This window comes from Pholis gunnellus, assembly GCF_910591455.1.
Source record: "Pholis gunnellus genome assembly, chromosome: 15".
Taxonomy (NCBI): Eukaryota; Metazoa; Chordata; class Actinopteri; order Perciformes; family Pholidae; genus Pholis; species Pholis gunnellus.
In genome coordinates, this window is record NC_136542.1 from 6,850,380 (window position 1) to 7,068,109 (window position 217,730).

General features: G+C 42.8%; 17 protein-coding genes and 3 gene segments (V, D, J or C); 11 read left to right on the forward strand and 9 right to left on the reverse strand.

The window, feature by feature from the left end:
- Positions 1 to 2,107: 2,107 nt before the first annotated feature.
- Positions 2,108 to 7,200, forward strand: nceh1a (neutral cholesterol ester hydrolase 1a). The gene is made up of 5 exons (XM_079175143.1): positions 2,108 to 2,310; positions 3,682 to 3,937; positions 4,479 to 4,548; positions 4,803 to 4,974; positions 5,062 to 7,200. Exons 1-5 carry the CDS (start codon positions 2,170 to 2,172, stop codon positions 5,680 to 5,682), a joined length of 1,260 nt encoding a protein of 419 aa, XP_079031269.1. The 5' UTR covers positions 2,108 to 2,169; the 3' UTR covers positions 5,683 to 7,200.
- A 4,356-nt stretch (positions 7,201 to 11,556) lies between these two features.
- Positions 11,557 to 15,260, forward strand: LOC306707126 (tumor necrosis factor ligand superfamily member 10-like). The gene is made up of 6 exons (XM_079174445.1): positions 11,557 to 11,746; positions 12,567 to 12,707; positions 13,497 to 13,542; positions 13,651 to 13,767; positions 14,715 to 14,938; positions 15,039 to 15,260. The coding sequence occupies exons 1-6, from the start codon at positions 11,633 to 11,635 to the stop codon at positions 15,246 to 15,248; spliced, it is 852 nt and encodes a 283-aa protein (XP_079030571.1). The 5' UTR covers positions 11,557 to 11,632; the 3' UTR covers positions 15,249 to 15,260.
- Positions 15,261 to 17,942: 2,682 nt separating this feature from the next.
- On the reverse strand, positions 17,943 to 21,529 carry msl2a (MSL complex subunit 2a). Its single transcript, XM_079174444.1, has 3 exons — positions 20,526 to 21,529; positions 18,387 to 19,804; positions 17,943 to 18,248 (listed from the first exon to the last, which is right to left on the reverse strand). Exons 1-3 carry the CDS (start codon positions 20,665 to 20,667, stop codon positions 17,946 to 17,948), a joined length of 1,863 nt encoding a protein of 620 aa, XP_079030570.1. The 5' UTR covers positions 20,668 to 21,529; the 3' UTR covers positions 17,943 to 17,945.
- A 1,568-nt stretch (positions 21,530 to 23,097) lies between these two features.
- Positions 23,098 to 27,550, forward strand: pccb (propionyl-CoA carboxylase subunit beta). Its single transcript, XM_079175229.1, has 15 exons — positions 23,098 to 23,364; positions 23,823 to 23,942; positions 24,059 to 24,127; positions 24,396 to 24,452; positions 24,558 to 24,671; positions 24,792 to 24,902; positions 25,150 to 25,258; positions 25,391 to 25,511; positions 25,606 to 25,687; positions 25,767 to 25,890; positions 26,004 to 26,111; positions 26,203 to 26,303; positions 26,499 to 26,597; positions 26,741 to 26,840; positions 26,924 to 27,550. Exons 1-15 carry the CDS (start codon positions 23,134 to 23,136, stop codon positions 27,043 to 27,045), a joined length of 1,668 nt encoding a protein of 555 aa, XP_079031355.1. The 5' UTR covers positions 23,098 to 23,133; the 3' UTR covers positions 27,046 to 27,550.
- Positions 27,551 to 27,999: 449 nt separating this feature from the next.
- On the reverse strand, positions 28,000 to 39,199 carry stag1a (STAG1 cohesin complex component a). The gene is made up of 31 exons (XM_079174029.1): positions 39,101 to 39,199; positions 38,698 to 38,818; positions 38,455 to 38,610; positions 38,233 to 38,329; positions 38,063 to 38,139; positions 37,762 to 37,966; positions 37,499 to 37,650; positions 37,239 to 37,312; positions 36,915 to 37,038; positions 36,603 to 36,701; positions 36,398 to 36,477; positions 36,077 to 36,184; positions 35,788 to 35,902; positions 35,563 to 35,680; positions 35,268 to 35,371; positions 34,912 to 35,004; positions 34,336 to 34,629; positions 34,132 to 34,202; positions 33,859 to 34,027; positions 33,069 to 33,161; positions 32,550 to 32,724; positions 32,251 to 32,390; positions 31,907 to 32,008; positions 31,613 to 31,761; positions 31,229 to 31,357; positions 30,938 to 31,140; positions 30,582 to 30,750; positions 30,310 to 30,426; positions 30,039 to 30,153; positions 29,653 to 29,733; positions 28,000 to 29,516 (listed from the first exon to the last, which is right to left on the reverse strand). Exons 1-31 carry the CDS (start codon positions 39,127 to 39,129, stop codon positions 29,493 to 29,495), a joined length of 3,783 nt encoding a protein of 1,260 aa, XP_079030155.1. The 5' UTR covers positions 39,130 to 39,199; the 3' UTR covers positions 28,000 to 29,492.
- Positions 39,200 to 70,405: 31,206 nt separating this feature from the next.
- On the forward strand, positions 70,406 to 71,854 carry slc35g2a (solute carrier family 35 member G2a; the record flags this gene model as incomplete). Its single annotated transcript, XM_079174900.1, has 1 exon — positions 70,406 to 71,854. The coding sequence occupies exon 1, from the start codon at positions 70,499 to 70,501 to the stop codon at positions 71,852 to 71,854; it is 1,356 nt and encodes a 451-aa protein (XP_079031026.1). The 5' UTR covers positions 70,406 to 70,498.
- Positions 71,855 to 80,197: 8,343 nt separating this feature from the next.
- Positions 80,198 to 84,160, reverse strand: LOC306707274 (endophilin-B1-like; the record flags this gene model as incomplete). Its single annotated transcript, XM_079174668.1, has 10 exons — positions 80,198 to 80,819; positions 81,210 to 81,310; positions 81,662 to 81,751; positions 81,957 to 81,980; positions 82,083 to 82,166; positions 82,297 to 82,389; positions 82,609 to 82,742; positions 82,837 to 82,965; positions 83,879 to 84,020; positions 84,104 to 84,160. 10 exons carry the CDS (start codon positions 84,158 to 84,160, stop codon positions 80,198 to 80,200), a joined length of 1,476 nt encoding a protein of 491 aa, XP_079030794.1.
- Positions 84,161 to 85,491: 1,331 nt separating this feature from the next.
- Positions 85,492 to 102,628, reverse strand: atr (ATR checkpoint kinase; the record flags this gene model as incomplete). Its single annotated transcript, XM_079174669.1, has 48 exons — positions 85,492 to 85,904; positions 86,053 to 86,158; positions 86,338 to 86,489; positions 86,673 to 86,826; positions 86,957 to 87,113; positions 87,195 to 87,345; positions 87,606 to 87,749; positions 87,879 to 88,079; positions 88,585 to 88,719; positions 89,070 to 89,299; positions 89,469 to 89,566; positions 89,669 to 89,811; positions 90,165 to 90,344; positions 90,573 to 90,732; positions 90,895 to 91,080; positions 91,171 to 91,348; positions 91,433 to 91,524; positions 91,722 to 91,813; positions 91,987 to 92,151; positions 92,468 to 92,634; positions 92,792 to 92,963; positions 93,051 to 93,188; positions 93,428 to 93,548; positions 93,684 to 93,799; positions 93,944 to 94,057; positions 94,194 to 94,400; positions 94,499 to 94,624; positions 94,726 to 94,816; positions 95,075 to 95,218; positions 95,490 to 95,620; positions 95,802 to 95,897; positions 96,191 to 96,280; positions 96,395 to 96,490; positions 96,733 to 96,927; positions 97,043 to 97,198; positions 97,424 to 97,595; positions 97,839 to 97,939; positions 98,199 to 98,395; positions 98,517 to 98,773; positions 98,939 to 99,137; positions 99,285 to 99,437; positions 99,739 to 99,902; positions 100,058 to 100,228; positions 100,440 to 100,582; positions 100,696 to 101,609; positions 101,718 to 101,870; positions 102,410 to 102,501; positions 102,576 to 102,628. 48 exons carry the CDS (start codon positions 102,626 to 102,628, stop codon positions 85,731 to 85,733), a joined length of 7,827 nt encoding a protein of 2,608 aa, XP_079030795.1. The 3' UTR covers positions 85,492 to 85,730.
- A 297-nt stretch (positions 102,629 to 102,925) lies between these two features.
- Positions 102,926 to 111,213, reverse strand: LOC306707007 (plastin-1-like). The gene is made up of 16 exons (XM_079174278.1): positions 111,090 to 111,213; positions 110,584 to 110,674; positions 108,845 to 109,005; positions 108,626 to 108,755; positions 108,349 to 108,481; positions 108,179 to 108,260; positions 107,125 to 107,290; positions 106,903 to 107,045; positions 106,716 to 106,811; positions 106,330 to 106,534; positions 105,918 to 105,996; positions 104,919 to 105,033; positions 104,701 to 104,834; positions 104,474 to 104,597; positions 104,232 to 104,365; positions 102,926 to 104,127 (listed from the first exon to the last, which is right to left on the reverse strand). The coding sequence occupies exons 1-16, from the start codon at positions 111,093 to 111,095 to the stop codon at positions 103,989 to 103,991; spliced, it is 1,938 nt and encodes a 645-aa protein (XP_079030404.1). The 5' UTR covers positions 111,096 to 111,213; the 3' UTR covers positions 102,926 to 103,988.
- Positions 111,214 to 113,715: 2,502 nt separating this feature from the next.
- On the forward strand, positions 113,716 to 122,443 carry LOC306707701 (glycogenin-1-like; the record flags this gene model as incomplete). The annotated part of the gene is made up of 7 exons (XM_079175270.1): positions 113,716 to 113,857; positions 116,673 to 116,808; positions 116,893 to 117,067; positions 117,373 to 117,535; positions 118,401 to 118,527; positions 119,082 to 119,319; positions 120,542 to 122,443. The coding sequence occupies 7 exons, from the start codon at positions 113,716 to 113,718 to the stop codon at positions 120,707 to 120,709; spliced, it is 1,149 nt and encodes a 382-aa protein (XP_079031396.1). The 3' UTR covers positions 120,710 to 122,443.
- A 284-nt stretch (positions 122,444 to 122,727) lies between these two features.
- hltf (helicase-like transcription factor) lies at positions 122,728 to 132,844 on the reverse strand. The gene is made up of 25 exons (XM_079175409.1): positions 132,820 to 132,844; positions 132,090 to 132,292; positions 131,810 to 131,976; positions 131,480 to 131,622; positions 131,249 to 131,325; positions 130,712 to 130,783; positions 130,251 to 130,442; positions 130,009 to 130,083; positions 129,849 to 129,909; positions 129,501 to 129,567; positions 129,016 to 129,074; positions 128,842 to 128,889; positions 128,531 to 128,632; positions 128,343 to 128,434; positions 127,632 to 127,775; positions 127,243 to 127,375; positions 126,943 to 127,078; positions 126,486 to 126,665; positions 126,289 to 126,404; positions 125,020 to 125,201; positions 124,781 to 124,903; positions 124,481 to 124,593; positions 124,088 to 124,268; positions 123,912 to 123,992; positions 122,728 to 123,649 (listed from the first exon to the last, which is right to left on the reverse strand). The coding sequence occupies exons 2-25, from the start codon at positions 132,285 to 132,287 to the stop codon at positions 123,506 to 123,508; spliced, it is 2,886 nt and encodes a 961-aa protein (XP_079031535.1). The 5' UTR covers positions 132,288 to 132,292; positions 132,820 to 132,844; the 3' UTR covers positions 122,728 to 123,505.
- A 434-nt stretch (positions 132,845 to 133,278) lies between these two features.
- On the forward strand, positions 133,279 to 144,210 carry LOC306707470 (serine/threonine-protein kinase PAK 2-like). 5 transcript variants are annotated; one of them, XM_079174950.1, is made up of 15 exons: positions 133,279 to 133,394; positions 138,210 to 138,403; positions 138,490 to 138,596; positions 138,677 to 138,824; positions 138,920 to 138,936; positions 139,060 to 139,170; positions 139,407 to 139,533; positions 139,658 to 139,721; positions 139,801 to 139,849; positions 140,313 to 140,425; positions 140,531 to 140,648; positions 140,899 to 140,998; positions 141,105 to 141,301; positions 141,743 to 141,880; positions 142,246 to 144,210. In XM_079174950.1, the coding sequence occupies exons 2-15, from the start codon at positions 138,226 to 138,228 to the stop codon at positions 142,330 to 142,332; spliced, it is 1,554 nt and encodes a 517-aa protein (XP_079031076.1). In that variant the 5' UTR covers positions 133,279 to 133,394; positions 138,210 to 138,225; the 3' UTR covers positions 142,333 to 144,210. The 5 variants fall into 5 exon arrangements, with proteins under 5 accessions (XP_079031076.1, XP_079031077.1, XP_079031075.1 ...); XM_079174951.1 differs by lacking the exon at positions 133,279 to 133,394 and adding an exon at positions 133,452 to 133,562; XM_079174949.1 differs by lacking the exon at positions 133,279 to 133,394 and adding an exon at positions 136,121 to 136,256.
- A 1,728-nt stretch (positions 144,211 to 145,938) lies between these two features.
- Positions 145,939 to 185,647, forward strand: LOC306707532 (Ig kappa chain V region Mem5-like). The segment is given in 4 exons: positions 145,939 to 146,002; positions 146,194 to 146,491; positions 184,326 to 184,360; positions 185,128 to 185,647.
- On the reverse strand, positions 150,029 to 152,008 carry LOC306707533 (Ig kappa chain C region, B allele-like). The segment is given in 2 exons: positions 151,993 to 152,008; positions 150,029 to 150,579 (listed from the first exon to the last, which is right to left on the reverse strand).
- Positions 155,359 to 183,677, reverse strand: LOC306707531 (Ig kappa chain V-III region MOPC 63-like). The segment is given in 4 exons: positions 183,599 to 183,677; positions 183,183 to 183,506; positions 156,680 to 156,715; positions 155,359 to 155,880 (listed from the first exon to the last, which is right to left on the reverse strand).
- tspan37 (tetraspanin 37) lies at positions 159,240 to 162,911 on the forward strand. Its single transcript, XM_079175036.1, has 7 exons — positions 159,240 to 159,440; positions 159,698 to 159,889; positions 159,964 to 160,038; positions 160,142 to 160,240; positions 160,702 to 160,854; positions 160,961 to 161,044; positions 161,695 to 162,911. Exons 1-7 carry the CDS (start codon positions 159,378 to 159,380, stop codon positions 161,770 to 161,772), a joined length of 744 nt encoding a protein of 247 aa, XP_079031162.1. The 5' UTR covers positions 159,240 to 159,377; the 3' UTR covers positions 161,773 to 162,911.
- Positions 163,160 to 171,393, forward strand: elavl1a (ELAV like RNA binding protein 1a). Of its 3 annotated transcripts, XM_079175032.1 has the most exons (7): positions 163,160 to 163,244; positions 165,059 to 165,118; positions 166,374 to 166,566; positions 167,015 to 167,118; positions 167,673 to 167,835; positions 167,937 to 168,162; positions 168,622 to 171,393. In XM_079175032.1, the coding sequence occupies exons 2-7, from the start codon at positions 165,083 to 165,085 to the stop codon at positions 168,944 to 168,946; spliced, it is 1,047 nt and encodes a 348-aa protein (XP_079031158.1). In that variant the 5' UTR covers positions 163,160 to 163,244; positions 165,059 to 165,082; the 3' UTR covers positions 168,947 to 171,393. The 3 variants fall into 3 exon arrangements, with proteins under 3 accessions (XP_079031158.1, XP_079031159.1, XP_079031160.1); XM_079175033.1 differs by lacking the exon at positions 165,059 to 165,118 and having other exon boundaries at positions 163,162 to 163,244; positions 166,386 to 166,566; XM_079175034.1 differs by lacking the exons at positions 163,160 to 163,244; positions 165,059 to 165,118; positions 167,015 to 167,118 and having other exon boundaries at positions 166,445 to 166,566.
- On the reverse strand, positions 172,043 to 180,542 carry slc1a8b (solute carrier family 1 member 8b; the record flags this gene model as incomplete). The annotated part of the gene is made up of 11 exons (XM_079175031.1): positions 172,043 to 172,838; positions 173,806 to 173,959; positions 174,042 to 174,176; positions 174,258 to 174,452; positions 174,631 to 174,864; positions 175,578 to 175,677; positions 176,200 to 176,413; positions 176,530 to 176,572; positions 179,060 to 179,275; positions 179,659 to 179,738; positions 180,378 to 180,542. 11 exons carry the CDS (start codon positions 180,540 to 180,542, stop codon positions 172,692 to 172,694), a joined length of 1,683 nt encoding a protein of 560 aa, XP_079031157.1. The 3' UTR covers positions 172,043 to 172,691.
- Positions 185,648 to 188,461: 2,814 nt separating the features above from the next.
- LOC306706980 (receptor expression-enhancing protein 5) lies at positions 188,462 to 195,829 on the forward strand. Of its 2 annotated transcripts, none has more exons than XM_079174246.1 (6): positions 188,462 to 188,528; positions 188,621 to 188,755; positions 193,271 to 193,364; positions 193,737 to 193,875; positions 194,599 to 194,789; positions 195,166 to 195,829. In XM_079174246.1, the coding sequence occupies exons 2-6, from the start codon at positions 188,641 to 188,643 to the stop codon at positions 195,170 to 195,172; spliced, it is 546 nt and encodes a 181-aa protein (XP_079030372.1). In that variant the 5' UTR covers positions 188,462 to 188,528; positions 188,621 to 188,640; the 3' UTR covers positions 195,173 to 195,829. The 2 variants fall into 2 exon arrangements, with proteins under 2 accessions (XP_079030372.1, XP_079030371.1); XM_079174245.1 differs by having other exon boundaries at positions 194,599 to 194,767.
- Positions 195,830 to 209,705: 13,876 nt separating this feature from the next.
- Positions 209,706 to 210,616, forward strand: diras1b (DIRAS family, GTP-binding RAS-like 1b; the record flags this gene model as incomplete). Its single annotated transcript, XM_079174261.1, has 2 exons — positions 209,706 to 210,014; positions 210,329 to 210,616. 2 exons carry the CDS (start codon positions 209,706 to 209,708, stop codon positions 210,614 to 210,616), a joined length of 597 nt encoding a protein of 198 aa, XP_079030387.1.
- Between the last annotated feature and the right edge of the window lie 7,114 nt (positions 210,617 to 217,730).

The following is a 217,730-nucleotide window of genomic DNA, read 5'->3' on the forward strand; positions in this document are numbered from 1 at the left end:
CATCCCTCCGAAGTTTGTACATGGGGTCCATCATCCCACCTCAACTACGCGAACAACTACAGAGTTAAATGTTCCTTATGTTTTCTGATACGACCAGTCACACTGAAAGCAGATATTGTGAAGGCATCATGACCCTCTGCAGCCATGTCTTCCCCTGAGAACCCCACTCTGGTCTTCTAAGAGGCTGATCTGACATGGTCTGGTGGTCTAGCTGCTGTGTTTTGGAAAACCAGTCCAGTGCAAGGGCTCAGATCCTCATCAGCTGTGATGCTTGTTTACATTCTCACTCTGGGCCGCCAGGGACAGACAGCGGCCATTTCAAAGTTAAACCGTGGGAAGAAACAGGGCGATAAATAGCACAGAGAGAGAGAGAAAGTGAGACAGCAACACTGAGCCACGGGGTCTAACACGTATAGCACGTCAACCTGGCCGAGGAATTGCAACATCCTTGATTTGATTCTGGCCGGGGACCTTTGTCACATGACTCCACTTCTCTCTTTGAACTCACGTTTCCTGTAAGATCAGCTTCTGTACTCAAATAAAAAAATCTTCAAAACAACAAAATCAGTTGACATCATTGCTGTAATCAATTTCAAAGAGATGCGAACAGCAAGTTTCCAAGTGTTGACAAGCGTAGCTTTTTCAGTGGTGTCAAATTTGAAGAATGACCTTTAATCCGACAGAAAAGTAAAGCGGTAGAGGGACCAATAGCATGATCAATAGCCAACCATCATGATGAGCGGGATCTCTGTCCAACGACTTGCACCACTAATCCATTCCAGAAAAACTTCAGTCCAGTATTGATGTGTACACATAAAAGGAATCAATAGCCAGTGAGAAAAGCACTCCTGACTTTACCCGAGCTACAGAGCCCTGACTTCACGCCACATCATTCTCCTGTAACTGACCTTTACAGCATTAACAGGATTTATTCTGATTAAGATGCTTTGTTTAAGAATGAACTTTACTTTTCTTACATTAAATGTTGATGCATGTTCGTAGGATTATTACATCATTAGGTGCATATTTTTATGGACATAATGATTTTTTTCATTAACAGGAAATTGAGAGTTGTATCCAATGTGTAAAGTAGCTGTTGCAGAAGAGGGAGTGTTTTATATTGTCAGTCGCCTCAACTCCTAGTACTCACGGACATATGTTCACCAGATTGACCTGCAATATAAAGTCTACTCTAGACTGTCATTCAAGTTATTCTGCATTTATCAGTCTTTCACTACAGACTGTACTTTCTTACATGGGAAGATGTACAGCAAACTCCAGATGTGGTTTAGTTAGACTTACATTCGGCCTTAAACTGTAAACAATAGATCAACTGAGATGATAAATAGAAGATAAATCAATAGGATTGAATTTGCATTTTCAAAACAGTCAAAACTATTGTTTTCAATTGTTAAAGTAGGTATCATTTCTTAGCCAACTTTCATTTTTCGTTGATTACTTTTTTTTTAACCTTGCAATATATGATGAAACTATAGATAAAACCAGATGTGTGGAGTCCTGTCTGCACTCTGCAGCTCTATTGTGCCTCTCTGTGGTCACATGTGTGTTATACAACTTTGTAGCCACCTGAAGATGTCACATAAAAAAAACACATTTCCCGGATGCACATTCGTTGCTGCTACATAGCCTTCAAAATAAAAGTGCCAGTCTTGCAAAGTTACAGAAGAAGAGACGCCAACCAAATACAGTGATTTGTTTTTCTCATCGGATTCAAATCTACCAGTAAATAAATACCTGTAGGCTGATAGAATAGGCTAGTGGCATACCGAGCATTTTTTAGATAGGGGTTTACAAATGGGAAAATGTTGCTATTGTTATTTATATATTTAATAACTCATTTTGAAATATATATAATATATTATCTAAACAGATCGATAGTCATTCAACCAGATCTGAATCAGTTAAGCCAAATGTTTAAAAACGTATCAAGCCATTTAGTTTCCAGACACCAGGCTCAGAGTAAAACGGATGTCAACAAAGGTTTTATTTTGAAGATGTTCCAACGGAAGTCTGCATGCTTATCGGTCCAATGAAGTTATTTGTAGCGCCACCTCCGGGAGCCTGGATGGCCCTCCAGAGACAAACCCAGAGAGGATCAGGTGCAGCCAGCGGAGTCCGTCTGAAGACACTAAAGCGGTCAGACACAAGATGAGGCTGCTGCCAGCTGTTGTCACAGTGTCACTCACTGTGGCGGTCGCTTACTACCTGTACATCCCGCTGCCTGACGGCATCCAGGAGCCGTGGAAGCTCATCATGATGGATGCTGGATTCCGAGCAATGATGCACCTGGTGAGACAGAGGTTTTTGCATTGGGAATACATTGTGGTACATGTGCTGTAGGTGGAAGGGAGCAACTTGAGCTATACTTATGATCTGCACAAATAAAAGCTAATTTTGTTGTTTTTTATAGCAAAAAGGTCATTTGCATGTACTGCATACTACTGTAATAGTGGCAAAGACACACCTCTTACCATAAAACACTAACTTGTGTTGCCTTTGCATACATGGACTTTAAACCTACTCAGTTAAGCCATGTGTGGAATAATACCACGCCAGCTTTAGCCCAGTGATTTTTGCATAATCAGTACAATGTGTATGTATTTAAGCATTTTCCGTGCAGATGCCCTGGCATGTACATGAATTTACACACAGAGCCGTAAAATCAAAACCTCATGTTCTGAAACACCTGAGTACTATGTGCTCTGTAATGGATTGACGTGAGCACAGTGCTTCTCTTTATTAGGAGGTCTTTTCAAGCTGTTATCCATGAAGGCACATTAGTAACAGCAGGGTGAAATGTACAAACTTTGTGAAAGAGCTTTTCCAGTACATTTACACTTAGATTGTGAGACTGCCACGCCGTTTTGTCACAGGACTAATCTGTTGCAAAGCAGCCACCATGGACAACAAAGTCCTCCCCCTCACCTTTGCTCTACGTTTTGTAAATGGTACTGAAGTTATCTCTGTCTATCTCTGAGGGAGTTTGCAGATTAATGTTCTACTTATACGGACGCGTTTGCTTTAGTACTCTTTGCACAAGTCATGTAATAATTAATATCATCTTTCATTTCCAAATATCAAGTGAAAAAAAAACGTTGCGATAAGATAAAAAAAAAAGACGTCCTACTAGTCTGTCCTTGTTTAAATATGTGTGCTTGAATTTAATCTTTTATAACATTTACTATGATTTACTGTAGAAGAAGAAGCTCAAATGGTTTTAAACTGCACTGTGATAAATTGCTCTTTTTTTTTGTGACAGCAGGTTGACATTGTTGGTTTTGAGTGAAATGTCTTGACAACTGTTCGATGGATTGACATACAATCTGGTACAGACGTTCATGTCCCCCATGATCCCATTCCTTTTTCAATTCTGTCTGATATCAGGCAAATAAACTTCAACCTAAGGAAGCGATCACACTAATATTATTATGAAACGTTGTTTCAGCAACGTTGGTGTTGCTGGTTCTGAATCCCCACTGTGCCAAGCAGCTGTGTCTGCTGGCCTTGGCTGAACCAGACTATTGCGACAGTCTGAGATATTGGGGCAGACATACTGAGACACACCAGTAAGAGACAGTGCAGAAGGACAGAGGTGACTAGGGGAGACAGTTGTTTCTCCACTCAACCAAATATGTCTTGAATGTCCTTTTCTGTCTTCAGGCCTCTTTGAAGGCTTGGCTGGGCTTTGACCATGACATGACGTCAATCAGGCAGTCCATGGAGGGTTTTGACGGCATGGTGGGGGGGCTGCTAAGTTCCGAGTCCGGCGGAGGGGTCATGCCCGGAGTCAAAGTCAGCGACATGACTTTCGCCGGCGTCCCGGTCCGAGTGTACGAGCCCCCGGCTGGAGGGGAGGGTCATCTGAGGAGAGGGTTGATGTATATCCACGGGGGAGGCTGGGCCCTCGGCAGTACCAGTGAGTACGGACCTTCCTGCTGTCTTTAAGTACAAATAGAAGAAATTAAGTCAGAAAAAAACCCAGCAAAACAAATGGTCAAAACTTGAGAACATAGAAGTATTTTTCACATAATCACAAATGGAGCAAACAGTTCACTCAGCGTTTGCAGCTCATTGTGCACATTATTTATCTCTATAATTATTGCTTTTAGCCCTGTATTCGGTTGGAAAAAGGCATGCTTTGTTTCTTTATTTTTGTATTTTAAAAGAGTTATAAATGCCACAATAAACGCAACATCAAGACCTTAAATTTAGCATCTGGAAACCAATTGACCAACCGAACGGATTGCTAATATTTTTGTTTTATTAAATGTGATCTGTTACATTTTCTGCCTTAAAGGGAAATTATTTGTCCAGATTCCACAAAAAAGTTTGTGTTGCCACTTGTGTGCGTGTCTTCGTGCCTTCCAGAGATCCAGAAAACATTTTTATAATTAAGCTGCAAAATATTTAATGTGCACTTTTCCACACTCCTCCACCTCTCTCTCTCACTTCCTCAGAGAAGGGGTCGTATGATACAATCAACCGGATGTTGTCCGACGAGCTCAACACTGTTGTGGTCTCTGTTGAGTAAGTGTGCAACACCCAACCTGCTATTGCTAAATATTTCTGCTCACAGAGAAATACGCATTCTCAGACATTAGAAAGCTCCCTTTAGAGCCACAGAAGTGTTTTCAGTCATACTCCTATAGACAAGTGAATTGATCTTCATGTGCAAAATTGGCGGCGTGACCCTTTAACTACAGAAAAAGTGCTCACAGTCACATTCTCCGAAGTTTTCGAAGCCTGCAGTAAATGATCGTTTGCAACCAATGTCTGTGTAGGTATCGCCTGTTTCCAGAGGTGCACTTTCCAGTGCCGTATGTAGACTGCCTCGCTGCTGCCAAGCACTTCCTGTCCCCAGAGGTCCAGGCCAGGTATGCCATCGACCCTGAGCGTGTGGCTGTGGCAGGTGACAGTGCTGGTGGAAACCTGGCTGCTGCGGTCGCTCAAGAGGTAAATACCGAAGCAATCTCCTGTCGGAAAGTGTGCACTGTGTATAATAAAGATCAGAAGATGGAGGACTTGTGTTTTTTTTTCTAGATTTCTACAGATGAGACTATGAGTGTGAAATTCAGCGTTCAGGCGTTGATCTACCCGGTGCTCCAGGCTCTGGACTTCAACACGCCCTCGTACTTGCAGAACCAAAACATACCCGTCCTCTACCGGTCCCTCATGGTCCGCTTCTGGCTGCAGTACCTTGGTGCTGACCTCTCCCTTCAGTCCCAGTGGCTGGCCAACAACCACAGCTCCTTACACCACACGAACATCACCCCAGAGCTGAGGGCGCGCCTAGACTGGACCGCCCTGCTGCCCCCGAAACACAAGCAGAACTACAGGCCTGTGATTGTGAAGAAGGGTTCACAGGGGACAGGGAAGGAGGTGCCGGGGCTGCTGGATGTGAGGGCGTCACCACTGTTAGCAGGACCAGAGGTTTTGGCTAAATGCCCTCGAGCATACATCCTCACATGCGAGTATGACGTGTTGAGGGATGATGGCCTGATGTACGCACGGCGCTTACAGGACGCCGGCGTCTCAGTCACCAGCGACCACTATGAGGACGGCTTCCACGGATGCTTCAGCTTCATCACCTGGCCAATGGAATTTGATGTAGGGAAGAGAGCACTCCGGGGTTACCTCAACTGGCTGCAGAACAACTTGTAAGACTGTGTATGTGTGTGTGTGTGTGTGTGTGTGTGTGTGTGTGTGTGTGTGCAAGTGAGTGAAAGGCTCTTTTTGGGTCCATGCATGTGTGTGTGCGTGTTTCATTCATGCTGCTTCATGAGTCATAAACTTGCTAAGGGCTAATACATCTGCTCTTTGTTTAAAAATACACCTCAGGGCCCTCGTGTTCTTGCAGATACAGACACACACACACACACACACACACTACCTTGTTACATATGAAGCTCTGCTAGCTATGCAATATCTGCCTGCAGTGGAGAAGGGCAGATATGTTAACATTAACATGGCTAACACTGTGACCAGCTAACAATACATCTTAAAAGGATGCACAGCCACAAGCTTTCCACTCGTGTAATGAATACATAATGAATCCGCTTCCACTGGGAGGAAACCTGTCTGTTCGCTGATTTCTATCCCCACCACAAACACATGAGCAATACGTGTCACGTTTAATACATTTTATACTTCACTTTTAGAATAAAACAAACAAAAGTTCACGTCAGCAGTGGTTTAAACTGTCTGATGCACTTAAGACCAAAAAAAAAAGAAAGTGACCCAACAAGTTACTCCTCCACCACTTTGGCCTAGACTGAAATATCTTAACTATTGGATGTATTGCTATGAAATGTTCTGAATCATTTGCAATAACGTTGGTGATCCCTTAACTTTGAATTATCATGTCAGAATTGTAATTTGCCCAAATTTGTTTTTCATTAACAAATACCTGCAAAACTAACCCATCAGCCTCAGCAGTACTCTTAGCTGATTATCAAATGTTGGCATGCTGACAAGCTACACTAAGATTGTGAACATGGTAAACAGTATCTGCTCAGCATCAGCATTACTATCCTCATAGTGGGCATGTTAGTAGGCTGACATTAGCATTTAGCTCAGTAGCCTCACAGAGCTGCTTGCAACATTTGTAAATTATATATTTGTAAGGGGGCGATTTATTACCGTTCTTGTGGGCTTTTTGTGTGTTTAACCAGCTGTGGTATACACCCATCTTGTGCTTCCTGCACTACAAGAAGGTGATGTCTTCCCTGGCAGAAGATGCTTGACAATCACTAACAAAATGCACTATTTACTTAAGTTTCATCCCATGTATTATTCACATTGTGTTCTACTTACAGGACATTTGATGTACCTGAACCTGCCCTTATTCTACTACGAATTAAATGTTTTGTGATTTAAATGCCTTATGGAACACGAATGAATCACTGAAGTTGGAAGTTCACTCAACAGTAGTCCCACAATCAGTAGTATATCGTTCTCCCCAATATAATGTGTCAACATTGGCTATGGAGTTGTCAGATGTCTACATTGTATGAACCACTCCTGAAAGATTTTAATTGAAGGGCTTCAAATAACTTCATTTTACTTCTACATTTAATTTTCACATCTTTTAAACATTTCATGTGGGACACTTCCTCCTCCTCTGCTGCCTACTGTGTGATTTTTGAACAAACTGATGAATAAAAGAAATGTGAAGTCATACTTCTGAGCAAAGATTGTTCTGTTCATTTTCTACTTTCATTTTCCAGAATGCCTTTTTAACAACCACCATAGTACAAATGTGAATTATTAATTATTTCAGAAATAAGGCTTGCATTAAAACTATGCTTGAATTAATGCATTGGAGCAGCTATTTGGTGAACACTTAAAACATTACAACAGACTGAATCCAAAAACTAAATGCCCGATACCTTAATTTAACTTGTATTGTTTGTTTCCAGGGCCTCTGTGCAATCAAACTGATATGGTTATAATATGCCACCTTTAGCTTATTGTGTTATATTATATCTATAGTACATAAAAATACGTTTATCAATTCTATGGATATGCTTTCCAGCTTTCAAAACAAAAATTGAAAAGTTGTCTGTTAATCACAAACAGGCCTTTACTAATCAATATGAAGCCAACACAGGAGACAAGTTCCCTTCAGGTCTAATTTAAACATATTTCAATATAGCAGAAAGAAATGAAGAACAGGGTGGTTTTGATGGCACAGCTTGTAAATAGTTAATTCATGTTCCATGTGCACTCCACAATGCTATCACTAGAGAATGCAAAGACCCTCCCAGGGCCTTAACATGTTTTTGTTTCTTGTGCTTTTCTGGCTCACGAAAACCAGCAGGAGCAATAATCAGTGCAACACCCCCCTCTAGTGGACTGACATGAACATGAACCTTCTTCACAGGTGGAACCGAGTACATTTACTCAAGTAGCCCATTCTACTCAGGAACAGCTTTGAGGTGCTTCCAGAGGCAAATATTGTACTTTTTACTCTGCTGCTACTTCTACTACTACTACGACTACTACTACTAAAGTATAACACATTGTTATAGATTAAACTACCCAACAGCATGTAAAGAAGTTGAAATGAGTTACTCCTTAACCAAACAGTAAAATGCTACTTACACATGAATGAATCAGCAAAAATAATCCAATAATATTATATATATAGCAATAAAACACTCACATGGGCCATTTGTCTGCAAGTCAAATATGTTTTATACTTTAAGTATACATTGCTGATAACCCTTCTGTAATTAAAAGCAACATTTTGAATGCAGGACTTTTATTTGTAATGAAGTATTTTACTCTGGTAAAGGACCTGAACTCTACCTCCACCACTGTGTGATATTACACAGGACATTGAACACATCCTTTCCTGATACCTAAATCTTATGTTAAACTTGATGTTAATCCTCATAACTGCGTGTTTAAATGTTGTCCTTATCCTAACCTTGGTCTAATCCTGACGTTTTTTATTTATTTATATAATTAATCTTTGGCCAGTTTACCTGGTTGAACATTAGAAATGATGAATGATATATTGATTGTGAGTTAAATATGTTTCTATGCTCCCACATTCACTTACAGTAGTTTCCTATCAGGGAAACACCCTTCCACTGACGGTGCGGGTTGACACACTAAGTCACTGGCAACTGTTTGCAGTGCATTGTGCTGCTGCAGCATTTTTCGGCACTATAGTCTTTGTTTTATAAATGAGACAAAGAGCAGCTGTAGTGCTCAGATGGGAATTTAGGGAGATTCCATGACTTTACCGAGAGGAACGTGGGGAGGAGAAGCCTCGGGGGGGGAGGGAAAAGGGGAGTGAAGAACAGAGGAGGGTGGATGGAGCGTGTTCTCTCCTTTAATTCCATTATACTGTAGGTCTTCTGGGTGTTAGTCAAGCTTTTTTTATCCAAGGGGGGGGGGGGGGCTGCTTTATTTTCCTGAGAAGCAGCACTTCTCTTTGATGAAACCATTTTCCAAACATTAAATCTGAAATCAGTTACATCAATAATGGGAAACAGGAAAACAGAGATCAACAATTTCACAGTACTGTTGCGTGTTCCTCGGCCATTTACTCAACATTTGTTCCAGCTTTTTTTCCAGGGTTTTAAAGTTACAACTCTTCAAATGTTTATAGATAGCAATAGCTATTCAATGTAATTACATTTCTACGTATTAGTTTTCATTCCAGTGATTGATTCGAATTGCCTTCCACACGCCGGAGGGATTCACAGGAAACAATGCGGCGTTAAGTTTGTCATTTTATCTCATTGCTATTCGCTGCACTTTTTACGGTTCACTCGCCCACAGCCCGAAGAAATAGAAAAATAATAACATCCCTACAACTTGTTACTTTAACGTTTTGTTTTGTGTAAGGATTAGGCAAAGAAGATATAAAATGTTCATTTGTGAGCTTTGGAGGTGCTGGTTGGCAGCTTGTGTTACACAGAGCCAGGCTAGATGTTTCCCCGTTTCCAGTCTTTAAGCTAAGCTAAGCTAAATGGCTGCTGGCTGTAGTTTCATATAGTAAACATAAGTAGTGTCAATCTTCTCATTTAACCCTCGGCTGCAAAGCAAATAAACATATTTCCCCAAATGTCAAACTATTCCTTTAAGCTTTAAAACACCAGAGGATTAAAGCCAGTCCGGGCCTGCTGCTGTGGACATGACAGAGGTCAAAGGCCACTGGCAGATTGGCTCTAAGAGGAAGAGATAACAATAACACGATAGGAAAAAATATTTGAACATAGTTTTTCATCGTCTTTCTCTGTCTCTCTTTGTCTGTTTGCCATGGGACTGTAGACAGGCATGTCTCTCAGGGTGTCATCTTCCCTGCCCGAGGCCAGAAAGTCTTTAGATACCAGTCATCTTCTCCCCACTTCTCTCTGACAAGCCTGGGAATTGACACACCTAGGGGAACACAGGAACCTCTTATCGCCGTCTCATTCCCCACTTTAAGATTTTAATCAGCAGAGGAAACAAACAAAAATACTTATTTTCCTGTGTTGCTGCCGTGCTCGCTTGCACTGCCACCATTTTCAGTCCAAACCTGGTGCGGCGCTACCTCCCTGTGTGAACATGACGGCCGTGTGAATGTGTTACACATGCTTTAACGCAGGTCCGTTTGATTGTTGGGAGGGTCGTGCACATCCAGGAGCTGGGAATTCCTTTTAGCTCCACTCTCACTTCCTCACAGCGACAATGGAGCAGGGGTGAGAGGTGAAGGAATGAAACTAAAGGAACCAGCAGGAATCACTGGAGGTTAAGCTCTGCAGATTGAACGACTCCCCTCGGACAAATACTACTTAGGCCTGCACATAAAAATACACAATGGCGGGTCATTTGGCACCATGATCGAATAGCATTCACTTAGATCACTTCACAATTGCAGGAAAGAGAGGAGGGGAAAAAAGCTTTTTTTCATCTCACTGTTCAGATGCTGATTATGTGCATCTGCACTCAAGTGCGTTAGGTCATATGCCAACATGGCTTTGTTTTATCTTTTTTAGCAACAGCCATTCATACAGTCAAAATGGTTGTAAATACAAAGTTGAGCAAGACACAAAAGGCCAAATATATTCATAAAACACAACAATTCTGTGCACTGATTGTTTCCTCACGCTGAATGCCTCATTCAACCAAGATGGTTAACGCTGCCTTCGGCGGCTCCACCTTTGGACGAGAAGACGTAAAAGGACTTTGCACCGCATTGAAGTCCTTCTGGCGGGGAAGTAATCTAGATATATATGAAGATAAATGAACCCCGTTACAAATTGTGGCAGATGTTGGGAAGTTCAACAAAGACATTTTCAACCACAAAAGGAGTAAACGATGTCAAATATTTAAAAAAAACCTGCTGCCTTCAACAAGCATCTGCTGCATATAACTAGGCCTGCAGGATTTTACACGCCATTAGAAAATGTTGTCTACACATAGAAGACCAATCTTCTTTCTGTGGAAAAACACTACCTGTTCAAAACACTCAGTTTGTTTTAATAACTCTCTTAGACAGCAGTCATATCTATGATTTTAGAATTGATAGATACAATTATTCTTAAAGGCCTGGAAATTAAAATGTTACTATACTAGCCTATATTAATATAATTCACTTTAAACCTCAACTTTTAAGCAAACATGAAGCAAATGTCTTTAAAGTATTCAGAAACACATTCATCCATCCATGAGCGCTAATGTACTACCCAAACGAGATAATAATAATAATAATATTCTTGAAATAATTTAAATATGTAACTCAGATGTAGTTATAATACACATACGGCTATACATACACACATCCATGTCCACATTATTATTATTATTATTATTATTATTATTATTTCGTTTGGGTTGTACACAGCTCTCAACTCAAAGGTTTCCGCATTTCCGATAGCACCTGAAGGCGTCATGAAGTTGCATGTGCAACAGTAAGCTCACAGCTCATTTCTCTTTAATAATAGTGACATCTTGAGGCTTGTTCATCCTCCCTCCCTCTCTCTCTCCCTCCCTCCCTCCCTCCCTCTCCGTGCAGAGCAGAAATGCAGCAGAGCTTGATCTGACTTGTCCTCCCTGCTGGAAGTGTCGCTTGCTCCTCGGAACTTATATCTGGGTGCCTTCCTCACGCTGCGCTATGGCCGTTTCTCTTTCTCTCCAGAGTCTGGGGCTCATCATGCTCGCAGCGATCCTCCTGCAGACCATCGCGGTTGCCGTCAGCTTTGTGTACTTCAACAAGGTCCTGAGCACGGTAAGATATGCGTTTGTCTCCGCCGATAATAATAGCCTCAAACTGACTGCCGTCTTATAGGGGAAAGGGAATATTGGGCAACGTTTCAATGATGACAAGTTAACTTTACTTACAACACAGAGCTGTGTACTGACTACTAATACAGGGATACCATGCCAGTGACACAATTGTTAGGGTCTCTATACGAATAAAGGAATAAGACAATTAAAGTGTGAACTAGGTTATCGCCGTGAACTCACAATTTCATTCACAATTGTAGGTGCTGTAGGAAGGTCTAGTAAAATGTTATACCAAATGATGCCATGAAGTGGTCGTTCTCAACTTTAAAAATCTGCTACTTAACTGTTCCTCCAGGGGTTGAACTTTGCTGGATTTGGTGATACAGTATGAGCTACTGGAAAAAAAAAGAAAAGTCCCGGTCATGCAAGAATATCTGCCATTTTCTTAAGGCTGGACAATGAGAGAGGAGAACGTTGGGAGAGCAGATAACATAAAACAATGGCAGGAAACGATATCGTTGTGACACCCAAAGGCAACCTATTTCAGATTTGACACGTTGAAAAGCAGAAAAAGCTGACTGGTCCGGTGCTGAGCTCTGATTGGCTGAGTCACAGCAAAACCGCCCACCTCAAATCACACACACACACCTGTGACCACTTACGAGTTAATTGCATGTACTAATTAGCATCCACCTGTACCACTACTGTGTATCTGTAGTTGTTGTTTTGTAAGTTATAGAAAACACATTTTCAATTTAATTCAGAAAATAATGAACTGATTAATAGATAAGGAAAATAATGGTATAATTGTTTGTTGACAGATGCAGGAGAGTTTCTCCCGCAGCAGCGTGTCCTGTCTGATAAACGTAAATCTGCGCTCCGAGGTTGAAGATTCAGCGGAGGAAAAGAAGAGCGATCCCTGCTGGCAAGTTACGCAACAGCTCCACCACCACATAGAGAAGGTTTTTGATTTTATTTATTTTTTGGTCTAATCTGTCTTCAATGTGTGTTCCCTGATTGCCAAATTCTATGTGCGAGAAACTTTCATTACATTTAAAGGTGCAGTGTGTAGTATTTAGTGGCATCTAGCGGTGAACTAAACTTCAACCAAATGTGCCAAACATGGGAACTACGGTGGCCGACACAAAAAAACCCGCAATTATTCTTATTTTCAGGTAATTATACGCACATACTTATTTATATTATATTCCATGCTGCCAATAGATCCCTCTAAATCCTGCACACTGTTCCTTTCAAGACACCGGTGGCCATTCTTTACAGAACAGTCCCCACTGCATATTGGATTTCTTTCTAAATCCCATCACTCAGACACCTGATTGGAACAGAAAAGAATGATGCAACTCTACATCTTTTCTAAATACTAGTGACCCAACCGGTCGAAGTACACGGCCACCCACCCAGAGCCTGGTTCTCCTCGAACAGTCTTGACCCGCTCTTTATGAAAAGTGTCATGCGATAACTTGTGTTTTGATTCGGCGCTATATAAATATAACTGACTTGACTCTCCCGCGGGGGGAGCACTGCTATTACAGGTCAACAGATGATGTATTTGTTGACCCAGAGGGAGAACAGAATGATTAATGGGGCTGACAAGGCCCCTGGTGCATTACTGAATGTTTATGATCTAAAGATACCTAAAAAGGCATAAAAACTGAAGAGGTCACGATACTTGACCTTGCCACCCATTCACTCTCTTTTTCTTTCTGTCTCTCTGGGTGTTTTTCTTTCAGACGATGGCTGACAGATTCCAGAAGGAGATATCCACAGCCATGAGAAGTGAGAACAATGCCTCCATTGACTTATCAGTTACTACTAATAGGAGTAACGTATGACTTCTAGTAAAAATGCCTTGTTTGTGTTTCTTATCTGCCTGTGGTTTCACAGATAAGATGACAGGAGTGCTGCCTTTCCTGAGTCCTGGTGTCCGAGGGGTCCCTCTTCCTAAAGTTGCCGCCCATGTGACCGGTGTCGTCTCGTCCACAGAGCCTCCGACAGCGGACGGTGAGGATCCTTTTTCATGTAGCGCAGGAGGAAAACATCCAGTGTGTACACCAAGTAGAGTCCTGGAAAGCGGACAAATAACGGACATCTTGAGCACAGGACTTGTGTTTTTGGGACACATGTTCACGATGCTCACATGCCTCTGAGTGCTGTGTTGCCTCACCCAAACCTTTCGTGGGCCAATGGTGAGGAATGTGCTCCAAGGCTTCTCAGGCTGCTCTCAGATTCAGTAACGTCTCTGTGTTTGTCAGGACCTGCAGATGTGCAGCTGCTTTATCCTTCCACGATGTCCTGTCGTTGTCTTTGTGACCCGTCAATGTCTCAATTTCTCTTTGTCCATATGTAAAACAAACCTTACCGAATACAATTAGGTAGCAAGCATTGCTGTTTGTCACATTGTCTGTTTTAGTGTGACAACTGGGGGACCCAAAAGTCAAGTTCTTTCTAATTTTACACGTTTTGGCTTTAAAGGAAAAGTCTGGGAATGTTCTATATTTTTTATTATTGCAAATCAATTATATTTACTCCTTTTTTAAGACGTTTTTTACATTTTTTTTTAAAATGGAAGCATTTGTTGACGCATTGATAGAGATTTACATCTGACAGACTAAGACATTGTTGGTTTTGGTATTTTCATGGAATTTCTAGACAATAAGAAAAAACTATAATAATAAATATATATTCCTGAATGGTCACACATCCCCCAGGAGGTCATCTGTTTTTGCCTTCTTTTTAAACATGTGGCTGTGGTCAATTCTCTTTCAAAAGCCACTGGTCTGCGTGCACATCTGTAAGCATTATTTACACACTGAGTTTCATTAACATTTGTTTCTTATTTGAATATCCGTGACTGGTTGTACTCAGTAACGCAACACTCTATAAATCTCAACTGATATTGCATCATAGTTGAATGGCCTTAATTGGTGTGTGTGTGTGTGCTGTTGCAGGCCCGCGGAGCAGCAGGGGCTACCTGGGGGAGCGAATCCGAGTGTGGGAGGGCCAGAGAGGTCTGTCCTTCCTGCAGAACATGGAGCTGAGGGGAGGAGAGCTGCTGGTGCCCCGAGCAGGCCTCTACTACATCTACGGCCAGACCTACTTTAGACTGCCCTCCACGGGGGAGACGGAGGGGGAGGAAGAAGAAGCACAGCTTGTCCAGTATATCTACAAGAAGGTTAGGATTTGTGAACGCTATTAACGAAAATTATGAATGAAATGAAAAACAAAGTCGACTGAAGATTTCTTGATCTTGTTTTTGCGGTATGGCCCCACAGATGAGTTCCTACACGGTGCCCATCCTGCTGATGAAATCTTCCCGGAGTGCCTGCTGGCCTCGGGGTCAGGAGCCGGGTCTCTTCTCCCTCCATCAGGCCGGTACTGCCTTTCTGCAGCCCGCCGACCGCCTCTTCATCACCGTCAGCAATGCCAGCGCCATGGAGATGGACGGGAGGGCAAGCTACTTTGGGGCCTTCCTCGTGGGCTAAAGTGAGAAAACCTTTCCGGGGCAGAAAAAGTCCGGGACTAGGATGACTTCATATAGACATCAAGAGAAGTGACTCAAATGTTGGCTTGATCATTTGAGCAGCTGTCTGGTACAGGATTGGAGAAGAAGAATGGACTCTGAGGAGTGCAAAGGACTTCTTCGGGGAGCGTAAGGATATGATGATGATGAAGAGGAGCTGCAGAAGAAGAGAAGCTGGAAGAAGAGCCATTCGCTGTGTATTTACTCCAGCTGACACAGGAGTTCAATTCTGTTTTTTCATGGCTAGTAAACAGAAAGCGCCGCGTGACAGAGCAAACATGGATTACATGGTGCATTCACAGTGCTGGGTGTTTGGTCAGTACAATAGATGCAGATTAAATGTTGTACTCATGTGTGAATGACTTCTATTGAGAACAGATTTGAGTTGTCATCCACAATAAATGACAGTGCTGCTGGACACGGGACACTTTTATGAAAAACAAGTATCAAAAAAATGCCACAAGACAAGATTTGAAATGTTCAGTATTATAAGTGAAGCTTCCTTTTGGCTTACAGTGCTTTTGAATTTCCTCTTTGTGCAATGTCTTGAAGGAATGTGTGCATGACAGATCATGATGTCCTGTGGCCTCAAAGAGAAGCACTGACTCAGTATGAATGGAGTATAAAGTGTTTTGTGACACATTCGCACGTCTATATCCAATGGATACCTGAAAAGATTGTCTATTCCTTTTAAGTTAGATATATATTTTCTAATTATTTTACAGCTTTAATGAAGAAATCTCTTTATTAGGTCTTAATGTTTAACGGTTGTATGTGTGGTAATGGAGGTGAGGTAAAATGACTAACCTGTACTGGTTTGTTGTTTTTAGGTTTGTCTTCATTAAACGGGAAATAACAATTTATAGTATAAAACACTTATCAGGAAAAATATGTTTTCCATTTTTGGGATTCTTCCTAGCTTGTGGTGAATATGTGGTGCACTGTCTGCAGTCCAAACATGTCCTCTACACAAAAAGACACAATACTGAAAAAGTAAAAAACTATCATTTAATTCATGTTGTATTACATGTTTCCATATTATGGCAGTGAATGTTTCAGCAATAATAAGGGTCACTCCTCAAACAAGAGCTTTTGTACATAACAAAAAAAAAAACAATACCCAAAACTAATCAGGGTTCAAGTAATGCCCAAAAAAAAAAAAAATACATCTTGAAACATACACACACGCAGGAAGGTAGATCATATTTGCTGATCATACTGTAATCCACCGGCTACTTCCTGGTCTATGAGTTGAGAACCAAGGTGTTCGTTTGGTCAGCCTGAGTCCTCCCCCTCTCTCCTTCAGTCTCTTTTTGGTCACCACGACTGGACTGACAAACATGTTGTAGTTACAGTAAACACAAACACAGACAATACACAGCCTCTCGAGTTATAGGAGGGCTTCAAGGTGCTTTAACTAAAACACAAATAAAGACAGTGGTACCAAATCTCAAACACTTGGTATCAAAAATAGTCTCTGAGTTGGTCTCTAATCAGTCGGGACACTACACCTGGGGGGGGAAGAATGCACACGCAGAGGATATTTTGTCTTGTTAATGACAATCTATGGCTTCAGTTTATCTAAACACACAGTCATGTACAATCCCATAATCAAACCATAACGGTGTAATATTTTAGAAGACAGTCGGTTATAGTCTGTATAAATGGCAATACTGTAAACAACTGCGTGTGCGCACGAGAGCTGGGAGGCTCTTTGTTGGTGCTCCTATTGCTATGTTGTGATTTGGCCAATCAGTCTAAGTGCTTACAACCCACCATCCGACTCCCCACTGAATTTCAGTAAATCTCAGCAGGCGCACACACGCACGCGCACGCACACACACACACACACACTCACACACACTCTTACATGCACAGAAACTGTGGAGCCAGCCAAGTGCTTTGACATTATCTCGCTGCCTGTACAATGCCTGCATCAGTCAAGTTCATTAAGACAAATTCGTTATCAGCCTAACAGTACTCGGATTGAGTGAGTTAATGAGATAGAAAAGGCATAGAGTCTTGTGTGGGACATAACTTCTCCATAGATTAGTCACAAGATTCATTCACAATTAAGGTGTGAACACATACAGGCTTAAGGATTAGTAAGGGCCGTCCTGATACCTATGCTGCATTCCTTGAAATACACACGGAGTAATACTCAAACATGGAAAATGCTGTGACAGGTGACGAGATATGATGATGCCGTGTTTTTGTTATTACGCACCAAAAAAAAAAAAAAAAATCACACATGCGCACACTGAAATCTATAATGGTGCGCACACACACTGACAAACACAAACTCTGGTATGGGTTCCTATTGCCTCTAATAGTATGTCTGCGGGCTATGAACGAAAAAGCACCTCTTGGAGTACAGAACAGCCTTGGAACCGAGTATAACTGCTTCACTACAGACAGGCAACAATACACACCGGCACACAGGCACAATACAGGAGGCTTTGGCACACCCATGCTAGTCTTACTACTCAGCATTTTCCAACACAGAAGGAGAGCAGGTTACAGAACAGGACAGACCCATAGCTGCCTTATTGCCTCCCCGCAGGTGTTGGGGGAGGTACAGGTTGTCTCGACAGATACAACGATCAGCCGTCACATTCAATCAGCATCGAGCTGTCTTGTCTATGGAGTCCCCGCCCTCTCATCCAATCAGCAGCTCCAGGCTGTCCTCATAGCTGGGCTCTTGTGGGGGGCTGGGGGACAGAAAGGTTGCGGTCACGGGGGTCCCGGTCGCTGTGGCGACATTGAGGAGGGTGTTAGTGCGGATGCTGGTGGTTGCCGGGTTGCGGAGTGCAGCGGCCGCGGTGATGCTGGTGAGGTTGATGCCGAGTGTGAGCCGCGTCTGCTCCAAGGCTTTCTCTGGCACGGCGAAGGCCTCTAGCTTCTTCTCCCCGTTGGCCATGTAGGAGTTCTGGCAACCTCGACAGATACAATCCAAGCACGCCTGAGGAAGACGACGACAAAAAAACAGTCAAGGAACATTAGTCTATTTGAATCACATCAATGTTACATACAAGCTGCAAAATGACTGGTCTAACCTGAATGTAATATTTAATACACCGACATCAAAACCTACTCTCACCTTTCGGTTTGAATAGCAGGGACAGCGTTGGCCCCTACATGTCAGTACAGATGGATTCTGGGTAGCCCTGCCGCACTTGCAGCCCTTCTTCTCCGCAGGCTTCTTATACGGAGGCCTAACAGGCGCTGGGGGCACCAGGCAGCCGGACATCAACCGCTGGTCTTTGCTGCCGTCCTTGGTCTTGGAGCCTCCGCCGCTGCGTACCTTCGCATGGGGCTTCTTAGGGCCCGCATCAACATGCTTTCTGGCACCTTTATTGTGGTTCTGCGCAGGGCGACTGAGCTTGGGGGGCGCCCCGTTAGGAAGGGATGAGTACGTGTGTGCCGGCACAGTTAAGGAGGGTGTAGGTGGTTGCATGTACAGTGTCTGAGAAGGGTTCGGAGTGTGTAGATGTGAGGAGGGGCCCTGTAGGATGGAGGCGATAGGGAGGGGTTTCACCTTCTCCCTATCGCTCTCTGAACGAGAACGTTTTCGTTTAAGGCGGACCGGCGGGGGCTTGGAGGTCGGAGGAGGATCGAAGGAAGATGTGTGTATGTGAACACCGTGACTTGCCACCGTGTTAGTCCTGTCTGTTTGAATATGTGTGTAATTGTGAGCTGCGTCTAGCTGTATGTACATTGGAGCGTGTGCTCTGTCCGTGGTTATGTGTGTGTGAGTGTGCATACGTTCTGGCTGTGTGTAAGGAGAATCTCGACCCGGTTGAAGGGGATCCAAAGTCTGTAACACCTCCTCCACACTGAGAAGCAACACCTCCCCCTCCTCCAGCTCCCTGCTGCCAGATTCCCCATCCCTGAGTGAGCACACAGTGCCTAGAGTTGGGGCTAAAGGTCCAGTGGTCAGACTCAGTTCCAGACCACCACAGCCAGTACTGGACACAGACAGGTCTACCTGTGGCTGCTCCTCTACCAGCTCGCATACTTCCAGCTCAGGAGAAGAAGGATCCTGCTCCTCCAGCACCTCTCCGTTGCATTCCTGCGGTCCATTGGAACGAGGAGGGTCCGAGGAGGAGCTCTGGGGTACAGCCGACAGCTCTGCAGGAGCAGGTGGTGCCTCTGTGGGGGTGAGGGACTTTGGGGCAGATGGATTCACATTTTCCTGTGCTAGGCTCGGGTCTTCTGTCTCTATCTCTATCTCATCTTCATGTGACATTAGCACCTCCTCTAGCAGGGCCATGACCTCTGGAGACCCTCCCACATGGCCGCTGATCGACTGCAGCAACGGCGAATGGGTTACATAGAGACAGAGCTTCCTGTAACATTGCACCAGCAACGAGAGCTGTTTGTTCTCCTGGAAGCAGGAGTAATCCTTACAGCGGCTGCACGGCGGCCTTATCTGCATCTTCTGGCCTTTACAGCCCAAGCAGACGTAATGCTGACACTCTGCATGTGTTGGGGAAATGGGATCCTGGAGCAGTTTACCTGAGACAAAAACAAGAGGGAGCAGTTAATCCACTTGTTGGTGCCCCGTTGCACTTAAGTGCAGCAACTATGGCACAATCAACAAGTCATTTCCTAAGGCGACTTCGTCAAATAGCTTGTTTAGTCTGACCAACATTTCAAAATATATGCCGAATCACTTTTTGTCAACTAAATTGTTTCAGTACTGACTGATGCATTTCAAGCAGCTCAGGAAAAGCAATAACTTTAATACCGACACCATGATCTATGACTAATCTGGAATTATCGTGAAATGAAAACACTACATTACATAATCATAAGAGGCCAGACATATTGTCACATATCATTCTGTCAATCATGAGAGCCTCAATGCAAGCTGCGCAAGGATTGATAGTCAACTAGCATAGCGAAGTGAGTAAATAAAGCCTAAATAGGAAACACATGGCTCTGCAGCAGACACAACAACAGAGGAGTCATCTGTTGTCTTGACAAGAGGAGATGACTGGGGCTCAGCCTCAGTTGCTAAGGAGACCACTGAGAGCGCGACAAAATCGTGTCAACTGCTGCAAACACACTCACGCCCACCGTCACATCGGTCAATATGAATAGTTATGAAACACTGATTCATTTGAGCAAAATTAGACTAATTTGCGCTACGACACAGATGCTAATCTTGCAATGAGGTGACACAAAACATGATGTGTATCGCTGTTATACATTGATTGTGTTGCAGGATGCTTACCACAGGCAAGGCATGCAATGGACTGTCGGAAGAAGGGCAGTAGCTTGTACATCTCTGCGAAGCTGTGAGGCTGCCGCGGGTCACACTGCAGCACGGCCCGGCTGGCGGACACGTACAGAGCGGTTGCATTGACTGGGTTCATAGCAGTGTTACTCCGCAGACTCGGGGAAAGACGGCCCGGGAGAAGAAAAAATATCCAGCCACTCACTGCGACGGAGCTAAAAGATAGCCAAGTCTCCGGGTAAATAGAGGAAATATAAGGTGGCCTGGTGGAGTAACAAGCAGCCACTCCAGTGTGTCAGTGCAGGCACATGAATATATAATAGACACAATAACAGACAACGAATATGCCGAAGCGGTTTTCAATAAACGCGCACAACGCTAGCTAGCTCTGCAGCAGCTAACGTTAGCTAGAGTTAGCATCACCGGTTCGTAGTAGCTACTATTCACCAAGGAGATCACAATTCAAGTTCCTGTTGATTAGGACCAATTAGACCCTTGGTATAATTACTCACATCCCCCCCAACGCTGTCCAACAGCTAACAGTGGATCAAATGACCATCCATAATCAAAAGGATAGCATTACGCAGCTAGCGTTAGCTTACGACATCAGCCAAACGATTTAAACGAGAGATGCTCAATGTTAGCCATAGAGCCCATTTACTATCTAACCCCGTCTCATTGTCGATGCCTAGCTGAACGAAAAGCTGCTCCTGAGATCACACATTTGTTTGGGTTAGCAATGAGCTAACATATCCCAGGCGCGCACTCGATGTAAACAAAGCTAACCAGTTTGCGTTAGCATGTCATGCCAAAATTAGCTAGCCAAAAATTAAACCGTATCATTAACCCCCCCAATGTCCGCCTTATGCCTCACGCGTCGGAGGGAAATGCAAGCTGTGAATCGAAACCCTACGATTCTGATACGTTGTACTATAATACTTGGCGAGCAGCGACCGAAACATAGCTAACTAGCCGCTTTGCAAAATGTATCAATCATTCGATTTTCCACTTTTCCTCGCGCATCGAACCCCTCTCCACAGCCATGATCATCGCGCGAGAGTTCTCCTAGTTACCCTGGTTACCGTAGTGTTCGAAGGGTTCGCGAGCTCCTCTCTGTGCTCTGTACACACATTAGCACCTTCTGCATTTACACAGTAATTATGTAATTATCTCATTATTATATAACAATGAGATACGTATCTCATTATTATGAGATAGTAAGTCATAATTATAAGATGCTAAGTCATAATTATGAGATAGTAAGTCATTATTATGAGATGATAAGTCATAATTATGAGATGCTAAGTCATTATTATGAGATAGTAAGTCATTACTTACAGGATCTTTATTTTTTTCTCAGTGTCTGAAATGGGTTTCCATACACCACTGCACCTTCTGCATTTACACAATAATTTGCCAACAAAAGAAGCAATTCATTTATTCTTTCAAGAAGAAAGTGAGAAAATGAATAAAATAAAACTATGTACACATTTCATCAGCTTTTGCCGGCTCTTGTTCTAGTTAATGTTATGTAAGCTGTAAATATGTTAAAGGCTTTAACAGCACTGAATCATATATACTATATTTCAGAAGACTGAAGACAAAATTCAGAAGTGAAGAGGCATACATTAATGTTTAATTGTGCAAAATATGGCCAGGCGCTTTCCCAATCTATTTACTCTTTTTTTTTGTTAAAACAGCTTTAATGACAAAATGAAATGTTTGATGAATAGTTCCATTCCTCTGATTTCATGTGTTTTATGTTCCATATTTTATGTTCCCACGTGCCGTCCTCTTTGTTTACCTTTTTTTACGTCTCCATGCTTCCACTGGTAACCCCGTGTTTAACTGTCACTTTGCTATGAATTGTAAGTAATTCCCTTGGGCTAAGTCTGCAGAAATTTGGATTTATGGAGAGGGTTCATAACGGGTTTAAAATGTATGCCAGAGACCCTCATTGGGGCCCAAATCTCAACACTCACGTGAGGGTTTAAGGCTGTCTCACTGTCAGATCATCGAGTGTTTGAGGGCTCTCCCGCAGATATTTTGAGCCCTTTATGAACACTTTCCGTAAGTCAGCATTAGATGCAGACTTTGTCCAAGGGCATTACCCACAAGTCATTGCAATGTGACGTTAAACACGGGGTTTCCGCTGATCGCATGGAGACGTAAAAAAAAAAGGTAAACAAAGAGGACGGCTCACGTGTGTTCAGCCTGTCATATTCATTTTACTCAGAAAACATGAAATTAGAGGATATTTATTCATCAAATATGTAATTTAGTCATTGAAGCTGTTTTGACAAAAACGAGTAAAGCCCTCACAACCTCTCACACTCGTCAGTAAATCATTGAGGCTTCAGGTTTAAGGCTTTAAGGGGGACATTGGGATTGGTCCTTTATTTAAGGGAGTTCCAGGAAATGGTCCCTTCCAGGTCCCGCCCATCTACACGTGGTACGCAATCCTTCTTTCTTATTGGCTGTGAAAGCTCGTCCCCCCTGATCAACGCCCCCCTCCGCTGCTGCTGCCTGCTCTCGTCCAATTCCCAGGCGAGACGCAGCTCATCGCGAACGAGCCTGTAGTCTCGAGAACGCACGTCAGGCAAAGATGGCGGCCTTCACTCTGGCCCGAAGAAGCGGTGGTCTGATAAACGGGCTGAGGACGTCTTTCAGGAGTCTGGCGCCCGGGAAATATGGCGCAGTCGCTGCCGCAATGCCGCCGGCGAACTGCCGCTGGAATTCCGTCAGCCACCTGAGCGTGAAGGAGAGGATTGACGAGAAACGGAAGATGGCGCTGCGCGGGGGAGGTCAGCAAAGAATAGATGCACAACACAAAAAGGTAAAAGCAACATTGGTTTTCTTCTATTCGTGTTAGCCAACATGTAAGCTAGCATGTCATTAAAGCTTCAAAACGATACAGGGTGGAGTTGCTGCGCTTGTCTCAAAGTCACTGGTTGCAGCTGGAGGTTTTTAAATGACCTTTAAAAACAAACTTTCTTACCTTCCTCGGGTTAACTATTACTCTAAGGCACAACATATAACTAGAAGGAAGTGATCATGATAAAAACCCCTCTGTATATGCATGTAATGTAATCATATTTCAGAAAGTATTAAAAATGGCATGTTTCTTTTTGGCTAATCCAGCAAGTTAAATATTTGACAAATCATAGAAAAAGTCCATATTGCAAGCAGCTGATGATAAACAACACTGGCCACACATGTGTACAGGTATTTGTTGTAACACTCACCTGTAGTGTTGTGGGTGTCTGTGTGGTAACGTGGTGTTTTGTGTTGCAGGGTAAGTTGACAGCCAGGGAGCGAGTGGAGCTTCTGCTGGACCCCGAGTCCTTCGTGGAGTCGGACATGTTCGTGGAGCATCGCTGCTCTGACTTCGGCATGGAGCAGGACAGGAACAAGGTACCAGCCGGCACGCCGCCGACCACAACTGGATCCACTGGAAGCAAGAGACTCGTTCTTCCACTGGGGTTTGAAATACTTAAATCTCATAACATCTTTGTCTCCTTCTGTCACAGTTCCCGGGCGACAGCGTCGTGACAGGCCGAGGACAGATCAATGGCCGGCTGGTTTATGTGTTCAGTCAGGTACGACGTGGAACTAAACTAAAGGGATTCAAGGGTCATTATGCAACACAGGGACGCACAACGAAATTCAGTTGTATACATTACATTCCTGTAGGGCCTTTTTCTTTTATTTGCATCATAAGGAATGTCCATCAACTATGACTGTGTTTGAGCACCAAGCACCATGATCATTAGTGATAAACACAGTGAAGACAGAAATGCAACGGGTGCTACCGGCCGCAGCAATACAAAGCAGCTTGGTGTTTCATGTTTAATATTCTTCCCTCAGGACTTCACCGTGTTCGGTGGCAGTCTGTCTGGAGCTCACGCACAGAAGATTTGTAAGGTAACAGCAGCTATATAGCAATATAAGCGTAAATAGAAGAAAAACTGCTATTCCTCGTCAACAATGAGAGGATGGATGTTTAACGTTTAAATGTGCTGCACTCAGATTATGGACCAGGCCATGATGGTTGGCGCCCCGGTCATCGGGCTGAACGACTCCGGAGGAGCTCGGATCCAGGAGGGAGTGGAGTCTCTGGCTGGATATGCAGATATCTTTCTGGTACGTTGCTGCTCACCGACTACGATCTGCCCTCAACATATTCAAAATGTTAACATTCTGAAACTCACTCGGCCGGAGGCGTCGTATCGGACAAAAAACCAAACATTCTCCTTTTTCCAGAGGAATGTGATGGCTTCAGGAGTCGTCCCTCAGATCTCCCTCATCATGGGCCCCTGTGCAGGAGGAGCCGTCTACTCCCCGGCCCTCACGGATTTCACCTTCATGGTTAAAGTAGGGAGCGGCACAAATACAGCTTTAAACACTAGAATTAGTAATGATCTAATAATCCACATTTTATTTTTATAGCCACAGCAGACATCCAGAGTCAAACGTTTCAGTGTTTTCTAAAATGTCAACATTCTGCTAATTGTGCACGCAAAAGTTGCAGTATAGTGCTACATAATGAATTAAGCAGTTATCGTTCTAGGATTGTATTCCCACTTACATTAGCCTAATAGCTCTGTGTGTGTGTGTGTAGGACACGTCATACCTGTTCATCACAGGACCCGATGTTGTGAAGTCTGTCACCAATGAAGACGTGACTCAAGAGGAGCTCGGTGGAGCCAAAACACACACCACTGTGTCTGGTTAGTGTGCATGTAGCAGCGTGTGTCGCTTGTTTTCCATTGAGGCTGCCGTTTTAACACAACATCTCAACCTAAAAGGGAATTCTTGTCTTTTTGGGGGTCTAAAAAAAATGTCTGACGTCTTGTTCTCAGGAGTGGCTCACCACGCTTTCGAGGATGACGTCGAAGCTTTGCTCAACGTGCGAGAGTTCTTCAACTTCCTGCCGCTGAGCAATCAGGATGCCGCTCCTATCAGGGAGTGCCACGACAGCAGGTAACCGTTCACCAAAAACAATAAATTATTAATGGGAGAATATCTTTGTTTGTTTTTCAACTCACGTCTGACACGTCGTCCCTCTTTTTCTCAGCGATCGTATGGTACACTCATTGGACACGATCGTGCCGTTTGAGACGACTAAAGCCTACGACATGTTGGACATCGTTAAAGCAGTAAGTGCACAAACTCTTAATGCGTCTCATTTCATCTCTGCGAGTGCCAACGGTTTCCTCTCTCAATGCTTCTGCTCAGGTAGCGGACGAGAGCGACTTCTTTGAGATCATGCCCAACTACGCCAAGAACATCGTGGTGGGCTTTGCCCGCATGAACGGACGCACTGTAGGCATTGTGGGTAACCAGCCCAAAGTGGCTTCTGGTGAGTAAACTAACTGAAGGGCCAAACGTAAGAGAGGCAATCGGAGGAGATAAATGATCAGCGTTAGGTCATTCTGTATGTTTCCCTTTTTAAATGATATCCGCGTTCATCAGGTTGTTTGGACATCAACTCCTCGGTGAAGGGAGCTCGCTTTGTACGCTTCTGCGACGCTTTCAACATTCCCATCATCACCTTTGTGGATGTGCCAGGCTTCCTGCCAGGTAGCGTTTTTGTTTAACTTCTCACAGTGCATATATATACTGTACACTGGCTGCATTCAAAGATGATTAACACTGTGATGGTTGTCAACAGGTACCGCTCAGGAGTATGGAGGCATCATCAGACATGGAGCCAAGCTGCTGTATGCCTTTGCAGAAGCCACTGTCCCGAAAATAACCATCATCACCAGAAAGGTGTGTGTGTGTGTGTGTGAAACTTCACACTTCCCGCAGATGCATCACAATAGAAAACATTCTACATCTCTTTACTGGAAGACTGTGGAGCAGCTGTACTCGGTGCTGAGTTTGCATTAAAAGCAGCATGGTGATCAGTCTTAATCAAGTCAGAATAAACATTCACTGTGGACGTGGTTTGTGTCCCCCCCCCAGGCTTACGGAGGAGCCTACGACGTGATGAGCTCCAAACACTTGAGAGGAGACGTGAACTACGCCTGGCCCACCGCTGAGGTCGCAGTCATGGGTGCCAAGGTACAAACACACAAGTTCTTTCTATTCGTCTGTCTTTATCGCTCCCTCTTTCCTTCGTTTGGATAATGTGCATGCAGGTCGAGGAGGACCATCGTATTTCGACTTTGAGTGATCGCTAACGATCTGGTCCGTTTCTCTCTCAGGGTGCCGTTCAGATTATTTTCAGAGGAAAGGAGAACCAGGCGGAGGCCGAGGCCGAGTACGTCGAGAAGTTCGCCAACCCTTTCCCCGCTGCTCTCAGAGGTGAACTTTCTCGCTTCTTCGCGGCACGAAAAAATTGAAATCATAAACTTCCATTTTGTGACCGGCCAACTGTTTGTTTTCAGGTTTCGTGGATGACATAATCGAGCCGTCGACTACTCGCAAGAGGATCTGCAGAGATCTGGAGGTGCTGGCCAGCAAGAAGCAGATAAACCCCTGGAAGAAACACGCCAACATTCCTCTGTGAACCACACCAACACCGGCTAAAGGCACTTCTTCTGACACGGACTTTGCATTCAAATGAACTGCGGCGTGACCTCGTGATGACGACTTGGGTTGTTTGTCTAGTCGTGCAGCCCTAGCTCAGCACATTTATCTGTACAGCCACTGATATGCACACCTGAAGACACACACTGGAGGTAGTTGCTGTCAGTAGTAGCGGCCATATTGGTCACTTTGACACTTGGGACATTTTGAGAACAAGATTGTATCTGAAAGGGTAGATTACGTTTCGCGGGCAACCAGCTGTCAACATGGTGGTATTAGTGGAAATGCAAAACATGTTGTACACGTACGGTGTTTCCTAAGTCGTATGTACTGTATTTAGTCGAGGTTTGTGGTGTGAACATTAGTGAGCACTTTCAGATGCACTTCTTGTGTTCCATGTCTTCCATTTAGGTCAAGCAGTCCTCCTGACACAGTGCCTTTCCTCTCTGGCTGACTGCCATTTTTAAAATAAATCATGGACTCAATACCAAGTGTTTTCTTTCTTACTACTTTTCCAATGCAATTCCCATAGTATTAGATTTAATGTTTACGGATAAAAGCAGACAGTTTTCTTAATTGTCAGACCTCGATATCTTCACAGTGGCTGAATACATTTTTACCTTTCAAACTGCACTTGAAAAGTCCATCTGCCGCCATTCTTTTGCACTTTGAATGGGAAAGATAAGCTTTACTAATCTCTCACAATGATACCTGGTAACAGGGAACTGTCAAACTCAACGCGGATGAGAGAAGTTCAGAATATCATGGCAAGTACGAACATAATAAAGTTCCAATTGCAGCTGAGCATCGTGTGAGAACGCCGACAGCGGCAGAACAAGCGAGCACGTGAACCTTGAGTTGAGATTGTTTGGTCAACTTTTAAAAAGGTCAAAAACGACCCGTCGAGCGCTAAACACAAACACGGGTCCAACAATCGATTACAGATTTTATTTTATTAAAAAGAATTTAGGTTCACAGAAAAAAACAAAACAGGCTTTTAGAGCATTTTAGGGCAACTGATGTCAACTGCACTGCAGAAAAGATCCAATTGTCTCTGATATTTACAGGAGGTAAAGGTAAATGATTGATTAACCGACGGCGCGGGAACAACGATATGTCGGGAAACATTCAAAACACATTCAAACAAATCTGTCAGACATAGAAATCCACCACTTTGAACAATGAGAACAACAAATCTTAAACTTCTTGGATCAGTTAACACTGGAGGCGGGTGTAAAAACGGATATGCTGCTGTAATACTGAACTGTGAAACCATTACAATCGGACCCTACAGCGCTTAAAAACTGGCGTCCCACAGCAACAATCTGAGCTGGGTCACCATTAGATATGAGTTACAGGTGGAGGGGGGGGAGGGGCTGGAATATACTGTAAGTATGTAGGCCACAATTTGGCAACAAACGAGATACATATTCAAGAAAAAGCTGTACAAACATCAGACAAAAACAAAAACACACTTGATTTAAAACTTTAGTACTAAAGCTACAGAATTCAAAATATGTTTATTGTCTTTTTTTAAAACGTTTTTAACTTCAAAACTTACTTGAGGGTGTGTGTGTGTGTGTGCAGAATGTTTCCGAGATGTGAGAAGGTGGAGGCCTCTGTCAGAGGTTGGTTGCTTTGCCAGTTGCATCACTCCCGCCGGGTCCGTCTACAGCTGTCGACCTCTGTGTGCATGTGCCACTACTCAACCACCATCACTTTATACACACACACACACACACACACACCAGCACCACCACATACAAGGACTCAGATGGCAAACAGAGAGAGGAGCGGGGTCGGTGGGTGGTAATAAGAGCAAAGATATAGAACACTTAGTATTGAGATCCTCTCTACGTTGGATTTAACAAGACGGATCGAAGTGCGACACCAAAAGAGGGGCGGGGCTGTACAGAGTGTTACGCTGCTCACCAAACAACTGTACATCTGTGTATCGGGGAACCGTAAAAACTGCGAGTACTCATCGGCCGGCAGCAGGATTACTGAGCCAGAGCGCCGTCAGAGCTACCGCTAACAAGAGCCAAACCAACAGGCTGAGGAGGAGGAGGAGGAGGAGGAGGAAGAGGAGGAGGAGGAAGATTTAGAGCAACAAGAAGCTCTTGAGTAATCCGGACTAGATTCTGGAGAATGTTCTGGATCCTCCGGCCTCGTCTGAAAGAACAGAGCCCGTTCTCGTTTCACGCTTCCCGGTGAGTTCCAGCTGATGCGGGATCCATCGGAAGACCCGCTGAACAAACATCCGTCCATCGTGTCTTATAGAAAGAGAAAAGTACTTCAACAATGTTTTTTTTCTTCTTCTTCTTAAGAGTTTGATTGGCAGGTTATCTGGGTTAGACGTCCCAAAACCCGCCTTCTGTTTAACTCTTGATGTGGATCATGATCTCAGGATCTTCACCTCTTCCCAGATCAGAACATGGGCATGCTGAATCCCTGGAGAGATGGAGAGGAGAGCGCGAATGTCAGACGGTGTTAAGGCAGAAAGCATCACAAAACAACAAATGCTCACATTTCAGAGGCTGGAAGCGATGACTTTTTGAGTAGAAATAATAGTTTCAGATCTACTTACCGACTCGTCCTCGATCATCGCTGCAGAATCAAAGAAGTCCGGTCTCAATTCTGCTCTTTCTCGTCTGTTCCTCGATGGCGGCTGGGACGGACAAAAGCACAAATTAAGACATTTAATTAAAAGGTCCCATATTGTAAAAATAGAAATTTTCATGTATTTTTGTTAATAAGCAGGTGTATATGCTATATAAATACTGTTAAAGTATGAAAAACGCTCAATCCATGGAGAAACACACACGTCACAACAATACAATATATAAACCATTTCAGTTTTAAATGCAAACATACTTAACATGTACATTAAAGCAATAAAAAAATAAAATGAAGGCAAGGATCTTTATTATTCAGAATTTAAAAGATGTGTTGGGAGAAGGTGACATCACTGACCAGGTCGATCACCATCGTGTCCTCAAACTCCTCGTTCATGTCCTCCAGCTGGCCCCGCGATGACATCATCACGTCCTCGAAGATGGGCTCCGCGTCATCCTCCATCAACCCACGCCTGATGGGAAATATCATTTCAAAAGACACCGTTTTATATCTTAAAAAAAAAAAATGGTGGGTCTCTCTGCTTTAGGGACTGACGTGAAACGCGGTGACGGCACGAAGCCGAGCATCAGCCAGCGTCGTCCTCTTTGAAAGCTTAAAACACACTTACACAGTCTGCCGCACGCCCTGGTTGCTGCGCGCCTTGATGTAGTTCAACCCCGTCCGGTCCTTCCTGTTCACCTCCTCCATCTTCTGCTGGCCGAGCCACGACATCTGCATCTGAGGACTGAAGACAAGCAGAGGATCAACATCAGGGGCCAAAACATGTGGGGGCTCGTGATAGAGACAGCGGGCCCTCCAACAAAATGTGTAAGGTGGAGAATGGGCCCTAAGGAATGATACGGATCAGCACCTCGGAATCTTCCTCGTTTCTATACTCACTTGTGTACGAAGTCGTTCTCTGATCCGGGTTCTGAGTCCGGGTCGGGCATGTGTTCTGCCGGTCGGTTCTCTCGGAGAACTGTTGAGGTGAGCTGAGGAGTCTGCAGAGCTCCCGGTGTCTGAAGAGTGTCATTACGCAACAGCCACGAGCTCTCAACACTGCTCTCTTCTGAAAAATGAACACACACACACACACACACACACACACACACACACACACACACACACACACACACACAGTATCGGTCACACAGCGGCAGACAACCATCAACACGTCTCACTTCCCACAACAGACACAACAGGCAAAGCCGAATAAAACCGGAGGAACTCTCTGTTTGTGCTCCCGTATTCCTCACCCTCGATGCGCTTCTTTTGGATCGGCAGTCGTCCCTTCTTGCTGCGGACCGAGCCGGCCTTGCTGCTGGAGCCCGACGTGACGGACATGTGGTCCTCGTCTCCTCCCGTCATCAGGCTGTTCCTGTAGGAGATCAGCGGCAGCCACACGTCCTCCCGGCGCTCCGACATCGACTCCGACATGAACTTCTCTAAGTACGAGTGGCTGAGGAGACATGCGGCATTTTTAGCGTAATTCACTCGTTTTTTTTAATTAAAAGAGAGTTTAAAAAACCATAGCAGGGAGTACTTACACCGTTTTCTTGTCTTGGCGGATTAGTTTGGAAGAAAATTCACTCAGAACCTCCAGGAAGGCCAGGTTGATAGGAGGAAACTCTGCTCCTCGAGGATTCTGGTACTTAAACGCAAACTCGATACCATCCCTGATACGAGAGGGGGAGAGAGAGAGAGAGAGATAGAGGGAGGGAGAGAGAGAGAGAGAGAGAAACAAGGAAAGAGTAAAAAAAGAAATGGAAAGCAACACAAAGTGAGATTCAGAGACACAGAAGGCGACATCAAAAGAGAAACTAGACGCACTGCATTGTGGGGCAGCTCATGTCTCAGAAATCTTCTCAACATAATATACATCCGGACATCTTCACACTCAATTGTACGTCCTACTCGGGATGTGATCTTACTTGTGCAGCGTGGCGACAGCCTCTCTGGTCTTGATCTGGTCCAGGCCGAAGGTGAGGGCGAAGCGGCGGGCCAGCTCCTTGATGCCGCTGACGTGAGACGATGTCCGGTCCAGGTTGGGCCCCTGGTCCTGCAGCAGCTCGTTGAACAGCTGGAAACACACACGTGTTGACAAGAGTGTTTGTGGGCACACCCACACACACACACGAGGGATCTCACAACTTACAAAGAATGCACTATTTCCAGCCAGGGAGCCGTGTATGTGGCTTGTAATGTTGTCTTCGTTCATGTCTCACCTGCTGCAGACTGAGGATGAGCGTCTTGGCACAAAGAATCTTGTCCGCCTGTCTGGTTTTACTCAGAGTCTCCTTGATGATGTCGCCATAGTCATTATAATACTGAAACAGAGAAGCAAGACAGTTTAGTCCGAAATTGGGATGAAATCTGTTCTGTAATCTAGACTCAAGAATAAAGATCGTTATCATTTAAATCACCTCTTTAGATTCAGTTTTCAGTTTTCTCATCATCTTATTTTAACCACATCACCTGCTGACTTCTAAAATCTGTATCAGTTTCCCGTTGCCTCTTTATTTTATGTTGATGATGTCAATATTGTACACGAGTACAGAGGAACAGTCACCTTCATGTAGTGTTTGAAGATGTCGGCAGCAGCGGGCATGTCTACGATGTCGTAGATGATGAGTTTGCAGAAAGCAGCGAGCAGGTTTCTCCTTTTGTGGAGCGCCTCGATCTTGTTGGCCTCGTCTTCCTCGTCTCCCTCTGCAGGGAGACGGACAGACAAACGAGGAGGAGGAAGAGGAAAAGTACAATATAAAATATATGGGGGCATTGTGTTGATTATATTTATGCTCATCTTGTTCCTGTCTTAATCCTAAAACAATGTGCTCGGAGACCCAAAACAGAGGAAGAAGTTCTCACCCATGCTCTGACTCTCGTCGTCCTGGTCGATGAAGACGTGGTCCAGGACGAAGTTGAGCAGCTCCTTCTGCAGAGTGCCGTCCGGGTTGAAGACCAGCGGCTGGAGGCCCTCCCTGCCGCCGGAAGCCAGCTGGTGACTGAAGATCATCAGCAGGTCGCAGAGAAGCATGAACGCCTGAAGAAGAGCCACAAATGAGGATTATGATCTGATGGAGAAGTGTTACCTGTTCAGCTACAAAAGAAAGTCAAAATTAATGTCTTTATGGGTCAACAGAAACATTTCTACCTGTAGATCTGACTATCTACCTTCTCTCCTCTCCTCGGCCATAACGTATCATACACTAAGAACCGGGTCTAGTTTGTAATGAACACTGAGCACTGTGTCTGGTCTTTGACTGGTTCTGTTCTCCAGAATCCCCCAAAAAACGTCCTGACAACAATGCACATATTTGTAAACGTCACAATCGTCAGTGATGACGCATGACGGTGTGAGCAGCTCACACAGGTGTGTGTTGTTACCTGTTCTTTGACCGGTGTGTTGACGTTTGACAGGCACTGCTGGCACACGGCCAAGAAAGACTTCACCACTCTCCTGAGAGCCACCAGGTCATCCTGCACACGCGCACACACACAGAACCATTAGGGTCACATATTATGAGCACTTGAACAGAAATCGATATTAAACGGCGGTATCAGTCATGCTACATTATCCGGCCCTAACTGCACCAGTGACGTAATCAAACTTTAATGATTTCATTAAATCGTAACATTGATACACTTTGTGTCGACACATGTTGAGTCAGAGCGCACGAACAATAATAAACTATTTCATATTGAGTTTTGTTTCTGTTTTTAACTGTATACCAAAGTATTCTGTTGAACTCAAATATTACCTAAATAATAGTGAAGAATTAAGTGACATATAATGGGCGCAGACGGGGATCCTTTAAGCTGCTGTAGGTGTGAGCGAAGGTCTATTGAACTTGTGGAGGAAAGAGGATAAATGTTCCCCAGCAGTGGAGCGCGAGTTAAATTGTTTTGGAGGTAAATAACAGGCGTGGGATCTGATGCCTCTGTGCTGTGTTCAAGTGTTAAAGGACATAGATTGGGAGGAAGGCCCCCCCCCCCCGAGTTGTAGGTAAGCATCCTGGGATGAGTTTCTACACCTAAGCTGCAGAAATACAGACAAGCTCCTGTCCCTCTGGGCCACTGATGCTCAGACACGGCAGTCTTAACTCTGATCCCAGGTGTATCCTGGGCTATGGGTGTGTGCGGTGTTAAAGCTCTGTCAGTGAGGCGAGTCCGGCACCTTGCTGGGAGCCCCCTCCGTGATCTTAACCAGCTGCCAGAGGACCGAGTAGTGGGAACACTGCAGGGCCTGGACGGCTATCTGCTCCGGCATGGAGCCCTGCTCGATGCCCGCCTTCAGCAGCCGGTAGCAGTTCCCGAATAAATCCCACCGTGTCAAGTCGTGCGCACTGAGTCAGAGAAACAAGAGGGAACAACATCAGATTTCACAGTAACTTCTGAGGCGACCAGCCCGACACAAATAAGTCAGTCAGACGTAAAGAGAGAGTCTTACTTGTGGAAGGCTGTGAGTCTCTTCAGCGTAGATAAAACGTTGTAGATGTCGTCGTCGTCGGCCTCCTCCGCCTGCAGAAAAACAAACACCTGTTAGTAGACAAAGTCTGGGGGTGTTGATGTTACATGTATGCGTCTCAACCACTAGGACGGCTCATCACAAATACACCCGCGCGCTTATCCAGTCGTATATATATATATATACCTCCTGAAGCAGCTCTTCGACGGAGTGCGCGAAGCGATCCGTCATCTCGTCGATGAGCTGCGAGCGGGCGATGTCCACGCGGTTCATGATGGTGTACTCCTCGGAGCAGAGGATGCTGTAGGTCTTACTGCAGGCCTCGAGCACGTCCATCTCGATGTGCTTCTCCACCACCAGCCGGATCTGCTTCAGCAAGGCGTCCAGGTGCTTCTCCATGCGCCCGGCGCTGTACACGTCCAGGTCAAAGAACTGAGGGATCTGCAGCAAGTTGGCTACCTTCTCCGAGTCGGCCTGGTACTGTGGCCAAGGAGCAGGAGAGAGGTGGGAGAATGACAGAGCTATCAATCAACTTTGTTTCTGTTTCCCAGTTAGTAAAACGGTCGATTACATTTAAGTATTTGGCCAGCACACTTGTCCAGAGTGGCACATTTTCAATAACGCTTTCAATAACACTTCTCCTGACTATAAAAGTAACACCCCGATCAATAGTTTTCGACAAACAGATCGGTCACCCCGGCCCCCTCATTAATCAGCTGGCCCTGTGCAGACTGCAGGCTGGCTTTCAGAAGGTCTTCATACCTTGGACAGCAGCATGGGCAGAGCCATGATGAAGTGCTCGGTCAGTTTGTTCTTATCGTCTATCTGGGTCTTCCTCTCCTTCGCTGTCAGCACCTGGACGAGCAGACACACACAACTCAAGGTGAAATGTAGTAGGTTTAAAAAAAATTAAATAAAATAAAAGGCGATAAAAAAGTGCTTTTGGGTGAGATGGAATATTCTGTCATCTCATTCGGACCTGGAAAGTTGTTAATGTGCAGCTTTGTCGGAGCAAAGTCATGTAAATAACAGATTGTGTGTGTGTGTGTGTGTGTGTGTGTGTGTGTGTGTGTGTGTGTGTGTGTGTGTGTGTGTGTGTGTGTGTGCGCTTGACCGACCCTTTTGCCGGTGCCTCTGCCAACAGGTGGGTGTGCCTCTGCCGCCTGTCGGATGGTGCACACCATCAGCTCTATCAGAGCGCTCTCCTGTCTGTCTGACAACACTGGAGAAAGAGACGGACAGTAAGACGGAGGAGAGAGAAACAAATATGGAGACAAAAGAGAGAGAGAGAGAGTTTCAATCAACAACATTTCCTGACATCATCTCTTCTAGCTTGTTTTTGGCTGCGATGTCGTGCTTGATGTGAAGTATTTCATAGGCTGAGAGAGAAAGAGATCAAGATCAGTGTCTTACCCTCCTCCCCCTGCACAGGCTCCTCCGTCAGAAGTTCAGTCATACACTCCCAGTCTTTCAGCAGCTCCTGAGAGCTTTCCCACAACGAGTCCACCAGGTAGGCTGCATGCTCGTGCAGCTACGCACACAGAAAGACACTTTGTGAACTCTTATACTTCTGAAATCCACAACTTTGAACAGGTTCTTATGCATGTATAATTTGACACGTGTTGAATCATGCGTTACCTCACTCTCCAGAAAGAAGAGCACCAGCATGCGAATGAGATTTCCGTTGGGACTGCTCCTCCCTCGGCGCTTAGCCAGCGCTTCTTCTGCCAGTGGGTCATGACGACTGAACAATCTGACAGAGCGAGAGAGCGTGAGAGAGAGAAGGGGAGGGAGGGAGGAAAAATGTAGAAACAGTGGTAAGACAGAAGCAGAGATTGAAAAAGAAGGAAAAACAGCGAGAGACGCTAATAAAAGACGCTCAGAACTGATTTAAGGTGAATTTGGGAAACCCACAGGATGGACTTACTTTCTGTGCAGGAACTCTCCTGCAGCGACTGCCACTGGTCGGTGGGCCGAGTAAACTAGGTGGTAAACATTCTCACAGTCCTCATTGGATAAGGCGTCTTCACTGCCCCTGGAACAGATCATCAAAACCAGTTACACTCCACACAAAAATATAAAAAACAACCTCAGTGTCTGAAAGAGTACGGGAATCAAAAATATGAATATTAAAGACAATTTTCGACTTTGTTGACTTGGAAAAAAAGAGTTACATGAAACTATAAGTATCACATGTATGAAGGGATCTGTGTGCGCTGACTCTGTGAAAAGCATTGAGGTTACTCACTGCAGGATGAGAGTGACCAGTCTGATGGCCTCCACAGCCACGTCGTACTCCTTATCCAGTGTCATCGAGACAATACGGTCCTGTCAAAACACATAGAATTCAGTGGGGAAAGTGCTGCAATAAATGAGCAGAAATGCAACAGAAATCATAAAATCTAAGGAAATAAAGCGGTCACGATTCATATTTTCATCCTTGCTGGCGTTACCTTGAAGCGGTTGGTGAACAGCTCTAACTTGGGGAACAGTTCTCGGTTCGTGTACAGGTTCTGCAGAGCCTTCAGGCACTTCAGACGCACTTCTCCTTGCTGGAGAGAGAGAGAGAGAGAGCGAGAGCGAGAGACAGTTAAAAACAGGTCCTGGAGGCCTAAAGGTTTGTGTAAACATCATCAGACCCATTGAATCAATTCAGCAGTGATTCACCAGAATGTGAAGAAAAAGATCAAACCAGTCTTGAAGAAATGTGAGAGAAACAACAACAACAACACAACAGGCGGGTGGTGGGACGGCGGTGTGCTTACCCGATCGTGTAGTGTCCAACCGACATATTTCAGGTAACTGTCGTTAAGAAAAGCATCGCTGTACATCTTCATCCACACTCCGATCTCCTCGATGCAGATGGCTCGGATTTCAGCGATGGCGTCCCTAGAAAATAAAAACTCTTATTTTAAAATCAGTACTATTATTATTCCCTTTTTAATAATAGTGGTAATAATAATAATAATACCATCTTATCTTATTCCCTTTTTATTGTAATACCTTATTATCTTAAATGTATGATCTTATTGTTATGGTTTTTAGTCTACGCCTGTTGTATAAAATGTGCCATATGAACAAACTTGTACCTGTAGCGATGCACAAAGATTCCCTTGAAGATGGAGTTCATCATATTCTCTATTTCATCTTGGTTTTCTTGAAGCTGCAAAGACAAAAACACAAAGTTTTAGTTAAGACCGAACATATCGACAAACATTTAGATACGTAGTGGAATATCCCAACAAGCTAAGCCGAGAAAACAGCTGTTACTCCCAATGAAAAGAACATACAACACGTTAAAAGTTCTGCATTAAAAAGTTCTACATTCTGATAGTTTATCTCGGCCCACCTCCTTCCTCTTCTGTAGCAGCAGCTCCAGCTTGTCATTGGCTCGTTTGCCGGCGATCTTGTTCCTCTCGGCCTCGTACTGCCTCTGCGTGTTGTCCTGGTGAATGCTCAGGTTCAGCGCCACGTTCACCAGCGCCGTCATCAGCTTCATCGCTACGCACAGACAAAAAGGCCACATTATAGACACGTTTTAAATGTCACTACCTGCTACTTGGTAGACGGTGAGGACTGTCGTTGCAGTGGCCATAACGCCGGCGTCGTTACCCGCTAACGTGGAGGTGTGTCTGAAGGCTCGCACTTGAGAGTCCGACAGCCCGGTGAGGAGGGAGATCACCGTGTCCATCATGTACTCGTCGTAGATGATGCTGTACTGACACTGGCGGATCAAAACGCTGATGAACTCGCAGAAGTTGTAGCGGAACTTCTTCCACAAGGGCCCCGGCATGGTGAGAGGATAATCCCCGCTGTCCTGTGGACAGAGACACGGCGATCAGACGGACTTCAAACGCGGCTCCTTTAGTCGGGCAACACATTTGCCTCGCTGATAAACAAAGCACACACTGACCTCATCAAACTCTTCGGTCATCTTGCGGATGATCTCTGCGTTCTGCATGTTCCTGAACATCTCAATCCTCACAGTGCCTGGTCACAGAACAACGAGGACGGGATTCATGAATGATTTTATTAAATGATTGTTGCGGTTTCACCACGTTGCAGTAGTTTCCCTCGTCTCACCTTTGCATCCTGAGCACTGGATGAAAAAATTGATGAGATCCAGCAGCGCCAAGTCTCTGTCCTGTTTATACGACTCGATCCACTCATCCACCACAGACTGCACACGCACAAAAGAAAACCCACAATCACAGATATGAGCAAAAACAATTGAATATATTTGATTGAATAATGCATGTTGCAAAGCTTATATTTTCAATGTATGGACACGCTACAGTCACCCACCTGCATGGCACTCTTGCCCAGTTTGACCACCTCGAACAGAGTGACGGGGTCTCCGCCGTCTCCGTTATGTTGCGCCACGCCGTTGGCTTTCCCTCGCCCTCTTGCTACGCCCACGGCCTTGTCCGCCGGTGCTTTCCTCGGCTTCTTATTGGTCGCCTGAAGGGGGGGGCGGAGATGTCAGAAACAAAGAACTCCAAACGGCCATGTTCACACACAGAAACACAGAAACAAACTGACTCATACCGGGGCTTGTTTTCCAGGCCTCCCTCTCTTCTTCTTGCCTTTCACCTCTGGATCTTCCATCTCAGCAATGCTCATACTTAAAGCCACGGCGTCTGTTGCCCCAGACTCATTGGAAGAGTCCCTGAGAGGAAAACACATAAAGACCCTCTTCACAAAAGTGAAACTGTGCAAAGCAAACACAAGTGCTTCTTTCTGTGATGTATTTATGTAGACACAAATGTGAGTTATTGACAAGTTGTAAACAAAGGTTTAGGTACAAGTTTCATTGAGAGCAACAGAGGGGTTACCGGTTACTTCTATCTACAGTACAAAAGTACAAAGAGCACAACTTTGGAAGTATTTTGAAGCTTTTTTTCTACAGTACTGCAACTTTCTTTTTCTCTCAGTTGTGCGTTTGACTTACTGTAGGACGGGGAGCTCCGAGGTGATCATCCTGGTAAGTGCGGCTGGCGTTGAGGTGTGTGACTCTGTTGATGTGCGTCTTCAGGACCGAGTGTGTTTCGGGGACGGGCTCCAGGACGGACTGCCTTCAACTCGCTGGCTCTTAACTCTCTTCAGCTCCTGGAAAAGAAACACAAAGAAAAGTATTATTAAAGCATCCCTGTGACATTGGTAACAATACATTATACAGGTGCAGGTATAAATGTTGTGCAATAGTTAAGAACGTGCACATAAACACAAGATTTAGATCTTAAAAGGGAAAGTGTCAAAGAGGTAATGAAGCGATCGCCTAAAATGATGATTTATTAAATGAAACCGTGACAAATAACTGTTCCGCATGAGTTCAAACATTAGTTAAACACCCGGACGGTTTACATGAAGTGTCAAGGCTCAGTGTCCCTCAAAACGTCCCTGAGAGCAGAGGGACGGTTCAAGCTTTCACTCAGGGTGTGGAAGTGGAAATGGGGAGAGGAGGACACCAACTGGACACGTTGAGAACTACAACAGCAAATTATTGTGGGACGTGTGGTGAGGATTAGAACACAAGTGTTGTTAAACATTTATAGAAACACAAATTTAAAGTGTTACTATAGTGCTTAAACCAAGGGGGCTTTATTCATTAAATAATGAGTACGGTCGGCTTATAGTGTGACATGAGAGCGTTTTTAACTGTGTGAAATTTGAATTATACAGAAGGCAGAGAGCTGCTACGATATAGTAAAAACAGTGAAAGACATTAAAAGACAAAAGCTGGAAATAAATATGATTTTAAGAAATCCTTTCAAGAATTGTGAAAATTCACAGGTGCCACAAATAATCGCACACTCAATGAAATAAACCCAGGATGCCTTGCAGCCAGAGTGAAGCCTCTCAGTCAGGAGACTGGCAGCTGAATTAAGGTTCAACATGAGTTATTTACCTGTTCATCTTCTAATAATAAAGCTGATTCTGATCTGATTCTAAGAAGGGCAAAGAGCAGAGGAGGAGCAATGTCGCACTCGGCCACAAGAGGCAGTGCGATCCACAAAGTCCTCTGGCCAAAGTCAATCTCCAAACTGCTTAATTGAGTTTTAAACTGAGGAAAGTGGGTCAGGAGAAAATCACCCCACACTCATTTAGCTCCCAGCTCAGTGCCAGTCCACTTCTGGTCACCTGCGACCTGTTTTAAGGGTGTATTCTCCCCAGAGTGTGTGTGAGTGCACACGTGTGTGTTTGAAAGTAGGTCTGGGCAACAGTAGGGGGCAGGCTAAGAGAGTGTGTATTTAAATACGATCTTCAACACAGTGTTTGTACTGAGGAATAGCACACACACACACACACACACACACACACAACACACACATCTCTGCCCTCTCACACGCACACACACACACACACACACACACACACGCACGCACACACACACAGGTTGTCTTCTGCACCAGACTGAGTAAACTACTTCAATCGTTACGAGGACAGAGTCTATTTTTAGTGGAGAAAGTGAAGTCAGTAATGACTGTATGATGTTTCGTTGGTCATAATAATATTTAATAAAATCACAAGTTGTCCTACTTCCAAGCTCAAACTTCAAGAGGCCGAGCCCACAGAGGCAGCAGGGTGTTAATGGCCGGGATTTGACCCGCTTGCGTACAGTGTGAGCTTCTGATTGTGACATTTGATATTCCGGCTGCACAGACATTAAACCTACAAAAAGGATGTAAAGGCGTCAGACTGCTGACATGGCTGCACGTATAAATGATGAAGCAAAGGATCCTGGACATTTGGATGCAACAGCATTCAAATCACCTGGACGGACGAGGCTGAAATGTTACCTGATGTTGCATAATGTCACAAGAAAAGATCCACCTGCTGTTTGAAGTCTGTATAATGTGACGTAAAGATGTCGTTCTGGAGCAAAGGCTGAGCTCTAGGTAAATAAACTGAACACTTCCAGGACTGACATAGCTCACACTATACTGTAAATCAGTTCAATTTAAAGGGATTTGGACGTATTATGTGAAAAACGTCATTTAGATGCTGGCATGTGATGAGTGGGAGAGAAACAGTGAAACTTAACACAGAACAAAAGGAATATGAACTCCTCAAATTCAGCCAGACACATCAACACAAATGTAAACAGGTGAATAAAAATTCAAATAGCCTGAAAATATAACCTATAGAATCAGAAACCATGAACAAGAATCACAATTAAAAGGGTATTGAAAGATTTAATAGTTTTATTTCTATTTTTTACCTTTTCACTATAAAATATATAACTGTAGGAATTAATATGAACATCATATGTAAACAATGTTAACCCTGCACTCCTGCAATAAGGTATAAGTAAATACGTACATCTGTAGGACCATTGATCTACATAAATCATTGCAGCTGTGCACACACACTCATAAATCACACTCATGCTAAAAATCATGTAACAATAGTCCTTGAGGGACCGGTTTTACAGTAACCATGGTACGTATGAATAGGTAGCCTCGGGGAGACTCTTTTCCCTCATCTGTCCTGTACTCTACAAAGCCCGCCCACTAAAGGCCAGGGGCACAAACACAACACAAACACAGAATAAAAAAACAAAGTGAAGGGTAAACAACGTGGAGACGGGGACACCTACGAAACGCCCGAGGGTCTGAACAGATTCCTGTCAAAAGCCAAGTATGATGTAAAAAACCGTTAAGATCTCCCTGGAGTGGAGACGTGGGAGGAGGATGACTGTAAAACTGGTTGTAACTGACCAAAGACACTGGTGTTAATGAATCATCACCTCATTTAGTCTTTGTCTAATCTTCATTAAGGATTTTAATTGGCGAGTTGATCCCCAGAGCTCGCTGTAGCTGAAAATAATCAAGATAGATATAGACAGCGAGATGATATTGCTCCTCCACTCGAAACTGGTAATCAGTGCTACTTTACAACCAATTCATAATAAGTAATCACTAAATGTAGGGAAGGAGCTGGATAAAAGCCAGTTTCATCCCTCAGGACTCCACAGACACAGTCACATCTCAGCTGCTCGCTCTCATTTCTTTTACCCCGACATGCCTCTGTGTCCCTTTCATCATCAGATTATCTCTCTCCGAAGGGAACAGAAGCCGACTTCACTTGAAATCAACTCTTGTGTCACGTTTGCTTCTCAGAGGAAGAGGAAGAGAGTGTGTGTGTGTGTGTGTGTGTATGTGTGAAAGCTGGGAGTCTGTCTGACCCGTTATCGACCAACAACTAAATAATCCTCAACGCACATTGGCTTTCTGCATTTTTCTCGACACACTGGCAGACTCCCTGGCTCTCTCTCTCTCTCTCTCTCACACACACACACACACACACACACACACACTCTCACTCACACACACACACACACACACACATACTGTAGCAGCCTCAACAGGAGGCTATGAATAATTTGCAGTGAGTCTCTCGATCTGTTCCTCAATTTTAGAGGACGGGATAGAAGCTGCCGACTGTATTCACTGAGCACCTCTCTGGCCCGTTCTCAGAGACGTTTACTCCAATGAAAACAAACGGTTACTCACCGCCCAAGAAGAAGAATTCATTATACGTTAAAAAGCCCATTTCCTGTTCACTACAGTGTAGTACATGAAGTCAGTAGGAACAAACTGATTTATTCAAATTTTCATGACTTCGTCGTAGACAAAAAGTGTGCAGGATCACGAGTTGTGTGGTCGTATAGATTAGAGATAAAAACCAAAAGGATTTACATATTTACTGCCACAGACGACTGAGAAATCAAAGCAAATATCACAGTAATCCAGAAACAGTGGATTTACTCTAAATGTGTAGTTTACTTTACGATAATAGAATGTCAGTTACTTCATGTGTTTTCTGAATCACTGGTACTGATCCACCGCACACAGCGTGGAACCTTTTCAGCACTTTCTTCTGGTAAGTAAGAGGAACTAAAGCGCCCACGTAAGAAGCGCTTGTTGTGGTTTGTGTGAGCCAGCAAAGCGATATTAAAAGGAGGAAACCCTTTCTACGATGCATCCTGTCAGAGTGAAACCACTCGAGCAGCTCCTGCACAGCGGGCTCAGACCACAGTTCCTCAATTCACAGCACAGCGTGGATGTCCCGAACGCATTTAATAATGATGAAAGTAAGGAAAGTGAACTATTACATAGTACAGTACAAGAAAGGGCTAATAGCTGGTCCTGCACTGAAATAAATGTTCACTAAGTAACACGAATAAACGTGCAATCATAAATACAGGAGGAGTTTCATTCTGGCAGTGGGAGTGCGTAAATAAGTGCCCCGACAGTGGGTCCAGGTGGTGCGACAGACTATGTTTGAGTCTGTTGAAACATCTCACAAAGGGTCTAAAAGAGAATCAGGGAAGCTTGAATCTTGAATAAAACTGTTCAGAAACTTCACCCGAGCTGAACCGAATAGTTCTTAAATATATCAAATTAATTACAGCCCAGTTATAGTAATAAAACTTAACGTGGCCACTTAAAAAAAGAGAGCACGCCGACAGAAATCCCACCCGGTTTATGGGGAACATTAAGAGCTAATAGCTAAATAAACTGGAATGACGGCTCCTCTGTTTGGAGCAAACGCGAGTGTGTGTGTGTGTGTGCAGGTTTAATACACCAGGTAAACCAAATCCACACACACACACACACACACACACACACACACACACACACACACACACACACACACACACACACACACACACACGTTAAGCAGTTGAGTTGGACTTTACACACGAAAGCTTCATGTCAGCACTTTGCTCTACGAGTTGTAAGAAATTAATTTGATGAGAAGATATTAAGCGTGTACCTGCAGCCACTCAAGCTCACAGTTGTGTGAACTATCTCTGGTTGGTGTGTGTGTGTGTGTGTGTGTGTGTGTGTGTGTGTCTACTTGAGAGCGAGGCAGAGAGACAACGAGCGTCTGAGAAGCACTTAACATGCATGACATGTTCTCGAGGAGGCAGGCCGGCGTTGCTATCGCAACCGGTGTGGGTCATAAGCCCGGCGGTGACGGCGTATTTGATTGGCTGAGTGGAGACTACGGGGGGGAAAAGGGGGGTTTGTTATTAAAAAGTTATTTTCTGATACATTTCTCACTCTGTTGACGACCACGCATGTTGGTACCGTAGCTAGCTTAGAGAGCGTAGCAACGCAACCCGTGGAGGAGATATTGACGGGTAAGAAGCATGAATTTATGAGAATATGAACGGCTGACTTTTCAGATAAACGTCAAATCAAAACAGCTTTTGCAGTCCTGCAGAACAGTTGTTAACCCCCCCCTCCAACCTCGCAGCTCATTGCATTTCTTCTTATCACATGCCTGTTAGTTTCCCGAAGGCCACGTGCAGGCAGAAAAAAACCAAACACAAAACAACACAGCCTCCTCATTCGTGGTAGAAAAACAACAGGGTTGTCCAGAAGACAAGTTTAAACTAAACTACACAACAGCATCCGTCTTTTAAATGTTTCTACTGTTTACCTCGCGATTGTCGTGACAAGAGGATAAAATAATGGCCATTTTAATATCTTACTATCGTTTTAAATCCATCGAACCAGCCTCCCCTGGAATGTATGTCACCATTTCGTCAGTAGCTTAAACTACAGCGCTCATCAACAGCGCTGTTTTCAAAGCAGCGCTCCTGCCTCACATCAGGTTTGCATTGGAGGCTGCGTGAACGGGCTCGATGGATGCCGCCGCCGCCGCCAGAAGGAGAAAAAGTTTGCAAAGTCATTCCCAGTGGAAGGTTGTCACCCCTCCTCACCAGTGTCTCTATTAAGAAGGGGGAATAAAGAAACTTTTGGTTATAGAATGACTGCACAGCAATGAGACAAACTTGCTAGCAGGCAAGACTATTTCCAAACGTATGTCATCAGACTGCACCACTGAGTGTAGAAGAGAATAACGGTTTAAAATACTAAACCCGGCCTCGAGGCAAGAACAGCAGCAATCTCGTACCAATTAGCACGAGACACGTTCATTAACACACATTAACACCCTTTAACTATTCGACACATCTCAACAGCTCTACACTGAAAGAACAGCCACGCCATTATGGCTACAAAATAATAATGGTCACAAAATAGCCTTCAGCTTATCGTGAAGTGTTATTTCTCTCCCCTGCTTCCACGGTGAGGCCAGAGAGCGCAGGGTCGACACAGCCGCTGGCAGTGATTCACCATCGCTCGTTATGGTGTACTTCAGCGAGGCAAGTAGCCGTGGGGGATGGGGTGGGGGGGGCTCGCCACTTTTCATATAAACACTTCATTATTTCAAATATGATAATAAATGTGCACACAGGACGATATTATATATTCCAAATATGAGAATATTCAGAATTGTATATGGCTCATGTAAACATCATATTCCGTTTGGATATTGGCTGATTGTAAACGGGAACATTAGTGGAATATACATTTTCATAAGTAAAAAGCTTATTAGGAATATTGTCTTTTTCGGGAATAAGAGCAGAAAACCGGACTATTGGTAGTCACTGAGTCTTGCTTGGTATTATGCAATATTTGCCTTGAATTATTCAAAGCTTTTAAAGCACCACGGAGGGGATTTAAGGTGGAAACTATAAAAAGGGGATGATTGCTTTCACTTGCATTACACTGGATAAGATCGGGTCCCGAAAGCCCAGCTGACACACAAACGCACCATCTTCTGACAGCTAGAACCTGAACTGCCGCCGCGATGATTGGCCATCATCTCTAGAGACGGGAGTGTGAGTGCGCCCGTTTCAAACACCGTGGACTACAAATGTGCAGCGTTTTGAGAAGGATAAACACAAGACTGGATTCACCACTAATAACACCAGGAGGGACTCAGGTACTCTAGATGTCCTTCTGCACGCGCTGCCATCAATACAGCCAATCGAGACTCAGGTGCTATTTCTGTCTCGACAGCCAATACTTCAGGATAAGAGACGGTGGTGATACTGTGAGCAGAGTATTAACACTTCCCACTGGGGCTACCTATGAGAGGAATATGTATATATATATATGGGATTAGGACCGAACAAAGTAGAGAAAAATACACAACAAATAATGGGAAAGATGAACCGAAGGAATTATTTTGAAGAAAAGAAAGCCTTCTATAATACATTGGTCATATAAATGGAAATGACTTGTAAGATTGGAAAAAACTCTAGACGCCCGTCATTGATGTACGGCGTAAAATCCACTGAGTAATATTCATTCGATTCCCTGTGAAAGCCACACACAGAAGACGGCTCGCAGTGTGTTCTGAGACACAGTCACCGACTGTTTACAAGTCAATGTCTTTATTGTCCTGGTAATTAAGCTACCGTACACATAATACGCCTGTTTTATACAGCGTTCGTGTCGCCTCGGGTAGGTAACATCACAGTGTGGTGCTGGTGTGAAGCACGAAGAGATTCAGGGCTCCACGAGAGGACCGAGCGCCAAAGAGGATTCCCACCAAGCTCATTACGAACGCAGCAAAAAGCACCATCGACTAACAAATGAAGTGTTGCAGAGACATACAGGACAAGTGACCAAGATTCAAAGCAGCTGGGTGAAATGTGAGTCATCTCAAACGTCTGGATTTCTCCAGGAACGAACTTGATGGCCTCAAAAGTCAAAAGACAGTTAATTATTAGTTAAAAAAAACGATCATCTGTGGTTCCCACATGACCCATGTGAGGACAATTAAGCATTTGCTTGGCAGCAGAGTGAAAAAAGGACATTTACTCAACCCGAGTGTTATCTTAAGCTCCAGATGTGTTAATGTAAGAGTTTACTTGGGCAATGTATATAAAAAACCCATTTCCATACAACTAAGAAGCATTTCCCTTTATGCCTTCTACCACAAGACCATGCATCATAATGCTCAACGTGTGTAGAAATAATTGGACTCTTCAGAGCCTCTTGAGTAAAGAGCGCAGTGACACACAGATAACAACACAGGGAGTGAGTTCCCTCATTACTATCTCCTCGTATTCCCCTCAGCTCCTCAGACAGACGGGTAGAAAGGCTAACGTGACATAAAGAAGCTATGTAGGGGGGGGATGACTCTGAACAAACATTCAGATCTAAAGTGAAATGAGTTCCCCTGAAGGAAACAAAGACGGAAGCAGATTTTAACTGGAAGACACTGGGAAGATATTATTCTCTCTTTAAATATTGCCACCATATAGGCTCAGCATGTGTGCTGCTCTCTCGGCAGAGCTCTAATTGACAGACACAAGCTGAAGCTGCTTCACATTGTCTCTCCGGTCTCTTCAGGCTAGAGCTGCTGACTTGCTGAGCTGATGTTACATCGAGCTCAGGCTGAAGTGGATTAACTTTCTCACACCTCTCTCTCTCTCTCTGTGTCAAATATGGTCCGTGCAATAACTCGGCCCAATTATTTAAAAAAGTGATTGAACGTTCTGCGAAGCATTCGTCCTTACAAGGTTTGTTTCTGTAGCAACATCCCCAGTACAGATCTAAAATGAAGTCGTTATTTTCTCAAAAAAAGATTTGTTTTGACGCTTTCGACTTTGAATTTGACCCACATGAGCCTCGGCTGTCATCAGTGACTGTAAACCACGCTGCGTTATCTCCCGTCCTCTCCGGCAGACCGCGGTCTCCTCGATGTACTTTCACCGCCGCGCTTTATGAACGCGTTAACGACGCTGTAACGACGAGCGAGACAAGAGGGAGGCTGGTTCATCCCAGAAGAGTACCGCAGCAGCGTCGAGGGCGGCGGACTCATTTAACCCGGATGGATTTAACTGGATCCAATTAACTTGGATCTTGGTGGACCTGCTGGCATGTGGGATCATCCCATGGCTGGGAAATGAGAGGGCCAATCCTCCAGACTGCAGGTCAAAGTGACTGAGTCCTGAAAGCACCAAAGAACTCAGCGAATGCCTCTTGCTAGGCTTTCAACCCCTCTGACAGTGTCGTGTGTGTGTTGAGTTAGAAGAGAAAAGCAGTTCATAAGCAGAGAGTGCATAAAACAGCATCACAAATCCTTGGATTGAGAGCTGAATTCTGATACATCGCACCAAGGATAAAATTAAGACATGTACTCATCTCTTGCAGACAAACAACTATTAAATTACGCCTTAGTCAACTCTTATCCGCTTTATCTACTACTTGAACTTTATCTGATCAAACATTTATTCATCAGCAAAGACAATCAATCTAAGAATGAAGAATAAATCTAAAATCATCTTATCAATAATTCAGTCGGATACTTTGTGATACTTTACAGACACGATTTGGTAGTTTGGTAGAAAGAAATGACCGATGTCTCTAGTCATGGGCCGTTGAATCATTTCATAAGAAAACACTGATTGTTGACTGATCACTGATTAAAAATCAAGCTGCCTGTATGTAAACAAAGATGTGTCTGTGCAGTGACAGTTTAAATGAATCGGGTTTATGTGCAAAAGGCCGTCACAAACTGACAACCTTAAGGCTGATTTTTCTGCGGCTCCACTCTTGGATATTATGGATTAAATTCAAGGCCAACATCCAGTCAGCAGTTCAACTCTGAGTGAGCGGCACGGTTTTAACGTTCTGAGCGAACAAGGTCTACTAGTAAAACACGTCAAATTAAAATATTTCATATTTCATCCCAAAGCTCTCTGCTCGTCATGTTGAGCACCAGATATGTTTCAGCCGCGATCCCTGCTGCATCAGATAGGAGGGCGCGTTGACGTGCACCCGAGCTGTTGTGAATAACCAGATACAGAGGATCCTGGTCTCTCAAAGAGCCCGACACGACGACAGCAGGCGGTAACCTGCACGGTCTGTACGCCGCACCAACACCAACGCCAACAAACAGGAAGTGCGGGTGTTCATAAGCACTCCTCAACCTAAACTGCATGACGCCTCGCGTACTTTCTCTCCAGGGTTCTTCGTTGAATAAAGTCCTGTCGAGTACAGAAAAGATCCAATTTGATCCGACGATGCATTTCAATCTAATTCAATACCGGCTAACTCGCATTAAAATGGCAAAAGTGTCAAAATCTTTACAGCCCCAGATGAACCATAGTGATGTGCCCTTCACTTCTGCACAGTTCAAAAACAAAACCACAGGAAGTGCGCCATTATTAGTTCTAATTATAGATCATAATCTGCTTAGATCTAGTTTTAGTAATTGGTTATTGTGTCAAAGATTTGGGTAATTTTATACTCTGTAGTCGGGAAATTTTTTTATTGATTAGTTGATCGTCAGACAATTAATTGGCAACCATTTTGATAACTAATGGTTTAACTGTGTTTTTACGCGAATATGTCATAAATTCCAACTTCTCAGTTGTGACAATGTGCTGTTTTCTTTGTCTCATATGATGGTAAACTACATATATTTAGGGTTTGGACTGTTGCCAAAAGCAATTTAAAGCGGCGGCAGATACTGTATTGATATACTATCACCACATGAAGTTTATATGAGTGGATTATTAACACATGCAACAGATATGGAGCAACATTATCATGCATATTGTCTGATGAATGCAACAGTCACTCTGTTTTAGCTCTGTTTTGGTCCCCATCTCCTGAGGAACATATCTGTCTTATAGCACTTTAAACATGTCATCTTGGACTGTTAGAAATTAATTGAAAAAGTAATTAAAACAATCACTTTGCATCACATGTGATGAACGGAGGTGTGAGGAAAAAGCTTCCCACCTCTGGATTAATGAATCACTTCCTTCCAAAGAGTGCGGAACCTCAAGTCCTGACTTAAAAGTCTTACGGTGTTTCACAAGACTCTAAACTACGACAAAGAAAGAGTAAAGAGAACCAGCGACCTCTCAAACCTCTCTACACAATGAAGGCCAAGCAGAGCCTGACTTGTGAGCTTGAACCACAATCGGTCCCTCCGGGCCGCGGCTGCGAGCTGCACCACCAAGACAATAATTGCACTTCATCATGCTGCCAGCCTCCATGCTCACGGAGACCAAAGAGCCTCGGCCTCACAACAATGTGGAACAGCCTTGAGGCCGTCTGGTTTAACCAGATTAGGATTATGTCACACGGGAGATTACCCCATCCGACACAGAGAGTGTGACACATAGTCATGTTCCTCTACACACACACACACACACACACACACACACACATACACAGCCATCTGTTATTGCCACAATCTACTGTATGCTCAAACTCTACAGCACACAAAGCCTGATTTTAGCATAGAGGAGAGGGAGGGAGGGGGGGGAGGTTGTGTGAGCTGCACAAACTGATAAGATCTGTGTTGAAAAATAGATCCCCCCCCCTTCTCACCTCCTGAGCACTACCTGTGTGAATAAAGGACAATTAGACTGTGAGAGAAAAAAGGGCAACGCATTAAAAAAGAGAGAGACAGCAGCGAACTAACAATGTTCCCCCTCGCCTCTCTCTGTGCAATGGCTGCCTGCTCGGCTGCAAAATGGAGCCGCAAGAAGAGGTGGTGGTGGTGATGGGGGGGGGTGATGGGAAGAGGGGTAAGGAGAGGGGTAAAGCGGGGGAGAAAGTGTGACAGCAGCACAGAGGGGGAGAGCAGCAGGAGAAAGAGAAAGGGACTCATTTGTTTTCATCTGTCTGGGCTCCCTCTCTCACCTTGGCCCACATTTTCAGTCTGCCTCATATTCACTTCTAATAGAGGGGGAGGAAGAGGGGGAGGAAGAGGGGGAGGAAGAGGGGGGGGGGGGACACACGCTCATAAACGCAGACCCAGAGGCTGTTACTCCTAACACCCATTATTACTTCCTAATGGTCTAGCGGCATGTCAAAGATGTTCACGAGAGAAGCCTGCTAATCGGAGGCGGCAGATGTCAAAGCAAAAAAAAAAAAAAAAAACACAAAGTGCTGTTCTGAAGCAATAATCTACAGAGAGCGAGCTCTGACTGGTTCAGAGCTGCACTTCAAGGAGCTGCTGGATGTATGCATGTAAATCCCAGCCAGGTGTCAAGACACAAATGGCAAGAACACCACTTCACAAAAACACAGCAGCAAACTGCTGGATTCATAGTGATTCATAGTCATAAATATATGACGCGTATGGTTTATTTAATGCGATAGTAAACTGAATATCTTTGGTTTTGTGTATTGTGTTATTTAATAACTGACATTTTGAACTCCAGTTCAAGATGCCACGCGTCTCCTCAGAACTCATAACGGGCATTTCTCTGTTTATTTGACATTCAATAGACTAAATTGAATAATCGAGGCTACACGCTCCATCATTCACAAGAAAATTGATAATAAACTGGCAAAAAGCAAAACAATCTTCCAGTTTCTATCATTTTCATTCATCGGTTCATGAATGTCTTTACCTCTCACTAAATCATATCAATAAAATCCCAATAGTAGTGTATGCGGTTTGACGATCAGCCGCTACCCGTGGTGTTCACACAAGGATGGTCTCACCTTCACTACAACTGTCTAAAGTCTGAGGAAGGTTTGTCTGCTGGACTGGATAATGCTGCCAGGGTAATATGCAGTCAGTGGGGAATAAGGAAAGAGGTTTATGGGTAAATAATCTGGTGGAGTCCGCCAGTGCAGGCAGGGAAACCCCTTAATCCCCTCCACACGGGCCCAACGAGCAGATGGGGTATGAGCGATACAAAGAAATGATGTCTCTGGGCGGCGTAGTGAGCAAATCTAGCCGCATCCCCACTTACAGGAGACCTCAATGTGAAACCCACAGAAACATGTACACTCCATGATACAGCATCCACTTTCTACTCATGAGGCCTTTTTCCAGACCTCCACTTTTATGCAGAGTCTTTTAAGAGTCTATCAGTTTGTTGGTAAAAGGTTTGTTTCTAAAAAAATAAAAAAATAAATACTTGGCACATTTGCAGTTTCTAAATCAGGAAGCCCCGTCTAGCAGCTCACTTTGCTGAAATGTTTTATTTTTGCGACCACTTCACTTCCACTCTGTGCGGCGGTAGAATTAACTTGGCACGGGCCGGCGAATCAATATTAAGTAAAGAGTACAAATAACACTGAGCGCCGAGACACACGCTGCCACGGCCCGATGTTGAGGAGGTGGTGTTTGCTGCTGCTTGAAGGTTGGTTAACCTCGCATGTGTAAATGACACTGAGAAGGATTTTTGCAGGTTGCCAAATGTAGATGTGGCCGCTATGAACGTACGTAAATCATAAACTAACGAGTGAAAAGCCTTAATTTTCTTATGCACCAGACGTCCAACCCTTTGAGAGTCTACAAGCAGGATATCAACTGGAGGCTACTATTTAATGCCTCCAAAAGAGGACCCATAATGCATCATAACCTCTCTTTTACATTCATGAAAAAACAAGACTGCACTCCTTGAGGAGGCAGATATACCGTACAGTGCACATCTCAAACGACGTCTGTGCTAATCCAGGACTTTCCCTTCACGGCCTTACTGTTGGCCAAAAGAAATTCTTTCCATCCAGGAATCAGGAAACTGAAGGAATGAACAGTATTTGTTGAGTTTTTAGTCTCCGAGCCACAGCACTCGAAAGGAGCTGAAAGCGTCGATCTCTTTTCGTGGAGAATGAAAAGCTACCCCTTTAGCCTAGCTTTGGATTAAAATGTTTTGTAGCCATTATTTAATTATTCATGTATTTATTCCCTGCCATTTATTTTAGTTGCTACTGTCTTATGTCATGTTATTATCTTATTTTATCATTTCTATTTCTTGTGTGCATTAATCTAAAATAACTGTGCCGGTCTACTGTACTTTATAAGCTACATAAACATGTCATACTTTAATGCAGTTGTATTCAGATCGGACATGTTTAACGCATCTATTTAAGTATTCATCAGCCACATAACTTCTCCTATGGTGACATTTCCTTTACAACTGTGTTTAATTGGCTTTCATTATGTGTTCATACACCAGCATCCACTTATGCTCCCAGGAGGAGTTATAGTTGTTAACAAAGACATTATTAAACACTTATAATAAAGGTTTGTACAGAGTGTGTACGTACTGCTCACACCACTTCAGACTCTCTCGGTGCGAGTGAAGCCCCAGTGGCAGCCTTTTCTCTGAGCCGTCAGTCTGAGGCTCAGAGTTTAATAAGGTGTTCCACTCTACAAAGCTCCACTTTACAGCGCCGATGTGAAAAGAATAACGAGCTGCTGTCAGTATGAACGCTTCCTCACTGTCCTCGCTGCCAAACAAAGACATCCATCAGAAATCATCCTGTCCACACCAGAATACACAGTTTTCAATCATTCGGCTATCCATTTTGTTCATTCTTTTCATAAAACACTAGCTGTTTAATCCCAACTGTCTTCATGTAAAACACTTCCAGAAATAGCATCACGTTTGTGAAGCAAGTGGGCGAATTAAAGCAGTGTTTTCATGAAAAGTGCCGCTGCTTTGGATGTTTTTAAGAGATGAAAACAATGTTTCACTTACTGCCAGTGAGAGGAACGTGTTTTACGGCTGCAGTCAACAAGGTGAATAGACTAATTAACACATTATCATAAATCACTTCCACATAACTTCCGTACTACAGTTATTACCTTGTTTATTTTGGATTTACATCCCATTGAGCTCTATGACTCATTTTAGGATTCTACGAGTGCAGAAAATACTCGACTCCAAGACTTAAACACAAGACAAATACTGCATTAACCAAACCTAAGGATACATGTTCTACAATACATAAAAATACTTGAAAATAATTTCTGCCTAATTTGGTTTTCCCAGAAAATGTTAAACTACTGGTTTTTAAATTTCTTAAAATAACTTGTAATTTCTCTCTCTAACGGAAAAATCAATAATCTATGAATATGTAAAAAATAATTATTTCAAAAGTTCAACTACTAGACTTTGCGTAGACAAAAAACAATGTAAAAACTGTATTTTAAGGCTGCATTCACGCAAAAATCTGGCATTGCGGCAAAAACGTCAGTCCTTCCATTCATTTGAATGTGTGTCAGTGAGGATGCAGCCTTAAGGCCTTTACACATTTGGGGTGTGACCAATACATAACTGGGAATTACTCAGCTGCAGATATTTGGCATCAAAACTATTCATACCAGCAGCAATAACAACTTTGCAGCATTTCTTTTCAATAACAGGTTGACCCAGAGCAGCATCTGTCTGCGGTAAATTGCTGCATAGCCTAAGCTACTGTAAGCTATTTTATCGAGTGTCCTTTTTTAGCAAAAATGCTAAGTGAATTTGAGTTCCCCAAATATTCCCCCAGCATCCAAGAGGACAGACGGGACATTTTATGATACGCATGTGCTGTTAAATGGGCTGCAGCTGAGCAGCTAATCAGCTATGTAGCCTTTCATGACACCAAAACATTATAAAATATGAATGTCTTTGCTTTTCCTCAAAGGAGAACACAGGAAAAAGGGGGGGTTTAGAGAGCAGATGTGTAAGCTGCAGCAGACAAAAAGACATTTCATTTCAGTTGGACTTTAAACTTTAAAGTGTTACTTTCCACGTCTGTTCAGCGAGATCAGGGTAAACTGGCTAAACACTAATTTTCAAGGCCAGAGGAGTCCAGTCAGCCACAGTGAGGGTTTACAAAAACACAACAGCTACAAACAGACTGGATTAGTATGCAAGTTTGCAGCGTTATAAACGTAGTAGAGCTGGACGTAAGACTCATAATTAAAGTAGCAGTATGTTGTTTTTTTAATGTAGGCAGTGGGCTGAAAAAGTAGTGTCTGTACGACGTAAAGTAAAGCCTCGGTATTGTTTTTACAGTCTTGACTAAAACAACTCTGCCCGTCGGCGACTTGGCTGCATCAGCCAACAGGTAAAAGCAGCCGTCTCAGCCGAGAGCCCAGTGAGCCGTGTAGGAACACCACGGAGAGAGATAACAAACCACAACAAACACACGACATGACGCACCTCTAGTCTCATCACGCCTCATTACTTCAACAAGATGTATTTAAGGTTGTCACCACGTTACAGCAACTCCTCTGTTACTATGTTATCTGACAACTATTTATACTTCCCAGCCTTGCGATTTCCAACTTGCTCTGCTTAGTCATATTTTTGTTTCGCATTATAACCCCGCTGGTGGTTGTAGCCGTGTGGTGAACGGTGAGCCCCACCCGTGTGTAGAGCACATCCCAGCATGCATGAGCACTCACAATACGAGCTCTTGTGGTGTGGCAGGAAATCCCTGTGATCGCTACTGATACGCGCGTTCAACATGATATATGCTGCTACCCTGACAACTTCTGTTGTGTATTGTGTGTGAACAATTAATGGCATTGTATATTACAAAACAGTGACAATACTGCAGCAAATCATATCCCCATATGTGCACTTCTCATAGTTAATGAAAGTTATCCCCGAGCGGCACACTTTGGCATCGCTTCCAAAACGATCAATATCTAGCTTAATGGTGCCTGAGTTATCTGTGTCAGAGTAATGGATTTAAAAAGGTCAGAATCAAAGGGGGACGTCGGTCTGATGCCCGTGTAACGAGGCTGCGATGAAATAATATAACGGGCGTGTTGCCAATTAATCTGCAAGTAACACCGTGAAACTGTGAAGAGAAGAGTTGTGTTAAGAACTTCATTTGTCCAGCTTTCAAAACGTGCAATTTTCAACGATTTTATTGCGTATACTGTTTCCAATACAACGTTGTATGTGTGTGTTTATTTAGCCTATGATGCTGCTTCTTTATTGGCGCACAGACTCAAAGGCTTACATTCATTTAAACAACTACTGCTGGACTTCATCTCAACAGTCAACAAATTCAGCTTTACAGCAATCTGACCTGACCCGAGTTGCCCTCCACAAAAAACAAAGTGACAGAAAACAGATCCGACACCAGCAATGCAACTAATTACACAACCGGAAACCACATCACAAGGAAAGCCTTAAATCAGGCTCGTGCCGAGGGTGACAACTCTTGTTTTAGAAAGCAGGTGTGTTTGCATATCGACATGAGCTGCTTCTGGGCTTTCCCACAGTAATCACACTACTGCAGCACAGTCCCTTCACCGAGAAAATAAGGTGTTGAATGCAAACGCTTGTGTAATATTATTCTATACCATCGTACCTATTAATTACAGAGACTGCTGGTCTGTCAAAATGCACCTATTACTCATGAACATAATTATGAAGAAGAAGTGCTGCTCTTGTGATAAGCTATATGCTTCATATTTGAATAAACAGAAATGTAAACAGACGGCAGCAACTTTTGTTTTTTCTTTGACATTCCTCTGACTGTGCTGAGAGGCTGGAGGACAATGGGAATAAGAACTACGGTTCTTTCTAAAGCCAACATCTTGAATCGAGGTCGCCGTGTAATCGGCTCTGACAAATGTCAAGCACTCAACATAATCTCCTGAGCTGTACCATTAGAAGCATACGGCTCTAATACGAAGCTTAGTAACTGCTGTAAGGCACAATTCATTGATACAATACTGTTTTATACCTTTATGTTTAATATAAGTACGACATTAAGACAATATCTGGCTTTCTGTAGGGTTTGTAAAGTGTGTTTTCTTTGCAACATATGGACAACCATTTGCTTTTCTTAATAGAAGACTGCTGAATACAGTTATCCTCAAAACACATACCCATTAGATGCATTTTACTGCCCATTATTAGCTTTAAAATGACAACAAACTACAGTATATGTGCTACAATAGGAACCGTTATGTGATTCTCAGTCCTTTATAGGCGTATCAAGGGAAGAGCCGAGGCAAAGAGCCAAGCGATTCAAGGACCAGAGGAAGGAGGAGGGATTATTCATCATTTCTGTTAACCCTCAATGTTATCTAAAGGTTTATGCCACGACATGTTCCTCACATCAGACACCTTTGAAAAGAAATGCCACCGTATGGCCGACTCCCAAGGCAAGGACGGCCTGGTGTATGAGTGAATATTTATCAAATGAAAACTCTGTGGATTGCTAGAAAACGCTGTGGTTTTCTTCTTCAAGGACGAAGCCATTCGTAAGGTCCACATTGTCATTTCATCAATACAAGCCAGAGCTATACGCAGCTATATGTGGGAGCCACACACACTGTGTGTGTGTTCCTCAATGGTGGATGTCTGTAATATAACTCTGACACAACAAAACATGAGGTCTGTTGAGACTCTTAAGGAGGGGCGAGAGCCACAGTCTGAGCGAGAGATCTCAAATGACACGATGCGCATCACACCAAGGGATTCTGGTGATACACATCTGATCAAGAAAGGCCGCCCAAATAAATGTCATGTGTGAGAAGACTGGTTGAAAGTTAGCAATAAAACGGGACCTGTTGTGTTATTCATGACAAAAAGTAGTTTCCCTGCTGCACAGGATGGAGTGTAAGAGGAAGTTTAAAAATAAACTCAAAATCACTTCAACTTATTGACGGGGCTGGAGCCACTTGTAAGACTTAATATAAATGTACAATGTAAATGTGGCAATTATCAGAGAGCCATACTGTTTGTATCATAGTAGCTATCCCTTTGCCTCCAACATCTCTGGGTGTATTCACTATTTTGGCCAATATCGCTGACGAATGAGCAGTTTATGGAAATACCAAATGTGTATATGATTGTTTCATTAAGTATTTGTCTGCTGGTTTAGCAAAAAAATGTATTCATTTCTGCTTATTTCATATTTCAATATGGTTGCTAATTCAAAAAAATTATTAATTCAAATGTTTGAATTTGCAGATAACACTTTTGGCTATTTGTCAACAGCTCCACAGGAATAAAACTAAGTCTAAAGAGCTAATTATACATATGCATCAAAACATGCTAAACGCAATTCTCACAATGTTTTAAAATGCATTGCTTAACTTCTGCAAAAAGAAAGAAATATGGCATATTGTGCAGTTAGGGGCGGAAACACACTGCGTGATAATGGAAGATAAGTTGGGCTGCATATAGCAATCCATGACAGCCTGCATGAAAAAAGAAATCACATGGCAGACTGTAAACAAAGCAGTTATGCAACACCCTGACCCACGATCAACTATCCCCAACCAGCGTGCACAGGGCAGCCGCACATAGGTCAGTGTGAGAGGGGAGGTGCAGAGCTGCTGCTGGAGCCCATCCCCCCTGATGTGACTCATGTTTCCCCGCTCAGTGTTGCCTGCTTCCCGCACAGAAGGGGGGCGGGAAAGGGGGGAAAGAAGCGCCATAATAACGTTATTCAACATGCACGGAGTCCATGAAAAGCATCTGCGTGCTGTCAGTCGCTAAAAAAAAAAGAAGAAGAAAAAGCAACACGTTCATTATAGCCGTGTGTGAAAAGTCTACACTACTCTGAAAACTTGAAGGCAAAAGGAGGGAGCTGGGGGTGCTGATGTTGACACAAGAAGAAGAAAAAAAAGTAGCTACTAGGGACATGTCTTCTCATTGTACATCTCTTTGAGTGTGCAAAAAAACAAACTGCCAAAGGGGTTCATGACAAAAGTCAACAACGTGGCAATTATATATTTTTTGTTGCGTTGATGACAAATGTAAGCAGAGCGATGCTGTAACGTGCGGTCATAACACGGCTGTGCAAACCAGAGGAGGTGATGCTCCGATATCCTCGCCTCGCAAAACAGCAAGAAAACACGTCACACCGCATGGCTCTTTATTTGTTGACAAGCCAAACTCAAGAGCCGGGTGGACATTTGGGGGGCGCTTGCGACAACCACTTGCCCCCCCCCCCTCTAAGCAAGTTGTCTTGCCCGAAATTTTGGGGTGCTAGCTTCGCAAAGCTAATGGCTCCGCTAGGCTACAGTGTAACTGAGGAAGAGAGAGAAAGCACATTCACCCTCTCCCGTTAGCCGCTAACGCCCATCCCCCAACCAACCAGCCTTCACTGTCTGTGTCCACCATCTTTAATCTGTGCTCCGTCTCCCTTCCCCTCCGCACAAAAACAGGGCAAAAACACAAGGCACTCACCTCTAACGAACATCGCCGAATCGATTATCACCTTCCCGAAATATTAAATCGATTATCGTTTTAATAGCGTGCGTATTTTATTATTGAAAATTGGCCGTGCGAGCGGTACCGCGCCTTGAGAGAAGAGCAGCAATCCTAAACCGCCATCTGGTGGTATTTTCCTCTCTGTGATGCAGCGGGAGCGGCGCAGCCTCAGACCGACACACAGCTGCCCCCTGGCGGACACACTGGGGCCGGGGCGGACACGCGCCTCGGGGGGTGGGGAGTGGGGGGCGAGCATGGGAAGGGAGGGACCGCGAGACCCCGCGAGCACAACACTCACGGGGACGCGCACAGCAGCACAGAGAGAGAGAGAGAGAGAGAGAGAGAGAGACTCCCTCCATCTCTCTCAGTTCAATTATACACTTGACAACACATATCTAAAAAAAAAGTATTCATTCAAAGCACTATAAAGGTTTTAGATTCTCAGAAACAATACATGAAATACTTACCGGTTAGATTCTGGAATAGTGTACACACATTATATAGCAGGGCATTTAAATACATGTTAAAATACATCACAAAATCCCCAATGATATGATATATTTGAATATGTATTATCTTGCAATATTTGTATTTGTGTACAATTTACAGAAACACACAGCATTGTATGTAGTTGGTCACTATAGTTATTGCTTTTTACATAGGCCTACATCTATTGTTTCACTACATAATAGTTTTATTTTTGCCTATTTTGTTCAACTTTATTATCCTCGTCTCTAGCGTCATCCCACTTCTATCGTCCTGTAAATTGTTCTGTGAACTGTGTACATTGAGAGCAACTTAAAATCTTTGAATGTGTACACATACTTTGCCAATGAATCGGATTCTGATATAATATACACGTATGAACCATGGGGCTGTTACCAACAATCATTTTCAATATCTATTATTGTGTAGATGTTTTCCTCAGTTAATCATTTATGAAATGTCAAAAAGCATTTTTTTTATAGTTCTTTAAATGTTTTCATCCGAACACTAATGTTTCTTCCTTCTTTTTCTTATCTACCTCTGCCTGACACAGAGATAAAGTAATTGTCTGTGTGTGTGTGTGTGTGTGTGTGTGTGTGTGTGTGTGTGTGTGTGTGTGTGTGTGTGTGTGTGTGTGTGTGAGTGAGTGCATAAAACACAAAGTGATTTCTTTTGTGTGCACCTTAAAAAGAGCTACGCATTAGATAAGGCATTGACGCACACACATGAATGTACCACATGGTGTTTCATCTGATGGACGCACTGTTGTTTGCTATAGCAACAGCACGTCTTCCCCATAAAAGCTGCAGCCAGACCCTCCCCTCAGGGTTATTAACACACATACACTCACACACACACATACACACTGACACGCACACACACACACACACACACACACACACACACAAACACACACATACACAGACGCACACACCTACACACGCACACAAACACAAATACATACACAAATACAAACACACACACATACACGCACACACACCTACACATGCACACACCTACACACAAATACACACACACACACAAACACACACACGCACACACATTCAGACATTATTATTCTCTCATGTTTGGGGTGATGAAACATTCCACAGGTACCAAACAAAATCGTATTTGCAAATATGTTTTGACAAACCAAATGAAAATAATAATAATTCTTACAATTTCATTCGGGCCTTCACTGGCCCCATGTTGTCGGAGCTCGGGCCCTGAATAAAAGAAGTCATATTCACACATGAGAACCTGCTCTGGAGATCCAAACCGGTGGAATGATTCACATTTTTAATGTCTTCAAGTTCTTTGTGGATCCCAATTAAAAAACAACAACTTTTCTCTTGTTCCTCTTATTTCTTTGAGAGGTCAGAGGTCAGCTGCAGAAACACAACACTGCAATAAGCTGGATTTCAGTGTTTATCTGCAGATCCATTCATCAGGTCAGAGGCTTGCCAACATGGTGGGTGATCTGCTGCTTACAAGTAGCTTGTTCTATCTCGCTGCGTTGTTAGTTTATCTGTCAGGTTATATGATTTATTAAAGCTGGGGGAAAAACAAATAAGACGGTTTCTTCTCTAACACTTAGAGGGCCGTGTTGAGCAAATATCCTTCTGCGGAAAACAAATGACATAGTGTGCAAGAGCAAAGGTTCTGTTTACACTCAGTCCTTCAACTACCAGCATTTCACAAAGATGTAAGAAACTGGGTCAGAACAGCAGCATGCAGAGATTAGCGTTATGTTTTGTCCAAAAAAACATAACAAATCAGTGCCAGAACTGGATGATCTGGTGTCACTGATGGGATGGAAACATATCTCTTCATCTTTGAATCATCTGTGTTCTGCAGTTATATTTTGCTCACACTTACGTAAGTGTTATTTACAATATTGTATTCACAGCACTGCTGAACAGGCATTTTCATTTACATTTGTTTCTGACAGATAATGACGTTGTATCTAAAAACATGTACCTCTATGAGAATATTTGACTATTTAGCCCAACTTTTGCTTTATCGTTATTCTACCTTCTGATACGTTTTCTAAAATGTAGGATCTCATGTCTGTCAATGATCTCACGAACCCATATTGACTCACAGCAGCGATGTTGTATGAATAAACATAAATTCATGAACAGATAAATAATGTAGTAGTATATACATTCTCTCATCATCACTACGTACCACCACTTATGAGATTCAGGCTGTTTATCCTCTTGTCTTCTACACTTTTTTTCGCAGCAATGTTCAGACATTGCTCAGACTAAAGTGTGTGTGTCTGTGCAGGTGTTGCATCATATTGCAGTGTTTTGCAGCGGATTTTAAGCTTTTCACGCCTCCTTCGAGCCAAAATCTTCAACACAAACGGTCTCAACCTCCCACACACATTGTGTAGACACTTGCCCAGGTTAATCTAGTCCTAAACCAGCCCAGTATTTAAGCTCACGGAGGCCTTTCATTGAGACTACGCCTTGCTTTTTTAAGTTATGCGTGGTGCCGTGTTGAGTTGGACTTCCATCAAAACGTCTGGATCCATGTCGGTGATCCCGTTGCCCCCGGTTTTGAAAATGTTGACTTTTGAGAAACTGTGGCACATACATACACACGACGCAAACATGGCCAAGCGTCGCAGCATCCGTCATCATCGAAAAACTTTTTTTACCAGGGGCTGTAACCATGGCAACAGAGGCTGCATGGCGAGCGGCATCAGCGGAAACAAACCCTTTTAGACTGTCAAAGGTAATCACAGGTCATCACTCAAACAGTCAAGAGAAGAGCGGTGACAAACGTCTAAATCGGTGGGAAGACACGGGCCCACGGCTCACTTCAAACCGTGTTTCTTTTCTTGTTTCTGACGCACTCATTTGACGTATTGAGAGTTAGGCAACGAAGGTCTGTTTTATTCTTCGTCTCATCTCTTGGGCAGCGAGGCTTTACGTGGGTGTTTCACGTCTGTTCTATTTTTAATTCCCTCTGACCTTCCTCGCAGCGTTTTCACACCCGAGGCTTTTCTATTCTTCTTTTCGCTCGCAATCTCTCTCTGACACCCCCATGTCTGACTCTCTCCCCCCCCGATGTTGCTTCCTGCTATTGTCCCCCCGCTCCCCTCCCCTCTCCTCTTTCCTCCTTTCCACCGCTGTGGTAATGCAAAATGTATGAGAGGTACAGTGCTATATAAGCTGGGGGGGGGGGGAATAAATCACAGTCTATCACAACCCAACTTGTGAACCAGTCATCGTCCGTCACATCCGCCTCCCTCACTGGAACACACACACAGATGGTGGTTTACTTAGCCAAGGTTTTATTTTGCTGCAGTGTGTGTGTCATACACCACCTGCCCAGCCTTCTAATTTTCCCGAGGAGGTTCCTCGTCTTCATCCCTATCTTCATCTCTACAGTGTCATTTTTGACTCTCTTGTTCCTCCCCTGCACCGCCGAGGCCCGGTGATGAATGTGTCCCCGTCTGTGGTTGCGCTTCACTTGTTTCTGCTCTCATCAGCTCCTGCTGTAATGAGAACAGACATCCAAGGATACCAAGCTTTGAATAATGACATCCTGTTTAGAGTTCATAAACACTCACCGCCCAAAACAGACCTCTTTAATAACCCTGCGTCCGTGTGAGGAATATTGATGCTGAATATGTGTCAATGAATGACTACTGGTTTTTAATAGAAATCGGTTAATTAAACTGTTCAAATGTAAAGTCAGTTTCCATGAATGGTGACAGACGGAGACTCATGATGCCTTCCTGTGTTAAACAAGTGTGAAACTGGCAGAGAATCTACCCAACCTACATGTGCTAACGTGTGCGTGTGAGCATAAGTGAGAAACAGAAATAGAGAGTGTGTGGTTGAGAGGCAGATGGAGGAAGAAAGATAGTGTATTAAAAAAAAAGAGAAACCCAAGTTCAGCTACCACTCTGTCCTTTGCCAAATACTCTATAATTCATTTCATCCTGGCCAGAGATGGAGCGAGGGAGGCACAGTAAGCTTCTTGACTCCGGTTCTCACATGCGCTTGAATTCATCAAAAACCTCTTTCCTCTCCCGTACTCTCCATCGCCGCCCTCTTCTCTCCCCCCCCCCGTCTCCCCACTTCCTCCCCGCTGTCAGCTCATCTTTGCTGCCTTTTCACATATTCTTATCACAGCAAGTGACCAACTCCTCCCCGGAGGCTGCAACTTCTGTCTGGATTGTGATGAACCGATGTCTAAGGCTGGCCTTGCAGAGTAGACGATGGGATTCAAACAGTGCCCTGAATAGCTGGGTCCGATGTACTCATATTCGGCGTAACCATGGAAACACGAGATATTCCTCCTCGTCCTCGGAGGAATAGCCTAAAGCAAATGGATGAGTGAGATAGAGAAAGAAAGAAATGTAGTCAGTTCAATTCTCGACCACCCATGCATCAATCAGAAGAGCATGGCCGCCATTATTTCCCCCAGGGACAGCACATTAAGGAAATTAAGTTTTTTTCCATCAGTGCTCCATGCAGTTGTCCATATCGAACTCATTTTTAACCTCCAATTTATGTAAAAAAAACACCACCACAGTTGTGTTGAATGAATAACTAGTACAAGTTTAGAGTCTGACATCCCAGATGCACATAGAGCTGTTCGTGAATGTTAAGGAGAACAGGGCTCCTGAGAGTAAGAACAAATGCTGTCCTCGGAATGAGATGCACCAGAGTGAGCAGAAAATGAACATCCATAGTCCCTGTTGTTTCTGCTCCAACCAGAATTCACTGTTGCATGCATGACAATACATTGCTCTTTGGTAATGGGCTCTAAATGGGCGGCTTCATTTAATTAACATTTGTGTGAGTTTTTTTTTCTTTCTTTTAGAGTTGCAGTAAATCTCTTCCATTAAGGATCAAATCCTCACGTTTTCAAGCTGCAGTGCAGACTTGGCGTTTCTCAAACAGGTGGTACTGAAGCAACTAAAAGCTGCACTCATCAATGTTTTCATATTAATGATGGCTCATTAACTATGTGTAACGTGGACACGGCTGCTTGTGGTGATAAACATACAGAGAAGTATCACCCGACTCTGCAGTTCTCTCCACTTGTTTTGGTTTCATGGCCCGCAGCTTTACTTTCTTGCTTCAGTCTCACCACTCTTGTCAACAGTCGTTTTCAGCATGTGTTTAGGGCAAAATTAAAAAAATATTTTAAAAAGACTTTACAATACCCGCTCAGCAAGTGACAGACACACTAAGTTAGCAACTAGCCGGTGAACATAGTGGAGAATTTAGCGGCTAAAGACTCCCCAAAAAGTCCTCAAAACAAGATCAAACCAAAGCTGAAAGGGGAATTAATACATTTGTTGTCTGGCCGAAAACATGAATCCAAATGAATGCTCGTATTGCGCCATGTCTGCTTAATGTGTAATTAGGCGAGTGTTTGCTTGCTGCTAGTTGCCTAATTACTGCAATAGTCAATGCTAGATAATAGTCTCCAGCGAAGATTATCAATAATTGTTTGCAAGTATAAAAATGACACTGTCGACAGGGATTTCTTCTTTGACATGCCCTCACCACAAAGTAAAGGGCTAATTAGAAATCACCATGTGTAATTGGTTGGCAAGGAAACCTGCCCACTCTCTCATTCGAGCACCAGATATAGAAAAAGAAAAACATGTACTACACACAGAGACGAGAGAGGTGGTTGCTGATGTTTATTGGCTGTTTCTCATTTCCATAACCCAAATATCTGGGTCAATTAGTGAACAGGAAGAGACGTCTTCTGACTCTCATCTTAACGCTCACAGCGTCCGCAGGGACCGCTGCTTCTTATGAAACAGTCCAACCTAACAACAGAACCCAGCTGCATTCGGCAAAGGTTAATACAGCTTGAGATGGAGCAGAGCACACCAGTCAGCAGAATGTCAAGGCAATTACTGTCAGTTTGCAAAAAAAGATGAAAGTGTTTGTGAGTCAAACAGAGGAGAGAAACTGTACCGATCGGCCTCCTCTTTATTAACTCTCTGCTCACCATTCGCACCACTAGTATCGTTATCATTATGACTCAAATGCCTCTATAACAGCCACATATTTTACGTGAAGGCTTTTCCACAAGACCGTGGAACCTGGCAGCAGATGTTTTCTCCCATTAAGCCTCAAGAGCATCGGCGAGGTCGGTCATTGACGTCGACGGCGATGGGGCCTGGCTCGCAGTCGTCATCCCACTTCATCCCAAATGTGTTGGATGGAGTTGAAGTCAAGGCTGTGTTCAGAAAGACCATTTCTATATGGACCATGCTTTGTACATGTTTCAACATTTAGACATATTGAACAGGAAAGAGCCTTCTCTAAACTGTCGCCACAAAGTTGGAATCACACTAGTGTCTTAAATATAATGGAATGTTGTAGCATTAACGTTTATCGTAATTGGAAATAAGGAACCTGGCTCCAAACCATGAAAAAACAGCCATGGACCAATAGCACAGAATATAATGTGGAGCAGTAGACACATCTCAGCAGATCTAATTATACCTTTTTTTCTATGATTTCATTTTGATGTTGTTATTTTTCGTTGTTTCGTAGTTCTTGCATTTCAAATGTTGCATTTCCTTTCTTTCAAAATTCTGATGTCTTGATTATTACATGTTGTGAACCTTGCACAACCTGCTTTGGCAATCTGAGCCGGATAAACTCAGATGAGCCTGTACTGACAAACCTTCCCCACCACCATCATCATCTCTCTGTGCATGGTGTGTGTATCCTGTTATCTCCTTATAAATCAAAGATTTACATACACAGTATACAGAAATATATGCACCATAAGAGCACAGTGTAGGCCCCAATTAAAAAATGTTCACAACAAGTATATAAAACAGTTCTACTTATAAGAATATCAGATACTCATAAGAATATCACATTTCCATTAAACAAACAGCAAGATACATTCGAGCATGTATGCTAACACAAAGGGTGAAGATCGACTGGGTTCAGAGCAAAATACAAGCACTTAGGCATTTACACAATATACTAAGTAGACATTTACCATTACACCAGCAAGCTGGAGGGAGACCGAACATCGTTCATTTGCACATGCCATCCATAATCGATCCATTGCCAGTTGAAAATCTGCTAAGTGTCCCTCTAAATAGTGACGGTGTTGACGGGTTTGATACGGGCATATTCCCAAACTAAGAAAACAAAACAATTGAAACTGGGTCTTTTGGTGGTCCCAGTTGGTGGCCCTGAGTGTCTAAGAGCACCAGGGTAGGATGCCAAAAAAGAAGAATAGGAGACGGAAGAAAAAACTATATTTCTATTCTTACAATAGAAAGGATACGGGGAAACACTCACACACACACACACACACACACACACACACACGGGGTGACAGATAACATACAATGATCAGGGTGATACAGTGCTGGTGTTCAGTGGATGTCACGCATGCTCAGACGTTATGATTCTCTCTCTCTCTCTCTCTCTCTCTCTCTCTCTCTCTCTCTCTCTCTCTCTCTCTCTCTCTCTCTCTCTCTCTCTTATGGGCAGTCTGAGGAGGAGCATCTGTATCAATGCCCAGAGCGTGATGGACGGGCGGCAGGTCGCCATAAACCACACATTGTCCTCCCGCAGAGAGTAAAGTGAGGTGACCGCAGGGTCTGGCTGGGCGGCGGAGGCGTGTCGCGTTTGCCCTTGAGGAGACTATTGGCTGCCGCAGGAGCAAGCGGAGGAGAGGGTATATTAGCAAAAGACGGGGGAAGAACAAATGGCCAACAAGAGGTGATGGATCTTTGGAGATGCTCGGTAAATGACTGAGGCTGACCGAGAGTGAAGTTCAACCCCGGCGAGATCCGCTGTTTGCGGGAAAGCAGGTGAGTTGAGGCGGAGGAGGAGGAGGTGTTTTTTTTCTAAACTATAAGCTATAAATAACCCACCCGTTGGTTTATTGATTGCACCACATTATGCAATACCACGAAATTACAGCAGGTCACTAATTAGGAAGCCGTCTTAGGACTCAGCCGGGGTTCATTGATTGAGCTGCCGTTTGGCAATCTGCGGGCGCAGAGTGTGCGCGCACTTCTCTCCATTCAAGAATTCGTCATGGGTCACCGTTCGGGCTGTCATTGAAGGCAACAGCATCATACAAACATACGTACATACAGGTGGTGCACGCATGCTGTATGTTGGACGCCAAACAAACCCTCGCCGTGTGCCAGGGGCGGGAATCGAAACGTCATCCCCGCAGATAACCAGCAGATAAATTACGCTTTATGATGTAAAACGGCAATTGAATCGGATTCAAACGCGACAACACGTGCGGCACAACCCCTGCCGTTTCGCGCGTGCGTGTGTGTGTGCGTGTGTTTGTGTGTTTGTGTCAACCCTCCGGCGCATCACCGAGGAACCTTGATAACCTTGAAACCTTAATAACATCTGCCTCCTCTTCAAATACAGACACTCACTTAAATACACAGAGACACATATAGGCTACACATGGATTTACATAACAAAATGCAATTACCCTTAAAGAACGTAAAGAACACACATGTTTATACATAAGTATGTATACAGTCATACAGTTAATAATCAACATTATAGGAGTAGGCTACCATTCATAAAGTGTTTGGCTGCTCATAGTCCATATCAAAGATGTTTTTGCTTTTGAAATAAAATATAGAACATGCATGTGAATACACCAGGAGGAAAGAGCCTCCTCACATTGTGCAGGTATACGATGATGTGCTAGTAGCTCATTTTAGGGTTGTGTTTGGTGTGAAACAAGCTTTCGAGAGCAGCAGCAGTGGAAGCAGCAGCAGCAGCATTGCAGAGGCAGGCTGCATCATTAAGATCAGTAAATACTACAGACTGAGAAGAGAACAGTCAGAGTGGGACATCCTGATCTCTTTATGCTCTTTGTGTTTTCACAGAACGGAAGATCAGGTTCCATATAACCTTTGGTGGTAGTAATTGCCTAGATCTTCTCAAATGTCATCGGCGCAACCTCATGCCTGCGGTTTATTTTTTACTTCACTCAGAGAGCCGTGAGGTTGTGAAATCACGACTAACGTTTCATTTAACACATCATTTTAGTGCAAGTCATGTTGATTTGAGAAGGAATTCAGTAGGCTATAGTAGTACAATTTCCTCAAAACTTAGATTTTCAAAGAAAGGTATATGTCATATTTTGAATTAAATACTTCATGAGCTGTTCTCTATGAACTGCACTCACAGCGTGAGCCTTGCAGCTGTTGTAATTTGTAACAATTCAGGTTGATTCGTGGGAATACTCTCAAGGCCACGTAGCCAGCCACAAATCCAGAGCCTCCCTCTGCTGCTACCAAATCAAAAGGACTGCAGCGGCGTGACAAACAGCAGTGAGCTGCCAAAACTGCTGGTTTGATTTTCCGGAAAATGATGATACAAATCGATATTGCATATGAAATGTCTTATACTGTGATCAAATATGTTATCCTTGTGGCCCTATTAATATTTCTCTTTTGAGTTATTTGCTCCGTCGTTGTGATTTATTGCAAGCGGCTTGGCTCTATAGGCACCGCAGTGGCTATCGGTCACTCACTTCATCACTGGTTCAATCTATCAGATGGATTGGCACAACCTTTGGTACAGATTTGAAAAGACTTTAATGATGCCCTGACTTTTCCTCTAGCGTGACAAAGAGGTTGACATTTATGGTTTTAAATGTGTGTCTCAACAACTATTGGGTTGTTGAGAAATGTGGTACACATTTATTCATGGCCCCCTCAGGACACATTGTAATCACAATCTCTTTAACTTTTCACCTCGCGCCATCATTTGTTCAAGACTTTGGTTTGTAAACGAATACCTGCCTCTGCTGCACTTTGTATTTAGTGTTAATTAGCTCATTCGAGCATGCTCAAATGTTAAAGTAAACAGTAGTCAAATATATACCTGCTAAAAATCAGCGTGTTCGCATGCTGACATTAGAGTTTAGCTCGAAGCACCGCTGTGCCATAAGTGCAGCCTCGCAGAGCCGCTAGCGTGACTGTAGACTTTTAAACTACACATTTTGTAATTAAAGTATGTGGGTACTGTATTTCAAGAAGTCAAGTGAAGATGTGGTTCACTTGCTGTGTTTAGCCACATTACTGTTGAGTAATACTGTGCAACTCCAGGGGAAATAACTGAGCACGATGCTCCACTTGTCTTAAAAAGAGTAAACATCATGTTGTGGTGAAAGTATTCCCCGTTTCCCGGAGAAACCGCTGGACTGCTGAGTGTTTTACAACCTGAATGCAGCAGTGGGTGTGTGCCGTGCAGCACCTGCATGGTCATAGAGTTCTGCTGCAGAGAGCTATTACTACAGCGGTTCGTAAGTTAGTCATCCGGGGAGCAGGACCTTAAAATTAACGAGATGGAGGAATGAAATGAGGAGGGGAGGGAGATGGTTGAGAGGGAGGTATTCAATTAGACATAAGATGTGGGATTCATATACCTGCTTTTTATTCAAAAGCTGACATATCTAATGTTTTGACAGACTGAGAATGTGAACAGTACTTCTATGTCTCCTATTGTGCCTGCTTGATTGTATAATGTGAGGGAGGTGAAGAGGAAGAGACAGAGGGAGAAAGAAATTGTTAGAGGCCGAGAGAGACGAATGAGGCAGGAAGCGCTTGCTTACGTAACTGTCATTGCCAGTGATCTCTAAAACCCCTTGAAAGTCATGTTAACCCAGAAGTCTAAAAGACGCAATCATAGAGTTGTTAATCTGCCATTATGGTGCTTTATGATTCTGCTAATATGAACTCAATGTGAACTCTCGTGAAAAAAAACCAACCTAAAACAATTAAAGTGGTGATTGCTCAGACGGGCAGAGCTTACGTTCATTCCCTGCCAAACACGAGGGGCACACATGGGAAGATGTGTCACTGCTATTATTATCCTGGATATTAAAGATACATGAGATATGAAGCGGTATCCTAGAGAGGGACAGCGTGAGGGAGAAGGCAGAGAGAGGATTTGCAGCAGCGTGTGCGTTGTATCTTGTGTGTGGTTCTAAAGTGTCCTTTCCCTCGCAGGTGTCTGTCGTCATTGAAGTTTTAAAATGGAGTCCACTCACCTCCTGAGCAGCTCGAAGAAGAGGGTAAAGATCCACCCTCACACCGTCACGGCCAAATACGCCACGCACACCCCCTACTCCCCTCAACCTGGAGTACACACACACTTCCCCCAGCCGGGGGACGAGGGCTACGATGACGCTCCGTCTTTTGAGGACTTTGGCTCCTTCCTGGAGGAGACGTCAGACAAGAAACAGCTGACGGAGGGCAGGAAGTGGCCTCTGACTCTGTTTGGGTCCAAAGACAAAGACACGACTAGCAAACCTCAGGCTGTCGCGGGAGGAGATGGCAGCGAGGGGGGAGCCCGAGCAGCCAAGGGGGCTGGGAAAGGAGTAGGGGAACAGCTGGCCAGTTTCGGGGAGGCGTCTGTGTCTGCGTCTCGGCTCACCTGGGTCGGGCTGCTAGGTGCGGCGCTGGCGCACGGCTGTTTGATTGTTTTGACCCGCCTGGCCTCTGAACGCTTCAGCCTGGGCCCCCTGTTTCTGCTCTTGGTTCGGTCCGCCGTCCAGCTCCTTTCTGTGGCCGTACCGCTGCACAGGGGGGAGAACCCTTTCGGACCGGCGGGCTACCGTCTACGTCTGCTCTGCTACGGCGTCGCCTACTCTCTCTCCCTCTGCTGCGCCTACGCCTCCTTAACCTTCGTCTCTCCCGGAAACGCCACGACGACCTGGCGCCTGGCGACCACGGCGCTGTCAGCGACCCTGGCCTTCCTGCTCCTGGAGGAGAGGCTGGGATTGGCTGATGGGATCACCATAACCGCAGGGCTGTGCGGTTTGGGGCTTGTGTTACTTCCCACAGCAGACGAGAGCAACTCCGATTCACCGACTGACCCGGTCGCGTTCTGGAGGGGTGCGTTTGGTTGGTCTCTTTCAGCCCTTGCAGGGCTGTGGATGGCGTTGGCACTGGTTGGGTATCGCTCCCTGAAGGAGAGGGTGGGAGTGGGCACAGCTTTGTTCACAGTAAGCTGGACGGGCTGCCTGCTCGCCCCGGCCTCGTTGGCTCTGCTCCAGGAGGGCTGGTCCTGGCCTTCGAGTGCCCCAGCCTGGGGTCTGGTCCTGGGCCTGGTCGCATGCTCGGTAGCAGCCTTTCTGGGGATGACGCACGCCCTCACCCGACTCCACCCTGCTCTGGTCTCCGCCTCTCAGAGCCTGGAGGTACCCGTTGCCATGCTGCTGCATCTGGCGGTGCTGCCGTTGGCTCCCACCGCGCCGGAGGTCGTCGGGAACGTGATGGTCATACTGAGCGTCGGTTGGTTGGTGGCGATAAAGCTGCTACCAGCCCGTGGGGGAGGGCGGCGCCAAAGGGAAGAGTATGAGGAGATTCTGGACTCACCTATCAAATAGGCATCTCTTCACACCTCCTCCTTGTCTCCCCCTGACTCCCTCCTTGATGAGATTGGTTCCGGTGTACATAAGAGACTGCTAAATGTTTATTGGAGCTTTATCGATTTTGTATTGTCTTCTCTGCTTTTGAGAAAGTGCCAATATTGTGTTGTCTGTTCAAGTGACTATGTGATGTGACATTAAAATCTCTCTGTTGACCACAATGCATTCCTGAAGCCACTTCTAATTAGGATCTCATCTCCTTCATTGTGTGTGTGTGTGTGAGAGAGAGAGAGAGAGAGAGAGAATGTATTGGCTACATTTCACAGGAGTGTCATGTCAGTCACTTTTACCAGCCAGCTGAAGGTTTGCCAAGGATTGATGCCATCTATTTGGCTGCTGGCGAACAAGCGAGAAAACAAGAGATGGGAGGCACGAGAGAGGAGCGAGACACAATGGGAGGAAGATAAATGCTGGTAGAGCGAGAGAAGATGATGGGATTGGCATACAGATAAGACGCAAGAGAGAAAGCAGAGTGATGGCAGATGATGAAACGAGAGAAGGAAGCCGGGGTAGAAAGCGGGGCTGCTGGTCGCTGGGTATTGTGCTGTGTGTGTGTCTGGCTAGCTGGCTGATTCTGACACTGTTCTTTTGTGTCCTAAATGTCAGACACATAAGCACCGTCACTAATCTTTTCTGGGCCTCTCCTCCTCTATTTTCCTCATCGTTAGCCTCCTGCTTTGCTTTTCTCTTTTTTTGTATCTGTGTTAAAAAAATGAATGAAGCGCCAACATGAGATGACATGACGAAGCTAATGGAACTGATTTAGTAGGAAGTCTTGCCTGCAATCCTCCACCCAGCTGCACATTTGAGGAAAGACACACACACACACACACACACACACACAGAGGCATGGGCACAAGTATCCATTCATGCCATGGTTGAAGGCCTTTCCTTAGAGAAAAACCATGTGATGTCAGAAGGCTAGCCTAATTAAAATCACATTTGGTTCAAATGTTATTTGTTGCTATTTTATTTCCTAGTGGTGGAATGTAACTTTTTACATTTAGTCAAACACAATCTGTAGGTACTTGTACTGTATTGTATGTGTCTTAATATACTCGACTACATTTTAGACATTTACATTTATTTGACAGCTATAGTTACTAGTTTCTCTGCCGGATGATTTTTAAAAACCTAAGATAACTTTAGCTCATATACTTGTAATGGAGCATTTTTACTTCTGCTTTTACTTAAGTTAAGGATCTGAATACTTCTTCTTCTTCAGTTTTCACCTTTCTCTGTTTCTCCCTCTTCCTGCTATCTCATTCACCCAATTTTTCTCTCTAGATTTGTTAAACAACACATTTTTAAATACTTTCAAAAATAAATAAAGAGGTGTTCTGGGACTAAAGACCATCACAAAAAAACAGCAAATTACACAGAAAGTACCTCCATTGTGTGGTTCATAACAATGAACATGTGTGTGTGTGTGTGTGTGTGCTTGTGCGGTTGCAGGAGGGACGGGTTGGCGGCAGTGTAATAGCTCTGGCAGGGTTTCATTCATCATAAACACATTGAGCATCGTGAGTTGTGGCCTCTTTGCATCCAGACTCTTAAAAGCAGCTAATGAGAGGGAGAGACCTGCCCAGAACTGAACACAATCCAAAACATCTGAGACACTTCCTTGTGGCTGTCGGTATCTGCAGACACCACCACAACTACACAAACACTGAGGTAGTGGTGTAAGGGTAAAACACATGCACTGACGAATGAAAGAGTGGGCACGGGTGTGAACGTCTGAAAATGAGTTGATCACTGTGTGGGAGGAGGGAGGAAACCATTCCATGAGGCTGATTAGGTCGATTAATTAGTTTTTATTCATTACAGTGAAGCCACAACATTTATGGTACATTTAAATTCATTGTCACCAGACAAAAACATGCTCACAAATAAAAAAAGAAACCGAGTGTGTGCAAAATCATTATCACAGTCCCCGGTCCATCTTATATTACTTTTTTGTCCTTCCTGCCTGCTCCATCAGTCTGCTCAGCTGCAGGTGAACCTTCTGCAGCTCTGTTGTTACAGAAACCAGGGTCTTTTCCATTGTGGCCATGTCCAGCGGTGAAGTAACTTCCTGCGTCTCCGGGCCAGATGTGAATGGCTTCATTCCCAGGCCAAATGCTGCCCCTAAACCCCCGGGTCTCGGTGTTGGTAGGCGCCCCATCCCACTGCCTGTTGCTCCAGAAGGCACCGCTCTGTGGCCTCTACCTTCCTCCAGCCGCTTCAGCCGGGCGTTCGCCTCGTGGCCACTGTGCAGAAGCTGGTGCAACGTAGCGTTCAACCTTCTCTCCCTCTCTGCGTCCTCCTCCCGGAGCTCCAGCAAGCCTCGTTGCAGTCTGGCATTCACCTGCTCGGCTCGCGCCCCGCAAGCTGACTCCAGGCTGGGTAGACACTGCTGACATGTCACCTCGGCCAGCTTGTCCACCTGTGTCCTGAGAGAGACCATTCCTCCGCAACATTGCTCCAGAGACTCCAGCAGCATTTTCTGCCTCATGTGGGAGTCCTCCAGAGTGATGAAAAGCTTGTCCCAGCGGGAGACATCTGCAGCCTGGCATGGTGTGGTTGGAGTTTCTCCTGTAGACAACAACCAGAGGGATGCATCAGTTATGTACTCCCATAGTTGTGCAATTATGAGTAAATAATGGGTACCGAAGGATAAAGTAAAGGGAAACAAAAATAAAGATGGGAAAATGCTTATTTCCTGGCAGACCGATGAAGTAATTATGGTGTAACGCAATTCACAGTTACAATAGTGCAATAAAAAAATAACAATGTGTTTGCCCTTTGCTTATGGCAAACTGCAAGTTACTACCTAAAGTTTACTTATACAATACAGTGGTTCCACGTTAAAGAAAACAGTTACATGCAGCATCCAATTTACTTGACTATAGTGTTTTAATTTTTTTTTTAATTTAAAAGATTTTAATTTCAAAACGTGTTGTTATTCATCTCACTGAGTAGTATTTAAAACCCATAGCTTTGCTTGAACTTGCGTTACAGCTAAAGTTAAAGTGACCTGTGAGCTCACATTGTATTTAATCCATTTTGATGTGATCAGAGAGAGCATATGTACCGTATGTATCTTCAGTCGAGGGTTTTACAGAAGAAATGTACAAAGCAAGTCCCTTCTATGATCTGTATAAAATTATATTTACGTTAACTTGTAGAGCTGTTTTTCTTTTTTTTGTATGTATAGTTAACAGAAGTGGACCAAGAATAGACCCCTGCGGGACACCTTTGCTTACCCTTCAAAACGAATAAATCAAAGTGTGAGGATGTATTCTTAATCAACGCAAATAAGATGTATTTTATTGGCTTATTGAAATTGAGCATTTCAGCTGAGGACAAATTCTTCACAAAGAGCCATCTGTTCACGCAAGCAGGGAATAAAAAGAGACGAAAGGACCAATAAACATAACTCACCCTCCTGCTGGTCCAGAGAGATCTCGTTGTCATAATTGTCTGCGTAGTTCCCTTCATACTCAAGCTCATTCACACACAAGGATGCACCCACCAAGCCAAGCACACACAGCACACGCCAGATCCTGAACACATGCATGATGAAGCTCTGAATGTGTTGCTTTTTCAAAATATCATGAACGTTTTTCAGCTGCTCCCCCCCTTCACTATATTTAAAGTTCTTCACACTGAGCCAACTGTTGCGGGTGCTGGCTTATAAACTCAGCACAAGGGAAGGAGGAGGGAGGTGGAGGAGGGTGGGACAGAGGTGGGGGGTGCTGTGGACGTTGGGTGAGTAATGCTTCAGTGGAGGTAATATGTCAAAAGTCAAACAGAGTGGGGAAATAGGGGCATTATGAGGAAAGAGAGGGTGAGTTATCGGGGCACAGGGAAAGCTACGGCGAAAAGAAAGGGATGGAGGGAAAAGAAAACTGCTTCAGTTGCTTAAAAGAACTGAAACATATGGAAGTAAAAATAACCTACTGTCATTTTTACTTGATTTGGTGTAGGCAGTAGCTTATTATGGCTTGTGTTGTATATTACTGTAAGATAGATATTGTTCAGATATTGCTGTATAACTGATATAACTGGGGCAGTTTGCTAACTTGTACTGTTACAGTAGGTTTTAGCATTATCCCGGAACTGTCGCATGTGGCTGCAGCAGCTATGAAGACTCACTTAAGTATGTTGATTCTCAACCTATTTTATAAATAGTCTTCCCAATTAATTTCTTGATATGTTTGGGAATATTTGAGCTTTAAAATCTGTCAAGTTTCAGCTTTATTGACATTAATTAACAATAGAGGAGTGCACAATGACACACAGTTTTAGCTACACAAATAGAAAGATAAAGAAATCAAATTTAAACAGAGGGAAAGTTTGTATTAAAATAAATACAGTAGTAGTTGTAGTATACTATAGTAAATGATTCTGTATGTATGTAGGACATGGGTATATATATACCTATATATAAAAAACACATATTTATATTTCAGTCCACTCTCTCTCTCTCTAGGTCTGTCTGTCTTTTCAAGCTGAGTCAGAGTCCCTCCCTGCTCCCTGCATCAACACCAAATCCCTTAACCAAAATAAATTGCAACATTGCAGAATCTGGATTGTATTTTAAGCTTGCTTTTTACCACTTGAAATTAAATATTGTTGTGAAGCAACACTGCAAAATTTGCTTTCTGGCTGTATTTTGTTGCCCGGCTCCCCTGTCGATTAAACATCCCATAAGGAAGAATTAGAAGGCCAAATGATTATTCTTATAGACAGAGTCCTGTGGTCAACAGGTGTTGGGGTTAAGCAGCAGAAGTAGGACAAGTCATGGTCAGAGGAAAAACCTTGACCTCTTTACTCTCTGCAGACCTCCAGACGGAGCTCCCCCTGCAGATGTCAGCAAGTCTGCCAGTAACTATGTGTGATTTTCTCTGTTTGGCAGCTTGTAATAGGAGCAGAGGGACTAAGTGGGGTGGAAGCTGGCAGGTTTATCTCAGGAAAACAGAGAACCTGCAGAGGAAGAGATGGACCGAGAGAGAGACAAAGGATGGTTGGTGAGGAAAAGTAGAGAGCGACAGAGGAAACTTGTGTACTTTTTCCTTTCCTCATGGCAGCATTGTGTGCATTTCCACGGCCCACTTCCATTAAATTCGACAATTATGATCCCCTCAGGAAAGCAATACACTTATATGATAGAGCTTGCAGTTGTGATACAGGTGTCGTACAAAATTCATTTTATGCATGTCAGAAACAGTTGGTGTTCTCATCTTTTTCCTCTATAGGTCATGTGTCTATATATTTAGGACATCATATGACTCCAAGAAAAGAGGAGCTACATTTATCAGCAGCCACCTGCACACCACACAGTTTAGCTGTCACACAAAGCACTCCCAGCTGTCAGCGAGGAGGAGGAGGAGGAGTAATGATTGATGAAGGACTGGCAGCAACGAGGAAGATGGAGAGGGAAAAGACGGAGAGACACATGATGAAAGTCGGATTTGAGGAGAGTATTCCTCGTGTATCAGCACAAATTCTATTGAGAGCGGAGAGAAGTCGAACAGATCCTGTCGTCTGGTTTGTTTCAATGAAACCAGAGATGTCAGGGAAACTAGGACAGTGGGTGATGTCAGCAGAACTTCGTAGGCTAAAATATAAAAAACACCAACAGGACTTTAATTTTGAATAAACCACATACTAACACTAACGCAGCAAAGTACGCCAACACAAGCCAGTTTTATGAGAACAGGGTGTATCCTCTTTTCATACCCAATGTGTAGATGGAGGAGGAGAGGAAACCATGGAGATATGATTGGAAAACAGTGTACTGTAAAACAATAGAGCTATTGTAAGAATATAACAGACTTATAATATGTTTAAAAATAGTGTATGGTAATGTTATAGCTTACTGCTGCACTAAAAACAGGGAAACAGTGTGAAAACCATTTGTCCCTGTTATTTTACAGTCACTTTTATAGTCACAGTCCTAAAAGGAGGCCTGTAGATATTGTGGTCATTGTTAAAGCTATAGGGGAAGACAACAGAATGTCCTGGTTACAAATGTCAAGGTATTTGGTCTGATAAATGTATTCTATTTGTAGACAGATATTGTTGGCAGAATTTAAAACCAGTGTAGTGAACACTCTGGTACATGACTCCCTGATCTGTTCAGCCTACCATCAGCTATATTTCAGTTTTACTACCTATTTTATGTATTGTTTTATCTGTTGCCTGTGTTTCTATTATTGTGTCTGCATTGTGTTGTTCAGGTATCGCTCGCAAAAGACGTTTCTAACCACAGTGGGATTTAGCTGGTTGAATTAAACACAAAATAATATACGGTACCTGTCCATAGAAATGTTATCTGTGTCTGTGCCCCTCCGGTAGCAGAAAGAACCGAGCCAAATATAATTACAAACATCCCAATTACCTTTATCTGCTTTCCTAACTCACTCATGTCAACCAGACCTGCAGAACAGTTTCCTTCCTGTATCACGCAAGAGCACAACATCCAGAAAAGACCAGAGAGACAGAGAGAGAGAGCTGCCACTCTGCTGACGGACAGGATGCATGCCGGATATGATACCAAAAACATTAGGAAACATAGCAGGGACTCAGGCTGTATCAATGTGCTGGAAACACACTCATGAGCAGCTAGGGACAGATTGAGGAGAATCTATTCTTGTTTGGTTGAGTCAGAGGAAAGTTTCAGGAACGAAACACTATCTAATCTGTCTTCAAGCACTGGCCGTGCTTCCTGTGAGGCGCCTCTAGAATGTCGAGCTGAAATAGTGGTGCAAACAGAAGTGTTTATGGTGGTATTGAGCCACGGGCCTCCTGACTGCACTCTGGTCAATATCACAGAAGCTGCGCGTGATCGATCGAATCTGCCCGCACAGCCTCGGACAGGAAAGTGGTGAAGAAAACACACACTTGCTGTTTTGAGGTTGCACCACCTAATCTAATTATCCTGTTGAGACAATTAACAATACTGCAATCGGTGGAAGAAGCAAAGCTTCCCACTGTGTCAGCGTGGCTTTAAATATGACTAGACTTGGCCTGGGAAGCCCGATCAACACCTCAACCCGGAGCTGATGGTGTGTGTCTGAATTATACGAGAATTTACATTGCAGAGCAGCACATTTTAACGAGGGAAATAACTGAAACACCTCGACAGGAGAACAAAAGATCCACACTGGCTTTAGATAGACATGACGTCACTGTTTGCATATTTATTTCCACCTCTTCACAAGAATCAAACCTCACTGGACAACATGTGACTGAATAACGACAGCATGGATGCACAGTTCAAAACGGGCAGCGAGTATAACTGTGAATACTGTAGCTATCCACACACACACACACACACATCTTTACGTACTGGGACCAAAGCGTAGAGCAAAGAGTTGGGCGATTACATCAGAAGGGTCAGCGCTAATGTGTGTGTTTCCGTCCAGGGTCCCCAGAGTGCACCGCGGTGGAGCAGGGCTGCCCTCACGAAGAAAATTAACAACATCTGGACCTGGAAACTTCTACCCATTTCACCTAGTGGGGGCTTTAATAGGGTAAAAGGGTAAAAGTGTGATTAGACCGTGCAGGGGGAAACACCCCAGTGCGTATATATGAGGAAACATATTTCATACTATGCTACAGCATAAAGGTCTTGTTCAGCATGGTGTTTTGGCACCTCGCTGGACTCCCAAACACATGCAAATAATATGTGTCATATGGAAAATGACCTCAACCAGCAGTAATGCAAGTCAAGAGGTGTCAGAGTTACATACATAGACACACACACACACCTCTTTCAAGGGGTAAGAGGTTTGGGTAAGCTGTAAACACAAGTGACAGTGTGTACATGGGTTCTCCCGACAGACATGGACACACTCACACATGAACAATCACACACACACATACACTTGGCACAAAGCTTCATTAGTTCTCGCATTTAGCGTTAACGTAAATAAAGATTTAGTTTCACGGACTGAAAAACTACTTTTCACAATCACACATCAGGAAATATTACGACCATTGCCACAAGAGGGGACTGATACACAACAGTCATCATTTTCATACAACATGAAGATTAGATGAATATTGTTAAAGGCTAAAATGATTGTGGCACTAAATCACTTTTTTTTTTAAAAACAAGCACTTTTACAACCACTTCACATTATCCTCTCTATGGGATTACTTAAAGTTTTTACTATACCACATGTTACAATGACTGTGTTTCTGTTCTTTTATAACTCTTGGATCCACAACGCTAATTACCACGGGTCTAAATCAGCTGGAGCGCTAATCAAAGTCAGCTGCCATGATATTGGCCAGGTGTCAAGTCCCACATTAATTTCTACTGAACCACGTCCTGACTGTTGTTGATGCTGACTCCTGGACCTCTCCGTTAACAGGGGGCGCCTCGCGTGTGGTTTCATTGGTCGTTTGGGGCTCAGCAGCCACGCCATTGGTCGTCAAAGCGTCAACAGCCACGTTATCGGCTGTTATGGTGTGACTGGCTCCTGCATTTGCTACCTGAGACTCGTTTCCACTGAGTTCAGAAGGTGGGGAAGTTGTTGTTGTTGTCGGACTAGCACCATTGGTTATTGCAGCAGTGGCTCCGTTGGTTTGTGCGCGGGCTGTTCTGCTGAGTGCTGATATCTGACCCGAATTTGATGTGCAGACATGATCAAGTCCTTGCTCATCAGAGAAGACGGTGTTGTTGTTGTTGTTGTTGTTGTTAATTGGTGGTATGGTTACAGAGGAATCTGGTTTTTTTCCAGTTGCGGCGAGTGGATTTGAAGTCCATGAGTCCTGGTCGAAGTCTGGAATTTGGTGGACGACTACGGGGCTCGGGCCGACCTGATTTAACCCAACGGGCTCATTGGCTACATGGTTGCTTGTGGACAGCTGATTAACTTGGGGACTAATTGCTGACTGCCAGTTATTGGAGCAGAGGACTGCTGGAATGCTGCAAGGAGAACAAAATCATAACCAAGTCATAAATAATTATTTGCTTAAAATTGTTTTCAACAGTGACAGTGTTGTTTGTGAGACCGGACGTCCCGAGATTATTGGCAAACTGGGTCATAGCTTTGGATAAAATATGGATTGGATCCCATATTGTACTACATACAGTACATTTTGTAATGGTATTTGGCCTCTGAATATAGCGTTTTAAAGTATTTTTGTTAAATTGTGTGTTGCAGGTGCATGGTGTTGCTTGTGTGGCTGATTAGTGATTTGGTCCCAGCTGTGTGCTGTTTTGTTCTTAGAGCTGCCTTGGTCTTTGGGGCTTCCGTGCATTATTTAATTTCAATATAGCTTTAGTGTGTATGCGTTGTGAACCTGGCACACACACCTGTTCAGCTGCTTCTGAAGCTCCTGAGCATGTTGGTTACACTGGTCGAAGTAACAGGCCTGACCTTCCACAAACTCAGTCAGGCTCCGCATGTGGTTGGTCTGAAGAAACAAAACAACATCCCAGACACATCAAACACAAGACAGAGGAACAACATCAACAGCCCATATTTAAAGAAAGTAAAAACTCTGAAATAAAAACAAATCCTTTGTCGATAAATTGTAGTTGTGAGGAGATATTGAATGCGAACTACAGTAGAATATTTATTAAATCAATGAAACAAAATAGTTTTTTCTGGGCGTTGGATATTTCATTGCGAGTGTCTGTGTATACAGTTCATCTCACAACTGTTGCATAGAAAGAAAACCTACCGTTACAAATAAATCCACACACCTATACTGTACCGAGCTTTAGAGATTTGACTGAATCTTATACTCTGTGTGTTTACGTACGTGAGTGTTGCTGATTCCTTCCACAACTTGTCTTGTCATTTCTGACTGTCGATCGAACAGACTCTGACAGATCCTCTGCTCCATCTCTGCCTACACACACACACGCACACAAAAAACAAATCCCAGCAAGGTTTAGGTCTGGATAAGCTTAACAATAGAAAGAAAACTGTTACTGCAACTAACAGGGCCATAAGCAATTATAAAACTGGTAGCAATGTTAAAATTGTCTCCCTCTGTTACAGTACGAATTTGTATTTCAGATCCTGTGTGCATTTAACAACAAACATGCACTTACCTGAGAGATCTCCTGAGCCCACATCTGATTGGATGAGAGACAGAGGAGGACATGTGACTTACTCAATGACCAAACAGCAAGTTCAGTTGTGTCTGTCAGTGTTCGTATCGCTCTACCGTCACTGACCTTTAGCCATTTAACACGCAGGAAGCTGAACATGTACGAGACATGAGACAGGTAGGCTTCTTCCAGCGGGTTTGCATTCAGGTTCTGACAAAGAGAAAGCAGGAAGAAAAAAAAAAAGATGCGTTTTTGGATTGATCGCCATACTGAAGAAAACTGATATTCATTTAAAAGCGATGTTTTTATATATAAACGACGGTCAGACGCTGTGACTCACTCTGCCCTCTCGGTCGGCTTCGTGTGCTTTTCTCAGTCTGGTTTTCGCTATGTCCAAGTCCAAACGCTTATTCACCAACATCTTGCGCTCAGCCTATGAACAAACAGACAAAACACACTTTTTAATAGCCATGTTAAATATGCAGACAATGTAGAAACTGAGCATGAACAAAAGAACAAAGAAAGAGAAGCAATTAGTGAGAATGGTACACGTTGTGCCACAGTGATGGGTGTGTCTGTGTGTGTCTGTGTGTGTCTATGTGTGTTTGTGTGTGTGTGTGTGTGTGTGTGTGTGTGTGTGTGTGTGTGTTACCTGCATGGCTCCGTATTCCCCCTCGGTGAAGCTCTTCAGAGGGGTGAGAAAGTGGATGTTGGTGCTTTGTACAAACTTCCTCTCTGCCTCGCCAAGCTGCTTCTGAGCCTCTCCACACCTGAGCAGTGTCGTTCCTGAACAGAAAACACACTTACACATTTACAGACTGAAAAGTATTTACTGATGTGATGTGAGCCGTACTATTCAGATCTCATGATGTATACTCACCATAGGGCGTGTTGGACCCCATCTCCAGCCCAGCCTGGGTCATTTGGTCTCCCAGGACCTCGTGTGCACGAGGCCGAGGGGGGGCGCTCCAATCCAGATGCTCGTACAGCCGGTCCTCTAAGCGCGCTCCTGTTCATCGGGGGTCAGAAAGCTCAATTCAGCTGCAAGGGTCATCTTTGACTTACATATACATATATATAATATGTTATATTTGTTCAGCAGATGCGATTGGTCTAATACTTTAGACTTTGTAACGTCTGATGAGAATGCAAACAAATACCTCACAAACCTTAAAATGGGAGTAAAAAAACAAGTGTCTGGATACTGCAAAGGACACTTAATAGGCGACCTAACCTCCTGCATGTATTCGATACTGCATTAAAAATGGATATCTCATAAAACAATGTGGAACAAAAGAGAAGGCAGCTGCCTACAAACTGCTGCTTCTTGCCATTAGTCCAAAACCGAAGGTAAACAAAAAGGATTCTGCAGAGAGACTAAAAGCACTCAATCAATAAGAGGATCTGCAAATATATCCTCGATGCTGAATAAACATACGACATTATTATTATTTCTGGCAGCTGCATGGTCCCTTTTACCTTACAGACCACAAGCACTTACAATTCCATTAGCCGAGGTAATTGGAGGCAAAAGAATAAACATGCCTATTCATCTGAACAGGCCAATTTTGCGGTGAACGCAAACAGAAGAGCATACAGGAGCTGTACAGTATCGAATAGAGATCAAATACTGGTTCCCAGAGGTAAAGAGTCATCATTTAGTGGTTTTATGTAGACCGGCTAGTGTGTACTTGTGTTTTTAACTGGCTGAGGGCTGGTGAAAACATGAAGATGGTGTGCTTATCAGGACTAAATGTTTGGCCAGTTAATGATAGACATGTAAAGTCTGTATTTGGTTTTTAAGAAGTTTATACATACTGGTAGATAATGTCTCTACAGTAAAATTGTGACAGAGGTTAGTGAAATGGGTTTGATTACTAAGACGTAATGCTAAATAATACCAATAAATTAAATTCTCTCACCGGAATTGGGTTGCAGTAAAACCTCAGTCTGGGAGATGATCTGGTCCGTCCAGGTCCTGGTGGCGTCTGCCCGGGCAAAGAGCTCCTCCAGCCCGGGGTTCAACTCCGTCTTCTCCGCATGACCGAGACTCTCCTCCGTGTACTAGGGCGGAACCACAAGCAGTGTTATTAACGTTTAGCTTACGTTAATTCTCACGTTATCCTCGACTTTTATTTTTATTTTACCTGAACAGCCCGGTTGATGAACTGACCAGCATCCACAGCCAACCGCGTCAAATCCATGTCAACGTCCCAAGGTCGCGCCCTGTCCTCGGTGGTCCAACAGAACGTTAACGGTGAAACTACCGTTCGCTATAAAAGAAGCCCGTAGACCAACGGCCAGCTGACCTCGTCGTCATGGCCTCGACAGTTAACCGCCACTCTCTCGCCAGATTACGGTCCGTTAACACCGACCAGCCGAACACAAGCACCTGCGCGTGTGTTGTTGCCAGTTTATCCTCAAGCCATATTGAGGATGCTTTCCTCTTAACAAGTTGGCTGCGTTACAGCCTCGGTTTGACCGTAACAGCGAACCTTCAGTCACGGTTACACCGACGGGCGGTTGGGCACAGCAGTGGCCCTTTTGTCGTGTAGCGTTATTTATGTGTAACGTTACCGTTATCTCCGTCTCCTTGCTAGGACTTTTAATGTGCTGTCGTTAACGCTAGCTTAACCACAGCGTGTCCGTCTGAATTATTCATACAAATATAGCTACGTTTAACAGCAAACTAGCCGTTGAAAAGTGGAAATGTATGGACTTTTAAAACTGGGTAAAAATAATGACAATATTATAGAAGACCTCCGATATCTTTATGATAGTGCCCGAGATGTCCGGTTGCGACTTTCAGAATAAAAGCATAATCTCTACACGCCTACGGAACGCAACGATTAAATGCATCTTAAAAATTATGGTCTTGCCGTCATGTAAAAAAGACAAAAGTCACTCGTTTACATCCTTAAAAATGGTCCATATCCAGTGCTGGTTTGGGAAAGCTTCTCTTCGTTTGAAACAATCATTAAAGACTTCTATCCAAAAGAAGTCTGAAAGATCAGCCAGGCATTGACAAAAATGAGGAAAGTAATGATAAAAAACACAGTGATAGCTTGAGTGTCTGTACTCATGACTGGACAATAAAAAAAGCTTGCTCACTTAAAGAAATTCCACATCACTTCCTTCGTCTACTGCTATCCTCACCCAGTCTTCTTCAGCCTCTTAAAGCTTTCAAGAGCAAACACTTGGCTCTAATTGGTGCTCCTCTGAAAAAGGTCAGCTGATTCGACCATTATATGTGCCAGAGAGAAACAGAAACACACACACACACACACACACACACACACACACACACACACACACACACACACACACACACACACACACACACACACACACACACACACACACACACACACACACACACACACACACACACACACACAGGATTAAAACAATCGGACCGCTAAAGAGTCTAAGGAGGGTTAAGAGATTAGAAGACACACTACTTACACACACATTTACCTACAAAATCAAATCTGCAAACACAATTTATTTCAACAGAATGTACAGCAATGCAACAAATATAATTTTGTTCCCAGAAAACAGGGAACTTAATGATGGAAGTACAAGAACAAACAAACGGCATTATTAAGAGCTGTTCAACAAACAGTCATGAATGTTTTTGTGTGGTTATTACAAACTTTATGTGCAAGTATTTCTTTGCACTTATTATACTTGCTTGGAGCCACCTTGGAGGGCAGTAAAGGTTGTCTTGCATAGGCATTTGATAACAGGAAAGCCTCTTAAATTCTGGGTGTTTTACAGGTAGGGCCCCCAGCCCAGATACATCTGACAGAGCAGCTTGTCGTCGGTTGCTTCCTGTATGAGGTAGTGGACGTGTCCCTCTATGGACAGAGGCAGACCCAGTACTTTGTTCCTGCTCTTTATTACTCCCTGCAGACGCTGGTCGATTTCACACACATGGGTTTTCGCCTGGAGGAGAAAGAAGGGGGGGGGGGGGGGGGGGGGGGAGTCAAGACAAGAAACGGTGACATTAATAAGTTATATTAGACAAGCACGCTGCTCTAAATGAATGTAAACAAACCTCCAGAAGCAAAATCCACCTAAAAAATGCACACACCTTTTCATTAACTATCTCTCCGGTCTCGTTGGCCTGAGTTTTTGAAAGTCCTTTGGCTTGTTTGCTCCACTCCACCAGCGGGTCATGAAGGAAGGTCTTCAACACACTTAGAGGGAACGTTAAAAACAAAAATGTAAATTTGGAAACCTTTTTAAAAAAACAGTAACTATATAACTATACAAACATACTCTACCCCCCTGTCTTTTAAAAACATTATTTCTGTACTCCATCGAGACATGGTTTTAAGGAATATTTAATGATCATTAAGTATTTATGTTTGTGTACCTCATGAGCGGTTCCCTCTGGTCTCGCATTAGTCTCAGGGTGACCTCACAGGCCTGTCTGAAGAGACCCTCGGTGCCCATGGGACCCATGGCGTGGACCATGTTCTGGGTCAGACGGAAGGGGACCACCTCGGGGACGTCAAAGGTCTCCCCCTAGTGGAGAGGGAAAGAAGGAGCGGTAGAGAAATGAGGGGAAAGGGCAGGCAACAGGAAAAAGTAGGACATAATGACAATATTTAAAACAATATCTAGGGATTCTACACGATCAATTTGCGATTTATCTAAATTACTCCTAACTCATTTATATTCAAAGACAATTTGAGACAACAAACAAACCTTGTTGAAGAGGCAGTTGAAGTCGACGTGAACACATTCCCCAGTGAAAGAGTCAAAGAGGATGTTTTCTCCGTGGCGATCCCCCAGACCCAGGATGTAGCCCACCATGGACATCACGGCGGTGGAGCGGCAGTACGCAGAGCGACTGCTGTACCTGCGAACAACAAAGAATGAGAATGAGTGAGTGATTACTGGTGAAAATCGTATTCCCTACATTCTCTGCTGCTATCCACACTCTCTGCTGTCCTCATAAACCGCAGCGGAGTTGCAGGTGGGGGTCGTACCATGATGTGGGGTCGGGGAAGGTCCGGAGGAACCACTCGTGGAATACAGGAAGGTGTCGAACACAAAGCACCTCCTTGTGGATTCGTAGCTTCTCCTCAAAGGGGGCCGTCTTCGGAAGAATAAGCTTCCGGAGCTCTTTACCTGATATGTAGATACCTAGAACACACATACAAATATAAACAAGAGACAGCTGACAGTTTGTTTATCTCTACTTTTAGGTTTTTAGTGGGAGTATACCTTTCTCTTTATACAGCTTGGTGAGAATGTGTCGAAGACCAGCGGTGTTGTTGACCCATTCGATGATGCCGCACTCCTCGTTGAGAGGAATCACAGCGTAGGTTCGGATATGTAGCTCCCTCCGCCTGGACTCAGCATCTTTACGCAGGCACTACACATACAAAACGCACACAGAGAGCATGTACACGTGCAATAAATACTGCTGACTTTAGAGTGTGGTAACTCTTTTTTTACATGCACACAGTAGACTTAACACAGAGATACAGATTTATTAGGTACAATCTAATAGGATCCATAAAACAGCCCTGTCATAAATTACATTTTTGGCATATTTTTATAATTTCAGTGGCTGGTCACACTGTTCAGCATTGCATTGTACTGCATATTACAGTAAACAAATATCACACACACCTTGTTTATGAGGCAGTTGAACTCCATGAGTCGGCAGTCCTTCCTCAGGTCATCTTTTGGTTTACACATCATGGTGTAGCTCCGCCCATCTGAACCCTTCAGACTTATCTTCTTAGGCTTCTGTAAGGAGGCCAAGATCTCCACCTTCACACAAACAAAAACACACACACACACACTTCTGTGATCATAAAATCAGAATTTCTCAGATAATACTAGTTTATGACTCTTTGCCTGAAAATGATCTTTGTAACAGTAACTTTCCCTCTCTCTTACGTTGTTTTCAAACCCGTCCAGGTAAGCCCAGTGTCCGGGGAACGCGTCGTGCTGTGTGTTTGCCCCGCCAGTAGAGGGCAGCGTAGGGATGAGGACCGACTGCAGCGGGATCAGGATCTGGCTGAAGGTCGGCTCCTCCACCAGACGTTTCAGCTGCTTGAAGTGAACGCTCATGCTGAGGGTGGTGCTGTTGCCATCCACCTGAAAGACACATTCACAGAAATATTTACTCAAGGGGATCAAGACATGTTTATTTGATCTAATCTAATCTAATCTTGTCAACCAATAAAAATGTGTTGGTCCACATTCACCTCGGAGTATTTTATAGCGAGCTTTTGAACTATGTGAACAATTACATTTGTATGCTGTGGCTCCACAATTAACCCATTAAGAATCATTATGAAACTATGCATTTACCAAATATATTGTACCTTAGGGTGCCATGCAAACCAGAAAACCATGCCACGAAGATATATGATGAAATTAGGCTAAATAATATTTACACATTTGCCATTTTGAGGTACAATTTTTTTATCTTTTTAAGATTAAGACTTGACAAACTATAGTTTACACAACCTTCATAACTCTAAAATTGCCTGGGTTTGGAAGTGAACTTTCTATTTTAATTCTATGTATGTATGTATGTATGTATGTATGTATGTATGTGTGCATGTGTGTGTGTGTGTGTGTGTGTGTGTGTGTGTACCGGCTTGTTGCAGAGCTCCAGCAGCTTGTCAGTCAACCTGTTGGCATCTCCAATGAATTTCTCCAGAGACTGTTTGAGACTAATTGCTTTCTTAAGGATCTGATTACAACGGTTCATACGCATGGGGTAGGAAGACTGAAAAAAAAAGACAAATAAAAACACACAGAGTCAGGACTGAACGTGAGGTAATGTGTTTTTAGAAAAGCAACCAGTAGACTTGGGAGTTTATGCAGGTATTAAATCATCTGGTCAATCAATCACACAATAAGTATGAGGGATTTGTAATGTTTGCAAAGGGAACTGATCTGTTAAATGACGTAAAATTGTAAAATGAGTTCACACATTGTGGCATACACACAGTACAAAGAATACACTTCTAGTAGATGGTGGATGTGCAGATAAGGTAACTGCAGGCATTCAGCGCACAAGTTCCTGATTATCAAGGCAACAGAAACACACACACACACACACACACACACTCCTACCTTGGAGACAGCGGCCATTAGCCACATAGCCTGTTGGGGGTACGCCAGGAAGACTTTGGCCACGATGGTCATGAGGACGGTGAAGACCTCGTCGCTGGAATGGCACACCCTGGAGATGAGCTGGGAGAAGGCTGTGAGGAACTGGTACGGCGCCAAGTTGGCACAGTGCTCGCTCACCACCGTGTTGATTTTGCCCAGCTCCAGTTGCATCTGTCTGTCTGCTCGCCCCGCTGTGGTGGAGGGATGCGTGGATAGTGTTTGAACGTGTTTACATATTGTTTTTGTTTCTGTCTTCGCTGTTAGGCATAAACTGCTAGTGAGTAGGACAGACACTGGGAGTGTCTCATTGCCCTCTGTGTATCTTTATTCAACTCTTAACAGTCACTACTGGCCACCCACCTTTCTCACACTCACACACTTTGGCTCCAAAATCCAGCCAGAGAGACAGCATGCGAGGCATGGCCTGGTAGATGTACTGGTTTCCAAACTGCAAGGCTCTGGGAGGGAGACAACCCAAAATAAAACGCACGATAAAGAAACTAATGAGTCCATGGTGGAGTAAAGACACTTTGATCATAGACTGAAGGGTCTCGACTTACTTTCCAAAGTATGTAACAATATATCGGATGAGGTTCCCTTGTTTCTCCAGCTTGTTATCCGTCACCATTGGCATCACTTTGTCGTAATACTTGGCCAGGTAGAAGTTTCCATCCTCCCACTCAGGCAGAAGGTTGGTCACATCCTAAGAAACGCAACAAGCACACTTCAAAGCAGGGCTGCAACAAACATTTTATTGCTGAATTTGCCTATTTTTATTAATTAATCAATTACTCGGTTGGTCTAAAAAAAATTGTCCTGAGGGAATTTTGTTTACTATCACGCAAGACACAGAAAAGCAGCAACTTCTTGCAATTTTAATAGCTGGAATAGGATATGTTTGGCATTTGTGCTTGAAAATGACTTTGTACTATTTGCATTATTGCCTCTACAGTCTCCAGAAATGTCTCAAATGAATCTTGCAAACTGTTCAACTGTAATCAAAGCCTTTGGCTTCCTGCAGCGGTTCATCCCCTCTACAAATATCACGGCTGTTACCTTGTACGCCTTCATGATGGCATTGGACTCAAAGTTGGCCGTCTCCTCCATGAAGCGTCCCACCAGCAGCATGGCCCTGCTCTTGGTCTGGAGGCTGCGAGGGTCCGTCAGCGGCTGATCCTTGGGGAAACACTGGGCCACGCCCTTCTGCAGGACGATCAGGGCCTCGTGTACATCGCCCTGACCACACACACCAAGATTTGTGTGAGTGCACATTGTGTATGACAATCATATTGTCCTTTAAAAAAACCCAACTGAATTGTGAATAGGAAAGCACAAAGTTGGTTTATGATTAATGAGTTTTTTAGTTGTAAAGCAGGTGCAAAACAGGGTCAGCTTTACACAAGAAATGCTGATTGTGTATCTTAGACAAAAAGGTGCAAACTGTGTTAAAAGGGTCGGTTATACCTTGGACCAAAGCCACTTGGCCTTCTCGGTGACCAGCTCGGCCAGGTGTGTGTTCTCTGCGTTCAGCAGTGCATTGAAGGCAGTCTGGTGGTGTCCTGCCTTTCTGGCCACGCGGGCACTTTGCAGCCAGCACTCCCCAACCAGCTCTTTGCTCATCGGCCTGCACAGAAAACACAAAGGCTGGATTTGCGGTGTGCCCTGGACTTGTTCAATTGACACCGATTATTCTTCAGGTTTGCATCTTAGTCAGCCGCTAAGATCTAAAAGAGATTAGCGTAGATGCTACAATAGCATCTGTTATGTCAGTTTTCTACATGCTTACTGTGGTCCCAGGCTAAGCAGGGCACGGCGGAGGGCCAGGACCGGCTCCTTGGCCCTGAAGGAATTCTGGGTCATCTCCAGTCGATCCGACCAATGAGGAGGCAGATGACTGAGGCTGGGGGCGGAGCATTCCCTCTGTTTCTGCAGCTCAGTAAAACTGTGCTCCAGCTCGCTGAGCATGTGGAGCCTAACCAGACACACACACACATTCACAAGTTATTGATACAGACAACCAGGAAAACTAATAATTACATGCAAAACGTTAACACACACAGACCTGACGATGTACTCGTATCCTCTCTGGTAGGTGCCACACTCGTAACTGGCTGCAGACAGAGGGACGACCTGTTCCTTCCTCACCAGCTTCAGCTTCTTATAGAAAGTCTCGGCATCCGGCTTCTTAGCCGACAGCAGTAGCTGGCCGAGCCGTACGCCCCAGGTGTTGGACGGGCGGTCTGCAGACACAATGGTGGTGCAAAACTTGAGTCATTAACTGTTATGTTTCACTAGATATCACAATAGACAGTTCAATATATTACCTGAACTCAAATAATCTTCCAGCAGGTCCCATTTTCCGAGCTTCCAGGCCGCCTCCACTCTGTAGGCGTTCAGCTCCGACTTCCACTGGTGCCTTAATATGTGCAGACACAGCTATATTCAGTGGATCTTAACTGACATACATGTTATCTGAGTATAAAATACAATAGTTAAGAAACCATCAAGACCTTCTCCTGCTACAGTTAAAGTGGATTTAACTTGAATTAAAACTAAACTTCAGTGAGTATAGGAGGTGCCATAATGTACAATATGTGTATGTCTGTGTCTCACTTGCTGGCCAGTACTCCATTGACCTGAGTGATGACTGTTGACAGCTGTCCCAGGCCGAGCATAGAGGTCATCACCCCGTGATAGTGACCAATCTATACACAGAGGAATAATAATGAAATATGGAAAGAAAAACAGAAAGATACAACAGTGTAACAAAAACACCCTGCTATCTTTTACCCTGATATCAGCGATAATATATATAGTGGCCACTTCTCTCTTATATACTATTGCTCTGAACCTTTTTTTTGTCGTTGTGTGCGTGTACCTGGTCCGACTCCAGCTGTATGGCCCGGTCATAGCAGGCGGTTGCGTCTCGGAGCAGGCCGATGCTCTCGTGCTCCAGTATCTGTTCACGCAGCGACGGCTCCTCCCTCCTCAGGGCGTTGACCCCCCTCACTCCATCGGGCTCATGCATGGCAGCGTACAGAGTCTGCAGCAGCCATTCATACAAAATCTATATTTCAGAGAGCTGCAACTTCCACTTAACAAGGGCTAGTTCAGCATTATTGCTCTACTCCTACCCTCAACCACACTTTTGTCAAACTTGGTGACACATTTGTATTTACTTATAAAGATGAGCTTAATAATCTATCAGCAAGGATGTGTAATAGCAAATTATTTTGTCCTCTTAAACATGATTTTATATAGAACCAGAACATCTAGACTTGCACTGTTGCACTTAATTAACGTAGGTCTATACACGAAGCATCTTCTTAAGCGACCAGTAAAAAATCTATTTCACTGACCTGCAGGAAGGTGAGATGGTCCTGGATGTTCTCCTTGTTTTCTAAGATGTACGCTTCAAAGTGCATGAGGGCGCGAGTGTACGCTTTGGACCGTAGAGAAGCCTTGGCCAGAACGTCCTGTGGAATACCCTTGAGGAAGGCCACCACACGCTGGTACTCCCCGCTCTCTGCAATAAAAACATTTGAGCTTTTTACTTCAAGAGTGAGTTCATCATGCAACTTAAGCCCACTGATTTAATAAACGGGGTGAATAACTTGTGATGTGTTTCAACACAGCGGTGAAAACCTAGACACCAGAGATTTGTGCATCGGGTTGTCTCTCACCGTTGTGCTTGGGTTTGGAGTAGAGGATGTGGCGGCTCCACTGTGTGAGGTGAGACAACATGCTGAACACGGTCTGAGTGCTGAGCTGTGATAGGCTGGAGGCCGTCTCCTGACCAAGCCCCCCTCCTCGTCCATCCTCCGCTGTCAGCACGGCCATTATCTCCTCCGTGACCTGGAAGGAGGCGCGTTATTAATGCCAAAAATAAAACAAAAGCCGAAAACCGGGATCAACATCTTTTGGAAGGAATGCGGTCCTCACCCCCTGTTGCTCTGCAAGTGTGCAGCCCAGCAGCATGTACAGCAGAATGTGGGGCAGCAGGTAGATTGTGACCTTGTAGTCGTGTTTGATGATGAAACTGCAGCAGGTGAACACTCGGCTGGCCAGCACATGTCTCACCTAAGACACATAAAATGTTTTTGTTGGTCTCAATGTGCTTGAAACCGTTGTTTTTTTTAGTGAACAGTTGTCATGTGACAGTTCGTCAAGAATTGTCTCTGTAGATATTGTGACCTCCAGAATCAGTCCTACAAAATGCAAAGCGCTAAGAATCTGACAGATTTTGAAGAGGCGGATACGTGATCAATGAGTCGTGTGTCTGTTTGGCTCTGCAGAAATGAACGATAAAACCAGCTAACCTTGCTGATGAGGTATCCGGCCCAGGTGGCTGACCAATCAGAGAATTTGCTGCCTCTCTTGCTTAAGTACACTGGCTTCTTCAGTTTGGACCAGTTCACCTCCTTCTGACTGCTCTTATACCTGAAGATAGAGAGGGAGGAGAGACAGGGTAAAAATAAATAAGGGATTTGATATCTAAGTTACGTGTGAAACAATTACCCGACAGGATCAGAACGTGTACGTGCGGCAAGTCTATGTGTGTATAAACGTGAATACCTGCTGTTGAGGTGTGGTTCCAGTATTTCCTGAATCTGCTCTGGGAATCTCCTCCACAGACGGCGCCCCGGGGAGTCGGTTCGACCCTCACGACACTCAAAGATGGACAGCAGCTCCTACATCGACACAAACACATATTACAGACAAGACCTTACGTAAAATTGAAGGAGTCTCTGTCTGTCTGTATGAATGTATGTCTACTTTTTATCCGATCAACTTCACTCGGGTGTATTTCTGAGGTCCCGAGGAAGTGTGAGTACCTGAATTGCATAGGCGGCAGAGTCCTGTGCTCTCACATCATCAGCGTAAGCCAGAAAGGTTCTGGTCAGTTCAGTCAGCAGGTCGTAGGCGAAGTTGAGATCATCAACTCCACTCTGATCACAGAAAAATATACCGTCTCCAAATGCAGCCTTTCTCTTAAGTATGTTGGAAATATTGCCATAGTTATAAGCTACCTACTGTATATATCTATGTTATACATGCACAGCTTTGGGCTTTTCTCTTGCTTACCACAAAGGTGTTGCGGTCGCCGTGGGTGTGAGTGTGTGACAGATCCAGACGTCCAGGATCCACGGCCCCCAGCTCCCCCAGACACTCCCCACAGAGGAGCCGGGCCTCGGGGGACGAGTCCTGGCAGCCCTTCAGCAGCACTGACACCAAGCTGGAGATGACAGGCTCCACCGCTTCACTCGCGCAAACCTGCCGCAGCAGCCACTCCTGCAGTCCACAACAAAACAAAGCAAAACGCTTTATGTTGGGACTCTGGTCCTTTCAGAGGTAGTCGTCTACCAGTCTGCGCGTGTGCGTTTGTGTACCTGCTTGCTGTGCATCATGTCCCTGAGGCTGGTCAGAGCATGAATCCTGACGTCGACGTTTTCATGCTGCACGGCCCTCATGGAGAGCTGCAGCGCTGCGGCCAGGTCACTGCTGCTGGCTGTCAGCTGGGTGGAATCAGAGTGCATTACTTAGTGCATATTCTTATGTTTAACCACGGATATCAATAAATAATCCTCATCATCATGAGCATCTTGTCCATACTGACCTTGTAGTTCTGCAGCACGGTGTGGATGTCTTTCAGCTCTGGGTGGTCGGGCAGGAAGTAAATCTCATGGAGGTAGTCGTTGACCTCTTCCCTGTGGGAAATTGACAGAATTAGATCACCGCTATCGTAATTCTGGTATGATTTTTTTATTGTTTTTGGCATTTGTTCAACAGTCAGTGTAGGAAAAAAAACCCACCCAAGAACTATCTATGAGTTTGTAAAATGTTGTTTTAGCATGAAAAAGATGAAATTTTGTTCATTTTTTTCACTTCGTATGTATGTTTTAGATGTGTAACTCTCTGCAGAGGACCAGTTTGGTCATTTTTTTATTTGTTTATATGTGTGTTACCTGTTGTCAAGTATCAGGAAGCGGATGATGGCAGCAGTTTCTTTGGGCTGCAGTGGGATCAGGGGCAGGAGTGCAACAATAACATGACTCAGCAGAGGGCCCAAGTGTGCCGGCTCCACGCTCCTCACAAAACACTCCCACGTCCTGTCCACACAGGAGGAAGGAATTAAACACGCAGAAGCAGAAGCGAGGCTCTTGAGCTAATCACACAGGATTGTGGCGTGATTGAGTAGACAAAGAGAGCTCAATTGTTCAAAGTTCTATCAAATATGCAATCAAACTGTTAGAAATCGCCTTTTTTTTTGGTCAGTGGTTCTTTAACTTTGGATGGTGAGGGAAGCTGAATAACAGAAGCAGAATACTACAGATATGCAGTTTCCTCGGGAACTAAATAAACGTGAGTTTGTGTACTGACTGGCAGCAGAGCAGAGGGAAGTCCTCTCTGTATCGGAGGCCTGTGCGGAGCGTCGTCATCATCTTTACTCTGACAGAGCTGATGTGTTTGGAGCCCATCAGCCGCATTAGAGCCATCACACTGGTCAATGCCTGTCCAAAAACAAAAAAACAGGCGAACCCTTTCTTTTTACACTATGCAAGCTGAGCAGAGTCACAGTGGACAAACAACAGCATTTACCAAATCAGACTTCAATTGGTAGCTCTGTGAACTCTCTGACTGAAACAACACATTCTCAAATAGTAAATTAGTTGTCGGGCGAGGATCACACACCAGCTTCTTGCGGTCCTTCTCTCCCGCGCTGGAGCTGAGCAGCTGCATGTTGAAGAAGGCAAGAATTCCCAGCAGCTTCGGCTGCAGGTAGTCCGCCTGTCACACAATGACCAAAGAAAGAAAAATGAAAAAAAAGAGAGGAGATTATTGATTACTAATTATATAATAATAATTTGCTATAAATACTTGTATTATAAATGTCATGTGCATGTAAAGTTGTGCTTTGTTTGTTTGATCTGAAGTATAATAAATGCACTGTAGTTTGTTTCAAAAGCCTTTAGAGCTGAGTGACACTGTCTGTTATAATTTCACAGCACGTCTCTATTACTATGTATTTAGTGAAAAGTACAAGATAAAGCTGTACCAGCACATTTCACTCTGACACGTACCATGCGTTCTGGGACGGTGATGTCTCGGGGACCCTGGTACGGGTCATCATTGGACGCAAAGGAAGCCAGGATAGCCAGACCATTAAACACCTACAAAGAAACGTGAAACACTAGTTTTAAACTATGTAAGTGAATTCATTACTGACATGTATGCACTCAAGAATATATACTGAAAAAGACTTGTGTACATGTGTGTGTGTCGACCTGTTGGTAGTGCTCTCCCAGGCGCAGCAGCAGCTCGTTGTGAAGACCCTGGAAGTCTTGCCTGAGCAGAGAGCCCAGTTCAATCTCTGTCTCACTCTGAGAGAATAGTAGGAAAACAAATATGTATCAGTCTGGTAATCTAATTGTTTACTATGGACAACAAACATTCCTTTATTATCAGCAAACAATCACGATCTTTTAAAGTGGCCGTCAGACAGCCCTTTACGACGGGGAACTGAAGTCATTATATCCATCTACGCTCTCGTCAAAGCCACAGACTAGTTGCTCTGTTGTCTTTACTGTAAGCTTGCAGCAAGGTAGGGTCATGTTTTGAATACCTGCAGGTAGTGGAAAGCCCTCTCCAGCTCTTCTTTAGTGCAGGAACAGACCAGATGGCTGAAGATGTACTTGAAGTTGTTGATCAGGATCTCTCTCCTGTTTGCCTTCAGCTCATTGGCCAGGGTACGGATGAGGGCGGAGCCAGTGGAGCTCGCTTTGGCTGCCAGGTAGGGCAAGAGCACCTGGAGGGTCCTCTGTATAGACAAGTATCAAGCATACATGCTCAGAAACACGCATGTAGATATACATAATACAGTCTCAAAGTACTATCACAACTTTTGTGTAGTTAAAAGTACGAGCATGACATACAGTGAGGAAGCGGTGGAGGTCCGGGAAATCAAAAGCGTGTGCGATCTGAGCCAGGATGTCCAGAGCAAGCTCTCTCTGATTGGCTGATTCGCTGCCCTGATCCGGTGTGCTCCGCAAGGCCGACGCGTGACGAGAATGCAGCGACTCCACCAGGAACTAAACACACAGAAGAAAGAAAGAACTAGTTAAAGCCAGCACGTCCCTACATCTCTTGAGACGCTGCACACAGATCCAATTCTGTCGACGTAAAAACTAATTAACCTCAATGCAATCAGGAAAGAATACACTTCTCAAATAACTCTCCACCTACTGATGCACCCAATCGCTTGGAGTCCTTGTTACGCTACAAGCATTATCATCGTACTAATTCAAAACCAGTACCTGGCAAATTGGGTTCTTGTACTGACTGAAGAGGGTTTGAAGTTTAAGACCTTTGGCGGTGGCCAGGGCTCGGATCTGAGCGTAAGCCGCTACAGACACCGGGGACGACTTGGACAGCAGACAGTGGAGCAGCCGCAGCAGAGAGAACGACACCAAACTACCCTGAGACGCTCTGTCAGGGGAGGAGAGAGAGAGAGGAGAACAACGGGAACCAAAACTATTGTCAATACAAACAGAATGAAAAAAATGTAATGTACAACAACAATGACACAGTGAACATGCTGCAGAATAACTTGAAACTATATAAACACGTCATTAAAGATGGCGGTAATGTTGCTAGCCTTGTGCCTTAGTCCCACTTTGAGTGGTCAGCACACAGCTGCTGTTCTGTTCTCTCGAGTGAAGACACCCGTACCTGCCGATCTCTCCGGTGGTGAGGATCAGAGTGTTGCGCAGGTCGTCGTCTCTGTTGAGTTTAGCGTTGTTGAACGCCTCTTTCAGACGGGTGACCAGTAGCTTAGATAGCAAGAAGGAACACACACATCATCAACCTCACCATCATTTTCAGAAATAAAAAAAAGCAAGTATGTAAATACAAATCATAATCCCCAAAAGGCCAGTTCTAAAATGTATGAACCAAGTAAAAATGTAAAACCCTTCCCCTCCTTGACTGTTTCCTTTAACTACATTCAATATTTGATGATGTTTTGTCTGACAATAACACGTTTATAATGAAGTTAATGTAGACATTAGAGTCTTACAGCTGGGACTGTACCTCACTCAGAGAGCCCTGCTCGGAGTTTCTGCTGGTCTCTGTTAGCAGGAAACGCACGGATTGGCTGAAACGTGTTCTGACCACTGGATCCGAGTCCTCCATCAGACCAATAAGAGCACAGAGAACTGCCTGGGAGTCGCTTTCTCCGGCAACCAGTTTGACATGCTGGCAGAGGTGAGGCAAAGCTTCGAGGAAAGCTAAGAAAGTGATATAAGTAAGTAAACAACCTGAATGAAATAATGCAGCATATATAATTCATGTAGAATCTTTTAGGCTTTCTTGTAAAAGCTCATTATTGAAGCAAACATCACACAATACCTTGTTTAACACTACTTGGAGCTTGCCGTTCGAGCAGTGGCAGGAAGGGCATGACAACAGTAGCCCTGAGGGATGGAGAAGTATTCCCAGAATGCTCTGCTGCAAGGCCGAGCTGGTGGCAGAGGATCTCAGGAAGACGAGTGGACTCTGTGTGGGTGTCACTGAGCTGGGAGAGCTCGGATTGGATACAGGTCAGCTGACCGATTATCCTGGCAAGCTCCTTCTTCACCTGCTCCGAGCCGTCCGCCATCCTGGGACTGCAAATGGTCAAAATGTGCAACATGAACATAATGGAGAAAAAAAAAGTTTCAAACACTCAAAATAAGCACAAAATCACTAAAGAATGACAAAACAATGACACTTGGGAAAGTGGCAATGGTCATATTTGTGTGCATATTGTTTATACACATATGTGTGCGTACAGCAGAGAAGTGCTGATGAGGTTTTGGTGCGAGTTTCCAAGGTGGTGAAGAAGAAGAGGGAAGGCCCTGACTGCCGCCACTCTCCTCACATCATCTGGATTCAGCAGCGTCTTGGACAACACGCACACCCGCCACGTATCACACACGCCGCGACGCAGAAGGGCCAGCAGCGACACACAGTCCGCCTGGATCTCAAACGCTGGAACGACACGTCAAGTTTGACGTCACTACAAATAGTCACGATGGAAAGAGCCTGCTAAAAGTATTCGATAGCACTTGTGAAACGGCTTTACAAATATTTAGCTCCTGAGATGTTTCCGAGTTGTGATGCAGGATAAACACTCACAGTAACAGAAGCTGAGTCTATTAGCGAAGACCGGCAGCCAGGAGGGGAACCCTGAACTCTTGTAGGCGGAGACGGACTTGTTCTCACACACCCAGGGAAGAGACAGCAGAGCACACACTCGCCGCTGGAGCCCGTCCTCGCTGTTGCTGTTCACTACACACACACACACACACACACACACACACACACACACACACACACACACACACACACACACACACACACACACACACACACACACACACACACACACACACACACACACACACACACACACACACACACACACACACGTGGAGATGAAAACAGATGGCGATCAATGAACTGTACTCAAAAGGACGTGCCATATACTTTTACATTCATTAGTAGGAAATAATCCCAAAAATAACTGACAATATTCTAGCATAGGAACAGGATGTATAATGAGTGTTTTTGTGAGTGTACATAACCTTACTTGTCAGGTAGAGGACAGAGTCCAGGACCCTAACAGTAGTCCGGAAAGCAGACTGAAAGTAGCTGTGGTTTGAGTCGGGATGAGGACCTCCGTCTAACACCGACTGACAGCTCTTCAGCGCCCTGCCCAGAGTCTCAGTGGGCACCCAGAGGAGAGCAGAAGGACTGTCAACAACGAGACAGAGAAACAAAGATTGATATAATAAGCTCAGTGAGAGATGAAATGTCACAAAACTCCAGCAACGTGATGTATTCTTACACAGTATTTAAGATATATAGGAGGGCTGGAGTGACAGCAGGTGTAAATGTCTGTGTACTACCTGGTTGGAGAGGAGCAGAGGGCTGCCAGGTGGAGGATGAGGGCCAGACCCTCCAGAGCACAGAGAGTCAGTTTGGTTTCAGGGCCGTCAGAGTTCAGGAAAGTCAGCAGCTCCTCCAGACGACTGTTCACCACAGCCCACACCTCACTGCCAACGCGCATGTCCACCTCCCTTAAGACACGGATACACATCATTAAAGTCAAAAACCCAGTCTCTACTGTCACTATCAAAGAAATGTCTGAAAATGAAATGATGGCGGTACAGTAGAGCGTTTTTTAAACATACTTGTGACACACGTGAAAGAATAATTTATCATATAACAACATCTTTCACACCACTGCACTACTTCACAGAACACAGCCGTGAATGTTTATGAACTTACGCTGCTGATGTTTTTGTTGCTTTGCCGATTGACTTGGTGGCAGATTTGCAGGACTTCTTGGCAGCAGTCTCTCCGTCTCGTGACTTCTGCATCACCGCGGCCGTCTCAGCCTTCAGTGCGGCTCGGAGAAACCCCTCCGCACACTGTGAAACACACGCAGCACGGATATGTGAGGAGGGCGAGAGAGAAAAGACGTGACAATGGAGAGCAAGAGAGAGAGATTTCTAAAAAAAAAAGATGGTGAACAGAATCTTACTTCAGCCTGAGCTTCTGTTCCGACGGTGCGTGCCAGCGTCCTGCAGACCTCGGTGACTCGCTGCCTTCTTAACAATGCAGCACTTTCATAAACTACGCCGACGGACAGCAAGAAGCTGAACAGCAAGCAGAGCGATTCTGTAACCTCTGACCCCGGCTTGACGTCGGAGCCTCCGAGAGCACAGACACACTCGAACATCTGCGAGAGATGGATGGGCTCAAAGCGCGAGTGAGAGACACCAGACGACTGAAACACACAGCGAGTCAGGTGCAGCAGCTCTCCTTCATACGGATGCTTCTCATCTGAGTTTGTGTTTGTTGTGTTCGTGTAGGAATGCGTTTCCAGCAACTGGAGGTAGGCTGTGAAGAACTCGTGGCCCTGCATCTCAGGAAACCCTCCCAGCTCCACAAGCCGACTCAGCATCGCCATGGAACGCTTCCTCAACCTGGTGTTGCCATTGGCGAGGAAGGAGCAAGCCGCCTCCCAGGCCACACTGACGTCACGGCGGGAGACGACTCCCCGCAGTGCGTCGGTTACGGCACCGATTGTCACGGCGCTCAGCGACTCCAGGGCAGCCGGTGAGGAGAGAACCAGAGGAGAGGCGGTGAGGTACGAGGAGGCACGACCGGGGGAGATACCGAAGCGCTCGAGAGTTACAGGCCACCGGCTCCGTTTGTGAAGGTCCAAAGTGTGTCCGCTTCCTGCCAGTGTGGAAATGTGAGTGTGCAGGATGCCGCTGAGGTCCCGGGCCAAAGCAATGAGCTCCTGAGTGAGGTGGCTGAAGATGAACGGCGCCCGGGCTCTCAGAGTGTGAAGCAAAGAGCACAACACGGCAGAGACCTGCCGGTGGATGACGTCACAGTCCGGAGCTGCTGCGACACGAAGCAAACGAACAGCCACCCACTTACTGAAGTCTGAATCAAGGGAGGAATGAGGAGACATCAGAGGTTGAAAAGAAAAGCACAAAACAATAATAATACAGATAATAATTGAACATTTTTGACATGTTTAAACTCTTGTACCAGTACAGCTCTGTGTGGTGTCTGGGTACTGCGATGGCTGGCAGGCAGGGTTGGCGAACATCAGAGACGAGGATTTGATTATATGCTGCACAAAGTCCAGCAGCATCACACAGGCCGGCTCTGAACTGGACTTCTTACTCAGCCCGAGAGCAACTGGAAGAACACAGATTTGATTAACACAACTGGTTCACAACCTGGGGATCAAGAACCTTCCTCTGATTGGTTACGAGATCAATCTGAAACCAACAACAAACAAACCAAACAGCCCTGGTTGGTCGGGATGATACAAAACAGCTATTATGACAAGGAAAAGTCCACCAGGTAAACAAATGTAACGGCATAGATACTACCTAACTACTACTAACAGCATACAACTCAGCTATAAACTAATTATGACAGAAAAGTCCTGACATCAATGTAAAAGTAGTAGTAGTAGTAGTACTAGTATACAATACAAAGACATAGCAAAATTGTGGCAAGAGGAAAGGGACATAAAAAAAACCCTCAAATATTTAAAAGATGAGAGTACAAGCAAGATTGGTTGAACAAACATTGCATAAACGTCTGCCAGTTTCCTCTAAAAACTGAGCACTAACGCTTTTATAGCTCCAACAAGCTGTTATTTACTACTGCACTGTACTGTCGGGTGTTTCTGTTATTGTGTCCACCCCCTGCACGTGCTGGAGACCCACCGGCATCCACGTCCGTCAGTATCCGGTCGATGAACTGACAGAGGATCTGTCGAGGTTTCTGCACCGCCTGGTCGTACTCTGCCGCGCTGGCGCTGCAAACACCAACACAGTGTACCGTTAGCGGTGTGTATGGCTTAGCTTAGCCAACTTTTAGCCCGTCACTTACCTCGCTAGCTCCTGCAGAGCCGGTATCATGGCAGACATCTCCAGTCCTTCCATGTTTACAGTCTCTTGGTGTGTCGCTACTTGAACAAGTAACTTCTTCAAGAATGTTATATTAATATTGTGAGGTAACGTGCGTTTTTACCAGCACACTTCCGGCGCTACATGTCCTGTCCGTCCTGTCAAGTGTTTCGAAAACTTTCGCTCCAAAATGTGTTTGTTATGGTACGGCAGCCGTCGAGGGTCAACACACCTACGTTTAAACTCGAAGTGCAAACTGCTCCCCCTGGCGAAGTAAATGTTAATAATACAGACCGAAAAATAAATAAATAAAGTACAAATAAAGTACAGGGGTGGAAGACGTACACAGGCGTTTTATTTAGGGAAAAGTACAAGTAAAAGTACCAGTATTCACTCTGCAGAATGGTCATATTCAGGTAATATTCTATTCATATATTGTAATAGGCACTAATTTATTGATGTGTAAGCATATTTGTTATGTTGCAGATAGAAACGGTGGGGTGGTTTTATATACTTAATTCATTTGTTGATAAATATTGTTGTATTAGTAATCTGGATCTGTAAAGTATTTTGTAACAAAAGCCTTGGAATACAATGTTTCCTTCTGAAATGAGTTATAATATATAGAAGAAAATTGAATTAATCAAGTAAAGTACCTCAAAATTGTACACTTTCCATCACCATACATAGGCTACTTTTTAGTTTAGTTTAAGTTGTGTTCAAAATCACGTTTGAGTGTGTTGCAGATATACTGACCCTGTCACCAAAGAGAAGAGAAGATATTTGTGCACTTTATAGCATAATTCTATTTTTTAGCTTTCCACATTTTTGAGACACTATAGTATCACATCCAATGCTCCCCTTTATGTTGTCCTAAAAAGTAGCTCAGTATCTCTAAATCTACATGAGTCTATTGATTTTCTTCTTTATTTAACCAGAAACAACACATACATGGTCGCTGGTTACATTTAATAGATTATCTTTAATAATTAAATAGCAATATTCAATGCACAACATTTACAGATAAAAAGGATAGGTGTGTGTGTGATTCTGCTTTTCCTTCTGCGGTATCTCCTATTCTATTCATATAGCAGAATAAGTAAACAGATGTCATGCACTATCAAATATGATACAGAAAAGAACAATTAGGAGCTTGCTCTGTAAAATCACAGGCAACAAACAAATGCTAATGCTGATGAGAAATGATTTAAGTACGCTTATTGTTTGCATGAAAAGAGAAACAGAGAATAACACAGTGTCTCTGATCACAGGTTAAAGGTTAAAGAAGAAAAAAATACATTGATGAGAAAAACATAGGGGGGGGGGGGAATGAAAAGCGCACAGAAATGAAATGTGTATTGGTGGTTGGTTTCCAGGTGGCTGGTTCCTGTCTGTTTCAGCGGTTGGCCTTTTTCAAACCGTGGCCCATGAGGGAGGCGAACAGCGTCAGCACCATCTTGGGATTCACTTTCACCAAATCTTCCGGCTGCGTGTAGACACGAGCTCCGATCTTACGAGCCAATGAGATCGCATACCTGGGAGAGAAGCAGAAAGAGAGACGAGAAGATGATCGAGTGACAAATACAAAGATGCAGGGAAGGGGGGGGGGAAACAAAACAGTTGAGATTTTGTCTTTTACTTTGCGTTGTTGAGTTTATCAGCATCCTTCAGCACTCCTCTCTCTGCTCTCTTCACCATGTTCCACTTGACGGTACCGGGAGCGATGGCGTCGATCAGGTCAATCACTGGCAGACTGGTGCTGATCAGTTTGTCCTGCGGAAAACAGGGAAACAGGGTCCAATGCAAATGTGTTTACTCATATACACCATGTATTCACACAAGCAGACGCACACACACACACACACACACACACACACATACCCTGAAGCTGCTGATCTGTGTGTCCTTTCGTTTGTGGCTCAAGGTGACATTGACCCAGTTGAGGATGATCTGATCTCCAACCTTATCACCATCACCGTGATCTGACAAAACCAACACTGTGTACCTGGAGGATAACAAGCACGAGAGACAACTCAAATTATACAAGGAGCCATTGCATCCAAACCAACAAAATTGTTATGTCCCACATCTTTGACCGGTGCATGTACCTCCTCATCAGCTGCCAGACCAGCGCCAGGGTGTGCAATCGGCTCCCCTCGTTCAGGTTTTGTCCTCCGATGCCGACTAGAGAGAAATGAGCTACATCCCTGCCCAGCGCCACAGCATAGTTACAGTTCTCCAGCTGAGACATGAGAGGAAATACGATATTACTTTCCTTTTATTTTTATCGTTAAAATGTTTCTTTCTATTCCTTTAGTGTGGACACCTTCTTCATATTGGCCCCCAGGACAGGATAAGGTGGGTTGTTGACTTTCTTCCAGTTCACCGGCACATTAACCTTCTCATAAAGCTGCATGATGATCAAACCATCACACAGGTCCCTGTAAGAGAAAACACACAAGACAGTGAGGAAAAAAATAGGGTATCACTGCACTGGGGCGCATGCAGAAATGAACCATTGAATTAAAGAGGTGAACAAAATATATTTACACTATGCTAAATCTGGTTCAGTATCAACTTACTCTAATTAACAAAGAGAGTCACTTTATTTTGAGCATGTCATTTTCAGGCTTGTGCACTAAAAATGGGGTTCTTGTTGGCGTTTAACACTTTGTGCATATTTTACAGGCTTAGGCCAGTCTGTTTACATTTGATTACTTCTGGTCCAATAAATCAATTGTGGGATCCAATATGCCTCTACCACATGCACATGGACTCAACTTCAGATCTTTTTAAATCCTGTCTATAACAGCTGTTTATGACACTTTTATGACAATTGGGACATTACAGCTTTGAAGTCTAAAGGGGTAAACTGCTACAGAGAAAAATGTGTGCACAGAAAGTGAAGTAATAACATTTCAGCTATATAACCCTTGAGCAAGGCACCAGTCTACCAGCAGAATACTTTGTACTGTCATAATATTAATAAAGATAAGAACTTTTATTGATATGGCAACTTCAAAAAGAAGTCTAGAAAGTAAGAGCAAAGAAAACAATGCATATACTCACAAGAGCAGAAGATCATTTTAATAAAATAAATGTAAATAAAAGGTAAGTAAATAAATAGGTAACTAAATAATAGCCAATTTTAAATGTTAGTATTGAAAGAGGACACTGATGTTGCTCCCCTGATTTATTAATTGCCCAGATGACTCTCATTACTGGTTGTAATGGTGCAGCCCATAAATAGGTAAATGGAGGCATAAAGTTTCCATCCCTTGTCCTTGATAAGGTTAATCACATTGATGCGTATCTGATGACATACCAGAACAAGTGGTTGACATGCGGAGAAACGCCCAGAGAGTTCATCCAGTTTCTAAATGTTTTCTCTTCGTTGGACTCAGCTGGAAAGACATGAAGACATGAAAAACAATCACATCACGTTGTCAACCAGCTGTTCAACTGTCACCTGGTAGGAATGTTTTAAGTCCAGCGGTAGATTTTGTAAGGTAGATATGGTTTTATGGTTGGCATAACTAAACCTGACATATTTACTTACTTGGGCTTTTTATTGTGTTTATGACCTTTGGGCTTTTATTCAAATCAGTTCTCTGTACATTTACAATATGATAAGCATTCTGGCATGAGTGTGCATGCCAGTATTTCATGTGATGCAATGAGCAGCCCCAAGACCGTGGTATGATGCAGTCTAATATTGGACAAAATCGGTGTCTCACGCTCTATGTGTGCAGTTCCTACGCCGTTGCCGCCATTGATCTGAGCCTTCTGCACACCAGGATGCGTGTTGTACAGGTTGGCCACAAAAGCCAAGTTGAGTTTGCTGTTCCCAGATGTGACGTCATGAGGAGTAACAAACTGTCTGCAGTCCAGCCGGGCCGCCTGCCGCAGCATCATCTCAGCCCTTCGGTCCAAATCACGCTCCTTCACATACACATACAACAGACACGTGTGCATGACACTACGTACATATAATCATGCCAGAATCCAATGGGAAGGTCCCTATATTTAGTGTAATTTATATCTGTAGGATAATAGAACAGAGAGATTTGACGTTTTCCAACTCATCAGCTTTTCTTTGTGATATTAAAATAAACTGACTCACATTAATGGTGCTCATGTCGATTTTGACGCTCCTTTTGTAGTCTTGCTCCTCTTGGAGAGCAATCTGGTTCAACAGGTGGAAGTAGGCTCGAGAGTCCTACAGTGGTACAATACAAAAAGGGATTACACACCTGTTTTGTGTAAATGTGTGTGTGTCTGTGTGTGTGTGTGTGTTTTCTGAGGAGGACCTTAATATCATCGCTGAAGTTGCTGATGGTGTTTGTTCCAGCGTTGCGTAGATGTTGGTTGACCCAGCGGAGCAGCAGCTCCTCAGGGGAGAGAGACAGCAGATGGTCCAGATTCTCCGTATCTGTCAAAAGGCCAATCAGACCTGAAGACACACAGGCCATTAGTTTGAAACTCTCTATAAAATATACCTTGTGTGCGTGTGTGCGTGTGTGTGAACTGACCTTCGTTCCTGCTGATTTCTATCTCAGCAAAGAGGCCGACCTTGATAACCTGCCAGAGCAGGCCCAGAACCAGGTGGGGTTTCCCAGCCATCAGATCATGGGCGTCAATGCTCACCACCGTACAGCCGATCGATGAAGCTGAGTTCAGTGCTAGGACCAGATTCTCCTACAAATTATGGATCGACATGTTCATTTTTGCTCAAAATCAGAAATGTCCTAGGTATTGTTGTACCAGCTCACCAAAATAAAAGGCTGTGGCCCGAGTTCTCCAAAATAATAACTAACTTATTAAACAACAACATCAAGTTATAAAAAAAGGACAAATATGTGACTGTTCTTTCCTGCCTTCTCCACAGAGGAGACATTTACAGAATAGATATAATACATGATGTAGTAATAAGTTAATATATTACAAGATGGTATTGCACACAGTGCAACCTTGTTGAAAGACCAATCTATTGTTTCGGGCTACACTTATAACTGTTACTGTCTTAGTTGACATCCATATATACAGTACTACAATCATGTACAATCATATAGGACATATTTGGTTAACTGCTCAATAAAATAAAATACATGTAGCTATGTCTAGTTTCCTTTTAACGAGTTAGTGAGATACAAATTGTGTTTCTTAGTTTCCTGCCCTTTATAAATTCTTGTTAGAAGTAATGCTTGATTTTTTTGGTAAATACCTACATTTGCTTTTTTGCAGAGCGTTAGATGAGAGGATTGACACCATTCTCACTTTTGTCAGCTCAGTATGAAGTTGGAAACAGGGGGAAATAGCTCACTAGGGGGGGCAATAGCTAGCCTGGCTCTGTCCATTACTCATTAAATATATATTTTTTAAAAACTACAATTTCTGGAGCCTTAGCTGGTTGCCTGCAACCTCACAGTAAGCAGCCATGAAATAGTCTGGTGAAAAAGCTAATAGCTATCGAGCTAGTCAATTAACTCTCCGCCAGAGCGCAAACGAGCACGCTAGCATGCATGACACATTTCTTAGTATTTTGCAGTGTATGTGTGTTATAAGTGTTGTGGATTTACTACTCACCGTCATTGTGAAAGTGGCAAGTTTCTTAGTGTTGATGACTCTTTCGTCAATGGTGTCAGGCTGAGACAGGTTGATCATTTTGCTGAAGGAGAACAAGGACTGTGAGTGAGTCATTTCAGATGTGTGTAATCTCAGATTCGTCCGTGTGTGTGTGTGTGTGTGTGTGTTACCATAACAGGATGCCATCACGAACAGAGGTGAAGAGGCTTTCATCGTCAGGGTTCATGGGCAGCAGGTGTTGGCAGTCTTTGTCTTTTGCCAGGGCTTTGTTAATCCAGTTGACAAATGCCACCTTCTCCTCATCTACACACACACACACATGATATAGTCACAGAGAGCCACACTTTTTGGCACACCGAGATCACAGCAATCAAAATGAAGAAAATCAACATAAGGCATGATATACACACAACAACAACGACACACACAATGCATACTCTCTCACACCAGAGTAGGAGTGCTGCGTTCCCTCGCTGGAGTTTCCTGACATTCCTCCGAAGGAACGGATCCCATCTCTCCTCGTGACGGTTTTCCTAAACGTCTCGCTGAACTCCTTGCTCTTCAGTTCTTGATAGATCTGAACATGGACAGGCTGCGTTACTCCAATGCGCGCTTTTGATGACTAAGTTGTACTTCTTTTGCTCGCAAACTGCATCCACAACTTACAGAAACAAATTCCTCAAAGCTGATCTTCTCGTCCTTGTTGGTGTCTCCGGCGATGAAGGTCTCGATGAGCTCTCGCACTTTGTACCCCGGCAGGGAGAAACGCGCCTCTCTGAACAGCTCCTGGAGCTCAAAGTCGCTCACGAAGCCGCTGTTATCAATATCTGAACACAAATAGACACAGAGAGAAACGCAAACATATACAATGAGTCAATTTGCTCTCCAAATATTAATATTAAAATGATGAGCATAATATTTATTTGGAAATATTGCGCGCAGGGACAAGGACAAACAAAAGACTGATAATGCTTTATTGAGGTCTGTAGTTTCCTAATCATTTAATTTAATAATAATTTGTGTGTAATTTGGTACGTATTATCGGGAGAATAAAGCTAGTTGTGTTTTATTGCGTATAATTACTGCTCCATTTAAAACCAAATAAAACTTTGTTCTTCATATATGTCAAATTGTTGCCTTCAGCTGAGCTGCTGTGCACTAAACAGGATTTTTGGGCTTGTGATCCCCCAAAATGAGACAAAGTCATCATATGGTCTTTCCTTAGTGTGAACATGAGTTGTGAGAATTAGGAAGACAAAGGACGGATACAAAATTGTGAACAGATTTTTTTCCGTCTAGACCGAAATCTCAACAACTATTGCAGAGATTCTCTTCAGACATTCATGGTCCCCACGGTTGAGGTTTTACATTTGTGGTTCAGAGGGAAATATCTCCATAACTGTCATATGTATTACATTGCAAACTAGTGCAGACATTTATGGTCTTTGTGGACTTTGTTGAGCCTGTCACTTAGTGTCACGTCAGGTCAAATCCTTAATTGATATCATCCTCTGGTTTATGAGTAAATACTTACAAAACAAATGACATCCAATTGGCCTTAACTGTACTTCAGCATGCTAATACACTAAACTAAGAAACAAAAGGTAGTCATTGATGAAAACACTGATGCTGTTTCAACTGTACAGAGATGAAAACCAGTAGTACATAAACATTGCAAATAGTTCATGTCTTAATAAAAGATCTGATCTGATATCAAATCTAATAATTGACTTAACTCGTTGCCCTTTCTGCTTAAACCATCCTCACACAAATACAAGTTGTCACATTAAAAAGTTTGACGCTCACAACATGATAAACCATTCAACTGTAACGTTGCCTTTATTATGATACATGCACTGTCCAGTTTTTATATGTTCATCAACACACCTGGCAATGATCAAAAACTAGTTTTACCTCAGCTAACATGACCACAACTCTAGCAATTCATTGTAATGAATCTAATTGGAAGTGTACCAATGAAACAATGTCTCCATTTAACTTATAATGAGCGCCACATTTCTTTCAAGAGCTTTTGACTTTACAGTTACATGTCAGGTCATTTCAACATTTCAAAATCTCTGACTCACCCTCTTTACTTGTTTAATCTACTGTGCTTTGTATTTGTGCATCATATAGGAATGTGACGAATGAATGTTGCCCACTGTTATCAGCATCTATACACTTATGATGATGATAAACTGATAAAATCTAGCAACGTCTCATTATTACATCTGGAAATGCCTCAAACACAAAGTACGAACACTGAACAACCCAAGGCGATAAAAATATCTTGTGTAAGAGTCATGCTTTATTGTCAGCTGTTAATGTCCTACTTAGATTCCTGTCAATACAACTGTAGGATTAGGTTAGGTGTGTGTGTGTGTGTGTGTGAGTGTGGAACTGACCAATTCTATTAAAGGCATCTCTGAGATCCTCCAGGTCATCTCTGGAAATCTGTGTGACATGACTCTCCATTGTAGCTTCTGCTTTGTGTACCTGAAAAACACACACACACACACACACACAGAGTTCTGGATCACACTGGACACAAAGTAGGAGCTGGTTTTGCCAGATTGATCAATATGTCGACTTAACAAAGCTTAATTTGAACGCTGCAAACATAGAGAAATCATTTAACTACAGAAACAGAACTAACAAAAGCTGAGTTTGACACCAGAGATGGGATAAAGGTGGAAGAACAATACAGAAGTGTCAGGTTATTTACTGGAATTTGTCCAGGGTAAAGCCTTGTGACTTCTCACTGGCATTTCTTTACTCTGCACCGACTTTTCACACACACATACAGGCACATTCACACACCTTAGGCTTTTTTTATTACCCCCGCCGAGGTATTAGCATTTTACAGTAAAGTATCCTTTTGGTTCTTTGCTTGACAGACAGAGACAAGTACCTTCATAAAAGTTTCCCGTTAGTCCTCTCTTGAGTTATAAGCCTCTTCGGTGCTGATCCCTCTGGACTGGCTGCACGAGTCGAGTCCTCCAGATCTCTGCGAGGCTTCAGGAAGAGCGGAAGCTGGATCCCAGAGAGGCTGGAGAGCTGGTTATCTCACCTAGGAGGAGCCACTAAGGAGAGGCATAGCAGAATGGACCTTTGGCCTTTCTGGACCCTGTGACAGGCGTAGACAGTTAACAGTTAACACCTCAGCTGTGTCATCACATTAAGACGTTCACCTGTTTGTCTCTTCAGGGCAATTGATTTGCAATGACTGCAGTGCATCTAGAAAGCATGAAAAGTTAAACACTAAAACACATGTTGTGGAGACAGCAGGAAGAGAGGATAAAAAAACATACCAAACACATTCAAATAAAAACACTAACAAGGCCAATTAAATAACGTGTGTGGCATGTTCACACACTTTCTTGCACAGACTTAGATTGATACCACAGGTGCCACAGGTTCTTTCACGGACCATGCACACATTTTGCATCTTTGCCACACAAAGCCCTGTAACCTGAGACACACAGCCAACTGCATCACTTAGATTAAACTGCCCCCACTACACAGCAACACTGGCACTTTACTGCAACGAAACTGCAGCAGATCACGCTTTTATTGTTTTATTGTCTCTTTGCCTTCATGTCTTAAAAAATGCTTGTGATGCTCTTCCTAAATCTGTGTATCTTGACCTGTTTAGGGTAGGAAACGTCTGTAGCGCTAGTTTGACAACTGTACTTCATGCAGCAAAGTTGGCCTGTCTTTTAAAATAGTCAAACTGTAATGTAAGGAAGCAATAGTAGTAAGGAGCTTACATTCAGTCCCAGGCAGGCTGATGGGCTTAGAGTCCGGAGCAGGGCCAGTCCAAAGTAGAAAATCAGCTTGCTGCAGAGTTTTGGGCCGCTTTCTTTCACTTCTCTCCTCTTGTGTTCTTTTTTTTACCTCCCGTCCTTTTCTCTGTGCGTACCTGTCAGCCTCTCCCTTCACCTCCACCACCGCTCAAAAAGGCACACACAGTCCCATAACCAGCCGAAACCAAGACACAAGACTGTGCAAAATGTTTCTCTCTTGGATCAGACAAACATACTAAAGACATGTTTACACCCATTCACTACAAACTTATACGGAATCAAATTTTTTTTAGCCTCTGGATCCACAAAGACTCCATCTTTCTATCTCCCCACCAGACACTTGATCGGCCCATGTTTCACTCTGAGGTGATCTCCGGTTACCCTCTCCTATAATCGCCGGTCTGAGGCAAGCGCTCCACCTCCTGTTGTTGGCGTACCAGCCACAGTTTTGGGTTGTGGACCCTGAGCCAGGATCAGTTGTTGGTGTAAATATGTAACAGTCGGCCAAAGACTTTCTCATAAGCCTCTTGCATTATTCACTTTGGCACACATGCGCAGGAAGGAGAGTAGAAAACCACACAAACTTGCAGCACAAGCATGCATACACACAATAATGCTGCAAATATTTCTTCTCTAGCACTGAGCTTAGACATTTTGTGATAGTAAATATGAATTTTCTTTATGAGTTTATAGTCTAAAATATTGTTGACATAGACACACGTTGCTGTTACGTGTTCTAATAGTAGATATATCGCTTCTACTAAAATAAAATGGAGGTATTGGAGTATATGGAGTATTTATATTGAATGTAATAATAGCTGTGTGTGACCATCCCCACACCCACCTGCACTTCCTTGTTTGGTTATAAGCCTTTGACGCTTCATTCAGCTGTAATTTGAAGTCACGACCACTCAGAGGCAGTGCTGTCACAAGCTGATGAAGTAAAGGAGATCTTCCTGTTTTTCTGCAAAAAGTAGTGCAGCCAAGTAAAGGTCATCCTGCTGCATGTTGCCATACAGTCCAGTTCTTAAACTGAAGCAGGGCACACAGTATGTTAACAGTATTTGCTGACAACTTAAACTTAATTCATTTTAAAAACAAAATTCAGATTGTAATCGAACATCACTAATTTCTGATTCTAACAAGTTCATCTTCTGATACAAGTGGTTAGTCATCCCACCAGGAGACATTCACATATTCACATGAGTCTGCAGACCCTGCACTTGTAAAAGTACTAATACTACATTGTAGAAATACACAGTTACAAGTAAAAGTTCAGCTTCAGGTATATGCTACTACTACTCCTCTACATTTCAGAGGGAAAATATGTTATTTTTTAATTCCACTACATTAATCTCACAGCTATAGCTGGGCCACTTACTGTGCTGATTTAGAATATTAATACAAAATATAATCAACAAATAAATGATGACGCACTTTAAAAATATATATTAATTAAGCAAACCAGCAAGATATAAAGTTAAAATGAGATTTTTTTACCAGCTGCAACATTAAAGTGTTGTACACATTGTGCATCAATAATTATAATACAATAATACATATTTGTCTGGGACGTTCCGCATAACGAGTACTTTTACTTTTGGTATCATAGTACATTTTCATGCTAATATGTCCGCACTTTTACTAAAGGTCAAATGTGAGCGTCTCATCACTGTGGTATTGGTGATGTATAGGCTACACGCAGAGGGCGTGTCGGCTGTCACTGGTCACATGACCCGGAAAATGTGGGGCTTAATTCCTGTGTTGGACTGCTCCCAGCTGCTGAGTTTGTGCGCTACGCAGTGCAAACCCTCTGTCTGCCCCATCACGACCTCCGCACCCCGGGTAGACTCTCCTCTGCACACCATGTCGGGTAAGAACCTCCGGGGCTCCGCCGACACTTGCATCCGCCACACTGACACCGGAACCAGGCCACTCTGCACCGGATCGGGGCTGCGAGAACTGCCCTCTTCTCTCAAAATATCGCGAATTATTTTATCAGACGCTGCAAATAAATCCGTCCTCTGCAACACTCTCTGCTTCTGGCATGCGGACATTAATAAGGCCATGGCTTTTAATCGTTAATGGCAGTTATGTTATATGTGCTGCGGCCATTTGAAGGTTTTATATGCGTTGGATTTGATGAGTTGATGCGGCGGGTTGGATCAAAGTAAAGCTCTCGGTAATCAAAAAGAGCACATCCGGTTACTAGTTTCAAAGTTGACGCGTTTGAATGCAACTAGAGTTGAGTTTCAAAAAGCTAAAATTCAAAAAGGAGAATTGTGTTAAGAAAAGAAAATGTAATATTTCCTTAGAATAACATATTTATTTAGCTTTGCTCTACTCTTAACAGTTTTTATAGCACAACCAAGACAGATTGGTCTACCAATATTAGAGAGTTTAAAAAAAATCTGATGAACACGTGACCAAGATAATGGGACAATATACGGCTGAAAAACGATCTTATCAACTTATCACTTTTTGTAAATGACCTTCATTTCTTGTAACTCATTTTTACTGCTACCAATAAATCGAATAAGATGATATCGGTGGATATTTGTCGAGCTCTAACCTTGAAGCCTGATTCGTCCCCTGTAAAGTCACCATCATTGATGATTAGGCCAGTGTGTATTGTAGCTGATTAGAGTAGTTTAGCATATAGACTGAAAATCAGCTGAGAGTGAGTGGTATTGATTTTCTTATCTCCGAAAATGTCGAGCTTTTCTTTTAAGTTGACATCTGTATTGACACATAATGTTGAGGCCCGTTCATCGTAGGAGCCCTGAAATCTATATCTCAGAATTTTATTCCGATTATTTCATTTTATATTTTATTTACATGGTTCATATATATCTATATTAATTAATTAATTAATAAAATTAGCTTAAAAATGAGCTTAAACAATTAGCCAATATGGTCGATCGTCAAAAAATGAATCTGAAAAAATGTGATAATGGATTTTAGGTCATTCTTTCAGATAATAATGCCAAACATTAACTGGTTGTAGCTTTTCAAATGTGAATATTTGCTAAGTTGACTGTTGACCGGACAAAAAGGTTTCGAAGACCTTCAGCTTCAGCGATTGTCCCCTTTCACAATTTGCCAGACCAAACGATTAAATAATTATTTTACAGTTTTTAACAGTAAACTTGGTTCCATAGCTCATGTATGCTTTTATTTTTTAAAGAAGACACTATTTACTTCCTGGGTTAATGCGGGGTCTTTTATTAACTTGACAGTGCGGACGTGCAGTGTGTGGCCTTGAAGTTTTTGTTTTTTTCTAATACTGTAGAGGCCTCTAGTGTCACACCGTTTATAGTGTATTACTATAAATGTGTTTCCTAGATAAGAATAACTATGAAAACTACTCCATATGGTAATAAAGGATTGATTACAGTAACTATAGGCACAAATAGAGAGTACGTATCATATTAACATGAAATTACATACAGAAAACCATAATGTCCTTAATGGACACTTTTACATGCAATAGAACAATACATTTGACTGTAGAATATGCTCTAGCCTATATAAATGTATATTTTCATATATTACTCATGAATTTACTGCATTATATTTTAAAATTGGTACCCTCATAACAGATTAAATTGTCGCTAACATCTTCACAGACGTGTGGGACCCAGAGGTCATATGGCTTCGTGAGGCCTCAGATAACTCTGTGGGAACCCGGCTCCTGCTTCCTGTATGGGCGTAAGGGCGAGACGGGCTTAACCCTCTTATGATCGTCACTTTAAAGTTCCTTCAACCAGACCCTAGCAACCGCACAACACTGCCTCTCCGATCAGGTTTCACAAAAGCCCCCAAACAACGCACACATTCAGCTTGATGAATACTATCTGCTGGCTCTGGGCCAACGGTCACTCGTGCACAAACACAGTCCCCCCCCTGCTGTTGTTAATGTATGCATGGGGGGACCCAGCAGACACTGAACTTCACACACAACACAAGAGGCCTGCAGCTGAATTGGACGTACTCGTACCGGTGCGGCGGGTTATACACGATTGACGAGACGGGACACTCGATGTGATGGTTCAGATTTGGTGTGGAGGGAAAAAAAAACAGATAAAGGTGCATTTGATTTATTGTGGTTTCCTGTCCAATTTAGAGACAGAGGCACAGATGCTTGAGCGGCAAGTGTTGGTGGTGGAAAGTCCACGAAATGTAGCTTTCTTTCCTATCTGAGGAGATTTACTCACATTAATAGCAAGTGTGAGTATAACTGCTCAGATGTGAGGATGCACAGTATCTTTTGAAGTAAAAAAAAAACAGTGACAATTGCCCACATGCTATATCAATTTTCATTATTTATTGGTTATGAGGCTGTTGTGAGCCTATAGCATCTGTCAATTTCACCAAACCCATCACAGATTTCACTCATTCCTTGGGTTACTATTTACCATTTGTGACACCTTCAGAATTCAAATAAAATGCTTTTTATAATATACATTTTCTTGACAAACTTACATTTTTCCCAAAATGTTGATAGCAACTATTCAAATCAAAGTTCTCTGGTTAATCTCTCAGATGATGCACAATACACCAATGTTTTAACCAATAAGAGACTTGATTTAAAAGGCTGATCGATGGAAGTAGGCCTGACAAAAGTAATATATGAGATAACCTGCCAGTCACATGGCTGATGAGTGTTTGTGTGTTTCTCCAAGCAGACCAAGCTTTTGTGACGCTGGCCACAACTGACAGCTACGCCAAGGGAGCAATGGTTCTCGGCCAGTCGTTACTAAACCACAACACAACCAGGAAGCTGGTCGCACTCGTAGGACCTCATGTTGCTGAACCTTGCAGGTAACTCAGGACAAATTGTCAAAGGTCAATATCGAACACACACACATGCACGCACTGACACAAATCATACTGTCTGTGTTGCAGAGACGCCCTTCGCTCCATTTTCGACGAGGTGCAAGTGGTGGACATTATGGACTCGGGCGATACGGCTCATCTATCTCTGATGAAGCGTCCAGACCTGGGAGTAACATTCACCAAACTGCACTGCTGGAGTCTCACACACTACAGCAAGTGTGTGTTCATGGACGCCGACACACTGGTGAGACAAAAACGCCCGACAACAGCAGAGAACATACACGAGGGGCGACGACAAATCACCTCATAGTTAAAAAAAAGTAGTATTGTTTATTGTCCTTTGATCACAACATGAAACAGTCTATATTTAATTAATTTGTTCATGTTTTTTCATGTTATATCTGCTATCCATACAGTGACAACATATTTCAGCTACATGACAAATGTCTTTGAGTATGAACACATGCTGCTGCATCTTTGCATCTTCTGCAAATTGCTATCATAATCTTGATGAATGAAACTCAATAGATCTTATTCTAATGTATTCAGGTGCTGTCAAATATAGATGAACTCTTTGAGAGAGAGGAACTGTCTGCAGCGCCGGATCCTGGTTGGCCCGACTGTTTCAACTCCGGGGTGTTTGTCTTCAGACCGTCCAATGAGACGCACGAGAAGCTGCTCACGTTCTGCAACGAAAACGGCAGCTTCGACGGTGAGACCCGAATGTTTCCGTCTCTTTTTTTTTTTTCCCCAAGAGGAAATACCAAGATGCAGTAATTTAGAAAAACTAAGAACAGAAAAAAAAACACGAAGCTACGTTAAGATTCTTTCTTCTCGACTAAAACAACAGTACGAGTCTGCAGACACGCTAGCAGCTCTGTGAGGCAGGTAATGCTAACATTACCATGCTAACAAGCTCATAATGAGGATGCTAACATGCTGATGTTTAGTGCTAAATAATGCCATTAATCTCCTGCAACCCTTCTCCCTCCACACACACACACACACACACACACTCATATCAACTTTATATATATGTCCTAAGCTGAGCTCTGGCCTGGTCTAACCTTGTCCCCTCACTGTCACCTCACCCCTTGCAGTTTGTCTGCGGTTGACAATGTGTCGCATACATCTGCCATCTGTTCTATAAGTGCGTTCAAAGATTTTGCCGTATGATGTCATTCACTGTCCCGTGACAGTGTTCTCAACGCTCCTTTTCAGTTTCTATTTATACATCACAGATAGGAAATGGTCTGTGGGAATGTAATGCGTGTGTGGTGTTGACCATCCAGGTGTGTAATAGTGTCTGAGGGATTTCTGCAGCCAGAGAATAGAGGTCAGAAATGGTAAATACTGGAATTAAAGAACATTTATTCTGTTTTTTTTATGTCTTTGAATCCCCCATCGCTCAAAAATGTCATTGCAGAATCATTCTCACGTGACTATAACTGTTTTAACTTTGTACCTTAACACGCCAAACCAGAGCTTCTGGTTTGGCGTCTCGGTTTGCTCTACTTGAGCCCAAATTAATTTCGACAAATGTCTCAAGCTTATTTTTTGTGTGTCCATGTCTGCAGGTGGAGATCAGGGGGTTCTCAACAGCTTCTTTAACACCTGGGCGACGGAAGACATTTCCAAACACCTCCCCTTCATCTACAACCTCAGCAGTATCGCCATCTACTCCTACCTGCCAGCGTTCAAACAGTCAGTACACACACACACACACACACACACACAATCGATGTATCCAGTGTTTCGTCCTATGTTCATGTGAAGCCGACCTATTGCCCGGATTCTGTAGCTGTCCTTGTGAAATGCTTGTGTGTTAGGAGGCTTAAAGCTTATCCATGGTCAGTTCAAAGGTTGTGTGTTTGTGTGTGTGCATGTGTGTGCGGCTGTGTGTGTGGCTGGCTGCTGAAACGTAGAGCAGGGACAACACACGTTCTTCCACAACCTGCCTCAAAACAGAGGAGCTACTTGTGAACTTTGTTTTATTTAAATCTGCACTGTACGTGTCCTTCTGTTCTGTCGAGGGTTTGGGTTTAATTAATCATGCTTCAAACTGACCTCCCAAATGAAGTGGTTTACATCGCCTGGCTTTACTGCATTCTAGTCATTGGACTTTGTAGCTCCTAGGGGCCCGTTTCACACAAAGTGATTTGTCAAGCTTTCGTGTAGATTGCCAATAGCGGCAGACTCTCTTGTTTCTCTCGCACTCTTTCCTGCCTCTCACTTTGCCGCCCGCTGTGCTTTCACAGGTACGGCCGTGACGCCAAGGTGGTGCATTTCCTGGGAAAGGTGAAGCCGTGGAACTACTCCTACGACGCTCAGACGGGCGAGGTCAAAGGCCACTCCCTGTCCCCTGACCAGTGCCAGCTGCATCCCGACTACCTGCTCCTGTGGTGGCAGCTGTACGCCAAATCGGTGCAGCCTTTACTGCAGCAGGCATACGGGGAAACTCCATTCATCAGCGGCTTCGTAGACGCCAGCATGGACGTACGTCAGCAGATGTTTGTGTGTGTGTGTGTGTGTGAGTGTGGCGACTATGCATGTGTCGAAACATAAACGAGGATGTGCGATTGTGTTTTTAGCCGATTGCCTAATCGTCTTGTCCTGATCGTTTCGAAACGTGTAATTACTCGGTGAACTCTACTATGTTGAAAGTGCCGCCTTTTTATGACTCCAGATAAGAGGACTGTCCAGTTTTAGTTCCCACAATAACAAGAAAAAGTTGATTTGTTAAACATTCCTCAGCAGCAGTCTGTTGCCAAACGTAGTGTTTGTTGACTGCACGTCTAGCTTGCAGCGTGCCGTGCCTCCCAACAACTATTCAGCTTTCTACAGAGTAGCAGGAAGTTGCCACGCTGCCTGTTGTAACAACAGGGCAGCGTTGAAATGGAGCTAGTCAGAAAATAAAAGTGGCAACTTTGCCCAATTGCCTGAAGCTGTGCCATCTTGCGTCACAAGTTTATACAGGCCCGTCGTGGAGAAAGTCTTTAAGTCTTGGGCTGAGCTCTGGCTGAAGTTTAAAAAAACAAACAAATCTGTATACCAAGTGAATCCTGAAATCTAGGACTTATTTTGAATTATTTGAAGAGACACAATTTTCTGAACAGTGGCCTAGGGTGGCAGTTGCATGATAGTGGCACATTGAAATTGATTTGGTGAAGCCTGTGATTCATCAGAACTAGCAACTTTAAGTATTTAAGAAGCATTTCTTCATCACACCAGAGTACTGTTTTCACATTTATCTGTGTACAGAAGTGTTATTTGGAAACTTAAGTCTCCAGTGCACATGCAGTGAGACTGGACTTTTTCAGTGAAGTATGAGACAGCTTGTGTCTAGCAGTTAAACCTTTGAAACAAAACTTATATATTTGTGGAAAAAAACGTACCAGAAACACTGTTTACATCAAATATTTTAAAATTCTACTTCCTCTGCACTCTGTTGTGTTATCTCTTATTTTGTATCGACTTATTGACTGTAGCTACTTCTACTCTAGGAATCCAGAAACTAAACTCTTATCTGCTGCAAAGTGTGTTGCAAAATGTCATGTTTGCACTTTGACTCCCCTGAAGAAACCGTTTTGTGTCTCAAACTGTAGAAAAAGAGCGTTCGGCCGAGCATGGCCGAATGTGGGGAAACCAGTCCTTATAAAGTATCGCTCCCGTCCCATGTTATGATCCATTCATTCTCTGCCTCTTGTCTGTCAAGCAGGGTAAGCTTCACGAGGATTTGAGGGAGAACCAGGCACCCTTTGCTCCTCCCCCAGAGAAGGTTTCATCAGAGGTGAGGAAGCAGCGCTGGGAAGCGGGCCAGATCGACTACATGGGCGACGACTCCTTCGACAACATCGCACGAAAGCTCGACTCCTTCTTAAAGTAGCGAGCAGGCGAGGCAGCGTGACGGACGGAGAGAGCACCAGTCAAAGCTCTGTGTGGGTGGAGATTTTAAGCACTGCTCAGCCAATCGCAGGGGCTTAATTAGCAGGCGACTGGATGAATGCCTTTGTGCAACGTTCAGCCTCACTCTCTGCATCCCGTCAGTGTGTGTGTGTGTGTGTGTATGAGAGTGGAAGTTTGACACAGTTCCCACGCACACTCACCATTCAATTTCCCCCTCAAAAGGAAAAGTTTGATATTTCAGGAAATATACACTTTCTTGCTGAGAGTTGGAAGAGAAGATTGATACTAAATATAGCCGCATTTTTGAGTCACTCCCGCAAATCAAGTAAACTCATTCCTCTACAAAAGCGTTTGTTCAAAAAGAACGATTCATTTGCAAAGCTAACATCGCCAATAAACTCATCCAACTCTCGGGAAGAAGGCGACTAAGCGTACTTCCCAAAACGTCAGACTCTTCCTTTGAGTGTTCTTGTGCATTTTGATGGAGATGGATTCAAAGTCCCGAGTCTTCCTAACGTGTGGACACTTTCAGCGACAACAGAAACTGAAATCATGAAGTTTCAAATTTGTTTCTGGATTTTACCACAACTCTTATCCTGCAATAATACCACTTTTTAAAGCAGATGTGCAGCAACTGGCTCATCCCTCTCAAAGTCCCCGCCAGTTATGATAATCTCGCTTAAATTAGAGTGTTCACCTCACCAGAGTACAAAGGTAAACTTCCCTATCCGTGCCTCTGACACTCACCAGCTCCATGAGACTTCAGCTTTGTAATATCTGGTGTTATATTAGGACAAAGGCCTGTTATGTTGTATTTGCATGGCACAAAAAAAAAAAGAAAAAAGAAGTGGGTCAGTAATGAAGTTCCACCCACATCCTGAGGTGCTGTTGGTAGTCTTGTATGTATTTGTGTGGAATCCGTGCGCTCCCCAGGCATCTGTCATCTGTACCCTGCATGTTATGTAATGTCCCATCCAGATCCACATCAGTACATCTTTGTGCTATGACCGGTTTCGTCACTTCCTTTCTGTAGTGTTAGCAGCTGCCTTATCGCCGCTCACAGTTTACACAACCTCACTTACTGTAACCGCTGCTAGTAGCCCAACCAATCTTTACTTTGTTGAGTCTCTCCTCTCCTGTTACCAATGCATCTTTTACTTCCACTCCAGCTGTGTGACCTGCAACTAAACTGTTATCTACAGCTCCCAACAACAAGAACACACTCCGACAAGGAGCTGGCAAGGTTGAGAGAAAAATTCTATTTTTTTCAATCTTTTCAGCCCGCAAAAATCCTGCATGAGTGTGGAAGTGGAACATAACTGTAGTGACATCAGTTAATGCAGATCTGTCCTGTCACCTAGCTGTTAACTGTACATCCCTGTAGAAGCGCTAATAAAGAAACTGGTGAAGAATTGCCTTTCCTTTTATCCCCTCTGTTGCGGCTCCCTGATAACACCGCTGGACACGCCGCCAAGAATAAAAAATGTTTTAATAGTTTGTCAACTAAAATGTGCGCCACATCCTATTGCGTCGCTGTCAAGCGGCTTTCCCTGCAGTTGGCTAATCATATATGATTTGCAGACCTCCGCCCTCGGTAAACTATTAAGCTATTATGTTGAGCACGTTAAGAGCTCTAGGAAGCAGTGTTCCTGTGTATGTGTTTGGGGCTTTTATTGTGGAGGATGAGACGGAAAGAGTGTGGGAGAAGTGAATAAAGTTGCTGCCGTCTTGGCGCAGATTACGGAACCCCGTGTTTATTATTTTATTATTATCGTAAAAGTATTGGCGCAACAGTAAACCTCGGCTACACTATCAATGGATAAATCCAAAACAGGTAGCAATAAAATGTCAAGAATTGTCTTTATTCTTGTCCTATAATTTCACAAATACAACAAACTATAGTTTTTGTATATATAACTATATACAAAACTGTTTAAGCTGTGATATCAAATAGCTTCTGCAGCTCCGGACACATTTTATTTGGTGAAAAATGGGGCAAAGTGGCTCTTTGGATGGTAAAGGTTGCCGGCCCCTGGGTTAATGAGATGTCACAAAAGAGTAAAAGAAAATGGCCCAAAGTGACGTCTTTAAATATCCTGGTTTGTTCGACTCATAACATAAAACAGAGAAAAGCAGGAAATCCTCACAAGTACTTCATGTACTTAATGTAACCACTTAAATGATTATTAGATTGTGTAGTAAACAGATGTTTCCCTTTAATTTCAGGTTTTTGGTTAAACAGACATTGAAGTTCTGAAAGCTGCTCCGTGTCTGTTTAAATACAGAATCTACAAATGTACAATATCAGCAGTCTGCAATTCTTTAATCCAGAGACGGCAAAAAAAGAAAGAAATCCTACATACGGAACATTTGAATTGTCACAGCTGGTCCGTTTTGTAAATCAACAACTCGAGCTGCTAGAACAGGTGGGCTTTTCTACATCTCCATGTTTTAACACAGCGTTGATGTTTTTATGATCAAGACAAACCGCTCCTACGCATCACAACAGAACATCAATGAAAATGTTTGTCCTGTTAATGCATCAGTATCAAAACTTAAACAAGAAAGTTAAAAAGAAGTTAAATAAAACAGAAGGTCGAAAATTCACGACAAACTACAAATGAAAAATGTCAAAATATGAACATAATATTTTCTTTGTGGACGAAAAAAATAATCTCTGCAGCCCTTCGGATGTGAACTGTCGGACCCAACAAGAACACAGGCAACTGTTTGAACCTGAACTGACGTGTTAACATGGGAACACTTCGTCAGAGGTCTACAGCTCCATCAGAGCTTTGATGTCGTCCATGCGAGACGTTTTCCTGTCAGTGCTTTTGGAACCAAAAGCCTTCTCCACCAGGTCCTGCTTCTCCCTCTGGATCTTCACCATGTTCTCCTCCACTGAACCTTTCACAATGAACTGCAGCAACAGACACACACAAACAAAATATAAATACATGCAAAATGTTCCAGTCAGTGATTTTTCTCATGTACCTTTTCTCTCTTGAATTTAACTATGAGAATGTAATATTATACACATAATGAAGATCATCTTGAACATCTGTCTTGTTTCACAGTGTAAACCAGCAAAGGAACAGGTGATGCCTTGCTACTGCTTAGCTTTCACCGCAGACCCAAATACAGAAGTGCCAACACACACGGTTTAGTAATCGATTCCTGACCTTGGTGACGAAAACGTTCCTCGTCTGTCCCAGACGGTGGCAGCGGTCGATGCACTGTTCCTCTGTTGCAGGATTCCATGCCTAAAACACACAGTCAATAACAGGCGGACGTGCAGTTAAGAATTTCCCTTCTTCCTGAAAAAACACTTGTGATCAATTTCAAAATCTGCACTTACAGGGTCCATGAAGAAAACATGAGAGGCGGCAGTCAAGTTAAGCCCCACCCCTCCAGCTTTGAGTGACAGCAGCATGATGGCGGGGCCGTCGGCTGCAGGGCTCTGGAACTCCTGGATGACCTGAGTCCTCTTCTTTTGGCTCAAGGTGCCATCAAAACGCACATAACTGAAACCGTGCTCTCTGGTGAAGAGAAAGGACAATAGCGCCAAGACACGGACAATTTAATTAAATCTAAATGATCTACTTGAGGGCTGCTGGTGCACTGCTAACATAAATATCTAAACCTGGACAACAAGAGTTTGGTAACCTAAGAGCCACAAATCCAACAGTTTATAAGTTACTTACGAGACCTCTAAAAACCCTGAACTACTACTGTGAATGTGTGTTTTTACCTGAGCGGAGTCTCCAGTAAGGTGAGGAAGCGTGTAAACTGAGAGACGACCAGACACTTAATGCTGCCGTCTTCACATCGCAGCCTGAGCAGGTTTCCCATCAGCGCCTGCACCTGCAGCGATAAATTAAACCGACTTCAGAGAAGGAACAACACGGCTCTAATAAAGTAGCATTCCAGCACATTTTCATCACTGCTTAATAAGAGTGACTGCTGAGTGAGTAAATAATTAGGGAAAGAGTCACAAAACAGTGCTTTTATCACCCAGTTAATTCTGCATCCTCAATATGTGCAGCTGTACCTTTGAGCTTGTCCTCCACTTATCAGAGTTTGTACTTTTCTCTTCCTCCATGTCCTCCTGTGGAAACTCCACCAGTTCACTGGACTTGATCTCACTTCGACAGAGAGGACAGCGTGCTGTTTCCTATGCGCGCACACACACACACACAGAGCAGAGAGAAAAGATAGAACAACTTGCCTTTTAAGTTGTCAAATATGAATTCAGTTAGAGATCAGTGTCTGCTTCAGGCAGCACATTACCTGCTCGGTGCCGATAACCTGGGCGATGCAGGGCCGGCAGTAGACGTGGGCGCAGTGTGTAATGACGGGAAGGTTCACCGAATCCAGACAGACGGCGCACTCCTCATCAGAGCCGCTGGCCAACACAAACCGCAGCTTCTCTATCAGACGCTCTCGCATCTCCGCAGGTGTCGCTGCAGCGCCTACAGACAAAGTATCTGATCAATTTACAGGTGAAAATGAACACAGAGGAAAGAAAATCTTTCTGAAACGTGCACCAAGGCCAGAGCTGCAGCTACAATTGAGGACACAAACGTCATGACCGCTTTCATTTTGGGAATGTGAGGGTTATATAAAGACATGTTTATATTCTAGGATTACACACATTGTATTCACGTTGGGGTTGGTACGACTTATTCACCTCCCAGACTACATGCTCATAAAACAGTCGGTAATAAGTGGCCTCAATGTAAACTTTTTCCACATGTTACCAGCTGCAAATAGTGAATAAGTACCACAGTCATACAGGGAAATTCATAAGCGAAAAAGTAAACTCATCAGCAAAGCAGGTAACTCGAAAAAAGCAATGACTAGGATTAATTTTCAGGGGCAGTGAATATGCTTTTAAAACAGGAAACCAAGAGAGAACGAGACATAAAAGGGGCGATTAGCAGTAGAGTGTGAAAAAGGTGGCGGGAATAAAAACATTATGAAAAGAATTGGGAGATGGGCTTTTGCACAGCAGGGATTTTCACTTGTCATAGCAGGTGCAAAAGCAAAGCTGTAATCAATAACACTAACGAGGGCTCCTCTTCATTCAGGTGTCCCAGTAAACCGAGCAATCACGCTCAAGAGCAGCGCCTGGAACAGGTGAAAATCGTTAATGTTAATTATTACACCTGCTATGACTAAGTCTAGAAAGGCCTAGAATACAAGTGTTCACACCACCCACCAGAAGATCTAGATTAAACTCTTTACACACCCGTGGTGCACTCACACAGGTGTTTTCAATCATTCCTGCTGATTAGACCTCCTCTCAGGACTGTGTGGGCGTGAAGAGAAGATGCTCTCTGTAAATGTACACATCCATGATTGGCTGCACAAAAGTGAAACCTGGGCATCAGAATGTATTCTCAAAAAGTGTAATATATATTTTCAACTGAAATCTAAAAAAATCACAAAAAATCTCCGGCAAGCCTGTCTGCGTATAAAGCGACTCAAGGGCTTCCGAAGCTGTACGCTACATTATTCAGTTATTGCATTAGTCTCACGTCACACCGCAGGTCTTACTCAGGTCAGAGGAGGTTTTTGCCAGCAGATCAGGGTGGCAGCAGTGCTGTCGAAGCCTCATCAGGATGGCCAACACGTCAGCATAATTCCTCAAGACGGTCCCTTCAGTCACGTATCTACACAAACACAGTTAAGATCACTTGAAGAAAATACACCAATATGTAGCTGTACATGTACATACATACACCGACACACACCTGGCGATGGTATTTCTTCCCTCACTGCGAGCCAGCTCGTACTCCTCTCTCTCCGACTGGCTCAGCTCGACCTGCTCCACGCATACTCTCTTCTCGGGCAGAGACACCAGAGGGCGCCCGTTCACCTCGCTGCCCTTGGTGCGGCGCAGGGTGATGCACTTCACCAGGATCTGAAGGTTCCTATGTGCACAGTATCAACAGTCTGAGTTTATTAACATCTAATCATTACTCAGGGTGCTGCACTGGAGAATCACCATAGTTTGTCAACACGTCTAGCTACCTTATAAAATAGCAAACTGGTACGATTTGATCAACTATCACAGGACTTTTTGAATATCATTGGTATGTCACAACTTAGAAAGCAGCTCAATACAATGATTTCACTCAGACAGACGACGCCCCCTGGAGGCTTATTACTACATTACAGCAGCGTAATATAACGGTAGTGAGCACGCACTGCAGGCCGGCCCTGTCTCCTTGAGTGACGGGTCTCTGGATCACTCTGTTCCACCACTCTTTGGCATCGAAGGGCTTCAGACGCAGGAAGGCTAGCAGCATCCACAGGTCCTTCACACTGTTCTGGATAGGAGTACCTGGTGGGATGGAAGCATGAACACATACACACAAACATTTGGTATTTGTCTTAATACTGAGGCTGTATCTGTGTGTACTTATTAATAAGGTCAAGTACGTTTGTGTTTTCATATGTTGGACTATCGGTGTGTGTGTGTGTGTGTGTGTTAAAGTGCAGGTATACCTGACAAAATCCAGCGGCGCTGAGCTTTTAAGTCCAGCACAGCCTTACTCATCTGTGCATTAGGGTTTCTTACGAAGTGTCCTTCGTCCAGCACAACCCTCAGCCATTTGATACCATGGAGGGGACTCTTATTCTGAAAAGTAAACAAAACATATTTAAAAAGATAAGCAAATTATCTCTCAAGGGAATATTGACATGAATTAAACACGCAGTCCAGGTTCAGGTCAGACATGAATTAGCTGCTGTTAGAGGATTTTTTTTTTTCTTCCCTTCTCAAAATAAATGATTGCAGTCAACACCACCGTATTAAATGCATTGGCCATGTTTTCTGTTCTGTGTGAACACTTTGGCAAACCTTACAGATATACATGTGACCCGTCCACACTCACCCCAAAGTCGGCAGAGAGGACGTTGTAGGTGGTAATCACCACATCCTGAGAGGACAGAAAGGTCTTGCTCCTGTTGCGCTCTGCACCGTAATACAGATACACGTTGAGCTTCACGTTAGCGCGTACATGCTGCTCAAACTGGTCCTGCACGCACACACACACACACACACACACACACACAAAAGGACAGAGGAAAACAACATGACTGGCTGACTTTAGGGATGGAAAGATAGCATTGAACGAAGCAGATGGAGGCTACAGCTCTGAGGAAAAACTGTTCAGTCTGTTTGTTCTGGCTTTGGTGGCTCTGTATCTCGTCCCTGATGGTAAGTGACCTGGGTGAGCTGGGTCCTTACTGAGGTTGCTACCCTTCTTAAAGAGACAGACGGCTATCGTACATACACTGTGTCCGAGTTTAGAAGCACAGTTCTCACAATCCTCTGCCGTTTCTAACCACCTGGACTGAGTCTCTGCAGGTCTCTGCAGTGCAGCTTGGCATAACCCAACGTCGCCCCGTATCAGAGGATACTCTCTATGGTGCGTCTGTAAAAGTGTATCAGGATCTTAGAAGGAACTTTGACCTATTTTAATTTTTTCTCAGGAAGATAAGCCTCGGTTGAGCTTTCCTCACGAGGTGAAAGGTGTTACGGGGCCATGCTAGGTCTTTTGTTATGAAGACAACCAGGAATTTGATGTCATAAGTATTCCTACCAGCCAGTTGCTGATCACAGAGAGTGGGCAGATGATGAGAGTTGTTCTTGCTGATAAGTCATCTGCACTTTCAGTGATGGAGGACTCCACACCTGCACATATGAAAAACGTTACGCATACATCTCCAATATCACATTTTCTTTTTTTCCTCCAAAAAACAATATAGTTTGTCAACCGTTAGAACTCACTCGGTGTAGGAGTGGCAGTTTTCTTCTTCTTTGAGCTTGTATCTGCTGCTGGGCCACCCAGTGCTGCAGCAAAGTCCAGATCCTCAATAAATTTAGGGGCCTCTGCACATAAAACATACATCTAGTGTTTTAGTTCATAGGGAATGGTGATTATGATGTTATGCAAGCCAAATAACAGCATTGAGACAAATTCACAGGTCATTTGTAGAAGATTCCCTGTCAAGCTTTGTCACACAGTGTCTTCAACATGCATGTACATTTACATGAACATATCACGGTGCACAAATATAAAGACTTTACTGGGCTTGCACCTTTAATGGGCTTTCGCTTGGAGGCTTTCTTCTTTCCTCTGCTGGCACCTGTAAGCGGAGAAGTCAGGTGAAAATATACGTAAGCCACACAAGCAAAGTAAGGCGACAACAACAAGCAAAGAGCGTGAACAGACCTAAAAGGTGGTGCATATGGAGATGACAGTCAATTCTTACCCTTATCTGACTTGTCCACAACATCGGCCGAATCAACACAGATCCCCTCCACCTGAGAACTGATCCAGACAGGGAGCACGTCAGCGGGATCAATAATACCACTGAGGGCCCAAAACACGATTACATTTGACAAAACAGGTGTGCACTTATAGACATATACACTGGCTGAATGTATGGAAATATGTCCAGATGTAGTCATTTGCATTCTTACCTTTACACATAAAGATTTTTAACTGATTTTGGGGGCTTTTTTTTTTTGTGCCTTTATTCGATAGTGCAGCTCTACACAGGAAAGAGGGAGAGAGAAAGGGGATGACCTGCAGCAAAGGGCTGCGGGTTTGATTCAAATCTGGGCCGCTGCAGTAAGGAAACAAGAGCTACCTGGGCACCCCACCTCTACCCATGATTGAATTATGCAGTGATACTAAAAACACGTCACTGACAATATGATCTGAGCACGACAAATTCAGTTAAACCACACTTACAGGTTTGGACGCATAGAACCAGCTGCTGCATCACTCGATCCTGATCCATCGATTGCACGGCTACTTCCTAAAACAAAAACATATCATGTCTGTGGTTAGTGCTCGGTTTGTTTTTAGCATTCAAGAATGTGTGCATTTCCCCACACACACACACACACACACACACACACACACACACACACACACACACACACACACACACACACACACACACACACACACACACACACACACACACACACACACACACACACACACACACACACACACACAAGAGAGATAAAGGAAGACTGAACAACAAAGAAGAAGATCTCCATCACCAGCTAATTTATTGTAAATCGAGATTACCTTCCAGTTTGGAGGCCATCTCTGGTTTAGTTTTGGCTTTGACAGGCGACGGCTGCTCCTCCTGCACACATGTAAACGAGCACTTTATGGTGGCTGAACACACGTCACTCAAGACTGCATACTGATTGAAAAGAACACATCCACACACAGCTACACGTACACATTTCTCCACAGGAAGAGGCTTTCCTTTGTGGAAGTTGGTGAGAATCAGAGCGATGGTTGTCAGAGTTTTTCCCTGGAAAACACAAACAGGGGTTTGGTATCAGCCGTGTGAAGCCTTTTATTGTGGTAAATGTGGAATAAAAACGCTTTAAAAACAGGTGAAGTGTTAATTATCCTTCTTTTATTGGAGAAAACATCATGTTAACCTGCTGAAATCAAACAACGGAGCATGTTCCTCACCAGTCCCATGTCATCTGCCAGGATCCCCCCACGAATTCTCTCTGGTACTTCTTTGGCAGAGAAACACGTGAGGCTGTTGTAGTAGAGCTCGCCCCTCCTCTCCCAGAATGGTGGCAGCGCAGATTTGTTTTCTCGCGCACACATCCAGGACAGCGCCTGCTTCTGGTGAGGCAGGAGAGGAGTACCCACGGACTGCAGAGAAAGAGAGCAGCAGGTTCACGATACAGCTGCACTAAGACACTGACAACACACACACACACACAGCTATTTCAGGGTGCAGGAGGGAGACAACTTAAGAGGTGAGAATCAGTTTCTCCAAAAACTGGAGCAAGAAAGAGAAGGTCCAAGGGATGCATGGTTTGCTGACATCTTATCGCAGACATTTAGCAGGTGACCAAATGCTGACCACAAACAAATGTATGCACATACAATGCAGACAGATGAACCGATCAAATACGCACCTCGGCTGCTCGTTTCTCTCCGTCTTCACTCTCCATCAAGCCATCAAAAAGCTTGTCGAATGCGTTCTTCAGCTGAAAGAAAAATTAATTTTAACGGCTGACTTACGTCTTAAAGTCTGTTTTTACTATGTCAACAATAACTGAACATGTATAGTCGTTCCATATCATTTTAGCATTTATATTATACCACATTTGAACAATGAATTCTCTGAGCACTAAAAAGTCAGAACAATAATTAACTTTACACGCCTTACTCAAACAACCATGCTCTGTTAAGACACTTAGTTTCGACCACACAGATGGTGTTTCAAAAAATACAGTATAGCAGAGATTACCTGTAACAACATCAACGTTACACCATTTTGATTTAAATTAACTTCAATTTAGCTTTAATGTAAAGAAAAAGGGGGTGATAAATCAAAATCTACTGTCAAAAACAGACGAAAGAAAGCAGACTAAAACAAATACAAAGCTACATTTTTTAAATTCAATTACATGTTACGTTTATATTACATTTACTAAATGTAAGTAGATTACCTCCGCTGCTGTTAGTGGGATGGTCAAACCTTTTTTAGACGACAATGCACGAGCACCTTGACTATTCTGATTTGCACCTGAAATCATACACACACAGAATAAGCGGTAATGTGGATGACAATACCTGAAAACTGGGCATTTTGTATGCAACAATGCAGGCTGTGTGGATAAATGTGAGGACATCCATTAACGGGCGAGTGAGATTGGATGAGTGAGTGCGTTAGTTTGTACCCGTTGCTTTGCCTCCTCCTGTGTTCAGTTTATATCCGTGACGGGCCATGCTCTCCATCACAGCATTTTTGCTTTCCTCTTTCCCCCAGAAGGACAGCATCAACGGCATGGTGAACGAGTTTTTCGTCCCTGAGTGAACCACCCTGACACACAATAACAAAGAAATCTAATCGAATACAGATATTTATGGGGAGAATCCATCAATAGCACCCATATATGCCTACATTTAGGGTTAGCCAGGTGTTTTGGTCGATCCTTGAGATGTTGAGAAAGATCATATTCTGACACTCAACATGTGAGCAGAGAATGACACAATAACAATGGACTTACCCCTCAACTTTAGCCAAATTGTTGTCCATGACATGGGCCATGGCTGCTGCCAGCTCTCTCTTGATGTGACCCACTTGGTTGCCATAAATGTTGGCGACCATCACTGCATTGTGGTCGTACTGATTCTGGGGCTGTCTCACTAAACCGACCATTTCACCTTGATTCACCTGTAAAGAGAGTAAACCACGGAGGATTTGAAGGTTTTCTCAACCTATATCTCCACTATACTGTCTCTTTTGTGAATCAGTGCGCTACACGAATGAAGGTGATGGATGCTCACCACCCCGGTGTAATATCTGAGGCCGACCACAGTGCCCTGCAGGTGGCCAAACAGCACGCTGCCATCTGCGTCCGGCTCCTCGGACGCTGCGGCCCTGATGGCCTGGGACAGGGTCTCTGCACTGGTGTCATAGCGGTCTGTGAAGAGGTCCACCTCACTGTACCGGTCCCAACCGAACCTCCACCTACGGGACAACATCACACCTACAGCGCGCGCAGAGACGTGCACAAAGACATACACAAACAGACAAAAACAAAGGAAAAGTAAGTGTTAACTGTTGGGAGAATAACTGACAAAACGCCCCATGAAACCCTGTCCTTTGTGTGCACAGACATGGCGCTGCAGGTAACACTACAGGAAAAGTTGAACCAGGTTACAAACTTCTTAACTAACAGTAACGTTAGACACATATGGTTTACGTGCAGGAAACTAGCATATTTCTATATTGGATGTAGCGTTAAATGTTGCTGAATAGCAAAGCTAGCTAACCAAGTGACTCTATCTCCCTACGGAAGTATGAGCTATTTAACCAAATCAGGGACAGCCGTTGAGATAATGTATCTTAACATCTAGCTTACCAAAATTACATTAACGTTGTTTGCAAGCTAACGCTAGCTAAATGTTTAACATTTAATACTAACGATTGCTAACTGCAGTTTTGAGCTATTGCGTTAGCTGTTCGTACACTATCGCTAGCGTGGGTGATTTATCTGTAATTAAAATATCGTACTATTGTTCTTCTCCTCGGCGATTGTTGTTTCTGGTGCGGTGCTGTTACTGATGTTTGTGCTACATTGTTGTGATTGTGTCAAGTCAACAGACCTCGATGTGTAACTTCCGGTAGTGACCTTCAAAATAAATTCTGATAATGTGACGTTTTATGATGATGTGATTCATATATCATTTGAGAATCTTTGGGTATTTCTTTACTTTTCCTTTTGTCTTGGTAAGCTGGTGTATATCAGGATTACGAATATCTGCAGTTGATTGGATAGAAAATGTTTGGCAATAATTAATTAATAATTCGAGCGCTCTCGAGTAGATAGATTTTATTCTGAGATCACAGTCACCCTGTTTCCGGTGTTGTGTCCGTTTACTTTTACAGTCCGACTGGCACAGCGGCAGCTGCTTTTCACCGACTGCCTTTTACGCGCCCTTTGCGTTTCGCCCTATGAGCGCTACGGTGGCCGCAAGGTCCAGATTCCTCATGTTTGTTTCTACGACGTTCCGCTTCCTTTCCAAGTTCCTCCCCGGGCCAAACAAGGAGCCAGTCCGAGAGTACTCGGGGAGAAAGACGGGAAATAAGTGAGTGAGATTAAAGATATTGTTTTTGTTCACACCTTCAGGGAAGTTTGTGATATCTCAGCGAAAATCTGGGCCTCAAACGGAGTGAAAATCATCGGTGACGGGGCGAAGTTCTTGGGTGTTTGGCCGGAGAGTGCGGTCTGTTCTTTTTGCGGTTGACAGCAACCGGTGAGTTTACATTTGCTCATTCAACACAGTCAACGAATCAGTCTTACATACGAGTTGTATATTTGGTAATAGTTTGGATGCTATTAACTGTATTTTGGCATAGGGAGCGATCAGACTGAGTGTGGCTGCTTCTTCCATAACTGTTGTGGAGACACTTTTCTAGTCCCTTAAAGGGGATAAAATAAAGTAAAGCAGTCACGAGACCAATATCCTCGTGCTAATAGGAGTCATGGCTTGCTTTCGTTTAAATGTAAATCAAAGTGATGGCAGTCTACAGGGACACTATAGTAGTGTAATGAGATGTGATGTTAGTACAAAGGCCTACTTTACTGAAATGGGCCTGTGAATGTCTAACCGTTGAAAAGCTGGTTTGATTCAATGTTATTGAATAAAGCAGAAGACTCTGTCCCTTTTTAAGTTGTTCTGTGTACAAACATGTACAACACACATACAGTATAATGTGTGTAAGGCTACAGTACACACTTATATTCTTCAGCTCAGGGTTTGGAGATAATCATTTCTTGCATACCTGCAAACTACCGCTGAGGACACACATATGTATTCCTGGCAGTGTGTAGAAGGATTTTTAACAGCTTTCAGAACTTCATTTGGGAGATAGCAAAAAAAACTTCATGGAAAAATGTGAGTTTGGAATCATGCCCTCTGCATTTCTAAAAACTATCAGCTATGGCTTTGCCTAAAAAATGCTGCACATCAGCGTATAAACCTGCTAATCCAGCAGCTATACTGAACCAGACATTCATGCACTAGATCCTAAAGCTAACAGGCTTCTGACTGTGAGTCCTGAAGCTGGCTTTTGTACCCGGTCCAGACGGCCTCAACCGAGTTCTGACGGCGTCCCGGGACTTCGGGTTGCCAGGTTGGTTGATTTGAGTCCTCAGAATGTTGACACAGGGGTGAGGCGGCTGTTTGAATAACAGGATAAGGTGTTCAAGAGTGGGTGTGCAGCTGGGCAGTGTGTTTACGCTTCATTCACTGCCAGACCCATAATCAGTGAGCTGACTGTAGAGGGAGTCAGTGTGCACATATACAGTACAAATGTGTGTGTTTTTGTGTCTGTCTGTGTGAGTGAATGAAAGGGGTTAGAGTAGTCTGTGTGTGTGTCGACTTCATCACTCCTTCCAGGAAGTCCTCGGCAGAATTTCCTTTTATAGAAGCTGAATACAAAAGGCCTGCTGTCCACTTCCTGTAAACAGCTCGGTGGCGGCGTTTGCTACGTTTTGGTTGGCCGGCCCAGTCCTGTGACCCTCTGGCGCTCGGGGAGTTCCAGGATGAGGAAGTGGGCTTCCCTTGATGGCGGCCAGCCACAGGGAATAGAAAGTGTTCTGGTATAGCGAGACAGACAGAAACAGAGAGAGAGAGAGAGCGCACAGAATGAGGAATATAAATGATAAAGAACAGAGAGCTGTGACTGCCTCTGCGGCACAGAGATGATGAAAAGAGAGCTTCTGTGAACTGAGAACAGAGAGATGCAATGAGATGACGTCCGGGTGTGAAATAGTCTGGGTGCTGAGCGAGCACGCAGAGGTTGAGGGAATGAATTAGAATAAAAAAATAAAAGCACAGAGACAGGAATGTGAAGGAACGGTTCAGCCTGCAGTTGAAAATGGCCAGACCATTCCTTGGCAGACCCCGTAACTTCCCCGTGTCTCCATAACTGGTCCTGGCCAAGAAATAGTTTGGCTCTTAACTCTTGTAAAAAAAAAAGCAGAATTGTCTTTTCTTTGTACTTCTTTTCGCCATATTTTTGGGTTAAGCTAAGCTTTGGCTACTAACTCCAGCTACACATGTACCACGCAGACATGAGAGCGGTATCAACCATCTCGCATAACTCTGAGAAAGCGTACGCCTATTTCCCCAAATGTCAAACTCATTCCTTCAGACGATTAAATCATGAAGTCTTTGTTGAGAAGCTAGCTGATTTATCCATTAATCATACAAGTGCTGTTAGGGTGTGTTCAGCTCTACAAACACACAAGCGTGTAGCCTGCAGTGCTGATGTGTGCACCTGCCTGCTCCCCTCAAAGCTCAGAGCTACATAAAAGATGTTCAAGGGCTTACAATGGAGCCCCTGTTGGCAAGAGGAGTGTGTGTGTGGTTTAGGGCAGGGAATGAGGAGGAGCCGTGTGTGTGTGTGTGTGTGTGTGTGTGTGTGTGTGTGTGTGTGTGTGTGTGTGTGTGTGTGTGTGTGTGTGTGTGTGTGTGTGTGTGTGTGTGTGTGTGTGTGTGTGTGTGTGTGTGTGAGAGAGATGGACGGACAGTAGAACACGCCCAACCTCCTGCAGCCCTGCAGCTATGGAATTCCTACTGAGAGACAACGTGTCTCAGCCTGGCTAGCCAGCACCCAACATTCAGTCCCCCACACACACTCACACACACACACACACACACAGAGAGTCACACTCACTGACTTTGAAAATACACATTAAGGCTGGACCGGGTCTAATTTTATCCTGTCGGAACAAGAATACACCCGTCCCATCCAAGATCGCCGAGGAATGAGGCAGCCTGCTAAGACTCGCCCTCAGATGAGAGACCGAGGGGTTAGGAGACGGTGAGAGCAGAAGGAGATAGACGAGCGCCGGGGAAAGCGGTGCATACACTCGCTGGGAATACAACAGTTTTTTATTGTTTACATGGTCTTCTGTAAGACGCAGAAGAGGCCACAAACAGGTGAGTACTTGTGAAGAGCTCATATGAAAGAGGCGAGGGCATTGAAAAGGTGTTTTGTGGGCATAAGAGAGGAAGAGTAGTGTCTCGTGTTCTGTGTGTGGAGGTTGTGTTTTTACAATGTTTATGATCAGATTACGTGATCGACGCTGTGGGAAACAAGGAGGGTCATAATGTAGCCTTTTGTGTCTTCAGTTTGTGGCCTGAGGACTCTCTCAGCTTGTGTGAAATGTCTTTTTGTATGACCGTAAAGGCCTCATGTTGTGTGTGTGTGTGTGTGTGTGTGTGTGTGTGTGTTGGTTAATGTGTTCAGGAAAGGAATCTGTATCAAGATATCTTCACGGGTTCAAGGTTCATTAATTATCGTTGCACAATGAAATGTATTTGTAGTCCCTTTAATGCTACAAGACAAAAAAGCGGTAGTGCATACCTGCAGTGCACTTTTTTTAAATTAGCATCAGAAGGAATTTAAACAGCAGCAACAAAAACACAGAGGAATTCTTAACATTAAACATGCTATGCCAGAGAAACATCGTCCATTAACTGCGAGCACCAAGCATCACTGTTGCAGACATGAGTCCACCTCCCCTAGTCCCACTGGAGCCTTACTAGTGCGACAAGTCCGGTCCGGGATACCGAGACGGAGCCAGGCGTCTTTGAGTTGTGGGCTCAACAGTCTCTGTTCTCCTGGTTTGGTTTATTTTGTGTTGTTTAGCGTCAGGAGGAGGCTTTGTGTGTAAAGAAGGGGTCACAGGCATACCTTCTGTGCCTGAGCCACGTCTGTTATCCGGGGGTTTGATATTCTGTGGTGTGTCATTGGCGGTCAGACACGGGAAGTGAGGAAACCTTTTGGTTTGCTTCCTGTTTCCTGTCTGTGATGTCACCAAGAATGCAGACTGCAGCTCGGAGTCGATCAAACTGCTTGCTCTGCAAGACTAGAAGAGTTGCGTTAGTCAATGTGTGTGTGTGTGCATGCGCATGTGTGTGTCACCATATTAGGGGAATGGATAACACTCAGCGTGTCAGTGGTGGAAGAAGTACTCGTATCAAGAACCAATATAAGTAAAAGTTCTTCCAACTTAATATGACAAAAACAAGCCCAAAAGATTAGAAAACCACTGGTTTAATACGTAACAGTGCTGTCAGTGCATTGTATTTCATATGTAGTCGAGTGGAAGTATAAAGTATCATGACATGGAAATACTCAATACTCGACATCATGTTTCTGACATTTCACACCAACCAGCTCAGGTTTCCTTCTCACCGAACTGTTCTCCACACCTCTCCCTTTAACTCCTGTTGTCATACCTCTCTCTCTCTCCCCCCTCTCTCTCTCTCCCCCCCTCTCTCTGTCTCTATCTCGCTCTCTGCCTCTCTCTCTGTGTCTCTCTCTCGCCCCTCTCTCTCTCTCTCTGCCTCTCTCTCTCTCTCTGCCTCTCTCTCTCCCCCCATCTCTCTCTCTCTGTCTCGCTCTCTCTGCCTCTGTCTCTCTCTCTGCCTCTCTCTGCCTCTCTCTCTCCCCCCCCATCTCTCTCTCTCTGCCTCTCTCTCTCCCTGCCTCTTTTCCTTCCTCATTCATGTGTTACCGTGAGCGAGACTCAACACGTCACTTTGCCCATTCAGCCTCGCTTCCTGTTCACACTCTCTGTTCCCTTCGCTCCTGCACTCGCCGCTGACCCACACATTGTGGCATGGATGGATTAGTTAGGTCCGTGTGAGTGTTTCTTAACTTTTTGTTTAGTTTGTTCAAAGTGTATTTCTCTTGTGTAATGTAGGCTAAGCTGTACTCGATTTGCAACCGTTTGTCAGCAGCACTTTGGGCTAAGATGTATAGCTTTGACTAGCGTTGTGAAATCTAAAAACAGGAAGTAGTGAAGCGGTGATTGAGCGTGCGAACAGACTTACTGTGTTTCTTCTATGCGTCGTAATTTGTGTCGCCTCGTCCCGCCTGTGCAGGTGTACGTGTGTGTAGATGTGTGACAGCGGAGTGTGTGAGGACAAGCCCCCCGCCCCCCCTGTCAGGATGAGCAGCCAAGGAGGAGGAGCCAAGGACCCCCAGTCGGCCAATCACAGCTCTCGGCCGCTGCCGTCTGTGCCCGAGGAGAGGAAGTCTAGAAACAAGATCATCTCCATGTTTGCCTCTGAGAAAGGTGAGAGATGTGGACACGTACAGTAAAAAAACTAAATCTCACACACACTGCATTGGATGACCAACACGTTGACCCTTGACCTGCAGGAGGCAGGAAGAAGGACCGGGACAAGGACAGACCTGAGATCTCCTCCCCCTCCGACTTTGAACACACCATCCATGTGGGATTTGACTCAGTCACTGGAGAGTTCACTGTAAGTATCTTCACATAATCTCTTGGTTTTATGGGTAGATCTCTGTACGTGTTTGACAATGTGTGTGTGTGTGTGTCCAGGGCATGCCGGAGCAGTGGGCCCGTCTCCTTCAAACCTCCAACATCAGTAAATCAGAACAGAAACAGAATCCTCAGGCCGTCCTCGACATCCTCAAGTTCTACGACTCCACCAGTGGAAAACAGAAATACCTCAGTTTTTCCGCCTCAGGTCAGTTTTCTTTTTTGCTCAACATATAAATAAAAGTCCAAATGTTGTAACTGCGCAGACTAACTCGTCCGTCCGTACACTTTTATCTCTTTCAGATAAAGACTCGCAGTCGGTGAGGAGTTCCGTTCATAACTTCTGTTTTTCATTCATAACATTACATTGAATACATTCATAATATATGTCTCTGAATGTCACTCGCTTTTAATCTACTTTTTTTTTTTTTTTGGTGTTGCAGCCAGGCAAGCAGGGCACAGCGACCTCCCCATCAGGCGGCAAAGATGGAGACGATGATGATGACGACACACCACCTCCAGTGGTGGCACCGCGGCCAGAACACACAAAATCAGTGAGTAAAAACAATTATGATGATGTTGTTTTTTAAAAACTTCAAAATATAGGAAAGTAGCATTTTGAACGACTCTTGGGAAACTAAAAGATATTCAACTTTGTTCTCACTGTGTGCTAATGAAATAATTCCTTTGGTACTTTAAAGTAAGCTGAATTTCAAATCACCAACTTTGCAAACCGCTAAAACTAAGAAGGGCAAGATCACCTGAGGTGTTGCTGAAATGTTTCTCTCAGGTGTACACGAGGTCGGTGATAGACCCGCTCCCAGCTCCAGAGGTAGACGGCGCCTCCAAGGCAGCTGACAGACAGAAGAAGAAGGCAGGCGGCAAGATGACCGACGAGGAGATCATGGAGAAGCTCCGTATGTAAAACACACGCGCAGATTCACGCTGGGAATGACTCATCGAAGGCGTAGCCACGTACTATTTTTGTGCTCCAGTAGAGCTGACCAAGCTGTTTTTTAAAAAAAATGTTATGGCTCTTAGGGACTATTGTCAGCATTGGAGATCCTAAGAAGAAATACACTCGCTATGAGAAGATCGGCCAGGGGTGAGTCCGAATTCAGGATGGTGTGAACATTGAAAAGCGGCAGATTGTTATTTCACCTCTTACGCTTTGTCACTTTCAGGGCGTCTGGCACAGTTTATACAGCCATAGATGTCGCCACAGGACAAGAGGTAAGACTACTTCCCCCTTTGTCTCTGCCACTACCAAAATCATTCGAACCATGAACCTGGACGTGAGCACAATATGTCTCCTTTACTGTTGAGGCTGGACTGAGAAAAGCCCAAACATCAGTGGGAGGATAGTGAAGGAGTACTTTTTAGCGATAGAAAGTAACTGTAGGTTAAAGTGCTGTTTACTGTAATCACAGCATTTTAAAGTCAGCTGTTTCAATAAAGATATGTTTCCCTTTGAAACTTATTAGAGGAGAGTTACCTTGCAAGAATATCTCCATTCAAAATACAGACTAAAAACCTCATTTCTAGCCTAATCTGTTTTCTCTTGGCAACTTGGCATCTTCCAACATTGACAGTCCAGATTTCAGGATGTTAAAAACTATGAGCTGTACCTCGTAAGTAGCCACATGGCTTGCGTGTACCGGCGGTTTCCGCTTTTACAGGATGTCGTGTTCTGCAGGTGGCCATCAAGCAGATCAACTTGCAGAAGCAGCCGAAGAAGGAGCTGATTATCAATGAGATCCTGGTCATGAAGGAGATGAAGAACCCCAACATTGTCAACTTCGTAGATAGGTAACGCTGACCGAACACAGACAAACGTACGGTGCACATCCACAGCACCGAGCTGACTGCTTTGTCGATGTGACTCACTCTGCATGTGTGTGTGTGCATGTTTAGTTTCCTCGTAGGAGACGAGCTTTTCGTGGTGATGGAGTACCTGGCTGGTGGCTCCCTCACTGATGTTGTGACGGAGACGTGCATGGACGAGGCTCAGATCGCAGCCGTCTGCAGAGAGGTAGGATTCTCTACAAAACCTTCCATGAAAACCTCTCAAAGTGAAGTGTTTACATCCATGTTGACTATATATCTTGCAGTACTCTTTGTCTTCCCTGCCTTTGCCGGCATATTGCTGTGTGGTTTCTTTTGCGCATTACTGCCACCTGTAGGTCAGTGGAATAGTGTGAAAGGATGGGAAGGAATAAGTATCGCGTCACACGTGGACTTGCTTTTGGGGGATCCTAACCCTACTCCCTCTCTGCATCCAGGTCCTCCAGGCTCTGGAGTTTCTTCACGCCAACCAGGTCATCCACAGAGACATCAAGAGTGACAACGTATTGCTGGGGATGGACGGATCAGTCAAACTCAGTAAGAGGGAGCGCGCGTGCGAACATGCACAGATCCACAGACGCATATTGCACATGTCTGATTGGATATCTAATTATTTTTTCTTTCTTTCTTTCTCTCTTTGCAGCTGACTTCGGCTTCTGTGCCCAGATCACTCCAGAGCAGAGCAAACGTAGCACCATGGTGGGAACCCCGTACTGGATGGCTCCAGAGGTGGTGACCAGGAAAGCCTACGGCCCCAAAGTGGACATTTGGTCTCTGGGGATCATGGCCATAGAGATGGTGGAGGGAGAGCCTCCATACCTCAACGAGAACCCTCTCAGGGTGAGTGTGTGTGTGTGTGTGTGTGTGTGTGTGTGTGTGTGCTCAGAGAAACAATGGACAATTAGTCTTTTAGTTTAATGAAAGAGCAGAAAAATGGCCATCAGTGTTCACTATTTCCCGGAGGACAAGGTGGCGTCTTCAAATTGCTGTTACCGTTGGACAGAACCAGACTACCTGTTTCCAGTCGTCGTGCTAAGCTAACTGGCTGTAGCGTCATATTTATCTGACATATGAGCGTGGCAACAAACGGACATATTTTCCAAAATGTCGGCACTTTATTTCTTGACTTTCACTGGGAATGTGGTCCATAGTTTAGTTTCTGTTTTGTCTACTTTGTCATCTGTCAGATGTTAGCAAAAGTCTGTAAAGGAATGAATTGATTAGATTACTTAAAGATTATAACCCACTGCTTTTCTTCCTATGGCATTATGCTCGTCTTAGGCATTGTATTTAATCGCCACCAATGGGACTCCTGAGCTGCAGAGTCCAGAGAAGCTGTCTCCTGTCTTCAGATCTTTCCTCTCCCGCTGTCTGGAGATGGATGTGGAGAAACGAGGATCAGGCAGAGAACTGCTGCAGGTAAAAGAGGAGACCGACACACTCACTTATATCAATACATCCCTCTCAAATAAATGTAACGCACGCTAGGGCTGCAGCTGAAAATATTGTCAATATCAATTAATCTGCAGATTTGTTTGTCGTTAAATTGTTGTAATTATCTTAAATCCAAGAAAACCTCTTCAAATAGTTCAAGAGATTACATTTACAATCATATAAGACATAGCAAAGCAGCAAGTCTTCACGACTATGAAGCTGGAACAAGAGCATGTTCAGCATGTGTGCTTGTATGTAGATAACTGATGTGACTTAATCCAGAAAAATGAAGTTCCTTCCTCGGCACATTTTATTCCATGCGTTCCCTCCTTCTGTCCGTCTGTCTGTAGCACCCATTCCTGAAGCTGGCCAAGCCTCTGTCCAGCCTCACCCCGCTCATCCTGGCAGCCAAGGAGGCCATGAGGAGCAACCGCTAGATCCCAGTCTCTCAGGACTATAAGAGCGGATGCCAACGACAGCCAAACCAGCCGTTACCGTCTCCTGCGTTTGATGACCATCAAACCTGCTAGTTTTTTTTTTTTTTTTTTCCCACAGCTTCACAAAACTCCTCTGCAGTGTTTCTGTACTGGTGCCAGATTTCTCCTTCCTTTTTTGTGCCTTGTTCTAAAGCCGCATATCACAGCCATAATGTGTGTTTTCTATTTGTTGCAGCCAGAGCACGTGTATGTGTGTGTGTTGTTGATGTTGACACTGGTTACTTACTACAGTATGCATATTAGGAATGTGGTTTCACTGTTGCAAAGGTTCAAGATTATTCACACATCAAAGGCCAGATTCACACAAAAAAAATGTAATCAGTCCTGAGGAGGCATTTCGTTGTGTGAGGAATAGATGCCAACGGTAGTCCAACTTCTTTAGGGCTGCAAACCGCTTTGCGAGTTGTGCAAACCATCATCTCTGCTGTTACTGGATTGATTTGTTGGTGAGCTGTCACCATCAAAATATGCTTTAATAAAAAAAACGTGCATTACCTGCAGCAGGTAATGACTTAGGAGGTAACTTTTAATGCTGATTTGCTCTGTGAATTACTCTTTGACGTAGTTTGAGAAGAAGTTATTTTTAGACTTTTCTTCTGCCGGTTAGGAGCTTCTCTCAGCTATGAGACATAACAGTATTATAGAAACATTTGTTTTATATTACATTACATTTCTTTCTTACTTAAGATATCTCATAATATCCCAATCATTTTGGTGTGTGGAGAGACTGGAACCTTTGCAACCGGTTACCACCGTTGCTGTTTTTATGGCGACACATGTGCTTCCTGACAGGGTCCGATAGCTTTGAAAGTGGCGTGGAAAACTATAGAGTGCACCAACACTGCGCTGCACTGTAGCCCATACCAGCGGACAACGCAGCGGAAAAGCCATACCAGTATGTCCTCGTTTACCCTGTATGTCACTGGAGATGGGATTCAAGCTTTTTTTTGTACATGAAACGTTCAATTATTCAGCGGTTACCAGGCACCAAAATACACTATCCATCGATAGACTTGACTCAGACTTCACACGCCTCTGCTGTCAAACCCTCTGTGCAGACTCTTCTGCACACTATGCAAACCCGTCTGAACACTCACTATGTTTCTCCTAGATGTTCTGTCTTTAGCGGTGCCTTTTACAGTAGATGCCTTACCGTTGGTGTGTTGGTGCGAGTTCGACACAGAAACTGTATGAAAAATGTTTGTTTGAATGCGTTGAACTGGAGGACGACTTAGAATTCTTTTTGTATATCATGTTTTGGTGATGTCCTGTATTTTTTTTTAAAATTTTTTTTTTTTTAACAGCTTTTAAAAAGTATGTTTATCATTGTTTCATATTTGTAACTAACGCAACAGAAGACATTTTCTTTGTGTACCAATTCATCCTCGGTTCACTGAACTGTGTAATTATGGACTCCAAACCATAAAATGTATTGATAAGCCTGAGACAATCGAGCCACACCCGAGTCAAGCAGTGTTTGGAAGTTACGTTTTAACTTTGAGTACTAAATGAGATGGGGTTGAGATGAGATTTAAAAAAAAAAAACATTTACTGCCTTAAACCGATGCATGATGATGTAAAACCCACTCGTATGGTACTCAACAGGTTGACACACGTACAGAGTACTTGCAAATACTATTAACAGGCTGGAAAACACGGTTATGTGGCTTTTGACCCGAACACACATTCCAGTTATACGTTTTAATATGAGTGATTGAAGAGTTTAAAAATGATTGTGTTGTTAATCATGAAACCAACAGCTACTGGCGTTGAATATCATCCATACAGTATGTAAATTATTATTAAAGGTGGACCTAAGACTTGTGTCTGGATCACTGAAAGAGACTACAAAGAGATGCATAACAACCACAACGCAGAGACAAGAAAACCCACAAAGTTCATAAAAAAACACTTCAAGGAGCGTGAGGGTCTTGCTCCTAGAGTAGAGGGATGGGGGGGTCTTTTACATGTCTGTGTTCAGGGGCCCGTGAGCTCAGGATTCATCCAGGATATGAACGATTCAAGTTAGTTTACATTCTCCTAGTTTGACCCAAGAGGGCGGTATTCATCTTTGTGGAGCAGAAACACACAGACGACACTCGGGCGTGAGTTTTCACCCACATTCATTAGAATTTGAATATCTGCTGCGCTTCACTGCACATCAGCCGTTTTTAAGGCGCCACGTCTTGTGCCTGGTAACATTGTTTTAATCTATCACACTCACACAAACCTCCATAATGAAGATGTTACTGGTTTCCCTGCTGATGCTGGCAGTCTACACTCAGGGTGAGACACTGATTTGATTTATTTTACTCTATAGCTCCTGCACTAACCAACCTTTACATAAACAGAGTAATTTAGGGTTTTAAGTTTGAACTGTTCTTTATATAATGTATTGCATACATTATTTTCTTGTAGGATCGACGGGCAATCCGTCTGTGACTCAGTCTCCTGTATCAAAGTCTGCTGGAGTGGAAGAGCGGGTTTCTCTGAGCTGTACAGCCAGTGCAGGCGTTGATGATGATCTCAGTTGGTACCTGCAGAAACCTGGACAGCCTCCCAAACTGCTGTTTTACAAAATAAGTAGCCGTCAATCTGGTACTCCCAGTCGTTTCAGCAGCAGTGGATCTGAACCTGACTTCACTCTGACTATCAGTGGAGTCCAGGCTGAGGATGCAGGAGATTACTACTGTATGGGAGCGTATGCGAGACTGTGCACACAGTGATACAGAGTCGTACAAAAACCTCCCTCAAATGAGACGGCGTACAGATTGCTGTGGTGCAGCTGTGACCGGTTGCAGGAGATGCTGATTTGCACCACTGCTCACCTGAACATTAGCACAGTCGCCCGAAGCACAACCACACAGACACTTCCTGAAATTCACCCCCAGTCAAAAGGGGGAAGTGAAACTCTGATTTTCATGTCCCTGACATTCAGGGTTTGTTCCCCTTTACAGCTCCAGATGTTCAATTATAGAAATGAAATGAATGCAGAAGACATTCATTCCTCTTTTAACTCAAAAGCTAAAGTACACTTTGTGACATATGTTGCACATTTATAAGCAAACAGGTTATAAAATGAAATGCAGAACACATGGCAGATGTGTTTCTGATGTGTTTCATTAAACTAACATCAAGACTCAGAGAGTAGACCTCAACGGACACGTTAGCTTTGTCTTTGAAAGATTTCCTCTCTGTCGTGAAACAGCACGTTGTTTCTTTATGCAGTTGTCTTGAAAACAAGGAGGGAAATTAATCAGTGTCAGGTGATATTGTGTTCAACATGGATCCATTTGCAAGAAATGGAAGTGTACACATGTTAGTGAGACATGGAACATTAAAAACAGGTTTAAAAAAAGAGAAAAAACATAGAAAAGTTTCAAGATATGATGAACTGTCACGACACCTCACCTCTGCTTTTTCAGTTTCACAAGGACAGATGTGTGTTTGCCTTCTGAAATGTATTTTGCATTATTTGAATGCATCACTGCTCCTCACAGCTTTAAGTTCTCATGTCACAGAAAGTCTGAACTGTTTTCATGCACTCTCACTGAAAACTGCATCAGGATGAAGTTGTCAATGATTGTCATGTTGGCTTTTCTGTGTCAGGGTGAGAGATTTTGAAAATGTATCTGACATTATAGGAGTATTTTATGTGTGGTTCAGTTTCTGTTCTTTTCATGTTTGGATCCAGGTTTCTTTCTGTCTTTATCTTCTTAATATTATAGTTTGAACTCATGCTCCATGTTGTTGAGCTATCCTACATTTCTTCTGAAGGTCACATTTCCTTTTTCCCTTCAGAATCTTCTGCAAACAATTTTCTGACTCAGACTGACAAATCCAAGTCTGTCAGTCTTGGAGGGACTGTGACCATCAGCGCCACAGGGAGTTCAAATATTGGCAGCACTCTCGATTGGTACCTTCAGAAACCAGGACAGGCTCCCAAACTTCTCATATACTATTCATCAACTCTCTTCTCTGGAACTCCGTCTCGATTCAGTGGCAGTAAATCTGGTTCTGACTACACTTTAACCATCAGAGGTGTTCAGGCTGAAGATGTTGGAGATTACTACTGTCTGGGCAACCATGGAGGAGCGTTCACACAGTGATTTAGAGCCGTACAAAAACCTCCTTCAGTTTGATAGAAGTGAAAACAGCCGGCTGCAGGTGCAGAGAGTTGGTGGAGAGACTGTGATGAGGAGAACTGGTCCAGTGAACACGAGAGTCATCAAGCAGAACCACCATGAATCTAAATAAAACTGAAACAAACTCACAGACGCTCTTCTACAGACACTAAAACTAAACTTATATTCTTTTCAGTTCATTCAGTCTCTTTATGAATAAACTGGGGAGGTTAGATTCTTGTTGGACCACAGCCTCTGATATACAGTATATATATATATAAAACAATCCTTAACTGTAGCTCTAATGATTGCTGCTTATAACACTATAACAACAGTCCAAACACAAAACAAAATATCCATTTCATTACTTACATACAACAATCTCTTATCAGGTATAATATCAGAATATATTATAAAATGAATGCAAAGACACTGAATCATTATAATCCACAGTTTTATTTAAATGTTCATGTCGCATTTTTGATTAATCACCAGTTCATCTTGGAGTGAAAACTAATAATTCAGTTTAATTTGAAAAGTAATGAACATAAAGAAGAATATGCAGAAGATCAGTATTAGAAAGCAACAAACACACTCAAACACTGAGCAGAGAGCTGTGAAACAGAGGAGATCTGTAGCTTCATCCAGATCTCTATCAAAGAAGCAGCTTCATTTCCACACAGGAAGTGTTGCTGAAGCTCTACTCTGAGCAGCGGTCAGGGTACAGGGTTTGAGTGACAGGGCTCTGTCCATTCAGACTGGCCTCACAGCTCACTGAGCCCGCCTTCCTCCACTGGTCTGCAGGGAGGCTCAGGGTGCTGCTCCAGCTGTAGTGGCCGTCCCTCCCCAGGACCCCCAGGCTCTGTGACACCCCTGAGGAGCTGCTGCTGCCCCCCACCTTCCAGCCCAGACTCCAGGCTGAGGGGAAGCCCCCGCTGGCCAGACACACCAGTGTGGCTGTGCCGCTCTGCAGCTCCTCTCTGGAGGGGGGGAGGACGGTCAGGGTGGGCCGCACGACGCCCACTGGAGGAGAGAGAGGGGGGGGGGGGGGAATATAAAAGATGAGAATTAAGATTAGTAATAAAGAAAAATTAACATCCTGTTAATTTCTTATATTTGATCAAATAAAACAGAATAAGTTGTGTTCCTGTTGCACTCATAAATCACTCCGTATCAGACCATCGGCCACATGATTCAAGTATAAATGTAAATAAAAAGGTTCATCGATAACGATTATTGAAACATCTTCATGTGTTTTATAATGTTTGACAGAGAATAACTGACAGTTTAAAAACTCATGTGAATACAGTTAAAACCTTCTTCATCTGTTTCTTTCACTTCCTTTTCACTACATGTAAAATGAATGAACCGTGAACACAAAGATAAGCTGCATTTACTGATAAAATCATGTGTTGAACAGGAATCCACATCACATTTAAATCATCAAATTATTTGATATTTTCAAACTAATTGATTAAAAAATTATGATATATGTTTTATATGTACATGTTTTGAGAATGAAAAGTCTTAGTTCACCAAATTTATATTGATTTTTAAGCACACAGGGGAAGATTTCAATGAAAATAGAATATTATATTGAAAATATATGAGTTATTTAAACTCTCTTTAAATGTAATAACATGCAAGAATGAATCTCTTTTAGATTTCTGTAAAGTTTCTTCTCAGTTCGTGAGGTCAGCTTGATGAAATAACAAAAACTAACCAACAACCTACAAACATGATCTTGATCTGAGTCTTGTAAAATATTTGTTTTAAGTTATATTTTATATGCGTTGTTATAAAATAGAAATCTCTGGTACTTACAGTCAATGATGAGTTTGGTTCCTCCACCAAAAGTGTACCACAGTGATACAAACTCATTAAGTGGCCGTACAAAAACCTCCTGCTCTGTGAACAAGCATCTATCCTCTGAAACACTCTCTGCTTTTTATAACAATACATAACAATATATACTTTCTTGAGTCTAAAAAGTTGTTCTAATGATATGGATTAAAATGATCATATAAATTAAATCAATTATTACATTTTTCTTGACTTTTCTAAACCTGACAGAGAAACAATTACAGTCTCTGTGTAACAAAGTCATTTTTTCACAGGTTTATATCAGTTGATGGTTAAATTAACATGATTCTTTTTAATAATGATAATTAACAAAATCTTATTAATCAGAATTTAAATATGTTACTCATGCAGAGTAAAGCCTGTCAGTAAATGAAATGCAGACAAACACACACATGATACCAACCACAGTGAAAACAAACGTTTCCTTAAATCCTCATCTGCTCTTCTAACATAAATATTTTCTTTTATTCCATTAAGATCATCGATTGTGTTAAATCAAGCAGTATTCCTCCTGGTTTTGTGTCCCACGTTGCCTTCAGTCTGTTGAGAGCAGAGAAATCATTTCCATAGAGAGGAGGCTTTGCATCGTCAGCTGATCCTCCAGTGAACTCAGAAGGTTTATAGTCCTGTGAGTTCAACACTGCAGGACTCAGATCTGTCAGTCAGCACAGCAGGAACCACAACCACCATGACTCTGATCACCATCCTCATCTGGACGCTGGCCTGCTGCTGTTTCACAGGTTCACTCACTCAGCAACACTTCAAACATGACGTGCTGCCTTTTCTCTCATTTATTTCTGCTGATTAATGAATGATTTGTTTCTGTCTGCAGGATGCAGCGGTCAGGTGACTGTGACTCAGCCTCCAGTAGTGACATCTAGTCCAGGATCCACTGTCACTCTCACCTGTAAGACCAACCAAGCTGTTGATTCAGACTTTTTTGATCGTGATTGTATGTTCTGGTATCAACAGAAATCTGGACAGCCACCAAAGCTTCTCATAGCATATGTGAGCACACGTGAATCAGGAACACCAGCTCGGTTTAGTGGCAGTGGAAGCAGCTCTGACTTCACTTTGACCATCAGTGGAGTTCAGGCTGAAGATGCAGCAGTTTATTACTGTCAGAGTATTCATGAAATCAACAGTGCTGACGTGTTCACACAGTGATTTGTAGTCGTACAAAAACCTCCCTCAGTCAGACTGCAGAGACTCTGAGCTGTAACAGCAGGAACCGACTGCAGCTGCTGAAGAGGAAGAGACTCTGACACAGACCACTGAGCACAGAGCTGACAGTAACCTCACCAAGCACTCACTACATATTCACACTAATAATTCAATTAAAACATTTTTTTAAATGTAATGACACCACTTCATGTTCTGCTTATATTTACTGTTCCCCTATCACATATTCACAAAATCCTTTTTTATTTCATCATGATAAAAATATGAATTATTTTGTTTCTTGTATCAATATCTTCTTTTGAGTTCATTTAAAAAAAACAATCAAATAATTACAATAATATTTACATGATGAATCCAGAGTTTTTCATTTCAAACAGAGAGGTGTATCATTTTAAAGTTAATAAACCATTTAATTTCTTACTCCTCTTCTTAAGATAAAAGACCAAACACTTCATGTTATTCATCAGTGAAAGCTTTTATTAGCAACAACATCAATCATTAACATGACAGTTATGAAACACACTCACATCTAGCTGCTGAACATTACTCTCTAAGTTGTTGTTGTCCAACACTTTACAGCAGTGTTGTTCTCTGCAACACAAAGCTTTAAATTACAAACTCATATCGATCAGAGCAGCAGGTGTGCTCCTCCTGCTCCCCCCACACAGAGCTCCCGTCCTGGGCTTCAGCCTGCTCCTCTAGGCCTCACACTGGCTCCTGTGGAGGGACTGGGTCTGGCTGTGGTCATGATGGAGGACCCTGCAGGTGTACAGCTCTCCTTCCATCCAGCGCTCCCGGCTCAGGCTCAGGGTGCTGCTGCTGCTGTAGCGGCCGCTCTTCTCCTCCTCTGAGCTGCTCAGGACCCCCTCTGTAACCTCTGTGTCGTCCACCTGCCAGCTCACCACGGCTCCCTGAGGAGAGTAGCCAGACAGCAGGCAGGTCAGCGTGGCCGAGCCCCCGGAGAGCTGCTCAGAGGAGGGGGGAAGCAGAGAGACCGAGGGCCTGACCATGGGGCCAGCTGGAGAGGAGAGCAGAGACACACAAGGAACAGATTAACGTCCAATGTGGGAGAGACGGCTGGAGATGAGACAGTTATGATACATGACAGAGGTTAACACCACTGTGGGTTAGCTGTGTGCTGTGATCAGACAGAGGAGAGGAGACATGGGAAGAAATGAGGGTTTAACAAATGAAACTAAATGGTGAAACCTAATTCAATCTTCTACTGAGGCACTGATCATTAATCACTAAAAATGATGTAAAAAGATACAACGTGACTTAGATGTTAATGTGATGGACAAGTTAAATGAATGACCTTTACATTTTATGTTCATATCTTTTATATTATGTTTGATAGAAAATGATTCATCTCGTAGATGATTTTCTCGTTGAAAACAATGTAACATCTGTAAACAGTTAACGACTTTGTCATCTGTCTGTTTCACTTCCTTTCACCGCTTTAAACCAACGGACTGTGAACACAAACTGCAGCGACGCTGAATGTACATATAAACTCACTCATTTGTTTTAAAGGAACATTAGATTTTATATCTAACGGCTGTTTAAATGTTACAAATAAAAAAAGAACAAAGATAGCATGGTCTTTTCTGAATGTCAAAAGATCGACAATATTTTTACTAAACATTGTGAAACACATTTGGTTGAATAAAATATACATATTTATGTTATCATATGTCACAATAAACATCATATATGAAACCATAACGATATTAATTTCTAAAATGTATCTAAAATATGACATTAGCCAAGCTTAATAGAGGGCAAAAAATATCCAAAACATATAAATTATCCAACATAACTGTGTTTTATTACATTCCGATGAAAAAGTCAGTATAACATTTCATGTTGTAGAAATTATGAATCTGGTCTACTTACAGTGAATGATGAGTTTGGTTCCTCCACCAAAAGTCCACCACAGTGATACAAACTCAATAAGTGGCCGTACAAAAACCTCCTGCTCTGTGAACAAGCATCTATCCTCTGAAAACTCACCTTTTCTCTGGTTAAACTGACCAATTAATATTGTATTTAATGGACAAAATGATTTAACTCAAATTACCTACAAAATAAATGTCTTTTTTAATAATTTAATTGTACATTTTTACAGTTTTGAGACAAACTGTTAATTTTCCCTCGTCATATATTTCTATTTTTGAAATTATATTACATCATTTGCAAAATGCATAAATATGTTTAAAAAAATCTTGAATTAAAAGATAATAAGATAAATCACTCCAAAGTATAATGTGTCTGTGCATATCCTATTGGTAAATATAGAAAAAGACAAATACATATTATACCAACCACAGTGACAACATTTTAATCCAAACGTTGAAAATCCTCAAAGCTGCATATAATCTATTTCTTCCCATCAAAGTAACATCATAAATATTGTTAAATCAAGCAGTACTCCTCCTGGTTTTGTGTCCCACGTTGCCTTCAGTCTGTTGAGAGCAGAGAAATCATTTCCATAGAGAGGAGGCTTTGCATCGTCAGCTGATCCTCCAGTGAACTCAGAAGGTTTATAGTCCTGTGAGTTCAACACTGCAGGACTCAGATCTGTCAGTCAGCACAGCAGGAACCACAACCACCATGACTCTGATCACCATCCTCATCTGGACGCTGGCCTGCTGCTGTTTCACAGGTTCACTCACTCAGCAACACTTCACACATGACGTGCTGCCTTTTCTCTCATTTATTTCTGCTGATTAATGAATGATTTGTTTCTGTCTGCAGGATGCAGCGGTCAGGTGACTGTGACTCAGCCTCCAGTAGTGACATCTAGTCCAGGATCCACTGTCACCCTCACCTGTAAGACCAACCAAGCTGTTTATTCAAGCTCTACTTATGGTGATTGTATGTTCTGGTATCAACAGAAATCTGGACAGGCACCAAAGCTTCTCATAAAATATGTGAGCACACGTGAATCAGGAACACCAGCTCGGTTTAGTGGCAGTGGAAGCAGCTCTGACTTCACTTTGACCATCAGTGGAGTTCAGAATGAAGATGCAGCAGTTTATTACTGTCAGAGTTACCACAGTGGATACGTGATCACACAGTGATTTGTAGTCGTACAAAAACCTCCCTCAGTCAGACTGCAGAGACTCTGAGCTGTAACAGCAGGAACCGACTGCAGCTGCTGAAGAGGAAGAGACTCTGACACAGACCACTGAGCACAGAGCTGACAGTAACCTCACCAAGCACAAACCTTAATGTGATCTCTGCTTCTCACCTCAAAGTATAATTTTCACTATTTTCAGATTGCAGCAGGGACGTCTTGTTCCTCAGCTTTGGTTGCTGCATTATCAGCCTGACCTTGGTTCAGTCAGACAGCTACCTCGAAGCCAATCACACCTTTTTCTCATTTATGGGCCAAAAACTATTTTGCTTTTGACTCTGAAGCCTTTGTGTTTAGACAAACTACTGACTGTTCTTGTGTCTCTGTCCCAAAGCACAGCATGACCTTTCATATTATTTGGTACATCTTAAGAACTTTTTAGTTATTAGGGACTGTTATCCCTTAAAATGTGCCGATTTACAGTGAAATCCTACGTTTCCATGTCTCTACATCTCCAGTCAGTGTCTTTAACCACTGAACCATTTCCAGCACCGATCAACCCAAAGAACCAGACAGAGGAAGAATATCAGACTGAATCTGTAGAAACTTCGTCTTCATCATCCTGCAGAGAAACAAAGTTTACAGACTTCACACTGAAACGGATTCACGCTGATATTATATATGATTCTAATTATTCTGTGTGCACTCAGTACATCTTATATATTTCTGATAGCTCAGCTGATTGAGAAGGAATTTTACAGTCTGAAGGTTGTTGGTTTGAATCCCTCCTGGACTGTATTGTCTTTTCCTCCTGTCAACCCTCAGAGGCCTGTTTCATAAAGGTTTCTCTTATTGTGAAAAGCCTCGTTTGAATGAGCCAAACAAACTGAACGAGGATCAGTCTGTTTCAAAAAGACAATTCATCAATTTTCTCAGAGGAATAATATCGTTCATTCATCCATAAACACAACTTTGGGATGAAGCCCTGAATTTGAATGAAAATGAAAGTCTCTTTAAGGGATTGTTACCCCTTAAAAACCTTAAACCATGCAGATAACGCATTAAAAACCCGTCATAAGAAAGATATTTTGGCTCAAATTCAAATATAAACCTTAAATTGCAGCCTATATGGCACAGCATTGCATTTTCTCCACTGGAAGGGACCCTACAGGGAACTTTATTATATTTTATCTACCATAGGAGTATCCAGAGGACTCTATTGCTCCGTTTATTTTCAAACCTCCTGAGTCTGTCAGTGTCATTTAACAGATTGGCATACATGATATTGAGAAGGGCTAAATACAAAATCAATGTCATGTCAATCTGGAGTTGTTGTGAACATGAACAGCCAGCAGAGAGCAGCCTGCGTCTATTCATGAGCATTAAGGCCTTTGGGACAGTTTACAAAGACAGAACCAGCAGAGAGAAGAGGAACAGAGAGTCAGAAGTTTCTTCATGTTCTTAATCAGTCCACAGAAAGATGTAGCCTCCACGTACTCCACCTCATCTCTCCCTTTCAGTTTCACAAGGACAGATGTGTGTTTGCCTTCTGAAATGTATTTTGCATTATTTTAATGCATCACTGCTCCTCACAGCTTTAAGTTCTCATGTCACAGAAAGTCTGAACTGTTTTCATGCACTCACACTGAAAACTGCATCAGGATGAAGTTGTCAATGATTGTCATGTTGGCTTTTCTGTGTCAGGGTGAGAGATTTTGAAAATGTATCTGACATTATAGGAGTATTTTATGTGTGGTTCAGTTTCTGTTCTTTTCATGTTTGGATCCAGTTTTCTTTCTGTCTTTATTTTCTTAATATTATAATTTGAACTCATGCTCCATGTTGTTGAGCTTTCCAACATTTCTTCTGAAGGTCACATTTCATTTTTCCCTTCAGAATCTTCTGCAAACAATTTTCTGACTTAGACTGACAAATCCAAGTCTGTCAGTCTTGGAGGGACTGTGACCATCAGCGCCACAGGGAGTTCAAATATTGGTGCTGATCTCAGTTGGTACCTTCAGAAACCAGGAGAGGCTCCCAAACTTCTCATATACAAAGCTTCAACTCTCTTCTCTGGAACTCCGTCTCGATTCAGTGGCACTAGATCTGGTTCTGACTACACTTTCACCATCAGAGGTGTTCAGGCTGAAGATGTTGGAGATTACTACTGTCTGGGCGCTCATGGAGGAGCGTTCACACAGTGATTTAGAGCCGTACAAAAACCTCCTTCAGTTTGATAGAAGTGAAAACAGCCGGCTGCAGGTGCAGAGAGTTGGTGGAGAGACTTGATGAGGAGAACTGGTCCAGTGAACACGAGAGTCATCAAGCAGAACCACCATGAATCTAAATAAAACTGAAACAAACTCACAGACGCTCTTCTACACACACTAAAACTAAACTTATATTCTTTTCAGTTCATTCAGTCTCTTTATGAATAAACTGGGGAGGTTAGATTCTTGTTGGACCACAGCCTCTGATATACAGTATATATATATATAAAACAATCTTTAACTGTAGCTCTAATGATGGCTGCTTATAACACTATAACAACAGTCCAAACAGAAACAAAATATCCATTTCATTACTTACATACAACAATCTCTTATCAGGTATAATATCAGAATATATTATAAAATGAATGCAAAGACACTGAATCATTATAATCCACAGTTTTATTTAAATGTTCATGTCGCATTTTTGATTAATCACCAGTTCATCTTGGAGTGAAAACTAATAATTCAGTTTAATTTGAAAAGTAATGAACATAAAGAAGAATATGCAGAAGATCAGTATTAGAAAGCAACAAACACACTCAAACACTGAGCAGAGAGCTGTGAAACAGAGGAGATCTGTAGCTTCATCCAGATCTCTATCAAAGAAGCAGCTTCATTTCCACACAGGAAGTGTTGCTGAAGCTCTACTCTGAGCAGCGGCCAGGGTCCAGGGTTTGAGTGACAGGGCTCTGTCCATTCAGACTGGCCTCACAGCTCACTGAGCCCGCCTTCCTCCACTGGTCTGCAGGGAGGCTCAGGGTGCTGCTCCGGCTGTAGTGGCCGTCCCTCCCCAGGACCTCCAGGCTCTGTGACACCCCTGAGGAGCTGCTGCTGCCCCCCACCTTCCAGCCCAGACTCCAGGCTGAGGGGAAGCCCCCGCTGGCCAGACACACCAGTGTGGCTGTGCCGCTCTGCAGCTCCTCTCTGGAGGGGGGGAGGACGGTCAGGGTGGGCCGCACGACGCCCACTGGAGGAGAGAGAGGGGAGAGGAGAGATAAAAGATGAGAATTAAGATTAGTAATAAAGAAAAATTAACATCCTGTTAATTTCTTATATTTTATCAAATAAAACAGAATAAGTTGTGTTCCTGTTGCACTCATAAATCACTCCGTATCAGACCATCGGCCACATGATTCAAGTGTGAATGTAAATAAAAAGGTTAATCAATCAAGATTATTGAAACATCTTCATGTGTGTTTTATAATGTTTGACAGAGAATAACTGACAGTTTAAAAACTCATGTGAATACAGTTAAAACCTTCTTCATCTGTTTCTTTCACTTCCTTTTCACTACATGTAAAATGAATGAACCGTGAACACAAAGATAAGCTGCATTTACTGATAAAATCATGTGTTGAACAGGAATCCACATCACATTTAAATCATCAAATTATTTGATATTTTCAAACTAATTGATTAAAAAATTATGATATATGTTTTATATGTACATGTTTTGAGAATGAAAAGTCTTAGTTCACCAAATTTATATTGATTTTTAAGCACACAGGGGAAGATTTCAATGAAAATAGAATATTATATTGAAAATATATGAGTTATTTAAACTCTCTTTAAATGTAATAACATGCAAGAATGAATCTCTTTTAGATTTCTGTAAAGTTTCTTCTCAGTTCGTGAGGTCAGTTTGATGAAATAACAAAAACTAACCAACAACCTACAAACATGATCTTGATCTGAGTCTTATAAAATATTTGTTTTAAGTTATATTTTATATACGTTGTTATAAAATAGAAATCTCTGGTACTTACAGTCAATGACGAGTTTGGTTCCTCCACCAAAAGTGTACCACAGTGATACAAACTCATTAAGTGGCCGTACAAAAACCTCCTGCTCTGTGAACAAGCATCTATCCTCTGAAACACTCTCTGCTTTTTATAACAATACATAACAATATATACTTTCTTGAGTCTAAAAAGTTGTTCTAATGATATGGATTAAAATGATCATATAAATTAAATCAATTATTACATTTTTCTTGACTTCTCTGACAGAGAAACAATTACAGTCTCTTTGTAACAAAGTCACTTTGTCACAGGTTTATATCAGTTGATGGTTAAATTAACATGATTCTTTTTAATAATGATAATTAACAAAATCTTATTAATCAAAATTTAAATATGTTACTCATGCAGAGTAAAGCCTGTCAGTAAATGAAATGCAGACAAACACACACATGATACCAACCACAGTGAAAACAAACGTTTCCTTAAATCCTCATCTGCTCTTCTAACATAAATATTTTCTTTTATTCCATTAAGATCATCGATTGTGTGAAATCAAGCAGTATTCCTCCTGGTTTTGTGTCCCACGTTGCCTTCAGTCTGTTGAGAGCAGAGAAATCATTTCCATAGAGAGGAGGCTTTGCATCGTCAGCTGATCCTCCAGTGAACTCAGAAGGTTTATAGTCCTGTGAGTTCAACACTGCAGGACTCAGATCTGTCCGTCAGCACAGCAGGAACCACAACCACCATGACTCTGATCAGCATCCTCATCTGGACGCTGGCCTGCTGCTGCATCAAAGGTCAGGATTATTTGAAACATACAATTACAAAATGGTCAGATTACAAAAAAAACCATTGCAATTAATAGAATAATTGCTGGATAAAACAAACATGTGTACATCTTAATATGAGTTAATGTTGAGTGTTTCCTCTTTTTTTCAGGATCTTTTAGTCAAGTGACTGTGACTCAACCTCCTGTAGTGTCATCTTCTCTTGGATCTCCAATCACTCTGACATGTAAAACAAACCCAAAAGTAACAGTATGGTCAGATGGAGACAGCAGAGTAAGCTGGTACCAGCATAAATCTGGAGAAGCTCCCAAATTGGTCATCAAATTGGGTATAAATCCTATGAGTGAGTTTTCTTCTAGATTCAGTGGAACAGGAGACGGAGAAAACGCTGTGATGACCATCAGTGGAGTTCAGGCTGAAGATGCAGCAGTTTATTACTGTCAGAGTGCTCATGAAATCAACAGTGCTTGGGTGTTCACACAGTGATTTGTAGTCGTACAAAAACCTCCCTCAGTCAGACTGCAGAGACTCTGAGCTGTAACAGCAGGAACCGACTGCAGCTGCTGAAGAGGAAGAGACTCTGACACAGACCACTGAGCACAGAGCTGACAGTAACCTCACCAAGCACTCACTAAAACACATCAATCCTCTTGTAACAATTAGAACACAACAATAGATACAATACAGAATAACACACCATCTTAGACTTTTATAATGTAATGGGCATTAAAGCACATCATGCTAGAAATACATTGGGTTTTCAATCTCCCCAAGGACAGCATCTGATTTAAAACTATAAATAAAGACAATAAACACAATCATTCTCAACATTGTTCAAAGCATTACTAGCAATAGAGTAAATGTAGGGCCTGTTTACTCAAGTGCTGAACGGAAGCACACATTTGATCCACTTACCTTGAGTATCTCCATTTGCACTTAAACTTCTACTCCACTGCATTTTATTGTGAAATATTGTAGTTTTCACATTAAGTTCTACAGCTCTAAGCCTTTACTTGTTACCTTGCAGATTAAGATTTTACATATAAAACAATATAATCAGCTAAAAAGATTTCAAGGAATCAAGCATCATGTATTGTCATGATGCAACACAGGGTTGCAAAACAAATAGCTAGTTGTAGCCAATTTGCTAAACTAGAAAGATATAACAAAACAAAACAGTATAGTGCACATTATTATAGATCCAACAGTATACAAAGTAGTTTAATTAAGTCCTTCCTAAAAGTTAAGTCAAAACTAATAACAATCAATTAAATAATGTACATGATAACATAACACTGACAGGGGTGATTCTGCTTCTGTTGATACTTTCTATACTTTTACTTTAGTACGTTTTTGAATGCAGGACTTTAATTATATTGGAGTGGTTTGACATCACGGTACCCCTCCTTGTTTTACTCAAGTAACTAAATAGGCCACTTTAACTAGTTATTTCTGCTTCCATTCACAAGATGGCAGTGTTGATCAGATGACTGCATCAAAAAGTCTCATTACCGTCTCACTTCAGATCACCCACCAGGTGATTTTTGCACATCACATACAAGATGTCAGGTATTGAGTCTATACTCTTCATCTCCAGCGTGACATAGTGCTAAAGCACAGTGCAGATCTCACCTCACACCATTCACTGTAAAAGGTTTGCTGCATTGCAATTGCCACCTCAAAGGTCAGCGATGTTTCCGCGTTCTTTGGGGAAGTTGATCGTTGGACATCGCGGAAGGAAAGTTTATTATTGTCTACTACAGCTATAACAAAATCACATGCCTCGAACCCTCCACGGCTTCATCCCACAGATCTCGTATTCGTTACTTAAAAGCTTCACGGTTCCGTTATGGTTGCGCCACCTTTATGATAGCGCATCTGCAGTTTGAGTTAATTATTGCGTGCTCGCTCCTCGCGGCTTTTAAAGTCTGAAAATGAGCGATCAGAGAAGAAAAACGTTCAAAACAATCCTTCAGCTTACGTGTCAACTTTTGTGGGTATGTAAGGCTTTATATTGTGTTTGGATACTGCCACTAATAATTATATTATCTATACATAATTCTTAATACGTTACCATTAATTGATGTCGTATGTGTTTATTATCATATAAAAACAGAAGACAGAAGTGTGTGTATCCTAATGTATTGACCTATATAATCTACTGTAGACGGTGGTCCTTGAGAGTTTATGTTGTTGATGTCTCACAAAGTCCTCTAGAAATATTCTGTCTTAACTAATTCTTTTTATTTACCAGGTGGTGGGGTTGGTGGTGGGCCTGAGTGGAGTCTACCTGCTGAAGAACTTGAGACAGAGCAGCTTATTTTTTTCTCACAGCTCCATCACCCTACCAGCTATCCTCGCTCTCGCCAGCGCTGCGTTTTTAGTGGCCAGCGGGTTCCTCGGCTCCTGGCTGAGCCTCAGGGATTCCACCTTTCTGCAGGGACTGGTAAGGTTTGTGCATACGTGTGAGTGTGTGCATCACTGTTTGGACTGTGCATAATAAAGTGTTTTCTTTTCCAGTTTGTTTATCTGCTGGTTATTGTCTTTTGTCTGGAAAGTACGGCTTCAGCGTTGGCTTTTTTTCACTCTACAAAGGTATAAAAGTTACACAAAAAAATCAAGTGCTTTCATGACCCGGCGGATTATTTTGGAATAATTGCACGTTTACATTCTTCACATCCACTGTCTTTTTGTTTAGCTGGATTCAGAGATTGCTCCCCTCGGTGGAGTGTTTCAGAATTACACAGGCAGCAGCCAGGACCCCAACTCTCGAGCTGTGGATGCTACACAAAAAGAGGTGTGTGTTCAGCCATAACTCATGTGAACTGGGTCGTAGAAGCATCCAAATACTGCAAACATGTTTATATCTGGTGTACAAAATGATGTAGCAGGTCTACTATGAAAAGTATCCAAAGCAGCAGCATGTACCTGAATACCAGGCTACACCATAATATCCAAAACATGAATAGAAGCACTGTAGCTGCGCACTTCATCTAATGGCAACTAGATGCTGTCTTTAAAATGGTTATAGCATCTTATCCTTATGGGGGAGTTTTTTTCCAGGGATATTTCGGCTAACAGAAGGGTACGTTTGGGCAGACCCTTAGGTATTTGTCTTGTTTGCTGTGATATTTGGCTCTCATTTGCTCCTCCTCATCTCCACAAAATCATCCATTCAAAAACAGTGCCGTTACAATAACCCTGATTAACCGATGATCTAATTTCAGAATTACATTTTTGTCTTTTGATTCCCATTAGTTGCAGTGTTGTGGGGTCCATGACTACAGGGACTGGCTAAAAACCTCGTGGTTTAACCAAACAGGAGAACTCTGGGTTCCTCACAGCTGCTGCAACTCTACATTCCCCTCCTGCAATGGGACTGTGGACCAACCGTGGCAGCTTTACCCACAGGTAGACATGTTCAACCAGATTAAATCAAACCCTCATAAACATAAGAAAAAGCTCCAGCATGAACGTCTGATTGGAGCCCTCTGGTTTTGCTGTTTCTCTCTTTCAGGGCTGCCAGGTGAAGCTGGAGATGCACTTCCAGTTTGTGCTGAGCTTTATCATCTGGGTCTCCCCACTGGTTTTTCTGGTGGAGGTGTGAAGGACTTCGTAACATTTTCTGACAGTGCAGACATCTGCATAGATCACAATGACAGTGTGTTGTGTGAGACGTGCGAGTGAGAAAACAGTTCTGATACACTTACAGTCTAGACAGAGGGGGTCAAAGAGATTTCAGTGCACCTTTGTAATTACCAAATAAAGTTGTTGGCTAACGTGTTTGCAAACAGTGGCCTATTGACACATCCAGTATATAGAAAACGTCTGCATCTAATGATTATATTCATTATTCATGAATCTGGCAATTATTTCTTCACAAGTGACTTCTTTCCCATAACCCATAGTTATTTGAGTCATTGGTAAAAATACAAATATTGATTAGTGCTGTATGAATTCAGCATGAAGTTGTTGCCAACAAAACATCTGCACATTCTAAACATCGTAGGCATTGTCCTGCTGTTCATTTGTGGGGTACTTCATATGAACAGAGTTTGGGAAGTACTGTGCTCGACATAAAATCCCTTCTTGGACTGCTGGAGGCCAGAATTGTTGCATTTCATCACAAATCATAATTGTGTATACATTTTGATTAATTCCACACTGCACTGTCTGTTGTGTGTGTGTGTCATTGTTTAATTTGTCTGTTAACCAGAGTACTATTTTCCCTTTTTTCCTCTTATCATGCAGATCATTTTGTTCCTGACAGTGGCACAGCTGATGAGGGACCATCCACATGTGGATTATCAAGCACTGGACAAAAACTAAAGACACTGTGACAGATGGGACAGTATTGTACTTTGCAAAGATACTAGTAGTACAGCATGTCATATTGTAACGTAAAAATGTGCATAACATTGCTGTTGGGATTGCTGTTACAATGATTATTGCTGAGCTGCACACCTCTCACCTGCTGAATAATACAGGTGTACTCCTGTTCACTACAAAACATGTGACATAAAAGTGGTGAAATATATTTTGTGCAGTGTGGTTGTTGGTATTTCTGACACCAAAAAGATTACAATGGTTTACGGAAAGCTGTTTATCGCTTTAGATATATTGTTGCACCTTTCAGTATTACCCTGCTGAGTGTAAATAATCAGTTATGAGTGATGTTTCACATCTTCTGTTTGGTGAATATGATGTGTTGCCGTCAAGTTGAAGGTATACAGGCCTTTTTTTTGCCTTTCTGTATCTTTCATACGCTCCATAGCTCTGTTAAACAAATCATGATGTGTGATCTGATGGTTTGTGTCTGGATATGTAGTAAGGTTACATTGTTTCTTAATTATTGGTGTGTTATTATTGTATACAGAGCACTTCTTTTTACTGTCTCTATGTGTAATTTTATAATTGTCTGAAATTGACACACTTCGGAAGGAACAGTAAACTTAATTTCCTTGCATTTTGCTGTTTGCTTTACATACAACTTACACTTGTTTTGCATAGTTCATGATCTGATTTCTTGTCCTTTATGTACCAAATTTCATGTTGCTTTCTGTATCCTGCACCCTCTATGTACTTTTATTGTTCTTGTATGTAATTGTATGTATTTGTCTTATATGGACCCTGAGTCTGAAATTGATTGATTGATGAGTGTGGAAAATACAGAAATCCCCATTAAGCATTTTCACAACAACTAACAAGGACATTTATATATATATATTAACATTAATTCACAGATGATGACAGATGATTTTCCCTATAGAGAGAAAAACAAACCAAAGAGAACATCAGGATGAACTCTATCAGTATTTTATGTGCAGTATTTATGTTGCAGAAAGCCTTTTTTTTCAATGTAGGCCAACAACAAAATGTGAAGAAGACCAGAAGTTTGTTGCAGGAAATGTAACATATCATCATTTCTGATGATATGTCTATTTCTGCACGGTGTATTCCAATTAACCAGGGGCAATGTTTCAATAAAAGTGTATTAATAAAAACTAATATCATATTCCATAGGGGTTGGTTGATATCCTATTTCTAAATGAACTGAATATATGACAGCAACACGCCGTTAAGCTCTACTGTAGGGGTGCATGATGTTGACTGTGGATGTTGGACACGCTGTCTATTCTGCAGAGGCGTGGCTGGACGCGAGTGGGCGTGGTGGGCTTTGTCACGCAGCTTCTTCCTCGATTTCTTTACTACGTGAGGCTGATTTGGAGGAAAGTGAACGTCGCCCAGAAAGGACAAAATAGCAGAAGGGAGCAGAAACAACGACTACCCCTCAAAAGCTGGTAATGCTTTAACATGTTTTTTGCATGTTTCCCGTCGCATTTCAGCTGTTTGCGTTGATATTTTGATGTGTGCTGGTTAGTTTAAAATGCGAATGACTGTCATGCCGCTCTCTCTCGCGGGCCTTTGGAGCCGTTGGTTAGCTTAGCGGGGGCTAACGTTAGCCTCCGTGGCCTGTTAGCAGGCCGTTGGGGTTTAGGCGCGGGGACACGGATGTATTAATCCGACGTTCTCCAAAATAGGGCCACGGTGCTTTACGTTAGCTAACTGGCAAGACACTGCCACGTAAGTTATCTCTTAAGCGACATAATTGGAGTGCTTTCATCTGTATGCAACGCAGTGCCGACTAGTGATAATGAACCCTGTTTTTGTCGGAACCTGGTTGGACATGGAGGACACTTTACCCGTTTCATTAGAGGAGGGAGCGAGCTTGTAGCCGGATAGCTCCCGTATGCTAGCAACGCTAAACGGGCCTCTGCACGTTTCACGAGTTGGAGATCACTCGTGAGATTGCCTTTGCCCTTGACGGGTAATGCAATACAAAATTGCACCAACTGTTGTGCAATCGGTGACGTTAACCTAACGGCACCGTTGCCCATGTGCAGCACCGTTAAGTACCGTTACTTGACTAATATCCGCCGGTATTCTGGAAGCTTCAGCTGATGCCTCAGTGCAACATTAAGGTCCATCCAGAGACAGCAGGGCCAAGATGTGAGACCCTAGAATATGTTTTCACTGCACTGTGCAGTTATTCACTCGGATACATTCCGTCCATATTTTGACCTATAACCCTCGTGCCACAGCTCTAATCTGACACGCCTCTTTCAAATGGATATTTAACAATATAATGATACACTAGGCTACTTTCCCACTAGGGGGACTGGTGCTGATTACTTAAAAATGTTACAATATTTGATAGAAATATTCTGCCTTGATTGGTTTCCTCCTGACTATCAATGCTTTGTTTCTTTGGGAGGTTCCCTTTCTTTATGTTAACCATTATCACACTGTTGTTATGCAACATCAGCATAATTTAGTACAACCGTAGAGAACTGTGCACAGCAAGTAAACGGGTGGATACTCTGCTTTTTAGCATTGCTGGAGATGTGAGGGGAAAAGCCTCTGTTTATGAATCACATGATATTTAATATTAAGCTGACTATAGCTACATTCCAAGAAAAGTCAATGCTGCAGATCGTACCAGCATTCGCTGCCTGTTAACATGCTGACTAATTTCATGATACACAGTTTGTCGATTATAAAAGAAATGCAGTAGAAGTTACCAACAGATACGGAGCAGCAAGATGGTAAAGTTCAGGCCACGATACTCAGAAACTAGAGTCACAGTTCGGTACTTTTTCGGCACAATGGGGGTAAACAAAGCAAATGCAGAAAATAACATTCAACTGTTGCTTATTGGCTGTAATTCTTACTTATTCAAATACTATCTACTTGACATATTGTCAATAATAAACAAGACGTTTACTGACAAAGTACTTCAACCATATGATTTAAATCTGTAGTGTCTATGATGTAGTGTGGTTGCATATACAAAGCGATACTTTATAGCATTAGATACTTTGGCTGGGTCTGAATCTGCAGTGCGAGGCGGCCTGAGCGCTGTGGAGAGATGGACTCTTTGTTTTGTTCTGGTAACTGACACATTCTGCTGATGGCGTTGTAAAAGTGTATCCACATATCCCAACTTCTTTACATAATTTCTGGCAATGTTGTGTATTTCACTCAGCTGTGTCAAGTGTATGTCCTCTTAATGTCAGCTGCCATACTGAAGGAGTTGTTCTGATTTTGTCTTCAGCCTCAGGAGCAGTGAAGTGTCTTCATGGCAGTTCGTCGAGGACACATTAAGTACTTAAAAGTGAGTATGAGATCTCAGCTCACGTTTCAGACAGCACTGCCCGTATCAACTGAATGTTAGCCGTACAATCGGGTATTGTAGTGTTTTTGGGTGGTTGAAATTTAATGCAGTTATATGGTAGCAAGAAATATGGTTGAAGGAAATGTAAATTGAAAGCACTAAGAGAAATCAAAAACACTCACAGATGCCAGCTCCCACCAGCTATGCCCATGTTCACCAGTTTAATACAGAACTCTCATTCATTCTCTCAGGCAGAGTATTTTACTCACCAGAATACACAATCACAACCCTTCTCTTGCATGAATAGACCTCTGTCAGGTCGCCTTCTAGACCGTTTCCCTTTCAGGCCCGATCCCGTTACAGCCACCAGCAAATGTGTCCGCAATGACACGCTTCTGAACTCGGGCTCCATTCTTGTTGTGGGCACTTGGCATTGTTAACGAAACTAATTTCAGACCCGTCAGAGCGGTTATAAGACGAGACTTCAGACTGACTTGATTGGGGTCATTTTGGGGTAAAACGAGATCCCTACTTTGCAAATGTAAAGCGTGTGTGTGTGTGTGTGTGTGTGTGTGTGTGTGTGTGTGTGTGTGTGTGTGTGTGTGTGTGTGTGTGTGTGTGTGTGTGTGTGTGTGTGTGTGTGTCCTTTTCTATTACATTGATTACATTTCAAGCTGGCTTAGTGGATACTACTGCATTGAGAGCAATTTGCAGCTTGACTCCAGTCACATGTTTGTGTAGTATAATTAGTTACCATTATGTGGCCTTAAAAGCTGTTGAGCCCCGGTTCTCTTTTGCATTGAAAACTTAAATCACACTGCATAGACATTCTTATCCCCCTTTGACCAAAAGTACCAGGAATTATGGAGCTTATCTGTTTGCAACTTTGCGTCTCCACTGCATTTAAAGAACCGTGACAGTGGAGATACATAAGTATTTACTGTGTTGTGACACTGTTGTTAGAGTCGGATGTAATGAATGAATGGGAAAGAGATACAGAGGTGGAAAAGGCTTTGGTAAGTACAGATTGTGCAGGAGGGACTTTATCGCACAGGAACTCAATGTAGTCCCTTCAGATGTTTCATTAGATGTAGATTTCACATGCATTCTTTTGCTATCGGTCTGTTTGTGCAGCAAAGCATCTCAAGACATGTGTAGTGCTCCAACTAATGATTTATTTACATAGCACATAGTTTTATCTCTAGTTGTGCCCACCCTGTGTACTTATCCCACTTTGTGTTTTCCGGCCCACCTGGCCGACCTACAGGAGGTGTACGACATGTCGAACGGTTATGAAGACCTCATGGGAGGGGACGAGGACAAGGACTCAAAGACCAACCTGATAGTGAACTACCTGCCTCAGAGCATGACGCAGGACGAGCTGCGGAGCCTCTTCAGCAGCATCGGCGAGGTGGAGTCCGCCAAGCTGATTCGAGACAAAGTCGCAGGTATGCTGCTCTCTGAAGCGATAAGACCCGTGACAGACCAGAAGGACGTTTGTGTTACAGCCTCTGAATACATCAGTGGTGGTTCAGCTTTATGACTTAAGATAGTTTGGCCTTTCACTCATTTTCAAAATGATCTTTATTGGATGGATATCTACTGAAGGCCTCTTTTCTGGCCCCTTTTTCCCTCAGTGATTTTTAGAATGTCATTTTTATTTGAGAGATATCCGAAAGTGATTTCCTGTTTGGTAGTAGTTTGCTCAGTTTTTTTCACCACCATAGACTTGTTTTATTTATTCCAGTCGTGTAGACAGTCTATTTGTTTGTGTAGACTAGCATGCAATGTTAAGATTTAGTTTTTTGTTTTTAAATACTTATTTGTTTGCAGATTTTTTTGAACTATACAACGTTTTTTTGTTTTGTTTTATTGTTTTCCTTTTTTTTTCTCTAGGCCACAGTTTAGGGTACGGATTTGTTAACTATCTTACCCCTAGTGATGCAGACAGAGCTATCAGTACACTGAATGGACTAAGGCTACAGTCCAAAACTATCAAGGTAACGTGCAACAAGGTGTTCTACAATTCTCAAACCAAAGATGTCATGTCATATAACTCTTCTGTGGCTCCTGTGCTGTCCGCTAGCTAGCTAGTACATGTCAGCCCGAGGATCAGCTCACTCACTGCCCTACCTGACATGTCTGTTGAGTTTCACTCTCATTTGACTTATTTTATTTGACACATTCTGTCAAATTCAATGTGTTTCATGTATTTAATTACCAAAAAAAAGCCCTATACCCTTTTGATCAGTTTGCTTTCATCTTTTCGTTGCTGTAATGTTCTTTCATGGTTCTCATTTTGGAACAGACCAAAGATTTAATGCCTAAAACAAATCGGATCAGCCCAACTTTTTAATAAATAGACTCAACTTTTCAGATTAATTAGTTGTAACTTATACAACGCATATAATTGCCAGTGTACTGTAAATCTAAAATGTCAACAGTTCAATAGATTTAAGTACTCGTCGTACTTTTAATAGTTTTTTTGTTACTTTGTTTTGTACGTGTGCATGAGTAGAGTTTTAATCGGTCAATTGTTGCTTCCTGTTGCTAGGTTTCATACGCTCGGCCCAGCTCTGATACAATAAAGGATGCCAACCTGTATATCAGCGGCCTGCCAAAGGCCATGACCCAGAAGGATGTGGAGGACATGTTTTCACATTATGGACACATCATTAACTCCCGCGTTCTTGTTGACCAGGCCACCGGTACAACAGGTAAATTGCTTCCTTACTTTACAGAAATTCTCTTGAGTAACATATAGTTTATGCTGCTCGTATCAGAACAGGCATTCACCCGCTGTTGTGTCGTATTCCAGGCGCGTCCCGCGGCGTGGCCTTCATCAGGTTTGACAAGCGGGCCGAGGCAGAGGAGGCCGTCAAAAACCTGAACGGCCAAAAGCCGCCCGGTGCCGCTGAGCCAATCACAGTGAAATTTGCCGCCAACCCGAACCAGGCGAAGAACACGCAGATCATCTCTCAGCTCTACCACAACCAGTCCAGACGCTTCGGAGGGCCCGTACACCACCAGGCACAGCGCTTCAGGTGAGAGGAAGCCTGATCTAACTTTAAGCCACACCTAGTTTCAAACAAGCAACGTAATTAGTCAACGGATTAGTGTTTCTGATCAGAGCTAGTTCATTGTGATATTGACCAACCTTGGAAACGGGTCTTTGAAACAGTTCGATGTATCAAACTGCTGCCATGTACCACTGCTTGTGTCTATAATGCGTTTCTGGCTCTATTAGTTTTAATAGATATCACAGAAGTAAATGAAGAGCAGCTCAAATGACAAGTTGATAAATCGTATAAATAACAAATTTCCAGAGAGAGAAAACTGACTATTTCTGTTTTGGACATTTGAAGTTAGTAAGTAAGTAAAAAAAAAAAAGCATTTGTTTCATATAGCAGGTCATTATATTATTGAAGAAACAGCTATGGTGATGACAGACGTTCCCTTCAGTTTCAGTGTTAATTGATTAAATTAAACGATCTGATTTCCAGGTTCTCTCCCATGGGCGTTGATCACATGAGTAGTGTGGGAAGCGTCAGCGCTCCCGGGAACTCCACCTCCGGCTGGTGCATCTTCGTCTACAACCTGGGCCAGGACGCAGACGAGAGCATCCTCTGGCAGATGTTCGGCCCCTTCGGCGCCGTCACCAACGTCAAGGTGATCCGCGACTTCAACACCAACAAGTGCAAGGGCTTCGGCTTCGTCACCATGCCCAACTACGAGGAGGCGGCCATGGCCATCGCCAGCCTGAACGGCTACCGGCTCGGAGACAAGATGCTGCAAGTGTCCTTTAAGACCAGCAAGGGCCACAAGTAGAGCGAGCCGGACAATCGGGTGTAGAGGAGAGATGGAAATGACCTGCGCCGGGCTTTTAGAGCAGAGAGCAGAAGTATGGGTTTTTATAATCTAGCACATCTGTTTGGGTTTTAGTGTGTTCAGAGTTGTTCACTCTTCTGCACCTTTGTACTTGTCTAAAAGAGTGTTTAGGCTGATTTGTTTTTGTTTTTTTTCTTCATCTTTATACTCATGCTTGAGGACACTCTGTAGTTTTAATTTTTAGTGAGGGGGTGGAGAGGGTAAAATCCCATGATTACCCCCGAGATAACTTTTTGAAAATGATCTAAAAAAGCTAAACTACTGTCCGTATGTGTTGCATGTATAACAGAGGGGACTTGGTAAAGAAGGGTTCTGGGCAGTGCACAAAAAAAAAAAAAACATGGCGCACAAGGAAAACCTCGCAAATTGTTAAACTAACGGTTGACATTTTCGTGGATGATTTGGTTTAAAGAAGGTGAGGACCAATATTTTTGGAAAAAGAAGTGCTCTGTCCTGGGTACTCATCATAAGTAGAAATAGATGCATTAAGTGATCACCCAGTGGACACACACACGCACCTAAAGTACCACTCACCATCTCAAGTCCATTTCAGAGTGAAGCACTTATTACCAGTCTGCTTTCGGTTCCTATGAATATCCGTCTTTTTGATGTTAATCTATGACCTTTGCTCAAGCTCCTACCAGGTTACCAGTTTTAAGCATGACAAGCGTTGGGGGGTTTTTGTCTTTATTATCCCTGTGTAAAGTGTCTTTTTAATAAGTTGTATTTCAGGAGAGTCCTGTTGAATATGAACCACAGTCAATGAGTTGGGAATTGAGATGGACCAAAGGCAGGGAGAGATTTGACCCTATGAGCACAGAGTTTTCTGAGCAGATTTAAGGTAAATGAAGACCTGTTTTTAAGAGGTACTAAGCTTACATCTGATACTGACTGAGAGCGACGTCACTTAACCTCGGTATGTCTTTCTGTTTTGTTTTTTTTTCTTTTATTTTGAGTTAATATTTCTTTTTGTTTGGATCACTTTTTGTTTCGTTCTGAGGAATAGATTTCTATTCGTTACGATGTTGGTTACAAACTTGTTTTAACGAGTGCTTATCTCGAGTTTGGAGACTAATTAATGGCCTTTGTTAATGATTTCACTTTTGATTTGCTTTCTTTTCTTCCTTTCTTTTGTTTTGGTTGTTTCACTTTGAGCATAAACCATTAAATTTTATTTCTTTTCGCCGCAAGTTTTGTTTGGTTTATTTCTTTTTTTTTTTTTATTTACCTTTTTTTTAGATTTGGTTTGAAGTTTTGTTCTATTATTTTTCTAGAAGCAAAGCAGTGTTGATAGAAGATCCATGGAGGCTTTTAAATGTCTGAGGCCGGTGAAAGAAACTATACGGACCAATGTTGGCTGAAGAATATTTAACCTGTGCACAGACACTTGAAGGAAAAGTAATTGTCCTGAAGACATTTCATGAAGCAACTTTTCTAAGACTGCCAGATACATTTGAACCCCTGAAGAGTAACGTTAACGTTTCTGAGTCGTCTTTTCAGTAGTTGTGAGTTGACGCCTCAATTTGATTTGTCGGCTCGAGTGTAGTTGTCTAAAGTGAAGCCACATTTGTCGTGCATCAGCGCCGCTCGATATCACGACGAATAAGAATAGTGTTAATGTGAAGATCCAGGCTTTTGGACCCAAACCCATTAATCTGATCTTTGTCTAATGGGGATTACTTTTAACCAGTGAGGCTTCGTTTACGTTCTCAGTGGAACTCTTATGATTCATTTAGAACAGATCGTTGGCATATCACAGCTCATCTTTTAATAGCAGTTCATTTGGTAGATTGTCTTGTTCTCCAAGTTACCGTCGTTGATCTTGATTTTTTACCAGACCACAAATTCAACAGAACGACTTGGTGATAGTTACAAATATCAATATGCCCCCCCCGCCCCGCCGACATCAGTATTCCCATTACACGGTTCAGATTTTGGTCTTAAAAGTGCTTTTTGATCTCGTAATTCCATGTTATTTTTGTGTCGCAATCTTTAACTTTGTGCAATATTTCAAGGCTTGCTTAAAGCAAGTAATAGAACGTTTTTGTAGTCTTGGACTGTCATCTTTTTTTAAAAATATAATTTCTATTTTCTACTGACGTTTTATGTTACTGCTTAGTTTTTTCAGCAGTATAGTTGGAATTGCATGGAAGATGCAAGTGAATTTGTTTTAGCGGTAGTCAGATTTAACTGCATTCTGCCTTAATTTATAAGTGGGAATGGTGTATTTTACACCAGAGGAGGCGCGATTATTTATTTGACAATGTATGCGGTCATACTTGTTATTTGAGTGTTTTTGATGGTTCATTTTGTTTTTGAAGGACACTAAGTTGAAGTCCATTAAATGTCTTCTAACATTGGATCATTTCAATAAAACACGTTGGCTTTTCAGAATTGAAAGAATTAAATGTCTCTTAAGAAGCTTATTGTGAATTTGCTGTATTTTATTGACAAACGTCAATGTGTTGCATGTTACATAAGTCAGCATTTTCACTGTTGGAACCTATATTTCCTGTTTTACTCATCAGCCTACCGACATGCTAACGCAAATGAAGTGAGGGAATACATCTTGTAACTCATTGGCCTTCAGATCACATGATAAAGACCCAGTTATTACCATCTGAGACCAGATGGGGGAGACATGTCTGCGTTTTCTCCTGCAACATATTTACTGTAACTGACACCACCATCAAAACAAGGTGGATTTTCTGCACCACTTTTAGTGGTCCGCTTGCATTCATTTACTTTCCACTAATTTAGTATGGAGGAGAAACTGCCCTCGCATCAATGGAAGATGAAAAGTGTTTCAAATGTTTTGGAAAGAAAATGGATTATTAAAATGCTGTCGTGGTTCCACCCCAAGTGATCTTAAGAGATCGTAATGTCAAAAAGGCAATGAGACCGACTGAGCGGAAGTGCAAAACGGCAAACACATTTCCAGGTTTTAGGACTCGCAACAAAGTGCTAAATTAAGTCTAGAATAAAACACCCATTGACAGGACTTGATATCCGGCAAGTTTTTATTAGAAAACGACACAAAATAAATTCGAAGCATAGGTATAAAAACACAAATGATCATCTTACTAGAATAATTCAAACATGTACTCTCGCTTAATATATATCCACCTTGTCATAACATAAAGGTTCACTTCAACAAAATTCATTTGCTCCTCCTAGTTTGTGTTTACTTTCAAGTCTTTCAGGTTCTCCGAATCATCATCAAAAACCAAGATCATGTTAAGGCAACTCAAAACCTTGACAGGCCTAACGGGCGTGTGAATGTTTAAGTTTCACCGCTAACTGATAAACGCTCCATCTCTAATGCATGTCATTGCAACACATTATCATTTCTTCAGCCGCATGCAGAGTGTCTGTTTAAGATTTAGGTTACATGTGAAACTTAATGCATTCCCTCCCAGTCAGAACTGAACGGAAACATACAACATATCAAGTAATCAAGTTTTTTGTTATTACCATGGCACAGGAAAAATCCAGTAAAGCCGCTAAACCCTGACAACACAATTTACTCAAACTTTGGTCTCATTTAGAACAGAAACATAGCAGGATTTTAACTAAACTGGACTTTTTTTTTTCAGGCCTCAGATGATGGTCCCTTTGATCCAAAGAGGTGAATCTGTGTGCATTAGAAGGCAGTATACCTTGATGTCCATCCCTTAAAAGTGTCTCAGACTTGGCAGAGGTTGTAGCAGGCCAACGGTTTCTCCAGCATGGTTTCTCCATCCACCTCATACACATAATCGCACCGGTGTGTAATTAGAGGAGCGTCGGACATCGCCACGCTCTGATTGCCAAAGGAGATAACTGTGTCTCTCTGTCGGGAAGAAGTCACGAACAGTACAGTTAGTAAAGATAGATAGATTGTTTTTTCTAGAATTACTTAACAAAAATGTATTAAAAATGGCTGAGGAAATAAAAGTCCCCTATAATTAGCAGCAGTAGTAGTAGCAACATCCTGTTAATTTTAGCATGTTGATACTGTTTACAACAGATGACAAAAAAGTACAACTAAAGTGGTACAACAATTTGCAACTATGCACACACTAATTTGACCAACAAAATAACCAAATGATAAAATATGGGGATGATCATGTAGTAGTTATACATGGTTCAAAAATGTTATTTAAAGTGACCAGAGTAAGTAAGAACAAGGGTATACTAAATCACTCGTGCCCTAAAAAAGTTACTTTAAAAAAGAATCTGCATCAAAGTCAAGATTTCATCTTACATGAACAGTTACAAAACCAAATATTTCAATTGAGAGATTTCTGTATTTGTGTTTTTGTCGTTGCTTTTCTCAAGTGGGCGGAACTGATAACAGTTGTTGTGTTGTCTGCTCAAGTTGTCCGGTGAAGATGCCGCTGTCCAAACCTCGACAAAGTCCTGATGAAGCAGATTAGCTTGAGTTTTTAGCTATGCTGCTGCCATCATATCAGATTTTGCTTTATGACCAAATACCCGCTAAAATAACGGCATTCTCATCAGCCCCAGCTGGAGCCTACTTTGTGTCTAATCAGCAACTGTTAGCATGCTAACATGCTAAACTAAGATTGTGAACATGGTAAACATACCTGCTGGCATCAGCATGTTAGCTTTGTCATGATTAGTTTAGCATTTAGCTCTACACTTTGTTGCCTCATAGAGCTGCTACCCTCTTGTTTTCTTTGATTGTCTCTGCATATTTAATACTATACTATACTTTACTTACGATTTTAAATATATTTTTCAGGGGTTTCGAATGTGAATGTGCACTTTAACCTCAACATTTATTGTCCTCTTACTCGATTGGGGCCAGCTCCATAATTGGCATCAGTAGGAGCAGGAGTTGCAGCAGGAGTTGGGGCTTCCTTCTCAAAGTCGTCCTTACATAAATGAGCCATAATCCCAGCAGCTAAGGCATCGCCAAGAACATTGATCATCGTCCGGAAGCGATCACTGAGAATGAGAGGAATACTTTACACATTGCCCCATGACGCACTTATGCTCTTTATAGTATGATCATGTTTGTGGGACTCACAGAACCCAATCGATGGCCACAATCAGTGAGATGTCAGCGGGCGGCAGCCCCACTGAGGTCAGGACAATAACCATGGTCACCAGACCGGCTTGAGGTATCCCAGCTGCCCCGATGCTGGCCGCTGTTGCCGTTATACTGATGAGACCAGAGCCGGGATGTTAGAGAGACAAAGAACTTATCATGCGGAAGGTTAATAAACTCACTGATTCGTCCCACCTAATCGTGACCAGCTGGCCAAAGTCCAAGTCATACTCATTGACCTGAGCGATAAAGATGGCCGCCACGGCCTCGTACAGGGCTGTCCCATCCATGTTGATGGTAGCTCCCACTGGCAGCACGAAGCGAGCGATCTGCCGGTTCACTCCACAGTTCTCCAGGAGACACTTCATGGTGATGGGCAACGTGGCTGAGCTGAGAGGGAGAGAACAAGAGGACACGGTCGGGTTAGTTTAGTCCCAAATATGACCAATGAGAAATGGTAGGGTGTCCTTACAGTATAAGCACACATATGTTTAACATTTACAAAGAGAGAACTAAGATGCTGGACTACATCTACCAAAAAACATTAAAAAAATCTGCATCCTCTTACCTGGATGACGTGGCCAGTGCAATAACTAGAGCCTGCAGCAGCCCTCTGATGTAGGGGAAGGGGTTTTTGCGTGTGAAGAAGTAGTAGAAGAGAGGCAGCAGGATGAGGCCGTGCACAAACAAACCGGACAGGACTGTGATGAAGTACATGCCCAGCTTCTCTCCCAGGTGGGCCGGATCGTGCATATCCAGGATCTTCCCTGCCACGAGGAACACAATGCCGAAGGGGAAGTACCTGCATGGAGGAGGGAAGACATCCATTTATTGCACGCAAACCTTTTCAGCACAACCTCAAGATTATGACACCCTGCATTTCAACACTCGATGTGACAAATAAAACCTTTGATTTCTTTTTTTTTTATGATAAATATGATATTTTAACTTGACAATGCGTACAAAACCAGGTTCACAATGGAAGGTTTTCTGAGTTTGACTTGACTGACCTGTCCTCAACCCCATCCAACACCTTTGGGATTAATTTGATCGCTGACTGTGAGCCTTGTCTGGCCTTTTTCCCAAGCATCAGTGCCAGACCTTGCTAATGCTCTCAAGGCTGAATGGGAGAAAATCCCTGCAGCTGTTCTCCAGAAGCTTGGAGGCTGTTATATCAGCAGAATAATGCCTTTGGAATGGGATGTCCAAAAATCACACGTGGGTGTAATGTTCAGGTGTCCAAATACTTTTGCCCATACAGTGTACGAGGCTATCCAAACTAATTTGTACTTACAATTATTCTGCACTAATATATCTCTTTGCTGAATTCACTTAAATGTAATCCAGTCGAATCATCAGCTCTAATGAGAAGAAGTAAGGACACTTGATTCTTCCCTGAGTAGCTGTGGGAGATTTATTTTTAGATATAATCCGGCTCTGCCGTGCGGCGAACCGTGTGTTGTCTGTGACTCAATTTGTCTATTTGTGAAAGTGTGTGTGAGAGCGCGAACTTACCACATAGCAGCGTTAATAATCTTCATGACGCACTCGTTGATGCACTGGCACACGTTAACCAACGGCGCTCCACGTTCTCCCATCTTCCCCAGCAGCAGTCCTGAGAACAGACGGTACAATCACAGGTGAGTTTCTAAGGTCTTACAAGTCACCTCTAATAAAGGGTTTATGATTACATAAGTAATGGTAACAGCTACTTTATACTTATTTTATATATCATATATTCTAAATATTACATTTTTTATACCACCTCATTTATTTGAGAGCTGCTGTCACCATGTACTTTCCAGAATAAGTAGGCTATATTTTGCCGATAATACTTAAAAAAATAAAAGTAAAGAATGAAAGCTGATTAAATAGTACCCTTTTTTTAATCTACAAAATTGAAGTCAGCTTATCTTTCTAATTAAATAAAAAGACAAAAAGTGTCATGTTGGATAAACACCAGCCGGGGGGATTTTCAACAACAACATTTTTTATGGCTTAAAATGTAAGGAATGTAATAATGTAACTTAACCCTTTATAGAGGTTGACCTATTAGACAACAGTACCATAAGGATTATACTTAGATCAATACATCTTAGAGTTTTCTGTGATACAATGAGCTGTGTGGTTGTCTTACCCATGGTGGCCGAGAAGATGACAATCCCCAGTACGTTCATGCCCTTGCTGGTACTGGGGACGATTTTATACTTGACGTCGGGAGCAGGGGTGATCTCCAGGAAGACTGGGTGGCCCAGATGAGGGTTGTGGTAGTCGGGCATGACATACACATGGTTGGCTTGAGAGTCTTTCGTATCAGTGTTCTGTACAATAGGTACCAGCTCCGTTCGGTACTGGAGTTGGATGAAAAAGAACGACAGAGGTTTGTTAATATGAGTACATATTGAACATGAATTAATGAACAGTAATCGTACAATCCTTTGTAAGTTTCCTCCTTTCGTCCACTCACCTGCTGAAATGTTGCTTCAATCAGATTTGACGGGATCATGTTCCTATAAAAGACAATTTACAGACGAATAAATCAGATGTCTGTACAGAAAGGTATTATTCAATAGTATGGTGTATGAGTCATTTCAAGAAACTCTCTGCATTCAATTTGGATATTTTCACTTCTATTCTTCAGTGCACATAAAGAGCTAAGGACTTTTATAAATGTTTTTGTATTGAGGGTCAATGTTGATTCCTGACCATGAAAACAGACCTTCTGGTACTGTGCTAGTACAAAGTATACTTGTGCTTCATTGAATATTTTAATTTCACGCCACTTTTTACTTCTACTCCGCTTCATTTAAGAGGAAGTGTTTACTTCACTAAATGTATTCGATTGTTGTAGTTACTAAATACTTTACAAAGATTTGACATGGAAAAACAGATTGTCTTATAACAATACAATGCATTGTTACAAAACAAACAAACACAACTATATATGAAATAGGGGCTCTTTGAGCAGATGCAGCAGTAAAATACATGTTAATGCATCAGTAATATAATTTAATATACCACTTTCAAGGGACATTTATCTGCATGGACTACTTTCACTTTTGATACTTGAATACATTTTGTATTTATTTTTACTTACTTAACATTTTTAAAGCGGATATTTCTTGTTATGTGATAAACTTTTAATTAAGTAAATGAGCAGAATAATTCCTACAACGCTGGCTGTTACATCCTCAAATAAAAGCTGTGTCTCTTATAATGGCCGGGGGTGTCGTCGCCACAAAAGGCTGGCCCCCAAATACAGTACAGGGGGAAAAAACTAAAAGAGTGAATAGACATGTAGGAATGAAGTATACCCACGAAAACATACATAATCCATTTCCCACACATAAACTGATGCAGTGAGAATGTGAAACCTCAGACATTCTTCAGACCATACACTTATCTAACAGAGGGAATCAGAAATAGTATGTCAACAAAGTAAACTCCATCAAAACCAGGGAACACATGTTCACACCACACAGAGAGAGGCCTTCACATGCGGCGGAAGGTGCACAGGGACATTGTGTACGTCAATGACACTGAACCCATGACACAAGCTCATCGAATACGTAAGAGGACTCAAATGTACACTCGACCTTTGGCTCACAGCAAGAGACACAGCGCACTAATAATAATCAGGTTTAGGAAGAAGGTATTAGTGGATCTCTGACATGAATTGTCCTGCAGTAAGCCTGAGCTCACACACTAGACTGAAGTCTCTATCTTACACAGAGCAACATTGCACAAGGACCTTCTGAGAAAGTGAAGGCTTAACAGATCACAATTAAGTCTTCCTGTTCTTAGCCAACCTGCAGCAAAACAGTGAGAATGCAAACGCTTGCAAGCACATTTTTTACCTTCTCTGTTGTCATTTATAATGCTGAAATGTTTCCCCTGCTGACACAATGGTATAGATTCTGATTGGTGATCATATGTAACAATTGATACAAATATGCTTCCAACGCATCCCTTTAGATTTTGTGGTTAGAGAGCACAGCAAGGTCACAAGGTCAGATCTGTACTGGATTTAATTGGGCTGTACTGGCTTCCCTCAGGCGTTGAAGGGTATTGTCCAGCCAATCCTTAACCTTTAAAACAGCACTAATAAGATGGAGTGGGACAATGTGGAATCTCCTGGAAAGCCTGTACTAAGAGGGGGATTTTACTAAACTCTTATTCATCATGGAAGGAGGAATTATAGTGAATCATGTCAGAGGTCAGGAACAAAGTGGAGTAGTTGTGTTCTAAATCACATACTAACATAGTATTCATACTAAGTATAATTGAGTGTATGTGGATATTGTGTATGGTAGGAAATACCTGGATGTATACTACATTAGCAAGCATTTTTAAGTATGAGACCTGAGTTTACTGCACATACTCAACTGCCCCACAATGCATTGCGTCTGGGTGCCTTAAGACCGGCTGTCAGTCTTGTGAGATTTTGAGCCAGACTAAAACCTGTCACTTTTTAAAATTTTTATAGGTTCGTTTTTATGTAAACACCTGATTACCAACATGTGGTAAGTTTATCAGAGTAACGCGTGGTTGCAAACTTTCTGCGATCGTTTCTCAGAGATGTGAGAGCCACTGCCAACCTGAAACCAACCCCCTCGTCATTCTTGTGGGATTTTGAGCAGAGATAAAAGCTTCAGTTTTAACAAGCTTCCGGGTGATAAAGTAACCATTTAGATTCCCAATATGTGGTGAGTTTATCCAAATAATTCCAATTTGGAAGTTTGCCGCGACCGTTTTCAGAGATGTGATGCCTTGAAACCGGCCCGGCTGTTGCTTAGGCATATTACAGTGTAAACAGTCACCTGGTTCAATCATTCTTAATCTTTCATTCAGTAGGAAGTATGTAATACCTACTGATTGAGGATGTAGTATGCAGTATGTTAATATGCAATTTCTTCAATAAGGTAAATGTTTGAATGGCAGAGTTCCCATCACTATCTGCACTTTGTCAAAGTGTGATTGTGTCTGTCAATATTTACCTGATGAGGTCCAGCAGAGCGTCAGCAGAGGTCATGACAGGTCCTGAACTTGAATGGTGGCCATCTTTCTCTGAGCCCGTCCCCGGATGGATGATGAGCACCAGTATGATGCCAACGATGACAGCGATGAAGGTCGTCCACAGGTAGTAGGTGATAGTCAGGACTCCCAGTCGACCGCTTGCCTTTGTGTCCATGGCTGAGAGGCCTGACATAAGACTGGATGGGAGAACAAAAGGTGTTTTATGATTCTGGTTTTCACTTTGAAATGCTCATTTTTTAACTCATTTCAAAACAATGTAACGTTTGAACTTATATTACGTCTTTGACAACGGAGCTTCAGATACAACATATTTTACAAATAATGCTCAATAAATCAAACAGTATACGTAAAAGGAGTTCCAGGTGACGGGATGTGAAAAATATACATAAATACTGTGCATGGGAAGTTTTGTGTGATTGATGCTTAATCTTACAGTTGTATTAACATGAAAAAAAAACGTCTACAGGGTAAGAGAATTTGTGACCACTTATAACAAAACACGGCAGCTGTTTGCTGTTATATTTGAGTCTGGACCCACGCAGGTGAGGACTTTTCTCACCTGGAGGTGATGAGCGGCAGAATCAACATCTTTAACATCCTCATCAGCAGTTCTCCAGGGAAGGAGAAGTAGATCTTAGCCTGTGTGAGAGAGAAACACCTGAAGCAAAGCCTTATTTCTAGGAGTGTAAACACCAAATTACTATTGCTTACATTGAAATCCACCACAAAGCTCTTTTAATCCCAACGTCCACCAATTAGTCGACAACTGTGTGATGTGTGATGCTGAGCAGGTAATGTACAGTGGGTATTTAAAGTGCTTTTTTTAAATGAAAACTTGCTGCAACAGAAAACGACGCTATGTGATAAAAATTCATAAAGCTGAGAGCAACTGAAGAGTCGGGGGATTCTTCTCTGTGCGTTCTTCAATTCAAGCATTGTCTTTCTTCTGGTGCTCAAGTGAGCCAATGTTAATATATAATTATTGATTTATAGCAGCTTGAACTATTTCAGCACTTCTGACACCTCTGCTTCCTTGTTATACCCGATGCTCCGCTTGTCTTTGCTTCCACTCCCATGATTACATAAGAGGCTTTAATTAACAACTGAAGTGAAGAGCTCAGACTGGCTGTTACTTGACATCCTGAATATTGAGTTAATTTGCAGACAGTGTTACAACTGCCAACACATTATATCAAGGTAATAATTAAAAAAAAATGGAAGTCTGTCAGATACAAAGCTAGCCACATTGCCCCCTGTTCATTTTCTATCCATCCATACCTGTGTGGACAGGTTGAGCGACCTCAGGCCAAACCCAAGCACACAGCCCGTCACCACAGCTAAGACCGAGAGCGTCAGCAGGCCGTTCCTCTTGCAGTAGTCCTTCACGTACACCCTGAGTTTCCACGAAAACGTTTTTTTCACCAACTTCTTCAACCATTCCATCATGATTCAGGTTCTGGCCGTATCCGAGCAGGCCCTCCCCCCCCCTCCCCTCCTGAGTGAATGCAGATATCCGAGTGAGTGAGTGAGTGAGTGAGTGAGTGAGTAGATCAGTAGGCCTATGTATCCCACAGGATCCCGAGGGCGGAGGACAGCTAGTGGATCTGATCAAATGTGGGTCCTGTCTCTCACAGAGGAACTCCAGACTGAGAGGAAATGTTGACTAACTGATTCCCAGTGAAGCATTGCCTAAAAGGATTATCCCTATCCCATGCTTCTCCACAGCCACCAAGGCTAATTAAAGAGGCTTAGAGGTGATAAGCTCCTCCTTTCATGGCTCATTATGAGTTACTACCCGCCTGCAGGTTATCCCATTCATGAAACAGGTGCTTGCTCTTTGACCTCTCTGATTTGCATTTAGCTGGACAAGACAAAAAAAGACAATGTGTGTTCTGCATCCTCCGATAAATCTTGTTTTGGGTTCAGCTACTAATTAGAGGACGGATACAAAAAAGACGAAACATTTTTTAAAAGAGTTATAAATATCAAAAATCGAAACAAAATCGAAACGTTTTGTATTGTTTCTGTGATCACTGATATAATTGTTGCTCTCTGAGAACATTCGGATGGTGCATTTTGATTTCTACTGTGAGTAAGTGAAGGAGTTGCACTGTAAGGGCAGGATAACCGGAGTATAACACACCAGTATCAGTCTTCAGGGAAACGCCCTAACCGCTCACAGATCCTTCGATCTTACCATGAGGTTACGCTGGGTCAGGGGCCCTAACGTCAGGACTTGGCATTTTAATTGGCGAACAATGTCTTGTTGGCCCCAAGGAGCTTAAACACTGCAGGTTGATGAGAAGAAAATGAGAAGGTTGCGCTCTGTGATAAGACCAGGGATCCCTGCCACGCTATCAAGGTGTATCTTTTTGCTGTAATTTCAGAAGAATCAAACCGCTAAAAAGTGGAATTTAGGTCAGATTTATTCATATATGGTTGTAGATAATAATTAATCTGAAGGAATATTTAAACAACAAAAGGGTGAGATATCAGCTACAGGACCAATGGAGCTGTTAACAGAAATCATGGCATGCCATTGTTGTTAGCTGCTCAAGTAGTTTCTACGTCTCTTTTCGCTTGTTGTTTGCATGTCTTGTTAATTCTGTAGTCTGCTGCCGTCACAGCGTCCATGCTGACCTGGGATCAGGTCCAAAGTTGACTCGCTCCTGTCCAACAATGTCTGCCTACGTCAACTGTAACCAATCCAATAACATGTAATCCTCGTCTAGAACAATGCACTCAGCAAGTTCAACGAATGCTACAAAAGGGACACATGCAGTTAGACACATTTGAATGTTTCTGTTTGAACTTTTTTCTCCCGCTAAATCTTAATAACCATCACCATAAACACGAGAATTAGCTCTAAACTTAAACAAACAATCCCCCAAATCACCCCAAAATGGCCCAACTTTATAGCCCCCGGCCCCACATACACACGCACACATCCTGAAAGTACGTTTTATAAGAACAAGATATAAATTGAAAATGTAAAAGGTGCTGCTCATAGCAATACACTAACAGTGAATCATCACCCAAATCTGCTGCAGGAACCATGAAAGTCTATATACAACTATTTGCTATTCCATCAATTATGTCACAGAATTTGTAAAAAATATGGACCTATAAGCACATTAATCATTAGAATAGATCTTCTGGGCACCATGAATATCTGAACCAAATTTCATGGCAATCCATCCAAAGCCTTTTGAGACATTTGCACTGACAATGTAGCAAATATAATTTTTTTATCAAATATTACATGAGAATGTGATCAAGTTCAGTGTTTGTATATTTATAAAGCTGGTCTCACAATTTGAGACAAAACATTACAGTGATCAACATTCATTAAATTCAATACACAGAAAAAAACTAATTTCCTGATTCTCTGTTTTTAATAACTGAACTGTTCTTTGCTTTAAAATGGTTAAAAGTGACATTCGTTCATCTAATGTGCTTAAAAAAAGTTAAATTCATTTTCAGTTGTTCAATTTGATCTTTCAAACATTTTTTATGTTCAAAATCTGATGATGTTCTCGGTTCATTCATTTTACATGAAGTGAAAAGGAAGTGAAAGAGGTAGATGATGAAGATTTTAGTTGTATTCACAGGAGCTTTAAGAGAATAAATAACTGTGAATTACAATGAGTCAGTGTTTTTGTATTTCTTTTATAATATATTTGTTATAAAAAATACCGTCTTGATCATCTCAGTATACTTGATAGATAGTACAGGAGATGGTTTTATTTAGAATATTATGTGACATTGAATAGAAAAAACATGTTTTTAGAATCATACAATTTGGATTCTTTTAAAATAAAGAGTAAAACATTTTCAGAAATAAATATGTAGTTAAAAAAGAATCTAATCTCCCGAGCTTATTCATAAAGAGACTGAATTAACTGAAAAATGAGAACTGAGAAGATAAGTTTCAAACTGTATCCAGAAGAGCATCTGTGGTTCTGCTTGATGACTCTTGCGTTGTGTTCACTGGACCAGTTATCGCAGTCTCTTCAGCAACCCTCTGCACCTGCAGCAGTCAACCTGAAAGAGGTTTTTGTACGGCCCTAAATCACTGTGTGAACACGCTGGCACTGTTTATGACATGAATACTCTTACAGTAATAAACTGCTGTATCTTCAGCCTGAACTCCACTGATGGTCAAAGTGAAGTCAGAGCTGCTTCCACTGCCACTAAACCGAGCTGGTGTTCCTGAATGTCTGACGCTCACATTTCTTATAAGGAGCTTTGGTACTTGTCCAGATTTCTGTTGATACCAGAACATACATTTACCATCACTACCACACGAAGCAACAGCTTGGCTGGTCTTACAGGTGAGGGTGACAGTGGATCCTGGACTAGATGTCACTACTGGAGGCTGAGTCACAGTCACCTGACTGCTGCATCCTGCAGACAGAAACAAATCATTCATTAATCAGAAGAAATAAATGAGAGAAATGGCAGCACGTCATGTTTGAAGTGTTGCTGAGTGAGTGAACCTGTGAAACAGCAGCAGGCCAGCGTCCAGATGAGGATGGTGATCAGAGTCATGGTGGTTGTGGTTCCTGCTGTGCTGACTGACAGATCTGAGTCCTGCAGTGTTGAACTCACAGGACTATAAACCTTCTGAGTTCACTGGAGGATCAGCTGACGATGCAAAGCCTCCTCTCTATGGAAATGATTTCTCTGCTCTCAACAGACTGAAGGCAACGTGGGACACAAAACCAGGAGGAGTACTGCTTGATTTAACACAATCGATGATCTTAATGGAATAAAAGAAAATATTTATGTGAGAAGAGCAGATGAGGATTTAAGGAAACATTTGTTTTCACTGTGGTTGGTATCATGTGTGTGTTTGTCTGCCTTCACTGAGAGGGTTTTCTGTGGATAAATAAGATATCTCAGATCTCCTTTTAGTTATTATTATTGAAAAGCAGTAAGTCCCTTTTACCATGTACTATCTGATACAAAACTGTGAAAAAAAGAGTTACAAGGAGACTGTAATTGTTTCTCTGTCAAGTTTAGAAATGTGGAGAAAATAATACAAAGTAATCCTCATTTTCATAATAATTTCTATCCATATCATGAGAAAATATTTGTTGATTCAATAAAGAATAATTTCTTCTGTGCTTTATAAAAAGCAGAGAGTGTTTCAGAGGATAGATGCTTGTTCACAGAGCAGGAGGTTTTTGTACGGCCACTTAATGAGTTTGTATCACTGTGGTACACTTTTGGTGGAGGAACCAAACTCGTCATTGACTGTAAGTACCAGAGATTTCTATTTTATAACAACGTATAACAAATGTAATTTATTCATTTTTTATCAAATAACTAAAATATAATGTGATCAAGATTAGTGTTTCAATGTTATTGTTATTCATAAACATGATCTCACAATTTGAGACAAAACCTTTCAAAAATCATCATTTATTCAATACAACATATAATTCAATTTAAAAAACTGAAAATAACAAATCTATTCTCCGATTTTCTCTTTTCATGAACTGTTCTTTGCTTAAAAGTAACATTTGGTCGAATAAAACTTTCAATGCTCCATTTTTAATCAATAGTTTAGTTTAATGTATTCATTTTCATCATGCTAACAGTTTTTATCTTTAAAATGTGATGTGGATTCCTGTTCAACACATGATTTTATCAGTAAATGCAGCTTATCTTTGTGTTCACGGTTCATTCATTTTACATGTAGTGAAAAGGAAGTGAAAGAAACAGATGAAGAAGGTTTTAACTGTATTCACATGAGTTTTTAAACTGTCAGTTATTCTCTGTCAAACATTATAAAACACATGAAGATGTTTCAATAATCGTTATCGATTAACCTTTTTATTTACATTTATACTTGAATCATGTGGCCGATGGTCTGATACGGAGTGATTTATGAGTGCAACAGGAACACAACTTATTCTGTTTTATTTGATCAAATATAAGAAATTAACAGGATGTTAATTTATCTTTATTACAAGTCTTAATTCTCATCTTTTATCTCTCCTCTCCCCTCTCTCTCCTCCAGTGGGCGTCGTGCGGCCCACCCTGACCGTCCTCCCCCCCTCCAGAGAGGAGCTGCAGAACGGCGCAGCCACACTGGTGTGTCTGGCCAGCGGGGGCTTCCCCTCAGCCTGGAGTCTGGGCTGGAAGGTGGGGGGCAGCAGCAGCTCCTCAGGGGTGTCACACAGCCTGGAGGTCCTGGAGAGGGACGGCCACTACAGCTGGAGCAGCACCCTGAGCCTCCCTGCAGACCAGTGGAGGAAGGCGGGCTCAGTGAGCTGTGAGGCCAGTCTGAATGGACAGAGCCCTGTCACTCAAACCCTGGACCCTGACCGCTGCTCAGAGTAGAGCTTCAGCAACACTTCCTGTGTGGAAATGAAGCTGCTTCTTTGATAGAGATCTGGATGAAGCTACAGATCTCCTCTGTTTCACAGCTCTCTGCTCAGTGTTTGAGTGTGTTTGTTGCTTTCTAATACTGATCTTCTGCATATTCTTCTTTATGTTCATTACTTTTCAAAATAAACTGAATTATAGATTAGTTTTCACTCCAAGACGAACTGGTGATTCTTAAAAATGTGACATGAACATTTAACTATAAATAAAACTGTGGATTATAATGATTCAGTGTCTTTGTATTTTTTTAATAATATATTCTCAATATCCTTTACTTGATAGGAGAGTGGGATTTTGTTTCTGTTTGGACTGTTGTATACAGCGTTTTTTTCAGCCATCATTAGAGCAGATTTTTTTAAATATCAGAGGCTGTGGTCCAACAAGAATCTAACCTCCCCAGTTTATTCATAAAGAGACTGAATGAACTGAGAAGAATATAAGTTTAGTTTTAGTGTGTGTAGAAGAGCGTCTGTGAGTTTGTTTCAGTTTTATTTAGATTCATGGTGGTTCTGCTTGATGACTCTCGTGTTCACTGGACCAGTTCTCCTCATCACAGTCTCTCCACCAACTCTCTGCACCTGCAGCCGGCTGTTTTCACTTCTATCAAACTGAAGGAGGTTTTTGTACGGCTCTAAATCACTGTGTGAACACTCCACCGCCATGGTAGCCCAGACAGTAGTAATCTCCAACATCTTCAGCCTGAACACCTCTGATGGTTAAAGTGTAGTCAGAACCAGATCTACTGCCACTGAATCGAGACGGAGTTCCAGAGAAGAGAGTTGAATAACTGTATATGAGAAGTTTGGGAGCCTGTCCAGGTTTCTGAAGGTACCAACTGAGATCAGCATCAATATCTGAACTCCCTGTGGCGCTGATGGTCACAGTCCCTCCAAGACTGACAGACTTGGATTTGTCAGTCTGAGTAAGAAATTTGTTTGCAGAAGATTCTGAAATTTGAAAATAAAATATGAACTTTGAGAACAAACGACAGATAGCTCAACAACATGGAGCAGCAGTCTAAGTTATAATAGTAACAAGAAGATGAAGACATAAAGAAAATATGTCAGATACGTTTTCAAAATCTCTCACCCTGACACAGAAAAGCCAACATGACAATCATTGAGAACTTCATCCTGATGCAGTTTTCAGTGTGAGTGCATGAAAACAGTTCAGACTTTCTGTGACATGAGAACTTAAAGCTGTGAGGAGCAGTGATGCATTAAAATAATGCAAAATACATTTTAGAAGGCAAACACACATCTGTCCTTGTGAAACTGAAAGGGAGAGATGAGGTGGAGTACGTGGAGGCTACATCTTTCTGTGGACTGATTAAGAACATGAAGAAACTTCTGACTCTCTGTTCCTCTTCTCTCTGCTGGTTCTGTCTTTGTAAACTGTCCCAAAGGCCTTAATGCTCATGAATAGACGCAGTGTGCCCTCTGCTGGCTTTCCAGGTTCACAACAACTCCAAAATGAGATTAAAGAAGAGTCATTTTGCCCTTTGCTCTTTTCCTGATCATAACGTCAATCTGTGAATCCAGAAGCTTTAATTGTGACACTCCTGGTCTCGGTGGGTTCAGGTCCATATAAGCTGCTCTATGCTAGAACACGTTATACCCTTGATTATCTCATTCAAACCCTCAAGAACTTTAGGTCTCTCAATTTGAGCCAGTCCTATCCCGTTTTACCCGAAAGTTGTGTTTATGGATAAAAAAATGATTCTGCTTTTCGTTTAACTTTTTAAGTTTAATGTCATCAAGCCTAAACATCATTATCATCAGCAGCTGCTGGAAGGATTACAATTCCTTTTCTGCTCTGATCCATTTCAGCTGAGATATGAGTCACTGAAGGAAAGTTAAAAAAAATGCTTTTACTTTTTGACTGAAAAGAAAAACCAGACGTTTGTCACTCTGAGGCTCAGAGTAATACCCTCACTCCGGGGGTTTTTATGACACTGACTGATCCTGGTTGATTTTGTTAGGCTCATTCAAGACAATTATTTTTACAATAAAAGAAACATATGAAACAGCCCTCTGAGGGTCGATGGAAGGAAAACATAAACAGTCCAAGATGGAATTAAAACCCCAAGCATTTCTCTACCAGCTTAGTTGTAAAGATGAATTGAGTTCATAAAGAATCAACCTTTGTCAGTGTCTTGTTTCCTCTGCAGGTTGATGAAGCGAGGAAGTTGCTGCAGCTTCAGTCTGATCTTCTTTCTCTCTCTATTTCTTTCTGGGCATTTTTGGCTGCTTTTGTTTTCACTTTACATTGTGTGCAGTGCTTTAGTCTGCAGGCTGTTCAACTGCTGGTGATAGAGGAGCTGATCATGCATGACCGTCACATGCATATGACATATTGCAGTAAACCTGTCTTGTTGAGACTTTTTACTGGATCATCTGCATGCTTTCACTTTAAATTGGATCATTTTTAGGGATAACAGTACTTTAAAATGTAAATCCTTAGAATTGTAACCCTAATTAGGAATAGTTGCAAATGTTTTTTATGTGTAAAATGTACAAAATAGCATTACAGATATCTACATCTTAATTTTTACATTGCAAAAACGATGCAATTTTGTGGTTAAGTAATGGCTTAACGAATGGATTGGCGTTAACATTTACATATTGTCCACTGTACAGCAGGGTACGACTTTGAGGATACATAATAATAATCACAGCTTCTTCATTGAGTAGTATGTTATTGTGGAAATACATTTACTTTCTCAAGTTTACATGATGATTTAAAAAAAGTCCTCTATCGGCTTCCATAGTGTGGTGAGTTTTTTAGCAGTTTAAAAAGCTACAGTCCTCACCATTGACTACAGTCCACACAGAATGTGGCACAAACCGTTGTTTATTCACCTGCTGCGGTGAACGTTACTCACCGGAGCTCTGTGATTGGTCAGTTACTCACCGGAGCTCTGTGATTGGTCAACAGGCGACTGTTAAACTCCTCCCTCACTCCCACCGCAACTTGACGGAGTCAGCAGACAGCCATCCAGCGGCGATTTTTCGGGCAAATTATCAAACCAAGGTTAGTAAAATAACCCCTTGTTTTATGTTTTTGTGGCAAATCCCTCGTATAACATTTAGCTTTCGTTCCTGTGTGATTTGTGTCGACCACAGGCTCCAAGAAAAGCCCGAAAATGAGTCACTTTAAGGAGCGCTTCGTGACTCTGCTCCAGGAGAAGAACTTTGTGACAGACCAACTGGCGACGCTGGAGCAGAAAACGGGAGTGAAGAGAGAGTATCTCGCCTTGGGTACGTTAACGGAAAAGGAGAGAGGAAAGAGGACACAATTAAACTCGCTTTCATGCGTGTGTGTACTTTGAGCATGCCGGAGATAACACAGAACTTGCTTAGGGGCTCAACGTCTCCTCCAAGGACTAACGTTAGCTAACATTCCTTATGTTTAGCAAACGTTAGCTAGTTTAGCTCACAAGTTGCCACACATACTGGAACTGGCAGCCGGTTGTGGTCTAACTGTTAGCGTGAGTACTTGTCTCTTCAGTGTGGTTTCATATCCTGTGTGGGTGGCACTGTTTGCTGGTTCATCTTATCACCCGTCTCGTGCTCAAATACCAAAGTTCATCCAGCTCAGACTTTCATGCTACATTAATGATTAGAGTTAGTTATAATCCCCCTCACACGCACACACACACACCTCTATTTCAATATACTGCTTGCAATATCCCACCAGCAGCTGGTCCCAGGGGTATTTTTACCACGTCCTTAAATATCCAGTGCAATGTACAGATGGAAGGAGATTCTAGGACGACTGGTTATTCAACTGCAGGCTGCTCTCAGTTAGGAGCTGTGTTTTGACACGGCTCAGTTTGCACAGGAAAAAGTCAATAAAGGCCGGACACCTCAGGTTACAGTAACCATAAAGTCAATACATTTTGTCTACAACATGTCCTACATTTAAACCCATTGTCTTTACTTAAAATAGCTCTAATGTGAGTTGCACAGATGAACGTTAACAGCATAGCATGAGGATGCATTAGGTCACAGAGGATGTTGTATATTAATGTGTTGTCTGTATTCAGCTGCATTCAGATCAAATAACCCAGAAGATTTTTGTTGTCTTCAGTGAGTGTTTACACATCATCAAATATAGCACTTAATAGAGGTTGCCCCAACATGGAATTTGGTGGCTGATGTTGATATTTAAAAGTTTAAAAAGCCCATATAATATATCAGCAAAGGTTATTAAAGAATGTTGACCAAGCTATGCACTGAGCGAGACATTGAACAGCAGACAAATATACTTATAAATTGTATCGGGTGGACAAACTATGTAATGGAAATACAATGACTAAACTTGAGCTGAACATCTGTTGATTATTTAATCTACAGAAAATTACCTGTCAACGATTTTGATAATGGGTTTCACTATTTTCTGACATTTAATAGAACAAACGATTAACTAAGGAAACATTTGACAGACCAGTGGACAATAAACATGATCGTTTGTTACAGCCTTATTCTAAACTATCTCTTATTGGTGCTTATCAGCCAACATGTGACACTGAGGTATCCGCCATAAAGAAGCCAGGCGATTTATCGGTCTGGCTCTACCCAACACCAACCCCTCTGAAATATCGCTGAGTCACTATTTCCTTCTTGATCATAAAATGTAAATTAGATGGTTCATTTGGTGTCGGTTAAAGCCCAGTCAGATCTACATGCAAATAATTCTGTGTTGCTGTATATACACGCACCAAACTAACTCGCAGATGCTGAGGATTGCATGCAAATATCACTTGACTCGTCCCTACCCTGCATTTAGCTGAAGGTATATAACCTGAACGAGCAGCCAAATTATACCTCGACCTGTTCCGTTAGCAGAGGTCTCTTATTAGTGTGTTGTTTTCAGTGAGGCAACGTCCGTTCATCTGATACTTCGGCCACGTTGAAGGCTCGTTACAAACGTGTGCACTGATAATGGGTTGCGTTGCAGCCAAGAAAGTATTTCCCATTTGCTCACTATAATGTTATGTTGTACTAAGCGGTTCCCTTTTTAAAAATGTCCACTGTTTAGCTGAGAAACGTCTCAAGTTCATGCTGACTCTTATGACACTGAAGGGACTCCTCTGCTGAGTGGAGTACAGAGAGGTTTCATCTCTGCTGTGGATGCAGCCAAACTCACCGAGTGAGTCGTTTGTTAGCTTCATGTTTTTAAAGCCAACTTCAACCCCTCACCTACTGTACTCCTAACAATAGCTTTGTGTGATGATTTGATGCGAAGAGGAACTGTATTTTCAGCTGAATTACAACTTCTGCAACTCTAATTAGTAGTTTGAGTCAGAAGTTACAGGATTACACAACAGATGGCCTTTGTGCCATTTATTTACAGTTTTTTCCATGAGAAGAACATGTGTTTTTCATTTCAACATCTTTGTCTGGATGCAATGTTCATTTTCTTAGAGGCGTTCAGGAGTTGCTTACTCTCAGCACAGAGACAGATGGATCAGCTTTGTATTATTCATCACTGACTAAATAAAAAAAGTCAGTATATGATTTCCCTATTCAAAGCATTGCTGTGCAGTGTCTGCTTATGTCAGGCGTTGTCTCCTCGGGGTCTTCCATTTCAACCAGTTCTTCCAGTTTTACCTTTTGTTAGAGAGAGATTGGCCGACATGGGAATTGCACGGACATTTGTATATGAGCTGGGACACACAAATGAGATGTAAAGAGCACGCAGCGGTTAGAACAGTATCAAAGGCTTTTAGTGCTATGGATACCGTGTGACTTCATCATTTTTGAGGGCTGAATTTTGATATCAACAGTTGAGTTTTGGATACATTTGAATGATGTATGCATTACTCATATCTACAGCTGCTTGAGAGTTAGACGTCATTCTCCTCCCACATACAAAAGCTCTGAAAAAGTTCTGCTATTTGAATTGTATTAACCTGGGAGTGTTAGATGGAAAATACATGACTGGTTTTGAGAAGTCAATCAATAATGGAAGAAAGGGATCAGCTGAAACGGCTGTTCAGACTGCTATCTATCTGCTTAAAAGCCAGCATCTGTTTAAGCCTCTCAATGCAGCCAACTTACTATTGTTAAGAGTAAGCAGCATTCAATTTAGTTCAATGAGCAGGTTTTAGGGCGAGTTTGTGTGGAATTCCAGCAAAAGCCCTGTAAAGCAAAACGTCCGACACAATGGTTACTTTATTAGCTACATCTGGACATTTTATTACAAAACAACAGCTCTGCCATAAATTCCACCTTTTTTGTGAAGTTTATAAAATTCAGTTTTTGTTGTCATTGTCGGTAAAGTGTAAATTCAGTTCAGTTTGTTATTGAGGGGGCGTTGTTAAATGTGGTGTCTCACTGCATTCTATTGAGAGGTGAATAACATGCGGTCCAGTACAGGGCTTGATGGTAACCTTTGGGCAAGTAGCTGAGATGTTTTACTTGCCCAATAGCCAAACTTGTCCAAAATAGAAAATGTAGGCCTATTAAAAAAAATAGATAAAATCAACAGGGATTTGGACAATTATAATTTATGAACATACAAAACAACTATTGATGTGCTCTCCTCAAAGCCACCAGACCCTATTGATAGAAGCAGTCATTGTACCGTAAGGATCACAGCAAACGTCATTCAAACTCGACAAACAAAATAAAATGCATCAAAAGTTTCTTTGTTAATCTCTCTACTGTTCCAACAATCACCAACTCTGGTTACTTTCTACCGAAGCCTGGCTTAAGTAGTTTTAATGATATATTATAGGCTGCTTAGAGCTAGTGTTAGGAAGTCAATCAGGTCATAATTCTCTCTCTAATATCTATTTTACATTGCTGTGTGAACATTTCCTTTCAACTGTATTTATTCAAGTTTCTCACCAAAAACTACATTTTGCAGGATTACATTTGGTTACATCATAATAACATTATAGTTTACCATTGCCCCACATTAATTTTCATTGTGTAGAGCTTGATTACATTATGATGTCACTCAGCGTAATCTCTGACGTTAGCTGTTGGCTCTGTTCTAGGCAGGACTGTACTGCCCACCGGCCGCTAACAGCCAACGTTAACCAGCTCTCCTCTTTCAACACGGGTTTTTTGTTCACAATGTAGCTTATCGGGGATGGGCGACTAGAAGTCATTAATGCTAATCTCCCATTTTTACTGAATCCTGGCAGATCAATTGCGGCATCCCTAGAAAAGATCAATTAAAATATGGCTGCAACTATTATTTCCATTATCAATTAAGCACTTGGGCTGGAAGATGTCAGAAATTTGTGAAAAAAAGACTCCAATCAACTTCAAATTGCTTGTTTTTATCCAACAAACTATCCAAATCCCAAAGATATTCAGTTTACTATTATATATGGCAAAAAAAGCATTAGATACTATATTTATAATAAGCTCAAACAGCATATTTTGGCAACTATTAAATTAATTAACAGTAATAATAATTTAACTTGATTAAAGCCACTGGCGTGTGTGGTACTTGTACGTACTTGAGGTGTTTCGGCCACGCTGTTTCACACGACTGTGAGCTTAGCGGTGTGTTTAATGTCAACTCTTCCACTCGCTGATTGAAGTGTCGGTGTTTGACTTGTGCTTAGTGCTCCTCCTAATCCTGTTACTGTGCTGTCTTGACATCCTGCTGTCAGACGCACACTGTTTGCAACAAAAGTGTTGAGCTAGATATTAGACGTGTTAGTCAAGTAACTGGGTGACCTCGTCCTTTTCATCTTTGTCCTGCCTTCTGCTCTCACGTCACCGCTGCCTCTCGTCTCTCCCTCTCTGCAGGTTTTCTGGGTTTGGTCGGGCTGTATCTTCTGTTTGGATATGGAGCCTCGCTGCTCTGCAACCTGATTGGCTTCGCCTATCCAGCGTACTTCTCGTATGTATGAAGTTCCGCTTACGAATGACACCATATATGGAAGATTTGCCATCTTTTTATGTGGATGTCCAGTCAGGGCTGATGGTTAACTGCAGGCGTTTTTCACACTATATCCTCGGATAGAGACGAGATAAAAAATCATTGAGTTTTCCCTTTAATGCATTTACAATATGCAACAGGTAATAAGTCCTTTTTTAAACTTAATACAGGGACCCACCCTTCTTCAAAACCTTGCTATACATTGTCAAAAACTCTACAGGATAACTTCTAACTGCAACTAGGTTTTCAGGCTTTTAATATTTGCAGTATGTACTCTTGATGTTATTACCTCATCAATCTTCTGACCTCCAACCTGTCGTTTTGTCCGCTCAGCATTAAGGCCATCGAGAGCAACGTGAAGGAGGACGACACTCAGTGGCTGACCTACTGGGTTGTTTATGGACTCTTCAGCATCGTCGAGGCCTTCTCGGACATCTTCCTCTTCTGGTTCCCCTTTTACTATATTGGCAAGGTAGGCCAGCTTTAAACTTCATTTCTTTAGTTGTCTTTCCCTTTATTTCTATTCTGTATTGTTTTGCCGGCTAAGTCTGCTTTCCCTGTGAAACCACAGACGGTCATGATGCGTTGAGTCTCATGAGCCTTGATGTTTTTGGGCCTCTGCACGTTGTAGCTGGCCAACAGTGCACTCGTGTGGACAATTTGTGTAATGTCGAAACGAGGAAAAGACATTCAGACATCTGCTGTGTCGTAGCCACACTATACAAAACATACCAGGTTTTTAATACTTTGTGTATTCATACTGTAAACGTGTACATAAATACTGATTTTTGAGGGAGCTTTTCAGTATAGTTGTGTTTTGAGACCACACCCTGCTTCAGCTAACAAAAAGTCTCATTCTATTATTTGGGCCTAATTAACATGATCATCATTGCCTTCCTTGATTAACATGGTTTGGTATCAGTGAATAAACTTAATCCTGGAAAGCTAGGATTAATCAACTGTCTCATATTGTGCAATGAGGGATGGTTAACTTAACAACATTACAACCGCACACATTTCAGCGAAATGCTAACACCCATTTCAGTGTCTAGTTGTTTTTCTATGTATTCTAGGGCTGCAACTAACAATCATATTTAGTATCGAATAGCTGCAGGTTTTTGTTGTGATTTATTGAGCCGAGTTTGGACAGGAAGTCAGACAGCAGCATAATATCTAAGATCTGCTCTCTCCTCAGTGCTTTTTCCTGATATGGTGTATGGCTCCGGTGACGTGGAACGGTTCTGAGATCTTGTACAAGCGTGTCATCCGGCCATTTTTCTTGAAACACGAGGCGACCATGGACAATATGGTCAACGATCTGAGCGCCAAGGCTAAGAACCTAAAAGACACTGTGACCAAGGAGGGTGAGATACCAACAGTGTACATGCAAGTACAGCCACATACTAAAAAAAATAAATATATATAGAGGGAGAGATATTGCAGCAACATATTCTCACATCAGGCAAACCACCTCACTTCTAGATTCACACTGTAAAAACATATCCTTAAATACAATAATCAGTTTAACCTTCCTGCAAAATAAAGTGTTTTTATGCCTCTGTGCCGGCGACAGCCATGGCCAGAGACATTATGTTTAGTATTCATATGCAAATGACGTACAACTTTACACAAATGTCTAACAGGATAAAATGACAAAGTGCTGACATTTTGGACAGACGTGGACGTAAACTGCCACGTGACGGGTTGGTAGAAGCATACAACAGCAAGTCGGTAATTGTATCTTCTCTGTTTGTTCCATCAGCTGTTAACCGGGCCCTCAATGACAAGGACCAGTGAGAAACCTGTATCTGTGTTGAAAGAGTGACTGAATGAGATTGTGAGTGCGTCTGTCATTCTGCTTTCGGTGTGTCCTCTCCCACTTCCGTGACGAATGAAGATGATCAACCGACTGCGTGATGCGGTGAATTAAAGCTTCACACTCCTGACAATATTTTAAAGCTTGTTTGTGCGTCAACATCAGTTTACTGCCATCGGTACTGCTCAGACAATCAGAGGAACTGTGACCTTTCTATGTGATCTTCATTTCTTTGTTGTAGTGTGACAGAATTGTTGGCAAAAATGAACCTATGTGTGCAACACTGATGGTGCTGTCAATATGACGTATAATTGAGCCATTTGTGCCAGCAAACGGGAGGCTGACAACATTTAGAGTTTTAAAAGTAGGTTGTCTTCAAATGTGTCCACAAAATGTGTTTTCTAACGTAAATCTAAACTGGAACTCTTACGTGTCTTTAATGTGTGCTTGCTCTAAAAAGCCTCACTCGTGCATGTGCCAAGCAGCATTTAAAGTCTGTTTGAGCTTTTGGGAAGGTTCTCAATCTGTAACTTTATCTGGGCGACTTCTGCCTTTTTAATATGTCTTAATTTATCTTCTCATAATTAAATAAAACTGGAACTTTAATGAACTGAAGTGTCTTCCTTTCTCCAAACGGTGTCATTCCTCACAAAGTGGGAAATTGTATTTTATTTGGTCCAAATTACAACATTCACGCACCAGTGATTTCTCTAATTCTTTTTTTTTTTTTTTTTATAGCAGTGGCAAGTCGGGGAAATTGTATTTCTGGATCCATAACTTCTGCTGATTTGGATGTAGTTTATTCTGCAGCATTACATTTTTCTCATTAATGAACTTTATCTGCTGTGTATTTTTAAATGGTGCACAAATATCTCACGCTGTCTTGGGAAACTTCACTTGAATACCTTAAATTCATTTTTATATATATATATATATATATATATATATATATATATATATATATATATATATATATATATATATATATATAGAAATAAATATTTTGTTAGCAAATTTGCAGATGTATTTGTCGATAACTTTAAATTAAACAATATATTATTATTCAAATTGTGTATCGCCTACTTTTTTGTCGTGATTTGTTGCAGGAAAGATGCTCTTGCCATGGGACAATTTCTCTCCCATCCTTCGTATCTACTTGATCCTTTGACCCGTCACCCTCGAGTACATTTACCGGCATTCAGACAGCCTAACCACCCACACTTTAATCTGTCTTAGGCTCTGTATTCACGCTTGAGGGGCTCTGAATGGGGGGCCCTTTGTGTTTGTGCGCTGGATGTAATGCATGGGAAATGGTGAATGCAGCCGGTGCTATGGCCACACCGCCACGGGGAGAGGAAGACCACCATCTGGAAATGGCTGCTGTGAAGATGCTGGGTGTTTGCTATGTATCCCCTCAGCCACCGGTGGCCGACAGGTTATTGATTAAACAGAAATTGGACACAGAAACCAATTATTCCGTTGTGTTGCTGTGTGGTTTGATCCAACGCCTCGTATTGAATGTGGGGCCTGTAATGGTTTAGGACAGAAGAAGAATAGCAGAAGAGGACAAAGACCGAAAGGAGGGAATGTATGAAAGCATGTTTTATACGTAGGCAAACATATTGCCGTTGGTCCGTTTCCAGACAGAGAATCTCAACAACTACATAAGTTATGTGAAATCTTCTACACACATTTGTAGTCCCCAGAGGATAATCCCTACTACCGGCTGATCCCAACGACTTCTCCAGTGCCAGCAGGTTGACATTTTTGTTTTTAGTAACTTGTCTTGAATGCTGTCCGGTGGATCGCCAGGAAGTTTGGTACAGATATTCAGATGATGAATCCTAATGATTTTTGGTGATTCTCAAACTGTTCATGTGGCACCACCACAGAGACAAACTTTAAACTTATCTTGTGAAATAGCTCAACATCTACAAAATTGATTACCTCAAGATTTTGTGCAGACAGGTCACAGATGATGAATCCCACTGACTATAGATGAAGCTGCTAGAGGAAGTCTTGGCTAATTGTAACCAGGTATGACCAAATACCTGCAAAGCTAATGACATTCCCGCCTTAGCTGTACTTTCTGTCTAATATAAATGAGCAAATGTTAGCATGCTTATCGAAGATGGTGACTGTGGTAAAGATTATATCGTATAGTAGGTTATGTGCAAAGCATCGGCATTTAGCTCAAAGCACCAGTTTTCTGAGCACTTCTCATTCATATTGGCTTACAAGTTTTTAAAAACTTTGTATTACCTAAAATGTTATTGGGGAAACTTGTTTGATAGGGCCCAAAAGTCACTAATTTATATGCGTATTGCAGATGAGCTAATTGTTAACATAGGACGTTTAGAAGACGTCATGCTGTAAACAGTCTTGTTTTGAACAATGCCTCTTTATTTGTTTTCTCTGAATCCCTCTCTTCTCATATCCAAGCTGACTTTCCATCTGCATATTTCTGCATTATATATTCTCCTGCCCGACCCTCCTCCATCATCATGCTCCTCCCTGGTCTTCTGCAGTTCCCAGGCTCACCGACAGAGGGCGACAGAACACCACGCAGTCATTTTGGAGAGTTGGTGAGTCATACAGTGAGACCGTCACGTACAGACAAACGGCTCAAAACAAGGCCCGGTCTGACTCGGCCATGGGCCTTTTATTAGCACCAGGGCTATGTTTCCTCACACTCAATAATGACCAAACGAAATGAATGACATGTTTTCATTCCCCTTCGACATGGGCTGACAATTAATTTGGGCGTCCTTGTACTTGGCTGGTATACTTCCTGGTTTATCTCCTCTGCGATCTCTTTCCTTCTATGCATGTTGTTTTGCTCTGTTATGCATTTACAGTACATACAGCTTACTGTACATAATCCCGTATTGTTGCCTCTCTCTCTCCATGGTGCTGAAACAATGAGGTCGCTGTCTGTGGTGCTGATCCCGAATAAGACAAGAGATGTGATTTTATTTTTTTAGATCAAAATCTTTCCAAGCTGACTTCACATACAACTAAATACAAATCATTCAATCATGTATCTCTTGATACCCCTGCTTGATTGATAGTTATAGGCCTGCTTTGATGTATGTATTATTCATGTCGAAAGCTGGGTTTCGACATTCAGACCTTTTACTGACACGCAATTCAATTTTCTTTGTATATTTAACATTACATATTGTTAGATTGTGGCATCTGCCGTTAATTCGTAATTCTGATATGATCTTGTGGTCAAATTCCTCCAGATGTACTAAAATACTTTGTTTTAGGGAGTCTGTCTTGTATTGTTTTTTTTATTTATTGCTGGCATCCAACCACTAGGAAGTGTATGAACTGAAAGAAAAATCAAGTGTGGACAGAAAAGGGAGAGGGCATAGCACCTCCCACGTCCTATCTGCGAGGGGGAGAGAGGGAGAGGAAGAGAGAGAGTTAGAGAGAGAGAGAGAGAGTCTGCTGTGGTGGTGTTAGAAATCGGACGACATGAGCTCTACATGAACCGTGTAAAATGCTTTAAGACGCTTTCGGCGTTTGTCTTATATCCGTCTGTACCAAGGACGAGCCTGAAGCGGAGCTACACTTCACAACCAGGTATGGAGATGCTGCTCATCCCCACATCTCACACGGAGCTTAGAGATGTTGGTATTCAGTGGCGTAACCGCGGTCCTGCTGCCTGGCTGTCTGTGGAGCGCACACGATCCCTGCTGTTCACGGCCGATATGGGACATCGCGTCTCATTTTCATTATTCATCCGGTTGTTGTTGTTGTCTTAAATGCATCCACACCGGCTGCAACCACGACTCACATATTTGTGTTTGATAACCTCGGTCGTGTGAATGGTATGCAGCCTATTCCCGCACAGCCATATTGGCAGTCAGCGGGGGAGGGAGAGAGAGAGAGAGAGAGAGAGAGAGAGAGAGAGGGAGAGAGAGAGGGCAGAGATGTGAGGGTGTTGGGATTATGATATTGCTTTGATGAGTAAAGGGAGGAGGTGGAGGGAGGAGAATGTGGATGGGATGGGGGCGGGGGGGGGGGGGGGGGGGGATTCGCTGCGACTGCGAAATGATGGCACTGTTGCGAGATGGCGATCTTCTGGTATTTATGAATGAACCGAGCAGAGTAGGGTGGTCTGTATTGGCGTTGCGCACCAATCTGCGGACGGACGGCAAGCCCTCTCTCCTGCCACCCCTTCCTGACTACAGCCGAGACAGGGACGCACGTCAACATATAGACTACACATTAATAATGACGCCAACGTGACGCATGAAGCCCGATTTCAGTGGCAAATGTTAATCCTCCATCTGGACCTGTGTTTCTCTATGTCTCTCCCTCCATGCCTGATGTGCTGTTGGTTGTGGGTCTCATGACTAGAGAGGAGAACCATCATGAAATGAAAAAGGAGTTGTGCATCATTTAGGCCGTGCGTGTGTGCGTGCGTGTGTGTGTGTGTGAATATGTATGTGACTCAACTTCCTGTATGCATTGAACACTGCCAGCCATGGGTGTGTGTGTGGGGTGGGGGGGGGGGGGAGAGAGGCATGACAGTAAATCCTGTGATTAAGCTTTAAAGTGTGTGGTTTGGAGTAGCATAGAGATGCAGCCCGTGTTACAGCATGCATGTGTTGGGCGAGGATGGGAGATCAGTGGAAGTGTGAATGGCCACAGTACGGTTGCATAAGAACACTTCTGCTGCTGAGGCAGGACAAAGAAATGACTCAATACATGGTAACAAAAGAAAAACACGGAGAGAGGAGACAATGCTGGTTTGCTGACGTGTCTGATGATGTTGGAGATGAGCATGGATGCTGATAATTGAAATTCCGTTCTCCCCCCAAATTCTGTTTGGGATGAATGCTCGTGTCTGGAAACGGGCAGCTCCACACACACACACACACACACACACACACACACACACACACACACACACACACACACACACACACAAGCAGATAAGTTTAGTGGCTTCAGTGAATTTACAATAATTATTAGTATTATTTGGGTGCAGTCTCTGTTATTGGTATTTATCTTGTTAATTTCTTTAAAATGAATTAATCAACCATGCATATCAGATCCAATATGCTATTATTGCAGTGTTGCCCAGATGTACTGTGGTCTAACAGCAATTGTTTCCCTTGAGGGAAAATTCTCCAACAATTTACCATTTCACCACGTACTTTATTAATATCATTATTATAAGCGACGATTATACGTTTATTATATGTCCCTTATCAAAATCAACAATTACAAAGAGCTGCGAAAAAACAAAACATTACACAACATGAGAATAATTAAGTGAAAAGAGAACATTTAAAGTCAAGTAGCAATAACTCACTGTCATGGGGAAAATAAAATAAACATGCATTGGCTGACAGTGAGGCATCAGTAGGACAGAAGATGAAGAAACCCGGCCATGACTTGAAGGCGTCTGGTAAAATGTCGTAGGGAAATGCATTTTCTTAAAGAGAAAAGTAGTTTTGTTTTTTGGACGGCTGCCATTTGTCAATGAGTTAAAATCTGTGAATTTGACCCATGTTGTTGCGTATGATATTGCGCATACCTAAATCTTAATGAGTGGCGTAATTTCAAGCTTGATTTAAAATTCTTTTAGTATGAAAAGCATGAAACAAAAATGGATTATCTTCTCAAACAGAGCTTTCCTCCATGAAGCTTTTTGAAGTTAGAGTTAACTGCTGTCTCCTCATGATGTTTAAGTCTGTCTGTTGCTTTGACAGCACAAGTCTAGTCAAGTGCACCATCACTGTTGAGCACTCCCGAGCTATATATAACCATATGCTGCAGAACGTCTGCTTTAATACAGATCAATGCTAAAGTGTTTTAGCTGTTCTGACGGCACCAGCTCATACAACATGGCATAAGGCAGGATTGTCGTAGTCTGGTGCATAACTAAAACAAGAGTATTTGACATTTTGTTCAAATGTCAGCCATTCATTTACTATCAGCACCATCCATCTTTCAATCTGTTCAAAGAACTGAGAGAACATTGACAGTATTTTGTGGTTTGAGATAAAGAAACGGTCAGTTTCTCTTCCCAGTTTTTTTTATGGGAGCGTCACAAGCAGTCCGGAGCGGGATTCCCTTGTTGTTTCCACCTACGTTGTTATCAGACGTGGATCAAGTGGTATTATAAAGAAAGCTGTGCTTGGTTGATGTCGTCGGTAGAAACCAGTGGAGTCAATCCAAAAGTACCAACCCTGTCCGTGTCACCATCTGTCACTGCAGGCGGGCTTCTGCAACACGCTACGGCAGTCTGCAATTAGTGCTTCAGTCAGGTCGGTGGCCTTCATAGCGTCTAAGAATAGGCTGTCTTGAAAAGATTAATTTGAATACATCATGCAGACTTGAAAACAGACACGATTGCTGCATTGCTAGTGCCGGAAACTGAATTTCTTTCCTCTTTCTTGGCCCGATTCTGGTGTTAATATCCAGGCGCCTCTGTGTTTCCCAGATTGCCAGGCCGTGGTATTAGTGGAGTCTTATGGAGAAGCCAGACGGAGCAACCCAGGGTTCCCCAGGTCAAGCTAATACTCAGTACTAATACACACTCATAGACTAATTACATGGCCAGGTTGCATCCAGTCCTGTGTAAAAACCGCCGCACAGAATCAGCGTGATTATGGTCACAGGGTTTGATTACAGCTCAGGATTTAATTTGCCAGCAGGGGAAATATTTTTCTAAAATCTTATTAAAAGTGCGCATTTAGAATATATTTCCATTAAGACTTATCAGGAGTATAGTTGCAGGTTGACGGGTGTTTTAAGATGTAGACTCTGAACACCTGAAGCTGCTGTGTTGAAAATGTGAAAATTGAGGGAAGTCGGCATCTTGCTTGTGAAAAACATGCATCAGGTTTTCCTTTGTTGCCCCTTTTTAAGTGCCCCTCTCTATGGGCAACAGCAAGCAGTGGTGCTAAAGAAGCTAAGTGCTAATGGTGATACACATTTGGCTTTCACAGTGAAACATGTTTGGTTCAGTCCCTGGATTATATTAAATATATTTTAGAAAATGTTACCTTTAATGTTACCTTAGTGAAGCTAAGTGCTAATGGTGATACACATTTGGCTTTCACAGTGAAACATGTTTGGTTCAGTCCCTGGATTATATTAAATATATTTTAGAAAATGTTACCTTTAAAGCGTTTTACGGCAATATTTTAATTTGTTCAACAGTTACATTTACCTCTCTTTCAAACTTTCACTACAACCTTTGAATGAATGAAAACTATTGAAAACACTTGACTTAGAGATATAATCCTTAAGATTTCATGAAATCAAACCCCATTTTTGTTCATTTGGTTGCACTTTAAACAGACACACCAGTTGCCTGGTTGTATTTCTGACAAAGTAGCTGCACAAAGAAAATATTCTGTGATATTGAAAATTACTTTTACTGAAATTTACCCCAAAAAATGCTAAATGTAGAGCATTTGGTCTAAACCCACTATCATTCTGGTAAAAGTAATAACACTTTTGGGGTTGTGAATCGTCAATGGAAAGCCTGAATTGTGCACAGCTCACCGGTGAATTTGCAAAATAGTGCTGAGGGGGACATTTCTGGAGCCTGTTCTCTGCTTGATAGATGGATCTTCTGCAGAAAAAAAAACCTGGTCTAACTTATATGTGACGTCGTAAGTATCAAGACAGATAAATGTCACCCGCATTGTTTGTGTGTCTGTCTCTGCTGATATTCCCAATGCCACAGCGTTACTGTCAGTGCATGCTGAGTCAAAGGGATGTTCATGGAGTATCGGAGGGCTTCATCCGGAGCTGCATGTAGTCTTATAGGAAGACCGCTGGTATCTTAAGTCCTGGTAATTGGGTCAATGCAGAGCAGGCCAGCAGCATAGAGGAGGTTAAGCTCAATGATTAGCTACTAAGCCAAGACCACAGTGCTCCTGGACAGTCTAAGACCCATACTCCATGCACATACGGTGGTGTATGCTCAATCACTGTATAGATTGACACTGATGAGAGGCAGACACACCCCCATAGTCTCACACACAGCCTTCAAACACCTCAAGCATACCCAAAGGTATTGTTACATGTATATCCTCTCATGCACACACACTCACACACACACATAGCCTGACTTTGATGTTATTGAATGATGTAATGCAGGGGTTTAATGCAAATAAGAGGAGTAGGATTAGATGTTTCAATTGTATATGTTAAATGTCGTCTTATTTTCTTAAATTATTCAGAATCATTCAGAGGACGTGAAGTGATTGTTTCTATGCTCATATTAATTTTATTGATTGTACATATATAAGTGTACAGGTGTAATACATAGCATTTAGTTTGTAAAGACTTTTGTCAATTGTTCTTCCATTGAAGGATGACGCACTCCTGTGAAACAAGAACATTTTTCAATCTCTTGGACTGAGTTCTTTAAAGAAAGACATTTTTGGGAAATACACTTATCTAATCCTTCTTGATGAGAATCAGATAAGAAGATTTATATCTGTCCATTAAATACTGGCAGCAACATCCGGTTCTGAAAAGTGAAGCCAATGTGTAAGAGCCTTAAACCTGCATTCATTCTAATGGCCAGCAGGGGGCGACTCCTGTGGTTGCAAAAAGAAGTCAGTTTGTATGGAAGTCTATGAGAAAATGACTTCTTACTTGCTTTATTATCTCAGTAAACATTGTGAACATTAGTTTATGGTCTCAATCTCTAGTTTCAAGTCTTCTTCAATACAGTGTGATGTTCATTTGGTAAATTAAGTTCCCATTTAGAATAAAATAGATGACCAGGCAGGGTAAGCTTTAGGGCGTGGTCACCTTGTGGTTGGTAGGTCGCATTCACGGCGTTGTCCGGTCTGGGAGTTGTCCACATTCTCGTCTTACAACTTTAACCCTTTCACAATGTATTTTAAGTTCATGAAAGTTAATTGTTACATTTTGGTCGCCTAAAAATGTCTCATTAAGCATTCGGTTGCACCTAACTCCACCCTCTCATGTGGCGAAGGCCAAAAACCAAGATGGTAGCGAGCAAAACGCCGAACCTGGGGCTTCAAAACAGCGTGACGCTGCCACTATGAGATTCTGAAGAGCAGACATTTTGTAGGTTTCCATCCAACGATAGTAAACAAGTTTAGATTTATTGGAGGGATCTAAAACTTGCAAAGCAATATTTCAGCCAATTATTTCACAATAATACATATTTTATGATATTATGATATTATATGTTTTAAACTTTCATCTCTTTACACGTATGTAACAACAAATAACCATATTTTAAATGTTTCTTAACACCGCAAGAGTCACACAACACTGTACACTCTATATCCAATGAGTGGACATATTCCATTGATTTAACTATGATGGATTTGAAAGGAATGTTTCCTTTATTTGCATCATCTCCCTCCAACACACACACACACACACACACACAGGAAGATGTGTGGGCTTATCCTCTCTTTTTTAGTACAGTGACAGATAAACTATTTCACATACATAATTCATAATTCTTACATCAACTCCCACAGCTTATCAAATATTTTAAAATAAGCACATGAGAGTGTTTTCATTTGTGTGTTCTGTTTGCAGCTGTGAACACAGTGAGAGAGCAGCGTGACTGAATGTGTGAGACTGTAACTAAATGTATAAATTCAACTTTCACAGCCTGCTCACACCTAATGAAAAAGCCTGGGTCTTTAAATTGCTCTTGCTGAAAAATGCAGATTCATTTCTCTGTTACACACACACTTGAAACACTTGCGCTGATGTGTGCACAGGGAACAGGGAATCTTTTGCTTGACTGCACAGACACACACACACACACACACACACATGTGCAGGTTTCAGACATGGTGTGTGTGTGTGTGTGAGTGGCCAGAATATTTCAGACAACCTCGAGGCGAAAATCTTTTGATCCCGTAAAACCCCAAATAGCCGTGTATCCTCAGCATTCCAGTGTCCGCGGCTTTCTCAACAAGACACCATGGGACCGCTTTGTGGGTGTCTATTTAATCACGCTCTTGATCTGTTGAATGGCATTGTGTTTGATGTTGGTTAATGCGCTTCCTTTGTGCTGCTGCGTAAGTAGCTCTCTTGAGGGAAATTATGTGCATATTTTTGCTAAAGGTGACATTTCCTTGCGTGCTCTGTGAAATAAACGACTAGAGACGGCTGCCTTCCGTCTATTTTCCGACTCAGAGTAGAGGAGGCCTGTTTGGTCTGTGCCAAAGCTATTTGCTAATGGAGTTTGGCTGCACTGCCAAAGATACATTTATAGTATACCATTAATTCATTAAGAAACTGCAGTCCTCTCATTTCAAATAAAACAAGAGAAGAGGAGGGGGAAAAGGGAGAGAGACAGCTTGCGTTTTCGAGGAGTGTCGTTAATCTCAGAGGCCTGGTGTCAAGGACAAAATATTGAAGGAGCCCAAGTACAGATTGTGTGTGTGTGTGTGTGTGTGTGTGTGTGTGTGTGTGTGTGTGTGTGTGTGTGTGTGTGTGTGTGTGTGTGTGTGTGTGTGTGTGTGTGTGTGCTTTCATGTGTATGCATGTCACTGGGAGGTTGCACCTGTGTGTGCAGTTATAGCTGCTGACAGGGGGGAGGGAGGCAGCTAATTTTAGTTCAGGTGAAAGACCGGAGGGAGCGGAGGAAGGTTTTGATGAGCAGGATCGTTGTCGTGGAGCTGAACTCCCCGACCAAAAGAACCAACAGGCACCGAGCGAGGAAGGATGACAGACTGACAGGACCCAGACAGACGAGCCCCATCGATCAAAACCACAGCGGCGGCCATAGTTTATTGATCAAACAGCATGGAGGCCTGGGGAGTTAGCGAGCGGGAGACGGGGGAGAAATGGGAGCGGGTCAAAGAGAAACATTTTCAAGATGCATAAATGAAGAGGAAAGAGATACAGAAGGAATATTTTCAAGCATATCAGGGTTGAGAGCTAGCATGTGATCACAGACGCATCAACATATCAGCTTTAAAACACAGAAATAATACCAGTCCATACATAAAATGACCAATAGAAGTTGTTCAAAGAATGATTCTGGTTTATTAGAACTTGGGTCTTGTTTTTGTAGTATTAGACATAATATCACTGTACTCACCAAGTTGCTTAGATCTGGGAACACTATGATGCTAAAAATGGGGTGAGACAGGGCAAGAACTCCTCTGTTTGGCCTAATTTATTTGGAAGAGGAAAAGAAGACAATCTATAGTAAACCTTTAGAGTTTATAGACGGACTTATTGGTTCAACTTTGACCTAAAAGTTAAACCCTGTGCAAGCAGGGATTGTTATTACCATTTACGATGTTTCACGTTTAGCTTTACCTCAAAAATAAAGAGGCTTACATCATCCAGCTAAACGTTAAGCTTTTTTACAGCCTGTCTGATCACGTGACCACGTCTGACTTTATTGTAGCAACGTTGGCGTTTTCCCAGATCTCTGCAATTACTCTCAACTTGCAGTCATTCGTTTTTTTGGGCACTTGAATTACAAATTCAGCAGATCTTTACTGAGAATCATTAGCATTCATTTAGAGTTATGTTTGTGTTCACCAATATTCACTCTCCTTTTAGCTCTTTTTTGGTCTCCACTGGTCTCATGTGGGGAATATTTGGCTCCATAGCTGTTAAAGGCTCCTTTTTTTACTCTTTGTTCACCAGCTAGTCGCTATCATTGCCTTTCTGTTGTTTGGTGCTGACCAGGTAGAGTGCACAGTGGGTAAATCAGAGTTTTTATGCAGTAAACAGCTGCCTGCTCCTGCCAAAAGCTTTGAGAGTGAACCAAAAACTAATTAACTTAGAGGCCGGAAAATCAAAACAATGAGCCGAAACTCGCTTTAAATCTCTGTAAAGCCCAGAACTGCTGCAGATCATCACTACTAGAGACACATTGTTTTCACATTGTCATGCGGTACATCAGTGTGGAAATTATTGATTATAGCTGCTTCAAGCTGACACCTTTTTCCCCATGCATCAGGTGGATCGAACTAATAAGCAACTGTTTGCCAACAGTTCACCATATCATATCAGTTATTGCAGCTTTACGCATTTATCTCAGAATCTAAGCTTTAGCCACTGGGAAATCTTGTCGACAGGCAACATTTAGCCAGATTTTTGACAGTATCCTTCACCATCTCAAAAAGTGTATCATCCTTCGAAGGCTCCGGAGAGCCATTACACAAGAGTTTCTTCACAGTCTGCAGACTTATGAGCAGAGGACAGAAGCTCATCTGCAAATTAAACGGTGGCTGTGTGTGCAGCATGAATAAAAAAAAACGCTCTTATATGTCACCCAGACTTGCAGCTATAGATTGACTATAAAACTCAAGAGGCACTCCCTGAATCCCTATTTATTTTGAACTCCTTGACTGATGTTATCTAGAACCTGGCAATGCAATTACAGAGGCCCTGCCATCAATAGTGGATTCCAGCAGTGCAAGCATGACAGAAATCCACTTATTCCATCTAGTATTGATGTCAATTTACTGTTTCATTACAGCTGGAGCTTAGAGAGCCGCACATGATCACAACTGAATGAGTATCTTATTATGGGACCTTAAAGCAAGTTTAGAACCACAGCTGATAAATAATGCAACAGATACAATGCGTTATCATGCACAGATGCTCAGCAGACACAGGCACTTACAAAGATAGTAATAGATTAGGTGTGAAGACATTGCTGGGATACATATGCATGAGTTGCAGCAGGTAGCATCGAGAGTGAAGATTTGTAGGGTCCTTCAATGTGCAGTGTTGCTGTTAACTGCAAATCAGGTTTATTATAGCTTTGGAATTCTTTGTTTTTATCTGCATAGCGTAATATGTTACAGCCTGACTGCACACAATATGGAGTTTTAGTTTATTTTTTTGTGCACTATGTTTAATCTTGGCGTTTCTTTCCAATTCCCATATTTCTGGAAGGGATATATTTTAGGTATACCACAACATGTGCACAGCAGATCATTTAAATCACTGCTGGTTTCTAAATGGAGTACCTTAAACAACCATTAAGTGAATTATTGGGCTCTTGAGGGCAGCGCAACAAGCTGTAAACACCACACTGACGCATTTTATCACATTGTAGCATTTATGGGGATCTTATGGCCAAAATATATTGCAATATTAAAAAGAATGTTTTCTTTAGTGCATAATCACCTGAAAATTAGAGTTGTTTCATTTTTGTTATCTTTGAAATGAGCCGTTTATAGCTATGAGACTTCTTCACAGAGCCGGCTGCATTTTTCCAACCCAGAACTGACATATCATTGGGAATTTGCATTTTCATGTCAGCCAACATACAGTAGTTCTCCTACACACTTGCACATGTCAGTTAGTTGCGATCTGCAACCTCGCCGCGAGAAGCCACCAAATCCTTCACACTGGCCCTTTACATTTATATACCGAACTTGTTAGCAAGCAGTTCAATTATTATTCATTTTGAGTTGTGTTTATCTCTAAGTGGTGAATTAAATTCCAATATTCACCCTCATTTTAGCTTTCTTTTGGTCTCCGTTAACTCCTAGCTTTAACAGCTAACTGCTCTTTTCTTTTTAAACGGAAACACGGCCATGAGAGTCCTGAGACTGGACCAAAATACTGAAGTTTCAACAATGAGCTGAAAGACGCCCAAAGGCTGTGAGAGCTGAACAGAACTGCAGAGTCTGTAATAATTGTGTTCATTTGTCACTAGACGCAATTTCTTTCCACATACACATAGTTATTTGATCAATTATTAATATGAAAATATTGATTAGAGCAGCTTTAATTAGTTTTAGTTGACATTTTCACTGATAGGTTGTGCTTGGATCCATAGAAATAAGCCCCAACAGAGACACTGAAGGGAATCAGTTTTAGTTTATGTTTATCGGTCTTTTTATACATTAAAGATATGTACAAATTACCCCACACACACATATGGCCTCATGTAATCCAATGCAGCAGTCCTGTATCTGCTGCTTTTGTGACGCTAATAATGTTCTGTTAGAGAGTTGTTGTTGTTGTTGTGTGCTGTATCGGATTGTGTTGTGTTATACATGAGTTCATGTTATTGTTTTTCTCCTGTGCTGCACGGACTCTCTGTCTCTTCCAGGTTTTGCTGCAGTTGCTAAAAAGTGATAAATAAGGAAATGCTGGAATGTTTTTGGGCTTGAAACTGAGAAACTGTGACACAGCGAACAGTATTGATCAGGGAAATGTCTGCGTCAGGTGAAACACTTGGAGCCTCACCAACCTCATCCTCTCTAATTTGTAGTCTGGCTCACAGTCAGACCACGAGGATAGTTAGAGTGCTTTCACACCCACCGGCCTGAGGTCGAGTCCCACCAGCGCTCCCCTTCCTGTTCCTTCATCTGCTTTGTGATCTGCTGATTTGCTAAAATTCCTCTTTGCTAAAATTATCCTCTCCTCCCCACCCCTCTCCCTTCTCCCCCTGCATCCTCCCCCATGCCCCCAAACCCTCGGCATCATAGGTGTAACACTGTCTTAAGCCTGAGGGGGGCAGAATGCCGGAGCAGAGCAACGACTATCGGGTGGTGGTGTTCGGGGCAGGGGGAGTGGGGAAGAGCTCCTTGGTGCTGCGCTTCGTGAAGGGCACCTTCAGGGACACCTACATCCCCACGGTGGAGGACACCTACCGCCAGGTGATCAGCTGCGATAAGAGCGTGTGCACCCTCCAGATCACCGACACCACAGGGAGCCACCAGTTCCCAGCCATGCAGCGCCTGTCCATCTCTAAAGGCCACGCCTTCATCCTCGTCTACTCCATCACGAGCAAACAGTCCCTGGAGGAGCTCAAACCCATTTACCAACAGGTGGGGAGTAATCATGTGTGTGTTTGTGGATGGCTGGGTTCACGTATTATAACTAAATACAGAATGGAAATACAGGATAAATCTTTTACTTTGATTACTTCAGGCATGAAATGCAATACATTGTGCTTTACAGAAAACCAAACAATCATTAAAAATGTGTAATAAACAAGGATAAATACAATTAAATAATGTGTAATATATATTTCTCTTTGGATGTTAAGATTACCACCAAATCAACGTTTTGGGTGTTTATAATGTGCTCTCACCAGCCAGAACATAACAAGCTCTCCTCTTGTTCTCCTTCTCCTCTGCAGGTCTTGGCCATAAAGGGCAACGTTGAGGCCATCCCCATCATGCTTGTGGGCAACAAGAGCGACGAGACCCTGCGGGAGGTGGAGACCAAGGACGGGGAAGCCCAGGCCAACCAGTGGAAGTGCGCCTTCATGGAGACGTCGGCCAAGACCAACCACAACGTTACCGAGCTCTTCCAGGAGCTCCTCAACCTGGACAAGAAGAGGAACATGAGCCTCAACATCGACGGCAAGCGCTCGGGGAAGCAGTCCCGCGCCGAGAGACTGAAGGGCAAATGCAGCGTGATGTAAATCCAGGAGAGGAGGAAACAAGAGGTGGCGGTTGAGAGAGAGAGAGGGGGGGGGGGGGGGAGGGGGGAAACAGAGAAAAGCGAAATAAGGAAGACGAGGGATTGGAGGGACTCACTAAACGTATCACTCAGAGCTAAACGTCTGGAAGGTAGCAGGAATCTCATCATCCACATCCTCCTCTGTTTGACTGGTGCATTCACAAACACAACTCGGCAGTTATTTTGAAAACATACATGATTTCAGTTCCGAACCTTACATCCATGTGCATTCTGCTAAAAGGAGAGACGAGGGGGGGGGACTGACGCAGAACATTGAGAGGCAGATTAAAATCAAGACGTGCGCGGAAGAAGCGTGGGTGTGGAATTTTGTGTCATCCGAGTGTCACAAAACCTGGCTGAGGAGCTCATCGAGACCCCGGACTGCAATGAATACCACAGACTGCAGCATCCCCTGAAAACAGGCTGAAGGTTTCTGATTTACACGAAACATTTAGTGTCCCTCCCTCCCTGCTCAGCTCCCTCCTCATCCCAGCACCCTCATCCTTCGCATACGCCCCAAATACTATAAACAAATATAGAGAAATGTAATGTACACGTAACAGAGCCGACAAAGTAAGCTCACTCATCTGGTAGAAACACTATTTTAAGAGACTGATGTGTCCGTCATGCTAGAAAGCACAGAACCCAAAGGTTTTGAGACTGCTAGCGTGACGGACATTAAATCAGCAGCAAGACATGCGACCCAGCTACATCCCAGAGCCACTCCTGAGGACTCTGATCTATATAAACAAGGGATAATTCAATATATTCCATCTAGTCTACATAAGCAAACCAGTACATCAGTCACAAGAATGGGGTGAAGTTTGAAGCATTAAAGCTTAGTCTTTTCATCTCCTCCTAATCATCCCTTCAGAAAGATAAAAAAAAAAGACCATAATTAACCTTCATCAAGCTGTCATCGTGTTAAAAACTCATCTGCTAAATGTCCTCTTCTGAAGTGGAGAAACATCCAGCGGCAGGGTATGCACACACGCTACTGATACGACGCAACAATCCTTTTAAGACTCTCATCTAGTGTAGAATAACTCTGAACGAAAAGAAGCTGGACTCTCATCAAACATAGAAATACAAGTCTGCCTTGTCTACGAGGATGATACACTCGGATAATCATTGCCAAGCTGGTAAGACGAAAGGGGTGATTTTTGGTTCTGAGGCTAAGAATGTCCGTTTGCTTTGGCACTTTTCATGTGTACGTTTCTCTTCTTTTGCCTTTCTTTCTTGGCTTGTTTGCTTTATGATGCTCTTTAAAGTTGTGTAAGAGTAAAAAAAAAAAAAGAAAAGCCCTCCTTTAACAAAAAGCACACAGAGATGCATGCAGATCATTCAGTTTGACCTGAATCACCAAATTCTGTTTCCTCTTTGGTTGGTTTGGTCACATTACCTCGCATACGCTCATGCAGGCATCGGCAAGCAGGAAACAGAATGGGTCACACACACACACTTTTACACACACACACAGCATGCGCACAAAGGCATTCATGCAAGAGTAAAAAAGAAAAAGTAAATCTGAGTAACACTGTTGACTGATTACATGAAGACAAACAGGGCTCACTCAGCCTCAATGCCCTCACGTTGCACTTTATATCATAAACACACACATACACACACACACACACACAACTGTAATTTGTCATGTGTTTGCCTATGTTAAGTTTTAACGATCTCCACATAATACAGAATATCCTCCTGGAGCCCTTAAATAGCTCCACTGTATGTCCAAAGTGCATGAATACATCCGTTTTCACGCAGGAGCTCTGAATATTGTACAAAGTCTACACAGGACAGCCAAAAGCACAATACTTTTTTACCAACATATCTATTTGTACATTTATTTGCGTTTCTTTCTTTTTTTTTGTGTATGTTTTCCTTGTTTGTCTTCTTTGTGCGATTTTCATCTTCAACTTTCATTCACCAGTCCTAAACATGGAGAAATAATCGCATCATGATCACCCGGTAGCTTCTCCGTCTCAATATAGATGTAAAGTGTTTTATTCGTCCGGTACATGGCACAATGAGGTTGTGGTTCTGCTGCACAACAGGGTATCGTGATGTGACCGGTTAGCTGTGGTCGCGAGGCTCGTAAATGCGACAAAACCCCCACAGAATTGTAGGTCGTATAGGACGAAGAGGATGGGCATTATTTGTCTACTTTTCTCCATCTCTCAGGCGGTTTTAACAACAATTTGGTTGGAGGATAATCTGCTCCTGTACTGTTAAACCCAAAGACCCAGATGATGCCCCTTTTTACTGAAAAAAAAAAAGAAAAGCACAGCAACTGTTTCCGTCTGTCTCCTTCTCTGTCTTTGTGTGCAGCAGAATCAACAACTGGGCACTTTAGGGTGACATTTTACTTGAAGACTTGCTTATTAATCAGCAACGCCTCATTCATAAGCACCATGTAAAATGTCCCTCCTGCATTACTCACGCCCACAGAAAAACTATTTAAAATAGTGTAGTTATTGTAAATAAAGTACTGTATATGGTAGTTGACTGACATGTTTATAAGAGCTTCAAGTAAGATGTTACCCATGTAAAGAAAAACTGTACCCGCTGTCTTTCTGGGAATAAGTCCTTTGTAACCAGGAAATGTTGTTACAGTAGGAGGTTCGATGTTGCTATGTACTGTAATATACAGCTTAATAATGATGCTCATGATATATTGTATTTGACACATCCACTCTTCAGATCTATCAATCAGATAATACTAGCAAAATGTGAATATGTAACTAAAGGTTCCACTCCATGGCTGTTGCCTTTTTTTCCCATTTTGAAAGCTGAATGAATCCGTTGGTATCGATGTGTTGTACTTTGCACTCATGTGAGGTCCTGTTAAACTCCAAAATTAGCAATGTAAAACCTACCCGTTACCTGTTCGATGCCAGGAATCCTCACTCGTACTCTCTCTTCTGATTTTATTTTATCAATTCATATTTTGAAAAGTTGTATTTGAAATTGTTTGTCTCGGTTCGTTTTAGATGCCCCGAAGGATGGAGAGATATCTGTCATGTACCAACCTTATGTGTCCTTCTAGAGGTTAAAAAGCTAGAAAAACAAGAGCTGGAAGTTATCTGTAAAACTATCCGACAGTTCTGACCTGATCTGATGTGTAGCTACCGGCAGCGGTGGTGCACACGCTGCATAAATATGAGCTTGACACGTCTGGTTGCTTCACGCAAACGCCAGCTTGCGAGCGCATGTTTGTGCAATCTGTTGTTCTGCTGACGTCTACAGGAGACTGTCGTTGTTCATGTCCCTGCTTGGAATATGATACAGCAGGGAGGGAAAAACAATGAGACAGCGTGCAAGAGCAGCATGGACAACAAGCTTGAGCGAGAGGCTACACTATTAATAGAAATAGTGTGAAAATATGGAGTGCATTAACTAACTAGGCTGTATAAGATTCAAATGTGCTTGCATGTGAGGAGGCGTGCATGGGAAGTGCGTGAGCGTTCGTTGAGTTTCTTGGGCTGTGTGATTTAAATGCTGGCATGAATTAGACACCTCTGCCCCCGTCCTCCCATGGCCTGTCTCATCTCGTTTGTCAATGAAGCATACTCACTGCTGCTGTCTGTGTCTGTGCGTGTGACCATGAGTGCATCCATGTACGTGTGCAATCAGCCACCTATTTGCATCCCTTCACTCTGGCCTGCATGTGTGTGTGGTGTGTTTGTGTGTGTGTGTGTGTGTGTGGGGGTGCATGTTTGTGTGCTGTACCACCTTATGAAATGTCTGTCAGATATTTGAAGCTTTCCTGTGCAGAATGCCTACACATTTCTGCATGAGTCATCCCGCATTGCTTTAACACGCCTACAAAAAACACACACACAGACAAGCATATAACGGGCATGGAGGCAAAATAGACTGCATGCTCTTAGCTACACACACACACACACACACACTCTTTTTCACGCATATTACATTCACACAGGCCTTGTCAGTGAGCCAGATTCTCTCACTGTCTTTTGTTCTGCTCTGCGCTGTTGTACAGGCACCACTGTCAGCACTACTCCTCCATAAATCACCTGTCCGCCCCCTGAAATGTTGAGTTTCCTTCACATTCATCCCTCAGACTTTATTTATTTTGTTGGTGTTGTGTAAGTCGGTTGCACTAAAACAGAAGGAAGGCCGACCCTGCTCACATCTGATTGTAGATAGTTGTAAATAGTGTTCAAAGGACATCATATTTCAGAGATGAGAGAGGAGAGTGTGCAGAGAAATGGATGCTGTGGTGGGAAGATGTGTTTCCTTCCTGTAGTCAAAGTGCCCAATTCAAAGTAACACAGCAAAGCTAAGAGGTTCCTTCAGAGGAGAGCTACTTGGTGACTTTATGTCAACTTCACCAGCTGTCATGAAGTCGTTAAAACTTTGGACTTTTTTTAAAGTGTCCTATGAATTTCTCTGCAAGATAAACAGCCTATTGACGTGAAAAGAGGAAAGCTACGGAAGCCCAAAGTGACCAATATTAGATTAATTAAGTAAGATATGAAATTCTGAAATATTTACGATGAATGTTTAAAATGCAGCTCGTTATTATCAAATCCAGTTTCTTTTCACAATAAGAGCTTACTGCAGGTAATTTTTTTTAATCTTTTTTCAGGGTTTTTATTTCCAAATTTGTATTTTTCCTAATGAACATTTATTTTATAACAGCACTTTTGTTCCGTCTTTGTTCGTCAATCATGACAAACAGGGCACAACCGGTTATGTGATTGGCTGTTTGCTCAATCAGACCAACGCAGCAGCCAATCACATGGCTGGAATGAGATAAAAATGTCCTGCAGATAAAATAATATTCAATAATACTAAAACGACTTTTTTGGAATATTTCAGTTTTTGGTTAAATAATTTCATGTGATTATTTATTTCATGATGTCATTGTAATTAATATTGAACACTTTGGATCTCCATTGGAATCTCCATTGGCAGCACCTCAGACAAGGTGAAGTTCACCTCACCTTGTCTGAGGTAACTGCGTTCTTACCGGTCATGTTGCTTAAGAGCACGTTGGTGTACAGCAGAGGAAGTGTGGTTCACATGTGTTCTTCCATAGCAGGATGAGAAACAGGACCCAGTGACACTTAAATGAAAGGCAGTCAGTGAAACATAAATACACCGGAAAGATTCTGGTTATAGTCTAACTTATGTCCCATTAACTCATTCCTACCAACGAGGGCAGTTTACAGTCCTGTTGAGTCAGGGGCAGAGGATCTGAAGGAAATCATTGTTGGAGGATGAGTGGAAAACGGACCGTGTTAACCTCTCCGGCTCAGCCCTTTACATCTTGTCTGATCCACCCAGATCCTCACAAGCTGTTTTTTTGCTGACAGGGGGCGTAAAGTGGGGCATTTCGACTCGGTGGGTAATGTAGTTTGGTACTATCCTGTCTCTCTGGCCCTTCATTCCTGCATGGTCCCTATTGGTGTTCCAGCCAGCATGAGAACAAGGACACAAACTGTGAATCATCTTTGTATTCTTTAAATAAAATTCCTCAGCAGCATTTAAGGCTTCGGTTTTGCAAATATTTTCATTTCTTTTAAGCACTTACTGTTTTCTGTAAATTAATCTATTGGTTTATATTTCTTTCTGTTGGGACTTTTTTTTATTTCTTTAACTTATTATGATGTATAGATATTTATTCTAGCAATAGTCTTCCTGTTAAGATATACTGTGCTGATGCATCCTCTGAATAACTGAAAATAACACATATATATATATAGATGATAATAATAATCAAATCTGCAAAATGATTTTCCTAATAAAAATGTGAACTCAGGAGTGTTTCTTGTCTTTTTGATGTTGCTCCGCTCACCAGCGGTGTACGATGAATCAACGTCAACTGTGCTAAAGGATTGATGGCTCTGTCGATCGGTCGGCCCACCACTTTGGTCCAGACTGAAATGTTTCAACAGCCATTTGATGGATTGCCATGATATTTTATCCAGACATTCATGGTTCCCAGAGGATTAATCCTCCATGACTTATGTGTTCCCCTGATGACTTTTCTTCTAACATCACATAGTTTGAGTCAGATATCTCAACATCTATTTGATGGATTGACATGAAATTTGCTTTTGGACATTCATGTCCCCCCCTCATGATGAATTTCTCTCCTTTTTGTCACTTTACCTGCAAAACTAATGACATTCTCATCAGCCTCTGCTGTGGTTTGTGCTTAGTGCTAATTAGCTAAATATTAGTATGCTAACAGTGGTGAAGGGAGTATACAGATTTACTCAAAAAAGTGAAATCAGCAATACTTCAATATAAAAATGTATATCCTACATTGAAAGTACATAAAGTATTAGCAAAAGTAAATAGCATAGCACATATTATCCTGCCACCTTTTTATATATATGTGTATATATGTATACAGCTACATACATATATATAAAATATATATAACAATTATTACTGATGCATTACGTGTAAGTATTGTATTAATCTATAACAAGGCATCGTATTCTAAGGGCTCATATGTTTTATACTTTCACACCAACTAACTACAAAGCTGTAGAATAAAAACAGTGGAGTAAAAACTACAATATTTCCCTCTGAACTGCAGTGGAGTAGACATACAAAGTATAGCATGACATGGAAATACTTAAGTAAATGAAGGCTATACTTAGTTTGAAAGCCTAAACTCTAGCAAACCTGCTTAGCATCAGCATGTCAGCATATGGAGACAGAGAGAGAGAGAGAGAGAGAGAGAGAGGGATTCATAGACTCCCACTCCTCCCTTCACTCTCACTTCTTAACCCTCTAACATCTGCTTGGGGATGCTGTGCCCAGCGCAGTTGCTATGGAGACAGTGTGACGTTGACGACGGCTGTCGCATGAGAGTGTGGTGTGACCCTGGTGGGGACAGAGATGCGTTACGACAGGCAGAGATCTCCCAGGCTGCTGCTGCTGTTGCTGGAGTGTATAACAACGCAGAAAGACAAACAACCCCCCCCCCCCCCCCCCCCCCCCCCCCTCACACACCCCCAAAGGGACACTGTGGCGAAGCCCTCTGCTGGGTTTTAATGGACCGATGCTCGTGTCCACAAACACACATG

What these genes read in the sequence shown, in the direction of transcription:
- nceh1a (XM_079175143.1), top strand. Translation starts at nt 2,170, where the DNA reads ATGAGGCTGCTGCCAGCTGTTGTCACAGTGTCACTCACTGTGGCGGTC. An exon ending in TCCGAGCAATGATGCACCTG is followed by an intron (nt 2,311 to 3,681) that starts GTGAGACAGAGG and finishes TTCTGTCTTCAG; the next exon opens with GCCTCTTTGAAGGCTTGGCT. An exon ending in CTGCTGCGGTCGCTCAAGAG is followed by an intron (nt 4,975 to 5,061) that starts GTAAATACCGAA and finishes TTTTTTTTCTAG; the next exon opens with ATTTCTACAGATGAGACTAT.
- LOC306707126 (XM_079174445.1), top strand. Translation starts at nt 11,633, where the DNA reads ATGGCCGTTTCTCTTTCTCTCCAGAGTCTGGGGCTCATCATGCTCGCA. An exon ending in TCCACCACCACATAGAGAAG is followed by an intron (nt 12,708 to 13,496) that starts GTTTTTGATTTT and finishes TTTTTCTTTCAG; the next exon opens with ACGATGGCTGACAGATTCCA. An exon ending in TCCAGTATATCTACAAGAAG is followed by an intron (nt 14,939 to 15,038) that starts GTTAGGATTTGT and finishes ATGGCCCCACAG; the next exon opens with ATGAGTTCCTACACGGTGCC.
- msl2a (XM_079174444.1), bottom strand. Translation starts at nt 20,667, where the DNA reads ATGAACCCAGTCAATGCAACCGCTCTGTACGTGTCCGCCAGCCGGGCC. An exon ending in CATTGCATGCCTTGCCTGTG is followed by an intron (nt 19,805 to 20,525) that starts GTAAGCATCCTG and finishes TTTTTGTCTCAG; the next exon opens with GTAAACTGCTCCAGGATCCC. An exon ending in CCTGCTATTCAAACCGAAAG is followed by an intron (nt 18,249 to 18,386) that starts GTGAGAGTAGGT and finishes CGTCTTCCTCAG; the next exon opens with GCGTGCTTGGATTGTATCTG.
- pccb (XM_079175229.1), top strand. Translation starts at nt 23,134, where the DNA reads ATGGCGGCCTTCACTCTGGCCCGAAGAAGCGGTGGTCTGATAAACGGG. An exon ending in AGGGAGTGCCACGACAGCAG is followed by an intron (nt 25,512 to 25,605) that starts GTAACCGTTCAC and finishes TCTTTTTCTCAG; the next exon opens with CGATCGTATGGTACACTCAT. An exon ending in TAACCATCATCACCAGAAAG is followed by an intron (nt 26,304 to 26,498) that starts GTGTGTGTGTGT and finishes TCCCCCCCCCAG; the next exon opens with GCTTACGGAGGAGCCTACGA.
- stag1a (XM_079174029.1), bottom strand. Translation starts at nt 39,129, where the DNA reads ATGATCACCTCGGAGCTCCCCGTCCTACA. An exon ending in TGACCGAAGAGTTTGATGAG is followed by an intron (nt 37,967 to 38,062) that starts GTCAGTGTGTGC and finishes CTCTGTCCACAG; the next exon opens with GACAGCGGGGATTATCCTCT. An exon ending in GCAGAGGCACCGGCAAAAGG is followed by an intron (nt 35,005 to 35,267) that starts GTCGGTCAAGCG and finishes CTGCTCGTCCAG; the next exon opens with GTGCTGACAGCGAAGGAGAG.
- LOC306707007 (XM_079174278.1), bottom strand. An exon ending in CGTGATGGCATCCTGTTATG is followed by an intron (nt 108,261 to 108,348) that starts GTAACACACACA and finishes GTTCTCCTTCAG; the next exon opens with CAAAATGATCAACCTGTCTC. An exon ending in TCGACATGAGCACCATTAAT is followed by an intron (nt 106,535 to 106,715) that starts GTGAGTCAGTTT and finishes GTGTATGTGAAG; the next exon opens with GAGCGTGATTTGGACCGAAG.
- hltf (XM_079175409.1), bottom strand. Translation starts at nt 132,287, where the DNA reads ATGTTGTCCCGTAGGTGGAGGTTCGGTTGGGACCGGTACAGTGAGGTG. An exon ending in TCCTCTCTGCCGACTTTGGG is followed by an intron (nt 127,376 to 127,631) that starts GTGAGTGTGGAC and finishes TTTACTTTTCAG; the next exon opens with AATAAGAGTCCCCTCCATGG. An exon ending in GGAAGAAATACCATCGCCAG is followed by an intron (nt 126,405 to 126,485) that starts GTGTGTGTCGGT and finishes GTGTTTGTGTAG; the next exon opens with ATACGTGACTGAAGGGACCG.
- LOC306707470 (XM_079174950.1), top strand. Translation starts at nt 138,226, where the DNA reads ATGTGTGACAGCGGAGTGTGTGAGGACAAGCCCCCCGCCCCCCCTGTC. An exon ending in GGCCAGAACACACAAAATCA is followed by an intron (nt 139,171 to 139,406) that starts GTGAGTAAAAAC and finishes TGTTTCTCTCAG; the next exon opens with GTGTACACGAGGTCGGTGAT. An exon ending in GGACGGATCAGTCAAACTCA is followed by an intron (nt 140,999 to 141,104) that starts GTAAGAGGGAGC and finishes CTCTCTTTGCAG; the next exon opens with CTGACTTCGGCTTCTGTGCC.
- tspan37 (XM_079175036.1), top strand. Translation starts at nt 159,378, where the DNA reads ATGAGCGATCAGAGAAGAAAAACGTTCAAAACAATCCTTCAGCTTACG. An exon ending in CCACCTTTCTGCAGGGACTG is followed by an intron (nt 159,890 to 159,963) that starts GTAAGGTTTGTG and finishes TTTCTTTTCCAG; the next exon opens with TTTGTTTATCTGCTGGTTAT. An exon ending in CGTGGCAGCTTTACCCACAG is followed by an intron (nt 160,855 to 160,960) that starts GTAGACATGTTC and finishes TCTCTCTTTCAG; the next exon opens with GGCTGCCAGGTGAAGCTGGA.
- elavl1a (XM_079175032.1), top strand. Translation starts at nt 165,083, where the DNA reads ATGGCAGTTCGTCGAGGACACATTAAGTACTTAAAA. An exon ending in GACACATTAAGTACTTAAAA is followed by an intron (nt 165,119 to 166,373) that starts GTGAGTATGAGA and finishes CCGGCCCACCTG; the next exon opens with GCCGACCTACAGGAGGTGTA. An exon ending in CACCAGGCACAGCGCTTCAG is followed by an intron (nt 168,163 to 168,621) that starts GTGAGAGGAAGC and finishes TCTGATTTCCAG; the next exon opens with GTTCTCTCCCATGGGCGTTG.
- LOC306706980 (XM_079174245.1), top strand. Translation starts at nt 188,641, where the DNA reads ATGAGTCACTTTAAGGAGCGCTTCGTGACTCTGCTCCAGGAGAAGAAC. An exon ending in CCTTTTACTATATTGGCAAG is followed by an intron (nt 193,876 to 194,598) that starts GTAGGCCAGCTT and finishes CTCTCTCCTCAG; the next exon opens with TGCTTTTTCCTGATATGGTG. An exon ending in AGACACTGTGACCAAGGAGG is followed by an intron (nt 194,768 to 195,165) that starts GTGAGATACCAA and finishes TTGTTCCATCAG; the next exon opens with CTGTTAACCGGGCCCTCAAT.